The sequence below is a fragment of the Lynx canadensis genome, chromosome C1 (genome assembly GCF_007474595.2).
Source record: "Lynx canadensis isolate LIC74 chromosome C1, mLynCan4.pri.v2, whole genome shotgun sequence".
NCBI classification, from domain to species: Eukaryota; Metazoa; Chordata; class Mammalia; order Carnivora; family Felidae; genus Lynx; species Lynx canadensis.
Genome location: NC_044310.1, coordinates 149,061,919 through 149,350,276, shown reverse-complemented (window position 1 = coordinate 149,350,276; position 288,358 = coordinate 149,061,919). Strand labels below are relative to the sequence as shown.

The 288,358-nt window shown below is 39.5% G+C and overlaps 3 protein-coding genes and 1 pseudogene across 4 annotated transcripts; 2 read left to right on the top strand and 2 right to left on the bottom strand.

Annotated features, from left to right (window-relative positions):
- The first annotated feature begins 65,527 nt into the window (after window positions 1-65,527).
- On the top strand, window positions 65,528-143,694 carry ITGB6 (integrin subunit beta 6). 2 transcript variants are annotated; one of them, XM_030324396.2, is made up of 16 exons: window positions 65,528-65,666; window positions 65,775-65,850; window positions 66,588-66,667; window positions 69,223-69,427; window positions 70,282-70,528; window positions 82,820-82,985; window positions 84,211-84,372; window positions 87,458-87,553; window positions 105,365-105,454; window positions 112,054-112,188; window positions 112,410-112,827; window positions 119,065-119,287; window positions 121,827-121,924; window positions 126,889-127,008; window positions 132,605-132,771; window positions 142,322-143,694. In XM_030324396.2, exons 1-16 carry the CDS (start codon window positions 65,622-65,624, stop codon window positions 142,418-142,420), a joined length of 2,427 nt encoding a protein of 808 aa, XP_030180256.1. In that variant the 5' UTR covers window positions 65,528-65,621; the 3' UTR covers window positions 142,421-143,694. The 2 variants fall into 2 exon arrangements, with proteins under 2 accessions (XP_030180256.1, XP_030180258.1); XM_030324398.1 differs by lacking the exons at window positions 65,528-65,666; window positions 65,775-65,850 and having other exon boundaries at window positions 69,223-69,254; window positions 142,322-143,068.
- LOC115520226 (oxysterol-binding protein-related protein 9-like) lies at window positions 136,031-138,059 on the bottom strand. The gene is given in 3 exon segments (XM_032594422.1): window positions 136,031-136,898; window positions 136,900-137,182; window positions 137,185-138,059. Coding segments are annotated over 3 exon segments (1,674 nt in total). The 5' UTR covers window positions 137,834-138,059; the 3' UTR covers window positions 136,031-136,156.
- Window positions 143,695-165,499: 21,805 nt separating the features above from the next.
- On the top strand, window positions 165,500-285,444 carry PLA2R1 (phospholipase A2 receptor 1). Its single transcript, XM_030324393.1, has 30 exons — window positions 165,500-165,775; window positions 183,072-183,455; window positions 186,079-186,252; window positions 201,410-201,583; window positions 206,379-206,492; window positions 207,024-207,167; window positions 209,401-209,595; window positions 210,756-210,913; window positions 214,911-215,009; window positions 219,653-219,765; window positions 228,839-229,011; window positions 241,603-241,805; window positions 243,516-243,661; window positions 246,962-247,046; window positions 249,383-249,515; window positions 250,104-250,139; window positions 250,618-250,775; window positions 256,657-256,721; window positions 256,993-257,096; window positions 258,680-258,819; window positions 267,070-267,187; window positions 268,320-268,447; window positions 268,805-268,952; window positions 273,122-273,360; window positions 275,126-275,294; window positions 277,613-277,753; window positions 278,253-278,369; window positions 279,929-280,105; window positions 283,162-283,194; window positions 283,312-285,444. Exons 1-30 carry the CDS (start codon window positions 165,667-165,669, stop codon window positions 283,524-283,526), a joined length of 4,392 nt encoding a protein of 1,463 aa, XP_030180253.1. The 5' UTR covers window positions 165,500-165,666; the 3' UTR covers window positions 283,527-285,444.
- LOC115520227 lies at window positions 262,716-263,807 on the bottom strand (annotated as a pseudogene).
- Window positions 285,445-288,358: the final 2,914 nt, after the last annotated feature.

Sequence of the window (288,358 nt, the reverse complement as noted above, 5' to 3'; positions counted from 1 at the left end):
TAGTCTTCCTTGGGTCCTTCCCTTTCCCCAGACCCACTCCCATGCCTAGCAGAGTCCCTCACACACAGGGCACCCAACCGGTCACTTACCCAGACAGCAAGTTTATAGCAACTGGGGACAGAGGAAGTACCCTCTCTTAGAACTCCGTGTGTACCATTTTTAGAACTCTATGCTGCCACCTGCCAGAAAATTGTCAGAACGACCATACAAATCTGCAGTGACTATGTGAATGTGCTCCCCCCCAGAGTTGTTCTCACCGTGAGCTGCAGCCTGTCTGATGGATAGATAAAACTCCAGTGCTTATACTCAGACCTCATGTTTGTCAGTCATCCCAAACTCTTAAAATGGGGTTACCAAGAGGTGCTCACAAGGAACAATTGTCTAAAAGAACACTAATTACTCCCTTTAGGTGGGAGAACCACCAAAAGATCAGTTCAGATCAGCCAGAAACTGCCAGCAAAAAGGGCTTGATGGATTTCATAAAACAGCCAGTGATCGATGTGAATTTTGCCATAGTTTAATGATTTTTTTCCATGTGGAACTAGAGCGGCTGCCAGTTTGAAGCAGCCACAAATCAACAGGTCTCCTTCCAGGTGTCCGTGGTAAGGGTCTGGAAGAAGGGGACTGAGGACATGTTGACCATGACACTGAGCCTGTGATAACGGTCACTGCACAGAGTCATGCAGGGTGTGTTTGGCTGAGGAGGACAAATGAGGATCCCAAAAGCTGGGCATTGAAAGGACTGCTCAGCCCACGGAAACCACTTTTCTCTAATTTGCCCACAGCGGATGTCTTTTTCTGATTCTCACCAGGGCAAGTGCTATGCAAGACATTCAAACTGTTTCTGCAAAGCCAAGCTACCTAGTAACTGCAGTTCTCTGAAGCTAGCATCTCCGTGCAATCTCCAAAGCTGAGTACCCTGGCTTCTCTGACCATTACTTCTTTCCTTCTATGTTAAATTATTGATAACCCTAGGGGCCAATGGCATTTCTGTTTTCTAAGCTCAGCACTGTGATTTTGTGAGCTGGGTATTCTCTGTTTTTTTCCCTTTTTAACTCTGCATGTCCTGGGACACTGACCTTTGGGTATAGCATCAAGCAGGCTCCCTGTCCTCTGGCTTCCACCTGAATTTGGCCAGTGCAAAGTACATGCAGAGAACGGGTGGGCTGGAGGGAAGATCCAATGAGCCTTATTGCCCAGGCTTCCTCCCTGTGGGCCACGGATCGGCATGTCCCTATCATGGATTGAATTGTGTCCCCACCCCATAATTCATATGTTGAATTAGATGTCCCCAGTACATCAGCACGTGACTGACTGTATTTGGAGGCAGGGCTTTTAAAGAGGTGATTAAGTTAAAATGAGGTCATTGGGTAGGCCCTAATCCAACATGACTGGTGTCATCATAAGAAGAGGAAATTTGAACACGGACACATGCATAAAAGGAAGGCTATGCAAAGACCCCAGGGGAAGAGAGTCATTTACAAGCCAAGAAGAGTGGCTTCAGAAGAAACCAACCTTACCAGCCCCTTGACCTTGGACTTTTAGCCTCTAGAATTGCAAGAAAATTAATTTATGTTGTTTAAGCCACCTAGTCACAGTACTTTGTTAGGGTATTCTGAACAAACTCATACAGTCCCTCTACCAAAATCACAGATACAGACCATGCTCCATTCCTAGAAACAATTTTCTCCCTGGGCATGGGTTATTGTTTTGTCCCCAGACCCCAGGCTTTGGGGAAGGAAGTAAAGGTTCCTTGGTCTTGCTGTTTCATCATGGCTGCTTCACTTTGCTACCCACCTTCGCTAAACTCACTTCGAATACCCGATTCGCACACCAGGAGTTCCTAGCAAGAACTTCAACCCATCCACTTGTTGCCCTCACCATTCGCCCAAATTGTTCCTAAAATCTAATCCTACCTGGTGGAAACAAACCACAACCGTTCACAGGGTCACTGGGTGAGATGAACCCTCTGCCGCTGTACTTCTTAAAGAAAAACAAACAGGGGAGCCTGGGTGGCTCATTTGGTTAAGCGTCTGACTTCGACTCAGGTCATGATCTCACAGTCCGTGAGTTAGAGTCCCGCGTTGGGCTCTGTGCTGACAGCTCAGAGCCTGGAGCCTGTTTCCGATTCTGTGTCTCCCTCTCTCTGACCCTCCCCCGTTCATGCTCTGTCTCTCTCTGTCTCAAAAATAAATAAACGTTAAAAAAAAAAAAAAGGAAAACAACATTTTCTGAAATGTCCTATGGTGACAAGAAGCTGTTGGAATATGCAACCCAGCAGTGAGCCTTGCAAAAAATAAAGACACCAAATCTGTGCAAAGGTAATGTTGACATTGTACTGGTGAGTGAGAGGGTGACTGCCTTGAAAAATTCATGCCTTGGAGAGAACACTTTGCAAATGGACATTTAGAATAGCTTCCATCATTGTATATGTTTGCTTCTGAAAACAATGCTTTCTCTGTTAAAAAAAAAAAAAATTCTGATATGTACATATTTTTAAAACTGGAAAGTGGGATTTTTCTAAATTATTTAAAAATATTTCAAATGAATAATTTCAGAGAGCTTTGAGTATATCTATCTATCTATCTATCATGTATCCATCTATAAAAATGTGCATTAACTAGTCTCCCTTGCCTTCTGACTTGCTCTGGGTTTGGCCAATGGGAAGCACTTTTGATTGGATTACAAGAGCAAATGACTGATGCCGAGGAAGATGGAAACTTATTAGTGAACTTTCAACAGAACCTTTGCATTAGCTGGTAGATGTGGCTGAAACATGAGTCAGGATAGAGTAATTACAGACAACAGTGCACTTCTCCCATTATCTTTGTAGAATTGTTTTTAGCCACAATAATCACTAAGACCAAATATTAACATAAACTGCCCTCAGAATTAAATTTCTGAATCCTATCACCAAGTGGTCAAGCAAGATTTTCAAGCGAGGCATACTCAGTTCAGGCACATGTAAATATAAAATGAGCACATGACATTAATAGCATAGTGAAAGTAAAAAGTTTTTTTTGTGTGTGTGCCAGGGAGAAAATAAAAGAACTTAATATTGTTTTACCTTTCAAAATGTTGTCTTTGTGTGTTTTTATTTTTTTTTATTTTTTTTAAATGTTTTTATTTATTTTTGAGACACAGAGAGAGCATGAGTAGGGGAGGGGCAGAGAGAAAGGGAGACACAGAATCCGAAGCAGGCTCCAGGCTCTGAGCTGTCAGCAAAGAGCCCCATGCGGGGCTCAAACTCCCGAAGTGTGAGATCATGACCTGAGCTTAAGCCAGATGCCCAACTGACTGAGCCACCCAGGTGCCGCCCCCACCGCCTTTTTTTTTTAAATGTTTGTCTTTGTATGATTTTAATGAACAGAATATATTAGTTCAATAGTACAGGTATATATGAACAAATAACAAGTATTGGGAGTATCTCCTTAAAATCTTTTACTTATTCTGGCGAGCCATCCAAAAAGCGTGGAGATCACTGAGCATCGAAACATAAGGGGCTGGAAAAGCAACAACACAACAACAACAGCAACAACAACAGCATATGTACCACTGTACCCAGAATCTTAGAACTTCAGAGTCACAATTCTATTTTGTTCAAACTGACTTTAAAGAAAATAAAGAGGGAAAACATGAAAGAATGTGTGACAGAAGGAAGCCTGCGCCTACAGCTTTCCACGTGAGTGAGGACAGTATGCTCATTCGGTTGAACCACCACCTCTCAGAAAGTTTTGGAAATATTCGGAATGTAGTGGGAGGCCCAGGGGACCACCCAGTAGTAAAAACCTAAATGAAAGCTTCCAAAAACAACAGGCAAACTGAGGGCCAGCCCCTCCCCAGCTCCACCTCCTGGCCAGGGCTGGGCAGGAGGCGTTCAGCGTCTGGTCCAACTCTGCCTGCATCTTACACAGAGTGTCACGGACGGTACGGGCCTTGGAGATCAGTGTTGTCACAGTGTGTAGTGTTTGGAGGTGACAGAAAACACTCTAGTAGCATCAGAGAGAATAGCCATTTCACTAGAAAGGGGAAAATGCCCCTGGTAATCTGCTCAGCGTGTCTTCTCTCTATGCCTTCCAGCAAAACAAGAACCCAGCTCCAGGCAGAGCTCTGAATGTTATGCATATTTATTGCCTGGCCTTTCAGGCAAAAGGCTATGAAAATACGTTGGTGGAGTGGAGACATCACTGAGAAATTTTGAAATCAAAGCTGCTTCCAAGCTGTTTTCTGTTATTGTTTTTCAGGATTCCTCACTGGTTAAAACTATAATCTGGTTACAAAACGAGTGACCTGGAGAGACGTTCACTTGTCCACATCTCTACAAATCCATCCTGCTGCCTCCCACTTCTCCCCTTACAGCACAGTGAATCCAAATCACCTTCTCAGACAGAAGGATGCACCAAAGCACTTTCAGCTCCCTATAGAAGCTTCTAGAGGAAATTGTCCGAACGCTTGGAAAATCCAGACCTCTTTGCAATTATCTAAACGGAGTTGTTGGGTGATGTTAACAAGGCATCCTTTCTGCTATCCATGGTCAGGGTCATATCTTTGTGAAATAAATATTGGTGATTTGTTGTTTTGTTCTTAATGTCCATTAAATAGTAGTCCAATTAGAGATGAACAGGATTTGTAATCTAGGTAAGATGAGGCTGTCTCTGAGTTTTGTTAAACCCCGTTATTTAACCTCCTGCTCAGCTTACAGGGGACCTTCTAAATCTCAAGAACCTCCAGCTGGAAAGACGCACAAACTGCTCTGCCCAAGCCACACTCAGCGGGGCCAGGACTGACAGACATTGCTATCGTACAGGACTGTGACCTGCAAACTGGGTTTGCCTTCTCTTCACCCCTGCAAAGAACAAGAAGGCCACATGGTTCCAAATCATTTCTCCATTATGACCTTCCAAATGGGTACCTGAGGCATCCAAACACCTTCTGACTGGGGGCATCTGTCATTTCCTCCACACTTGCACTCTGCCCCTTTACTCCACATTTACATGCCAGCAAAACCCAACTTATCACTGTAAGGAATGAAGCACACACTTTCATTCATTTGGCTTTTTGAGAAATGAAGGTGACGCCTTGATTTACTGGGGTTTGCCTACCCTATTCTGTAATGCCAACAAATTTTTGGGCCTCGTGGCAGACCTGTCTGTCATGTTTTGTGGCCGGGGCAATTCTCATCTTGGCTGGAGAGCCAAGAGTGGAATTTTAACGATGCATTTCCTTGTGTTTAATAGGCTAAAGTCAAAAGTCCACATTCTGCTTCAGATATGCATGAACAACTTCCACTGAAGTTACTCATGTATATCTGAGTTTAGTTAAAACACTCCAACACTCAGGCACTATTAAATAACATTCCTTTAAAAAAAAAAAATCTTTTTAATGTGCATGTGGGAAGGTGAAACAGCATGTGTAAATTAACCAAAAATTCACTCAGTTTGAGGAAGTATTTGGTTTTTAAAGGAACAAAGCCATTTGGACAGTCCTGCTCATTTCCATCTTGATACATACCAGTCATGGAGCCTCTCCAGGCTTATCTTGGAGGCTCATTTGCCTAAAGCTTCCTGGTTTTAGGGGCAGCTGTGGAAGAGGGCAGCACGCGGGCCTGGGCTCAAGGAACAAGATCAAGTCCCAGCTCAGATAATAGTTGTACAGTCTTGAGAGAGTCACTTAATCTTTCCCCGTAGCTATTCATCTGTAAACCTTTGCAAGGTTGTTGCGTGAATTGCATAGATAATGAGCATTAAATTTGTTTTTTTGATTCAAAAGTATTTTGCCTGTTTTAGGCAAACGTAAACAATCAAAAGCCCAATAATGATAGAGATAGTAGGGAGAAATTTATAGTCAGACAATGGTTGTGCAAGTATATGTTGGAAGCAACTGCAATGCATATTGCATTGAGTATTTATTTATTTTTAAAGTTTATTCATTTATTTTAAGTGGAAGGGAGAAAAGGAGAGAGTGAGAGAGAATGTGGGGGGCCGGGCGGCAGAGAGAGAGGGAGAGAGAGAAAATCCCAACCAAGCTCCACACCATCGGTGCAGAGCCTGATGCAGGGCTCAAACCCACAAACTGCGAGATCATGACCTGAGCTGAAATCAAGCGTCCAAGGCTTAGCCAACTGAGCCACCCAGGTGCCTCTGCATTGAGTATTTAAATGAAATATTTAAATGAGTACTTAAAACTGTCTTCTTTGATCCAATAATTCCACATGAGAGTTTGTCATAAGAAACACAAAATTAACAATAATAAGGGGCATTCTCTTTGTGTAAAGATTTTTTTATAGCATTTCCTATCATGGAAAACAAGTGGAAACAACTTAAATTTTAACCAAATAAAGGAATGTTTAAGCACACCATTACAGTTTAGATGATGCTTAGATTAAATTCTTACAATGTTAAGTGAATAAAAATGGATTCAAAGTGTATATTCTGTATGATCACATCATTGTAACAAAAAACATAAGCCTTAAAAAGGACCAGAAGGAAAAAGAACAAAATTTACAACAGTAATGGCTAGAAGAAAGCCAGAAGGTGCTTTAGACAGAGGGATTATATGACCTTTTGACCCTCTTTGCATTCCTTATACATAGATGACACTCAGGATATATTAAATGAATTTTTTTAATGTTACACCTTAGCTCTTCATTAATTAACGCTCTGCTCAACTCACTTTCCAATTAATCAAAGCTTTGCTTTAATTAGCCCTGTAAAATAGTCTTGAAATATTTTTTTCCAGTGGTTTCTTCTTATTTTTCCATCCAGCTATCTGTAAGATCATAGATATTCATTCAGGAACTAGTCCAGTTGGCATTTGGTCAAATAGCAAAAGCTTGGATTTAGCCATTGAGTATCACAAGGCACAACATCAAAGGAATTTTCCAATGTTGCTCCCCACACACAGCCCAGCCCATGTCACTTGATCCTCAAGAATGCTGAGCAGAGCGGGGGAGTAGCAGGAGATGAATGCCCATGGCAGGAAAGCCAAAGTATACATTTTCACCAACAGAATGGGTACAAGCCAAACAAGCAATAGAGGACACAGTTTAATGGCAGACAGCAGTTTTCAGAGAAAACTTGTCAGCGTATTACAGTGAATTACACATAAGGAGGGGAATACTTGGACATTTGGTTCTCTAACCTACTCGAAGCACATTTATTGCCTTCAGATGAACGCCAACTTTAGTGGTATTCTTTGCGATAATATTACGAAATACCATTTTGTACTTCTAGAGGCCTTTCTGTCTATGGTTTACTGTGAACAGAGCACTACGCTCTGCACACAGTGGAGTAGGTCCACCCAGGAAATAGAAGGTAGTCAGCACTGGGACTACCCACAGAGGAAATGAATTTTGCAGAGAAAGAGTAATATCTCTATGGCAGAAATTAAGTCAGTTCTTGAATTCCAAATCGAAGTGTTTCCCCACATATGAGTTTACTAAGTAAGCGAAAGACTGAATGTGCACCTCAAATATGGGGAATTAAAAGCCCCTTGAATGCTCCATGGTATCATAGAAGGTTAGAAACGAAAAGCGGCTTAAAAGTCTTGTAATAATCCAGCACACACGCAAGACACACATTCTTTATAGACAAGGAGACAGTTCAGAGACGTAGGGAATTTTTCTGAGCTCAAACACCAAGTAAGTGGTAGAGTCAGGATTCAGACCCGGGTCTTCTGGCTGTCTGCAGCTCTTGCTTCCATCGTACTCAAATACCACATGGCTTGAAAGCCACCAGACCTCCTCCAGGACTGTTGGTCAGATGCTCAAGAGGCAACGCTTTGGAAATTGCCCGATGGAAATTGCTTTGGAGTCAGACTGGAGTTTCAATCCTGTCACTCGTGTGTGACCTTGGACAAGTCAACAAATCTCTAAAGCAGGACCATACACCCACTCCACAGTGTGCTGGTAAGAATTAAGTGAGGTAATGCATCTCAAGTGCTTGAGCTGCACGCCACAGCAGCTCAATGGACAGCATCTCTCGTTACTATCACAGGACTTCCTTGAAGGCAGACCCAAAGCCCTACACTGTTGGCCTCAGCCTCAGAAGAAGAGTGTGGTCCAAACACTTCACCCTTCTTCTCAAAAGCTGTATGGATGTCTCGTCTCAGCTGTGCACGACTGGAACAAATCCAATCCAATCTGGATCATTTACTGTTTGGCACCATTTTTAATACTAATCTCATCAGTTTTTATTTTCTTTTTCTAGTTTATCCAAACAAGCCATTTTTAGAGGCTAGTGACTTTAAGCCAGAGCTGCCAATAAAATAGACTTAACTGGAAAACACCAGGATCTTTCTGAAGAAATGTAAATATAAACAACACACATGACACAGAAAAGTTTGATAAGAGTTTGATCATTGGCTTGGATGCCAGTTCAACTCTAAACTTGCCCACTACTATTTTGGGGCATTAAAATCTGCAAGCGCTTCCTGCCCCAGCCCTCCTGCCATCCATTAGGTTTGAATGTCCTTTATGGAACGAACTTGATCCCCCTGCCTTACTTTTGGTCTCTCTCCAGAGCAGCTAATGCGCTGGCATAGTTCTGCCATTTGTCAGCCAGAAGTCTGGTTACACATTTGCTCGTCAATCTAAACCTAACCTCTTCTCATACGAGCACTTGGGGTTTCATGTAAATCAACCAGACATTCTGTCATTCACCAGCAATATCTCTCCATAGTAGTCTACACCAATGTGCCTTCATGAAATATTTCACTATGTTTGTGGAAGAAATATTCAAATGAACGTGCTTTTTCAGGAATGGTGACACCAGAATGTTATAAATCTGTTCATTACCACAACAAGGATAAATGGTATTTCTGCCAAAGACTTGATAACGGGTGCAGTAATGCATCTCAGCACTTTCTGAAATTAAAGGTCTGCCCTGAGAGGTAAGTAGTATAATGCATGACTAACAAACGCAAACCCAAACTTGGGAGCTGAGTTTTCCTTGTCAGTGTAATTGATCCTTTCCGATAGCCTCTGCCTTAGGAAGTTCATAATGTTACTTCTCTTTGGATATTAACATCCAGGTGAGCTGACCCCCATGGTTTGTAGGAGGGAAGATCCTCATTAATTTAGCATGCTTTATTGTGATTTTTCTTACATCTGAATTCACACATGCTTTTAACAACTCTTCTTCAAAAATCTGCTATGGTTGTAAGGACAGTATTTCATGGAATTATTAGTTCATCATTCAGGAAAATATTTAAAATTCAGTTGAATAGTCTCTTAAACAGCTTTTTAAGATACTGTTTCTGATTATAGTGATTGTCAGTTGTTGTTTTTTTTTAAGTAGGCGATTTGACTCTAGCCTTCACTAGGTCTTTTGGCATTTTCAAAGCGTCACAAAGGAACTGAGGAACTGGGAATTTAAACAAGAAGAATCATTATCAGTTCTCATTGACACGTGCATGACATTGGGCCAGTTAACCTCAGTGTTACTAGATCGTAAAATGATGTTTTAAGGTACACCTAATTCATGAAAACTATGGAAAAAATGAAGAGGGGAAGGCTTCCCATCGAGGATATTTACAAAAAGCTCATTTTATTCCTACAAGTGTCTGAAAATGCCTGGTATCATTACTATTCACTTCGAGCACTGGAAGTATTACTACCAGTGCTATAAAAAAAAATTCAATATCTGTGAAAGGTTATTCATCCAAAGAATGTGTCCTCTAAAATTAAAGACTCACAGAGTTCTATCATATTCACTCTCAAAATGCCTAAAATGGACAGGATACAGATTCTAGTCAGAGAGTAATGGTTTTCCTTGACTGTTCTGGATTCTGAACAGGCTCAGCAGATCATAATTAAAGTTTTTTAGCACCGGCTTTCAAATATAAAGTCACTTGGTCACAATGTAAAGATTGGTGTCTACCTAAGTAAAATTCTATGCCTTAGGGAAATGCAGAAATGCTTTCCTCCTCAGCCTCCTCTACACTGCTGTTCCTTCCGAGGTAGCCTTTTTCCTCTATCTGACTTACTCCCTCTAGTGTTTTCTGGATGAAGTACATGAATTAAGGCTCAATTCACACACAAACAAAAAACGTTACTGCAATCTCTCAATATTTTCCCCAGTTACCATACACTAAAGCAAAGTTGCCACCAGATGTTTCGACATGAACACTAAGTGATTGCAAGAATTTTTTATCGAAGAGTCTCAAACTTAGATTCTTGTATTCCAACTTCAGCTCCCCAAAGTAAGCATTGACTTTAATCTGTTAGGCTTTAGATTCCTTCTCTGCCTTTGAAACCTTACATTCTGATTCACTTTTACTGTGATAGGCAAAAGGGGAAAAGATTCTCTAATGAACTAAGGCATTCAAGAAGGCGTTTGACATGTTTTCCAAGGATAGAACTTACGTTTTGATTCTTCTAAGTTACCCAAGAGGTTCAAGGTATTTTTGTCTCAAGAGAAAAGTGATTAATTTTTTTTTTTAAATAGCCTTCTGGAAACACTGGCATATTTTCTACCACAGAAGCCCTCAGTCAAACCAGGAAGAGTAGCTTCTTGGGAAATGTATTGCTAATGGGCACTTTTTCTTTAACAGAGAAGAAAATACACTTCCAAAGCTGTCAGCTGCCGTTGCTGCTACTTTGGAAACCAGCCACAGCTGACTGTGAGAGCTAACTATAGGCCAAGGTCATCTGGGGATCTCCCAAGCCTGCTACAGCGATGGCACCCATACGTTGCTGGAGTGCACGGGCTTTGCCAGTCCAGCCAGTCTAGCCCAGAGAGCTATTCTGAGTCGGAATTTCCACAAGAAGGCCCTTGATTGCCCTTCATGCTGCTGGCAGTTACTTTCATACTTAACCGTTCTGAACCACAATCTGCTTTATACACTGGCCTCTTTGCACCTTTACAATATCCTACCTGTTTTCAGACCCCCACGGGGGGTTCACAGGTATGTCAAAGTATAATATTAAAACTGACCTTTACTGATCTTTGTTTAACAACACAAAGCTCACCAGGGCTACATCAAATTACTTCAACCAAGTGCCTGAGCAGGAAACCCTCAGGCTTATTTAGCTTCCTTCTTCTCTACCGTCATCTACCAGCCTCTAATCTCTGCCAGGCCTTGTCCATTCAGATCCCTATAGATCTCTCCTCTTCCATGTCCACTGCCATTACATTTCATCCACTTTTGCCTAGATTGAAGTAATAACCTCCCAGCCAATCTCCTGCCTCCAATTCACCAACATTCCACCATCAGTTATATTTCAAAATTACATCAGAATGCATAACTCTTCTGTTTAAAACCCTTCCTTGGTTCCTCATCGGCTACAAGATAAACCCCAAACTCTCTAGACTGACATTTTCCAGACTACTTTTCCAGGCTCATCTCTTATCATTCCCTTCAGGCCATCTTTCTATCTCTCCCTTCATCATATCAATATACCCGCTCCCTCAAACCCTCCATGCTCGCCCATGTCTCCAGACCTGTCTAGCAATCTTATCTACCTAGTGATCTTCTATATTTCTTCCATCAAGATTCAGTTTGAGCATCATCCTTTTGATGGGGATTTCCCTGACACTCTTCCAAAACTTGCCCCATGGCTCAAATACATACACATGTGTAGTTAGTCCTTCCATCTATGATGCTCCATAGGCGATTGTTGACTCTTAGTTCTTGTATCACTAGGAAGTACGCGTGCGCACGCACACACAGATTTTAGACTCTCCCACTAGGCTGTGAGGTTCTTAATGTAAGAATCTTATATTATTGATTTTTGTGTTCTCAATATCTATAGCGATACTTAAAGCAATAAATAAATTTTGTTGTATTAATAAATCTCACAAAGAAATCAGCCAGTCACATCCAAGAAAGTGCATTTTAATTCAAGTCCTTTTTTTTTTTTTTTTTTAACCTATGTCCTTTGCTAAACAGAACTCGATTTACCAGGTCTTATGCTGGGTTGTACTCTAATGACCCATATCTGAACTTCAGGAAAGCTCATGCTTTTGCCAAGAGATGAACTAGAAAAATACTGGGGACCAGAGAATTAGGTCAAAGGAAAAGAGTCAGGAGCAAGGATGTGCTGAGGCAGGGGCATGCCACCCAATAAGCGCAGTCCAATTCTGGAAGACTTTGGAACCAAAGGAGCTGTTAAAATTGAAATGGGGGCACCCAGATGGCTCAGTTGGTTAAGCGTCCGACTTCGGCTCAGGTCATGATTTTGTGGTCCGTGGGTTCAAACCTCGCGTCGAGTTCTGTGCTGACAGCTCAGAACCTGGAGCCTGCTTTGGATTCTGTATCTCCCTCTCTCTCTGTCTCTTGCCTGCTCACACTCTGCTCTCTCACTCTCAAAAATAAACAAAAAAAATTAAAAATAAAATAAAATTGAGACAGACACCATGGATGGTTCATACATATTGTATGCCTCGAGGTTGTCTCTTCTCTTACTTACATCCCTATATGCTCTGCTCATCCATTCAAATTCTCAGCTTACATCTAGGCTTAACTTGGTAACCTTCACTTCAAGGTCAATTACCAGCATGGTTCTTACCTTTGCCTTTCTAGGTGAATCATTTCCCCTCATGAAGTTTTCTCCAAGACAAATATTTCTTCAAGAGACTGCCAAGGTTGAACTAATCTCTACCTACCCAAGGTCACGTTTGGGAGTCACAGTTCATGACCCACAATCTTTTCTGTACCTCCTTGTCACACCAAGTGTCAATACTGCTTAAGTTCTGCTCAAAGCTCAAGCAGACGTCGATCCTGCTGAAAAGTTGACTCCTAGAAAAGTGTTTTGACCATGAAGTTCTTCTCATATCAGACGAGTCTCCATATCTAACCTTCTTTTACTCTTCATCTATAAAGCTCTCCATTGTATTATTATCTCATTTTTAAAAAACTTACTGAGCCTTTCTTCATGTCCCAGACCTGAGATACGGTCAGTAAACAAGACAAACACTGTCCTTCTCCTCAAGAGCTTGCAGTCTAGCTATTTCTCTATTGACCCTTGAATATGACTTATATATAGGAAATCTGTCTGTGTGCACTGAGTAAGTTCACACCTGCCGTCCCTCTGACCGGTCTGAATTCTTATAATTCATCAAGGTTCTATTCAAGTCTTCCCACCAAAGCCTGGTGTTGTCTCTGTCTTACATCAGGGTGTATTAAGAACTGGCTAAAGTACCACATCTAAGGATGTTGTGTAGAGTGCTGATCTTAAAGAGGCTTCTAGTGGTATCTCCAAGGGCTCTGTCATACCTACAACTTGTATCAATTGGAGGTTTTGATACACATAGAAAAGGCATGCTTACTCCTTGTGTGAACAGCATGGATGGGTAAGAAAGCTATCCAACCACAGAATCAAGATCTATTCATTATCTCTTGCTACATAGCAAATCACACCAAAATTAAGTGGCTTAAAACAACAAGTATTTATCATCTTATAGTTTCTTTAGTTCACAAGTCCAGATGTGTCTTAGCTGGGTGTTTCTGGCTCAGGGTTTCTCCTATAATTTCAGTCAGAATGTGGGTCAGGGCTGCAAGTGATCTGAAGGCTTGACTGGGGTGGAGGATCTTCTTTGAATCTGGCTCACTTGCATGGCTGTGGGCAGGGGACTTCAGTTCCTCACCAAGTAAAACCTGTCTATAGGCTGCATGCACATCCTCAGGACATGGTGCAAACTTCCTCCAGAAAGAACAAGCTGAGAGAAGAAGAAAGTCACAATGCCTTTTGGACCTAGTTTTTAAACTCACACACCATCACTTCCACTTTATTCTATTTATTAGAAACAAGTCATTGGGTCCACCTGTACACAAGGAGGGGAATTAGGCTTCACACCTTGAAGGGAGGAGTATTCACAAACTTTGGGAATATATTTTAAAACCACAGAAGCTGTTAAATATTGAATATTGGGGCTGTGGCCTAAATCTAATTCTAGGATGTGAAAGACATAATTTTGCAGCAGTCTGAATGAAAATTCTTAGGATTTTTAGTCAACGGAGTTCATTATGGGCCTGCTCCAATCAACGGGATCTTAGGCCACCTGAAAATCCAGGTGCCATCTGTGGTGAGGAAGTGAGTCACATCTGTTTTACTGTGTTGGGGTCAGACCACAGCAGAGAGCCATGTTTGGTTTGGGGCACCACATGGGGAACACACACTGGGGCCCATGTGGAGCACAGCAAATAGGGTGGTCAAGAAACTTGGAATCATGTCCTATAAAAGGTTGTCAAGGGAACAAGAGAAGTTTAGGTCATGTGGTCTTAGGTATGCTGCAGTCATTATCTTCAAGAATGTGAAGAACTTTCATATATAGAGATAGACTTGTGCTGCTTGCCTCGTGCTGCAGCCAGAACCAATGGGTTGAAGTCCCAGGAGAGACACTTTGGATCAATGTAAAGAAGACATTTCTAAGAGTCAAAACGGACTTAAAACGAAAGCGGCTGCCTTCAAGGGTCACTCTTGTTATCAGAGGCATTGGAATAGTCAGAGGGCTGACTTGGCATGTAGGAGGAGGGAACTGGTATGGTATTGTTGCATGGAGACTCTGTGATCTCACAAATACTTTCCTCATGTAGCTGTGTAGTTATCATTACCTCAGCGTGGAGTAAATTGATGGCAGTGGGCAGAATCTGTTCTTCAGTTGGATTAGAAAGCAAGGCACATTTTCTTTTTTTAAATAAGGATCATTTGTTAGTTCACATTTCTGGATGTTGGAAATTTGGGCTGGGCTGGGCTCAGCTGTTTGGTTCTTCTTCAAGTCTCATCTGGGCCAGATGGTTGGTCTAGGATGAGCCTCACCCACATGACCAGTGATTAACAGATAGTCTGCTGGGGTTTTGAGCTTGTTTTTATGGTGCTCTCATGGATCCAGTGCAGTAGGAGCTGGTAAGCAAGTCTTTACCTGTATTTCAAGTCTTTACCTATATTATGTTTGCTAATATTTCAACGGTCAAAGCAAGTTACATAGTCAAACCCAGCATCAACTAGACTTCTTGATGGGAGGAGTGGCAAAGTGGTCAGCACACAAGAAAGGTATTTATGGCCATTTTGCAATCTACTACAGAGGCTTTTTCCAAATTACCTGAATGAAGTCTAGATGTCACTTTGGAGATCCCTTTGCTTTCCTTGAGAATCAAAACTCATGCATTGGTGCATGACTGTGCATAATCCACAGCACAAGGAGTGTGTTCTCTGTCATGAGGAGCCCAGTGATGACATGGAGTTAGCCATTGCCCAGCAGCCATGTACAAAGAGCTCAGACCACCCTTATGAGGGGCCGAAAGGGGGAAACCTCAGCCTCCAGGAGGAGCCTCCCATCCATTTGGGGGAAACAGAAGGACAAGACAATCTTAAAGAAATCTATGGCGACATACTCCATGACCTGTTGAGGGAAGAATGGTGTCTTAGAAGAATTTGAAGATATATTCTGGGCCCCCATCTCAACTCAGCAGTAAGGCAACGTTGTACTTAGTAAGAAGCTGCTCTCTGCTGATAACTCCCCAGGCTCTGTGACTAGACACAGCCCCACCACTGCATGTAGCATTTCCAACTGTCTCTTAACACTGGACTCCGCTGTTGGTTGCCATTTGAATTGGCACATACCCTATTGTCTTATAGAAGAGTTGTAAGAAGATACCTTCATCTCTTTAAGAAAAAGGTAAAAACTAAATATGGATGAATAGGGCTGTGACTTCATCGAGAAAAGAATATCCCTGTTAATTAAACATACAAGGAAAATGTATCTGTGTCAAAAAAATACCTTAAGATGCTATTATGAAACAGCTTCATTCACTCATTCCTTCATGTTGTCCACCTGGCTCCTGTAGTCATTTGAGTTTTCCACTCTTGATGAATAAATATTCACCATAATTTCCAAGCTAGGTCTTTAATAATTTGTAAGGTTTTACTTCTTGCTGCACCCTTTGCTTTGTGTAAAATGAGATGAGGGGAGTGGTCAAGTATTTGATTGACTAATTGATAGCATGGGGTCAAGTTTCAGGGAGAAAACAAGGATTAGGGAAAAAGACCCCCTCCCTCATTTAGATAAATATTTTGTCAAACCCAAATGGCCGATTCACATCTAATCATTGTATGTTAAGCAGGGACAGCTGGAGCTTACTGCTTGAATCCTGCCTAGTCTTTATTCCTTCTATAAAGACAGGAAACAGAAGGGCTCTGCACACAGCAGTCACAGACACTCATCAAAGACAAACCACTGACATGGAACGTCACAAGAAAAGGCTTGCTGGCCCAGTGTTGACGTTTGAGCACCACATGCAGGCACACTCTAAGGAACATGGTCAGCAGCCTTCTCCCTTCATCTTTTGCGGGTGGAGGCTGAGGAACAAGGCTCCCTTAGTTTCCTAACAAATGACCTGTTTCGGTGAAGTAAGAAAGGGAGGGCCGTCACTCAGTCAGCCAGTCTGTTGTAAGCCAAGTTGTAGCGATGTTAGTATTTCATGCCATTCTGTCTAACAGAAACTCGCCCTGGCTTTTTTCCATTCCTTTTAGCAAGATTGCAGTTGTAAATCAGCGAGAGTGTCCTGGAGGCTGCTTCAGGTTGGTTGTCAGGAGCAGTCTAGGAGGAAGAATCTTCAGAATAATTTAGAATATGAGTCTAAGAGGGAAGGTCAATTTTGCTATTTAGAACCAGAGCACTGTGCCAAACTTGGCTTTGAAGAGATGCTCTAAATGTCAGCCTTGGAATTAGAATTTAAATATCTAAAAAAAAAACAGTAGTTCCGGGTTCTCAGCTCTGACCTCTGAACATCCTCTAAATTGGGAGGCCACATTAATAATAATCCATTTTGGATTGGTAAAATCCCTTTTTACTCGTAAGAAGTTTCATTTGTAGCTCCAAGAGGAAAACAGGGTGCATGTTGTTCTGACCTGAAGGGCATTATGGATTTTCAGCGAGAGCTTAGGTCCTGGTCCTATGTCTTTTCTTTGCTTTTCTTATTCCTCATTCCTTCCTTTCTTCCTTCCTCCCTTTCTTTCTTTCTTTCTCTCTCTTTCTTTCTACCTCTCCCTATTTCCAAAAGCTTCCAACTCCTGGTAACTACTTTTCTACGCTCTGTTTCTATGACTTTGACTTTTGTTGTTTCTAAAGATTCCACATTTGAATGATAACCATTCTGCACTTGCTTTTCTCTGTCTGATGTATCTCACTTAGCATAATGTCCTCAAGGTTCATCTATGTTGTTGTCAATGGCAGGATTTTCCTTTTCCTCATGGTTGAATAATATTCTATTGTGTGTGTATATGTATCTCACATCTTCTTTATCCATTCATCTTTTGATAGACAGGTTGTTTCCACATCTCAGCTATCGTGAATAGTGCTGCAATGAACATGGGAATGCCGGTGTCTTTTTGATATTCTATTTTCATTTCCTTTGGATAAATACCCAGAAGTGGGATTGCTGGATCATATGGTAGTACTATTTTAAGATTTTTTTACTCCTACCTCTTAATAACAGTGTGACCTGGGGGCGCCTGGGTGGCGCAGTCGGTTAAGCGTCCGACTTCAGCCAGGTCACGATCTCGCGGTCCGTGAGTTCGAGCCCCGCGTCGGGCTCTGGGCTGATGGCTCGGAGCCTGGAGCCTGTTTCCGATTCTGTGTCTCCCTCTCTCTCTGCCCCTCCCCCGTTCATGCTCTGTCTCTCTCTGTCCCAAAAATAAATAAACGTTGAAAAAAAAATTAAAAAAAAAAAATAAATAATAACAGTGTGACCTTGGCAAATGCAATGACCCTTCTGGGCCTTTCCTTCTTTATCCCTAAAATTAAAAAAAGAGTTATTCAGAGGGATACATGAGAAAGAACTTTGTAAAGTATTAAGAAGGCCCAATTAGAAACCATGGTACAGGATGATGAATGGCCAAAGTCACTCAACCAGCAGCTGCAGAATCAGGGTTACAACCTATGTTTCACGACTCAACACCTAGCCTAGTACCAGGTGGCTTGTTAACTGAATGCACACATGTTTTCCTCTGACATCAGCCTCTCTGAACTAAGGACTGGATTGATAGGCATAAATTAAGTAGAGCATGGAAGCTTGGATCTATCCACTTCCCACTTCCCCGATCAGTCTACCCTGCAACTCCTCCAGATTTACCTAATCCTCAGTAAGTTCCAGATACAAGCAGGACTCAGCAGATATTCTTTAATGGAAAGAATCTAAGAGCAGGAATCTATTATAGCCCCATTGTTGGGAAGTATGAGTGGGAAGGGTGCAAGGGGATTTGGAAATAATCCATAGATAGGGCAACAATCCACAGATGTAAAATTCACTGCTGCTCCCTGCCTACAGTTCTCTGCTCTGGCCCTGACCCCATATCCTCAGCAGATATGCCTCTTCTTTGGGTGCCTATGAATGCCTCCTCCCATAGGGTCACTGTGAAATTACACCACGGACACATTTCACCCTGCCATGACTTCTGCTGCACCATGTCTCTAAAGTCTTAGGACTCTCTATGGACTTAAAGAGGAAGAACACAGACCCCGGGGACAAAAGCCAACCCCCTTTTTTAAAAGCATCATTCTTGGCCAGTCCCACACTAGTGTTCTCTATCAGAAGTCACTGGGAAAAAAAGAAACAGCTCAAGTAATATTTAACTCTGATCACACTGCTATGCTTGAATTATTAACATTTGGCAACCAGAAGAAACAACAGCACTTCATCTAGACACTTAAGAAGGAAAAAGGAACAGCTCATAACCCAGCCTTTATAAGATGTTTGAGCAATCGTTTTGGATGGGCACATGCAGGCTTCACACATACTAGCAAGCATTGTGAAGTGTGATGACTGATTCACTCACTGTGCAAATAGTTATTGAGCTGGCACAGTTCTAGGTGCTGGTAATACATCAATGAGCAAAACAGACAACAATCCCTGATCTTGTGGAGCTTATATTTTAGGGGAGGTGGAGGAGGCAAATATTCAACAACAAACACAATAAATAAGGAAATTACATGGTATCTTAGGAGGTAGGAGAGAAACATATAGCAGGGCAAGAAGAATAGGAAGTGCTGGGGGTGAGAGGGTTCATTTTACACGAGGTGGTCAATGTTGGCCTCATTAACTGGTGAGAGTTCAGTAAAGTCTTAAAGGAAGAGATGGGAGCCAAATGAGTATGGAAAGCGGTGCTATAGACAGAGAGAATGTCCAGTGCAAAGGTCCTGAGGTAGGAGCATGAGCAGAGTGTGAGTAGAACAGCAAGGAAGACAGTATGCCTACGACAGAGTGGGTAAGAAAGAAAGAAGAGGAAATGAGGTCATAGAGGGAACAGTGATCAGGTATGTAGGACTCTGTAGGCTGATGTATAAGCTTTGTTTTTCTTTAGGGAAATGGGATCCTTGGAGTCTTTGGAGGAGAGTGATCTGACATACTTAAATAGGATCCCGTTCTGTATGGTTTCATTATATGCTTAGTCTAGGTCACAGAGATAGACCCTTTGCACTGAAAATAACCACCTCCACCGCTTTTCCTCAAAGATGTTCAGAGTTGGCAGGCTTCCAGGCTAACACATCTGTATCCCCCACTGAACTGAACTCATCTGAGTCTCCCTCATGACTCCCTGTCCCTCTGGAAACAAAATCCCACCATCTTCCAGCCCAGACTCACATAGAGATGAACAGAGAAAGGGAAGAATCTCCTCTTTTCCTGTTTGCAGTTTCCCAGTAATTCAGACTCCACCCAGCGAGATCCATTAGAGCTAATTAACGACCCTCCTTTCAGGAGGTGTCTCCTCACTATGATTAATTCTCGGTCAGAGACAGAAAGCTTGTTCCATTATGATTCTTTTTAAAAAATTATTATTATTCAGGCTTCTAATACTGGCATGAACTGCGGGTGAATTTCTGAAGTCATGTTACTTAGCTGTCACAACTAGTAATAGAAAAATTCAATTTATAAAGAATTAGGAGAGGCAGCAGAGGCATGCTCTTCGGTTTAGAACAAAGGAGATCAATCCTGACACAATGGCAGCATGACATCCGTGGACTTTGAAGATTCCAGCCTTCCTCTTCATTAATTAGAGAGAATCAAGAGTTCTGGTGGTTAATTATTTGCAGAAATTGTGCTCTGCAAAAGCAGATGCCAGCTCCCTCCAGCCGCCTCCAGCAGCAGCTCCGCATGATAATTAAACTGCGTGTCAGTCCCAAGCTCCGTCTGGGTTGGCAAATACACACTTGGATGACCACTCCATTCGCCACCCCTCAGGCTCAGGCAGGGCCCTGGGGCTTCCTTACCCAGGACCCCCCCGGGGGCTGGCACTATTCTGAATGGATGGCCCTGGATAGGTAGTGCCTTTAAAATCCACATTGAGCAATATAAGATCAAAGTCATGGAGAATCTGCTCTTACAAAGCGTGTGTTTAGTGAGGTCAAGGGTATTCCCTGTCAGGGTCAGTTGGTAGACTCTAGCATTGCATTGCCATCCCTGCTGCTGCTGTTGTGTCAGGGTGAAACAATCAATTCTATTTAAACAACAACAACAACAACAACAACTTTAGCTTTTAATGTTTTAATGCAAAAGTCATATATTATCCTTTGTATCCAATTCAAGCAACATGAAAGTGTACAAAGTAAAAAACGAGGGCTCCTCCGTGCCCCTTCCCATCCCACCCTCCAGAGAGAACCAAGTGAGGGCTGAGGCTTTCCTCTCAGACTCTTCCTATACTTTAGGTTGCAGTCTTTGAATACTTTTCTGACCTGCCAGATACTGACACCTTAACATGACATTGTAGGATCGCTGCTACTTTTTCTGTACCCGTGAGATCCACTCCTGTCCTGCCTCTGTGCTTCTGCAAGACTCAGTGGCAGATTTAACACAGGGCCACCTCCATTTGGGAGTCTTGCCATTGGATTTGACCACATGGACTGGCCTGAGAATGTACTGGCACTTAACTGTATGATCTTACTGTTTCCATGCAGGGGACAGGAGGTAAATCAGACAACCCCATCTTGGTGTTAGCAATGCATTTGCAGCTAAACATATTGAGCCCAGTCTTTACTTTGACAACAGATATTGTTGGGAAAAAAGAACATGCACATTATAGAAGTCATCAGCACTGTTGAAGTAAAGAGATGCCTTTCATCTGCTCCAACACCGAGGAGAGGGAAACGGGATGCAGAGCTGCTCTTCCAGAAATGCAACTGTTGCTAAAGTCGCTCGGGGCCTCATTTGCCATAGGTGAGGCAGCAGACAGAGTCACCTCTCACACCCGCCCTCCCAGACATCAATTAATTTCTTGGGGAATTTATTCCAAAACTGAGCAGGGCCAGGGGTATGTGATTGGCATTCAGGAAAAGCTGTGGGCAGCAAAATGAGGGTGGCTGCCTGGCAGGCCGCTCCCCAAATACCCAGATTGCCTTGGGTGTTTTGACATTTGCTGGCATTAAGACCCCGTGGCCATTTCACAGCCCATTTATTTAAGGTATTTGAAACTCTCCCTGTGGGGCAGCTAAGGTTGTAATATTAGCTTGGCAGACATGAGACCCTCTCTCAGGTTACCAGTCATTCTGACCACTTAGAGGTTACCAATTCTAAATAGCAGTAAGCAAGTTTTAGCTACATCTCGGTTGTAGCATTTATTACTTGTTTGTAACTATCTGCCTACCGGACTCTCTCTCCTACTGGCAAGTTATCGCCTTGAGGGCACTGAATGTGTTTTAAGCAACTTGGGGCTGCCAGCACCTCTCTGGAACTGGGGTACAGGTTTTTAACTCTATTTCCCTGGGTTTTTATTAATTAGTATTTGTTCGGTGACAGGTTTCTGTGGTGGTGATAGTAATTGTTTCTATGGACATAACTTGACACGAGATACGATGGTTAGTTTTTTGTGTTGCTTGGTTACGCTATGCCACCCAGTTTTTAATCAAACATTAATCTAGGCGTTGCTGTGGAGGTATTTGGTAGATGTGATTATCATCTACAATCAGTTGACTTTAAATAAAAGAGATTATTCTTAATAATATGGGTAGGCGGGGTGCCCGGGCGGCTCAGTCAGGTTAAGCATCTGACTTAGGCTCAGGTCATGATATCACAGCTTGTGAGTTTGAGCCCTGCATGGGGCTCTGTGCTGACAGCTCAGTGCCCGGAGCCTGCTTTGGATTCTGTGTCTCCCTCTCTCTTTGCCCCTACCCCACTCATACTCTGTCTTTCTCTCTCTCTCTCTCTCTCTCTCAAAGATAAATCAATTGTTAAAAATAATAATAATAATAATAATAATAATAGTATGAGTGGGCCTCATCCAGTCAGTTGAAGTCCCTAAGAGCAAAATCTGAGGTTTCCTGAAGAAGAAATTCTGACTGTAGACTGCAGTATTGGGGCACCTGGCTGGCTCAGTTGTTTAAGCGTCTGACTCTTGATTTCAGCTCAAGTCATGATCTCAGTCATGAGACTGTGGTGTCGGGCTCCATGCTGGGCATGGAACCTGCTTAAGATTCTTTCTCTTTCTCTCTTTGTCCCTCCCCGACTCATGTGCGTGCACACACGTGTGCTCGCTCTTTCTTTCTCTCTTTCCCTCAAAAAGAGGAAGAAGACGACTGCAGCATCAGCTCTTGCCTCTTGAGTTTCCAGGCTGCTGGCCTGTCCTATGGATTTTGGATTTGTCAGCCCCCACAATTGTATAAGTCAATTCCTTAAAATATATATCTATATAAAATATCTCTTATTGGTTCCATTTCTCTGGAGAACCCTGACTGATACACATCATATACATGAATCCATGTAAAATACACCATTCATTCATTCATTCATTCATTTTTTCATTCGTTCATTTATTTATTCAGTTCACTCAACAAATTTTTCTGAGTGCCAGGCATTGTGCTAAGTGCTAGGAATAATGGTAGAAAGAGGCAGTCCCGGATCTCAAAGAAAGCTTTGATTTAAGGCAAGTCGAGGGCAGTGCTGGAGTTTTCCTAAAGAAACAAACTCAGCCTAGAATCTGCAGGAACTAGACTCAGACACTGAGTCACCTGCAGCTGCCTTGGCCTGGGGCAGGGACAGCCAGGAACGGCACACAGCCAAGAAGGAATAAAACATTTTGCCCAGGCATCTGGGGCATCCAGGCTTCACAGTGCAGAGGAAAAAAAAAAAAAAAAACCAAAAAACAAAAAACAAAAAGGAGAAGAAGAAGAAGAAAAGAAGGAAAAGAAAAGACAAAAGCTTGGGGTAAAGAGAGAGATGTTCAGGGTGGTTTTTCTGGATATTGGCAACCTTAAGGTTGAAAACTCTTTCTTCCCCTGAAGGTACCGATTCTCAAGAATTCCCCTTCGTGATGTGGTGGGATGACCTCACCATGACCTCACTTCCTTTCCAGGAGCCCTGGGGATTTTTCCTCAGCCCAGCTTCAGGGAAAGGCTGGCTTCGGGTTCTGTTACTGCACCTTAAACACGTTGGCCCAGGAGCACAGCTGCTGGGAAAGAGCAGGAAAAACCTTTATTCTTTGCAGATTTAAAAGTGGTACCTTTTAAATTAGCTTTTAAAGGAATATGCTATCCTGATGTTTGTAAGTCTCTGTTGAAAAGATATAAGAGAAAGCAGTGTGAAAATGAAACAAACCAGAAGATTCAAAGAGAAGGCAGTCGGAGGTCTGTTAGCCTTCATACAAGCCAGATCCCTTCCTAACCAGGAATAGGCCCTTCCTGTCACAGGGCTCTCTCCCTGACCAAGAACATGACCACACCTTTCCTCCTCACTGGAGGAGGAAGTAGCAGGAAGAGAAGGCAAGACTCAGAACCTGTGAGCAGCTCAGGGATCAGGCTGTACCGAGTGAGTCCACAAAAGACTCTTTTATGAATAAGAAAAAATGTCACCTTCCTTTGGACTTTTGACTGCCATCTGCCCTAAGATGGTCTTAATCAGTATAGGAATCCACAGGGAATAGGATTTAAAGATTGCCCCCCAGGGTTTTGCAAGGCACAGCCGTTTGTGGTGGACCTAGAACATCTCCAGCACCATGCCACGTGGGTTTCCTTTACTTCAGGAAGCTGTGGGTGGGGGCTTGCCCAGTTTAGCTGAGAGGCATCCACAGCTTCAGATCTCTCCCTAAATGAGACTGAATCCCCCCATGGTTTGCCCTGAGGGGCTCACTCAGGAGTCGTGGAGCTCCAGAGCTAAAGACTTCGGAGCTACCCACCTGGCAACCTGCGGTAGAACTTTCCAGGTTCCCACAATCATCTTACTCTTGCCTGCAAATGTCTCCTCTATCTTCCCGGCCAGTTATTTACCCAAGAATCTCAATAAACTTAACATTTATTTGGCTGAAAAATATCTAACTAATTTGGATGAGGTTTCATCAGCCAAGAGTGAAGCCCAGGTGTCCCTGTTCCACTTGCTCTTGAGGGGCTCACCTGAGGGATGCAAATGCCCAGATGAGTCATGCTCCTGTCCAATTATTTTTTGCACTGGCCACTTGGGTTCCACTTGGGTTCCTCCAGCGGCCTCGGTGCTGAGGACACAGACCCAGAGATACTTTCCTCTCAGACTTGGCTTGATTAATCTGGACTCTGCCATCGTTATACTGTGGAGAGAGAAAAATGGTGCTCACTTTATCCTTGTACCACACTCCATTCGATGCTGATATGTGTGGTTTGGGGTGCGGGATGCTTACTGCAGCTCTGAGAAAGACGTGAACCAGTGTTCAGTGGGCCCCTTTCTCAGAGTGCAGCTGTAGCAGCCAGCAAGCCCTCCTCTCTTCCTCACTGAGCCTTTGGTCATCCACAGATCTCACCTGTATTGGCCAACAGACCCTTTTATGCTTTTATTTCTGGCCCGACAGGCTTGTTAGTGAAAGGGAAGAAAAGCTACCTGGATGTATGGGTGCCCTTGGTAGATGCTGCTGCCTTTTCTCCAAATATACAAGGCTGTTTCCTCAGCTTACAACCCATTCCCAGGAGAGACCTTCTCCTTCAGCCGGTCCCCAGGCTTCTGGAAGGAATTTATGTAAAGGAGTTGCCATAAGAAAGACCTAACAAGTGGTTAGGAGAGCACATTAGGTCCTGGTGCCATTTTTGAGCACCATCGGGACCGGAAAGGCAGTGGGGAGATGAACAGCTCAGTTAACCGGGTGATTGGAGATGTCAATCATAATTCCTCCTTCATAAGGTTACTGGGAACATTAAACGAGATGAAGATAAAGTGCTTGATGCACAGTAGGTACAAAACGAGTCCTCCTCTCCTCCTCTTAGAAAAGTTTCATATAAACCCGCATTATAGAGAGGCCCATGTGCCATGCCTGACTAGAGTGGGGTGACTTAAAGCAGGGCCCATGGAGACAGACCCCTAGTCTTGTAGCCCTCATCTGCCACTTAATAGCTGTGTGACTTAGTAGGTCCCTTAACCTCTCTGCGTCTTATCTCCCCATCTGTAAAATGGCTCTGATGGTGATAGCACTTTCCTCGGAGGAGTTTTTGTGAGGGTTATTCTAGAGTGGTGCCAGGTATGCAAGGACCATCGACATAGGCTGACTGTTATACTGTGTTGTTATGCTACTGATTATTATTCCTTTTCTGCACGTGCATGAGTTGCAACACCATCTGCTGTTTGTTTATTCCTTAATTTATCTCACAAATACTCTTGCACACTTACATCATCCAGGATAACATCATACAATTATGCACTGCAGAATTATAATTTTTCAAGGCATTAATAGGTGCTTTGTGGGAAAAAAATAGTTCACTAATTAAAGAAATATGTGATTCTTTGGCTTAATGATGCTACCTAGGTATTTTTACTGCAAGACTTCACAGAACATTTAACATGTTGAACATACTCCAGGTGGAAGTCTTTCCCCCTCCACTCCTCCCAGAACTGGTGTCACCAGGACACCCTTTGGGACGTGCTGGCTTAGGATCAGGTGAAAACTAATTTGGATACAAGTTGACGAGCCTCTCTAGCTATAAGCATTGAAGGCAGGGATGTACGAAATGTGCTGGTGGGCACAGTGGAGAATAGAAGCACCAGAAAAAGTCAGGCTGGGAAGACAAAACCTACCCAGGAGAGACAAAAGTTACATTGCTGTGAGTTAGCACCCAAAGATAAGGCAGACTGCAGCTCAGTCCAAGTAAAAATAAAAGCAAGGAGGACAAGAAGGCTGTGTTAGCCACCACTCAGTGCTTTCTCCTAGCTCTGAAATCAATTTTTTTTTATTGAGCACATATACACCCCTACACACTGTCCTAGATGCAGAATGCCCTGCATAGCCAGGAGTGCCAGCACGCTCACAAATGGAGGCAGGCAGGCAGGGAGAGCAATTCTATGGGAAGACCAGAGAATAAAGAGTTCTAGGGACCAGGGAGGGAAACATGTTCCAGGCAGGGTTCTGGGGAAAGGCTAGTCTTGAAAATTGCATATTATGTCAGGTGAAGATGACAGGAAAGACATTTCAGGTGTAGGGGCCCCTTGAACAAAAATGAAACAATACTGGCTGGGGTCAGGTCAACACTAAGTTTGGTTGGGGGTAGGGTGGGGACAGGGCAGGGAGAGCCATAAGTTCGGGCTGGAGAGTATTGGCCAAATGACTGTGAAAAGCCTTGAAGGCCATGCTTACATGCTTCATGCATTCATTCTGCAACAAATATTTAGTGAGTACCTACTATGGGCCAGGCACTATACTAAATGCTTAAGGATAGGACAGTGACAAAATGAAGCTCTGATTCTTTTTTTTTTTTTTTTTTTTTTTTTTTAGTGTTTCTTATTTTTGAGAGAGAGAGAAAGAGAGGGGGGAGACAGAGGATCAGAAGTGGGCTTAATGTTGACAGCACAGAGCCCGATGTGGGGCTCGAACTCATGAACTATGAGATCATGACCTATGAGATCATGACCTGAGCCGAAGTTGGATGCTTAACCAACATAGCCACCCAGGCACCCCCAAAGTTCCTAGTCTCATATAGCTTGCAGTTCTGGGCATAGACAGAAACAGTAAACAAGCAAACATGTAATACATCAGGTAGTAATAGATGACATAAAGCAAAATAAAGCAGGGTTGGGAAAATAGAGAGTAAATGGGGTGGTATTTTAGATGAGGTGGCCGAGGGTGACTAAAAGGGAATGACACCTGACTGAGTTCCTGAATGAAATGAGGAGTTGGCCAAGCAAACATGCAGAAGAATTATGTCCCCAGCAGAAGGAAAGTTCAGCCCGAAGTCTGAGGTGGCAGTGTATACATGGAGGGTTCTGGAGCCAGCCTCAGGAGCAGCTGGAGTGGGCTGCATGACGAGGAGACAGGAGGGAAGGAAGTCAGAGAGGCCATGAGAGGCCAGGCTGCACTATGCCCCATGGGCCACTGTAAGAACTTTGTATTTTATTCGAGGCATAGTGGGAGCTTGGGCTTTATTGTATTGGCAAAGTAGTGTTGAAGGTTTTGGAGCAAGAGAGTGACAGAACAACATGATATGAGCTCTTGTTTTAGGTGAGTGGTTTTCCAATTTGAGAAGAAGAAGGAAATCTCACATAGAGGCATCATACTTAATTCTGATAAACCAGGGAAGCTCTGGCTGAAGTGGGAGTGAGAGTCCAGAGACTCGACCATCACCTCCTTCTTTCTCTTGCCTGTCCCAGAGACCCCATAGGACCCTCAGAACTCTTAGTATTAGGGAAGTGGCTGGGCCAGGTGTGCAGGATGGTAACAAGCTATAGACCCTGGAGGCAGAACAAAAGCCCAGGGCTTAACCACTAACCCAGAGAAAAGACCCTGGGGTCTTAGGCTGTGATAAGGGGGATGGAAATGGAGCAGAGTTGATGAAGTCCATGGATGCCTTATATTGTGTGCAACCAGTAAGAAAAAGCGTAATCTAAGTCAAAGAGATGGCCATCTTTGGGATTTGTGTTGGGGGATGATTTTCTCCAGATGGGTGGTCTGCATGGAGATGAGAAAAGCTGAAAAGGAGTTTCTACTTGATGGGAGAATAGTATCAGATTTGGAATAGATGCCTTTTCCTTCTCTCCACGTAAGACCTGTATTAGATGTTACCTCCTGGGCTTTATCAAGAACAATTTCCCCCTCACCCTGCCAGCCTCACTGGCCTCCGCCATGTTCCTTGAGCACATCAGAAATGCTCCTGCCTCACTCAGGCTCTGTGCACTTGTTGCTTTTTCTGCCTTAAATGCTCCACTTCAGATATCCATGTGGTGGATCCTTCACTGCCTTTGGGTCTTCACTCAAATGCCGCCTCCCAGTGAGGGTTTCTGTAGTTACTCCACCTTCTTGACAATTGCTAGTTCCCTTCCCTGTTTTGTTCTCTTTCTTCCTTAGCATTGTTAACTACCTAATGAACTGTACGTTTTACTTTTTAAATAGTGTTTATTGTCTCTGTCCTCATCTTCAGGACATAAGCTCTATGAGAGCAGGGGTTTCTGTCTATTTCCTCTCCCCAAGGCCTACAATACAGCTTGGCACACTGGATCTTTCACAGAGAATTTTGGAATGAATGATGGACTGTTTCCTTGAGTGGGAACTATCACAGGACTTAGGACCAGTTAAATAACAGTGCAGAAGACTCGTTACATACATTTTTTAAAGCAGCAAAGCACATTTATTGTGGGCCATGTGGTTATCTGAAAATAATTATTCTATCCCTTGATTTGGTAAAAATACAAAAACATATGCTAAAGGAGGCATATGTTAGTTCACATGAAGATGTGAGACTTCTTTTGACAAATATTTACCCTGAAACTCCCACTGGCCAGTACTGAGCTAAGCACTGGGGTGCAGTGATGAGTGTATTTGGTAAAACATTGTGTGCTAGTTGTCTTTTCCAGTTTCTTGAAGCAACTCTAAGATGCCTAACCTATATCTACAACTCATTCCTGTGGTGTCATTGTACTTATAGACAGCCCCCAACTGACAGATTGCACCGTTACAACTCATTTTTAATTCAACTGATGGAACTTAGAACATGTTGTCTTATAGAATCTGCATGATAAAGGGGAGAGCTTCGCAGACTGGGCTAAAAAGCTCATTTAAGAATAATGCAACTGAGGGGCGCCTGAGTGGCTCAGTTGGTTAGGTGGCCAGCTTCAGCTCAGGTCATGATCTCGCAGTTCGTGAGTTTGAGCCCCACGTCGGGCTCTTTGCTGACAGCTTGGAGCCTGGAGCCTGCTTCGGATTCTGTGTCTCCCTCTCTCTCTCTGCCCCACCCCCGTTTATGCTCTCTCTCTCTCTCTCAAAAAAAAAATTAAAATAAAAAAAAGAATAATGCAATTGACATACTATAAGTTCAAGATGAAAAACTGTAGAATACTGTTGGATTACTAACATCAAATAACAAAATATAAATTGAATTACAAAGGGTGTTGTTATGTATCTTGGGAGACCATGCTTGAGAAAAGCACTTGAAGATGTTGAAAAGGATCTTTGAACTCCTCAAGGGAAGCTGAAAGTCTGGATTTCAATCTGGATTTCAATTTACATCCTCCATTCTTCCCCTCTCCCAACTTTTCTTTGGTCTTTGCCATTTCACCTTCCCTTTTGCTGGCTATGTACCCCTTTATCAAACACTGTCCTCTCTCTATACCCTTGTCTTCCTTAAAATAGAAAAGAAGTCAATGAGAAAGAGCCTGTCAAGACCACCTATTTGGAAGAAGGTGGTCTCTTGTCTAGATACCCATAAAGAAAGAGAAAATGTCCCCATGTCATTCAGGGATATCAGGAATTGTGGCAAATTCAATACTCTTGGAATTATTTGTTTGCTCGTTCTTGCTTGTTTGATTTGATTTTTAAATTAATGTCATAAATAATCTTTATGCCTTAGGTTAGAACATAGGATCAATGTAAATATGAAGGTTTACACTTCCTTTTTGTCCACAGAATATCTAAGGCAAGGTAATAAATTACTGTGTTGTGATGGGGTTTCACTCTTCTTAGAAATGGGAGCTAAGGAATTCTTACATCCTCACTGCTTCAGTTTATAATAGAAAGAAACGTCTATGAGGACCAGGTGCTGTCATTATGTAGGTGAGTCATGGAGTCAGTCCCCTAGGACTCTGTTTCCTCATCTCTAAAAGGTGGACAATAAATCTGTTCTTCCAATTTCATTAGACTGTTGACTGGAACAAACAGCAGAGTAGAAATGAAATTGCTCTTAAGACTTGAAAACCCTAGAAACCATGGTATTATAAATTTCCAAAAAGTTAACTCTGCAATGTTATCATAACCTGGATCATTTGGAAAAGCTTGATCCTTCTACCTCACTCGGGAAAGTACCAGGTTTTAAGCAAGAAGAGTTGAAATTATTCAGACTCTGATATTTGTTTTGGAACCATTATCAATAACACAAGCAGGCGGTTTAAGTCTTAAGTGCTGTAAAATGTACTTGCAAAAGGAGAGGCCAGAAAGAACAAATGCTGGTTTGAGGGAATGCTAAGTTTATATCTACATTTTTCCTACTGGTCAATTTAGGTCGTTCACACTTTAAAATTGGGAAGAGGGCAAAGACATTTCAAGTATGACCTTGATGGAGATCTTTCTGTGTCAATTGCAGAATCAAGAACTTTTCTCCCTGCGGGGCCTGACTCAGGTGTCTAGAACGTATCCTTGCCCATAAATAGCAGGATTATTCAGCATTGTGATTATTTTTCTCCACCGGGATTGTCTGGGGATTCAACTCACTCTGGGTAAACAATTAGTGTGTATCCTGGAGAGTAAAAGCTATGATGTGTGAGTGAGGCTCACAAAGGGTATTACCCATTGGTGCTATTCCCCTAGCCAACAGAGACCAGTATGGGTACAGCATCTTCTGCTTTAAGACTTGCTTACACACCTGCAGAGTGTTTCAGCTCATCAAGATTCTTTCTCAGAGGCAAACCTTGGGGCAGACAGAAGACATTGTCTGTTGTTTTAAAGGATCAGTGGACAAAGAATCAGTAACCTGATATTCTTATTCTGAACGGGTGACAGTGAGACTGTGGATAAGCCACTTGTCCTCTCTCAGCCTCAGTATCTCATCTATAAAGGGAGAAGACTCTTCCAGCTCTACAAATATCAAGAGGCAAAGCCAATGTCATAAGCATTACCTATCCAATTTGCCGCACATCTCATCAGGTGGGCCTTACTTATAGCTAAATAAAAAGATACAAACTGAGGCCAAGTGGGCCAAATAAAGCCCTAAGGCAGACCTTATAGGCCCTTTATAATAATTAAAAGCTTTTATGTCATTGAAAATTCTTAAAACTCAGAAGACATCACATAAGAATGTAGAGTTCTAGTTGTTCTTGAAAAATCAAAAGATCTGGCTACATTGGGCTCAAATTCTAATATGGCAATAATTAGCTAGAGCTGGGTGGTGTCTGCCCCTTTGGATCAAGCAGGTGAGCTTCAGTTTGCCATAGTCCCCACGACTCCCTATTGCTATCCATACCTAGTCTCCTTTATGGTATTCACCTGATCCCTCTAGGCACTTGAAATTTTGATCCTCACTCTAATATCTCTCTCAATCCAAGCTGCATTAACTTCCATTTTCAGTACCTTTTCTGAAAATAGATTTTCTGCAGAGAGAGAGATCCTGAGCACCCTGGCATGAAGTAGGTCAGCAGATCACTGCTCTCCAGAGAGGAGGATCTCAGAGTCCACTGAGAGGCTGAGAGGCCAGGGAACACCAGTGGAAGGGCGGGGGGTAGGTAGAGTAGCTCTGTACAATGGAAATATCATGCAAGCCATAAATAAGAGTCACTTATGCAACTGAAAATTTTCTAGGAGCCACATTCGAAAGAAGTAAAAAGAAATAGGTGGTGGGAATGCAAGCTGGTGCAGCCAGTCTGGAAAACAGTATGGAGGTTCCTCAAAAAATTAAAAATAGAACTATCCTATGACCCAGCCATTGCACTACTAGGTATTTATCCAAGGGATACAAGTGTGCCGTTTCGAAGGGACACATGCACCCCAATGTTTATAGCAGCACTATCAACAATAGCCAACGTATGGAAAGAGCCCAAATGTCCATCGATGGATGAATGGATAAAGAAGATATGTGGTATATATATATATACACACACACACACACACACACACACAATGGAGTATTACTCAACAATTAAAAAGAATGAAATCTTGCCATTTGCAACTACATGGATGGAACTAGAGGGTATCATGCTAAGCGAAATTAGAGAAAGACAAAAATCATATGACTTCACTCATAGGAGGACTTTAAGAGACAAAACACATGAACATAAGGGAAGGGAACAAAAATAATATAAAAACAGGGAGGGGGACAAAACAGAAGAGACTCATAAATGTGGAAAACAAACAGGGTTACCGGAAGGGGTGTGGGAGGGGGGATGGGCTCAGTGGGTAAGGGGCATTAAGGAATCTACTACTGAAATCATTGTTGCACTATATGCTAACTAACTTGGATGTAAATTTTAAAAAATAAAATTAAAAAAAAATAAATAGGTAAAATTCTTAACCGAACATATCCCAAATATTTCCATTGCATCATGTAATCAACTCGAAGGTTATTAATGAGATATTTTACATATTTTCCACAATAAGTCTCTGAAATCCAGCAGGTGTTTTATAGGTGTACTGGTTCGCCATTCATTCCAGCCACATCCCAAGTACTCAACAGTCCCGTGAGGTCATGGTCCCCATAGGGAACACTTGCCAGTGTCACCTAGAGCTCTTGCTAGCTACCTAGTGGAATTCAAAAGGGAACCACATGGATCAAGGCCTCACGATGCATTGTATGAAATACAAGCACGATTTGTTTTCTTTTAGTTTGTGTGTCTCACTAAAAAAGATAACTAGAGCAGAGGGTAAAGACCATTGAAATGGTATTGCAACTGGTCTCCTAACACTGGGTGTCTCTGGACTTAGTATTTTTTAGCCCCAGTTTTCTCATCTCTAAAGCTGGTAATAATTGTAACCACCTTAAAAGCTTTTTGTAAAATTTATGAAAATGTTTTGCGAACTATAAATAACTATGCAGGTTGAACAAAAAGAACAATAGGTGTATTTTATTGAAGGCTGGCCTCTGTGCTAGAAACTTTGCACGTTGCCTTAATCTTTACAATATCTATATCAGGTGGTATTATTGTGCAGATTTTAAAAGGAGGAAATCGACGCTTATAGAAATTAAATATCTTGTGCAAAGTCACACAGGTAGCAAGTGGCAGAGCCAACTATGATTCTGAAGAGAAGCTGGATTATATTTACAGCATTATTCTACGTAGAGAGCCAAAGCAAGAAAGGGAGAATAAGACCCTCTTTTTCATTACAATTTTTTTAAAATTCATTTATTTTTGAGAGAGAGAGCACAAGTGGGTGGGGGAGGGGCAGAGAGAGAGAGAGGGAGACACAGAATCCGAAACAAATTCCAGGCTCAGAGCCCGACGTGGGGCTTGAACCCAGGAGCTGTGAGACATTGAACTGAGCCGAAGTCAGAAGCTTAACTGACTGAGCCACCCAGGTGCCCCAAGACTCATTCTCTTACCTTTCACTTTCTGAGACACTTTGGTGTCTTTTTCAAAGATGAAGAAACTGGGGCTTTATAATTATATCCAGGATCACACATGCAGCAAATTAATGGTCCCAGAAAATTTAGAATTGGACAATCTCTAAAGTTGCCATTCTGGTTTTAAGTCCATTGAACCCTCTGAGCCAGAGGAATCTCTTGATCATTGAGGTTATTTTTTAATTCCAAAAATGAAGAACTAATTCCTTTGAGGTTCAATTTCTTCAATGGAGGAAATGAATGCATAGGGCTGGCAGGTAAATTTGTTACCAGTGATTCTTCCCTTTCTTTTCTCAAATAACTCCAGTATTAGTCCATCTCAATTCATCCTCCTTTCTAGGAATTGACTTACCACTTCTTTAATGAGATGCTTCATCATCAATTTTCTAGCTCCAGCCTGACTCATGCAAATATAGATAAGGGAGATTATTTGTCACTAATTTCCTCATCAACTGCACATAGACTCAATGTGAATTGAGGCATTATTGCCTCCAGACGGATGTTATTTCTTATCACAGCAAGTGACATGATCTGTTAGTAGATGTTATTTTCAATGTGTCTCCACCAAATCACCTCACCAGGTCGGTCCCCCATCCTACATACACACACTAATCCTTCCCAGTGAGGTGCCTTTGTACACACTGTTCCCTCTGCCTGGAGTGTTTTGTCCTCTAGTCTCTCCCACCTAAGTCGTGTTTGTCTTTCAAGGATCATTTAGCTGAGGTTGGGATTCTGATGATTCTATGCTGCATCGTTTCTATGTCTTTAACTTCCAAGCATGTATTATCTGCACCTCTCATTTTAGCCCATCTTACACTCCACCATGTTTTGTCATTGAGCTTGAACATGAACTTAGTTCATGTGTGTATTTTTATCCAATTAGATAAAGGTTCCTGGAAGACAGGCACGTTAGCAGTACTTAAAACATCTTATTTATTAACTGCTTGAATGTACTTATTCTGTAAAATGGGGCTGGGTCTATAATAGGTGTGTAATTCCTGTTGAATTAAATAAGTTTTAAATTTGAAAACCATATTACTGTAGTTCTTCCAGAGGTAACAAAGCTCTGCCATGATTTCAAGGTTCTTTATTGTCTCATTATCCTTTCCTCTCTGCCACATCTCTATAGACCTTGAATAAGAGTTACTAAATCTTGCTGTATTTCCATTTTTACATCTGTTTAAGAGTACTTTGATAATGCCACTCCCCACTTACAATACATATTAGTAATATCCTCAAGCAAAAGACTGAATTATCTCACAAAGTATGTGATCAGAGTAACGTGGAAAGCAATAAAATTGGTATGGATATAGAGAAACTTTGCTCTAGGTGAAATTGAAAAACTAATTGAAAGCAATGACTCAGTCGTCTGCATTTTTCCTGGTTTAACAAAGCAGCACAAAATGTACAGTGGCCGTGGATAAACTCTTAATGCCCTTCTAGGTAATGAGTAACTATGTGTGACTAAGAGAATTAGGAGAAAGTGTCAGATGTTGGGGGAAAAAAAAATGCCATGACTATCTAGTCCCGGATACTCCCAGTTCTGGGAAAGATTATCATATCATAGGCTTAAGTGACATTGCATTTTTATTTGTCTGTAAGAACCTATAAGAAGCAGTTATTGTCTTTAATTAAAAAGTAAGTACAGTGATAAAGTTGAAGGATCTGAAATTTCCTTGAGCTCCCAGAGGGTCCTCATTTCATACATTTACCCTTCTTGGGTTTTTTTGTTGTTGTTGTTTTTTGGTTTTTTGGGTTTTTTTTCGTATTTTCATAGAGATGTGTTTGTGAAGTCAGCAAACACTGGGACACAGTGAATGCTGGCAAAGAAGAATGTTCCTTCAGGGTCTGGGTTTTCAGGTCCTTGGAGAATAGACTGGGCTGGCAGTCTTCATGTGAATAGGCACTCAGGTTTACCTCTAAGTAAAACAAATTAAATTCCAACGTGAAGACTGTTATCACAAGTTCCCATGCCCAGCCCAGCTCCTGAACTCTCCCTCTTGCTTGCCATGGATATTTTATCAGGTAAACAGAATGACTGGCTACTTCAATCCACTCTACCTGCCTTGAGCTATTTTTAAGGTATTTGACTTTCTAGCCTGTGAAATTAGTTATGGTTTGCTTTTAAAAGCTGCTTTTTTAAAACAAATCTGGAACCAATTGGTTCCTCTAGCAGATTTTCCCCATGTTTCTCCTGTACCTGTACATATCTGTGGGGGGTGGCAGGGGAGAAGGAGGGAGGGAGAGAGAGAGAGAGAGAGATGGACGGGCTCATGCCCCTTTTCCCTCTCATACATAGAATAAGTGACCCTCCAGATACTTTGACAACCACCTGCATTCCAAACTGGTGAGGGGCTCCTTCTGGAGTCCCATCGTTTCCTCACTCTCCATGGCCAATCAGCAAGTCCTGTTAGCTCTGCTCCCAAAGACCCCGAATCTGTCTCTGCTCCCGGGGTGTGACACAGTCACCTGATTACCAATCTCTCCCATCTGTCTTACATCATACTCCTGCCTGATCGCATGCTATCTCTTGCTCCTCTAAAGTTCTTTCCTCCCACGGCAACCTCTATTCTCTTTTTAGAACATAAATCAGATTATGTGGCTACCCTGGTTCAAACTCTAATTGCTACCCATTCTGCTCAAAGCAAAAGCCAAATGTCTCTCCTGCCCTGCACAGCCCTCTACCACCTAGGTCTCTCATGGTGACCGACTGACCTCTTCTGGCAGCACCCTCTCCTTCCCTGGATGTCCTGTATTCTTCCTATCATCAAGGCTCATGGAGCATGACCCACCTCCTTGCCTGTGCTGTTTCTCTGCCTGCAACCCTCTTTCCTCGGATCTTCACATGGATGTGTCTTCTTTGTTCTAATCTCAACTTGTATTCACCTCATCAGGGAGGCCTTCCTTGGTATCCCTCTCCAAAGGAGCCACCTTGTCACCCTACCATATCATCCCCAATCAATGCTCTGCAATGTATCCCAGTCTAACATTTTATTATTATTTTTAATTAATTTATTTAGCATTCATCTTTCCCTACTAGGCTACCTCTCTTTTACTCACTCTGTATCTTCAGTGTCTAGGACAGAGCCTGCCCAACAGTGGGTGCTGTTAAATATATTTTGAGCTAAATGTCACGGCCAACAGCCATTCAGTAATGGCATCCATTGAGCATCCACAGTGTGCAAGGTTTTCAACTTACCTTACAATAACATGGTCAGTTTCTGTTTAAATATAACCATCAACACATTATTGCATATGATCCTTGTGGGAAGCTACGAGGAAATTAAGGAAAAGGAATCAAAGGACCTTGCTGCCCAGAAGCCATAAGTTACTTTCTGTCTAATACCAGAAAAAGGAATATGTGTGTTGGAGGCTCAACACTCTCCTTGTAGCAGAGCCAGCTAAGCCCAAGCACAGATCTGACTCATGAGGCCAGGACCCACCAACAGTTTCCAAGCATTTTTTTGCCCGGTTGATCTGCATATCTTTTTCAGCTGAAAGATCAAGGAAGATTTTTTTAAGTTTATTTATTTTGAGAGAGACAGAGATAGCATGAGTGGGGGAGGGGCAGAGAGAGAGGGAGAAAGAGAATCCCAAGCAGGCTCCGCACTGCCAGCACGGAGCCCAATGAGGGGCTCGAACTCACGAAACCACGAGATCAGGACCTGAGCCAAAACCAAGAGTCAGAGGCGTAGCTGACTGAGCCACCCAGGTGCCCCAGGATCAAGGTAGATTTTAATGAATGGGAATGGACCCTAAGGGAGACCTGGAGGGGGCACTGTGCAAGATGGTGGAGAGAGGCCCTGCAGGGTTTGAGCCCTTAGGGCAGAAAGGCCAGAGTCAGAAGCCGAAGTGCTATGTGCAGGAAAGAATTACGGGTCTTTGAGGAAAAGCAGAGCAGCCTTGGGACTCAGAATATAAACAATGGTACTGGGTGGGTGAGGGTGTTTTCCCTTCCTCTGCAGGGAGTGCAGCGTGTGCCCGCAGCATGGGGAGGAGAGGCAAAGAGCTCTGGGGAGCTGTGCACACAGGGGAGGGGCCTGGCAAGGGGGCAGCTTCAGGGCACTGAAGACAGACCTTGAGCAGGGCAGTGTCATAAGGAGCATATTCACCAGGGACTTTGAGCAGCACCCAAGTCCCAGTGCGTTGAATAAATCCCCAGGCCACTGGGGAGCTCCGCATGGCCTCAGCACCCAAAAGCTCACAGAGGCCCCAGCCAGCAGCTCGGCACCCTGTGCCAGGTGGGGCTGAGTCAGAGACTGGGGCCCTGTGCAGACATGTTCACATTCAGGGCACCCAGCAGAGTTGGTGGTTTCAAATGACCGACAAACCATGTACTCCCAAGAGCTGCAAAATTTTTCTGAGCATACCTGATACGTCCTATGGACTTACCCCAAATAAGTAAAGAGACTTTGAGAAAGGGGAGGCATGGAGGGCTAGCAGGTGGAGCAGTCAGCTAGCAAAATTTGAGTGAAAATATGATCTAATTGGCCCCCACAGGCTGGTGAGGCCTGGGGACATTTGGTTACATCCTTGCCAAGGAGGCTCGGTAAACAGGTTCAGACCTACTCAGTCGGGAGGCAATTAAGTACCAATGCCAAGAGGGAGCCAAAGGCAATAATGGGCAGAACAAGGGCCCTGTTGTGGCACCCAGGCCTCTGTGGGCTGCTGGAATGGCTCTCCAAGCCCACCGGCTGGTCGGCTTCTGTGCTTAAATAGGTATAATTAATTAACAGGAGCTAATTGTAATTGCTTCTGCCTTAGGGTTGCGTTCTGCATAAGTTTACAAAATATGGAAAATAGTTTTCTTCCCTGCAATGACACTGTAAGTTCAACAGAAATGGGCCCCAAGATTGTTAAAAGACCTATAGCAAAATGGTTCAATTCAGGTTGGGTTCATAAAATTGTCTACTTGGGAGTTGAATATAAACATATGTAATTGTCTTCCATATCACCAGCAAGAAATTTAACTTTTTTATAGTTAAAATTTAACTATTTTATTTTATTAACTTTATTTATTGTATTTAAATAGATATGTACTTAGTATCTATTGCAAAAACCCCAGAGTGTACGGTAAAGGAGGCACATTCCAAAGGACATGCAGAGAATCAGTTCCCTTCCCACTAACACTTCCAGTAAAATGTAAAACAATTCTGTTTACGTAGAGCTGAATTCAAAGTGAAACAAGAAGCTGACAAAACAATTCTACTATTTGTGGTTGATCTAGCTGCCCCACTCTAGAAAAGATTCACGTGTTTGGTTTCATTCTGTTTGCTGGAAAGCTCTGTGTGTGCATGTGTGTGTAGGGTCTCAGGGTATGTGTGCCCGCATGTGTTTGTGTGCTATGTTAACAGAGTGACAAAACATTACAGTCTACAGCCACAGTGGTGAACACTGCGAAGGCCCCACTAAGCAACTAGAACACAGTTCATGAGTGCGCAGGATGGAGACTTAAAGGCTGACTTAAAAGTAATGGGCTTTAGGGGTGCCTGGGTAGCTCAGTTAGTAAAGCATCCAACTCTTGATCCGACTCAGGTCATGATCTCATGGTTCGTGAGTTCAAGCCACACATTGGGCTCTGCACTGACAGCATAGAGTCTGCTTGGGATTTTCTCTCTCTCTCTCTCTGCCCCTCCCCCCCCTCAAAATAAATAAATATATGTATAAATAAATAAATAAGTAAATAAGTGATTAACAAACAAACAAACAATGGGCTTTGTCGTCATGGGGGAGACCAGGAACCTCTGAATGGTAATAAAACAAAGCCCTAGGTCATTGTGGGATTGGGGGGAAGCTGGTCGTTGTGCCTAAAGAAGATGGTAGTGCTCACAGAGTAGGCAGGCGTCTGCTGCAGTGGAGTAAGGAGCTCACAGCTACACCTTATTTACCCCTCCTTAGCCTCACCGGGGCCACAAAGTAGACCAACTGGTCACATTGTCCCACGTGAAATCCAGGCAGTATCACCAACAGCTCTGAGAGTCTGCTTCTCTCAGAGTTGACTTCACAAATGAATCTCCCAGGGATTTTCGGGAGAGCTCAGAAGGCCTTGGGATCACAGCATCTGGGGGTTGTTTGGTGTACCATATTCCCTACTGTTGCATCACTACAGCTATTATTACCAGGAGTGGAATGTATCCTTTAGAGCACATATCCATCCTTAAATGATAGCCCACCCTTTTAGAGAATTCAGGTAGCCCCAAGACCCTGATTTCAATTTCATATGACATATTACAGCTACACATCCAGGTTCCCAAGAAGACCCTAAGTCTCAGATATCCTGTTCCCTTGGCCCATGAGGACCTCCTGGGTAGCCCTTGTCTGGGCTTGGTGCTTACTTTGGGCTGGGAATATACAACTGCCCCAGTTATATATTTAGATAGCAAAACTGAGGCTCTTTCCATCAACCATTGCTTCTGGAATGATGGTGATTCATCTGTGCCCATCACCTTGAGAGCTGAAGGTGAGTCATCACAGAGGCAGGATATGGTAATCCAGACCCTGAGGGCCCGAGGTTAGGAATTAAAGGACCAAGTCAGACATGACAGGAACAAGCCAGAAGTCCTTAACCATTTTCCCTGAGCTGAGCCATGCTAAGCTTTAAATAAATTTAATCCAGTTTTTCTCCCACCACTTTTCATTTTTATTTATTGCTACCCGTTGAGCCAGAAGCAGAATGGTCAAAACATTTCCAGTGAAGTTGAATTTTCAGGGTATGTACAGTCAGCCTGGAAGCAGCAGGAAGTGGGATTTATAGATTTGTATTACCAGGCAGGCAATCTCCCAAGCCTCAGCATTTGGACTTGTTTTTAATTAATAAATGTGCAGGCTTAATGGGACTAGATCTCTGGATCCCTGGGGGTCTCCCCATAAATTGAGATAAGATCCTTAACCCCAAAGTATTAGCATCCTCCGGAGAGCCCCGACAGGTGGGTGTTCCAGAGAGTGGGAAGAATGATTGCAGAGTGAAGTAAATCCCCGGGAGGTCAGGAAGTTCTTGGCAGGCACAGAGAGTACCTTCACATCTACTACGAGCCTACACGGGAAAGGTTTTCACAAATGAGGAGGTTTTCAGCAATGAAGAGGCGGTAATGATCAAAAGCATGGCTCATTCTGCGTGGGGCTAAATTCCAGCTCCTGTTCCTCACTGGCTAAACTTAGGTAGGTGCCTTGAATTCTCTAAGTGAAGCTTCCCTGCTTTTAGGACAAGGATAACAATCGTACCCCCATCAAAGTTGCTATGTGCAAATTTCAAATGGCTGCTGATTTAGGAGACATATCTACATCCCCCAAACCACATAATTCCTCTGCTCAGGACCCTCTCATGGCTCCCATCTCATTGACAGGAAAACCCAAAGGCTCTCTGAGACCTCCAGGGTTCTGGCTCCCTTGCTAGCTCTCTCGGCTCTACCACTGTCCCCGCAGCGGTGGTTCCAGCCCCACTGGATGGCTCGCGGTTTCTGGCACACAGAGAGCATCTCCAAAGCTCCCCCTTCCAAGCCTTGGAACTGGTTCCCTCCTCCTAAAACGTCCCCTTTCCCTGTGTCAGGCTCCTTAGAGAGGATCACCCTGGCCACACTGGGTAAAGTAACCAACAACATTTTCTTTAATACTCCCTACATATTTGGTGAGTGGGGAACAGCAGGATCTCAGCCTCCCCCACGGGTCTGCCAGCTGTTTCTTGGTGGTTGTCTCTGAAGTCTGGATCCTTTGTAGCTGTGCTTGTGAAGAACAGAGGGGGAGTCTCAATCTACAGCTAACACCTGGCATCCCCGGTGCCCGCTCATCTATGCTCCTCACTCACGAAGCTGCAGAGAGCCTCTCTGCTACCACCTATTCTTGGGGTGGTTGGGGTCTTCTGCTGGGGGTGCAGCCACTGCCTGGTCCTGAGGCCTGCGGTTCTCAGGGGCCAGAAGAGAGCCGGGTGCCACGCAGAGAGAAGAAGGGCCCCCCTTCCCAGCATCTTGTCACTGGGCCCCAAGGCAGTTCGCTGCCCACACCTCCCGCACGGACATTTCTTGAGCAGTTCTATGTGCTGCGGCATTCTGCCCTGTGGCCCGAGTCCTCCAAACTGGACGAAGAGTAAAGAGCACGCCAGTCCTCCCACCCTCCTCACTTCGTTCGCTCCTCCGGCGTTTCCCTCTCCAAAAGGAAAGAAGAAAGCTCTTGTGCATTTGTGATACATTACAGACACCAGAGATGCAGACAGCAATCCATAGCGGGGTATGTGCATGAGGAAAGGGGTGACCAAGTAGACTAAAAGTGCCCGCGTGGGGTCTTTACCCAAGATAGGTGAGGCCCCTCCCTCGAGACACTATTGCCATCTCCCAGAAAATTGTCATAATAAATAGACAAATGTACGATGTCTGCCATGCGGACCGTGCTTACCCAGGTTACCCGAATTAAGTTAACACCTTCATTCCAGGGCCGGGCACACTGTAGGCAATCAGTAAACTTTAGTTTGTTCAATCCATAATGCTCATCACCATCAGGATCACAATGAGCCATCAGGCCCTTCTCAGAGTTCTTGGTAGTTTGCAGATGATTCTCCCAGCCTCTCTCAATCCATGAAATCAGAGCGAGGACACTGTGAGTGGCATAAGCATCCTGCTTGGCTCTCAGATCATCCCAACTGCCTTCCAGATGTTGGCCTGATCATCTTGGCCAGAGCCAGGTGGCATAGAAGGGAGGCGTGTGGGGCCGGCCTGAGGAGGCCTGGAGCGAACACTGGCACTTTCCCTCTCTTGCAGGCTGTGCTGAAGGGCCAGAGAGGAGGGTTTATGCCGGGCTTCCTGGAAGCAGGAAGGGGGCAGCTGGGCTGAGCCCACCCTCCGTCCTCCCATTCCTCCAGGTCCAGTCTCAGCCACAGCTCAGGCCACCACTTCTCCCTGCAGGAGGCTTCCAGGGCTGGAAGCCGGTACTCAACAGGATGGACTGTTTGTGTTGTTTTGTTAGCTCTGTGAAGAGAAGGACATTCCAGCTATGGCACTAAGCAAAACCATATTACCCCAGAATGGCTTTTATTCATAGAGGACCAAGATTTAAAGCTTTTCTTCCTTCCCAAGAAAACAGGCCAAACACTGGGGAGTTCCCAGCAGATCCCATCTTCTTGCCCCCACCAGGCTTGCTTTTTCTCCAAGCCACCAGGCTATTCACACCCTGATGCTCCATTCTCCCTGCCTGAAGCTGCCAGGAGAAGCTGAGGAGAGAAAGCTGTCAGCTGAGGGTAGCAAAGTGGTTCACAGGATGCCAAGCTCTGAACTCATGATGTGGCAGAAATGGGCACCAGCAGCTAGTTGGGCCATCTCTCTGGCCCCAGGCCAGGCTGCACCACCCACATCCTGGGCCTTCTACTCTGCACCCAGCGCACAGGGTGGGGGTGGAGAACTGCAGTCTGCTAAGTGATGGCATACCCCAAGACACAAAGGAAAGAAGGCCATGAAAGGGAGCAAGATAATGAGACCCAGATGAAGCAGACATGAGAACATCCATGACCAGGGAGTTGGAAGGAGCTATGACCCCTGACTTGACTCCAATTATTATCAGCGTGACTTTGGGCAAGTTACCTAGTCTCTCTTAATACTATGCATTAGTTACCTTATTCATGAAAAGGAAATAACAATATTTACTTCACTGTACCAGTCAGGGTCCCAGCAGGAGACAGAAATGACACACCTTCTCTGAACAGAAAGAATTAAATACAGGGGGGTCTGGGTGGCTCAGTCGGTTCAGCATCCGACTCTTGATTTCGGCTCAGGACATAATCTCATGGTTCGTGGGATTGAGCTCCGCGTCTGTCAGTGCAGAGCCTGCTTAGGATTCTCTCTCTCCCTCTCTCTTTGCCCCCACCCCCTGCTCGCATGCTCCCTCTCTCTCCCTCTCTCTCTCTTTCTCTCTCTCCCTCCCAAAACAAACAAACAAACAAACAAACATGAAAAAAGCAACCTTAGACACCTAAGGAGGGTTTCTGCAAGGCTGAGACTCAGACCTATGGGCAGGGACACCGCTGGGCTGGCACTACTGGTCTCCGGGTTGGCATGATGAGGCTGGTTCTGCAAAAAGAGCAAACAAAAAATCAATTCAACTATGCTACTGGAATGAGCTCCACTGCCAGGGTGCGGAGGCGTCACTGGGAAGACACTGGAACAGGAAGCAGACAAGAAGCCGCGGCTCCTTCTGCCCCCAGCCTTACAGCTTCCCTCTGTTGGCCTCATTGGCAGGGCCTGATGTGAAGCAGCTGCCGAAGCACAAGTGGGGCTTGTAGGCTCCCAGCATTGGCAACACAAAGCTGGGTAGAGAGGGCTGAGTCTGGAGCTGAGACAGTAACTTAACCAATGGCCCAGTCATAGTTAGGATTAAACGAAAAAAAAAATCATATAAAATGCTTAGCACAGTGCCAGGCACACAGTAGGTACTAAATAACATCAACATTCTCATCATCATCATTATTATGACAGGTAAATGGGCTTGGCAATTAGATGGAAGATAAGGTAGGCTCTGTGGTGGGTTGATTGTGAGGCCAGAGATTAATTTCTGGATTCCTTTTTGGAAAGATCACTGATTTCAGGTGTAATATAAAGGACAAAAGTGGCACAAATAGTAGGAAGTCTATAAATAAGTCATGCAAATCTGACCTCTAAAATGTCAATCCCTCTTCATTCCCAGTGCCCTGCACTACATCAGATCCCCTTCACCTCTTGCTCTGATTCAATAATTCTTTTCTCCCACCTCCAAACCACCTAAATCACCGTTCTGAGTCCAGTGGTCATTCCTACTGACTGCCTTGACCTCATTAGAGTCTATTGCCTGTAAAGACTCAATTCCTATGACTAACATTAGCACACTCAACGATCTGATCTGGGAGTCCCAGAAAGGCTACCTTCCATTGGATCTAGCACACCAGGGTCACACCTGGGTCACATTAGAAAAGTGAGGAGTGGGAAGGAAGTCCAGCTAGGTCTGACACCTAAGGATCCCTTTGGATGCCCTAATGTCAGCTCTAATTCAGAAGGTCAGGAACAGGATTACTATCCCTTTACTTCTCACCTACCTCTAAACCTTTAATAAGCTCCTTATCACAGCTGAGGTAACAGCCTAATGCTCTGAGCTCACAAAGTGCTGCCCTGAGCTCATGAAGTGCTGTTCTCTTCTTCATTAAATTAGCAACTTCCTTCTCCCTCTTCATTCTCTTTAATAGAGTCTTCTCTGACAGTTATCAGCTGTATCAGTCAGCAAAGGCTAAAATAAGCTGCATTAACAAATAACTCCAAAATCTCAAGGGGTTACATTGGCAATGTTTATTTCTTACACATTACATGTTGGCTCTGGGTCAAGGGCAGCTATACATCACTCTCTTTTCACTCCAGGATGTAGGCTTATGAAGCAGCTCCTCTGAGGAATACTACTAGTTTGATGGCAGATGGAAAAGAGAAGCTAGTGGGACCTTGCGTGGCTCTTAAAGTTTCTGCTTAGAAGTAGCATGTATCATTTCCACTCATATTCTTTGCCAAAGAAGACCACATGGCTTCTGAGTCCAGTAGGAAGGGATATATATGATATTCATTAAATTGGGGCCACTGCAAGTCATATGGCTAAGCTTGACATCAGTGGCCATGAATGTACAAAATGAATATTTTGATCAATAAAACAACCTACTATACTATCTTAGCCAAGGATCCAATCACCTCAGAACCTGGATTATTACATCTCAGGGGATTATTAATCCTAATCTAATCTGGTCCCAATAGAAGTATTCCACAGACCCTTTTTGGGTCTCCCTGCTTCTTCTTCTTCTTCTTCTTCTTCTTCTTCTTCTTCTTCTGCTGCTGCTTTTTTAGTGCTTATTTATTTTTGAAAGAGAGAGAGTGACAGAGCATGAGTGAGAGAGGGACAGAGAGAGAGATGGACACAAAGAATCCCAAGCAGGTTGCAGGCTCTGAACTGTCAGCACAGAGCCCAAGGCAGGACTCCGACTCACAAACCGCGAGATCATTACCTGATCGTAACCTGAGCTGAAGTCGGACACTTAACCGACTGAGCCATCCAGGTGCCCCTGAGTCTTCCTGCTTCTAGTGTCTCCATATTACATCAACAGTGAAGTGGTTGCCATTATGCTATTTCTTAAATGCTATTATCTTCTTGTCACTCCCTTGCTCAGAACCTGCAGCAGCTCCCTATTGCCAAGCAGTTCAAATATAAATTCTGCAGCTTAGTGCTCAAGGTTTCCATCAAATGATCTTCTCTTTAATGTCCAACTGCATCACAGCCCCAAGAACAGATCCAGCCAGGGAGCCGATGCTTTTCTACATAACTGCTCCAAGATTTTGCTTGTGATATTAATCTTGTTCGTGTTTCTTATGCCTGCCTTACTCTCTCTTTTCCAACAAGTTTATGTACTCCAATTTCTTTAAGAGTTGTCTCAAATCTCATCTTCAAAAATGATGTCCTGAATAACTGCTCTCCATTTTTTACACTGCTCAAAATTCAGAATTATAGCTCTATGCTGTTTTTTATTTCCTGCTTCTGGAATCATTGTAAATTGCTGTCAGTAAAGGCATTGGAGATTTTCTACTTTACACACACCACCTCCCCTGAATTTAGGTGTGAGGAAATTGCGACTTAGGAAAAGAATGAACAGAAAAGTCACTAATTTGCTGAGAGGCTAAATGGAGAGGGGAATTAAGTCTCCTAGCTCCTTGTTACTTTTTTTCCTCTACATCAGTTTGTCTGTTTCAATTTATTTTTTTTTTAAATCTTTTTTTAACATTTATTTATTTTTGAGACAGAGAGAGACAGAGCATGAACGGGGGAGGGTCAGAGAGAGGGAGACACAGAATCTGAAACAGGCTCCAGGCTCTGAGCGGTCAGCACAGAGCCCGATGCGGGGCTCGAACTCACGGACCGTGAGATCATGACCGGAGCCGAAGTCGGACACTTAACCGACTGAGCCACCCAGGCGCCCCTGTCTGTTTCAATTTATATCTATTTCTTCAACTAGATGATTATCTATTTTAGGGTTGGGATGCCTCATTATATTATGCGTTACGCAAGGCCCTTGATATATATTATCTCTAATTCTTTTTTTTTTTTTAATTTTTTTTTTCAACGTTTATTTATTTATTTATTTATTTTTAATTTTTTTTTTTCAACGTTTATTTATTTTTGGGACAGAGAGAGACAGAGCATGAACGGGGGAGGGGCAGAGAGAGAGGGAGACACAGAATCGGAAACAGGCTCCAGGCTCTGAGCCGTCAGCACAGAGCCCGACGCGGGGCTCGAACTCCCGGACCGCGAGATCGTGACCTGGCTGAAGTCGGACGCTTAACCGACTGCGCCACCCAGGCGCCCCATCAACGTTTATTTATTTTTGGGACAGAGAGAGACAGAGCATGAACAGGGGAGGGGCAGAGAGAGAGGGAGACACAGAATCGGAAACAGACTCCAGGCTCCGAGCCGAGCCATCAGCCCAGAGCCTGACGCGGGGCTCGAACTCACGGACCGCGAGATCGTGACCTGGCTGAAGTCGGATGCTTAACCGACTGCGCCACCCAGGCGCCCCATATTATCTCTAATTCTAACAACAACCTTGAAGGGTAGCAATTATTCTTATTTTACCAATGAGAAGACCAAGTGTTAAGTGTAACACAAGTTAAGGGATCAAACAATTAGTAATGACAAAGCCAGGGTTTATTGAATGCCTACTGTGTGTTTGAAATTGTGCCAGTTCTCATTTAAAAAAAGATTAAAGTACAATTTACTTAGAAAATAAATGTCTCCAGTTGAACATAGTTCCTAATAAATCCTAAGTGGATGATATATTTAGGACTACCGAAATTTGTGCAGGACAGATATTTTGGCCAAAGTATCAGGAAAGAGATTGGACTTGAGCTTGGCAATTAAGGATGCACACAAGGTGAGACATGGTGAGTGGGTGCAGACATTTCCAACAAGGATAAGGGTGTCAGCAGAAACTGGTAAAAATGGATTTTGGGGAAATCAGGAAAACCTTTTTTTTCTCCCCCAGAGGCATTAGTTATCATAGGAGAGTCATGTAGTATAAGTTATAACAATAGATTGGTGCAAAGTTATGGAAGGCTCTGAATGCTGGTTTTTGGGTTTTATTCTATAGGTTATGGAGAATCACCAAAGATGGCTGAAGTTTTAAAAGTTATGTTTTAGCCAATGCATAATATGTGAGTGGTGGAAGAAAGATTGGGAGAGGAAAGACCACTTAAAGACCACTTAAAGTGGATTAAAGACCTCTTCAGTCACCTACTTTTCAACTGAGAATTCTGGCATGGAGGGGCCTGGCAGGTTTCAGAGGGTGGTGGAAATCTTGTTATTGACGTAAGAACTATTGCTGTTGTTTGTGGGTGGGCAGGGTGGAGAGTTGGATAAGAAAAATATAGATTTTTTTTTTTTAAGTTCCTTGTCCAGAAGCAGATAGTCATGTTTCCTCAAAACACACGTGGAAGTTGAGGATACAAAAGCTAATCAAATACTTCTTTGTGATGGAAGGAGTGGAGAGTCTGTTCCCAGGGAGTTAAAAAGCTTTATACCCCCCATCTTTTTCTCACTTTACATAGTCTTCAGTGGTATGCTTCTAATGTGTGTATGTTTTTTTTTTTTCCCTTCAGTTTGCTCTTTTCTTTCATAAGTAAACTCACAGTCAGTGAGCATCCATGTGAGGCTAAATGTGTGTTGCTTTCAACCGAATGGCTTCCAGGCTTATGATATTTCTTCTTCTTATAAATATTATCAACAACTTTTTTTACATACAATTATTTGGAAAAAAAAAATAAAATGAAATCAATTTATTTAACAAAATACTCACTTTGCCTGAGCTTCAATGAACAAAGATGGCAATACTCCCCAAATGGAAATATGGGCCACCGAGACAGAGCTATGTACAGTAGCTTAAATTTAAAAGGTTAATTCACCAACTGGTATATGGAAATACAAATGAGAATCACTGTAGGTAATTCAGTGATAGCATACCTAAATGAGGGTTAAAAGAAGTATAGGTTGAATAAAAGTTGAATTTATGACCTACGCCTAACTCAATGTATTAATTATTTGCCTAAACTTTCTTTAAGAACTTTTTAACTCTGGATTCATCACTGGGAATCCTCTCTGGTCCTTCTCAACACTCAGAGTCTTTCTTAACTTTGGGATTCAGAGAAATTTGGAAGCATTGGCCTAAAGAACATCAGTGTAGTCAAAACCTGACCACATTACTCCCCAGTACTAGATCTTATTTTGGAAACCCCAAATCATGCTCATTTTACCTTGCACAGGGCCAACTTGTACATTTGAGTGATCCAGGAACAGTTAGGTGGCCTACATCTGTATATCTGATGACTCAATCTCATTACAGGGATAAAAAGATGAAGAAAATTTCAGTGGGTTTTAGAAGGTCTAGAGTCTTTTTAGCTTGCATGCCTATTATTGCCTTTCCTCACTTACGGGTTCTGAACCTTTTTTGTATGCCATGGACCCCTTTGGCAATCTAATGAAGCCTACGGATCCCTTTGCAGGGAAAATGTTTTAAAATTCCTAAAATATAGCCAATTAGATTGAAACATGGCTATCAAAATACTGAAAAACAAATTTATGTTACAGTAACACACGTACTTCTTTATTAACACTTTAACAACGCCCAGAGGCAGGTCTAATGACTACTATGATTTTGACACAATGATAAGTGTTGACAACATTTTGAAATATCTGCCACGAATATAAAGTGATATGAAAAATATGTGCAATTTCTCCTGGTGAGAGTTAACGGGTACTGCTAATATGACAGTGGTTTGTTTTCTGCATTTATAATGGAAGGAAATGTTTCATTTTAATCTGAGATTGGTATAATTCTTTTCCCATTCCAAGGCCACAGACCCTCCTCCCCAAGTTCTGTTAGTAGGTAGACCTCAGGTTAAGAACATGTATATTAAAGATTGCTTCTAAGTAAAACATAAGGTATCAGAGATCATATGGACACCTACTCAGGCAGCATGGAGGTGACCCGCTGTCATTCTGGGAAGCTTTCCATTGAGCTGGCTCACCATAACTAGCACCTAGCATCACGTGTCACCCAGAGTAGATGTTCAGTGCATTGGCTGACTATATAAAGACAGCGTTGGGGGAACAATAGAGGGAGATTGGATTTGGCTGTCTAAAGGTCCTTTCTGCCCTAACATTCTGAGACTCTGTGGCTCTGACCAATGCAGAAGGAATTTCACAGAAGCCAACTCAGAGGGAAGTGACTGCAAGAGACAGCACGGGGAGGGGGTGGAACAGCAATGCAGAGGAGTGGGGGTGAAGTGGGATGGGTGTTGAAAACTCAGCAGTGAGCCCTAACTCCATCCCTGAAATAAAGATCCAGATCAGGAAATGGGGCTGCCACATCTAGTGACCACAGAGGGTAGCCAAAGGGCAGAGAAGCAGCTGAGGCTGCCCAGCTGTTTTTTTCTGCTGCATATCCATCAGCATGGGCAACAGACAGGAAATTCATTCATCAAGACTCTGGGTCATAATACTCTTGATGAGGAAATTATTTGTAAGCCTGAAGTCCTTTTGTGTTTCTGACAAAAGTCATTAGCTGAAAGTGTTGATTGAGGGTGTCCCCCACCCCTACCACCTAGTAAAGAAAGAAGGCTCAATTCACACAACCTTGTGAAGTTCCTGGCAGGACCGAGTGTTAGGAACTAAGACAACCATAATATAAAGCAATCGTTAAGGTTAATAATAGTTGTAAACTAGATACAGATGAATGCATTTACTTCAGTTGAGACATTTACCCAACTTAACACTTTTGTGTCCGGGGCCTCATGCTGTATAAAAGAATGATAAAATGGCTATTATTTTTAAAGTATGCCTACCATGTATCAAGTACCTCACAACAGCCCTGTGCGCATTATTAGCCCCTGTAGTGGGTAGAATGTGGCCGTAGCAGAAGATATGTCTACCCAGAACCTGTGAATGTGATCTTGTTTAGAAAAGAGATTTGCAGAGAAATTAAGGATCTTGAGACGATCATCCTGGACTATTTGGGTGGGCCCTAAATCCAATTATAATTGTCCTTATAAGAAGAGGAGATGATTCAGACCGAAGAGAACACTAAGTAGGACCTGGGTCAGGTACATTCACCACTCTGCTGCCTGACCAGACACGTCATGTAAGTAATTCAAGTTGAAATAATACTATTAGAGCAACAATAATTCAGTACAAAGGTGAATCCCATGCCGGAATCAGACTGCTTGGATTTGAGGCCAACTTTTCCACTTAATAACTATGAGACCACGGGCAAGTTATTTAACCTCTCTCTGTGCAGCGTTTGTTTTTGGTTTGGTTTTTTCTTTTGCATAATGGGGAGAATTCAAGAGGAGCCTAAGGAAATATGACAACAGGTGTAATGTGGTTTCCTGTATTGGATTCTTGAATTAAAAAAAGGACACTGGGGCGCCTGGGTGGCGCAGTCGGTTAAGCGTCCGACTTCAGCCAGGTCACGATCTCGCGGTCCGTGAGTTCGAGCCCCGCGTCAGGCTCTGGGCTGATGGCTCGGAGCCTGGAGCCTGTTTCCGATTCTGTGTCTCCCTCTCTCTCTGCCCCTCCCCTGTTCATGCTCTGTCTCTCTCTGTCCCAAAAATAAATAAAAAAAACGTTGAAAAAAAAAAATTAAAATAAAAAAAAAAAAATAAAAATAAAAAATAAAAAAAGGACATTAAGTAAAACCTGAGGAAATCTGAATAAAGTATGGACTTTAGATGATAATAATGTATCAATATGGGTTTATTACTGTAACAAATATACCATACTAATCTAAGATGTACTGATAAGGAATAATAGAGATGCCTGGGTGTGAGATCTATGGGAACCCTCTGTACTAATTAATCTAAAACTGTTCTAAAATATCAAATTAAATTATTGTTTATTTTTATTTTTAATTTTTTAATGTTTATTTTTGAGAGAGAGAGAAAGAGAGAGATAGAGCACAGTGGGGGAGGGGCAGAGAGAGAGGGAGACCTAGAATCCGAATCAGGCTCCAGGCTCTGACCTGTCAGCACAGAGCCCAATGCAGGGCTCGAACTCATGGCAAGATCTCACTCATGTGAGATCATGACCTAAGCTGAAGTTGGACATTTAACTGACTGAGCCACCCAGGTGCCCCTAAATATTGTGTTTTAAAAGGGTAGAATATTAGTACCTTACCTAACAGTGTGAAAAAAGATTTAGAACTGTGCCTGGTACATTGTAAGGGCGATTGTTTGGTATTGTTGTTTTAAGATTACTATCAAGACCAAGGTAATTTGTTTTTCATGTTCCATGGAACAGGTTAAATGATTTCTTTCTAAAGTAAGATGATGCTATATTGTTAGAGTGGGGTTGTCTGAAAATGTTATTGTAACTTTAGTTTTGTCTCACTCCAAAGCTAGATTCAGCCACATAAAATCGGTGAACGTTCTCTTTCTTATATCTCAGTATTTCTTGGTTTTTGGATGTTCAAACTGATTTCTGACAACCTTCCTACTATCTGCATGTAGTTCAAATGAATAATCCAGCTTGCTTATCTGAGACCAAGAAAAAAAAAATACTTGCAAATATAAGCTTTGAAACATGGTCCTTATGTGTTAAAAAAAAAAATAAGTTATTGGCTTCCATGTTTTAAAAGCACCTATATCCCATTTTACCCTTTTCTTGGAAAATTAAGCAGAGTGAATTACAGTGACTCCTCTTTTGCTATTTTGACACCTCACAACATAGACAAATAACTCATTTCTTATATATTCACTTAGGCTCTTATCTCAATGAAGGAACAACATTTTTATTGTTAAAGAATGACACACAAGTGACCACTGTTAGAAATGAGTCTTGTTAGCAGAATGATGATATCAAGGAGGGACATCCAGATCTAAGCAGATCTTTCCGACCTTGCCTGAAGCCTTACATCCTAAGGGCCTGAGACAGAAAAAAACAACAGGAACAACAACAACAACAAAATGTTGCACAATCTCTTGCCTGAAAGCGATGCTTCCTACCCAAAGAACTCTTCTAGACCTGCAGTCAAGACAAGGCTGATGGGTACACCAATGAGAGTTTGAGGACGGGCTGCTGTACTAACAAGAAATAAGCAAAGGGCGGACACAAGCAGCAGTGGGGTCCTCTGTGTCATAGGGAAGTAACGTGCAGTGTCTCACAAGGGAGACAAGACTAAGTCGTTCAGTACAAAAAGCCCAATGATATCTGGGCTTTTTATTTTTTTATTTTTTATTTATTTATTTTTTAATTTTTTTTTTCAACGTTTATTTATTTTTGGGACAGAGAGAGACAGAGCATGAACGGGGGAGGGGCAGAGAGAGAGGGAGACACAGAATCGGAAACAGGCTCCAGGCTCCGAGCCATCAGCCCAGAGCCTGATGCGGGGCTCGAACTCACGGACTGTGAGATCGTGACCTGGCCGAAGTTGGACGCTTAACCGACTGCGCCACCCAGGCGCCCCTATCTGGGCTTTTTAAATAACCAAGGTCAAGGCCTGGGTTTGAGTTTAGAGATTTGAGTCAGCACTATCCCAAGTCCCTTATCTGAACTATCATCTAAATGGACTTGCCCTTTGGACTTCTCTGAGAAAGAGAATTTTTTTTTCAGGAAAACCCATCTTGAAAGATCTTTGAATTAGATAATGCCTTCAAAATACAACAGGAAACAAATTCAGACCTGGATTTTCTTGGGAAATCTGGCTACAATTTTTAAATTTGATTCTGGATCTCCTTGACAGTAGCCTAGGTAAATATTCATAAAACTTTCAATATCTCTATTCTTCTTCTGAAACTATTAGATGGAAATGTATCTAGGGATGCTAATAAATACATGAAGAAAAAAGACTTTCCTTAAGCAAATATTTGTTGTTTAATTGTTTGTTTAATTGTTAAACAAAGGTAAGCTATTTTCTTCACTGTGGGGCTTCTTAAAGTGTTTAATAGGTTAATGAGCATTGTGATTTCTGATATGGGCGATTTGATCATCTGTATTAACTAAACTATAGGAGCATTTCATCATAACGGCAAGGATTAACAGCTCTCTTGAGAACAGACTTCAGGAGACAATATTGATACATTATTATCTAAAGTCATACTTTATTCAGTGTTCTTCCTCCAGTGACACACAACAAAATAAATCATTCTATTGGTTGACCTAACATTTAAATCCTGTCTTCCTAATCCTTGATTGCCTAAAGTTTAGACCCCAAACCATTTCGAAATTAATTTACACTGTGCAACAAATATCCAATAATCCACCAAGGTCTGGATGAGACCAGAGCCAACAACTGCATTTTCCATGCATTTGAGCTATTAATGCTCCAGATATCCTAATTCTATCAATGTATAGGAATATTTGCCAAAAAAAACCAAGAAACAAAAAACAAAAAAGCAAACTCTCTCCAAACATACGCAACGAACACAAATTTTCTTCTATCAAAAACTTTCACTATATGTGTTTTGGTTGGAATTTTAACACTTTGAACTCCTTGATATGAAGAAAATTATTCACCACCTAAAAAAATGTTGAAACTACTGTTGAGCCCTCCACTGCACTAGGCGTCAGCTGAAACCCTGGTGCACGCTCTTGGGCTACCTGGCCTAGAGAAGGGACTCTCTGCCAGTACAGCTGCACCCAGAGGAGCTCTGAGACAACAGGTTGTAGGACAGGCAGGCAGTTTTCACACTTCCTCAAAGTCCCTCACATCTGACAGCTCCTTGGAGGCACATTTTGTCTGAAAGCAATCAAGCCCAACAACATTTAGATACATTGTTTCTGCTGTATAAAAATCCGCCTTACCATCTTTAATACATGCCAGCTGAATTTTGCTTTTCTTCTTTCTCCCCTTCCAATTACTGAGACATCATCAGGCTAACGAGATTTTGGAATAATTGTTAGAATAATTTATTGGGTATTAAACTTACTGGTAGAATTCAGTGAGTGGGTATCAGCAACAATCAGAAAAGTCCGTAAAATGGCAGTTGAAAGTAATAAACCTTCTATAGAACTCCTCAAGGATATTCCTTAAACGTAATTGCTGGTGATCATTTCTCCCAGTTTTTTAGAAAATAAAAACCTTGGGGCGCCTGGGTGGTTCAGTTGGTTGGGTGTCCGACTTAGGCTCGGGTCATGATCTCACAGCTCGGGAGTTCGAGCCCTGAGTCGGGCTCTGTGCTGACAGCTCAGAGCCTGGAGCCTGCTTCGGATTCTGTCTCCCTCTCTCTCTGCCCCTAACCCACTAGAATTCTGTCTCTGTCTCTCTCAAAAAAAAAAAAAAAAAAAAAAAAAAAAAAAAAACAACAACAACAACATTAAAACAAAAACAAAAACAAAACCTTGGGGTGCCTGAGTGGCTCAGTTGGTTAAGTACCAGACTCTTTTTTTTTTTTAAGTTATGTTTTATTTGAGAGAGAAAGAGACAGTGTGAGTGGGGGAGGGGCAGAGAGAGGGAGAGAGAGAATCCCAAGCAGGCTCCATGCTGCCAGCACAAAGCTGGGCTTGACCTCATGAAACTGTGACATCATGAACTGAGCCAAAACCAAGAGTTGGACACTTACCTGACTGAGCCATGCAGGTGCCCCAAGTGTCTGACTCTTGATGTCAACTCAGGGTCTTGAGTTCAAGCCTTGCATTGGGCTCTGCACTGGACGTGAAGCCTACTTTAATAATAATAATAATAATAATAATAATAATAAGTAAAAACCATCTCTACTGTTGCAGCTAATAGATTGCATCTTTTTTTTAAGTTAATTTATTTATTTTGAGATAGAGAGCATGAGCAGGGGTGGGGCAGAGAGAGAGAGAGAGAGAGAGAGAATCCCAAACAGGTTCCACACTCACTGTCAGCACAAAGCCTGATGCAGGACTCAAACTCACCAACTGTGAGATCATGACCTGAGCCGAAACCAAGAGTTGGATGCTTAACTAACTGAGCCACCTAGGTGCCCCTAAATTGCATCTTTAAGGAAAAAAGTCTGAAATCCTTCCACTTTGCAAGATCTTGTTTTAATTAAAAATGCCCAGCTCACCTGCCCTCTCACAGTGGCCTAATGAGAAATGCATTTTTAAAAATCTGTTAGGGAAGACTCTTGGTATTGAAACTCACCCCAATCATCTACCTGTGCAGCTAGAGAGGACTGTGGGGCCATGGGGATTTTCCAGGTTTTCTTTTGCTCCCCAAATGCCAAGTCATGAAGAATTCAAGAACAGAGACATCAGCTAATCAGACTTTCAGTGGACTAAAAGAATATTAACAACACAAGTATGTTGACAGTCTCACCATGGAGCACCTGCCTGCATAGTTCTGACCCTGCCTGTTCTGCCAAGAACACGTTTTGCACAGTTATGATTCCACGTGACTCCACAGGTTATCAGAGCCAACTAGAACTGACCATGACTCTTACTGTGGGCTGACATTATCCAATGTCTCTATGACATGTCTGGAAAAACCTGTTGGTGATGGTGGGGTTATCAAGTGGAGACCTCCATTATTCTTGGAGTCTTCCTTGAGCCCTTGATTTCTCTCCTTCCCTACAAAAGGTCCATTTGTAAATCCTGTCTATTTTGGAAGTATGTCCAGAATCTAACCACTTCTTTCTACCTTCCTTGTCTGAGCTTTCAACATCTCTGGTCACAACTACTAAAATAGCCTCTGAGGGGCGCCTGGGTGGCGCAGTCGGTTAAGCGTCCGACTTCAGCCAGGTCACGATCTCGCGGTCCGTGAGTTCGAGCCCCGCGTCAGGCTCCGGGCTGACTGCTCGGAGCCTGGAGCCTGTTTCCGATTCTGTGTCTCCCTCTCTCTCTGCCCCTCCCCCGTTCATGCTCTGTCTCTCTCTGTCCCAAAAATAAATAAACGTTGAAAAAATAAATAAATAAATAAATAAAATAGCCTCTGATAGGTCTCCCTGCTTCCATCTTTGTTTGATCAGAGTGATCCCTTCAAAACATTGAAACATTAGCTACACCATGTCCCACCAAAACCCCATAAAAATTTTCTTTCTCTCTCAGAATACAAATCCAGAGTCCTGCCCATGGCCAACAAGACTCTCCTAATGAGCTCCCTACTTCCCCTTGCCTCTCTGGCCTGTCCCCTATTACCTCCTCATGGTCATTCACTCTGTCCAACCCAATTTCACCAGCCACCTTGTCTATTCCCAAATAGTGCTGCCTAAAACCTTATACTTGATCTTCCTCCAGAGAGCCATGTGTCTCCCTCCTTGACTTCCAGGGTATTGTTTAATGCCACCTTATCAGAAGCTTTTCTGGCTACCCCACCTTGGCCATTTTCTGACCTCTTACTATCCTTTACTTTTCTTAGCATGTGTCACTGCCTGACATCTTTATTTGTTTGTGGGTTTATTGTCCATCTCTTCGAGGAATGTAAGCTCCATAAGGGAGAGACTTTGTCAGTTTTAATCAATGTTGTATTCCCAGAACAGTGCTTGGGACATAGTAGGATCTCAACAGGTATCTGCTAATTGAGTGAGTGAATGAATGAATGAATGAATGAATCAAAACCAGTTTTTACCAGTAATGCTGCTGCCCATTGCAGCCCCATATATAAGTGATGGTGCTCATCAGAAAAAAAAAAATATTTGCTTAAAACCAAAGAATCCTAACCTCTGGATAGACCACTTGAATTATCTTTTAAAAAGAAAAGAAAAAAAATATTTAATGGTTTTGCAAGCTGTGAATGAGTAAATCACTTTGCAATGGACGTCTTACCATGGCATACCGTTCACTTCATAGATAGGAAAATAGGGGCACAAAGAGAGAGTCTAGTTCTGAGTCAAGTCAGAATAAACTCAGATTCACTGATATTTCATGAAAAATCTTGTCTTTGGAATTTTTTCCACAAACTAAAGTACAGAAGGAGCTAGTTCTTTTAGAATTCAAAATAATTTCGCAAACCTGAAGTGAATACGCTTCTCAAGCAGGCCTAACATGTAAGATTTACATCAGATTTGCCAAGTAAGAACTATCTTCTTTTAACTAAGTGTGACTGAGTACTGAACTCCAAAATTGGGTGGAGGGGACTGCATGTGGACGACCAGGAGGAGTTAATTCTGAGTCATTTCCTGGCCACAGGACATGCCTGTGACCTCCCTCTTCTGGACTCGATGCCAGGCCTGGCTCCCAAGTGGTGTCTCCTTCCCCTGAAGGGCCGGGCAGCATGCTTTGTTTCATTTGTTTTTAAGTGATTTTGTAGCAGACTTCAATCAGAGGAGGAATAAAAACATGATTGTGTGATCCAGGACCACATTTCTGTTTCATTTTTGGTGGTGAATGACCCACAAGATGAACAACAAAACAAACCAAAAGGAAGACAGCTGGATACAGAGCTAGAGCTGGAGACAGAGTCTGGAGATTGAGAGGCAGACATGCTTAAAGATTCCTTGGAGGATTTAATTTCTTGCTGACAGCTGCTTGACAATTCTATGAACATCTTTTATCTATCAGGAGGCAGTTTCCCTACTGACGCTAAGCTCAGGTTGGAGGGAGCGTTCTGTCTCCAGGGCTCTGCTGCCTGAGCAGGTCAGTGACACTGGGCAGGTTACAGAGCTTCTCATGCCTCAGTTTCCTCACTTGGTAAATGGAAATAAAATAGTCCCTACTTCATAGGGGAACTGTGAGAATGAAATAAGGCAATATTAACAAAATGTTTAACAGTGCCTGGCAAATGGGAAGAACTCAATAAAGCTAACTACAGTAAACATGAATCCTGAGTGAAATCAGAGGAAGTTTTGGCATGAAAGGAATGAAGGTTCAGTCTAGGTGCCACATTGTACAGGTGTCTGGGAGTAGCTGGGGGCTGCAGGTGGCTCCAAGTGCAGACAGGGAAGCCGGATTACCATGAGGAAGCATTTCTGGTGAACTGCCTAAGGAGATATCATGAAGGAAGGGAGTGGATTCTCCAAGTCTTGCATAGTTTATCATGGGTTTGTTTGGCTTCTTTCTTTTCTTTTCTTTCTTTCTTTCTTTCTTTCTTTCTTTCTTTCTTTCTTTCTTTCTTTCCTTTTCTTCCTTCCTTCCTTTCTTGCTTTCTTGCTCATTTTAACTAGATAGACACTTCCATACCTAATTTATTTCCAATTTTGCATTCCTTTTCTTGAAGACGGCACCCCAAATCATATAATGTTTGGGCCCTTCACAATACAGATTTATCCCAGAATGGTATAATTGAATCTTCACCATAATCTTGAAAAGTGGATATTATCACTATTTCACAGACTGGAAACTAAAGTGCTCAGAGATCAATCCCCAAGGATATACAGTAGGACTTGGCAGGGCTGCTGTTTGAACCCAGGTCTCTACACAAAAAATGTAAATTCTTCCCACTGCACCCGACTTCCTCCCATCATGGGTGTCATGTAGACTTTACAAAGGAAGCTCCAGACTCAAACAGAGCCTATGTTCGTAGCAGGATTATTCACAATAGCCAAAAGGTGGAAGCAACTCAAATGGCCACCGACAGACGAGGAGATAAACAAAATGTGCTTTATCCATGCAGTGGAATACTATTTCTGAAAAAGGAGTGATATTCTAAAACATCTACAATGTGGGTGAGCCAACATTATGCTAAGTGAAATAAGTCACATATAAGAGACTTTAAAAAAAATTTTTTTAACGTTTATTTATTTTTGAGACAGAGAGAGACAGAGCATGAATGGGGAAGGGTCAGAGAGAGGAAGACATAGAATCTGAAGCAGGCTCCAGGCTCTGAGCTGTCAGCACAGAGCCTGACGCGGGTCTCGAACTCACGGACCACGAGATCATGACCTGAGCCGAAGTCAGCCGCTTAACCAACTGAGCCACCCAGGCGCCCCAAGAGACTTTATTGTATGATTCTACTTATGTGAATTCCCTAGAATAGTCTAATTCATAGAGATAGAAAGAATGAGTTGTGGTTGACGGGGGCCAAGGACACAGCAAGTTATTGTTTAGTGGGTACGAAGTTTTGGTTTGGGATGATAAAAATTCTGGAGATGGATACTGGTGAAAGTCACAACAATGTGAACGTAGTTAATGCCAATGAATTATACAGTTAAGAATGGTTACGGTGATAAATTTTATGTTATGTATATTTTACCACAAGAGAAAAAGTAAACTCCAGACTAGAATGTAAGACCTAGGCCACAAAAAATTTCACTAGCACTTAATATACTGTGGGCATTATTCACTAAGATGACAGGAAACTATTCCATATCCTTCTTTAAAAGAATTTTTCTGAAAGTCTTGAATATGAGACAAACGTATCCACTTCCAGATTCTGCACTCCCTGAATTACACACATCCACAAGTCAGCCATAGCGTGCCGCAGAAGGCCTACCCTGCAGTGTGTCACATACATAAATGCATCAGGGTCAGACCCTAAGACAAAGCATCCATTTCCACTGTCTTCTTTCTTCTGTCTTCTACTCACTGTGAAACATTTTCTTAGAAAGACAACTACAGGTGGACTTGTCACTGGTACTTGAAATAAAGCAGGTAGTACATCCCAAGAGCTAGCAGTCCTCACTAAGGTCCCCGGAGTTTGAATTGGATGCCACCCAGGCTTACTCAGGAGTGTTTTGAGGTGCCTGGAGGCTGGCCCACCTGAGCCCTAGATTGTCATTCTCTAATATGGATGACTGGCTGTGTCTGGAGAGACCCAAGCCAATTATAGTGAGTCAGATGGGTTCACATGGCTTCCTGAAGTTAGGGCTCTGCTGAACTCAGCCCATTTCTGAATCTCAGAAGGAAAGGCTAGTTGAAGGGCAGAGTGTAAGAGCTGAGCTGTGTTACTTCCCCTGCCCCCCTGGCTCAGATCCTTTGAAGAAGGTCAGACCCTCAGAGTGAGAGCCCCAGGCAGGACTCTGAGCAATCAGGACAGTATAATTCTGTCCAAATTTTACATGATGTGACAGGATCTCTTGATTTTAAAGAATATACAGACTCCTTGGACACCCTACAAGTGATGGGAATTGGTTGTAAGAATACACAGTGCCCTAAAAGAGACAGGATCTTGTGAAACCCAGGAAGACCAAGCCTCAGAGACATTTGATCTGGACGGGCATGTGGGATCCATAGCAATTCTCAGCCTGTGCCATGCTTCCTCCTTGACAGAGTGAGTTTGCGGACCTGACTCTAGTGTCCTCTTCATGTGGTACAGGGACCCTTCTCTGCTGCTTTCACTCTGATACTCTCAACCCCCCACTTCATCTTCTGCTCATTATGGCTTTCCTCTACCTCGGGCTTCTTCCTCTTTTACCTTCTTGTAGCTGCCAGTTCCTTTAGACATTGATTCACTCCTGAAGCATCATTTTCCCTCTAACCGGATATCTTCTCCCTGCTAGCTTCAGCTTCAGCCTCAGTGCCAAATCCTTGATTTTTTAGTCTCTGCTTTCTAGTTCAAATTCCATATATAAAGGAACAGAAGTAATTAATCTGAGTGGCTTGGCTAAGGGGACACTGTTTTCATTTAGGATACCTCATGGGGTGCTGGTTAGCTCATGGAACAATGAGGGCCACTTCCATCTATAGGGGGGTACAGAGGGCAGGTACTTTCCAGGAGAAGGCACCAGGCACCACATCTTCAGGAAGCAAGAATGTTTTCTCTATGCCTTATAGCCTGTTACAAATTATCTAGAGTGGTGCCCAGGTGAAAACAGAGTGGATGGATGTTTTCTTGTAGTATTGTTCTGCTTTATATTTTCTCTAAAGTATTTTTTCCACCCTGCCTTTTAAGCTTTCTGTCAACTTTCATCACCACCCAAGCAGGGGACACCTTTTCCCTCTCCTAATTATATTATGCAGTTTCCAAAACGCATTCATTCATTTACTTATCAATTTACTCAATATCCATAGAGTACCTGCTTTATAACAGGTAAAATTCTTGACAATGAAGATATAAAATTCATTCATTTACTTGATAAATATTAACTGACTACCTACAAAGTACTAGGCATTATGCTGTTTGCTGGGAATATAAAGATTAAGACACAGTCCCTGTCTGATATGGAGGAAGAATTCAATAAATACTTGTTGAATAAGCAAGTGCCTTAAAGGAGCTCCCAGCCTAGTGGGCACGAGAGGCAAGTATTAGGCAATTACAAGCAGAGTGAACAGGGCTGTCCTAGAGAAAGTCTGCACACAGAGGTCTGGAGAGACCATGAAGGTCCTCCTGTGGGTACTAATGTCTGCGCTGAGACCTGGCAGCGAGCTGAGGTAGCCAGTGAGAGGAATGAGATGAAGGCAGGGGCCTCCACGCAGCACAAAGGAATGTGCAAAGGCTTGGAAGTAGGGGAGGGAATTAACATTGAGGGGTTGCAATCGGAGACAGGATAGATAAAGCAGTGCAATTATGACTTTAAGAACTGGGATGGAAGTCTATACATGGGATGGTACAGGGTCCTCAATTTAAGCACAGGGTGGAACTCAGTGTCTGGAATTTCCCCAGGACCTTGCTGCGGCTGCCCGCATCCAGTTAGCAGAGGGGCATGAAGATGGCCTGGACCTGGTGTAAGCCACTCTCACTCATATTCCATTGGCATGAATTAGTCACTGGAATTCTCTTAACTGCAAGACAGGCTGGCAGAGGTAGATTTTTGGTGGTGGCTAGATCCTTAGAGAAAACTTTCTAGGGAGTGGTCACATCCAGGGTTGTGCAGGTATCCTTGATCCCAGCTCGTCCAAAGTACCTGATGGTGGTTGCCAGGGAGGTCAGTGGGTACACAGACAGCTCAATGACTGGGGCGGCACTGGTCAGTCCAAGGTATTTTAGGCAGTCTTTTGGGGTGTAAGATTATCTTTCAAAATGAGATTTGACAGGGGCACCTGGGTGGCTCAGTCGGTTACGGGTTCGACTGGTTCAGGTCATGATCTCGAGGTCCATGAGTTTGAGCCCTGCATCGGGCTCTGCGCTGACAGCTCAAAGCCTGAAGCCTGCTTCAGATTCTGTCTCCCTCTCTCTGCCCCTCCTCCTCTCATACTCTGTCTCTCTCTCTCTCTCTCTCTCTCTCTCTCAAAAAACGTTAAAAAAATTTTTTTAAAAATGAGATTTGACAATTGCATGTTTAGTCTATAGGAAAAGGTGGATTTCAAGTAGAAAATTGTCAAGAACTGTGAAGGACTTGAGATTTTCCTTGCAAGCTAACAAGTTAGCTTATCACAGATCCATGGGTGCTGACAGACACATGAGGTGCCTAGGTCAGAGATAATGGACTATGTTATTCACAGCAATAGCAATGGCCAGAGGAACAGCACTTTCTTTTTACCAGTTCCCCAAGGCCAATTCCCAGGAGGTGACACAAAGGGGAAGAAGTGGCACCTGCTCATGTGAATGCCTGTGTTACAAGAGAGGAGCCCCAAGCTTAGGGAAACCGAATCCTTTATAATGGGCAATAAGCATGCTTGCTCCTATTCTGAGGGTGACTCATCTCTGTCTTCCAAAGCTGGAAGCAATTTGCTCTTTGTCCTACAGACAGACAGTATCTCTACCTTCAAAGGCTATTCACTTTGCAAACACCCTTGAAAAGAATCCAGAACAAAAGCAGTCAGTGCCTCTGCTTGCAAGATATACACAAATGTGGGAGATACTTGGAGAATGGTCTTCCAGGAAAGAAGTTCCTGTTTAGCTAGAGGAGTATTTTTTAGATAGCAGCTTCCTTTACTGGATCCTTCTGCTCCAGACCCCTAGCTATTTGCAGGCCCCAGGGTTTAGTTCTCAGAGCTCTTCCTTATCTACCTTCCCTTGCTTGGGATCTAATTCAGCTTGGATTTAATCCATGTTGATGGTCTCAAATTTACAGTTCACACTTCAAAACCACCCCCACTCCCAGACTCAGATACCAAGGTACCTTTGTGGCGTCTTCACTTGGTTATCTTCTAGAGGTCTCAAGCATAACGTATTTTTTAGTTCCATCCTCCATCATGTGAAACCTGATCTTTACCCAGGGTAACCCTTCTTAGGAAAGAGTATTATATATTCAGTTGCTCAGGCCAAAAATCTCTCTTCCATATGCACACCAATATTCCATAAGCCTTATTCTGTTTTCAAATTATAACCTGTATCTGCCTACCACTGTCCTCCTATATCATCAACACCCTAGTTTCAATCATTTTGTCTCTGTCCTCAACAATTGCCATAAATTTCTAATCAGCCTCTTGTCTTCTAATCTTCCCCCATACATTATGACCTCCATGGCAGCCAGAGTAATTCTTTTTAAATGCAAATCAAATAATATTATTCTGCTTTCGACCTTCCAATGACCTTGCAAACACATTTAGAATAAAGTTCAAGGTCGAGACTACATGCACTCTGGCCTCTGCCTCTAAATCTGACCTCATTTCCTATGCTTCTTGTCCGTTTTTGTTCTCACTGTCTTTGACAATGCTGAGCACGAGGCTGTCTCAAGGCGTTTGCATTTGGTTGCCGAAGTCAGTTAGGGCTCTGTCAGATGTCAGCTGAGCAGAAAACTCTTCCCTGATTATCCTAAATAAAATAACATACCCTCTCTACCCCTCTTTCCTTTTACCCAGCTTTGTCATTTTTATTCAACTTCATTATTGCCTGATTTTAAGAAGCAGCTTAGACTATATGCTTCATGAGTCAAGAACTTGCTTTTGTTCACTGACATATCCTCTGCTCCTAGAACAATATCTGGCACAGAGTAGATGTTCAATAAATATTTGCTGAAGGAATGAATGAATGAATGAATGACTGCTAATACTAAGTACAAATATGGAGACAATATCAAGGACACAGATATTTTGTGCCTCAAATATTTCTTCTTCAAGCTTTTATAAATCGACTGATTTTGTACAACTGTATTTTTCTCCCAAAAGGTATATCTTTCAGCTTTTTAATAATTCTAGTTTCTCTCTACAGGATTCTTGCCATGTTCTTTCATGTTCTTGTGTATGATGGAGTTCAAAATTGAACACAGCCTTCCGAGAAGAACCTGAGCAGTCTATAATTAGCTTTTCCTCTCTCCACAGAATTCGCATGCTTGTCTAGAAATACACCTTTAAAGGATAATCTCCCAGGACATAGGCCCAGCCACAAAGAAGCCTGTCCAAGGTCAGAGAGTTTAGAGAGTAACAAAGCGAATATTTGATTCTTACCGGTTTTCAATTTTTACAAATCCCCAAACACTCTCCTGAATACATTGGGAAAATAGGCAATCAACCACATGAATTTAGCCATAGATTGTATATATTTTAAATTGGTCACTCTTTCTTTTAACAAGTAAATACCTGCTATGGGCCAAGTGGCGAGTTAGAGGCTAGGACAGAAAGAAGAGCCGTTGGTCCCTATCCAAAGGGATGCTGAATCCTAGGCACCACCATTTCTGTGTCCATTGCTGTTGTTGTGAAATTATCTACTCTGGATCTAATTTCATTTTCATATATTATATTTATTTCCAATAACACTTTTTAATTGAGAATTCTATGCTGAGGGGGCTCCTGGGTGGTTCAGTTGTTTAAGTGTCTGGCTGTTGATACCAGCTCAGGTCATGACCTCACAGTTTGTGTTTGAGCCCCGTGTCAGGCCCTGTGCTGACAGCATGGAGCCTGCTTGGGATTCCCTCTCTCTCTTCTCTCTCTGCCAATCCCCTACTTGTGCCCTCTCTCTTTCAAAATAAATAAACTTAAAAAAAAGAATTCTATACTCATGAAAAAATATCTTTCATCCAATATGAAAAACAAAGGAGCAGTGTTTTGCTTTCCCTAGTCTGCCTTCTAGTTTGACTGTGAAATGAATTTTATTTTTCAGAGTTCATTTCAATTTTCTGCAAAGGATTTAACAATGGAATACAAAAATCTCAGGTATCTGCCTTTAGCTTATTTTTAAAACCCTTCTTACATAGAAGTTATAGCCTTGTATTTTATGTATCACCTTTACTGTTGCCATTAAATTAAAACTATTTTAGGAAAAACTTTAGATTCTAGTTCCATTGCTCTTTTGACATTTCATTGATTACTATTTCACTAAAGATATTAACTTTCTCTAGGGTGCAGAGAGACTAAGAGAATTTATACAAAAATTTCTACTGAATGAATTTCCCCACCTTCTTGGTGATTGTACGTACACCTGCCTTCCTTATAAGGAGAACAAGGAAGTAAATCATGTTGAAGTTGCTTTTAAACACAGCTTTCCTTCTTTACCTGTCCAGGTAGCCTGTTTTCATTTCAGTCTTAATGAAAACTTTTAAATTTACATCTCAAGTTTCTTTTCAAAGCAGCGTAAGTAGTATTTAAAATTTTACACCTCAAGAAAAGAAAGACTTTAACGATGTTCAGCTTTGGTCTTGTAATGTTGAAGGTAATTCATTTTTTAATCTGTCTGCACAGCGAGAACTGAAACGAATGGGGATTGAACTGCTTTGCCTGTTCTTTCTATTTCTAGGAAGGAACGATCACGTACAAGGTAAGACCTAAGCTCTCCGATATATTTCTTTCACGGTATGCTTGACAAACCTGTCATTTGGTTCAGAAACTAGATCTGAAGTCATTTTTTATTTGATCTGTTCGTTTGCTCGTTGCCATTGAAGGAACACTAACAAATTACAGGCGGAGGCAGGGCTGTTCCCACAGCAAATGCTCTAGGCTTCAGGTAAATAAATACAAAGGTTGCGTGGGCATCTTAATGAGGAGAATTAAACAGCTTTTCTACACAATAGGGCTCCTTAATACCTTCGTGACAACCATCTTGGTAACTTTTCTAGCTATTCTATTGTACAAGGTCTTCCGCTTAAGAGTAATAATCTTGAAAAGGAAGACCTTATTTTAAGAATAAAAAAATAACACATTTAAGAGAGAAGCATTTTTTAATGGTTGCAAATAATTTCTAAAAATTAAAGTGTATGATAGTGAATGAGGCTAATAAATTGAATGATTCTAAGTTTGTGAAAGCTGAGATAGTTTTATATTTCAAGAAAAAAAAGAATGATCATTTTGGCTAAAAAGACATAAGTGTTCTCAATGTGACGGATGTAAAATATGAACTTTTAACGAGCTGCCAAAATTTCAAGGACTGATCTTTGAAGACTAAAATTGACTTTGATGTTGTTTCATTCATGTATTTTAAGAGCCATACTTCTTTCTCGTAAGTGGAGTGACCGAAAGTGTGCTGAATCCCTTGTGTCTTGCTGGGTTTAAACACAGGTGGCTGTGCTATGGGAGGTGCAGAAACCTGTGAAGACTGCTTACTCATTGGACCTCAGTGTGCCTGGTGTTCTCAGGAGGTAAAACAAATGACCTCATCGTGTTTATAAAAACTGCAGTTATACTTCCTGCGGATTCCATCGATGATTATTCTGATAGTTTTCTGCTTTCTGTGGGGTATAGGAGCGAAACAAATCAGGAAAGAAAAATGTAAGCATTAGTAGATCACAGTGTGATTCACGTGATTACTCTCAGAAACAATTTGTGGAAGTAGTGAATGTCAAATCATTGTGAAAAATACCTAACTCGGGATCTTTTATTAACCTGATCCTTCCTTTTATTTTAAAGTCGCTTCTAACCGGTTACATGTCAAATGCCAAGGCTCTGAGTAATCAGAGATCACGGAGAGGATATTTTCTAAAGTTAAACATACATTTAACTTCAATAGCATAGTTGCACTCTGTCTAAGGATCCATTTGGAGCCACCGCCGGGTTCTAAGAGATGTCTTCCAGGTTTGGGGCAAATTTTAGTATTCAGACAACATCCAGTTCTTTTAAAAATTAAGCTTTCATGAGCTTGGTGACTCTGTACCACACTGATGACAAAGCCCGAAACAGACATTCCTTATCTGATCAAATGGAAAACTATGTAAAAGTAGTATAAGGGGGTGGGGGCACATGTAACAAGGAATCCTAAGTCGCTGCCTCCTGTGACACCTTAGAGCCATCTGTAAATGATTCCTGAGCTGTCTTAACTCTTCCTGGATTTAAAACAATTCTCTACTGAATCTCACAAAAAGAATCTGAACACAAATCAAAGCATACAAACGCCAAGTTCAGCAAGAACTGAGTAGTATGCTCAAAGGGGAACAAACCTGAGTGCCTGGCTCAGGAGTAGGCTATAATTACTAAATCTCAAATTCCAAGTTGAGTGTATACCATGGAGGAAAGCCTCACAGACACAGAGCACAAACACAGCTCACTCCCCCACTACTGTTCTGACTGATGGGACATACATACACATGTGAGGGAGTTATGCTTTTTGTAAACTCATATATCAAAAGCAATTTTGAGAATATACAAAGAGGAAAACCCACATTTTTTTATGTTGACTCTCTGAGGAAGATGGTGTTAATTTCATGCCAGAGACCCACAACGACAAATCAGTCTAACAATACGCCTACCTGTAGATTTTTATTTAAATGTATTATTTTAGCACTCATTAGAGGGGGTTTCTTAAGTCACTCCTGAATAGCTTTACTTGTGCATGACACTTGTTAGTCACATTATTGTCAATTTTCAAAGGCAGAGTATTCTGAACACACTCTAACAGGAGAAGTAGTTACATCAGTTGAGACAACTGAAGCAAACAGTACACGAGGCTTCTGTTTAGAGTAGATTGGAAAAAAAAGTAGGTTCTATGGTTAACACCACCTCTGACACTTTGGCCAACACTGTGGTTACAGGTGGTGGCAGCGATATTGTGTTGAGAAGCGTTCTGAGGCCTTGTCAAGCCACTGTTTGCCTTGGATATAGCATGGGAAGTTATAGCGTTTGCTATGCTTAGTCTAGGGCCTCAAATATGTACCAGGCCTCACTGACAAATAATGAATTCTAAAAAATCAATTTCAGAAGAAATGTAACCTTTCTAGTTGGTGAAATAGCTAGAGTGGCTTAGAATTCTAAGAGATGAGGAAAACCCTATGAGCCTTGGTTTGCTTCTTTCCAAGCATGACAGTCCATGAGCCTCAAATTTGACGTTGCCTAGAACTTTAGTAGCTCTAGAGCAGCTGTGCTGTGGGGTAAGACAGGTAATTATCTCTCAACTCCATCTGGGTCAATGTTGCAAGGTTGTTTCTAGCCTGGAAACATCATCTCACTGCCTCCTGTTACCAAGTGGATCAGAAGGGGCCTGGGAAACTCCTGAGTCCTACACAAAAAAGTAGTCTTTTACACCATATTCTCTTTGCTTCCCTTCTCCACTTCCAAATCTTGGGGAAAAGTTCCAAAAGACCTTGAACTGGAATACTTTCAGACACTGAGTTTACAGTCCCCAACAGGTCAACTTTAGTGAAGTAAGGCCTCAATAGAGAGGTAATGAATGTATCCACAAGTTAAGCCAGAACAGAGAGCTAGATGGGGAGATGTCACAATCTTTGCCCTTTCAGAACCCACAGGAAAGGCTTTCTTTGTCGTCAGATTTGATAACAGACACACGGAGAGCTAAGACATTCCAGGAGCCTACAGGTCAATCCAAGCAGATATTTTCATGGAATGATATGAACTTTATCGACCAACTGTTTCAAGGATCTGGTGGTCATGGCACAGAGCTTTAAAGAAGTGAGCATTAAGAACAAAATAGCAACACAAACAAATAAACAACTGGTAGGGGAATTCAACTGGGTATAATTAAAAGGAGAATCCAATTTTACTCAGAATTTCACTGGCAGAATTCTCTGGTTATTCTGCTATAACTTAATTTTAGGCCTACAATTAACATCAGGCACATGGGGATATGATATACTGAGTATGGCAAGCTGCCTAACTAGCAAAACAAGCAAAAAAAAATTTTGTCTTATAAAGAAATGGAGATTTGTCTTATTTTTCTCTTTATTGTTTTTTTTTCTTGTTTTAGAATTTTACCCATCCATCTGGAATTGGAGAAAGGTGTGATACCCCAGCAACTCTTTTAGCTAAAGGATGTCAACTAACCTTCATCGAAAACCCTGTCTCCCAAATAGAAATACTTACAAATAAGCCTCTCAGTGTAGGCAGACAGAAAAATAGTTCTGACATTGTTCAGATTGCACCTCAAAGCTTGACTCTTAAATTGAGACCAGGTATGTTGTGATTTACACGAGCACTGGCTCATGTAAATAAATCTACCGTCACATATGGTAATACCATTATTAAGCTAATAGATCTGGTACCATGTTACATATCATGATTATTATGAGTCAGAGTTCCCATTCTTAAGGAAATAGAGAATCTCTGGCCTAACACTCTTCTTCATTCACATTGGTCACTCACACTCCAAATGCATCACTAAAATAAGCTTATCTAATAGTAAGCATTTGAATTGCTCAAATGTTGTTAGGGCCTACCTCACATTTCTTCAAGAACTGTAATGTAGCTTTAAACACCTCTTTATTTTCTTCTCCCTGGCTAAAACCACATACAAAAAATTCAGCTTATCTTCCATCTAAATGGATGCTAGTTCTCCCAAGGAGATATAAAATATCCTAACTTTTACCTCCTTTAGTAGCTCTAAACTCACTGCTGAAAGATTTTTCATGGGCTCATTCACTTGTAAACTTGACCAGGTAGTTTATGAAATCCTCAGTATCTTCAGCAAGTTCTTATTGGTATGAAGTAGCCAGTTGGCCCAGTAAATGGCTATTCACAAGTAAGTCTCAATGTATTTTTCATCTAAACATTTATTTATTTTTGAGAGACAGAGTGAGACAGAGCACGACTGTGGGAGGGAGAGTACACAGAGAGAGGGTGGGTACACAGAATCCAAAGCAGGCTCCAGGCTCTGAGCTATCAGCACAGACCCTGATGTGGGGCTTGAACTCACGGACTGTGAGATCATGACCCCAGCTGAGGTCGGACGCCCAACCGACTGAGCCACCCAAGTGCCCCAGTCTCAATGTATTTTTAAGGATTTTCTTTTCTTACATGGGCTTTGCAGGTAGTGAACAGACCCTGCAAGTGCAAGTCCGCCAGACAGAGGACTACCCAGTGGACTTGTATTACCTCATGGACCTCTCAGCCTCCATGGATGATGACCTCAACACAATCAAAGAGTTGGGCTCCCTGCTTTCCAAGGAGATGTCTAAATTAACCAGCAACTTTAGACTGGGCTTTGGCTCTTTTGTGGAAAAACCCGTCTCCCCTTTTATGAAAACAACACCAGAAGAAATCGCCAACCCTTGCAGGTAAGTAAATGATTCTCTGGCATCTTTGAACACTGATTTTCTGTAGAGATGGCCCTGCTCTGAGTGGCACTTGCCAGGAGCTTGCTAACTCCCTGGCATTTCCCTCCTGCCAGGTTGGATCTTGGCAGCTCTCTCAGTTGTCCAGGCATTTTGGAACCAAGGTGACCTCATCTTAATACCTGGTTCTGGCCTTGGGTTCTTTCAGCATCCTCACATCTGTCTTCCTGTGTAGAATCTTTTTTCAGGAGTGGCAAATTTGGCTTTGTGTTCTGCAGACAGGGGAAGTGACTCTTTCGCTATAGGTTTCAATGGCCTGTGTCCATCTACAACCTCTCAGAGACCTTCTATTCCCAAAGGCCGCCTCTTTCTGAGGCTGTTTGACAGTAACCCATACTTTCTCAGAGTATTTTTCTCCATGACCATGATTTCTGCCAAAATAACAATTTATACAGTTCCCTCTGACATACTTTGGGAAATGTGGATTTCTCTTATCGCTTGGCTTTCTCCTATTATTTCCAGCCTTCTCTGCTACCCAATTCAGTAGGAAAATAAGCATTATGGACTCTATTGTAACCTGCTACTGTCAGCTATTAAAACCATGTGTTATCCAGGTGATGGTCAAGGGAAAGTGGCTTTGTGATGGCATACGTGTACAGTCAATGACATGTTCAAAATCAAATGATTCAACATCCTTCTATTAAAAAGAGCTACCATTTGCTGTGTGCCAGACACTGTGCTACAGGTTGTACACACATGACCTCATTCAATCTTCATAATAACAGCAGTTCAAAGCAGGTTTTATCATCCTTCTACTCAGAGGAAGTAACAGAGGCTCTGAGAGGTTAGTAATTTTCCCAAGGCCACATGACTAACCAGTGATCTGTACCAAAATCTGGGTTGGTCTAAAACCAAGCCCCTTACTATTATGAATCCAGTATATATGCAACGGCTTTCCAAAAGTATATTGACTTTTAATACTTTTATACACCCAAGGCATCAATCTCTAAAAGACAAGCACCTTTATAATATCATTTAAAAACTTTTCAGTGTGGTTCCCAACTAGAATCTGACATAGACAAAGATAATTTGACCATGAAAGGAACTCATCACTGATTGTAGCTGTTAGGAATTGTGTTTGGTTGCAAGCACCAGAGATAGTAGCTTAAAAAGGGAAGGTTTTTGGTTTTTGTTTTCTTTTTCACATGAAGGGAGTCTAGAAAAAGGCAATTCAAGGCTGGTATGGCAGCTCCACACATCAGGGATCTGGGCCTTATCTGCTTTTCGCTCTCCCATCATTGACTCTTGGATTTTATCTTCAAGGCCCAAGGAGTTTTCAGGGATGCAACTCATTACTTCTTCATTCCAGGCAGTAAAGAAAGAGGAAAAGAGGGGCAGATCAATAAAAGGCACTGCCTTTCTCCCCACCTTTTATTTCGAGGTATCATTGACACGCACCAAGATGCCATACATCAGAAATGTTCAGTTTGATGAGTTTTGACAATTGAATATACCAATGTAATTACCACATAAAACATGATGTAGAACATTTCCATCACCTCAGAAAGTTTCTTTGTGCCACATTATAGTCGGTTCTATTCTCCTAGAGGTAACTGCTTTCTGATTTCCATAATTTAGATTGGTTTTGCCTATTCCTGGATTTCATATAAATGAAATAATATAGTATACACCTTTTGTTTCTGGCTTCTTTTATTCAATATAATGTTTCTGAGACTCATCCATGATTTTATGTTGATCAGTAGCTTGTTCCTTTCGGTTTTAAGTAATAGTCCGTTGTATGGATTTACTACACTTTGTTCATTCATTCTTTCATTGATGGATATTTGGATTGTTTCCCATTTTTTGCCTATCATGAAAAATGCTGCCATGATTGCTTGCCACTAAATCTTTGTGTGTATGTATGTTTTTATTCCTCTTGGATAGATACCTAGAATTGGAGTTACTAAATTGTATGATAAGTGTAGTTTTAATTTTTAAATAAACTATCAGATTGTTTTCCAAAGTAGATTTGCCATTTTGCATTTCCATCAGCAGTGTGTTCCAATCATTCCAAATCCTTGATAACACTTAGTATTGTCAGTCTTTCCAGTTTTAGCCATTCTGATAGCAATGTATATTATTGTAGTTTTGATTTGCATTCCCCTAATAACAAATGATGTTGAGCATCTTTTCATGGTTTTCCTTCCATTCTCATATCTTATTTTGTGAAGTATTTTTTCAAGTTTTTTGCCCATTTTTAAAAATTGGATTCTTTTCAATATTATGTTATATAATTTCCTTGTATATCCTGGATAAAAGTTCTTTGTCAAATATATGGATATAAGTTCTTTGTCAAATATGTTTCACAAATATTTCTTCCCTGTTTGTGGGTTGTATTTTTATTTTTCTAGCAATGCCTTTGGTCAAGCAAAAGTTTCTAATTTTGTGGGAGTTCCATTTTTCAATTTTTAAATTTGTGGCTAGTGTGTTTTTTTGTCCTAAAAAAAATCTTTACCTTAGCAAATATCCCAAATATTCTTCCTATTTTTCTTCTAGAAACTTTATGGTTGAAGCTTTTGCATTTAGGTCTATGACCTCAAATTGGTTTTTGTATTTAGAATGAGGAAAAGGCTTAGGTTCATCTTTTGTTTTCATGCAAATACCCAATTGCTCCAGCACTATTTGTTAAGCAAGACTTTCCTTTCCCCATTGAATTACCTTTATATCTTTGTTAATAAGTAATTGACTATATATGTATGAATGTAATTCTGGACACTCCATTCTGTTCCCCTGATCCATTGAATACACCCATGTAACCACCAATGCCTTACAGTCTTTATTACTACAACTTTATAAACAGTCTTAAAATCAGGAGCGTAAATTCTCCAACTTTGTTCCTCTTTTGTTTTGCTATTCTAGATCCTTTGCATTTCCACAGAAATTTTAGAATCACATTGTAGATTTCTTCAGAAAATATGCTGAGATTTTGATTGGAATTGCATTGAAATGATAAGTCAATTCAAGGAGAATGGACATCTTAAAAATACTGAATGTTCCAATCATTGCATATGACATATATTTTCATTCATTTAGGTCTTGTTTACTTTCTTTCAGCAATGGTTTGTCATTTTCAGGGTAGATATCCTATACATCCTTTTTTTGATTTATTCCTAGGGTTGTTTGTTTTTTTTTTTTTTTAATTCTGTTGCTAAAGGTATTTTCTACTTGTTTGTTGATAACATATAGAAATGGAATTATTTTGCATATTCACATTGCATTCTGCAGCCTTGATAAATTTTTCTCATTGGTTCCAGTCTAGTTTTTTATAGATTTCTTAGAATTTTTTATGTACATGATTGTGTCATTTATAACAACCTCTTCCTCTTCCAATACTTATGCCTCTTCTTTCTTTTTCTTGCCTTGTTGTACTGCTTAGGGTCATTAATACGATTTTAAATAGAAGTGGAGAATGATGTTACTTAACTTGCTTGTGATCTTAGGAGGGAATCTTCAATGTTTCACTATTGGTTATATTATCAGCTACTGTTTTTTGTTTTGTTTTGTTTTGTTTTTATTCCTTTATCAGATCAAGAAAGTTCTTTTCTATTCCTTATTTGGTAAATTTTTAAAAAATCATAAATGGATGATGAATTTTATTTCCTTGATTTAAGGAGTTTTGCCACAAATTTTCCCCAATTCCTTATACTTTCATCTCATTGGCCAGGACTTGTTACATAGCCATGGCTAGTTGCAAAGGAAGTGTATTGCTACCCCAAATGAAGCCAGATTTCTGGTAGTAGAGAAGAATAGCAGTTCTGGCAAGACTCAACAAAGAGCTTTCTAGAGAATAGATTTATGCTGCATATTAAATAGTAAGGTATGATTACTATTATCAATTGTTTGATTCACTTGTGAAGGGAAGTGAACTTGGTTCTAACAGCCTCCCAAAGCATTTCTGATGCTCTGGCCCTCATATATATATATATTTAATAGAGAATGTTGTATTTGTTTAAAATGTGTATTTATTTATTTATTTTTAATTTGTATTTATTTAGATCTCTGGTATGTTAAGCTTTGGTAGAAAGTCTAGTAGTGCAGTTTCATCTAGGATTACAAAGTCCAACCTCTGCCCCAGGGGCTTAGTCAAAATCATTCTTTCTGTCACAGGCCAGATAAGAGGTAGTAACATCAAGTACAATAATGACCATGGGAACCAATGAGTAAGGACTGTTACCAGAGAAAACAATTAAAATTAACAAACCAATGGCTCAGCTAAGTTGGCAGCCCATCATCTAACAATAAGACCCTGTCCTTAATCAGGTTCCTAGAAAAAAGGAAGCAGTTTGGCTTTTTATAGCTCTGACTGCATTTCATTCATGCATTCATTTATTCATTAATTCATTCAACAAAAATTTACTCTGCTCCAACTACATAACAAGCCTTGTGCCAGGCATGGAGATATCTGGAAGAAAAAGACTTACACTCAGTCCTCAAAAAGCTGAAATTCTTTGAGGAGCAGGCACACAGTATTAGCATGGTCATTAAAAGGATGGGCTTTGCCATCAGCCCTGCATTAGGTTCAGATTTGTCTACTCACTTGTAACATCAACTTAAGTGAACATTTTCACCCTTAAAGCTTCAGTTTGGATTAACCATACCGATCACACAGAGTGGTTGTAAAGACTGGGTGAGGTAATGAAGCATTTGGTACCGGCCTTGACCTTGAAGTTCTCTGTAAGTGGTAGTTACTACCAACATCAACAGAGTGAAGTTAGGGGGAGAGCAGAGCATTGCACAAGCTGTGGTGAATGGAGTCCCAAAGGAGAATCATCCATTTGATCTCTCGAAAAGTCAATATTTTCCAAAGGTGTTTCTTTTATTCTTGTTTGCAAAATTTGCCATTAGTTAAAATTATAAATAATGAGTTATTTCCTGCAGTATTATATTTTTTCCTTGCCTTTCACATCCCTAATTCTCCCAGTTTCTCTGTCCAGATACCACCCCCAGACATATACTCACCAAGAACTCAAATACCAAACATAATAGTCAATCCTTTGATCAATCCAAACCTCATAATTAAGGAATAAAATGTTCTTTGGTAGGAAGGCAATAAGAGGAAAGAGTGAGGAGTTCTTCAGACCTGGGTTTAAATCCTAACCTTGGACAAACAACTTACTCTCTTTTAGTAGGTCTCTTCCCATATAAATGAGGATAATAATATTCATGTCCTAGGGTAATCATGACAATTGAATGAGGTCAGAATATAACAAACATTCAAAACAAGTATTAATTTTCTTTCTCTCATCCATACTTAGTATTTCTAGTTATTTTTAAGTAGAGTCCTCACAATTTTAGACCTCAGGACTTTCTTATATTTTCAAAAATTAAGACCCCATAAAGCTTTAGTTATGTGGGTTGTATCTATCAAAATTCAGCATCTTAGAAAATAAAACTGAGAAATTTTTTAAATGATTATTTATTGATTCATTTCATAATTCCAATAAGAAACATGCCGTACATTATTATAAAATCACATCTTTATAAAAAAAATTTATATTTTTCATAACAAGACAAAAATCAGCAAGAAGAGTGGCACCGTTTTACATTTTTACAAACCTCTTAAAATATCTGGTTTGATAGAAAACAACTGGATTCTCATGTCTTCTTCAGCATTTAATCTGTTGCAATATTTTGTTTTGGTTGAATTCCATGAAGAAAGTCAAATCTCGCATAGATTTATAGTCGGAAAAGAGAGAAGCATTTAATAGCTTTTTACGATGTCTGTGGACATTCTTCTTTGATACTACATTCAAACTGGACAAGAGGTAAAAGTTAGTTTCAAGTGGAGTCTGAAACAATATCAACGAACTTTGCGTAAAGCCGTTGTTCTGTCTTGCACTTTGAATGGCTGTTTTACCCATGTATGTGATTTTGTAATATACTTCGGTAATTTGGAAAATATTTTTTTCAGTGAATTATGTAGATCTTCCAAGTTTCCTAACACAGTATTGAAAAAAGTCACATTTGTTAATATCACCACAAATCTCATCAGAGAAGTCTTCAAGTCCTGAGAAGCTATTAATCTCATGGGTAGCAGATTAAAATTTTCCAGAATTCTAATTTTCTAGTTACCTCAAATTTTATCATTGGCAACAAATACTGACAGCTGTTTTCCCTGAAGGACAGGTTTTCCTCATGTTTAAGAACATATCTGCCACATACCCAAGTTGGAATAATAGTTTGTCTGGCACACATTCTTTCAGGTAAAAATCTTCTATAAAAAAAGGGCCAGTTAAGTTCAAACAACTGCAGACATTTTTTGTCACTGTGAACATTGTGCTTCCGTGTGCTGCAGAAATGTTGTATGCATATGTCCCATGTGGTTACACAGAAACACTTTATTTATTATTTATTATTTTTTTTATTTTTTAAGTAGGCTCCATACCTAACGTGGGACTCAAACTGATGACCCCTAGATCAAGAGTTGCATGCTCTACAAACTGAGCCAGGCAGGCGCCCCAGAAATATATTTTTTTAAAAAACACGTGTTCAGGGGCGCCTGGGTGGCTCAGTCGGTTGAGCATCCGACTTCGACTCAGGTCATGATCTCGCGGTCCGTGGGTTTGAGCCCCGCGTCCGGCTCTGTGCTGACAGCTTAGAGCCTGGAGCCTGTTTCAGATTCTGTGTCTCCCTCTTTCTCTGACCCTCCCCTGTTCATGCTCTCTCTCTGTCTCAAAAATAAATAAATGTTAAAATTAAAAAATAAATAAATAAAAAAAATAAAAATAAATAAAAACACGTGTTCAAGGGTGTAGACTCAATAAAACGAATAACTTTTACTGCTTTATCAAAGATAGCCAAGTAAAACTAGCAACTTTATTATGATGATAAATGCTTGCCAGTAAAAATCATAAGAACCACTACTAGCCAGGTTTGAGCCATTGCCTTGATCTCCAGCACCAGCTGTTTTACTCACCACTGCTTTTGCAGCATCAGTGCAAATGTCAACACAGTGAAAAAGACAAATAACATCTTTTATTATTATCAGAAAATGGTTCGACCCGATGGCCTCTCTGAAAATGTCTCAGGGACCTATGTGGGTCTGTGCACCACACTTTTAAAACCTGTTTAATCTAATCTCTAATGCTTTTAGGAGTAGTTTCTTTCTTTATCTTCCTTGGATATAGGGTCACTAAAAATTTTTATTACACCACGTAAAGAATGCTGAAGTGGCTTACAGTTTTTAAAGAAGTTTTCCTTATGCTATTGTTTAAGATACACTAACAAAAATGTATTTTCCCCATTTTCACATTTGTAGATAGGTTGTAATATGCATTTTAAAATATTTAATAGCACAAAGGTCAAATTTTCTCCCTCTATCAAACATTTTGAGAGATTTCTTTTTTAACATCATTCCACATGTGCTATGTTTTGTTTTGTGGGTTTTTTAAATATGATACCAACAAGGAGGTATTCACTATAGTTTTGCAAAAGAGGAAGTAGAACCATGAAATGCTTAGATTTCTTACATGTACACACACACACACACACAAACACATATGAGTGTACAGAACAGTTTCTTATTGCAAAGGCAATAACTAGCCCATGTGAGAATACAGACAATAAGAGGAAAATGGAAATTATTTCTAATTCCACTCAAAATGATGGTGTTAGCTATTTGGTATGTATCATTGTAATCTTAGTTTGTGTACATTTATTTAAAAGTCTAACAAAAAATGTAGATAGTATTTTTGTATATTGTGTTTCACAATAATTCTGCAGTTTATTTTTTTAATTTATTTATTTTGAAAGAGAGAGAGCACAAGTGGGGGGCAGGGGGGAGAGCAGAGAGAGAGAGGGAGAGAGAGAATCTCAAGCAGGCTTGCTGCTGTCAGCACAGAGACGGATGCAGGACTTGATCTCACCAACTGTGAGATAACAACCTGAGCCGAAATTAAGTCAGATGCTTAACCAACTTAGCCGGCCAGGTGCCCTTATTCTTCGTTTTAAATGAAAATCTATTGTTATCTAGGGACTCAAAATAAAATTATTTGGTAATAAGTACCTACTTCCTTCAATTGCTATGCCAAGAAAATAACAGCCCAATATGAGCATTCGTTAGAGGAAAGACTCTGACCAAAACAGGGGGAGTCTCTAATCAAAATTTCCTGGCATGACCCAAGCCTGACATTCTGCTTTGCTTTAGCTACCTCAGTCTCCCAGCACACATGTGTGTTTACTGAATTAAACTAGAATTTCATTCCATTTTCCAAAAGCATGCATTCTAGTAAGATCTGCCTAGCAATTCTTACCAACAAAGATGTACATTTCTTACAAAAAGATAGGAATGCTAGTTTCTTTGGTTTCAGAAGATGTTCAAATGTCACTTTTGTACAGTGTGAGCAAGCAGCCCCAAATAAAAGGTTAAACTAACAATTTTCAAGAATACTTAGTTCATAGGGACAGTGGTGCACCTCACATAGTTGCATACTTTTTATCTCGTGTAACCTCCACAAGAACTTCGTCAAGTAGGTACACCAGTCTCATTTTACAGATGAAGATACTGAGGCCCAGCAGTGTGAAGTAACTTGCCCAACGATAGATCATCTCTCAGTCTTTTTATTCTAAATCAAATGCATTTTCTTCCAGCACACAACTACGTTAAATGCTATTGGAGCAATTAGAACAAATGATAAATTATTGTCATTTCATAGGTAACGATTTGAAAAAAAAAATTAAACACCTTCCTCATATAACTCTTTAAAATACATCTCATATTTGAAGGTTGAAAACAAACCTGACTACATAAAGTTTTAAGGTATATATCCAAAAACAGCATACACAAAATTAAAATACAAACCACAAAGGCAAAAGGTTAATATTTTTAAGGGAAATGGTTCTTAAAATTTAGTTAGAAAATAAAAAAAATACCCCAATAAGAAAATGAGCAAAGGATGTAAGCTGGCAATTGGCAAAAGAAGAAATACAAACTGTCCATAAATATGAACAAGTGCTCAGTCTTAGTAGCAATAAAATAGAAATTAAACCTTAAATTAAGATGCCATTTTTAACTAATCAACTGGTATATTTTTGTTTTGTTTTGCTTTGTTTTGTTTTGTTTATAACGATGTAACTGATACAAACTTTTTGGAAAGACATTTGCTAGTATGGATTGAAAAGTAACCCAGCGGGGCGCCTGGGTGGCGCAGTCGGTTAAGCATCCGACTTCAGCCAGGTCACAGTCTCGCGGTCTGTGAGTTCGAGCCCCGCGTCAGGCTCTGGGCTGATGGCTCAGAGCCTGGAGCCTGTTTCCGATTCTGTGTCTCCCTCTCTCTCTGCCCCTCCCCCGTTCATGCTCTGTCTCTCTCTGTCCCAAAAATAAATAAACGTTGAAAAAAAAAATTTAAAAAAAAAAAAAAGAAAAGTAACCCAGCAATTTCTCTGGAGTCAATTCTCAGCAGTGATACAGCATAGCCTGCAAAGGTGTATGTGAAAGGATCACAACATTATCTAATTATGGAAAGATTTATGAAACAAAATTTTATTAATAGATTATCAAATAAACTGTGATATATCTCATAACTTAACATTTATGTTTTTATTTTCTTCTTTATACCTTTATATTAACTCAAATTTTCTTCAGTGAACCTGTATTAATATTTGATCAGTAAAAAACATACAATTCTTGAGATGCCATTGGCCAAATCTGTGATCTGTTGTCAAGTCTGTGCTAGACTTTGTGTAAAAGTGATTTAGGTAAAAAAAATGACATTAAGGTTTAGCAAGCACTTAACCGAAAAGCTCATTGTGCTGTGTTCTTTGCATAGTTTAGCTCATTCAAGCCTTACAACAATCTTACTAAGTAGATACTATCTGTGGTCAGCACTTCAGAGCTTCAATGAAAGCTGATGCAAGATATTGAAAATAAGAGAAAACGATTGCCTTCTGAGAATTAAAGTGAAATATAATGAGTCAGAAAGAAAATCAGAAAGTTCCCTGTAAACTGTAGGCTGGCTTCCTGGGCCCACCAGACCAGGTATCTCGACAGAGCTGAAAGAATGAACAGGCCTGTAGGTTTGCTCATGGGAGGTTAGGGAATGTGAAGAAAGAGCGGTTCCAGAGGCAAGTATGGGCCACATGCACCCAAGAGCCTTAACCAAGGCCCTTCCAGAGTTTCCAGTCCCGTTGACTATCAGAACGTCCTAAACTTTGTTAGCTGAGGAAGCCAACCACAGGTGAGGGAGGAGCCAGATATGACCAAGAGCATCCATTCTGGAGATGGCTGTCTTAGGACATCTCAGACTGCTGGGGTCATCCAACTCCCCTTGTTCTAAAGCATGAGGACATATTGGATTATGATCTGCTTTCCATTAAAATCTACTGACAGGGAAAAAAAAAAATTGCTACCTTTGCAGATACTAGCATTTTGGTCCCAGCAGAGCCCATCTCTCAGTGTGAGTGCATCCACAATCATTCTGATTTGTATAGTTGATTCTCATTACTCATGGGAGTCTTGCTCTATAAAGTATCCTCAAATACTTACTTAGCTAATGTTAAATCATTGCTCCTAGAAAAAATACAGGATTAGGCTCATGCAAGCCTCTGGACTTTTTTTTTTTTTTTCCCAACTGATGAATACATAACTTTATTTTCTGTGTCTTTCTGTTTAAAGACACCTTATTTAATATATATTGTTGATTCATTAGCTTTGCACTCACAACCAACAACACTATAACTCATGCCAGAACAAACTTATCTAACACACATATTTTCTCTATAAGGCACATCACAGCCTTCTTGCACTTAGGAACACTACACAACACTTCAGCACTACTCTGCAGGACCATTCTAAACAGCAAAATCATCAACAAAAAGCACACAAATGAAAAAAAAAGGAAAAGGAAACCAAATAGATGACAAAAAGGACACTTGTTTACAGTATGAGAGGTGAAGTAAGAACACAGAGCCTTGTTTGACCTCAGCTGGGAACATGTGAATCAGGTGACTCAAATTTTTTTTCCCTTCTGTGTGTGTATATAAATGACTCAGAATGTACTAAAAGTATTGATTTGGGGGTTACAAATAAATTTTAGTAAGTAGGTGAATTCGCAGATACGGATTCTGTGAATAACGAAGACTGACTCAGGCAGATGAACTTGGTGAACAGGACCCTGACCCTGAAGGATGCTCCAGTTCTTTGTGTGCCAGTGACACACAAAGTTTTGGCTACTGAACCAAAAAACTATTCTCACAAGAATCAACCAGCTCTCCCCAGGTAGCATAGCACAACCTCACTGTTGACTACTCTCTTCTGTTTCCATACTTCTATACAAGTGTTTCTCAAACATCAGAATGCGTCAGGAAGATATGAATGCATCACTGAGCCCACTCCTCACATATCTCACTCAGTAGGTCTGGAATAGGATCCCAGATTTTGCATTTATAACAAGTTCCCATGTGATGCTCATGCTGCTGGTTCAAGGACCATCCTTTGAAAGCCTCTGCTGTATACTATTATCTCCATTTTACAAATGAAAACCCAAATCTCATAAGGGTTGAGTAACTTGTCCAAGGTCTTACTAACTGGTTTTTAGGATAAGATGTGGCTGAGTTCATGATCAACTTTCTCTGTTCAACTGCAATATCTTTGGGGCAGATCTCCTCTTAACATGGCATTTCTCCCATGTGTCAACTATTTTAAGTGGTAGTCTTATTCCTAGCCAGGTATGCAGCAGTCTGTTCAGTCATAACAGAATCAAGCTAGAGAACCAAGAGTCCTGCGCTGACTTTTGGGCCCTTGGCAGGTAGGGTTTGGAGTACAGGAAGGAGCAGAGAAGAAAGAAGACAGGTATCTCTCAGTCTTGCTATAGGGTGACTCATACTTGATAATAGCTTAAGCTAGCAGAATACAAAGGAATTGTTGTCATCACGCAAGCTTAATGGTAGATTTTGGTTGAGAAGCACTGGAAGGTAGTGATTACACACACACACACACACACACACACACACACACACAGAGAGGAGTGGGGAGTCTGACCTGATTATCTGTTATCTGAGCTTGAATCAGAGTAAAATACACAGTAAGCTCTAAGTGCGAGCTAATAGGGTCAGTTTGGAAGGGGTAGGTGGGAGATCATGAACAACCTTAACGGGGAAATTCATAATCAAGTTACAGAGTCAGGTACTTGAGGAAAATTCATCTTGATATAAGATGAAGTTGCTAGGCTGCTAGATCCATTAATTGTGTGCTGTATCATATTTCATCAAGAACATTTTCACATCTTACTTTTGCAGTAGTATTCCATACTTCTGCTTACCTACATTTGGATTCAAGCACATTCTGCCATTAACAAATGATGCTGAAAGATTCAATGAAATTGTGAAGAATCAGAAAATTTCTGCTAATATTGATACACCAGAAGGTGGATTTGATGCAATTATGCAAGCTGCTGTGTGTAAGGTATGCTGAGGGGTAACCTAAATTGCATCTCTTATTAGCAAATCTATTCTGAAAAGCTTAGCCATCTTTCCCTTAACTGCCATATTTCTATGTTTCTTAAAACAAAAAATTTCCAAAAATTTGTAATTTATTAATGTTGAAATGGACACTTTTTTTTATGCCTGATATTCAAGTAATCTAATAAAATTATAGTAGTGTTGGGAAAAATTGGTTAAAACAATAGTTAGGTATGATCAATTTTCTAAGATCAAGATCAGATTTGTTCTTGAATAAACCATGGTAAAAATAAAAATCACAGGCAGAAATTAATGAAAAATAAAAATGCCCTAATCAGTATAAAGTTCCACATAAGATTAGATATCTATTGTTTTGAGCCAACAAAATAAGTACCAGAAGCTACACTGTCCCTACAACAATGCAGGGGCATTGCCCCTCCTTGACAATCAGACAGGTATCCAAGGGAATGATTCCCCTGTCCAGATGACAGGTCTTCCTGGAAAATACCAAGAAACAGACAGGGCTGAAGGTTCTGGAAGGTGGAGGAGCCAAGGTATTAAGGGAAAAAGCGAAAAGGGGCCAGGTGGGATGGCGCTGCCAGTATGAGCTTTTGTCCCGCTAGTTCCTGGAATAATATCAATTAAAGGGGGGAGCTCTGCTAAGAAACAGACAACAGATCATCTTAAAAAGCCGTATGCTGGGGATTGATTTTGAAAAAAAAATTCTTTTATTTGTGTTACATTTATAATTTTTGGATGGTATCAGTAGAAAAAGAAAAATGTGCCTAAACGTTGGGTGACATTTAATAAAACAGGCATACTTTAAGTCCACTGTGTATTGCATTCTTACTAGTTTTGCTTAGACTTGGGTTTGGAATGATCTATGACCTCCCTCATTCCCTCTCCTCATTTTTCTGGTAAATTGAAAGCTGGACAGTAAAAATAATTAACTATGTAAAAGTCAAGATCAACTGGATAGTGATTATAGTGGAACTGTTTTTTCTGAAGCATAAATCATCTAAAAGTGTTATCCAAGAAAAATCAAATGCCATAGAGTTTCATATTTTTAATTCATTAATAGTATCAACTCACAAGAGATGAAAAGGGCCAAAATAGATGGATTAGGATTATAGTTTTTATGATCTTAATGTGTCCAATCATAATTGATTCACTCTCAATAAATGCCTGCCTCTATCCCGTACAACCCAAATATTTCTTTCTCACTGTAGGAAAAAATTGGCTGGCGGAATGACTCCCTCCATCTCCTGGTCTTTGTGAGTGATGCTGATTCTCATTTTGGAATGGACAGCAAACTGGCAGGCATCGTCATTCCTAACGATGGGCTCTGTCACTTGGACAACAAAAATGAATACTCCATGTCAACTGTTTTGGTGTGTAACCTACATTCTTCACTGTTTTCAGGGCTTCAAGTAGGCAAATGAAGCAACAATTGCTGCAGTACCCAGCAGAATAACCCACATTTGGTGAAAACCATACATTTTCTGATTTGAGATTAACAAATTGCCCTTAGAGCTTCCGACAGGAGCACAGGTGGATGGTGGGGATATGTGAGAAGTCTGGGTCTGCTCTCAACGACAGCCCCAGAAAGGGGGTCTTAGGCCAAAATAACAATCACCTAGGAATTTCAGTGAATGATGGTCCCAGAGTCATGCCCCCTAAATAATGCCATGCTTTTGTGCACCATAGTGCTCCATGGGGAACAACTAGTCAAGTATTGCTTGGCTGGTGCTTATTCACATTTGGCTTATTTTTGTGATTTAAAAAATGCTGGTAACATTCAAAGAAAAAAAAGCTCTTGACTTCTGTAAAACAAGGTAAAATTTTCAGAGCTCTTTGACATATATGATCGTATTTGATCCTCACCAGAACCCTATGTATCTAACTGATTTCCTTGTTTGGACCATGAGGCTCTCAAGGACATGTTCTTCCCTCTGTCTGGAATGCTCTTCCCTTGTAGGCTGCTGAGAGACTCTTAATTATCTTTTAAAACCCAACTTAATTATGACTGCTCCCAGAGAGTGCTCTTTGCCCTCTGCTGGCCCCGAAATGATCATCCTTCCCCCCACTCTTAGTACTTAGATGTCTCCTTACCCATCTCCACGCACAAATGTGTTTGCTCATATTTGTCAGTCTTTAATATGTGTTCCTCGGGGCCAGGACTGGTGTATTATCTCTATTTCCTGACAGCACAGTGCCTGGAACAAAATGGGTGTTGACTATGGATGAAATAAAATTGAATTATGAAGCAGCAACCTGGGAAGATCACATTATCCCTACTTAACACTTGGGAAAATATGGTACAGAGAATTCAAGTGACTTCTTAAAATGACAGTGCTATAGAAATATATATAAGGGAGAGGGAGAGAGAGAGAGAGAGAGAGAGAGAGAGGGAAAGAACCTAGAATTCTATTATCAGATTGGAAAAACTATTCCTGAAAAAAAGAATTCAATGAGATAATATATATTATATATATTATAAATATATATATTTATATATAAATATATAATATAAATATTTATATATATATTTATAAATATATATTATAAATATATATATTAAATATAAATATATATAAAATATAAATATATTATATTATTTATAATATATATAATATATATTAGTTAAAAAAACCCAAATGATTCATAAATTACCTGCTACCATTCCTTGACTTAAATTTCTAAATTTCAACATGAGTGTTTTCCCCTATTGACCCATAGTAGTCCTCAAACTTATATATTCTTTTATCATGTAAGTTGTCTTTCCACATTATAATATCCATAAGAGTAGCCACATTTTTGTGTTTTAGCCTTTGAGGGCCAAGAAACTGTGAGGCATGGATCTCTTTTTTATTACTTTTTCTTGCAATTATTCAAATGCCCCATTAATAGACATCTCTGAAAAAGCAGGATCTTAGAAGCAAGCACTACTTGTTGCTTGGTATGACCTTCCCATCTAATAAAAGTTCAATTTACTTTTGCTCAGTGAGTTAGTGCAAATGCACAGAAGTTGTGGATTATTTCCATGTCTGCCTACAGCATAGTTCCCTGGGTCCTTTGAACACTTCCTATGTACTCAGTGCTGAGCCAGGCTCCAAGGGCCACAAAATAATAGGACACGGTCCCTGGCCTTGAGGAACTTACAATATAACTGTGGAAATTAAACCAACTGATTTAGGACAAATAGAAAACCACATTTGCCCATCTATGAAGGGCTTCACAGTGTGATCCTTGCAAAACATGCACATCAGTAGAAAGTGTGAGAATGTGGAGATAGGAAGGCCCAGCAATGGAGGAATTTAGGCTTGAAGGTCAGGGATTTTTGGTGTTTGGGCTATTGAAAAGCAGGGGACACTGAAAATGTCAGACCCCGGAAGATTTATGTCATCTGGATATCTACTAATAAAAATCCAAATCGGATGGCAAGCCCATTTTACCCAGCCAGATACGCAGCTGCATCATTTACCGGAGTATTTTAGACAAAACTATAGTTTTCCTGGAATTTGAATCTTGTGCCTAAAGAAGATATCAGGCAGAATTAGTCCCAGAGTGCTGAGAATATGTGAACACAACACATCAGTGTACGAGAGGGCTTACTTGTCAGTGTTGCTCTGCTTTGGCTGCCTTCATGATCAACATCATCTTAGCCTCACTGTTTGCAGGCTACTCTTTCATTTGAGTTTCCTGTTTGTACATTATCCACGTTTGAATTCGTACAACAGCCAAGTGTGCTGCACGTTTTTTAACCTTGGAAAGTAGAGGCCATGTTCAAATTTGATCATTTACGCCTTTCTGGTTTTTTAAAGAGCTCATATCACTTGGGCATGAATGTGTCAATGAAAAAGAAATACAATGTGTTTTCAGTTGTCCTGTAAAAATGTCGCAGGATCCCCTAAAATTGATTAGTGACATCAAAAAGTCAGTAAAACCAAATCCAAAACTGGTGCAGGAACGTCTCAAATCAGATGGACGTAGGAACCCTAGTGTGTCATTTCTCAGCAGGCTGTCCCTTCCTCCCACCTTATCCAATTCCAGTAGGAGTGTCCGAGCTACCTGAGTCACCGCAGTCACATCCGTCATGTCTACTGCTCCTCCCCCAGCTCTAACATTCTCTACAGCTTGAGCCTGTTGGCAAGCGGCGCTTAGAAGAACCGTGTCTCTACCCTTGAAAATACGACACACTATAATTCTTTAAGTAAATTCCAAGTGCTCTCCTTAGAAGTGACTGAGCATAATATACCACATTGCCAGGCACTGACTCTCTGGAATTAATTCGATTTGCAAGATTTAGGAAACAATTATTAAACCAATTGAGTGACTGATGCTAATTGTGTATTTGTTTACTTAGAACCAAACTGAAATGCCAAACTCAGTATGATATCTTTGAAAGAAATACTCCTTTCTTTATTTTACACTCTTGTGTTAAGATGACATTTAAAATCTATATGTCAATTTTAGGAATATCCAACAATTGGACAACTCATTGATAAACTGGTGCAAAATAACGTGTTATTAATCTTTGCTGTAACCCAAGAACAAGTTCATTTATATGAGGTAAGCAAACATAATTTGGGGAATTCCTTCAGGGAAAGTATTGGACGTGGAACTTTAGCATGAACTCAGAGTTCAGTGCATGGGTTGCTATCAGAAAATCATTAACATGTGACAGATATGCTGGACACTTGGTAAAGTTACTGTTTGCAATTTAAATTACAAATCCAGGGGTGCCGTGGAGAGTGGGGGACAGATCTGGTGGGGCAGGGAAGAAAGAATTAAGGAATGACAAGGTGAGTTGTAAGAGAGCACCAGGGAACATGGGAGCACCTACTTAACAGAAAGTCTGTCTTCCTTTGGACTGTTTCATGTGACAAGGAGGGGAGTTAACAGAGCAAGGGAGCAGAAATGACTTGAAACTTTCAGACATCTACAAATCAAGGCATAGAAAATATACAAGTGGCGATACAATTCAAACCATTGAGAAGTAAGAAAGGTAAAAGAGAAAAGCTTGTTAAATTGGGCCACAAATATATTTTCTCCCTCATAGTAGCTGGGTTGGCAGTTTAAGTTTTTGGATGGAAACACCAGATGCAGAAAGGAAACTGTTTCATTAGATGCGCTAGTGTTTGTAAACCACTGCATACACTGTAAAATGCATATGTAAACACAAAAGATTTCTGTGGGTTTATTCCAGCCTAAAAAACAATATGTCAGAATACCATGTATCAAGATGCTAGCAAATGACTTATTCCTATTGGGCAGTTTCACAGAGAAGTAAGGAATCTCTAGCCTGGACCTGAGAAAATGTAGAGAAACTAGGTGTACATTAAATTGTCTGTGCCTTCTTCTATGCAGAAGCTTTAAATACTCCTAAGTTCAGAGTCCGATCTCCCATTCCTTTTTAAAGGACCTCTTAACTCTCTTGGTGACTTTACAGGGCTCGGGAAACTCTGACATTATTTCACAGAAGGCTTTGATTAAATGCCACTCACTGCTAAGGACAGTGCAGCCCATGAACTTGCATCAGGTTCTATAGAAAGGATCCAGGAGGAGATCCTATCTTGCATTTTTAATGAGAGGAGGGTATTGTACTCCAGGTGAGATTGCCTTCTGCTGAAAACCAAAAAAGTGCTTTGCAATCAAGCTGCATACTCAAGGCCTTTGTTCTACTCAGAGACCATGTGGGTTCACCTGATCTGGGCATTTTTTTTAAGGCTCTTTAGTATGTGATACTTGTTTCCAGTGGTTTTAAGTAGTAGAGTTGCGGTTAAGATTAAGAAAAAAATACCCCAAATACAATAGTGAGTCTATTCTGCCTTTGATCCTTAAGGGTAGAGTGAGAGGACCCTGGGGGTCACAACACCTCCTCCACAGCCTGGTCCTGTTTAGAAGGGGGAAGGGGAGTTGCACAGAACTTTTCTTAAAAGGGGAGTCAGAGAAATACAACTGATGATCATGAACATAGTCGTCCATAACTCACTTCGGTAATAGTCTTTAAGACTCACAACTCATTTACATGCCTCCTCAAAACTGCTACCAAAAGACAGAAGAAGATGAAAAATAACCACGTGGCAAAACAGAATCTGTCAGATTTAAGTTAGTTGGGCCGACGGTTCCCCTGTTGCAAAGGAAATGATCATTTCCAGGGAAAACACCAGATTAGAGCCTGGCTCTCATTTAACAGCAGGACATTTATTTTGCCTGCCTCCTAATCTCATTATGAGGCGAATTTATGTTCTGTCATGATCTGTGGTCTTTACCATCCAGGCTCCACTAAATTCAAAGGGACATTGTCAGGGAGCCATGCAGCAGACCAGGGCAGAAGCCCACTCTCCGACTCTGATGCTTTCTTTCATCATTTTATCTCTATTTTGATGGATTCATCATCCCATCTGCATTAGTCAGGGCAGGCGGCAGTCTGGCCTAAAAATAATGACAGCGACATTGCACTTCCCTGAAGGCTTCACATAGCATGAAAATGCTGATCTCTTGTTTTATTGATAATGAAAACTGAAAATAAACCAATATTGGCTTGTGTTGCCTTTCCATTTAAATCTCTTAGAAGGAGCCCAATGTGAGGTGGAGCCCTGCCCAACCTGATGTTTGGATAGCTGTGATAGAAGGGATATAACTACTAAAGAATCACTGAAAAATAAAACCAGTGATAGGATAAATACGTGGTTAGACCTAATGGAAATTCCAAAAGGCAATTTGCTTGCCCCAGTTCTGTGTTAAGCATAGCTATGTGCATACACTCTGGGCACAGGATGGCTCCGATTCAATGGTGACCCATCTTGTAGCAAATATGATTTATGTTGCCTATTCATGGAATGCAGGAAAAAAATTATAGGTTTTTGTTTTGTAATTTTGGGAAGATGCTCCGGACGGTCCAGATGTGCAGCGTTGCTGTGCTTTGTGGTAACAAAGAAGAACAAACAATGGAAAGGATAAAGTAAGCAGTTTTGCCTTCAGTTCAATATGACTGCAGAGTGCACCCCAGACTCCAGCAAAAGGATGATTTTGAACAAACTTATTATTATGAATAGTTGCCTGTTTGTCCAATTATAGGGTTCAAAAGATAATGATAGATAATAGACTGAGCAGTAGGTAGCATATTACATTCTAGTGGTAAATACCATTTTGAATCAGGATTCAATTACCCAAGCTTAAAAAAAATTTTTTTAGCTCCTCTATTGTTTTCAAATGTTTACTCTTAATTTACATTAAGATAGTATCAGGCTACTAAAGCCCAATTGTCTAATTTGACTAGTCTCTCCTTCCTAGTGAGATATTGATATAAAAAGCAATTAAATTAGCATTCTTAACTACATTGTCAAATCATGTTATTAATCACCTGGAATTATTTACAAGACTTTAAGATATTCTAATCTTTCAAAATGTTCACATCTGGCTGGAAAAGATGAGTTTTGTTAAGTTGATAATGATAATTATTATATAACCTAGTATTTACAATGAAATGTTGAAACATTAGAAAGCAAACAAGACATATTAGTAATAGACACGTCCAGTTTAGTTGCTAACATTTATGACTGCTGATTGATGTCCCTATTGTTAATAGGACAGAGTGATATATCTAAAGTATAGGGACAGGACACCCATGCAGGGTTTTGTTTGTTTGCTTGTTTGTTTGTTTTTTGAGAGAGACAGAGTCCAAGCAGGAGAGAGGCAGAGAGAGAGGGAGACAACGAATCTGAAGCAGGCTCCAGCACAGAGCATGAAACAGGGCTGGAACCCAGGAACTGTGAGATAGGACCTGAGCCGAAGTCTGCTGCTTAAGGGACTGAGCCACCCAGGAGCCCCACCCATGCAGGTTTTAATACCACCAAAGGGCCCTTCCCTCTGGAAGTGAAAAGCCCTCAATTATCACCTCTTTAAGGAGAATGGTGGGTTTTGCTCATCTTTCTGTTTAGGCTATTTCTCGATACACAATAGATTTTCATCTTTAGTCAATTTGGGTCAAAGTTTCTAAATAGTAATTTGGAATTTTGTGTGACAAATACCTGTGGAAGTTGAGGGAGCCCATGTATAAGACCAGGTGGGGGTGTGCCTGACCCAGAGCTACAGTCATTTGCAGCCATCTCTTCGCCCTTGGACCCAGATGGCACCAGGGGAAAGGAACACTGCCATCACTCCTGGGACCAACCCGTTGGATAAGTTCAAGAGCCTTCTCGCTAAGCCACAAAAGGAAAACCCCTGAGCAGTTACCCCTATTTGCTGGTCATTGTTATCTAAGAACCAGCATAAAGTATAGCCACAACATGTTAAGAGCTTGTGTGGCTTGTGAATATAACCTATCATATGCAAGTTTCAATTTTTTAAGATCAATAACCCAGTTTTTATATCACCCCTTCTTTCCTTTTTTTGCTTATCTTTTGAGCTTTTCACTGCAGCAAGAGATTTGAAAGGAGGCAGAGAATTAAAGAGGGAGATAAAGCAAAAATTGAGGCCTTTTGCTCTGTGATATCCTGTTCTATTATTGTTTTGTTTTATAATGTTCACTATTGGAAAAGATCAAAACGATTTTACTCTGATGAAAATCCCTTTTTCTCTGGCCTCAGTTTTGACAAAATAAAAGGACTGAACTGGATGACCTCCAGCCTTAGTAGTCAATGACTCTGAACCTGAAGAAGGGAAATCACCATGAATTCCAATGATCTATGCACAAAGTTCAGCTAGCCATAATATAGCTAATTTTTAAGCATGTATGAAAAAAATTGTTCTTTATCCTATCAACCCCATCTTGTAATGACGTATTCCAAATTTATGCTTTTAGTGAATATAAAATCATCTAGGAATAAAAAGAGAACTTCTGAATTATGAGAAATCCCCATACAGTTAACAAATTGCTCTTAATTCAAGTGTAATGGAAAAGGATTTTTATTTCTCTTCAATTGATGATATCTGGGAATAAGACTGAGGAGAGCCAGCCTATACTTTCCTCATTAATAAAAATAGCTCTTAGAGAGGGAAGATTTGGAAATAAAACTCATGTCCTCAGATTATCAGCACAAAGTTGTTAGAAGCGTTTTCCAGACTAATTAATAAATTATAACCATGAAAAGTCATCAGTAGTTACCCTTAGTTTACATATAGTACTTTTCTTCTAAAGAACTCAAAGACTCATAATCCAGTAAATAAACACAAAGGTAAAAAAAAAAAAATAGAAAAGAGAAGATTCAGACTTAAAGTAGGGTTTTAATGAGACGCGCTATTAGGCCAGCCCATGAACTAATACAAAATGGAATTTCAATACAAGGCCTAAATATTTCAAGATTTACACAACACCCAGGATATCTAGCATATCAATAAGAACCAAGATGCTATTGAATGCATGCATGCATTCATTCATTCATTCATTCATTCATCAAGCATTTCATTAGAACCTCCCTTCATTTGTGAGTACAGAGAAGGATAAGACACAGTGCCTACCTTAAGAAGTCTCACAGAGCATTAGTAGACTTGTAGACCAATAATTTGCCTAAAGAACAGGATGAGGGCATTTTAGAGGTTATGTTCTGGAAAGGCACCCCAAGGCAAAGGTTTTGTTTTGTTTTGTTTTTAATATATGAAATTTATTGTCAAATTGGTTTCCATACAACACCCAGTGCTCATCCCAAAAGATGCCCTCTTCAATACCCATCACCCACCCTCCCCTCCCTCCCACCCCCCAATTCAACCCTCAGTTTGTTCTCAGTTTTTAACAGTCTCTTATGCTTTGGCTCTCTCCCACTCTAACCTCTTTTTTTTTTTTTCTTCCCCTCCCCCATGGGTTTCTGTTAAGTTTCTCGGGATCCACATAAGAATGAAAACATATGGTATCTGTCTTTCTCTGTATGGTTTATTTCACTTAGCATAACACTCTCCAGCTCCACCCACATTGCTACAAAAGGCCACATTTCATTCTTTCTCATTGCCATGTAGTATTCCATTGTGTACATAAACCACAATTTATTTAGCCATTCATCAGTTGATGGACATTTAGGCTCTTTCCACAATTTGGCTATTGTTGAAAGTGCTGCTATAAACATTGGGGTACAAGTGCCCCTATCCAAGGCACAGTTTTGATGAGGGGTCAGAGTTTGCATGTCTGTCAATGTTTTCACTTTTTCCTACTCACCATCTTTGTTAGAATGGGCAGTAAACTAATTGGCCATCATAAAACTAGCTTTGATACTAACAGTATGATAGTGTTGAGCTAAGACCTTCACTTTATAGTGGTGGAAAACTGAGAGCCAAGATGTTCTGTAACTATGACTATGAGAATCATAGGGAAGGTTTGCTGAGGGTGTATTAGGTGGCAGCTTGGGGTTAAATATTTTAACTCATTTTATCATTTGATCTCCATTTTATGGACCCCAAATAAACCCAAATAGAATAAAAAAATAAAAATTGGACCAAATAAATTAAAGTAAATAATAAAAGAACTCAAAATAAAGCAAGTTGCCTGTGTAGGCTGGGATTCGAACCAAGGCACTTTGAGTCTATAGCCTCAATCACTGAGTTAAGTAACACTGTAACCTGGGCGGCTACAGTGAAAGGGCATGCCAGTCCCTAATTACTAGACCACCAAAGAAGCCGCCTTTTAAACAAAGTCACCAACTTTGAAAGTCACTGAGCTGTAAAAGCAGAGAGCCTAAGGGTGGAGCCGAGCCGCCTGACAGATGAACAGATGAATAGGTGGAATTCTTAAAAATGGCAGAGTCCTTTAAAATCAGTGCACACTTCATCTAGGGCCCTTTACTGTTGCTGTTAATTTAGACAAATAGAGCAATTTAAAAATGGGTGGACTTGGGGGGCGCCTGGGTGGCGCAGTCGGTTAAGCGTCCGACATCAGCCAGGTCACGATCTCGCGGTCCGTGAGTTCGAGCCCCGCGTCGGGCTCTGGGCTGATGGCTCGGAGCCTGGAGCCTGTTTCCGATTCTGTGTCTCCCTCTCTCTCTGCCCCTCCCCCGTTCATGCTCTGTCTCTCTCTGTCCCAAAAATAAATAAAAAACGTTGAAAAAAAAAATTAAAAAAAAAAAAAGTTGAAAAAAAAATTAAAAAAAAAATGGGTGGACTTGAAAAAAAGAGAGACCGTTGGATTCTGAGTGGTAAAAACAGGCCACACAGTCAGGGAGCATCATGCCATTGGTCAACACATCCTTTAAACAGCAGCTACTGTCTATGGGAATCACCATCTGCAGTTCCAACCTAAGAGACAAAGGGGACACCTGGTCTAACAAAGACTGTAGGTTTTTATGATGATACAGTTCAAGTACACAGAAAAATAGAGTCATAAATGACACCCACGCATCTATTGCCCAGCCTTCTCAAATCTTAACATTTTGCCGCCATATTTGCTTCAGATTTTTTAAAGATGTAAGACATTCTAGATACAGTTGCCTGCTGTATACCTGTGCAATTCTGATGCCACTCCCCTCTTTTCCTCCGTAGAAGTAACCAATGTCCTGAACTTAGTGTTTATCATTCTCATGTTTATTTTTTGTACCATTAAAATATATATGGATCCATAAACAATTACATAATCTTGGCTTACAAGTTTAACTTCATGCTGTATGTATTACTTTGACAATTTTCTTTTTGACTCCATGTAATGTTTGGGGATGGGTTGTGAGGGTAAAACACACCTAAGCTAAATTTGCCATTATAACCATGTTTAAATACGCAGTTCTGTGACATTAAGTACATTCATATTGTGGTGCTCAATGTTACGTTTTTGAGGCTTGTCTGCAGAGATGCATATAACTCTCCTGTACTCTGTTCCACTGCCATGGACAATCCATCGAGGGTACAACCTGTAGTGTGTTCATTCTGTAGCTGGGAGCATGGATCACGCCCAGCTGGTAAAGCATGGCAAATGTCACACCCATGCTCATGCTTGTACATGTGTCCTCTATGGAGGATGCGTGTCTAGAATTGAAGTCTCGGGGTCACAAGAAAAGGCATCTTCAACTCTCCCGGGTGTGTCCAAGCTTTCCAAAGTGGCCATATCAGCTACTCTCCTACCAACAGTGTGGGAGTATGGCCAGAACCAACCAAACAAACAAACAAACAAAACCCACCACGTACTTTAAATTACTCTTTTTCTGACGACAAAATTAATACATGTTATTTGCCCCCAAAGAGGTGGGGGAGGTGCATCCAGAAAAGCACAAAGCAGAAAATAAAGATCACTCATAAACTCACCATTCAGACACAGCTAACCATTCTTGACATTTTAAAATAAGTCTTCTCTTTTTTTGCATTCCTTTACATATTTTAACATAATTGGCATCATACGGTACATATTAAGTAGGTTCAGATTTGTTGAATGAGTTTGTACATTTATAGCCTTATAAAGGCATGAAAATTAAATTGCTTTTAGTTATATGTCAAACAATCACTTTTATTGACGAGAATCACATTAGATGAAATCAAGGTCTTCTAAAACATTCCAAATCTGTGGTTGCCATACATAGAGGGTGACTGCTTTAAAATAAAAACAAACCTGCTCCCCTCCCACCAGCAGCCCCAGAACATCCACAATTACTATATTTTTACATTAACCACTAGGTTACATTGTTTACATATTCAAATGATACTTAGTTACTTTTTTATGCATTCGTGTGATGGCCTTAACAAGGACCAACAAATTATTTCCAGTATCCCTTTTCTTATCCCTTGAAAGTGCCCTTTGGGTGAGGACTCCAATATCTGTGAACAAATTCAGTTTCTTCAAAGGTGACTCTCCATACCACAAAGTGCTTAAAGCTGTGCAACTGCTCTACTCTATGCTTTCTCAGAGCCTCACAGAATTCAGGGACTCTCACTAAACTCAGCTACACATTTATCCCCTGAAACCTTTCCTATGCTTACAGTTGGCCACTCCGTCTATGTCTGTGCAGCTGGCCCAAATTCTAGCAATGCTTAAAGCAAGCTCCCTTTGACACGGATCACCACACAGGTGTTTAGCCACAACCAAGCATTCTCCACCATAGCCTTTTACAGATTACATAGGGCATCAAGGCACAATGGACAAGTTAAACTGACAGTCCCTGGACACAGAGAAGTTTGGGAGGGTTATGCATTTTAATATTATGCTTAATTACCTGAAAGAGCCAAAAACATGCTACAAAGGGGTTACTATTAATTATAACATAGTTTAATATTTTGTTGCCTTTATGGTATTGAATCTTCAATAAATAAACAGAAAATTCTTGAAGTAGAACATTTTATTGAGCCTGAACAGTTTGGGCACACTTTATTCAGAAATTCACATACTTTTTCTGTAAGATTGCCAGATTTAGCACATAAAAATACAGGGCATCCAATTTGAATTACAAATAAGTAATATATAATTTTGTTAGTATTAGTATGTTCCAGTGCAATATTTGGGACTAAAATTTTGAAAATATTACTAAAAAATGGAAAAGAGTAGTGTGTAGCAATGGAGAAAAATGAAGGAGGAGAGGGTGAGACTTTACTTCTATAGGATCTTCAGGGAAGACCCCTTTCAAAAGGTGATTATAAAGCAGCAACCAAAAGGTTGAGGAGTTTTCAAGAGGAGAAGGCATGTGCAAAGGCCCTGAGACAGCAAAGGACCCAGCACTCAATTTGTTCGAGAAACGGAAGAAAGGCTAGTCAGACTGATATGAGCTAGGATAGAAGAGGATGGAGTAGATAACATAGGCTAACACTAGATACTTCAGTCTTGAAGGCCTAGGGAAGTAAGCATGTTATTATTCCATGGGCATCAGGCATTCAAAAACACCACTTTTGTTCTTGAGTAGAAAATGGATGTCACAGGTGTATGACCAACTGAGGATCCCTTACAAATTATGGGTGTACAGGTTTAAAAACATAACAACTAACCAACTAACTAACTAACTAAATAAATAAATAAATAAAAACTTTATTTTCCAAATTACCATAGCCCTTCCCGGAAGCATCTGCTTGACAACAGGAATGGTATAGACAGACTATTCTATATCTGCCATTCTTAAACATTGATGTTCATTAAAATCACACAGGGAGCTTCTAAAAAACCCAGTACCCAGGCCACACCCTGATCTGATTAATTCAGTATCTCTAAGGCTGAGGCCCAGGCATCAGTATTTTGTTTTGTTTTTAAGTTCCTCTGGTGTCTCCAATCACTCAGGGAGCTTATTAAAACACCAACTCTGGGGCGCCTGGGTGGCTCAGTTGGTTAAGCATCCAATTTCTTGCTTTCAGCTCAGGACATGATCTCACAGTTCTTGAGGTCTAGCCCTACATCAGGCTCCACGCTGACAGCATGGAGCCTGCTTGGGATTCTTACTCTCCCTGTCTCTCTGCCCCTCCCCTGCATGCGTGCTCTCTTTCTCTCTCTCTCTCTCTGTCTCAAAGAACAAACAAACAAATACCAACTCTGATTCAGGTCTAGGATGGGGTCTGAGGTTTTGCATTTCTTCTTTTTTAAAAAAAAATTTGAGATATAATTGGGGCGCCTGGGTGGCTCAGTTGGTTGAGCATCTGACTTCGGCTCAGGTCATGATCTCACAGTCCCTGAGTTCAAGCCTCGCATCTGGCTCTGTGCTGACAGCTCAGAGCCTGGAGTCTGCCTCGGATTCTGTGTCTCCCTCTCTCTCTGCCCCTCACCTGCTCATGGTCTGTCTCTCTCTGTCTCAAAAATAAATAAAAACTTTAAAAATTTTTTTTTTAAATTGAGATATAATTGATTTGGAACATTACATTAGTTTCAGTTGTATATTTCAATATTTGTATACATTGCAAAATGATCACTAAGATAAATTTAGTTAACATCCATCACCATACATAATTTCAAAATTTTTTTCTTGTGATGAGAACTTTCAAGATTTACTGTGTTAGCAGCTTCCAAAACATGCAATATAGTATTATTAACCATAGTTGTCATGCTGTGCATTACTTCCCCATGAAATATTTATTTTATAACTGGAAGTTTGTACTTTTTGACTCCCCTTACCCATTTCATTCCCCCACCATCCCTTCTCTTCTCTTGCAACTACCAATGTGTTCTCTGAATCTATGAGCTTGGCATTTTTGTTTGTTTTGTTTTATTTTGATTTGATCAAATCATATGGTATTTGTCTTTCTTTGCTTAACTTATTTCACTTAGCATAATGCTCTCAAGGTCCATCCATAATGCTGCAAATGGCAAGATTTCTTTTTTATGGCCAAGTAATATTCCATCATATATATATGTATGTATGTATATATCTATATCTATATCTATATCTATCTATATCTATATCTATATCTCCTCACCAACACTTGTTAGTTCTTGTCTTTTTGATGATAGCCATTCTACAAAGTGTGAGGTGATACATCCAAATAATTAATATCCAATAGTTACATTGGATATACGTAATAGATATATCCAATAGATATATCCGATAGCTAATATCCAAAATATATGAAGAATTCATACAAGAGTATACAATATGTAAAGAATTTAATAACAAAACAAACAAAAAATAAACATAAACACTTTTTCAAAAATGGGCAGAGGACTTGAATAGACATTTTTCCAGAGAAGATAGGCAGATGACCAATAGGCACAGGAAAGGATACACAACACCACTAATCATCAGAAAAATGCAAATCAAAACCACAATGAGATATCACCTCACACCTTTCAGAATGGCTATCATCAAACAGATAAGAACCGACAAGTGTTGGCAAGGATGTGGAGCAAAGAGAATCCTCCCGCACTTTTGGTGGAAGCGTAAATTGCTTCAGCCACTATGGAAAACCAAATGGAGGGTCCTCAAAAAATTAAAGTGAGATTTTGCATTTCTCCAGATGCTTCCAGATGCTGCTGCTGCTACTGGTCCACCCAACACCCTTCTAGCAGCAAGGGCTGCTGATACCTCTTTAGCAGCCCTTGTATCTACACCTGCTTTCTATTTTTTGGTCCCCTTCCTCGTGTTCCTACTAGTCATCTTTCAATGTTTTATTACCTGCCGGTTGGTCTGCAAAGCACATAAGCTGCTACTGAAGCCAACACAGCTGCCCATTTTAAAAGAGCTTTCTAAAGCTTTGGGACTTGCATTTGCCAACAAAGGTCTACAATCCCTCTCAAAATGCAGGGTAATCTTATTAAGGGACCATGTGAAGTATCCTCAGCAACAAATACTCGGTGTAGCCTCTTTGTTCTCCAAGTCTCCATTCTCCAATGCCTCTCTGTGCATTTGTTTGTCTCAGAACAGTCATGCACGGTGGGTCCATTCGTCTTCCCTTATCACTCTGTCACTGCTGCCGAGCACTCGTTCAGCTGTGTGCTGCTGCTTCTTGGCTGACAAGATAATTACATTCCAGGGCAGACTGGAAGAAAGACAGGTAGTGCTCAAAAGTTCCGAAGCGACTACCTAGTCATTGCTGGTGCAGACTTCAAGATCAAGCACCTGATCTAATTAGCACACTCCCTTTGCTGCCTGCCTGCCTGTGGAATGCTGACAATTGAAAGCCTGAAGGCAAAGCAGATATCATGCAACCCAGAGACAGACATTCAGGCTACCTTGTGCCAGAAACAATTACATATTCTTTTTGGAATCTTGGGTGTCCTAGTAACACAGTCAAGCCTGGGGGTAAACTTTTGCATAATACTGGGAGCCCTGCATTTACCGATAATGAACATGAGAACCAGCAGTATAAAACCCCACAAGAATGAAAGACCTCACGGGAAGAAAGCCTTCTGATTGCCTTCAGAAGAAGGACTTATTTCAGCAAACCCTTACCGGCCCCCACTCCCCCCAACTTGGAAGAAGCACAGTGCTCAACAAAAGCAAGGCATCATCAGCAAAGAGCTGTTTTCTTTTGACCAGATAAACAGCACAATACAGTCCCCCAGGACAAAAAAAAAATTTTTTTTTTTTTTTTTGCTTCTATGCTTTTGCTACTTGCTACATTTTTTCAAGATGTAGCCTTTCCATTTGAAAGTGATTACAACCACAACTTTTTCTTCATTTCTTTTTGCTTCCGCTAGAGAGCAAGGTGGTCCCTTCCTCGTCCATTCCTGTCACTCTCCCAAGGCTGTCCCAGAGTCCCCACAGCAGATGTTCTAGGAGCCTTGGGTTTCTGAGGATGCAGGTGTCAAAAGGCAGGAGGTGCACGGGGAAGTCGGGGGCATGTGAGGACCTCTCCGTCCCATTGTGTGGCTCCCAGAATTGGTGAATGCGGCTCATGAAGACCTGGTCCTGAGACCAGTGCCTGGGGATGGAGGGAGATTCAGAAGAGACAGACCATGCTGTGAGTGCTGGGGAGTTTGCCAGTCTACACCTCCCCTGGGTCCGTCCCCAGGTCGAAAGAATCTGGGTAAGAACTGATTCCCCCTTGTGGCCAAATCCCTGAATGATCTGAGACCCTTCAAGAATTATCTGTACTTTCTCCAATTTAAGTGACATCTTGATGACCAGAAGCACCCTCTTGACAGTAAGAATGAATGCCTCTCTGTGCATTTGTTTGTCTCAGAGCAGTCATACGTTGCGCGTTCATCTCTGTTGGTGGTTACATCCAGGAGTGGAATGGCTGGGTCATTGGATGAGCTCATGTTCAGCATTGGCAGCTACTGCCAGTTCTGCCAAGTAGTTGTACCAGTGTAGACTCCCCCGGCAAGTAGTTGAGAGCATCATCAGTTTTTTAAATCGTAGCCCTCCTAGTAGACGCACGCTGGCATCTCTTTTTGGTTTCAATTTCTGTTTCTCTAATGATTAATGATGGTGAACAATTTGCCGTACTCTTCGGCCACTTGCATGTCCATTTTTTTTTTCCAAACGTCTTTTCCTTGTGGATGTGTAGGAGTTGTTTGGATATTCTGGTGCCAGATCAGATGCATGTATTACATGTATTTTCTCCCACTCAGTGACTCCCTTTTACTCTCGTAAAGGCATCTTTTCACAGTGGAAATTCCTAAGTTTAAGTCCTATTTATCAATCTTTTCCTTTTTATAGATAGTGCTTTTGTGTCCTACTTAAGATATTTTTGTTACCCTTAAGGCAATGAAGATATCTCTCCTGACTTCTATAGTAATAAAAGTCAGAATAGGGGCGCCTGGGTGGCGCAGTCGGTTAAGCGTCCGACTTCAGCCAGGTCACGATCTCGCGGTCCGGGAGTTCGAGCCCCGCGTCGGGCTCTGGGCTGATGGCTCGGAGCCTGGAACCTGTTTCCGATTCTGTGTCTCCCTCTCTCTCTGCCCCTCCCCCGTTCATGCTCTGTCTCTCTCTGTCCCAAAAATAAATAAACGTTGAAAAAAAAATTAAAAAAAAAAGTCAGAATAGTAGTTAGGCTTCTAAGGGAGGGGAATGACTGAGAAGCAGTGCAAGGGAGGATTCAGGGGGCTGATTACTCTCTACCTCTTGATCTTGGGGTGGTTACACCTGCTTGTTTACATTTAAAATACCCATTGAATTGTATACTTATTACTCGTATGCTGTGCATGTGTGTTATACTGCCGTTAAATTTTCTGAGAGAGAAAATGGATGAATAGAAGCTACTAATTGAAGATATACTAGGTAATGACTATGTATATACAGTGAGATATTAGAGAAAATATTTGTGGACACATTCTATAACATCATAGGTTCTCAATCTATATAAGTCAAACTTTACTAAATGTATTTTAGCAAACAAAAAACATTCAGTAAGTATCATTTAAGGCCATAAATTCTGATGTTGATTAATAATATAATATTGAAAACGATCAGTGCTGAGCATAAAGTCCCTCCATATCAATGAGGCTTCACAGAAAGAGTTAAGCAAGCATAGAGCCTAAGGAGAGAAGAATTTGGTCTTACAGATTTTTTATTAAAATGCTGCTAGCAGATATATGGCAAGTCTAGCTTCCTACCTCTGATGAGGGGCATGAGTAGTGTGGTCTATATAAAATGGTGGCTTATGAGTTTCAGGTGGTGAAGAATCTTTGAGACCACAGCAGGAATGTCACAGTAGTAGGACAGAAGGGTCCAGGAGAGTAATCATCCAAGGCAGAAACCCAATCAAGATGTCCACTAGGATACAGTTAATACTAAACCATGTCTCAGAACCTAAATCTGGAGATGAGTGAACCCAGCAGGAAGGTCAGTCAACGCAAGAATGAAGATCACATTAGTAATGTCCCTTCTAGCACCAAAGGCAGACAAGTATCTGCCAAGGTCCTTAGTCTGAGTGTCTTTGAAGAAAGAGCCAACCAGTAGTCTGACCATAGATAGCTGGGGTGGCAGGTGTGTAGGGGTATGCATGTGACAGCTGGTTCTAGCAGCCAGACACTGAGAAGCACTCACCTTGGAGACACTCCCCGAGAGGAGCCCAGGTGCACATGTGTGAATTTAAGAATTTTCCTCTGTATCTTTTGTTGCCTGCCCACTAAATCACCCCCTGTCCACTTCTTAGCCTCCATCCTTGACAAGCTAGAGATTTCTAAGGAGCAAAAACAGACCGTGGGACAAATAAGAAATCACTGTGGGGGCACAGTGAGCAAATAAATAGGGTTTGATGAAGGAAGTTAGGAAAACTAAGGCAATCAGAAAAAGCCAACTTTGCAAACATGAATGAGAAAAGCAACCTCAGGAACTCCTGGGTGGCATGGTGGTGGGAGAGGGAGAAAGTCCATAATTAGGATAACCCATGGGCAGATAACAGGGAATTGAAGCCCAAGAAATTCAAGCCCAAGAAGCTGGCATTTCTAATTAGCTCATGAAACATCGTGTTTTTAGAGTTCACCATTTCTTATATCCAAGAGTTATCCTTTACAGTCACAGCGCTATAATTTATCACATCCAGGCATGCAAAATCATCCTTTTTCTAACATTAAACATGTTTAATAAGAACAATTTATAATAGCACTTTAGGGCTTTAATGAAAGAAAGACGTTTGACACACGATATTTACAGTAATCATAATACTACAAGATTTAAAGTATAATTTTTTACAGTGTTAGATCAGGAAGCCAAATTGTCCATGTTTTTAGTTAATTATTTGCAATGCTTTTGGGAGGAATCAGCATCCAGAAATTAATTACTAGTTTTCCTCTACACAATTGTCAGTGTTATCACAGGGTGCTGCCTCTAGCTGCCAACTCCTTTATACCCTCGCTCTGGTAGCAATCAGCAAATGCAATTAATGTTAAACCACTTGTCCTAATAGCCAAACGCCAAACGTCATACCACATGCAGGATCATAATTATGCTTTGGGAAGTAGATGGATTTGGCTGTGTTAACCAAGAATTAACCCCAAATCTAGAGGCCACTTGAGCTAGTGCTTGTGGACAGTACCCTTTATACCTTGGCCTTGGAGAAACCAGGACATTTTTCAAGGCTAGCAGTTGTATGCAAAGCTAAGAGCCTTGAAATTCTTTTTTGAAAAGATCTAAACCTTTCTTTGTCAAGCTTTAAAGTTTTCCTTTGCCTTCTCTTTTGGGACCAGTCAAATTTACACACATTCCAGCTCCATTTGAGTGAAATTCAAGTTCCTATTTAGGTATTCGCTGTTAACCACAGGTCTCATGCTTCACAGCCCTTTTGACATGTGTTTATTTGAAAAGGTAAGTCAATGAACCGGTGCCTTTCTCATATTTGACAAGTTCTACCTGACTCAGGGAAACAGAGTGGGGCCCACCTTCAATAGGCAGTGATGTGGCGCACTGGGTAATAGGAGGAATGTTCCTCCCTCGTTTACTGTCCATGACCCCTTCGATAATAAAACTCAGGGTCAAGGCAGAATCACAACTGCCACTTTTAAGAATTCAGATTTCCATCAACTTCAAACTTAAACACAATCAAGAACATGGAAAGAAGTGGAATATTACAGAACCCACCAATTAAAAGCAGCATCCATTTTTCCATCCTGGAGGTGTAGAAACCCTGAACTTAACCCAGGTACCCACCTCTAGCAAGTACCTCCTAGAACATGTTGGTGTTCTAAAGTCACCCCTGCTTCATTTGTTCCTCCCCTTGGCTCGCCTCGATCTGATCCACTGATATAGTATCACGATTATAATCAATAATTATTACTAATTTTCACTTATTTTTGTACATGTTTTAAGCTACTTAAATCTTCTTTGGAATAAGACAGAATAGCATTATGTTTGAATGAAGAGGAGGTGCCCTAAATACTTCAGTCAAAACTTACTTTCTATTTCTACATACACTTTTAATAAATTCAGTCATCTGATTTCACAACACACAGCAACTCAGAAGACCACAGCTGACAAAAAGAGTGATTGTCTCTTCCTGACATAGCACAGCATATTAAGCCTGCTTAATAGACGTTGTTGAATGCAACAGTAAATGAATAAATGAGAAAATTGGTAGGTGAGTGATACCTTACAGCTTAACAAGGAGAAGATAGAAACTATTTAAAAACAAATAAAAGAAGCAAAAAGCATAGCAGTTGGGGTCCACTTGGTATGAGTGTGATCTATCCGTGGATTTTAGAAGTCTTTGATTATAGACCTATAACTCATATTGATAAGTACGGCTGTTTCTTCAAGAAAAAAGTCCAGGTGTGCTTGGGAATCTTTCTTAGGAAGACAGATATGTGCACCATACACTTCAGGAAACTTTTCATTTGAAAATAAGTATTAAAACATAAAACTTAAGGGAGGGGTAATTTTCAGCAGTCTGGAAAATTCCCTTCCTTGCAATGCCTCATTTCCCTGGTCATGATTGATATTTAGAGTCTGAATAAACTAATGTGAGTTCTCCTCAGGTGGGAATGACATCTCAGAGAAGGATGTAAGTGCAGAATGCAGATGGTTTAGAGATAGGTTCTGACTGAGTCAGTCATGATGAATGGGGACTCAGTTCCAGTCAACCCCAGCACCATGGTGACATCCCTAAAAGAGTGCTCGTTACTGCTAGGAAAGGGGGTTAACAGCAAGCATCCACATAACTCACTCCTTTTCTCCACCAAACAATTGACAATTAAGACCCTTGGGCTGAATGACTTGGAGAGCACCTGATGGCAGAGAAAGTTTCCATAACATTACAAAAAGAGAAGAAAACTCCTGGTAGTATGCTCGTAATATTTTGGACAAAGGATGTTCTGCAAATGGAAGATGGTATATAAGTGCTATTATTATTTGAGACTTGACTCCAGTTGTGACATAAATCACAGCTCTAGACGAAGGCAACCACAGACACTTGATATCCCCAATGGCAGTCTAGTTCCCACTTGCATGCAGGAAGCAGCATCAGGCAGGACTACAGTTTCAGGAGAAACACTCATTTATCACCAGGATCCTGTTTCCCCTGGCCAGTTAAATAGAAGTGATCTCAACCAGCAGGTTGAAACCCACAGGTAGTGTTTCTTGATCACAGTGAACAGATTGATTTATTCTTTTTTGTTTACAGAATTATGCAAAACTCATTCCTGGAGCTACGGTAGGGCTACTTCAGAAGGACTCTGGAAACATTCTCCAGCTGATCATCTCAGCTTACGAAGTATGATATTTTACAGTTGGCTCTTTTTACTTTCCTTTTTTTTTTATTTTTTTCATTCAGTTTTGGTATTCAAAAACTCAGATGTGTTTTAGGCAGTTAAGTGCATTCTGATTTGTTAGTAGAAAGAGTACTTATCCAAAGAAAATCTCTCTGCCTTAACATGCAGCCAAAATATAAATTTTGTTCACATTATTTGCAGATATCCTTCCTGAAAAGTGAGGCAAAAGGTAGAGAAATCATAACCTGATCATAAAGTTAAGGTTATTTTTATAATAATAACCAATAGCAGCACTGTCACTCGCAAAACTTTAATTCTATTGAAAAGACTCCACAAGTCCTATAATTAAGCTCCCCTTTTCTCTACCTGAAAAAAAAATTAGTTTAAAATGAGTAACTGAACTATGTGAAGAACTAACTCCACAGGCTTAATGAGACCACCTCATTACTCAAGAAAAAGAAAAAAGACAAAAGCGTATCAGGAACACCACTTTGTGGATTCTCTACTTTTGAGAACCAAGGAATTTTTCATTTTTGTGGATATATATGTAGAAAGATATAGACAGATCTCTCTCTCTCTCTACATATATACATATATATATATGTATATATGTACACATATGTACACATATGTATGCATATATACAAAAATATACATTTTTTTTTTTGCCTGGACTTTGGAAAATAGTACATCAGGTAAGCATTCCTCCCTTAAAATAAAATACATAGCTATGGAGTTTCTCTGTTCTCTTGCTTTGTCCCCATTTCATAATTCAATTAATCATTGGTAGATGGCCAGTTACCAACTCTTTTTTATTTTGGTTCCTAAGTATCATTCCCCTTTTTTGCCTCCACTTACATAGAAAAAACATACATACACACGTGCACACACACACACACACACACACACACAGATTGAAATGAAGATTTAAATTAGGACAGAAATGATGGGGCACCTGGGTGGCTCAATCAGTTGAGCATCTGACTCTTGATTTTGGCTCAGGTCATGATCCCAGGGTCGTGGGATTGAACCCTTTGTCAGCTCAACAGATGTGTCCATCAAAATTACAGGATGAGATATTTTTTGTTTTTTGCTTTTTTAATTTATATCCTCAGAAACTTCAGTTTTCTTGGCTCACATCAAAATTTAACTACCACATTAGCTCAGGCTTGAAATTCTTCCAGATAGGAAAGCTTGTCAACAAAATACTATGAAAACCTTCCTCTCTCTTATGCAGTAATTAAAGTTTTAATGTGTAGAATCTGATAAAATCACATAGCACTCCTCCATGCATTAGAACACACTCCATTTTCTCAAAAGTTTTGGCCACTAACATCTTCAAAGGAATTATGCAAATGAGAAAATTATAAACGTCAAAAACATTTCTCCCTCTTGTTTGACCAGCCCCTTCCGTGCTGACAGGGTTCTGTCTCACTTTGTGGTCCCAAATTGCTCACATAACTTACAGGGTAGTTGAATCAAGGCATCAAACATTTTAAGTGAATCTCATTTTACTGTTTCAAAAATATAAACAAGTGTTTATAATTCTTACACTATATAATCTTGCTCCAGAGTTGTTACTGTAACTTCATGATTCGCTGAATCAAGTATGTAATAGATTTTGGCACTAGTTCAAATTATTTTTCTATTCTGTTATTTTAAAATGTATTCGACAAAGACATTAAAATATGAGAATCCATTGACTGGATTTCTTTCTAGTCTATAAAAAGAGAGAAAGGAAAGAGAATAGATTGAGACAAAAGATAAAGCACTTCTGACTAACTTCCAGTGGGGTAGAGCTACACAATTTGTGTTTATAACTAGTGACTACAAACTGCAGCTCAGTATTTTACAGTGCCATATTGACATGAAAACCCTTAAACACCAGATGTGTATTCATCTGACCATCATTCACTAATTTTCTGCCTTCTTTAACCACCTAATAGAAGCTACTGAAATATCAGTGCTCTCAAGGGTAAGTTCATCTATTAGCATTTAATTTTTTTTAATGTCTATTTATTTTTGAGAGAGAGAGAGAGTGTGTAAATGGGGAGGGGCAGAGAGAGAAGGAGACACAGAATCCAAAGCAGGTTCCAGGCTCTGAGCTGTCAGCACAGAGCCTGACATGGGACTCGAACTCATGAGCTGTGAGATCATGACCTGAGCAGAAGTTGGATGCTCAATCGACTGAGCCACCCAGGCGCCCCTAGCATTTAGGCTCCAGAAGGAAAATGACTTGGTTTGGTTTGTTTTGCCTGGTTCATAATAGATGCTCAGTAAATGAATGATAGGATGAAAATATACAAATAAATATTTATATCCTTTCTTTGGGAAATTCACATTAAAATATTCCTGGTGAATTCTGCAATGTGATATTCCAATTATATCAATGCTAAGATCTCCCTTATTTTGGTCAGATCATGTCACCCACTGCTCCTAATTTCAAATCTACAGAACAGACTTGCAGGTCATATCCCCTCACCTCTTTTGCTCCTGACTCACTGTGCCACTGTCTCTAACATTACTCTTGCCTTAACTCTTGAGATTTCAGTCTAAGTATACATATATTCTTTCCCATACCCTGCCCTCTGTTTCTTGAACTCTGCTTCTAAAATGATCTAGTCCCCCTCTCTTGTCATACCTTAAAGCTTGTCATTGCCAATAGACTCTCTATAATCTCAGCTTCATGTAACCCATTCCCTGCTCACCACTTCCAACCTTTTCAGCTCACCCCGGCGAGTTCCCTTTGTATTTCTTCCAACCCATCAGGATCTCCAACTAATTAACCTTACCTTCTCTCTCTCTCTCTCTCTCTCTCTTTACTTCAAGTGACTCTACCCTCTCTTTGTAGTTCCTCATCTCCTTGATGTCCTCTTTTGCCTGGGCCCCAAGCTTAAATTCCACCATCACCATCACTCTGTAGACATACCCTCAGCTCCCCTACCCCTTACGGCTCCACTGAGGTCGCTTAGCCAATCATGGTCCTGGTTAAACCCAACTGTCCATTCACCCTGCACAACTGAACAGGAAAGGGAAAAACATACAATCATGCTAACTGGTCTCACTTTAAATTCATGATCAGGTACTTGAAGTGGTTCCTCAATGCCACCCAGCAACCACGCTGTACTTCTCTAAGAGACATCCAAGTGGAGATGTCCACGAGTCAGTTGATACATTAGTTGGCAATTCAGGAGGGTAACCTGGACTCTCCTAAACCTACTTCACCAACAGTTTTCTCCTTCTCAATTGATGGTAATTCCATCCTTCATGTTGCGAGGGCTAAAAAGCTTGAAATGATCCTTGACTCCCCTCTTTCTCTTACCCTGCACTTTTAATCCATCAGAAAACCTTGCTGGCTCTATCTTCAAAATTATTTAGAATTTGATCCAGACACTACCTTCACTGCCCTCATCCTTGTCGGACCAACCATCTTCACTCACATGAATGACTGCAAAAGCCTCCTAAATGCTATTTCTCATTTCTACCTTTGGTTTCCTACATTCTGTTTTCAAGAAAACAAAATAAAACAAAACAAAACACAACCTGAATTTTCCTTTAAAAATATTAAGTCAGGTCATATCACTCTTCTATAGATAACCCTAATTATGTTCTCATTTTACATAGAGTAAATGCCAAATTCTTTAAAACTGCCTCCTAGGACCCTCCCAGATCTGTTCTCCTCCACTCCTTTACCTCTGTGACTTCACCTCCTATTACACCAACTGTCTCTGCTCCAGTATAGCAACTCTGGCCTCCTTGCTGTTCTATTTCCAGAGCAAGCAAGTCCTAGGACATGCTCCTGCTCAGGGCCTTTGCACCGACCATACCCTGTTCCTGGAACACTCTTTTGACATATGCCTGCATGCTATTTAACTCTGCACTTCCTTGAAATGTCACCTTACTTCCTACTGTAACTACTTTTTTAAAGAATTGCAGACACTCTCTTAATCTTCATTATCCCACCCTAACTTTTTTTCATAGCATTTATCACCTTCTAGCATGCTGCATAGTTTTATGTATTATGCTGTTTCCTTTCTGAATGTAAACCACAAAAGGTCAGCTATTTTAGTGGTTTTTGTCTCCCAAGCACTTAGAACAGTATCTAGCACATATTGGACACTCAATAAATATTTTCTGGGTGAATAAAGTTATAATATAACTATTTGAAATGAAACAGATGAAAAGAGTACATTTTAATGCTAAATTGGCAGAATTTGAAATCTTAAGACATGATAGAAATAATCTTTAAGGGGTGCCTGGGTGGCTCAGTCGGTTGGTTGTCCAACTTTGACTCAGATCATGATCTCACGGTCTGTGAGTTCAAGCCCCGCATCAGGCTGTGTGCTGACAGCTCAGAGCCTGGAGCCTGCTTCGGATTCTGTGTCTCCCTCTCTCTCTGCCCCTCCCCCACTCATGCTCTGTGTCTCTCTTCCTCTCTCAAAAATAAATAAACATTTTAAAAAACTTTAAAAAAAAAGAAAAGACATAATCTTTAAGACTGAGAAATGACACTTCAATCTCTGATGAAGACCATATTCTGAAAAGTCAGCCTTATGTCCATCTACTGAAGGTGTGTTGGTATGGGGCAAATATAAAAAAAGGGAAGAAGAAGAAGAATGACTGAGAATTTATAGTCAGTGACTTAGAATTTGGAGGAAGGCGGGTCATATTACTATGCAGTTGGCAAAATTATACTTAAGGAAAATTTGAGGCTGAATATGCTTTTAAAATTCCAGGAGTATAGGGACTCAAGTCTTCTTAGATGAACTGAAGTATTACTTAATTCATAATGTTTTACAACTTATTTTTATTTTTTTTTTATTTTTAAAAGTTCTGTTTTGTTCTCTAGAGACTTTTTATTTTGCAAAAGAAAGAAGAATAAAGTCTACATAATAACACTAGCTTTCCTCATAACAAATAGCTCTTTCTTCTCCTTCCCTGACATTCTTCCTCCTGTAAAACCTTGCCTTTATCTCCCTTCTGCCATAACCCATATGCTTCCTATCTAGTCTTTCTTTCTTCCATCTACGTCATCTTATAAACCAACCACTCCCGGTTCCTGATCCTCATGCCTCAGGCCGGGGTGAACGCAACAACGTCCCAGCTTTCTTGACTCCTGTCTTCCTACCACGTCTGTAAGTCTGTAAGTCTGATAGACCATGAGTCTGTCCTGCACACACCTTCCAGAGAACTTCCCTGCAGCTGTATTTTCAGTAGAACGGGTCCCTGCTTCAAAGCTATAGGGAATGTTTCCCATGGGTCTTAACTCATCTCTCCAAACCTCAAGGCTATTTGTTGTCTGGTGTCTCCCAGAACAGTAGGAGTTGGGGCTTCGTCTGAGCCCCACTTGTCTGCGTTCCACACCACTCTTGGCCCTGAACTTTCTCTTTTCTGGTCCCCTCACCTGAAATACCACTGTCATCCTCTCCACACATCTACATCCAACATAGCCATTAAGGACTTCTATACTTCCAGCCTTCAGTGACCACTCTCTTTTCTGAACTGTCCCAAACCCACATCTGTGTTATGCAATTTTTTTTAACTTAGTGATACATCAGTTGACTTGGACATTAACTGCTTTACTTGTTCCATCTGGTTTTTTTCAGCAAAATGGTAATCATCTTGAGGGCACAAATCCCATTTTACACTCATCCCCCAGAGCTGACTCCACACTGATAATGTACAATAGGTACTTGATAAATTCCAATATTGATTTTAAGGAACAGTTTCTCCCACATTTTAACATCTCTAAAATTGGGATGTGTTTTATGATTAATGGTGTCTTACAAATGCTGTCAACTGCAAATGTATGAAATCGGCTGTAACTGTACATGTAGTTGTCACCTGAATTCATTAAGTTCACCATTGGTAGGTAGTACAGGTGTTGAATGTAATTGCCATTTTAAAATACCTTCAAAAAGTTTGCACTATGATTTGATACTGAAATGAAAAGTTATTGTGTATGCAGAAATGTACCAAAACAGAGCAGCAGGGTATCAATTTGATATCAGTGAAGCAAACATTCATTGTTGAAGGAATGACTATAATTCTGTATTCCGTGCAAAGCAACAACCAGCTGCTTTCTGTGACCTAAGAAATGATGATACTTACAAGTAAAGGAAGCTACTATATTTTGTTACTGGGATGCAAGCAAAAAAATAAAAAAGGCTTTTATATGCCAGGCAGTGCAACTGAGGGCTGGAGAATTTGCCAAATCCTTCAGAATGTGTACAATAATTTTCAAAGAAATGATAGACTGATACGATTGATTTAGATGTTGCACAGAGCGATCTTGAGATATTTTGTCATAATATCATTGTCATAAAATAATGGTGTGTTTTATAATTGATGCCATCTTAGATTCAATAAAATATGACATGTATTTGTGTGTGTGCGTGTGTGCGTGCCTGTGTGTGTGTGTGTGTGTGTGTGTGTGTGTGTGCATGTGTATCTTGCTGGCTTTGTTGTTTGATTGATGGTATAGTGAATTTCTTCTAGACTCAATTTAATTTTATTCATTGGAGCTTAATGAACATGATTCATGGATTCTTCTGGTTGTATTTTGTGGTTGTGACTTTAACTCTTTGCGTCCTCACCAAAGGAACTCCGGTCTGAGGTGGAACTGGAAGTGTTAGGAGACACGGAGGGACTCAACCTGTCTTTCACAGCAATCTGTAACAACGGTGCCCTCTTCCCACACCAAAAGAAATGCTCTCACATGAAGGTGGGAGACACAGTAAGTAGAGGGTCAATAGGTTGTCTGAAAAAAAATATTCAGGTAAGTCAGAAGTTACCTTATTGCACCGAAGATGAATTTTTTTCCTTTCAAGAATTTCAAAAGGAATTTTCAAAAATTTCGTAAGAAATGCTTTTGGAAGAGCCGATCCCCATGCAGCTCTGTTTCCTCCCATGCATTTTGGGAGGCTACAAGAAGATAATTAGAGTTTTCTTTTCCAGGCTTCATTCAACGTGACCGTGAGTATACCAAACTGCGAGAGAAGAAACAGGCACATTATCGTAAAGCCCGTGGGGCTGGGGGACACCCTAGAAATACTTGTCAGTCCGGAATGCAACTGCAATTGTCAGAAAGAAGTGGAAGTGAACAGCTCCAAATGCCACAACGGGAATGGGTCCTTCCAGTGTGGGGTGTGTGCCTGCAACCCTGGCCACATGGGTCCTCGCTGTGAGTGCGGGGAGGACACGCTGAGCACAGACTCCTGCAAGGAGGCCCCGGATCACCCCTCCTGCAGTGGAAGAGGCGACTGCTACTGTGGGCAGTGCATCTGCCACTTGTCTCCCTACGGAAACATTTATGGGCCCTACTGCCAGTGTGACGACTTCTCCTGCGTGAGACACAAAGGGCTGCTCTGCGGAGGTAGGCGGCGTCTAAGTCCAACTCACACTGTGGCTGTGCAAGTATCGAGGAGGGGCCTTGCATCCTTTGAACCTTCCACAGTTGCCTGGGCATAGTAGGTGCTCAATAAGTATTTGCTGATCAAGTGAATGTGTTAATCTCTAGACGTAAAGTAACTGATCTTCTCTTGTAGTTTTTCTGGCTCTTACATTCTCTTGGGGTGAGATGCCTGCCAATTCAATTTACATCTCTATTGTTGTTTCCCTAAGAATAAGTAGGCAAAAGAAGGTTCTTTGGTTATTATCCAGACTTCACAAAATTGCATGTAATCTGAACTCTATTATCTTCCAGACTTTCCTGGATCAGGTTTCCAGATATCTTACCCATCTCTTCTTAAAAAAAAAAAAAAAAAAAAGGGGGTGCCTGGGTGGCTCGGTCGGTTCACCGTCCGACTTCGGCTCAGGTCATGATCTCACGGTCCGTGAGTTAGAGCCCCACGTCGGGCTCTGTGCTGACAGCTCAGAGCCTGGAGCCTTTTGCAGATTCTGTGTCTCCCTCTCTCTCTGCCCCTCCCCTGTTCATGCTCTGTCTCTCTCTGTCTCAAAAATAAATAAATGTTAAAAAAAAATTTTTTTTTAATGTTTATTTATTTTTGAGAGAGAGAAAGAGAACATGGGGAGGAGGGGCAGAGAGAGGGAATCCCAAGCGGGCTCTGAGCCATCAGCTCAGAGCTTGACGCCGGGGCTCAAACTCACAAATGAACCATGAGATCATGACCTGAGCCAAAATCAAGAGTCAGACACTTAACGACCGAGCCACCTAGGCACCTCTTAACCAACTCTTTGGAAAAATAAAAAGCAAGGATGCTTAAGGAGCATATTGCCAAGGACAAGGGACACAGAAATACTAAATGAACTTTCAGGGCCTTCATTCATTCCACACATATTTATTAAACACCTTTTATGTGACAGATACTAGATTAGGCACCGGGTATAATAAAGATGAATAAGGACATGTGTGAAGAACGCTATGGAAAGGGTAAAAATGAGAAATTGCTTGGAAAATTTTTAAGATCAAGAAAATTTTGGGGGCACCTGGGTGGCTCGGTCGGTTAAGCATCCGACTTCAGCTCAGGTCATGATCTCACGGTCCGTCAGTTCGAGCCCCATGTTGGGCTCTGTGCTGACAGCTCGGAGCCTGGAGTCTGCTTCAGATTCTGTGTCTCCCTCTCTCTCTGCCCCTCCCCTGCTCATGCTCTGTCTCTCTCTCTGTCAAAATTAAATAAACATTAAAAAATTTAAAAAAAAAAAGAAAGAAAAATTTTAAATAGCAGAAAAGTGTATGTTTTAAAAATCCTTTGCACATGGAAAATTGCTACAGTTTAAGACCTAGTCTAAGAATAGTTTAAGAATAACTATTATAAAGTCATTCTGATATATATCCATATATTTAAGTATAATCTATCTGCATAAGAATTACAAATGTGTTCATATTCTTTAAAATGATATAAATTTGTGTTACGACTGGAATATTAACTAACTGCTGAATTGAAGCTCCCAATGTCTCCCTTTTTCACAGTGTGTGAACAGGCAGCTTTTCAAAACAGAAAGCCATTATCTTTTTTTTTTTTTTTCTAAATTTTTTTTTTCAACGTTTATTTATTTTTGGGACAGAGAGAGACAGAGCATGAACGGGGGAGGGGCAGAGAGCGAGGGAGACACAGAATCGGAAACAGGCTCCAGGCTCTGAGCCATCAGCCCAGAGCCTGACGCGGGGCTCGAACTCACGGACCGCGAGATCGTGACCTGGCTGAAGTCGGACGCTTAACCGACTGCGCCACCCAGGCGCCCCAGAAAGCCATTATCTTTAAAGAAAACTAAGCAAGTTATGTTTTCAAACCACAGTGTCGGGAACATATAAAAGAGACTGATTCTCGGGAAAAAAAGGCCTGAGAAGAGCAGCCTCAAAGAATTCCAGGCTCTTTGAAAAAACCGTGTGATGCCTTTAGAAGCGTACCTCCATTTCATTTCTTTGCGGTGGCTCTTGCTACCAACAAGTTCCTCCGAGGCCGCCTTCTTTCTTCTCCCCAGAGAGCGAAAAATTTAGGGTCTGTCCAGACTGAGACACTTTTCTCTCCCCTTTCATTCAGAGGTCTATTTCCTTATTTAATGGGTGTGTTTCCAAACCCATATCAGTTCTCTTCTCACAAGATTGCAGGCAGGAGACAGCCTGAAGCCTGCGGCTGTCACCATGTCTTGAACAGAATATGCTCCGCAGATTCCCAGATTGCATCTCTCATAAAACTCTTTGAATAAAATATGTTCTCAAAACATTTGAAATTACCTTTCAACAAAATTCTATGTGCAGCCTAATATGATATGATAGCAATAGTACCCCTACCTATATTTCACCCTTTAAATCTTAAATCAAAGAATTCCAGAGCAGTGCTGAACTGTGCTTAGCAACACAGTTCTTACTGTTTCTTAATGGTCTTCTACTGCATTTGGTACCACGTATGCACACGGAATTGAACTCTTTAAAAAGAGTGGACTTGATCTGTGCCTCGTAGTTTGAGAGGTCTGGCAGTAGGGCCTCTCTTTGTATCAGATACAGTGATTGCTAGAGAAGTTCTGTCTAGAAAATGCAATTATTTCTGCAGTTGGACTAAGAAAACTTCACTAATGCCAGGTTCCTTCATATTTGGGGATACTTTACAATTCTCAATCATTAGTTTCTCAGAAGCTATTTTGTTTGTAGCAACATCGCAAAGGATGTTACTAGATCATTAGTAACTTTCTCTTTAAAAAGGTATAATAAAAGCAAGTACTATTATTCAAATTCAACAAATAGTTGTGGAGCACCTACTAGGTGCCTGGCATCGCATTTCGCGCAGGGATGAAAACTGTGACTGGCTCTGTGGTTACTGTCGTTTGTAACAGAGGCCAGAGTGTGCTAATGATTCACTTCTCGGGCAGATCTCTCTGATTTTACAACTAATTCGCCCTGCAATGTGCCACTTCTCTGAAGGGCTATTACCACAAGGTTCTTCGTGTACTTTCTTTCATCCACCTATAAGTACTCCATTGATTTATTCCCTTGCCCAAATTCCATTAGTCCTTTGTATTTTGATTCTAAGAGATGGGAAACTAACAGGCAAAAGGCATTACAGAAAATACTTCCTGCCATTATGCACTTACAATTATCAGTCAATGGCATTCCAGAAAGATCTATCCCTCTGAAAAGAGCCTGACCATTTTTTTTTATCTTTGTTTATCATCTTGCCTCTGCATGAAGCAATTGTGTGGGTCTTCTTGTTGTTTTTGTAGTTGTGGATATATGAGCAGGTAGTTTAGATAATTGGTTGCTTGTGAATATCAACTAGCAACAATATGGTGGATGGTTCTGGAAAGCCCACAGAAAGGTTTCTAAATTCTGACAGAAGCTCTTGGAAGAGTTTTCTAAATTTCTGCTAAATAATTCTCTTTTTGTAAAGTTTATTTATTTATTTTGAGAGAGAGAGAGAGAGAAAGGGGGAGAGAGAGAGAGAATCCTAAGCAGGCTCCACACAGTCAGTGAGAAGCCCAACGTGGGACTTGAACTCATGAACCATGAGATCATGACCTGAGCCAAAATCAAGGGTCAGACGCTTAACCAACCAAGCCATCCAGGCGCCCCTCTGCCAAGTAATTCTTACATGCAGTGATACACTTGGGCATTCACAAAGGAAATGCACATTTCATTTGACAATATTTATAAATCATATTAATTTTCTGGAATAAACTTCAATATAGAAATCTATCCTTATTTTGAGAATAAGTTTCCCCTTTTGCTGAGGAAGGAACCAAAAGCAATTGTAGTTTAGAGGATAATTTAGATGAGACATGTCTGCTGCAAGTTCCCATGTGTCTCCTCCTTCAAGCAGCTTTGCTCTGCCCTGGGTTTCTGCAGCTTTGCTCTCATTGATCTCCTACCTCTCAGTCGTCCTGGTAAGATCCTTTTTTCTGATCACATTTTAAATGCTGATGCTCTCTAGGGCTTTTTTCGCTCTATCTGCTTTCTCTACCTGATCCACAACAGCTTTAATTGCCATCTGTCTCTGATGGATCCAAACCTCAACACTCTCTCTATAGATATAGATACATAGATACATATATCTGTCTATTAGAATGTCCCACAGGCCCCTCAAACTCAACAGAGCCAAAAATGAACTCATCATCTTCCCCACCCAAAGATGCTCTTCTTCCTCTGCTTCAGAACAATGTATTCATTCAACAATTAAGCACTACTCTGTGCCAGGCACCACGGATAAGGCAGCGAGCATGAGCTGGCAGCCTCCATTCCAGGTCAGTAAAAAGGTGCACCGTTCACTGAGCAGCCCAGTCTGGTTACCTGGGGAAGATTCCATCCCTCTCTCTCTTCCCCTCTCCCTCCACCCTGGCAGCAAGTACACTATGACCTTGCACTATTCCAACCCCTGAACTGTATCCCCTTTCCTCTCCATCCCCACTGGCACTCTTAGGGCCTCATGTCTCCTCGCCTCTACTGCTGCAACACCTTCCCGAGTGGTTTTCCTATCTCTCGTCTGACCCTCTCTACTGATGCCAGGATATTACCAGACACATATCTATTTGTTCAGTCTCCCCTCTACTTAAAATTCCATAATTGTCAGGATAACAGGTCTTACTTTAGCCCATAAAGCTTTTCATGTGATTTCTGTGATGTGATGTGATTTCTGACTTTCCATGGATCTTTCCAACCCCCGCCTCCTCCAACCTCCCCTCCTGCCACAGCTCCTGTGCACCACTGGCTCTGTCTATATGAAACTACTCTGGGTATCATGCAGGTCACACAAGGGTCACCTAGGTGGCTCAGTTGGTTAAGCGTCCCACTCTTGGTTTCAGCCCAGGTAATGATCTCACAGTTTCATGAGTTCAAGCCCTGAATCGGGCTCTGGGCTAGCAGCTCAGAGCCTGCTTAGGATTCTCTTTCTCCCTTTCTCTCTGCCCCTGCCCCACTTGCACTGTCTCTGTCTCTGTCAAATAAATAAATAAAACTTAAAAAAAAAAAAAGCCGGTCCCATGATTACACACTTCTGTCTTTTACCTATGCTTTTTTGTCTGCTTAAAATGCATATAAACGTCTTCTACCTTTTATCTGTATCTTCCAAATTCAGCTCAAGCATCACCTCTTCTGGAGAGGTCTCCAAATCTCTGGTCCAATTTGGAAACTCTCCTTCTGTGTACATAACACTTATCACACTGCATTGTATTTATTACTGGTGGTATTTATTTGCCTGTCTCCAACACTAGCCTATAAGCTTAGTGACCTTATTTAATTTTGTATCTTCATGCCTAATGCAATCTTTGGCACATGATATATGCTCAATTAAAGTTTCTTAAACAAATGAATTTGTTGAGCACTCACTGTATGCCTGCAGGACATCTAATTGGTGAATGTGAAGTAGAAGATTTACACATTATCTCATCTGACCACACCGCTGTAAGATTTTATTCCCTCTATTTGATAGATGAGGCTTTTATGATCTCTCAGCTTGAATGATGTAGAGGTGGGTATTACCCAGGTCTGTGCTGCATCTCTATCTTATGGTACCATAATTAAAAGGAAAAAATTGTAAAAACAATTTAAATACACACACACACACACACACACACACACACACACACACACACATAATCACACCCTCCCCCCCCCCCCCACAAGTTGCTGTTATAGGCTTCTGGATTATCTCATTTCATCTGGCTCTAAGTTCTGTTTGATATAACATCAGGTAATCAAATCAGTCTTCAGTTAAGAGACCAGATCAATAAATATACATACTTAGCAAAATTTGTTCCATAAAATATATCTATGCTCACTGCTTCCCCTCCCACCCCCACTCAACTTTTTTCTCATTCTTCTTCTTCAGTCTTTCTAATGGTGTTTAAAGGCAAAGAGAAGGGGCGCCTGAGTGGCTTAGCCTGTTAAGTGACCGACTTACGTTCAAGTCATGATCTCACAGTTCATGGGTTCGGGCCCTGGATTGGGCTCTGTGCTGACAGCTCAGAGCCTGGAGCCTGCTTCGGATTCTGTGTCTCCCTCTCTCTCTGCCCCTCCCCTGCTCACGCTCTGTCTCTCTGTCTCTCAAAAATAGACATTAAAAAATGAAAAACAAATAAATAAATAAAGGCAAAGAGAAAAGATGGTCCCAGAATCAGAAGTGGCGTGGGCCCTAAGCATCACCGGGTGTTTGTTTTACAGATAACGGCGACTGTGACTGCGGCGAGTGCGTGTGCAGGACGGGCTGGGCGGGCGAATACTGTAACTGCACCACCAGCACCGACTCCTGCGTCTCGGAGGACGGGGTGCTCTGCAGCGGGCGAGGGGACTGCATCTGTGGCAAGTGTGTTTGCACGAACCCGGGGGCCTCTGGACCCACCTGTGAACGTTGTCCTACCTGTGGCGATCCCTGTAACTCCAAACGGTAATGTCTCAACTTCCCTTGGTCTCTTTACTCGGACCTCATATTGCTTTTGGTGGGTTTGTTCTCCGAGCATCCGCCCAAATACACAGACCCACAGGGCCCCTGTGATTGTCAACCTGGAACGTCAGTGTCCGACTTGACTCTTTCTTTGTCCTGCTTATCCAGGACCACAGTGTCACTCACATTCCTGCTAGAAACAAGCCTGGGGAAGCTGAGCTGATGTCCCACACTGATAACATCAGGTGGCCTTTCACTTACAATACCAGCCACACAGAAGGAATACCCTGGAGGTAGACTGAGGACATCCACATTCAGTACCTTTTCAGGGGAAACAGACAAGCTTCTTTCTTATCTAGAAGTTTAAAGCTTGACCTTCCTGATTCATTCCTATCTATAGACTCGTGGAGGCAAAAAAGGCAGAAAGAGGATCTTGGCTTTCCATTTCTTCCCTCTTCTTTACCTCTCGTGCCTTTTGGCACCTCCCTCTGGTTGTCATTCTACACAGCTATTGTGTTTTGTATTTTCTTTTATACCAGATGAACAACAACAACAACAACAACATGTTTTTGTTTTGCAGTAAAAAAAAAATCTATTCCTTTGGTTGCTAGCTAACTTCTTCATGGGTAGCGGGGGCAACATTTATAGGTCAAACAAAGCAAGTCTCCAAATGGGCTGTGTGATGACACTGCAGAATATAATTTATTATACAGTGAACACTGCTTAAGCAGTTCATAGTTTCGTTAACTCCGTACCTAACATGGTAACATTTGCATTTCCAGTGTAAACTAAGTAAGCAAATCAATATTCACTCAGTGACTCCTCACCGTTCAGGTGTCAAAACTTCTCTGTCACTGTGCCTGGACATATGCCAAGAGATGTGTGGGGACATAGTTAGACTTAGTTGAACGGAATTAAATGTAAAACGTCCTTTCAGGATGTTTCTCCCATTATTTATCTGCTTCACCTTCTCTGTAAACATGATTTAATTTACATCTGGTTTATATAATGTGAAATTAACAAACCAGGTAGTTTGAATTTGAGGGATCAGGTAATCTCCTTGGTGTTTCTGTTAGCTTTGAGTGTTTATATTAGCTTTGAGATGTGTCCATTCTTCCATTTATTCATTCATACATTCGTTTATCAAACAGATATTAAGTACCTACTGTTCACCAAGGGCACATAATGATGACTGAAACAGTTATAGTTCCTGCCATACCAGGTGCTAAGAATCTAGTGGGAAAGACAGACATTTTTTAAAGTAATTATAATGATATCTGAGCTGACAGTTACAATAAGGGATATAGAGGGGACTGTGGCACTATATGGCAGGCCTACCACCCTAGCTTCGGCAGACATCAATGAGACATACAAACGGTAGAGGTTTTAAGGGTTTCCACAATGTCCAGCAGACCCCTGCAAAGCCACTCTAAGTAAATATATAACCTAGATAAATGCAATATACTTGCATTGCAAAGGCAATTTCCAGACAAGACTTCTCTCCCCACCCCCACATAAACTGCTGCTTCTTAGCCCTTCCTACAAAGGCATTCAGAGGTTTGCACTGTAAGAGAACTAACTGGCAGGAGTCAGGGAAGGCTTGCCTAGGGCACTGCAGTTTCAGCTGATACTGAGGGAAACACTGATGGCACGGCTGTGGGGAATGTTTCCAGCACTTACAAGAGCATACATTTGCATGGCCTGGGGAAGAGAGAGAGGCAGGATGATGAGTGCCCATAGTAAGAGAACTTTGGCTGTTTTGGATTACGCCATACAGAATCTGGTTATAAAGTGATTTTTAGCACAACATTAATTCAGAGTCTGAGTTTTACTCTGCTGTGGAGACATCATTAGAGAAGCTTAATTCCTGGGCTATGTTCTTGAAAATACACTTTTCTGTAAGTAGAGTTCGTTTATTAAAAAGCCCACATTAATGGGGACCCAAGCTGTAACCCCAGCTTTTGAAAATATGCCTATAAGGCTTAGACTCATTCAAAATAGCTACAGATAAGTGAATCTTTGAAATAGCCTTTCATGACATGTATGAATTCTTCGAATTCTTCTCAAAACAGATGATTTCTGTTAAGAAATTAAAACTTTGTTTAGTCATGAATCATATTTTAACAGCATAAACCTTTCCCAGGAAAATGTAAAATGAACAACAACCACCAAAAAAAAAAAAAAAAAACCCTAAATCAAACACCAATATAAGTGTGTCTTATTATTGGGGTTTTTTTGTTTGTTTGTTTGTTTGTTTGCTACTTAACCAATCAGAAACAATTATCAGAGATAAATGAGGATAACAGCTATTGTCAAGCCTGGTTCAGGAAACACTGATTACTAAATGGAATCGGAATAAAGCAGTTTCCTCTTGAACATCACTCAAATATCTTTCTGAAAGTAACAAAAAGCAACATCCTTTATGAGACACTCCTACATCATGAGCCATAGTAACAGCATTAAACCATTAAAGCAAAAACCCAGCTACATATCTGTTTTCCAACAACATGAACTGATAAACTCTACTGAATAATGTTCACAGGAGCTGCATTGAATGTCACCTGTCTGCCGATGGCCAGGCCCGAGAAGAATGTGCTGACAAATGCAAACTAGTTGGTGTGACCATCAATGAAGCAGAAGGTTGTACTTGTCTCCAGTTGCTTTCTTTTTCTTAACATAGGTTTTGAGAACAGAAATGCCGTGAAGTGCTTTTCAGTAACTAATCTCATTTGAACCAGGGCATTAGTTCAACACTAGTTTTGTTGTTGTTGTTGTTGTTTTAAGTTTATTTATTTTTTGAGAGACAGCGGGAGAGGCAGAGAGAGGGAGAGAGAGCATCCCAAGGAGGCTCTGCACTGTCAGCGCAGAGCCTGACACGGGGCTGGAACTAACGAACTGTGAGATCATGACCTGAGCCAAAACCGAGAGTCAGATGCTCAACCGACTGAGCCACCGAGGCGCCCCAGCAGCATTAGGATTTAAGAGTAAATGCATTCCGTAAGGCCAAAAACATGATGGCCTGGGATACAAGCAATTTAAAGTCATAGCTATTCTATTTGGCTTCAGCTCTGTTGGCAAGTTCACCTCTGCCTCACAAAAAACAACTGCAGAGAATTCCAGAATGCTATGTTTTTAATTAGAAAAGAAGAAAATTTGAAAAACAGCTAAATGTTAATCTCTTAACCTGAAATCATCCTCTATCATCTGATTGCCCTATATGAAGACTGGACAAGGCAAAGTATGATATGGGTTTCCTGAGAGCAAGCCTCAGGCACAAGGCAGTTTCTGGTTAGTAGCCGTTTATTCCTCCACCCCTTCTCTGTGCTTTCTGAACATGAGTGTTACATGGCCACCCTTAATTCCCTGTTGCCTCACTCCCCCAAAACAAGAAGGGCCTGTTATCTTTAACTGCTACGCAAATTCTGCTCTTGCTTTCACCTGTCATTTTAAAATTTAATTATTTAAAATAAGATTCTTTTTAAAGGCAAAATGTCATCTCAAATACTTAAATAGGTTGTATTTTAGCTGGCAAGGCCATTTAAACAAATAATTTGTAAAGAAGATGCCTGACTCCTCCTGAAGGGCCAATCTAGGGGGATTAGTTTTTCCATCATCCCAAGCTCTCTGCATTCCCATCTTGCTCAGGCAGAACCGCTCGCTGCCCTACACACGAGAGCAGTGACCAAGATGTATCTCAGGCGAAGTGCAATAATCAAGACAATTTATGACACTCTAGGATACATATCTTGAAGAGACAGAAATAAAGAAATTAATTCATTTCCAAAGAGGAATAAGTTAGTGGCATTTATTGTTTTGAAAATTACCTACATTGTTTCAAAATTGAGATTTCTGACTGTGCACAGTTGAATATGCCTGCACGGAGGAGCATGATTAGTGCTCATAAAACTCCTCTTCTGTTCTTTTCTGGTGACTAAAGATAAATATGCCGAATAGCCATAAATTGGACAAGATGGTGTGTACCTTACACTAATACTGAAAGCAGGATGCAGTAAAAGCACTGAGGAAAGTAACATTTGTGGACCGTCCACATTAGTAACTAGTTCAAAGTCAAAGCATATCCCCGGGCTTCATTTCACAGCAAACAGTTGAGATATTTAGCAAGTGTTTCTAAGAAATGGCTAAAAATTGCCGAAAAATGTCCTGCAAATTACTAGAACACCATTCACCAGTAGCATGGGAAATCTAATGTGCTAAGGGGAAAAAAGGAATAAACCTTGGAAACATGTAAGTCATGAACAGAGTTGCTATATTTAAATACACGGTTTTCAAGTAATTATCATAAATTCGTGGATTTCAGAGGAACATTGGGCCTCAAGTGGCATTTAAAATATTTGCATTATTCTTTTTGTGTAATTAGATAAATTATCTTCAAAATAGGGGAAGACAATTATTTGTAACTCAGAAACTGAAAATATTAACTGGATTTCTAATACCATTTAAGGCACTAACCTTGTTGAATTTAAGAGAAAAAACATATTTGTCAGCCTGTGAATTAAAAAGTTACTTTTCTGGGGTGCCTGGGTGGCTCAGTCTGTTGAGTGTCCAATTCTAGATTTTGGCTCAGGTCATGATCCCAGGGTCGTGGGATCAAGCCCCATGTCAGGCTTTGCACTGAGTGTGGAGCCTGCTTATGATTCTCTCTCTCTCTCTCTCTCTCTCTCTCTCTCTCTCTCTCCCCCCTTTACCCCTCCCCTGCTTGTGTGCTCTCTCTCTAAAATAAAAAACAAAAATAAAAATGTAAAAGTCATTTTTCTAATGAGACTTTTATGAGTTCTATTTCAACTTATGCAGTTATGTCATTGATCACATCACCTTGAAATTATCATCATGTGTTTGCTCTCACATAGGGTCTTCTCTCAGCCCCACCTTTTCCCGACAAGGATATGGAGAGTAAAGTAGAAGAGCAAAACTTTATAATCCAAATACATCGTTCCTCAGCTCTGCTGTGGGGACTTGTGTGAGCATTTCTAAAGACATGTGGCTTAACTTTACTCATTCCATTTTAGTGAAAGACCCTTTTTAATCTACCCCAACATTCAGGTACTCAGAGCATTATTACTCAAAGTGTGTTCCATGAGAACACTAATTCTAAAAGTGTTGAATGGAAAATAGCATCCACGGTCATATAAATTTTGGAAATGGGGAGCTAAGCTTTTTGTTTATTTTGCGACTCCTGAAAAATTATGCACATTATATTAAATATGCATTGTGAATTTTCAGGAGAGGCATAGAAGGAATTGGAGTAAGGAAGGATTCCCAAACTTGTTTGACCACAGAACCCTTTTCTTTTTCCTTGGGAAACTGTTTCTCTGAGAACTACTGACCCAGCCCCAAAGCACAGGTCCTAAACACATAGGTGTCTTAATTCAGTGGTACAGATGGTTTATATTTCTATATCCTTCCTGGACCTTCCCGGATGCTGGCCTCCTCACCCCCATTCTCACATTTCTTCCTTTTCTAAGTATAATTTCATGGACTGCCCGAGACCTTATTTTCATTGTATTATTCTGGAGCAGCACTGCTGGCACTTAATAAAGAAGAGTAAAAAAGAAAGGTCCATTTCTTAATGAACAACAAAAGAAAACCTTAGCAGCTAATTATGCAAATCTTCAGCCCAAGCTGGACTCTTTCATTGCACATTCAATAATACCATTTTAATACCCAAACACTACAAAACTGGCTAAATCTAGTCATAACAGTCATGAAAAGGAGTGGTGAAGTAATTAAAGCAAGAAGGGAGTCATGACGCAAAGGTCATATTAACAGTTCCATTAAAAACTTAAATAATCCTAGTGAAGTAAATTAAGCCTCCCTGTGCTTCAGTGTAGCTATTTAAAAGAAAATAAAAGAGCAAGATTAATATTACTGAAAGGAGTATTATAAGCTATCCACATATTTTCTACCTTAGAATAAAATGTTCCGTTAAGTAAACTTGGGAGGAAGAGTGGTTGTGCACAGTCATGGTGGAGAGGAGGAAGGGGAGAAAAAACACTCTAACAAGAAAAAGCATATTCTCCAAGACTTCATGAATTCTAGTTAATTGGAGTGGTTTGGTAGGAGGACATGTGGTAAAGGTTATCTAAAAATGACCAAAGTATGAATTATATATGCAGTGCTATTGCATGAAATAAATGCAATAAATAAATCCCAGGTGATTTACATGATCATAAACATTTGGGAATGACCAGATGAGAATGATTTATAATTCGACTTCTTAATATTCTTATGTAAATAGATGCTTCTAATGGATTCAAAAGCAATTTTTTCACTTAAATTTATCATCTGAAATCTTATTAATAATGGTAAATGTTTTACTCATTCCTTTTTTTCATAGATAATATGAGCATTCTTCTTATAGACCCTGACGTGAGGTTTTTATCTTATAAATTAAATGCAAAACCAACTTAATATCTTCCTTTCTGTGGCTACAGCATTGTTGAACAAAAAATAGCATATCATTTACTTTGTTAGAATCAGAGGAACACATGTAGATTCTGTTTTGTTAAAGCTCATGTTTAAGCTAATGGGAAAAGTTATAGATCTAGCAAGAGTATGTCTAAGGTTATCTGAGACTGTCCCAGTTTCAATATTCTGACTCACTGTGTCATCATACACTAATATTGGATCATATGTCAAAATTTTAGGTTAAAAGAAAACATTTGTTCCATTTACAGGTTTCTGAAAAAAGTTTTTGCATCATTTGTATCAAAAACAATATCATTACAAAGTCTCCAACTTAGAAGATAGGAGAATTTTAAGCAAGATTCTTTTTTTTTAATTTGGAAAATGCTACATAATTTTGGCATAGATACCAAAACTCTAAAACTTCTGATAAATGGTACTAACATCTTGGATTGACCATTTTACTATATTTTCAGTTTCTGTATGACATTCATTTTCTGCCTCTTGAATAAGCTCAATAAGAGTTTATTTGAAAAAGATTTGAAGAAAACTGGATTACGTTTGTTTTTTAAACTAAAAAAGGGGGTTATACTGAATAGTAGGCAAACTGTCAACTGGGTTCCTTTTAATCTGGGGTTTACTTTCATCCTACTAGTCCCTGAGCACATAAGACTTCAATGGCCATTTCCTGATATTAATGTATATTTACTGTTGTGACAATACATGACCATCAACTTGACTGTGGGAAAGGCCCCCTTAGAAGTATCAGTATCAGTTTGGGCTGTGCAGTCTTTTTCTGAAATGTAATCTAGGCTTCCTCCCAGATGCTCCCAGCCAAGAGGAACATACAGCCCTCTCAATGCCACAATCAAGGCCATTCTATTCCCAAAACATCTAGGCATACCTGCCTTCAAGTACTTTCACTCTATTGAAATCCTGCTCCCATTAGTTTGATAAGTGCATTTGATGGTCAGTACTGATTGACCACACCTGGAACTGTTCTTCTGGAACATGAGTAGAAACTAAAACCTCAGTGGTGGGAAAAATCCTATGTCCTTTTGATTCCTATTCTGCAATGTCAAAAATTCCTATTTGCATATTAAAACTCAATGCCACTTTGCTTTAAAAATAATCTCTTTTGGAATCTCATTTAATCTAATGAATGACTCCTTTATCTGCAGATTTTTCAAAGGATAGTTCTGTTCCCTGTTCTCTGCAAGGAGAAAATGAATGTCTTATTACATTCCTAATAACTACAGACAATGAAGGGAAAACCATCATTCACAGCATCAATGAGAAAGGTGGGTGGCATGCCTTCTATTGTCAATGGTAAGTGATACCACGTGGGGGAGGAGGAAACAACCAGAAAGACACTTGGGGTAGCTTTCCACGAAAGGCATTTCCAGAATTTTGATGGAGTGCTTCTACTTTCCCAGGGATTGAAATATACCTGTTGAGAGGTTTGATATGGTCCAATGTCTGTTACTTAGACCACAAAACATGATGAGCACATTTGTACCAACCATCATCTCCCCAAAAGCTGGCTGAGGGTTTGTAGAAAGATGGACTGACTGAATGCAATGTAAGCAAAAGGTATATCTTTAAGAAAGGCTAACAGGGAGGACCATAATACTCTAAAAGGATGAGATTTGCATCAGGCAAACCTTGGTTCAAATCCTGCTCTAACCACTTAATAGTTGCTTGACATTCTGGAAGATACTTGCCTCTGAGTCTCCTCATCTGTAAAATGGGAAAAATAATAGTACCATCTTCTAAGGGTTGACTCAAAGATTAAATGGAATAATGCATATAAAACATGTGCCAATTCATAACCTACAACAATGGGTCATTGAGTCAGAAAAGACATGAAACATCAAATGAAGAAGAAAGTGATCCACAAAGGAAGTCAGGGTCCTTAGCTTCTTAGGTTTTCAACACACCAGCTCATGGAGTTTGCTTAGGACCTGGGAAGCTCTCAAGTAAAAATCTCGAAAATCTCAGAGAGAAGTTTATATTGGGTAGAAAATAGTGGAAAAGATACTTTTGTCTAGAAGTTTTAAATTTTAGTGAGTATCAGACTCACCTGGGGAGCTTGCTAAACTGCCTGCATCCTGAGTCAGCAGGTGTGATGTGTGTCCCAGGACTCTGCGTTTTAACACTACTCTGCTACAGATGGCTTCCAGACCTCCCTGCCTGCATTCTTAGATATTCACAAGTGCCTCACCTTTTCTGTCTTCAATTAATGACATGTTCCCAAGTCTTTCTGGCAGAAATGACACCTGCATTAAATCAGATCGCTCCAGCTCTCGTCAGCAACCTCTTCCTCCTCCTACCCCCAAAAGCGTGGAGCCTAAGTTCTGCCCCAGACAACAGCAGCAAGGGAAGGCTAGCAGGCAGATGTATTTTGTTGTGTGTGCTTGCTTATCAATGTGTCAACAAAATAGTAACTCCTAAGTTTGAAACCAAGGATATCAAACTGCCATCACTAAAGTGTGTAAAAACGAAAGCAATACCAATGTAACCAAAAAGTAAGTTCAAGATACTATAAACCAACCAAGAAAACATGATTAGAAAAATATCACAGTATAGTATTAGGGTCAAGGGGAGGCAGAAGTCAGCACAATACAAGATACAAGAGTATGATTGTGACCTTGGCCTTGAAGCTCAGGTGGGCAGAGTGCACCTGGAGACTTGCTCTTGAAAATCTCCTATGAATCAACTTCTTTGAAATGCATATATAAAATGCTTTGTAGAGGCCATTAGTTAATGAAATTTAAGGTGAATCCTGCTGCACAAAGAAGAATTACTTAGTACAAAAAACCTGGCTCCTCATTATGTGTTTTATAAAGCCAGATTCATGAACTACATCCCCCCAACCCTCTACTTGTAACCATGGCAGTGGCTTTAGCAAGTTCTCATGAAATATAATATTGATTCCATTGGAAAAATGAGTTTTAAGCAACAAAAATGAACTTCCAGAATTGTCTTTAATTCAGGGGCTTTTGTATCTGGTAGGTTTGATTTTTGAGTGTGTGTGTGTGTGTGTGTGTGTGTGTGTGAGTGGGGGAGAGAGAGAGAGAGAGAGAGAGAGAGAGAGAGAGAGAGAGAGAGAAAGAAAGAGAAACATGCCTTTGGCTGACAAATGCCCCCTCATTACTGAACCATTGGGTTTGTGTGTGTGTGTGTGTGTGCTTCCACACAATCTGAGTGGCACATAAACATGACGTCCTTCTGAAAGCACTCAGACTCCCTGATGACTTTTTATTAAGGCTTTTTATTCTCCCTATGCTTTTGTAGTAGCAAAAAGTGAGGGGAAAATTACCTCCCTGAGGCTTAACAGAAGTCACCTGACAGCTGCAAAGATGCTTCTCCCTGGCAAGATTCATGTTCCTAGGTAGGCCCCGAGCTTCCAGGGGCCCTGAGGGCAGAGTCTGCCCTGGAATCTGCAGGCCCTTCTCACAGCTATAAGACCAGAGAATCCCATGGCTGGGGATCAGAGGCAAGGATAGAAAGGAGGAAGTGGATGCTAAGGATTCCCACAGTCCTACAAACAGATTTAAATAGAAACCAAGTGAACAGTCAGTATCAGGGTGTGTGTGGATGTAGGGACAGCTTTGCTCATCTTTTTTCTTCCACCTGGAAAAACTTTCAGAGGATAAGAGCCAGTCAAGAAATGACATTTGAGGGACACCCGGGTGGCTCAGTCGGTTAAGCGTCCGACTTCGGCACGTCATGTTCTTGAGGTCTGTGAGTTCGAGCCCACATCGGGTTCTGTGCTGACAGCTCAGAGCCTGGAACCTGCTTCGGATTCTGTGTCTCCCCTCTCTCTCTGCCCCTGCCCTGCTCATGCTCTGTCTCTCTCTCCTTCAAAAATAAATAAATATGCAAAAAAAAAAAAAAAAGAAATGATATTCAGGAGCCTTCCTGGCAGGGATGTGGATGTGGATTTTACACCCACAGGTTCCAACATGGAGGATCCAGGTCCTTGAAGTCTTGAGAATAGAAAAGGAGGAAGAATGTATTTGCATTTTTAAGAATAGGAATAGCAATAACAGTAATAGCTCTCATTTATTGAGCCCATACTAATGCCTTATGCCAGGTATTGTTCTATATGTTTTACATGCATTAATTCTTTTAGCCCCCTCATATAACAACCATATAAAGCAAGTATTGCTATTATTTCCATTTTACAGATAAGGAAATTGAAGCAGAAAAGTTTAAAAATGTGTTAGGTCTTGCAGCAATTAAGTACCAGTGCTGGTTGGGGAATTCTGGCTGGCTGGCTTAGAGCCCAGGCTCCTAACTCCTGTGCGATACTGCCTCCCACTGGCTGTACGATCATAATAAATACCTGACTCCCAAAAATATGTTACATCAGCATCAATAGAAAGGTCATGCAAACCACACATGTAATTTAAAATTTTCTAGTAACTGCACCAAAGAGTCAAAATCTGGTGCAATGAATTTCAATCACATGTTTTATTTAATCCAGTCTATCCGAAATATTGTCATTTAGCAATACCCAAACTATTGACATGCTTCATTTTTTTCCAAACTAAGTCTTCACAATCAGTGTGTATTGTGTACTTACCACACCACCTAATTCAGAAAAGTCATGTTTCCATGCTTGGTTAGCATGTGACAGAGCTAAAAGTTTGGACCTTAGAATTAGGTGGCAGTGGCCAGGACTCGACAGGCAATACTGCACACCGTGGTGGAGATGGCCCTCTTTTCCCACCTAGAAATATGTCTTCAGTCTGAGCATTTCAGGAAAAAACTAAAGAGAAAATATACAGTGGAGATTTCTATTGTGTGATACCTGCCCTGGTACTTGGGCCGAAATCTTTTCTTGAGAAATGTATAATTTCTCAAGGTATAATGTATTCTCAATGTATAAATGTATAATGAGTCTAAGTTCTTAAAAAATTGTCTCTGCCAGGCTGTGCCTGTTCCTCCTTTATTTATTCTCTACTGGAGAGCCCTCCTAATTCACATTCTGGTGGCAGGGTCCTAGTAACCTTCATCTTGCTTTCGGCAAGAACATGCTATGATGCCCCATCCCAAACATTTCATTGTCAAAGATGCAGCTAGTGTATATTCTCACTGACACACGCCTCCCACTTTCTTTGCAGGAGTGTTGCTAACCTCTTAGAAGCAGCCATGGTTCATCTGGTGTGCTAGAAACAGTCTCTAGATCTTCATACTGGAGTCTCTATTTCATTAGCTCCTTTACTTATTTCTGCATAATCTCCTTACATGGTTTTTTTGTCCAAAGAACAAAAGTGTCTGAGGCCAAGCATCATGCTGTTGTGGGGTCATTAGTCCTGCTCAAATTCAGATCAGTTATAGATCCTTACCTTGAAAGCAGCATCACTCATCCCATGTGTATAACTCTCCTGATTAAATATCTAAAAGCAATAAGAGTTAGGCTAAACTAAGCATGATTCATTTCCTCCCCAGATACCACAGATTTGCCTCACTTCTTGCAGAGGGAGGCAGATATTTAATGATAATTTTTATGTGGGATTTTTTTCCTCGTGAAAGCAAGGGGAGAGCTTAATTATAATGTTTCATTAAGAAATGTATCATCTCTCAGGCATATTGCAAGAATTATTAGTCATTCTGCTGTCAATGAGGGAAGGCACTGTGTAATTGTGAAATTATATTAATATCATCAATAGAGTCAAAATAACATTTCATAGAATGTTCAAGTTGAAAGGACTATACAGAAGCTTTAGTTTCCCAAATTTCCCTGAAGATAAGAATCACTTGGGATACTGCTAATAATAAAAAGTCTGTGGCTCCATCTAAGACCCACTGAATCAGAATCTCTGGGCTCTAGGAAGCAGTGGATTTATTTATTTATTTATTTATTTATTTATTTATTTTTTATAAAACTTTTAAACATTTTTATTTATTTTTGAGAGACAGAGAGACACAGAGGGTGAGCCAGGGAGGGGCAGAGAGAGAGGGAGACACAGAACCCGAAGCAGGCTCCAGGCTCTGAGCTGTCAGCACAGAGCCCGAAGCGGGGCTCCAGCCCACCAACTCTGAGATCATAACCTGAGCTGAAGTCAGACGTTTAACCAACTGAGCCACCCGGGCGCCCCACTGGAAGCTGTGGGTTTAATAAGCATAAGCACCTGAGCTCAACCTTATCCTCAGGGAAGTTAAGGGAACACTGAAGTCCTACACCTCTGTTTGATGGATGAAGGTCCTGGAACTCAGAGAGATCGAAGCACTTCATGGATTTCAGAGAGCTACATCAGATGGGAATTGAAACCACCTCCCCTGACCCCAGTCCAGGAACTTTCTAGGACACCAGAGCACTACATTAGTATTAAAATAAAACAAATAGCCATCATTGTCTTCGATTAAAAAAAGAAGCAGCGGCAAGTAGTAAACTTCTCAGGGGGTGGGTTTTATATAATTCTGAATATAATCTCCTAGACAGTTTATGTTTCAAGGAAATCCATAAAAAAGTAATATCATGTGTTTGTGTGTGAATGTGTGCACACATACACATTTCATTTCTATTCTATCATGTATCCAGAAGAGACCATTTTTAGGAATTAAACTATAGTCTTTTTCATGGTCCTTTACATGTTCTGTGTGTATGAACCTCATTCTTGGATTCTAACTCTTTTTGAGTCAGCCATTCAAGTATATATCCATTTGCTTTAAATAACAAAACTTTATCTTTTGTTCTACTTCATAGGAATACGGCTATCTTTCAACAAGTAACTCATTTTTTTTTTTAATTCATCAAAACAAAACTTGTTACAATTTTCCCTCTACTGGAGAAAAAATATAGTTGTACATTTTAATAAGAAATCTTTTCTCTGCCTCACAAGATTATACCAAATATTCTTAATATAATTTTCTTTGTTTCCACAGACTGTCCAAAGCCCCCAAACATTCCCATGATCATGTTGGGGGTTTCACTGGCTATTCTTCTCATTGGGGTTGTCCTCCTGTGCATTTGGAAGCTGTTGGTGTCATTTCATGATCGTAAAGAAGTTGCCAAATTTGAAGCAGAACGGTCAAAGGCCAAGTGGCAAACGGTATGTAAACACTTGGGGGCTATCCCTTGTCTCCGGGAGAAAGTGACTCATGGAAGAGATGGGTGTCAACTTTCTTCTGCTCTAAAAGAGAGTGATTCCATTGGTTCTTTCCCTACCCTTCTCACCATGTCCCTAACAGCTTTGATTTGTTGAGGACAAAGGAACCCAGATAGCTATTTGGGACCCAAATAACACTCATAGCATACATTTGTCTCTCAGTGCAGTAGGGATTTCCCCCACTCTGAAGAGTCTCTTGAAACTCCTTATATACTGTTTAGGGACATAAAGGAGATACATTTAATCATTACCACCAGGAGGAGCATTCAGGCCCCTCTTGATAAAGCATAGGTGCTGTATCTAAACACTTCCATAGATCAGTTGTGTTATAGCCAACAGAATAATGTTCGTGAGTAGTATTACAGTTCATGCCAATTTCCATAGAAATACTCATTACTTATAATAGGTTACAATGTCAAGTTGAGAAGACCTTTTATTTATTTATTTTTTTTCAACGTTTATTTATTTTTGGGACAGAGAGAGACAGAGCATGAACAGGGGAGGGGCAGAGAGAGAGGGAGACACAGAATCGGAAACAGGCTCCAGGCTCTGAGCCATCAGCCCAGAGCCTGACGCGGGGCTCGAACTCCCGGACCGCGAGATCGTGACCTGGCTGAAGTCGGACGCTTAACCGACTGCGCCACCCAGGCGCCCCAGAGAAGACCTTTTAAATATCATTCAGGTAGTTCTTCTCAATAACAAATTTTAAGCAGCTACCTGAAAAATACCTAAAAAGTGTCAACCTTTAAGTACGTATACTCAATAGATATAATTTATGTGTCTCCCCTTCACGGTAGACAAACACAAAACAGGACTCCAATTTTCTGTGTTTCTTTTCCACAGGAGAGATAATTACATTTCTAGAGGGCCATAGAAACAATTTCATGGTTTTAATTTCATCTTTCTATTTCTAATGGTGTGCCAGCTATCTAATAGCAATTATCTTACATTGCTGACTCTAAAAACAGTGATTTCACTGGAGAAAATACAGGCAAACACAATGCTCTTTTGTGTTCATCTGCCCCAATAAGTTGATATTAACATTTTTTTCCCTCTAATTATATAGTGATATCCTCAATTCTTAAAGCAAATGGAATTTCTGTTTTGGATAAATTTATCTTGATAAAGCATGTTTATATATCATGCAATTATTTTGAAGTAATGCTAAGATACAGTGTAGGACAATGGACAACAAAAATATTCAGCTACTTCATCTTCCTATTAAAAATGCCTTTAGGGGCGCCTGGGTGGCGCAGTCGGTTAAGCGTCCGACTTCAGCCAGGTCACGATCTCGCAGTCCGTGAGTTCGAGCCCCGCGTCAGGCTCTGGGCTGATGGCTCAGAGCCTGGAGCCTGTTTCCGATTCTGTGTCTCCCTCTCTCTCTGCCCCTCCCCCGTTCATGCTCTGTCTCTCTCTGTCCCAAAAATAAATAAACGTTGAAAAAAAAAATTTAAAAAAAATAAATAAATAAAATAAAAAAAAATAAAAAAAAATAAAAATGCCTTTAGACACAACAACCATATTCAATGCATGGATCTTGTTTCGATCCCGATTTGAACAGTCTGACTGTAAAAATACATTTCTTGGACACCTGGAAGGAGGATAATATAGACTGGATATTAGAATGATAGCAAGGAATTATGATTAATTTGACTAGGTAAGATAATGGCATGATAACTTTGCTAGAAAATATCCACATTTTGAAGTGAAAGGAAATGAAGATTAGGTTTACTCTGAAATAATTCAGCCAAAAGAGAGAAGGGGATAGTGGGGCACCTGGGTGGCTCTGCTGGTTGAGTGTCTGGCTCTTGATTTCAGCTCAGGTCATGATCTCACAGTTTGTGGAGCGAACTCCCTGTCAGGCTCTGTGCTGACAGCATGGAGCCTGCTTGGGATTCAGTCTCTCTGTCACTCACTCTCTCTCTCAAAATAAATAAATAAACTTAAAAATTTTTTTCACGTTAAGAGAGAAGGGAATAGTGAAGCAAGTGTGGCAAAATCTTGATCATTGTTGAATCTGGGTGATGAGTCTATAGAGGTTTGTTATACAGCTTTCCTCTTTTGTGTATGTATGAATTATTCATAATTAAATAAAATGCTTTAGGAGAGTAAATTTGGATTTGCAATGAGGATATAATTTATCCGTCCCTAACAAGGTAAAATGTAACCTGCTAGATTGGTGACTTAGAAGATAGTATTATGAGGCTAAAGTTGAGGACAGTTAACTTCATCTAATCCCCCGGCCGTGGGTGTTTACAACTCTCATCAACTGTCAAGCAAATGCCTGACAATGGTCAAAAGGACAATCAGACAGGGGCGCCTGGGTGACTTAATCCGTTAAGTGTCCAACTTCGGCTCAGGTCATGATCTCACAGTTTGTGAGTTCGAGCCCTGCGTGCAGGCTCTGTGCTGACAGCCTGGAGACTACTTTGGATTCTGTGTCTCCCTCTCGCTTTGTCCCTCCCCCACTTGTGTGCGCGCACTCTCTCTCTCTCAAAAATAAATAAACATTAAAAAAAATTTTTTAAAAAGGGCAATCAGGCAAAAGAATATGATTAAGTTGACACAAAAAAAAACAAATAGCAGTAGTTGGTTGAACACCACCACCCTGTGAAGTAGTCTAGATAATCCCATTTTGAACGTAAGGAAATGGATGCTCAGAGAAGTTAAGGGACTTCCCAAACTTTTTTTTTTTTTAACTGGGAAAATTACTTTATGAAGCCTTAAGAAGCACTGAGTATAATTAAATATAGTCCAGTATTAGATACAATTTAATAATAGTCTAATTCCTATTAATAGTCCAAGTCCAAAAAAAAAAGTTGTTATAGGTGAGGCCATGACATTTCCTAACCCTTGATTTTAATACATTGCACTAATTTTCTAAAACAACTCAGAAGAATCAATATTTATAGTAGATGGAGTATTTATGAAAAATCTGGCATCAGGTATATATTTATATATGTGTTACATATATATATGTAGAACCCAGAATTATATGAACTATGAAACAGCCAAACTGGTATGTAAGGTTTAAGACTGGGATTCATAAATGGTTTTTAAAGCATGGGGTTTGGGGAAAAAGCAGACATCTTATTTTCAAAACCTGAAGTTTTTCTCAGGACTGAAGTCACAATTGTAACTGCCACAGAAAAGGAAAAAAAGGGAAGTTTTTCTTGCTTTAATTGTTCATCTGCATCAGAAAGTCCAGTATCCCTGAGATGGGAACCACTGCAATAAGAAGGGAGTGAATAGGTTCTCCCAAAGGAAGATTGGTACTTAATTATGCCTATTGCCCTGGTCATCAGGTGTAAACATTGCATTTCCCAACCTAATGCTTTGCAGCACCAAGACTTTTCAGTAATGGTTCATCGTAAACCCAACATTCTCCATCTTCATGAAATAACCTTGTCTCCCACTGAATTTCCTTCTCTTTCCTTTCCTGGGCTTCTGCTCTTCGTCTTTCTCCAAATCTATGCTTGTCTTCAGTTGCCACATCAATGTCTCTGATTTTTAAGTTGAAAGTGACATCCTTCCAAAGGCAGTGGGATTCATACTCATTCTGATCTTCTAACTTCCTCACTTTCTTCTTAATTATAGGCAACTTGTTGGTATCTATAAAAACTGCATTTTCCCCTGTTGCATATTTTGCATACATTACACCATTCCGTTCCCCTTCAATTGAGCAAAAAGATTTCCTGTCATTTGGAGAACTACAAAATCTCAGCAGTAATTCTGTGCTTCTTGCCCCACAGAAAGGTTTAATGTGGAAGACGATATTTGCACTATAGCCAGTTTTGGAACAATTGATATTGCATTCTCTACCTAGTTCCACCCAGGGCACTGTGAGGACAGACCTTCCATAACCATTGGGGAATGTAAGAATGTAATGTTCGTCATAATCTAGACATGAGACACAGCCCTGCCCTATGTTGTGCACCCCAATCGACATCCCAAGGAATTTTGATTTGGTCCAGATATGAGCATTGAATTGTATCTTCTTGTTAAAACGCTCAGCATAAAAAGCTGAAATGGGTGGATGATGGGAAACCTGCTCAGCCATGAATGTCACAGTTTTTGGAAACCCAGGGAACTGGTCCTTCTGAAACTAGCTCTGGGTTCTCTTCAGTATCATTTGGTAATGTCCAGTGACACTGAAAGATTTCACCCAAAATAGGGTTGTATGGCTTTTTGGCAACCAATCCTTTCCTTCCTGCGTGAAAGGCTGAGAGGTACCATTTCACAACCTGAACCATTCGATCTCTGGCATCCTTCTGGTCACTAATGCTCACAAACAGGTCCGGATGTGCAAAAAAGTCTGCATACATTTCTAACAGAGATCTTCTTTCAAGAATAATGTTGGAAGAACTACCTTAGTAAGATCCATTCCAAGCCTAACCTGTGACAAGAGATGCATGACAACGCTCTTGTGCTCTTCCATGGACCCTGCCTCCCCTTCATCATCTCTATCCTCATGTGAATCAAAGAGGTCAGCATCGCTTGTTCCATTGGACATGGAAGAATTAAGTGACTCTGTGGTATTGGGGCGCTTGCGACTATTTCCTGAGCTGCTGTTTGTCAAGACAGAGGCAGATCCACAGGAATCTATTAAGTGCTTTGGGGATGAGCCACTTTGATGAAATTCATCAGCATCATAGAATTCATCTTTGCTGCTAGAATAAGAGAACTCAGGGACAGTATTTGGAGACAAGTTGACATGGCTTGGAGAAGTCAAACTGCTACTAGGTGGTGAGTGCCCCCTGCCTGTACTATTTGGTGTTGGAGTCTGATGATGTCCCAAGGTAGCTAATACAGGTCAAACTGGTAGGGAAGATGGATGCTGCCCTGACTTACACAACTGAGCAGGTTCTGGAGGTAAGACAGTCTGAGTAGACATTGTTTTGATTGCAGGTTCCAAGGGACTAGGTTGATATATTGCATCTACAGGATTAATAGTACTTTTAGCAATCTGCAGCAACACAATGCAGTGTTTAATTGATTTTACCATGCTATTTGTTGTTTCTTCAAGAGTTTCAATTTTCCTTCTCTGTTCATCATCTTTGCAGTTTTGAAGTTTATCATCAAAAAGCTTTAACTGTTCTATCAAGATTTGTAGGTAAGCATAGGCCTCTGTAAGTTTCTTATCAAAGTCTTGGACACTAGGAACAAATCCTGAATCCAAACCCCCAGAGGGCAGCGGAAAGGAGGCAGGGAGAGAGCGACATTCACACCCACGGCCCGGCCCAGACAGGCAGCAGGGACCCTGGGGACTCAGGGGTGTGGGCCGGCCCCTTTCCCAGACCCTCTGGGTCTACTCACTCCACAAGTGGCCAGCATGAAAGCCATTCACCATAGCCCCCGCCCTCTGTGCCTCCAGAGGGGGGAACCAGGGGCTGCTTCCAAGCACCCCTTTTATTCTCCCCCAGTCTGTATCCCCCAGAATGCAGTGAAGTCTGTCCACTCCAGACTTCCCAAACTTTTGATCCATACTGGAGCTGAGATCCTAACTGCAGCCTTCTTCTAAGCACAGCCTTGACCCTCCTAGAAATAATAAGCAGGTGTTCTACAAACAAGCACTTGGGCAATTATGTGATGTGTATCTACTAACCAGCACATTTTAATGTTCTCATACAAAGGCATGAACACTGACAAATGATTAATATCTTTAAAATAACATTTTAATTAACAGTTAATTTCCCCAAAACATGCATTGTGTTCCCTCAGGGTGTAGAACATGACTGAAATTTAAATGCTGATTTTTACTGTTTCTTCATCTAAAATGGAACAAAAATATGCATTAAACAGATAAAATCATAAATGAAAAATATTATTCCCTTGTTAAACTGAGTTTCTTTGAATAACAAATGTTTGATGTTCTTGACTAGATAATAACTGGGTAATAATTATTCACTTGGATGCAAAAGAGGTTTAATTCAAATAATTCAATTCAAATTTCACTAATATATCCTATTGGAAAAAAAAATGTGGCTCAGTGCATCCATTTTGGGGTCCTCAGTTTGATTCCACTTTTAATCTAAAAACTGTTTCTTCTTGAGAACTGATTTTGACTGGTCTTCAAACCCCAGGGGACCTCCAGAGTCAGTAGGGGTGGGTTGGATCTCCTGACCCATAGGCCTCCATTGGACTCTAAAGGTGACAGAGCTCAAGACAAAAAGAGCTCCGTTTCTTGCCTCTTGAAACATTTCATCATAGCCATAAAGAAAGGTTACCTTTTATTATACTTTTAAAAATAACCTCCCCATCCATATTCTTTATGAAAACACAAAGGGAGGATATTTAAATTCATCTTTGATTAGACATTTTTTTCTAGGATGACAAGTCATTAACTAGAGGCAAAAAATGTTCAGTCTGACATTTCTTGCAGTCATGGATTGATTTTGTACTGTGCTAAGCAAATCAGGTCTGCATTTGGCAGTTAGGCAATCATTAAGAGAGCTGTGGGTCATGACAAAGAGCTTTCTTATTACCACTTTTTCAAGCTCCAGAAATATGCCACTGCATTTACAGAATCCACAGCCTAAATTAGCACCCCCAGATTTCAGGGGAAATCAGCCTGGTCACCCCAGATCGTTGTGGGGGAAACCCAACCTTGTCTAAACAGTGAAAGAATTCAGACCCATCTGAAATGGAGACCCAAGGCTGTGGCTTGGCTGGAAACCTGTAGGAGAGTTACCATCTGCATGGCCTAGAGGAGGCAGTACTACACATTGCCATCCTTTTTTCTACCAACAAAACCTCGTTTGAGCTTATTCTCCTGAGTTCTGATCGTCAGCTGAGGGCAGGAAATACAACTGCCTCCCAGCAATATGTACTTGCTCTTTCTACACCTTTCAACTCCCACCTTACCCTCTTACTATGGTGGGGTCTGCTTCAGCCATCATGCCCAGGACCTACAACTAGCTTTGCAAGAGACCCCCTGAATAAAGTTGCTTCAAAATACAGAATGAACACTGTAATCAAAATGAACATTCATCTAAATGTCTACAAAATAACATCATGCATTCAGTTCATTGTAACTTAAGTCACTTCCCTTATGGTGCAATAAATTATACTTAGTGTGGAATGTGGGTGCATTTTAATATGTTTGACATAGCATGGGATGAGGTTCACGAAAGAGTTCCTGGTCCTATGAAGATCTAAGCTGGCCCTGCTCACAGCCCATTTACTCTTTCAGAGTATTTTTTCTCTTCCCTAAGCCTTCCTCTTCCTCCAGGACTTGTCATCCCAACCTGTACTTATTTTTGCCATTTTTCCTCTTCGACTGCGTTCTTTATTTTTCTGTAACCGGCTTAAACTTAATAGCTTGTAGTCTTGAAAACTGAATAGAATTCATACATGATTTTTGTTTCCAAATGAGACTCCAACCGCACTTAAGACCATATTAGTGTGTCCTTCACTCTCCAAATTCCAAGTTCTTATGGCAGCAGGACTAAATAACGACAGGAGCATCCTCAGAATCATCCGGGCTGACTTCAGGAATAGAGAAGTATGGTGACCTGGACTTCATTCATCATCCACCATCAGAGAGCCTGTTTCCTATTTGCGCTTATGGCCGAGATAGCATCTCTTTCTGAAGGCACATGAACAAAGGTTACATGTTACTCAGTCAGAGGTCAGGTTACTGGCTCTGGGAGAAGTGGGTGCAGGTGTGATTCCTCCTCACAATAAAGACACTGTGGCAAATGCAAGGACAACAAGTGGAAGGCCCAGGAATGTTTTTCAATTTTATTCAGTTCTTCTGAGAACCGAGAGAAATGTCCTGGGAAAGCAAATACAGCTGTTTTTGAAATCTATGTCTAGAACTTGCCACAATCTCTACAATATATAGGATAAGGAGACCAAAATATAAGATTTAGTAATTTGGAAGGTCACAGGTGATACCTAGACTTCATACACAAGCAGAAATGGGCTTGGAAGTGTTGAATGTGAAAGCTCCAGGGGAAAGTATCTTTCTAACCCTCTCCAAAACTTAAAATTGAAGGAAATTCCAAATATGAAGAAGAGGTAGAGATAAGAACTAATAAGAGGCGGCATTTATTGAGCACTGAATGTGTGTCAGGGACTGTGCTAAAGTATACTTCATGAATGAGGTAAGCACTTTGGTAATCCCTCCAGTGGACGAGGACACCAAGACTCAGAATTGCTTAACTGAGGTCATGTGGTAGAGCTGGGTTTGAAACCAGGCTGTCTGACATCAAAGCCTGTGTGGTCAACCTTGGAAAGTGGGAGAGAAGAAACTGCAACTTACACAGACATCTTGTGCCTGCCTGGAACGATTCAACCAAAGGAGGGAAATTGGAGGATCAAGCTTGGTATTTCTTTAAACACTTACAGAGCCTGGCTTCTTCTGGTCCTGGTGATGGCACCTAGAAACACATCTACACCCTAAAGAGCACAACTGAATTATCCAGACATTGGCACAAATCCTCTGCACTTCCCCAAAGGCAAAGACCTCTTGCCCAACCTGCCTTGGGACCTGTACTCTGTCATGTGCCCTGTGTCCTACATGCCAGTCCCTGGTGACTCTCTGCTTCACACTGCTATTCTCTAGGAAGCACATGCTACCTAATTCTTTCACTCTCTAGAGCAGGTTTTCACTGTCCTAGGGATCTTTCCTTGCTTCTCCCAAGCAGCTAGTTGTTTCTCCTGAATTTTTATATCACGTTAGCAAGATTATCTGTGCCCTTGTGTGATGCCTCTCACCAGCAACACCTCTCTTAAAGGCAGATACTATGTCATTGTCTTTGCATGCTTCTACAAGTGCACTTTTCCCATTTTTTACTTTTTATTTCCTCTTGGGGCCACCTTATGGTTCATTCTATTCGTTCAGTAAATACTGAATGCCTGCTGTTGGCTAGGCACTGTTTTCAACTCTGGTAAAATAGCAGTGAACAAAACAGTCAAAGTCTTGTTTTCTATCCATAAATTAGTGTGTTTCCAAACAGGGTCAGATTTTTATGATACACATATGGCACTGGTTCTGCATATTAAAAAATTAAATGAACAGGAGGCGCGTGGGTGGCTCAGTCGGTTGGGCGGCTGACTTCAGCTCAGGTCATGATCTCACAGTCCGTGAGTTTGAGCCCCATATCGGGCTCTGTGCTGACAGCTCGGAGCCTGGAGCCTGCTTTGGATTCTGTGTCTCCCTCTCGCCTCTCTGCCCCTCCCTCTCTTGTGTGCGCGTGTGCGTGTCTCTCTCTCTCTCAAAAATAAACATTAAAAAATTGTTTAAAAATAAATAAAAATAAAAAATTAAATGAAGAGGTATAAATTTTAAAATGCTAAAATGATATATGAAATTATATAAGAATATATTGAATCTATGGAATTAATCAAAATTATTCAAATGGCTTCCAAGCTTGAGCCTGACTCTCTTCTTCTCATTTATAATGCACAATGAAATTATTCAGATATATTAAAACCATGTAATAATATGTACATACTTTCATTTGAACTTTTTTGTCGTTTTTTTTAGGGAACCAATCCACTGTATAGAGGTTCGACCAGTACCTTCAAAAACGTAACCTATAAACACAGGGAGAAACAAAAGATGGATCTTTCCGCAGATGGATAGAACTACTTCACGCACAAAAAAAGTCTGCTTCACTGATATGAAATGTTAATGCACTATTTAATTTTTCTTTTTTGTTGCTTTAAAATGAGGTTGGTTTAAGATAATAATAGGTCATCTGGAGATCAGTCATTGTCTGTATGAAGGTTAGAGACTGTGTTGGCAGGTTCAAAATAATCAAGAAGAGAAATATCCTTAGCAAAGGGGTGACTTTGGGGATCATTGAGGAATACTAACTCTGTTGCATTAATGCCTCAAAAAATCATCAAAATGACACATGGGGGCCTGATTTGCATTTGAAAAATGTTTGAAATTAGAATCTCATTTGTTGCAGGAATATAGCTACCTGAAGTCTTTGTCTCAGCAAAGTCACAAAGTCCATATGCTCACATTAAATAATCACACTTGCGAATTAATTCTAAACTTTGAGTAAATCTGCCCTTTCCTAAAGGAGGATTCTTTTAAAAATCTATGAAAAATGAGATGCTGACTTTTACTTCAACTGAGAGGATGCAATTCTTCTAAAGATGCCCCAAATGTAATTAGTGTTAATAATTTCTGTGGATTTGCATGTATCTAAAAGTCAGGTACACAAACAAGAATTTTATTTGTTTTACAAATGAAGAAGAAATCTATAAATTAGAAAGTTACCAGTAAAAACAAAAATAGCTAGTCCATTATTTGGATTATTTTTAATTACCGGAAAATTTTCTACACTCAGGTTCCCTCCTGACCCCAAGTTTTCAAACTCTTACTTCTCCCATATTTTTTCAATCCTTTTTACTTAATTTCATAGTCACCTAACCCCTGGAAATGCCATATGAAAGTTTTAATTTCTTGTTAAAAAACTACTGTAAATGATTAGGTAGTTTATTCAAAAAGAGCTCCAATAATGCAAAAGGGACATGGGTTAAAAATAGAACAAAATTTTAAATGGCTTTAAAGCAAACACATCAAGAGTACACAGTCTCTCATGAGTAATAGGCTTCCTATCTATATTTGTTCCCATTTACATAACCTAACTTGCACATTTCAGTTGCATATGGTAAATATGCATCTTATATTTACTTTAAATAGTAAGATTTATGGAGCATCTGGGTGGCTCAGTCGGTTAAGTGTCTGACTTTGGCTCAGGTCATGATCTCGCAGTCTATGGGTTCAAGCCCTGCGTCAGGCTCTGTGCTGACAGCTCAGAGCCTGGAGCCTGCTTCCGATTCTGTGTCTCCCCCTCGCTGCCCCTCCCCAGGTTGTGCTCTCTCTCTCTCTCTCTCTCTCTCAAAAATAAATAAACATGAAAAAAACAATAAAATAAAAATAAAAAGTAAGATTTTACTTGCAAAATAGATGTGGATAATTTGAGTTCCATAGGTTGATTGAAGAGATGGACGTTGTAGAATAGTATTTCCTATTAGTACTGCTTCACAAAGCATTGTCCTCTTTTTTGATGTTCATAAGGAAACTAAGCCTCAGAGAGTGAGTAGAAGAACTGGTCCAGAATCTAGATCTTCCACTCCAAGATATTTTTTCTCTCCACAGTATGAGACAGACCCTTTTGCCCGTGAAATGATGGAAAGATTTTGTTAGTTAAGTGATCACTATCATTTGTTTGAAAATGTACTGAGACTAAAATAACATTTAAATGACTGGAGTACTGGAGTAGAGGTGAGGTCTTGTACTTTTGTGCAGTGTTTATTACCTTTGAGTAAATTGTAATGTGAAAACTTTTACTAGGTGAATAGTTCATTCTGTAATAGAAACTTCAAATGTATCCATGGAATTGGCACAGGTAATGTATGATAAGTTTCTTCAATTCACATTTGATCACTTGGATTTCTGGTTTCTAAGTAACTCAGGTTAATCAGACACTTGGGGAATACACAGCTATACTCAAAGAATTACTAAACAATCACCTTGGACACCTGAAGGACAGATGTACCCGCTCTGTTCCTGACTGAAGCCCAGGGTCTGGGGAAAACCCACAGCAACAAGGAAGTTGCAATAGTGATGACCCAACAGTAGTATTCACCTCTACCCGTGATATTTGTGTATAATTATAGGAATGGGACTGTAGAAAATATGAGTTTTCTTTGTGTGTATATTGGGGAAGGTAGAGAAGAATCTGCTATTTCTCTAAATACTGTTTTGACCCAAGGCTGGACCTTAAAAGGTCAAAACATTAACAGTAGTACTTCTGTTCACTGAAGAGTTATATTACATGAAGATAAATGGTTTTTTGTAAGTTGTTGTACTGTATTTTGTGTTGACATAAATAAACGTGGTAATTTAAACAACGAACCTTAGATGGATGATAATTCCTTTTATTTACTTGACACAAAACACTCTTCTTGGATTTCTGGATCCCTGTGTGACCTGCTCTGACCACCTTGCTGATCTCATTCTGGGGCCAAGGAGAAGAGCTGAGAGAGGCAGTCACCAATGGCAAGAGACAGCAGGGAATGGGCTGCAGTTTGCTACATGGTTACGATATCCACATCATAAGGTTTTTTAAAAAAAGAGTCTTGGATATTACCTTACATTTTGTAAAATCAGGATTAGTGTTATGGGCTGAGTTGTGGTCCCTCTCCTAAAACTTGTGTACTGAAGTCCTAACCCCCCAGTACTTCAGAATATGACTGTATTAGGAGATAAGGTCTTTAAAAAGATAATTAAGGTAAAGTGAGGTCATTAGGTTGGGTCCTAGTCCAATATGATTGGTGTCCTTATAAGAAGAGGAGATTAGGACACAGATGCACACAAAGGCACAACCATGTGATGACACAGGGAGAAGAAGTCCATCCACAAACCAAAGAGAAAGGCCTTGAAAGCAACCAACCCTGCCAACACTTTGCTCCGGGCCTTCTGGCCTCCAGAATTGTGAGAAAATGCATTTCTGTTGTTTGAGCCCTCCACTCGTGGTACTTTGTTATGGCAACCCTAGCAAACCAGTAGTCAGATGGTGCTGCTTTTCTGGGCATCCATTTGCTCGATTCCATGGGGCCATGCTCATTTTCCAAAGTTAAGCAGAGAGAAACCAATGCTTACAAACAGACCCAGCTTAGAAAAAGTCCTATTCTTGGGCTCTTTCCTCATAGAAGGGCAGAGAAATTCAAGTCAAAAGTACTTATACTCTGAAACACTTTATTACAGACAAAAGCTGGATATCTGAAAATCCGGAACCTGTTCACATTTTAGATAGCACTGAGGAAGTCCTTTTTCTCCTCAGTTTTTCCAGCTGTAACATAGTGGCAATGCCTGTCTTCTTCCAACACCTATAGGATAGTGGATGCTCAATAAATTCATCCAGTCAGTATTATTTTTTTAATGTATATTTGTTTATTTTGACATAGAGAGTGGGGGAAGGGCAAAAAGAGGAGAGAGAGAGAGAGAGAGAGAGAGAGAGAGAGAGAGAGAGAGAGAGAATCCCAATCAGGTTCTGCACTGTCAGTGCAGAGCCCGATGCAGGGCTTAAACTCATGAACCATGAGATCATGACCTGAACTGAAATCAAGAGTTGGAAGCTTAACCGACTAAGCCACCCAGATGTCCCCATTTAGTCATTATTATTGAGTGCTTAATATATGCTAGACGTTTTTTTCTTTTTTAATTTTTTTTGACATTTTTCTTATGATTACAGATACAGAAATGAACAAAATAAGCAGTTCCTGTGCTCTCTAGTAAGGGAGAAGATAGTAAACAAATGAATGTACAATATCAGGGTATCACATCCCAGCTGCACATGTCCCCACCTGTCTCCAAGGTCTAAGCTAAGTGTCACTTCAGCATCAGCTCACACATTTCCCTTAAAAGTAAAACCCATCTTGCACCTAACTTCCCAGTCCAGAGAGGTTGCTGGATCTAGGTAGTAAAGAAAACAGAAGTTTTAAAAGAAAAATGTAAGGCTAAGTTGCTCTGTAAGGCACAGTAAGGCACTGAGCCAGGGAGGGGAGAGAAAAGAAACTAAAAGTTTACCTGTCTGGGCTGGAGGGAGAGCCAGGAAAGATTGGGAAGTTTGGGAAGAGGGAAGAGAAAGTTTCTGGAGCAGCAACTGGGTCTGGGCAGTGTTGAGAATAAGATATATGGGGTTGCAGGTGGTTGGCTGTTCGTTTTAAATGTACTCATTCTTGTGAGCCTGCTGTTACCCTGACTAAGGCACCCTGTGGGGCTTCCCAGTGGGAAGACCCAGCTCTGTGGGGGTGTCAGCTCTGTGGGGGTGTCCAAATGTGGATTTAATCTGGTTCAGGTTTCTCCTTTAAGATTCTTTAACATCAGAAACAACCATGCCCTGAAAGCTTCTGTGAACCCTCCCAAATGGAAAAGGGCAGCCCCCAAAGCAAACCAGCGTCTTCTGATTTGCTCTCTCCTTCACCTCTCCACACCCAGTCCTTCAAGTACTCCCAGTATTAGAGAAGCAAACCTGCCAATAACATTCTTTGACTCTAGGAGAAGGCTGACCTCTCAAAAGAGTAAATGTATTTAAATGTTAGGGATTCAAAACAATTTTGTGTCATCTTCATTTTATAAATATCTAAATGGAGAAAACATTCCCTATTCAGAGGAATTGAATGACATGTGATAAATAGAAATTCTCCCTTCTGTTAAATGTCATCATACTGCAACGGACTCAAGTAAACGCAACTAAAAAGCATGGCAATTTAAGTTCAGGACTTCACAGTGGCTCTTTTAATAGGTCAGTTGGGTCTGAATACTCTGGTACTAAGTGAGAGAAGTTCTGGATGATGCTTCTGCAGCCAGGAGGGTGAGCAGCAGCCAAATAGTCCCACAGCTTGGGCCAAGGCCTTAATTCTCTGGTTTGTGGACCACAGTGGGGTTATATGCTATCTCCCTGTGCCTTGGAGACATCCAAATGTGAATCAGAACTTCACCTTCTGTTCTCTTGTATTTGGTTGCACAACCAGCAAAGAGAGAGCAGCTCAGGCATCCCAGGAGTTTCTCATCTTGTAACCCTGTCTCAGAGGTAGACCCTGGGCACTACCAGTCACTTCCAGAGACTGGGCTCCGGAAAGCACAGATTTGACCCAAACACACTCTTTGGTGTCATTATCAACTTCAAGACTTCAGAAATCCCATGGAAATTCAAATTCAGTTTGAAATTTCAATCTGATCTTTGTAATATCTAGGTATGTGTTTTATGAGGAAACTTACTGCTCAAATAGTTTTGCTTTTTCAGCCTGAAATGTATTTACATTCATGGTCCTTGCATAACAGCCAATCTTGTTTCAGGTCAACATCTAAAGATGGTACATCATGAAACTCCCTTATTTGTCAATAACTGATTGGGGGAAAAGCCACTAGGTTAATTTTTCATCCAGTTGGCTTTGCTATACCTAATACAGGGGTGTGTGTGCGTATTAAAAAACAACTTCCTATTAAATAATTTTTATTTGTGTGTGTGTGTATATATACACACACACATATAGTACATATATAAATACAAACACATATTTCTTTCTTATTTTAATAGATATATCTACTAGATTTATTTGTATATATTACTTATTGTTTATATCTATTACTATTTAAGATGTATCTATTGTTTCCAATTTTAATAGAGGTGTCTTATTATCATGAAATAGTTTGCACTGTTAATAAAAATAAGTAACCCCTACTGTTCAAGGACTTTATATACGCTAACTTATTCAGAGCTCACAACCACCCAATGGGATGGTATTATTAGCTTCTCCTATTTTATAAATGAGGAAACTGAGGCACAGGATCAGAAGTAGCATAAACACTGCAGTGACATCATGAAAATTTAAATTAAGCTGTTACATGTATTTTATAGAGTGTTAGTGTATTGAATGTCTATTGCATTGATTTCAAGAAATGTTTCATATTTTTGAAACTTTTTTATTAAGAAGATGGAATTGGAGAAGAGAAAGATAAATAAGATTTAAAACGCTGAGCATAATAAAATATATGAATCTGTCATAGAGGCAGAAAAGAAAATGTAAAATGTTTTTCTCTGGGGCTTTTTTGATCATGTTCACTCATTGTTTGATTTAATCAAATCTATTCATTTTAAGAGATAACTAATTCATGCTTTAATAGAATTCTATGATTCATTCAAAAATCTGAAAATGACTTCAGTTCCAGATGGACACAAGAAAGCACACATTATCATTTTTATCCTTTCTTAGCACACAAAGCCACCATTTAATATCCCAGGCTTAGATTTAGGCACCAACAGGATGTGAATATTTGTGTCTTAACTTTACCTGCTGAGAAGTTCATAGGGAAGAGATAACAATCTGATAGATACTCCTGTCTTCAACCTGGTTCTGTGTTGTAAATTTAGTACATATATTCCCTGTATTTTCTAGGGTTCTTGTGAGAATTAAATAAAATAACATATTAAAAAGTTTGACATATTTGCTTAATAAATGTTCAGTAAATGGCAGTTGTTTTTCATTAACTGAGTTCTGCCATCCAATAACTGCCCACTTAGTAAAAGAGCAGAGTATCCAAGGTTGGGGTCTAGATATGACTGGAAAACTAAAGACAAATTTCAAGGAAGAATCATGAAGTTATGAAGTTATGAAGAAGAATAACAAAGAAAGTCCTCTGATATCATGAGTTAGAATAAGAATAACCCAGAATAAGGGTCAAATCATAAGAGGAGAATGCTATTTCTGGGTATATGTGGTAACAGCTTCTTAGCCCTTAAAAGAATTCTATAGAAACTGAAGTCTAAACCTGTTAAACTCTTGGGGCCCAGGCCATTCTATTGTGGTGTTGTGAAAGAGTGGAACACAGAAGAGAGGAGCTGCTTGCAAATGGCAAAGAAATATGGGCTCTGAAGGCAGATCTTAAGGCTCTCGAGTAGAGGTGAGTGACAGCAACTGAGCAGGTACCTGCCAGGGCTGTAGGTCAAGCAGAAGCCTAGAGATAGGCAGCAGCAGGGAACTTAGTGGGTGGCAGGAGCCTGGAGGCAGATGCTCCGCTCAGGCAGTGGAATGTGAAGTGTTCTGGGCCAAGGCATGGTTCCACGGAAACACCAAGTTGCCATAGGGTATGTAAGGCGCCCCCTAAAGATTCCCAGATACCAGACATGAGTTTAAACCTCCGAAAGGGTTCTTTAAGTCTTCCAGGTACCATAGTGAGGAATATAGCCAACAAAATTTAGGTCTAAATGTTAAAAAGACTTACTCATACCTTCTGGGTGCTAACATTTCACAAGTGTTAAGTGTTAACACTCAAAGGATAGACATATTTGATAAGGATGTAGATGAAAGAAAAGCCACTTGAAGCAACATTTCTCAAATTAACATTTGTGGCCCTTAGAGGACATTACTCAGTTCTAAGAATAATTTCACAATAATGTATCTTAGTCCTTTCCCTAACCCATCCTCCCAGAGGGATAGCCCACAAAAACAAATCACAGGCTTTTCTTAGAAATAGGAAAGTGGTGGGAAAACTGGGGGAAGGAGTGGAAGAATAATGTAGGTCATGAGGACCTCCAGGCAAAATTAACAATATTAATGGAAATAAGGCCACAACTATTTATGGCAAACAACAAACACACAAGTGACAGATTTCAGATTTTGTTTTTAAGAAACTTGAGCTAACAAGCTAAGACCAGCTCAGATTTGGGCCCAGCCTTTTTTGAAAATAATTGCTCTTACTAACAAGCAGGAATTTGCCTGAATAGAAATTGCAAGTCAAAACATAGGAAGATCTAGTAAAAAGAGATGCACAGGTTTTCTGCATCTCACATAGGTTAGTCACACAATCCCTCAGGGAATACAATTAAAGTCAAAGGACTAGGGAAAATCCAGGAGGATTTTCATCAAATGGGAAGGAGTAGTATGGTATACAAAGTATGGCCATGCCACCTGGGTGATCCAGTTTAAGCACAGCATACCTTTAGTCAGCCCATAGACAGGAAGCGTGCCATCCCCAGAGTTGAAAATTAAATAGCTCTGAAAATGAAACTAGTAAAAATCAGCACAAATGGAGATGATTAACCCCTTGTAAAAAATAATCCAAGAGACTATCATGAAATAAATGATTCAGGAAGATGTGAATATCTACAAATAGAAGTAAGACAACTAGAATGGGGCTGGCATGTGATTTCTGTAAAAAAGCCATAAGATGACATTTGATGGTATTTTCTACTGTATGGTGTGAGGAAAGACAGTGTTAATGGAAACAATGATCATCATGGAGTCTAGGAACAGAAAGGTGAAGGAAAGACCCAGTCACTGTTTTTCTTATATTGCCTAAAATGAATAGGAAGCTTCGAACACAGGTGTGCCCTGCCCTGGAAATGGATAGCTGCTGGAGTGCAGAGATTGCTAACCAAGATTCTCAGTGAGAATGCCTAGTCAAATATCTTTTCTGTGCATTTGGATTAACACCTTATATCCCATTGTTAGAATCATTTATAATGTAAGAGTGTGGGTCTGAAGCATTCTTCTCAACTAAAACACAGACATTTTAGCCCAGAGACTTCAGTAACATGCTTCTAAGATTTTGTAACTAATTTGGCTTCTCAGATTTGATTTGTTTTTTAAGTTTACTTTTTGGTTCTGAAATGTGGTCTAGCTAAATATGAAATGTATTTATGTACTAACAATACACACACACACACACAAACACACACACCACAAACACTCCTTGGGAAAAACCAAGCAGAGTCATGGGCTATTGAAAAAAGTGTTACAGTACAAATTTCCAGAGTTCCTTATGCTTCTTTCCTTTCCTCATCAAAAGCAAGTTTGGAGATAAAATGCAGATGTGATTTAAAAAAATACCTAAAAAATGAATAGGAGATTTCTGCTTCCAAAAAAGATGAAATAATAGGAACCAAATTTGTTCCCCCACCTGTAACAACAACACAAACAAACAAAATACATAGAACAATAGTTTTCAAGACACTGGACATCAGGCATTAAAGGACAGTCATCCCTGAGACACAGAAAACAAAAAGGTGAGTCCTACATAGTCCCAGCTTATCTAATTGACAGTTGTAGAACATTCTACCCAACAATGGCAAAAGCAATTATCTTTTCAAGGACATATGAAATATTTAGCAAAATAGGCCATGCTCCAGGCCAATAAAACAAATCCCAATGCATTTAGAAAAACCTCAAGTCATACAGAGTATATTCTTTGACCATAATGGAATTTTATTAGAAATCAATAGCAAAAAGATATCTGGTCAGTTCCCAAATATTTGGAAACTAAATAACACACTTCTAAGTAACCCATAGGTCAAAGAAGAACTCAAAATGAAAATCAGAAAACATTTAAAACTGAATAAAAGCACAACACATCAGAATATGAGAGATGCCACTAAAGCAGTACATAGGGGTAAATTTGTAGCAATAAATGCCTATGTTAGAAAACAAGAAAAGTCACAAATCAATGACCTCAGCTTCTACTTTAAGACACCAGAAAAAGAAGAGAAAAAAAAAACCTCCAAGTAAGTAGAAGAAATAAATAATAAAGATCAAAGTAGAAATCAATGATAAAGAATACAGAAAAACAAAAGAGAAGATCAATGACACCCAAATTTTCTTTAAGGTAAATACAATAGGTAAACCTTTAGCCAGACTGACCAGCAAAAGAAAAATAGAAAACACAAGTTATCAATATCAGGAATGAGACAGGTGACATTACTATAGAGTCTACAGATATTAAATAGATAAATAAGGGAATATTATGAACAACTTTATGCCTATAAGTTTGAAAACCTATATGAAATAGACAAATTCCTGGAAAGACAAAAGAAATTGTTCAAAAAAATAGGTAATCTGAATTTTCCTATATCTGCAAAAGAAACTGAAGCATAGTGAAAAACCTTCCCACAAAGAAAACCCCAGGCCCAGATCGCTTCAGAGATAAATTCTATCAAATGCTTAATGAAGAAATAATACCTACAAATTCTACATAAACTCTTGCAGAAAAGTGAAAAAGGCATACTTCCCAATGCAATGTTTGAGGCCAGCATTAAGCTAACAAAACAAAAGACATTACAAGAAAACTAAAGACCAAAATCCCTCATGAAAACATAGATGGAAAAATTTTTAAACAAAACATTAGCAAATCAAATCCAATGCATAAAAGGAAAATACATCATAGCTAAATGGGGTTTATCCCAGCAATGCAGAGTTCATCTAATATACAAAAATCAATGAAGTTATCCACCACATAAACAAACTACAAAGAAAATCATGATCACCTCATAAATGCAGAAAAAATGTTTGACTAAATGCAACACCCCTTTCTGATAAAACCTTTCATCAAATTGAAAATAGAAGAGATCCTCCTTAAGCTGATAAAAGACACCTACAAAACCCCTATATTTAACATGAAACTTAATGGTAAAAGACTGAATGCTTTCCACTCATAACATTTCTATTAAACATATACTTTTAGTGTATGTTTTTATTCACAAATGACATCATTATCTATGCAGAAAAATCTATGAAATGTATGAAAAGTTAGTAGAGCCAATAAATGAGCTTAGCAAGGTTGCAGGATACAAGATCAATATACAAAACCAATTGTAATTTTATATACTGGCAAAAAGCAATTACAGATTGAAAAATAATTTTAAATGCTATTTACAACAGCATCAAAAATATGAAACATTTAGGGATGAATCTGATGAAAGATGTAAAAGAACTTTACATTAAAAGCTATAAAACATTGCTGAGAAAAATTAAAGATCTAAATAAATGAATAGATATTGATTGTTCATGAGTCATAAGACTCTGTATTATTATGATGTCTATTCTCCCCAAATTGACTTATAAATTCAATGCAATCTCAGTTAAAATCCCAGCAGGATTTTTGGAGAAGTTAAAAATCTATTTTCAAAATTCAAACAAGAATGCAAAGTGTCGAGAGTACTCAAAATAACTTTGAAAAAAAAGGACAAAATTGGAAGGTTAAAATACCTGATTTCAATACTTATAACACTACCATAATTAAAACAGCATGGAGGTACTGGTGTAAATATAAACAAATAATTAAATGGAACAAAAGAGAAAGTCTACAAATAGACATAATGTAGAAAACTCATTTTTGACCAAGGTGCAAAGGCAATTTAGTGGAGAAAGGATAATCTGTTCAATAAATGTGCTGGAAAAATTGATTATTCACACATTAAAAAAATGAACCTCCCAGTTTAAACAAATAATAACTCAAAATGAACCACAGACCTAAAAGTAAAATCTTAAAATATGATGCATTTAGAAGAAAACATAGACTATCATTGTAACCCTGAGTTAGGGAAAGATTTCTAGATTTCAAAAGCATAATCCATAAAAGAACAAATTGATAAAGTAGACTTCACCAAAATCTAAAACTTCTGCTCTTAAAAGACAGTATTAACACAATGAAAAAATAAGCTACAGACTGGGAGAGTAAATTTGCAAATTATATATCTGATAAGAAATTTGTATACAGAATATATAAAGAACTCTCAAGACTCAGTAATAATAGAACAATAAGTTTTTAATTTTTAAAAATTTTTAAAAAGTTTATTTTTTTAAGAGACAGAGAGAGAGAGAGAGAGAGAGAGAGAGAGTGCGCACAAGCGGGAGATGGGCAGAGAGCAGACAGAATCCAAAGCAGGCTCCACACCATCAGCACAGAGCCTGATGTGAGGCTTGAACTTACGAACTATGAGATCATGACCTGAACTGAGATCAACAGTCAGATGCTCAACCAACTGAGCCACCCAGGTGCCCCAAAACAGTCAATTGTTTTAAATGAACAAAAGATTTAAACAGATACTTCACCAAAGAAGATATATGGATATCAGACAAGTATATGACAATTTTCAATACCATTAGTCATTAGAGAAAAGTAAATTTATTTATTTTTCTTTTTTTGGTGAAGTATAATTGATGAAATTATATCTATTTTAAGTACACAACATGATGTTTTTATATACATATATAGTGTGAAATGACTTGCATAATCAAATTAATTCACACAGCCAACACCTTATAGTTGCATTTTTTTTCTTTTCTTTTTTTTTCCTTTGATAAAAATACTTAAGATCTACTCTTAGGAAATTTCAAGTATATAATATATATACTTATTAATTATAGCCACCATGCTGTATGAAAAATGCACATTTAAACCACAATAGAATACCACTATACACTATTAGAATGACTAAAGTTTAAAAGACTGACCCCACCAAGTGTTGGCCAATATATTAGTTTCCTAGGGCTCCCAGAACAAAGTACCATAAAGTAAGTGGCTTGAACAACAGTAATTTAATGTCTCACAGTTCTGAAAACTAGGAGGCCAAAATCAGTGTCAGAAGGGTTGATTGGCTCCTTCTGAGGGCCGAAAGGGAGAATCTCTTCCATGCTTCTCTCCTGAGTTGTGGTGATTTGCTGGCAATCTTTGGCATTCTTTGGCTTATAGATGCATCACTTCAGTCTCTGTCCTCTTTTTCATATGGTGTTTTCCCTGTCTATGTGTCTGTCTCTGTGTCCCAATGTCCACTTTTCATAAAGGTACCAGTCATGATAACCTCATCTTAATTTGATTGTCTGCAAATACCTTATTTCCAAATAAGGTCACATTCACAAGTACTGACGGTTAGTACTTCGAGATCTTTGGGGGATCTTTGAGGGACAGAATACAATTCCAACCATAATGACATCTGGAGGAACTGAAATTCTCACATATGACTGGTGGGAATGTCAAGTGGTACAACCACTTTAGAAAACAATTTGGTAGTTTCTTTAAAAGTGAAACATATAACTACAATATCATCCAGTTATTCTACTTAGAGATATTTACCCAAGAAAAATGAAAAGATTTGCCCACACAGGGATTTGTACACAAATGTTCATAGCAATTTTATTTACAATAGCATAAAATTGGAAACAACCCAAATATCCATCAACAGGTAAATGGATAAACAGATTATCGTATAGCTGTGCAATGGAAAATTACTCAGCATTTTTTAAAATGAACTATTAATGCATGCAACCACACGGCAGTATTTCAAAATAATTATTCTGAGTGAAAGAAGCCAGACAAGAAAAGAGCATATACTATAGAATTTCATTTATATAAATGCTGGGAATTTCAAACTAATCTATCATGACAGAAAGCAGAGCAGTAACTGATTGGGGTCTGGGATGAGGAACGATGGCAAAGAAGGTTTACCAAGGAACACAGTGAAATTTGTAGGGATTATAGATATGTTCACTACCTTGATTATAACAACGGTTTCATGGATATACAGATATGTCAAAAATTCTCAAGTTGCACATTTTAAATTTATGCAGTTTATTGTTTTTCAATTTTATTTCAATGAAAGTACAGCAAAGGCCTTTTATAATTTTATAACTGGGGTATTCACTAGGAATGTATTTAAAATGTTATTTAACCCATCAGTCTTAGGTTTCTGGCCTTGTATTAATAAAATGCTCTTTTCAAGTAACAGAATGCCAATAAACCCATTATGCAAGAATAAAACTATATGTTGATTTATAAATAAATGCAGGAAAAAAATTAAGGTATATCATGGATTCCTGATCATTTAACCATCCATATCTTTCCTGGTTACAAAAATCCATACATTTAACAACACTATGATTCCTGTTTCAAGCTAGAAAAGTAGTTAAGCTATGGAAAAGTCAAGTAGCATGCTTTGGATGACTCCTAGAAGAACTAGCAAGATCAGATTTTCCAGTTTCCTAGTGTTCTATTCACTGAGCTTTTCAGGCTTTCTTCTTTGAAAGTTGCACGAAAGTAATATTTAAGCAATTAAACCTAAAAAGGGTAGGTGAAGACCTTTGTCAACAAGTTTATTTTCATAGCCCCATGACTATATCCTGTCTAATCCCAATGATCTTGTCTTTTCTACCCTGAGGTTTAGCATTTTAAATTGGCTTAGAAATAAAACTTGATGATCTCCAACCCTATGCGTGTACATGATAGGGCAAGTATGAACATACCAGAGACTTCTTTGTCCCTGCTCCATTAGGATCATTTTCCCCACCTCAGAATGCCTGCTGTGGCTATACTTCCGGAGGCCCTGTTGTGCCTGGCACTTGGCTCACATTCTCATAACAATCCTGTAAGGTAGGTTTTTATTGTTCCACATTTAGAGACGAAACTCAGCAAGATTATGTAATTTGACCAAAGTAACGCAACCAAGAAATAATGGAAGAAGGATTTTTAGCCCATCAGTTCCACCCTGCTCTCTAGCTGCCTCCTTCTCCCCTTACCTACTCCTTCAGGATGAGAACACACTCACAGACTCTGCCTGGATTTATCTGGGGAGTCTTTGGATAAAATTAAAAGGTGCAGCAACCTTCTTTTTGTTATTATCTTTGTTTAAAAGGAGCATTGGTGATGACAAAAACTATCTTATATACATTTCAGAATATCTAAATTACCAGAAAATGATTAATAGATGTTAAATAAACATTGATCACTCGCCAGCCTTTCTGCCAAAGTTCTAGGAAAGTTATAGCCCACAGGGTGACAACCAGAGCTTCAAGGCTTTGAGAAAGTCCTTCGGTAGTTCTGGTTCCCAAATGGGAGCTCCTAGGGTCAGGAAGTAAAATTCCCCATTCTCACATGACAGCCAGGCCATGTCTGCTAAAGCTTCCTCATGCCTTGCTTCTCCCTTCCTTTGATTACAATTGGAAATTTTACCTTAAAAACCAGCCTCTTCTCCCCCAGCTGAGAAGTTTATTATAGATTTCGCTTCCTTTTTGTATCCCAAACATTACCTCCTGCCCTCCTCCATTCAGAACCCAACAGCAGTTTAGAACATAAACCCAGAAGTTCTCTACCCTAGCTGCACAATACAAAAACTTGGGAACTTAAAAACAAACAAACAAACAAACAAACAAACAAATAGATGTTGTGGTCCCACCGCAGACCACTTGTATCAGAATCTCTGGGGACGGGGCCTGCATATTGGTTTTTAAAAACTCTAGGGGCGCCTAGGTGGCTCAGTTGGTTAAGTATCGTGCTTTGGCTCAGGTCATGATCTCCCAGTTTGTGAGTTCAAGCCCCGCTTCAGGCTCTGTGCTGACAGCTCAGAGCCTGGAGCCTACTTAGGATTCTGTCTCCCTTTCTCTCTGCCCCTCCCCTGCTCGTGCTCTGTCTCTCTCTCTCTCTCTCTCTCTCTCTCTCAAAGATAAATTTAAAATGTTAACAATTTTATTTTATTTTATTTTTTCAATATATGAAATTTATTGTCAAATTGGTTTCCATACAACACCCAGTGCTCATCCCAACAGGTGCCCTCCTCAATACCCATCACTCACCCTCCCCTCCTTCCCATCCCCCATCAACCCTCAGTTTGTTCTCAGTTTTTAAGAGTCTCTTATGCTTTGGCTCTCTCCCACTCTAACCTCTTTTTTTTTTTTCCTTCCTCTGCCCCATGGGTTTCTGTTAAGTTTCTCAGGATCCACATAAGAGTGAAACCATATGGTATCTGTCTTTCTCTGTATGGCTTATTTCACTTAGCATCACACTCTCCAGTTCCATACATGTTGCTACAAAGGGCCATATTTCGTTCTTTCTCATTGCCATATAGTACTCCATTGTGTATATAAACCACAATTTCTTTATCCATTCATCATAAAATGTTAACAATTTTAAAACAACAACAACTCTCTAGGTGGCCCTGACCACCTTGAGAGCTGAGCACTCCTGGACAAGCTAGGTTGCAGAAAACATGTGCTGCTCGTGAACATTCTTTCTAGAGGGTTCTCCTCCTGTTTCTACGAATGTACATCCCTTTGCCTGCTTTCTCTGCACATCCTCTCCAAGGTTACATGCAGGAGGCAGAAGGAAAGCATGAGCATGCAGAAACCAGGCTATGCACTGATAGGGCAGATTTCAGACACCCTGTGCAGACCCCATGAAGACAGACACTCAGCGGAAACTTCCACACGAGTGGAACTTTCTTTCTGGCTAAATACCACACACTGGGAAAGCCGTTAATTGAATTAAATTGATACAAATTGTTGCCTGGACTAAGGTGAAAAACTAGTTCATTAACTCACTCCTGAAATTGGCCCTTAGCCCAGTGAATTTTCACTTATTTCCCCCCCTTAGTACTCCAGCCACTGCGCATGTTATTAGTTAAAATACCATGCTGCTGCTAAATCACAACATAAAGTGATATTTTGGACACATCCAGAAGACTTTAATAAATAACTCGGGGAAAGCTGCTAAAAATATATATTAAATAAGGTTAGAAAACTTCTGCCTTATATAAACCGATATTCCCTTTCATCCACAGTATGGTTTCCTCTTAATGAGATAGGGTCTCACATGAAGTTAATGAGTAGCTCAGGGTAGGGCTTTAACAATAAGTCACTTAAACTCTCTCAGTGTCCTCATCTGTATATAATGACCATAATAATGGCTACCTTGTGATGTAACTGTTGTGGGTATTATCTAATAATTGTAGTTACATTTTATGAGGATTCATTATTTGCTAGATTATGGGTGCTTTCCACATATTAGGTTATGGAGTGGACACTCTTATGACCTTATTTTACAGAAAAGACACAAAGGCTGGGTGAGGCACAATGACTTGGCGTAGTCACAGAGCAGATTTCCACACAGGCAATGTGACCTCTCAACTATGACACCCCAAGCAAAACCTGGCACGTAGAAAACACGCCAGAAAGGACAGCTACTAAGAAGAAAGAAGGACAAGAATATGGCTCTTCTCTCCACCCAGCAAGAAACTGAATTAATACTCATTCTTGGCCCAAAAATATCTTTTATTTGTTTCGAGTAACAGTAATTAATAATAAAAATGACTTTGCTGGGTACTCTGTGACAGTCATTGTTCTAAGCACTTTTCAGGTATTAACTCATTTAATCTATTGATAAGCCAATGATATGGTACTCTTTTTATGCCAATTGTGCAGATGAGGTAACTAAGGCACAGAGTTCATCAAAGCCAAAATCTGAAACTAACAGTCTAGCCCCAGAATCGCTCCTGCATACCTCTGCTTGCCCATCATGAAGCCGAGTCCTGTGTGACCCCACCAGCATCATCAACCTTTCTCTTGCCAATATCTTCAACTCCCTTGTATGCAACATCCTAATTGAGTAGCATCACTCTAGATGAAGCCCAGGGCCCGCCTTCTCTCTGCATGTACCTAGGATGCTGAGCATTGTTACGAAAATACATGGTCCACTATAAAATCATGGTCCTTGGCCACATCTAGGTCCCTGGCGATGCCCAGATTTCCAGGTATCTTTCCACAGCAGCTCTCTCTATGGACACCAGAACTAGCCCCACCTCCTTTCTCTGACTTGAGCTCTCTCCTCATTCTCACAGATGAATTCCCCTACTACACCACAGAGAAACTAGAACCTAGCAGATGAGAGAACTCTCTACCCTCAGCTTTCAGACTTCAGATTTAACCTGTGTCTACAACTTAACCTGTGTCTACAACCAGTTTCCGCTATGATGGGAGGCATTGCCTTACTTTCTAAAGTGAATCCTTTTACTTTTTGTTCTGGAAACTTCTGCCTTCTCAGGGACCTCACTCTGACTTTTTCCAACAGTAGGTATCTTTGACTTCTCCCTCTCTACTGGATCCCTCCCACTAGCATTAAGACATGCTCAAGTCTCTCACCTAAAAACCAACATAATAATAACAACAATAACAACCGCATTTGCCCTCATCCTCAAGCATGTATCCATAGTCCATGCAGTTATCTCTCCTTCACCCAACAACCACAAACTGCTTGAAAGAATTGTCTATACTTGGTGTCTCTGTTCCTAGGGATCCCCAAACCACTAATGTGTCTTCTAGCTTCAACCACTAGAAGCACTCTCCCCAGGGTCATAACTTACCTCCTTATACGTAAATCAGGTGGACTTTTCTGTCCTTGCATCCTCTGACCTATCCAGAGCACATGAAGCTGTTGGTGGTTCTCTCAGTGAAATACTCCTCCCCAGCTTCTAGACACCTAAGTCCTTCTCAGTCTGCTTCTGTAGCTGACCCTTAAATTAAATGTTCTTGTTCCCTGTGATTCTTTTCTGGCATCTCCACTTCTATCCCAATCTCCAACAATCATATCTATGCCCATGGCTTTAATTATCAACCACAGATAACCTCTAAATCTATGTTCCCATCCTATTCCTGACTTTAATACACATATTTGCAACTGCCCCCTGGACATTTCCACCTGGGTTTCCCATAAGCCTCTCAACATATTGCAAACTGAAATCCTACTCCTTCCCCAAACTGGTTTCTCACTGGATTGAGCCAGCAGATTGGTCATGCCAGAATTGGGACATCATTCTTGATAATTCCTCTTTCTCCCCAGTACACCTGGTCTTGATGATTCTTCCTCTTAAACATTTTGCAACATGTGTTCGCTTCTCTCAATCTTCCACTATCTCCTTTCTAGTCCAGACAAGAGCCATCTCTTTATCCAGACTCCTGCAGCAGCCTCCTCATCCTTATAAAGCACACTCATGTCCAATCCATTCTCCATTCTATAGCAGGGATGTTCTCTCTAAAATATAACACATGAATCTGGTCACAGTGAAACCCCTTAATAGCTTCCTGTTGGCTTTGGCATAAAGGTTTTTAACATGACTTTGGACCTAGCCCCAGCTTTCCTATTTAGCCCCAATGCTTCCAGAACCTCCCATCTCCATACCCAATCCCTCTGATCCACAATTTTCTCAAGTACTCCACTCTTACCTCTATTCCTTCTGTCTAGAATACTTGTCCATTCCCTTTTAGCTCAGCTAAATATCTCTCACTAACCCCCTATTTCCATTCCCATCTCCAGACAATCACTAATCTGTTTTTTGCCACCACAGATCAGTTTGAATTTTCCAGAATTTTATAAATCCAATGATGGATGTCCTTATAAGAAGTCCATACAAAGACACAGAGAGATACACAGGAAAGAAGGCAATGGGACAATGGACGTAGACTTTACACTGATGCAACTATAAGCCAAGAATGCCAAGGGTTGTCAGCAACCACCAGAGGCTAGGAAAGAGGCCTGGAAGTAATGCTCCCTCATACCCAAGAAACAACCAACCTTGCCAATACTTTGATTTTGGACTTCGAGCCTAAAAAACTGGGAGAGAATAATGCCTGCTGTTTTAAGCCATCTAATTGTGGCAATTTGTTATGGTAGCTCTAGGAAACTAAGTAGTTATGCATTTTTTAAGACTGCCAAACTATTTTCCAAAGTGATTGCACCATTTTACAGTCCTATCAGCAGTGTGTAAGAGTTCCAGTTTCTCATTATCCTTGCTGACACTTAGTATGGTCAGCCTTTTTAACTTTCACCACTCTAATAGGTATAGTAGTACAGCATTGTGGTATATATTTTCATTTCCCTAATGCCTAATGGTCTTGAAAATCATTTCATATATTTATTTACTGTCTGTATATCTTCTTGGGTGCAGTGTCTGTTTAAAGCTTTTGCCTATTTGTTATTTAAGTTGTTTGTTCCCTTGTTATTGAGGGTGACGGGTCTCTATATGTTCTAGATACAAGTTCTTTATAAGATATATGATTTGCCGTGTTCAAAAAATATTTTTTAATTTTGACTTTCACTGTAACCCAAACATTGAGTTTTAAATCCCTGAATCTTCTCCCATGTTTTCATTCAACACAATTCAAGTTATAATATTTTTCTTGAGTTTCAAATGACTCCAAAAGCTATATTCCTTTCAATCTCATTCCTACTTCCCTTCATTCATTCACTCATTCAGTGAAAACTTTTTGAGAACTTACTAAATGCCAGGACATGTGCTGCCCTGCAGATTCACAGAGAAGGAAAATATAGTCAACCCCCCAAGGAACTCACATTCAAGTGAGAGATATAATCAAATAACTAATTCTTTCTTTTTAAAAAAAATTTTTTAAGTTTGTTTATTTTTGAGAGAGAGGAGACAGAGTGTGGGTGGGGGAGGGCCAGAGAGAGAGGGAGACACAGAATCCGAAGCAGGCTCCAGGCTCCGAGCTGTCAGCACAGAGTCCAACATGGGGCTCGGACCCATGAACCGGGAGATCATGACTTGAGCTAAAGTCAGATGCTTAACTGACTGAGCCACCCAGCACCCCTCAAGTAATTAATTCTAATTCTAAATGATAAATTGAGCAATGGGAAGATGTACAAAGGCCTGCAGGCACAGAGCTCCAGCCACCCCATTCCCAGCTGGGGTCAGGACACAGGATTTTATATCATTACAACAGGATTGACTCTCCCAAAAACGAACATTCTCAGGATGCCAGACTCTGTGCTAAGCACTGTACATACTTAGCTCATTAAATACAGCAACACTATGAGGCAAACGTGACCATCTGCATTGTACACAGAAGAAAACTGAAGCTAAAGAAGGCTAAGTAACCTTCTGGTAAGTGGCAGAGCACCTTTTAACCATTACATTACCCTGCCTCATAGATCTAAACCACACGCAAGACTTGACTATGGGAAAGAATACTTTTCTCGAGGCTAAAAAGCTCTTTGCCACAGATTTCCACCTCAAAGCCACAATACTTCAGGAAGAGATGAAAAACTAGCTCTTTTCTGAGTCTTCTAATTGTTGAATAGGAAATGTGGTGTTGGTAGGCCAGGAAGCTGTCATCACCATTCTTCATTACACTAATTGCCCTTAGATGAAATATGGATTATTTCCTCTCTGTATCCTGCTCCCATTCATAGCTCTGCTACTTTGGAATATTGTCTGCGTTGGGTCAGGGAAGGCTTTCTCCTTTTTTCATCACACAGAGAGTATAAATGAAGCCCATGGCGGGTCACTCTCTTACCTGGATCCCACAGCCAGTGGGGGGTAGCCCAATGTCCCAGTGACTGACCTTATTTGCCACGGTGCCCCGGGAGCTGCCCTTTGCCCCACACAGGCCCACCTACTCACTGTTGCTAATGCAAGCATTTCTCACTTAAACCTTTGTATGTTCTCTCATTACTTCTTTCAGTCCTGGCACAGCCTCTTGCTCCACCCTATGTGAATACATCAAACCCTGTACAATCGCTCTAGCTCCTCCTGGTCTCTCTTCCGTTTAATCTCCCTGCACTGCCCTTCACCAAAGATTGACATCGGTGTTGCACTTTGATACCTGATTATGCATATGGATTGCACTTGACTGCTGCAGGAGATGCCAGCCCACTCAGGCCTGAATCATCTACTTTGGAGATATTCCCATAGCACACAATGTAGTCCTGAGGCCACAGAAGAAATACTTCATGATAAAAGTCTCTATAGTCAGTATGCTGAAAGCATCCCTTTTCTGCATGTTTTCAGGCAGAGATGCTAACTTTTACATATAATGATATGCTATTGATTCAGTACACACATTGGAACCTCTCACATTCTCTCAGCCTCACCTCACCCCAACTGCCTCTGCAGCAGCCAGCCCTGCCCAGGCTTCCTCCAGGTTCCTTGTGGGGCAATCTGACAGCGCCTCACCTCTAGCCATGCCATGCACCTGCTGCTGCCCGCCCCTGGGCCTCTTAGATGCCTCAGCATAGGACTGTGCTTAAAGCTCACCACTGCCAAGGAACTGTGCAGGGGAATTAATAACCCCAGAATCACCACAACCAGAGGGAATGGTGAGCCTACAGATAAATGCTTTCTTCTTTTCCCCAGGACAAACAGATTGGAGACCTTCTGAGGTTCCTGCAGGACTGAACACATGTTGCTACTGCAGTTCCCTATTTCACTCTGGTCTTTAATCCCATTTCCTGCCAGGGATCTCATCCCAGGTTCTGCTTTCTGGGGAACCAGGCTAAAACAGTTTATTAGTCTAGTTGCGCCACAAGAACAAAAGTTGCGTCATAGACTGGGTGGTTTAAACAAGAGATACTTATTTCTCACAGTTCTGGGGGCTAGAAAGTCCAAGATCAAGGTCCAAAATTTCATTTTTTGGTGAGGATTCTCTTCCTAGCTTGCACATGGTTACATTCTTGCTGTGTCCTCAAGTGGCCTTTCCTACGTCACTACAGGTGGAGAGATGGCTCCCTCTTCTAAGACCACTGATCCTATCTAGGACCCCACCCTTAAGACCTCATTAAACTTAATTAACTCTTAAAAGCCCTATGTCCAAATACAATCGCATTGAGATGTGGGGCTTCAACATATGAACTGGGGGAGGGGGATACAATTCAGTCTATAGCAGACACCGTTACTCAGAAATATTGGTTTGGTCTTTGTCAATAGACAGCTGAGAAAGGACCTCCAAGATCCCACCACCTTCCTTTTTTTTTTTTTTTTTTTTTTTTAAGCTCCCTCCCACCCCCCCCTCCCCTTCTTATTTTTTAATGAGGAAGGTCAAGGTCCTATTTAGGAACCATCTTATGTTAGCTTGTTCTCACGGATATTAAATGTTTCTAGTGTTCTGCTGGTTATTTGAAAGACTACAGTTAGAAGAACTACATTCTAGGCTTTTCCTACTTACTAATTTAGCTAGATTAAGGGGTGACCTAGAGCAAATAATTTTGCCTTTCCCGACGGTTTTTCTCAGCTATAAAGTGGGATAACCCAGCTATTTTGCTGGGCTAGGGGATCCAAGGAGAAGGAAAGTGGGGGGTGGCATTTTAAAAAGGAAAGGAGCTCAACAATGGAAGAACCTTGGGGTACTTGGAGGGAAGAGCCGGGCGCACCCCAGAGACCTCCAATGGTTAACATTCCAGAGGAGAGGAGGTCCAGCGTGCTCCCAAAGCGCCTGGGTTCACAGCACAGCTCGATTTATTCTAAGCTGCTAGCTGCCAAACCCGTGGTGTTTACCAGAATCCGGGTGGTTTGCAAACCCAGATGTCAGACTTCCTGTCCCAGGGATTCTCAACTGCTCACCCCCAACTCCTATTCGGCCTCCCCCAGGAAAGAGAGAGGCTGCTGGAAGCAGGAGGAGCGTGCACGGGGTAGCCTCACCCCTCCTCTCTCCCCACCCCAAAGGCAGGAATTTCTGGGATGGGCAGATGGTCCACCTCCTCTTCCTCCTCCTTGCCCTAGCCCGAGTGGGTAGGGCGGGGAAAACCTCCTCAACTTCCCGGTCTCCGGCCCAGAGCCCAGAGCTCCCGCATACGGTCGCGGCAGGGGCGACGGAGTGGGTCGCCGGGACGCAGGGACAGCGAGGCCCCCTGAGGGGTGGAGCACTTGCGGGGTGGGGGTTGCGGTCCCGCCCCCAGCGCCGCATCCCCGCGCTCCCGCTGTGGAGCTGGCCGCCGCGACCGTCACCCCGGGAGCCCGGCGAGTCCAGTGGTTAGGGATGCTGTTGCTGCGGTCGCTGCCGCTGCTGCTTCTGCTGGGGGCGCCACGGAGCTTCACCGAGGGCGCGGCGACTGCACTTACCCCCGACCCGGTCCTCGAGTGGCAGGGTGAGTGTCCCCAGGGCCGGTGGGACCAGATCGGCACATCGGGGGGTGGGGTGGTTAAGGCAGGGGAGGGAGGGGTGAAGCTGGGGGCAGGGAGGCGTGAGCTGCTAAGGAGCTAAGGCGGCCGGATTTACACGGTAGCCGCATCTCGGTAGTCCCGAGAAAGCCGTGTGGATGGGCCAGTCCTGCAGCCGGACGGGCTTTGCACCCCACTCTCGCCGCCCCACACCCCCCTCCTCTAGCCCCCGCATCCTCCTGGCGTTAGCGGGCGGCAAGGCGAGGGGCCTGGCCTGGGCTCTCAGGCAAAACTTGACTCCGCTCTGGCCCGGGACAGGCCGGGCACAGAGGGGTAGCAGATGTTTCAAAATGTAGTCTCCGAGAGTTGTTTATTTGGAAGGATCACCTCTCAGATAAATGATGGCAGAAAGATGTCTCATTTCATCCCCTCCCAAAGCAAGCTTTCTGGATGTGTGCCACCACTTGCCCAGTGGCCCTAAGCCAAGGCCTCTACCCCTCTGCGTCTGGGGAAAAGAATACTAAAGTCTTTTCTATTAATACCTTGCAGACCAAATGGGGAAGTGGAGCCTCTGTAGCCCCCATGGACCGTGTAAGCTGAGCAAATAACCCTCTTGGCTTCTCAGTTCCTCTCATCAGAGAAATGGGGTCTGTGATATTCAGAGGACCACCAAGGATTAAATGAGATAGTTTGTAAGGCATTTGGTGTGCCAGTGAGCCAGAGTTCCTTCAAAGTCACCACCCCCCCACCGCCCCGCCAGCACAAGTGCACACTGGATCAATTCACCAAACATTTATTCAGCACCTAATACACATACGACTCATAAAAGATGTGTAAAGAGTCATGAGGAGAGGTTGTCCTGCAGGAGGCCTACTCTGGAGAATAACTGCATGGGTGCTTCTGAGGCAGAGGGAAACTAGCGTCCAAAAGTGGAAGCCCCTGTGTGAAAGGAGGCAGGCAGGGCGATAAATAAACCAGGAGAAGCCTCCAGACAGCCTCCATCCTCTCTGCCTTTGGCAATAAGTTTGGAAAGGAGATAAAACAAGGTGTGGTCAATGCCTGTGTTTTTTTTTTTTTTTTCTTTCTCAACATACTTTGCATACGTTTTTGAGATAATCTCACCTGGACTGTATTCTCTCGTACTCCCACAAGGCTTTATCTGGGACAGATTGAGTAATTCTTATTCTAAAATGGCCAAAGATCAGAGACCTCTTAACCCTCTTGGGAAGTTCAAAAGAAATGGTCCTGTGGATGTACATCTGACCCCAGGTATGACCCACCTCCACGAAGAGTTTACCATACAGTGCTTATTACTTTACGTTTAAAATGTGCCTAGTGATACGTATCTAGAACAGGGCAGTAGCCCATAGGACAGAAGCTGGACTCAAGCCACACAGAGAAAATGCACTGGTGATCCTCTGAGCCAGCGTTAGCACTAATGAGCTAATCCCTACTATATGTAGCAGAGCCAAATCCTGGCCTGAGATAGTTTCTAATCAGCGCCTTCTTTTTAGTGGTCAAGGACACTCTGAAGTTAAAACTATCTGCTACCTCCTGGACACTCCAAGTGACAGTTTGCATATCTGAAGGCCTTTGACATAGTTGGCAGAGAGATTCTTCAGATATGAAAACGCTGCTACTGGTGTTCATGGAATGTGGGTCTTGGAGACTGTGTGGCAATGAATGTACCAAACCTTGCACAGGTTCCCCTCCCTGACTTCAATCCCCCACATCAGTGACATTTCAAGTATAATCGGGATCGGTTTGAAATCAAGTGTTTCCTGTTTATACAAAGATGGAAAAACAAAATTTTAGCATTGGAAGGGACCTGAGACATTGTCTACTCCAGCTTTCCATTTTTCAGATGTGGAAGCTTTTACACCATGTTTTAAATCATGTTTTGGAGGTGCCTCGGTTTACTGTTGTGTTCCACACGTGCACCAACCACACTGACTACTTCTAGCTATGATTGGTATCCACAAAGCAGCCAGGAGAAATATGCATGCATTTCAGTTTTATATTCACTAATAAGGGGTATGTAATAATGCAAGGCAGATTGTACATGTAGTACTTTTTCATCTGAGTTGTTTAATATGTATTACTGGTTGATCTGATATGTATTATAAGCATCTCAGCCTTGGGAGGCTATTGTATTGACTTTTCAATCATTTATCAAGAATTTTGTGTTCAAAAATCAGTAGATATAGTGTCATATAATAGTTAAGTTCATGGTCTCTATGCCAAACGGTATGGGTCCAAATCCTGTCTGTACCATTGTCACCTTGGGCAAATTACTTAACCTCTCTGTGCCTCAGTTTCCTCATATACAAAAATGGAGGTAATAATTGTACTCACTCAAGTGTTTTCCTTTGCTTTCAATATCACCACAACACCATCATCCTCTGGCCAATCCAGACTACTTTGACAGGTTGATAGTCCTTTAACAATTATATACTGCCCTGCACATGGCACTGTACTTGGCATGTCTGTGTTGGCTGTAACAGGGGCTTCACTGTGGTTCTGGAATCTGAGCTCTTCTAGTAAGTGCTGTGACTTGGTAACTTCATTCACTCAAGTACCCCCAATACTGGGAGGGCAGGTGGGAGAATGAAGAAGGGAGTAGGCACTCTGGGGAAAGGTGGACATAGTCTCTGTAGAGGTTGCTAAAGGAAATGAATGGGGGCAATAAAAGAATTTTAAAGCTATGTCGAGAGCTGAAAATTATGTGAAATGGCCCCAACCAACCTAATAATAGGAGAGTTTCGTTGGCAGCACTTATCTTCCCAAGGACTGGAGGGGGCCCACAGCTGTGTTAGTCCTTGAGGACGGTCAGGGTAGGCTATTCTGAATGACCGGTGACCAGGGGAAGTGGGGGTGCTGTTGAGCCTGAGGTCAAAGTTCATGACCATGGGGCCTATTTGGAAGAAGGATGGGAACTGGGATAGAGGGGTAGGGTCAACTCTTGAAATCCTGTGCCAACAGGAAGAGGGGTAAGGTGCTGAAGGCTTCACCTGCTCATTCACTATTTGTCAAGCACTGTATGCTTTATCTCCCTTCCTGGTTTGGGTTCACCTGGAAGCAATCCCTGAAGCATGTATTTATCTCAATGTTTATTTGGGAGGTGATTGTAGAAGACATGATGAAGGAGTGAGGAAGTGAGACAGGGAAGGGAAGAAAACCATTATAGGCAACTGGGGCTTGATTTCACAGGAGTCCTTCTGAGTGACTGTGGAGAATGCAGCGGACCCAGTGAGGGGAAGGAAACCGAGGTATTTCTCCTCAACCCTCCACTCCTTACTAATGGAAGGTCCTTCCTGGGGGACTAATCTCCTGGTCTTTGGCCTGCATGGAGCAATGTCAGGGTAGGCGGTGTGGGTAGGGAACCAATGGAATCTGCTACTCACCTCCAGACTGGGGAGATAAAAATATGAGTAGGATATGTCCCCAAGAGGCTGAGAGTCCAGAGACAGATACAGAAACACAAACAATTATAAAACAGTGCAGTAGATGTTAAAATAATAAGGAAGGAGCAAAATTCTAAAGGGATACAGCGAAAGGACTGGCTTGAGGAGCTGCAGACTCACAACAGGGCATTTATTTTCCTAAAGGATAAGTAGGTAGTTGCCACATGGGAAAAAGGAGATAGAGCATTCTGGAGAAAAGTACAGAATGTGTGCAAAGGCAGTAAGCTAAAAGTTCTTTCTTGGGCTTTTTTGGATGGAGGAAAAAGGGCCCACTGAAGGTCACTCAGGCAAGTGTGAGGCTCAGGCCTCTGGCAACTGAGAACTGACCACTGAAATGAAGCAACTACTTTCTCGGTTTCTCTCTCAGGAGCTGCTTGTCCTGTTTGGTTCTCTTTCTGTGGACTATTTTCTTCTGCTTCAACCTGCAGGACCTTTCACGTATAGCTCCCACAGCTTTTTTGGAAGAGTTGCCTAATTTTCTAGGAGAGGAATCTGGCCACATTCATCATAGCATGCTGGCCAGTCCCTGTGTTCTGCTCTTGAATTAGAGGCCTTCCCATGGCTAGTAGGATGTGATAGTGGTGTGAGATGCACACAGGGATCTGCCCTTCAAGGGCTGTGGATGGAGCAGATCCCCAGAATAGGTGTGTAGCAGGACAAGAAGCTGTGACATATCTGTATTTGGATGCATGCAAGAGGGCACCTGGGTGGCTCAGTCGGTTAAGCGGCCGACTTCGGCTCAGGTCACGATCTCACGGTCCGTGAGTTCGAGCCCCGCGTTGGGCTCTGTGCTGACAGCTCAGAGCCTAGAGCCTGTTTCAGATTCTGTGTCTCCCTCTCTCTCTGCCCCTCCCCTGTTCATGCTCTGTCTCTCTGTCTCAAAAATAAATAAACGTTAAAAAAAAAATTTTAAATGGATGCATGCAAGAGATGAGGAAATGAAGAGTTTGGTTAGAGGCACTCTGCTGAAAGAAAATAAATTCTGGTTGGGTGAGTTGGTTGAGTAAATTCTCTGCTGAGAAGAGCCTCATGAGTCTGGACAAAGGGAATCAGGTCGCACTTTTATGTTTAGGAATGACATGGTCAGTTTGGGACTTGAAGAGGGTAATTCTGGAGGGTAGCAGAGACACCATCTGAGAGGTTAAAGTGATTGCCCATGAAGGAAGACATTGATGACCTGAGCTAAGCCAGTGGCAGCAAGAATGCTGAGGATGAAAAAGTTTGGGTTCAAGAAATACAGGCTAAAAAGGAAGAAAAATAAAATTCATAAGCTTAGCAAAAGACACGAGAGAAATGGAAGAATAGGAGGGGCAGTGGTTATACAATGGGAATAACAAGTTTTGGAGATGGATCCATTCTTGGTATGACCAGGTCCATGGTGTGGTTGTAGGAGCAGTCGCTAAAGTGGAGAACAGGTGAGAGAAGGTTCTTGGAGCAGAGGAAGTTGAGGAACCCAGCATCCATGGCAGTACAGACATATGTGTCTGAAACAAAAGTTTAATTAAAAAAAAATACCATTACCTAATACAACGTGCTGCTACTCATCTACTCAGTTCCATTCCATTTCATTTTGTAATGTGGGTTATGACACACTACGTTGATATCATGACCCATTAATGAGCCATGATCTGTGGAGAAAACACTGGGTCAGAGTGTTGGAGCATCTGTATGTAAATTAAATGCATTGAGGTGGAGAGGACAACGGGGAGCCCACTGGCATCAAAGTCATAGCAAATGCAAGGAAGAGATTGAGGGGGTGCACCCTGGTGTTGAGGAAGGGAAGATGGAGTGCCATGTGAGAGAGGCTTCTGAAAGAGGATGATGAGAAGAGCCACCACCTAGAGACAGCAGTGGGGAGACACTGTGACCCTGAGATTTCCCCCATAGCTTTAATTTCTGATACAAAGGTAACAATGGCCCCCTTGACAACTCCTAATAGTATCTTACATTTGGAGAGTGACTACTGTGTGCTATTTTACATACATTAACACACTGAACCTTCACCATAGTGAGGTAGGTACTAATACCCTTACTATTACCCTTACTATTACCCAACTATTCTAGGCAAATGTTCTAGGCAATTCCTACACCCCTGGGCAATGAGCCATTCTCCTAATCTGGAGATTTGGAATTTACATAAAAGCCTGATCAGATACTGGTTTAGCTGTCCTTCCCAGCCATCAGTCACTCCAACCCTCTGACTCTGTTTACCCATCTTCACTGTCTTCTCTCAGAATCTTTTCCACTTCATACTTTTCTCATTCTAGCTTCTCTGACTGTTTTCCTTACTAGTCTTTGAGAGTCAGCATAGACTTCCAGTTTTCCTGGTGCTTTACTTTTTCTCAGTAAGCTTCTAACAACCTCTTCCCATTCTTGGTTTCACAGTAACTGATATCACACAATGCAAGTTCCAAGCCAATGACCAGAACAGTTGAGTTGTGGAGAGCTCAGATATCTCCTCATTTCCCCTTCTTTTATCTAACAATTTGCTTATTTATATCCAGTTTTCTGAAGAAATGATTCCTTTGTTTTGCCTCTTCTAAACTCATCCCTATGCAATGAATCTTCATATGATCTATCAAAGTAATATAGTTGAGACATTTATAGATGCTTGCCTCCATTTTCTTTTAGAAGTTATCCTTGAGGCACCTGGGTGGCTCAGTCAGTTTAAGTGTCCGACTTGACTCTTGATTTTTGCTCAGGTCATGATCTCACAGTTTGTGAGTTTGAACCCTGAGTCAGGCTATATGCTGACAGAGTGCAGCCTGCTTGGGAGTCGGTCTCTCCCTCTCTTTCTGCCCCTCCCTTGTGTATACTCTCTCTCTCTCTCTCTTTCAGAAATAAATAAATAAACATTAAAAAAAGAAGAAGAAGAAATTATCTTTGAAAGCCTTTTAGGAGATGTTCCAATACAAAGCTAGGAACATAAATTATATTTCTTTAATTATTCAGAGTGAAAGGACATACAGTTCATAAAAGAAACAAAAGAATGAATGCCTTATAAATACTGTATTAAGTAATTTAGGGAAAATATTTTATAAAGCTATTCAAGAAAAATGGAGAAATATTATTAAAATTTCTGTAAATTCAGTCTGTGATACAGAGCTAAACAAAACAAACAAGAAGTTTCTGCTTTCATGTGTGGCTACGTGATTTTTAAATTTATGATACTTTTCAGGCTACCACAGTTCCAAAGAAATATGTTAGCATGCAAAGCGAAATAAGTGAGTCAGAGAAAGACAAATACTGTATGATTTCATTCATATGTAGAATTTAAGGAACAAAACAAATAAGCACAGGGAGAAAGAGAGAGAGAGGCAAGAAACAGATTCTTAATTATAGAGTACAAACTGATGGTTACTAGAGAGGAGGCGGGTGGGGGTATGGGTGAAGTAGGTGATGAGGATTCAGCAGGGCCCATGTCGTGATGAGCACTGGGTGTTGAAAAAAGTATCGAATCACTAAATTGTACACCAGAAACTAATATTACACAGTATGTTAACTAACTGGAATTTAAATGAAAACTTAATTAGAAAAAAAAAAAAGTAAATGATTCACCTAAAAACATATTCAGCCTCCCAGGTAATAAACTAAACACACACACACACACACACACACACACACACACACACACACACAACAAGAAATATGCTAGTAAAAGTGTTTTACTATTTCTGGCTTTTGGCATTCTGTTCTTGAGAACTTCCTTTTAATTATGAAAACATAAAGAGGAAATTCAAAGTGGTTATCTAACTGACAACATTGTCTTATTTGGCACTATCCATGCTCAACGTCAAGATTTGCTTTGCTTTTCTTAGCATTTAGAAAGTGATCATAGTGACTGCGGTAATCCTTATCAGAATCCTATGAAGCCAGTGCTATTATTACACCCATTGTACAGATGGCACTTTAGCTTCAAGCAGTTCTACCCTAAAAGAAATGCTCTGTAGTTTGCCAAAGTCTTCCCCCCATGGTGTCAGCGTTGTTCTAGTAAGAACAGGGTGGGCTTCATAGCCCAGTGAAGACACAGAGCCCCATGTTCAGCAGGGCAACATACTTGGAGTTCAATGTTCTGTGGCTTTGGGTCTTGGAATTCTTAATAATTTTAACCTTTGAATTTGTGCTTTGGGCCTGAAGTCTCATGGGACAGTAGACCATGAGCCAGAAGCTAGAAGCCTCAGCTTAGGCTCAGTTCCACCTGTGTCACCTCCCTAGATCCCCTGGATGGGTTCTAAGCTGCCTGCACACTCCTACCCTCCACCCACTGTGCCAACCAGATTGTGTTTGGGTGACAGGAGGCCCAGGGATTGGTAGTGAACAGCCAGTATCATCTCAGGGAAGGGCAAGGCAGCAGCTGTCCCCACTGGGCTGACAGCACCCGGCGAGGACTGAGTGGGGAGCCTGTCATCTATTCCCAGTCCAAGGACTGAGTGTGATTCCAGCACTTTCTGGCACAGATGTTGCAATCCCTCCTGAACTCATGGGAAGTGGAGATTGACTTGACTTCCTTGCCCCAGGCAAGGCCCCACATTATTATTTTATTCTTGGCCCTGCAAAGTAGGTAGTCAGCCTGAATCAGAAGCATGGAGACTACTATGGTTTTAATTGTATATTTTGAAAATTTGTATGTTGAAGTCCTAACCCCCATTACCTCAGAATGAGACATTATTTGCAGACAGGGCCTTTACGGAGGTAATTAAGTTAAAATGAGGTGATTAGAGTAGACCCTAATTTAATATGACTGGTAACCTCATAAGAAAGGGAAATTGGGACACAGAAATATGCCCAGAGAGTAGATGATATGAAGAGGCACAGGGAGAAGACACCCATCTATAAGACGGAGGGAGCTTGGACCAGATCCTTCTCTCACAGACTCAGAGGGAGCCATTCCTGCTGACACTTTGATTTTTTACTTCTAGCCTCCAAATCTATGAGCCAATAAATTTCTATTAAGTCACTCAGTTTGTGGTACTTTGTTATCACAGCCCTAGCAAACGAGTACAGGGACTAACAGTATATCTACCATTAAAAGTTGCTTTTGTTTTTGTGTTAATTTCTGTCTCCCAGTTAAGTAAATGTATTTTTTTCCCCTAAATGGGTGTATTCTTAAAGCACCTAAGATGGAAATGCTTCTGATTCAGTAATGCCACATCATTTCCAGGGTTGTTTTGATTGTTGGTGGAGTTGTTTTCTGTTTCTGTTTGTTCTGATGACCTAGTCTTTGAATCATATCCCCAGGGCTTCAACATGCAGGCCTTTTTTTTTTTTTTTTAACATGTATTTATTATTGAGAGACCAAGAGAAACAGAGCATGAGCATGGGGAGGGTCAGAGAGAGGGGGAGACACAGAATCTGAAGCAGGTTCCAGGCTCTGAGCTGTCAGCACAGAGCCCGACATGGGGCTCAAACTCACAAACCGGGAGATCATGACCTGAGCCAAAGTTGGATGCTTAACCGACTGAGCCACCCAGGTGCCCAAAATGCAGGATTTTTTGAGGAAAGTTTAACTATGTTCTTACTGTGTCTTGCCTTAACTTGCTCTTTGTAGTGAGGCTCCCCAGTTACTGAGGTGGTATATTTTCAACACCGTATATAAGATGATAACAGAGCTGCTGTGAATAAGGATTTTTATACCAGCAACGTCTGTTAGGTACTTTTGAGTTAAAGACAAAATGATGGAGGAATAGACTAAAAGCTAAAAAGAAAAAAAAATGTTTTCAATTCAGTTGAAAAACTCATTGGTAACATACAGAGAGATACAGCGAAAAACTTCAGAAGAGATGAGATTTTTCTGTAAGGGTCAGCTACAGTTAGAGGAAGGGGCAGGCGGGAACCAGGGGAAGCAGGGAGTGGCAAAGACAATCTAAAAGGGTTAATCCACTTCACACGGGTTGGTAACAGGCAATTTGAATCCCCACAAAACTGGAGCCAAGCCAGAGGAGCTGATTAGCAGAGTTTCATGTTTCCCGCATGTGAGAAAGAGTATTATGTGCCCCATGGAACGGGAAGTGGTGATTTGGGAAGATTAGAGAGAAAGGGGGAGAGGACAAGTGAAAAGATTTAGGAAGTGGGATCCCATGGGCCTGTGGAGGTGGTGATTATCCAGGTTCAGAAGCTGCAGGAGAAATAAAGAACGCTGAAAATCAAGGACAGTGCTAGGGCAGAGAAAGAGACAGAAGTTCCGAGACAGGATAAGGCGATATTTAAATACATTTTACCTTTTGGTTGATTAATAGAAGGCAATTGAGAGGTAGCTACAGGCTTTGTTAGGTGCTGTCAGATTAAGAGACAAACACCAATCTCAGATGATTTGGGATAAAATGCAATGTGCATGCAGAGAGAGCCAGGAAGGGCAGACACACCTTTAACTTTGTTCTCTGGGACTCTTTTTTCAAGTACAATGCACATGCTGCAAGCATCAGAAATTCCTTGCTTATTGGTTTGCAAAGTCATATTAAGAATCCAGATTTTCTGCACCATTCAGCCATGAACAGGACTGGATTCAGCTGCTTACCACATCCTTTCGTGCTACAGAGTAATCTAAGTAAGGAACATAATCAAATCTGAATCCATTGTTCACTGGACAGGACAAACCCATATTTGTGTAGCTGGAAAAGGTCAATACATCTCAAGAGAGAAGATGCTTACCTTCAGATTGGTTACAGGGGAGAAATGCCCTCCCCACTACCTTCTGGACCCCTTTCATGTCCAAACTGAAATAGAATAGGCCCCCTCTTATTCACGGGGGATACATTCCGAGACCCCCAATGGATGCCTGAAACTGCAGATAGTACCAAACCCTATATATATTATGGTTTTCCCTATACATATTTATGATAAAATTTAATTTATAAATTAGGCACAGTAAGAGATTAACCACAATAATAATAAAACAATTATAATAAACTATAATAAAAGTTATGTGAATGTGGTTTCTCTCTCAAAATACCTCATTGTACTGTACTTACCCTTCTTCTTGTGATGATGTGAGATGATAAAATAACCCGTGTGATGAGATGAAATGAGGTGAATGTCGTGGGTATTACAACACAGTGTTAGGCTACCTGTGACCTTCTGTTGATACCTCAGAAGGAGGATCGTCTGTTGCCTGGGCACGGTTGAGCTTGGGTAAATTGAAACTGCGGAAAGCAAAATGGAAGATAAGGGAGGAGGGGGGCTGCTGTACTGTCAGAACAGAAAGGGACTAAACAGATTCAAAGATGATACAGGGCAGGGAGTGCATGAGCCCGGCACCAGCTGTGTGGGTGGATACAGCAGAAGAGCTTTAAACCCAGGGAAATGGGGTGGGAGATTGAAACTGGATTGCATTTGGCAAGCTGTGGCTTCCCAATAGCTAGTTGTCAGCATTGCACTTGATGTGAACCATGTATGTGAACTTTTCCTTCCAGTTCCCTTGACATGGAGGAGCATTGAAACCAACTTTCTATGTGTAGTTGGATTAGGTGACCGCTATCATGGTGGGCTTTATTGAATACCAGAAAGCCCTTTGCTTGCCTAAAATCCACCAGAAAAAGAGCTTCATTTTAGGAATTGTTGTTTTATTGTTTGTTTCAAGTGTTTTTGTGTGAAAAGTACAAAAACCTCATGAAGTCTTAACACTTCAAACCTTACCTTATTCACGTACTACTTCAAACCTTCAGCCATTTCTAAGAGCTGCCTAAAGCCAAAGGGGCACCACAAGGCAGGTGGAGGTCACGGGAAGGGGTGCTGAAAATGAAGTGGGGGGGCCTCAAGAGAAATGTCCTACAGGCACCCTCAATCAGCACCGTTCAAACAGACAGATCAGATTATAATAGTAGCCCCAGGCTGTAGACTCCAACCTCATAGTGTCATAGAAATTGGCAGGCCTCTGCCAGCCACCTGAACACCTGAGCTAGAAAACAAGTCATTGCAACTACCTTTTCCAGAATCCTCCCATTCCATCGATTGCCAAATCTTGTCATTTCTTCCTTCCTTGAATTAGTTTTATAGTGACTGGAGTCTCACTACTCCCTCCTTTCCTTTCTCACCACAACCAGCTGAATTGACACCTTGGTCCCCTTGCTGGATCATAGCAAAAGTCCCCACATTGTGCACTGGTTCCATTCATGGACTGTCTCATCCCACCTATAGGCCAGGAATTTGGACATTTGCCTCACACCTATATTCTTAGCACCTGAAACAAGGCTGGGTACACAGTAAATGCTCAATAAGTGTTTTTGCTGAATGATTCACCATGCTAATTCATCTACACCACAGCCTCAGTCATGCTTTCTATTATTCCCAATGCTCCCTCTCATCTGAAGAATAAAAGACAAATTTTTGAATAAAATTCAAGTTCTTCATAAAATGACCCCAAACCACCTCTTTCCAACTTTATATTCTATAACCACCAAAGTCTTTTACATAGGTAGGCTCTCATCACCCTAGAGCTGATTATTTTTGTCACTTCTGAACTTTGGTGACATTCGCCCTGTGCCCCTTTGTCCCACTTAACCAGCTGTGCATCTATAGACCTCCTCCACTATTTGGAACTTTCTGTCTCTGCAGTGAGAACAGGTTACCATGTCTGGCCAGTTCACCAAGGTACCTCCGTGTGTGACAAATGTTCCGTCCCTAATAAATGACTGCTGAATGAAAATGCGTGTGTGTGTGTGTGTGTGTGTGTGTGTGTGTGTGAGAGAGAGAGAGAGAGACAGAGACAGAGACAGAGAGAGAGAGAAATTGAGAGAGATAGAGAGAGGGAGAGGGGGAGAGAGAGAGAGACAGAGAGAGAGAGAGAGAGAGAGAGAGAGAGAGAGAGATTGAAAGAGATTTCTCTGATAGGCCAAACCTATCCCTTCTAGCTCTGGCTTCCATGTCATTGTGCTCCTCTATACCTCTGATGTCAAAATATATCTTGACATTGTTATAGTTCTTTCCATATATTTCATGATGTACTCCCAGGGATTACAGCAACTCCTTGAGGGCAAACACTATGACATTTATACCCTTTTTTCTGCAGGCTTCCTAACACATACCATACTAGGGACTGAAAAAAAATGTTTGTTTGAAACTTTAAGTCTTCTACCTCAAACTGTTTGGCAACAATCTGCAGCAGTTTATTTTCTACTTTATAGGTTATAAATTAATGTATGTAAATAAAGCTAGACCTAGACCTATATGGTCCTCACTATGCATATGGATATTAAACTTCTAAGACAAAATACATTTGGAAAAAAATGTAAAAGAATGATTTGATTAAATAACCCTTACAGTCCCAGCCAGCCTTAAAGTTCATGATTCTGGGTTTATGGATAAAGTCAGTCTCCTCCAGGGGGAGCTGAGTGGCTCAGTCTGTTGAGTGTCCGAATTCAGCTCAGGTCATGATCTCACATTCGTGGGTTTGAGCCCAATATGGGGCTCTGTGCTGACAGCTCAGAACCTGGAGCCTGCTTCAGATTCTGTGTGTGTGTGTCTCTCTCTGCCCCTCCCTTGCTCATGTTATGTCTCTCTCAAAAATTAAAATAAAATAAAATAAAATAAAATAAAATAAAATAAAATAAAATAAGAACATTTAGTCTCCTCCAAATGGCCTCATTCCTTCTGGTGTTGTTCTCAGTCTCCTCCCTGGAAAAGGGGCAAGTGTGTGCAAACACACACACTCTTCCCACTCCGAATGATCTGATCACACTGAGGAGTCATGCCCACCTTACACATGACAATAGTTGAGGATCCAGTCAAGTATTCTGAATTCTGGGCTATTTTTTTGTTCTTATTTTTCACCACTTGCTTTAAAGGGCTATTTTTTTTTTTTTTTTTTTTTTTTTTTGATTTGAGAGAGAGAGAGAGCACGAATGGGAGAGAGGGGCAGAGGGAGAGACAGAGGGAATCTTTAGCAGGCTCCACACTCAGCGGGGAGCCCAACACAGAGCTCTATCCCACGACCCTGGGATCATGACCTGAACTGAAATCAAGAGTCAGATACTCAATTGACTGAGCCATCTAGGTGCCCCAGGGCTATCTTAAATGTGGTTACAATGTTTTCTTTGGCACTGATGGAACCTCCTTCTTTTCATTAACTAGGAGTATTCTCATGATTTCAGAAGAAATAGGTATACTTTTAAGGGACAGATACTTAGGCAAATAATTTCTCCCTCTATCTCTAGTGCCCTACACAGTGCCTACCACATGGCTAGCACCCAATGAATGCTTGTGGAATGAAGTAATTTTCTATATGCAGTCAAAAAAGGATTACCTTAAACTTAAATTCCACACTTGATCAAGGAAGCATTCTCCTCCCATTCCTTCGAAAAGTACATGTTATCCTGTGGGGCAAAGGGTGGGTCTAAAATGATCTCCTCCTCAGAGGAACCCAGAAGTAGAAAGTAGAACTGTCTTCCATGGATTTTATTCCATGGAATAAAAAAAAAGGAATATTAGCTTGTAAGTTACTTCTAGTAAATCAATCCTTTTTCCCCTCTTAAACTTATAATTATGAAGGGAAGTATAATAACATTTTACTGCAAAGAGATTTAGTAATTCTGGCAGTACTTCATTAATCACTTAATCAGTGTTCAAGCAGAACTGATGTCCTTGACATATATAATCAATCTTGATTCCTCCCACATTTGATTTTCATACTTTTTAAAACCTGACTATAGACACTAAGGATTGGTGGCTTTTTTTCACATTATGTGTTTGTTACAGACAGCCTATATATGCATATAATAATGATCAGAATATTGATACCCGTATTGGGTCTCCTCAGAGTTTATTTGAAGGCAATTGTTTTCTCTTCAGTGAATTTATGGAGATTAATGGTGCCAGGACCAGATTCTATTATAGTTTAATGGGAAAATGGGATTGGGTCATTTTTTAGCTTAGTGTGGCATAGTATTCTTTTGGAGATGGCATATTTATTGTTATTGGTAAGCCAGAGCTACTTGTTTATGATACATTCTGAGGAACTTTTCCAAAGCTACATTCTAAAGGCAGCTGGGCATGAAAACATGATAACACTCCAAAAGTGAACAGCATGGGATGAGGTGTGTCTAATATCTTCTGCTTCAGGAAGGTATTTTTATGATCACTAGTGTAACTACAGAAGTTCTGATTACACCACTCCTTTTCTCTTAACACATAATAATTTGAACATTTAAAAATATTTATTCATCCAAAATGTTAGTAATATATAATGTCCATGTTGACTTAAAGACCATCCATTTGCCTATCCATACACTGCTTGTCAACATTATGTGTTTTTCTCTTTCTTATAAGAGAACTGCAGTATAGACTTTACAGGTAGATACTAGTTTGGAAGATGAACAGATGGAGACTCTTAATTCATGATTGCATGTATATTTGAACAAACAAGAAAAATATTTTGTTATCTTGATTTTGAAGAGTATTTTTCCTCCATAAAAGGTGATCTCAGGATCATTTAACACTAAAAAGTCTACACACACTGTGTACACTACTCTACAGAAGCTAGAGTAAAATGCATTTTTCTGCTAATGATAGAAGTCTTTGGGGGATGCTCATATTAGCACTCTTCAGTGTTCAACCAGATCTGCAGTTGCATTTGCAGACCAAGAATCAGGAAGCCAGAGGGATAATAGTACCAATAATAATACTAACAACTTGCTGAAGTCTTCCCATGCCAAAATGGTGTGTGATGTGCTTTGCATGGGTTACTTAATGGAATGCCCTTAACATCCCTATGAGATCAGTATCACACATGCTCCCAGTTCAAAAAGGAAAGGTGAGGCTTACTGAGATTAAAAAACTTGCCCAAAGTTCCAGACTGATCTGCCTGATTTGAGAGCCCTCAACCACTCGCCAGGTAGGCTGTCTACCCATCTTAGGTGTATAAACTGAGGCCCAGAGAGCTGAGGTCTAGCCAGTAAGTAGGTGGATATATTTGAACAAGTAAATGAGATAGAAGCTAAACTACAGAACAGTTATAGTAAAATGATTTTCCTTTAGTAAAAAATTAATGAAACTCCGAGCTAGCTAGAAAGTAATTAGGAGATTACAACAGAAATTAAGGTTAACGTTCTACCCAGGCGTGAAAAGGTGAAAAGAAGAGTTGGAGAGAAGGTTAATTATCAGAGTCTACATCACATTGGCAAGGGGCAGATTTGATCTTGAATGACTATTACTAATAACCATACAGACATGGTCTTCATTAGGAAAACAAATTTCCTGATCTAAATGAAATCTCCCTAAAACCATTCATTCTCTTCCCCCACCCAAACACACACTCCCTTCTCTTTTGCTCTGATATATGATGATCAAAGCAATTTTCTGACAACTGATTCAACTCCTCAAATATATGCTTATAAGTAAGGTTATCAATTATTAAATGAGGTATAGCTTTCATTAATACATTGACAATCTTTTTTTTAACAATGTCTTAAGTGATTTTGGTTGCTGTAAATCAATTCTCAGCCTAAGTAACTTAGGAAAAAACAAAAGAACTTTCCCCTTGTCCCCATGCACAAGGAAGCCCGTTCCATGCTGTTCCAAATCCCTAGAAGGCCTCTGCCTGTCACTTCTATACCCCTGCCATAGGACATGACTTGCCCTGAATCAGTCATTTTAAAGGGAAATTGATAATGTCCCTTCAGATTTTTAAAGAATGGACAGGAGGTAAACTACAAGAAAAGAGAATAAAAGAACTCTTGGGCCTGACCAGACATTCTGAGCTGGGTAACTCAGGAAGCCTAGGCCTGCCTGCCTACACAGGCAGACGTGTACAGCTGCTAGCACATCTAATCAACGTCAAGCATTTACTCAACTTCTAAAACATGTTCAGTACACTCTGTGCTTAGACTGAAGAAAGTAGACGTGATTTCTACCTTCAGAAAACCTATGAGAGAACAAGTTCATAATTGTATAACAGGTATCTTCCAGGCCAGTGATGAGGTGTAGTCAGATGGCAGGCAGGTAGCTAATACCCATTCCCTGGCTGGGCCCTTCCATTTTTTCCACAGGAAATTCACCCAAATATCTTCAGGGCGTTGGAAGTTCAGAGGTGCATCACAAAAGCCTATTCTCTCCATATCTCCCTGTGGCCTGTGTGGTTTTGCCACTGCCATGGTGCTCCAGTACCTCCCATGTGAAAATACACATGAGGGGGGGGGGGGGGCCCGAGCGGGGGTCCTGGGCATCCACTTGCTGCTGGTACCACTTAACAAGGCTTCTCTAGTGAATAGGCCATCCCCACAGCAAATGTCCCCACTTTTTTACTCCACCTGGACTCAGCACAGAGAGCAAATTGGAGAAGCTTTTCTTCCCCACCAGCTTTACACCTTGTATCAAGACATAAAGCAACACTTTGCTTCTATCCTTTCGGTTTTCTGTAGGAATTTGATGGTAGAAGTTTTCATTTCAGTGGCCCTTGATTTGGCTGCCATGTTTCTAATATTCAGGTGCTTGTCTAAAGAAAACCAAAAGATCACCATACCTCTGGGCATGCAATGTCCCTCCCATTTAGCCCTGAGTATTATTACCAATCCTTGCTCTCTTGCCAGTTGTGGTGAGCTTCTTCACCATAGTACCTCTCCCCTGTGGATTGATAGGCAGCCTTTGCTACTGGCCATGGAGGTCTTAGATCACTTTCTCATTAGTTCCAACAAGTCCATTTATATTTCCTAAGAAACGCTTCTGTGTTGTGCAAATAAAGCCCTTCTGGTGGATCCATCCATCACCTCAGATCTGTTCAAAATGGCTGTAAATTGTCACATACAACATCTTAGACATGCACACCAGGATCCTCATGACACTAGTTAATGATAAATGAAAGTTCCATGCCACGTTTCCTATTTTGTTTCAGATAAAGGAATATTCGTTATCCAGAGTGAGAGCCTCAAGAAATGCATTCAAGCAGGCAAATCTGCACTGACCCTGGAGAACTGCAAACCAGCAAACAAGCACATGCTGTGGAAGTGGGTTTCAAACCACCGCCTTTTTAACATAGGAGGCAGTGGTTGCCTGGGTCTGAATTTATCGAATCCAGAGCAGCTACTAAGCATATATGAGTGTGATTCCACTCACGTTTCCTTGAGATGGCGCTGTAACAGGAACATGATCACCGGCCCTCTCCAGTACACAGTCCAGGTGAATCACAACAACGTGCTTGTGGCCTCATGGAAATATCTTCATAAGTGGATTTCCTACATGTCAGGTGGTGGAAGCATTTGTGAATATCTGCACAAAGGTAAAAAATAATTTAAATGAAAGTACTTATGAAATCACATACTTAGAAAGATTATCCCTAAGTAAAGATTTGTAAATTATATGACAGCACCCAGAGCCTCAAGGGACTTCTGCTAAATACATTTTAGTTGCTACTTGCTTATCATAAAAGGATTATTGGAATCTTAGAATGAACTTGCTAAATTCAGCTAATGAAGCAAACTCAGAATTTAAAGGTTTTAGAGGAGAAAACACTTAAATAACTCAATGGAAAGGGGACGAAAGAACAAGTATAGGAGACAAAGAGAAAATAAAGGTGGAAGATAAAGTCTGTGAAGTAAAGACTTGTCAGGATGAATAGAAGAACCTCCCCTGCCACGGTTTCTATTATTGTACAAACTCAGCCCCAGGTATGAGCATGTCTACGGAGCACCTCAATGCCTCCTCATGCCTGCCTGGCATCCATGTGATGGTCACATACAAGGCATTGAAAGATAAACCACACACGACTGTCAGGAACAATTGGCAAGTGTCAAGCGGTGGGAAGAATGGTTTCAGGAGTGGGGGCTTTCATCCTCCATAGCTCTATAATACTTGACATGTTAAGCGGGGAAAAAAAAAACATAAAATGGCATAAATTCTGAAACTGCAAACTTGTCTCTTAGATTCTGTTCTGTAGCTTTCCTCATTCATTCATCCATCCATCACATATTTATTGAGCAGTGACTGTTTCTCGGGTGTCGGGCTGGGCATTTAATTTATAAAAGCTAACAAGACAGATGTGGCTCCTGACCTCATGGTGCTCTGTAGAATTATGCCTTAACAAGAGCATAGTCCTGTTGAGTCATGCTTAAGGCCAAGGATGCCCCAACTCTAGGAAGGAGAGCAAGGAACTCCTACGATCCAAAGCAGGACTTTCTCCTGTACCTACAAGAAAAGAATAAAGAGAGACAGAGCCAAGAGCAGGCCATTAGCAGGACTCACTACGATAAGCAAGTGCTGCAGGCCAGCACTCTGAATAGTCTACAGTCCTAAGGAAGAACTTAATATTTTGCTTTGTGTTAATTTTTTAGGCAGATACTCACATTCCTATGCACTCAAGTGAAGACTGAGCAGAATTCAGAGGACTGAAACAAGGCGATATGTCCTGAAACACCTGTAATTCCTCAACAGCCCAAACTTCTAGGGCCAACGATGTGGGGTGCTCTTGGTCTAGCCCCTGCCAATTGTGGGGAAGGAGTGGGAATCTCCACAGCTGGCCCTTCCACTCCAGGACCTGTTAACTTAATCGAAGGCAGTCCTTGTCCCCCTCACCATTGAAAGCCCCTGCTGAGTCATGCTTAAGGCCAAGGATGCCCGATTATTGTAATACTCTGAGAAGGCAGCCAACAGGCCACCTCTTCACACTCCTCTCTCCTTGACTACGATAGAGGTCTCCTAGCTAGTCATCCCATTTTCCCCTCTCGCCATGTAGGTTCTGTTTGCTACCCTGCACCCTGAGTTAGTCTTTAAAAATGGAAATCTGATCATGTCATTTTCCCATTCAAAACTCACTTGGTGACTTCCCACTACCCTCAGGGTAAAGGCCAAAATCCATAATGTGGCAGACCTGGCCATTTGTGAGCTGACGCTCCAGTACTTCCCCAGTTGCACTTCCTCTTGCACCTCCTTGCTCTTTCCATTCGCCCCACACATGTTCTCGTTACAGGCCCTTTGTATCTGCTGTTCCTCCCACCAGAACAACTCTTCTGCAAAGACCTGCACCCTCACCTCCCTCAGTTCTTACTCAGAGAGGTCTTCACTCACAACCCTATCCAAAATAGGGCCCCTCCACCCTTCAAACACACACACAGTCATTCTGTCTTCCTACCCTGCTTTGTTTTTCTTCATGACACTTACTGCTACCTGGAATTATGTGTTTACTTGTGTATTTGCTTTCTCTTTGTCTCTCCCCAGTAGAACAGAAGTTTCATATGAAAGGGAACATCTGCAGGTTTGCTCATTAGTACATCCCCAGTGCTGGGCACATTAAATGCTCAATAAATATCTATTGAATGAAAAAAAGTAATAGATGCCTATAAAACTCCTGAGGTTCAGATGCTGATCTCTGATGTATTTGGGGAGTGGAAGGTATTGTAAAGTAAAACTCAGGGCGGCTCAGTCGATTGAGCATCTGACTATCGATTTTGGGTCAGGTCATGATCTCATTATTGTGGGATTGAGCCCCAGGTCGGGCTCTGCGCTGAGTGTTGAGCCTGCTTGGGATTCTCTCCCTGCCCCTCTCTAGCTCATGTGCTCTCTCGCTGGCTCTCTCTCAAAATAAACATTTTTCTTAAGTTAAGAAGTAAATCTCCATTTAATTTTCCTTCTCATCCATTAACAAATACGTGTGCTACTGTCGCAGGGGCACCACAGTAAATAAACAAGTAGATAATTATGTAAACAAGCCACTTATCAGCATGCTCTCTGAACCCTTGTACTTTTACATACACTAGACAGTAGGTCCTGAGTGTTCTCAGTGATATAGCAAGGGCCTCACCCATTGTAGGTTTTCAGTCGATAAAAAAGTGTATTCACCATATGACAGTTTCCAAAGATAAAGCTGACGTAATACTTATTTGACTTTGTCTTTATCTTTCTCCTAGATTTGTATACAATCAAAGGGAATGCCCATGGAACACCGTGCATGTTTCCCTTCCAGTATAACCATCAGTGGCATCATGAATGCACCCGGGAAGGGCGGGAAGACAACTTACTGTGGTGTGCCACGACAAGCCGATATGAAAGAGATGAGAAGTGGGGATTTTGCCCAGATCCCAGTAAGAACAAAATCTAGGCTTTCTCCATATGTCATGAATGAATCAAGCATGATTAGAAAGTTATCTGTATCTAAAGACAAGCACCAGGATTGAAATATTGAAGTTTGAATAAGCACTCTGATTCCATTTATCCAGATTTTGATTTTGTGTTTGTTTTGCCTTGAAAAGACAATTCTGATGTGTACTCTTTTTTTTCCCTCCTGTGTTCAAAAGATGTTAATTAGCCTTTCTTCACTAAGCTCAGTGCATAAGGATGCTTTAACCAGAATGAAATTATAACACTCCGTATGCTCATTAATCCCAGCTTCCGGGCAGAATACATCAAAACAAACCTAAATGTGCATAAAACTCATTCTTTATATCTACTTTCAGTCCACCCCCCTCTTATAAGCTGCCTTAATTTCTCCATGTCCAGACTGCTTGTCTTGCCCATTGTCAAGTCCAGGCATCAGCTAGCTCCTTGATGACCTTTCTAAAATCGCTGTTGCCCTCATTATTTCTCAACAATGAGTTCTCATCTTGATTCCCTTTCCTTATTACTCAATTTCTAGCTAGAACTTCAAAATCTGACAGCTGCAATGTTCCAACTTTTTTCTCATTTAGTACTTATTTTATTTTTATTTAGCTAAAAGTTTTCCGATAGCTCCTAAATACTGAAGAATATTTATATATACCTTTTACTTTCTATATTCAATGTCCTTCACCTTGGTTCCTGCAAGTCAGAGTATTGCTCCTACTATCTCATCTTCGTGCCCCTCTCCTTCATATATTTAACAAAATGCAACAAATAAATTTGAAGCAAAAGCACACTGAAGAGATGAATTCCAAAGAATGTGATTTATAAGTTATCTGTAGAATTGTTTTGTAATCTAAGAACCAGTATGGTTTAGTGAATAAAAGAGAATATAGGCTTTGAAGTCAGACAGACCAAGACTGGGGTCCTTTTCCTTTTCAATGATGAGATCTTGAGTCTCAGTTTCTTCACCATAAAGTGGAGATCATAACAGTACCTTTTAGAGTTATTGAGATCCAATTAGATGATGCATCTAAGGCAATTATACTATCTGGCACATGGTAAGCACTCACCATGATTAGCCATCACCATCAACATGTATCATCATCAAAGATAACTTATCTTTTCAGTATGCACTTCTGAATCAATGACCCCTTCTCTTTATTGTCTGTCAACAGCACTAAGCCAGGCATAGCAGTGAATACCAAGAGTGTTAGGACTTAGGACCCTGCCTTCAAAGAACTTGGCCTCTAGATGTAATACAGTACAGATTTGCTCTATGCTGGAAAATGCAAGACTATATTTGATATGATATTGTAGAGTCACCTATGGCATAGGTACAAATACATATCCTGGCCCCTCTCTCAGAGATGCAGTGAGTCCAGTGTCTGGGATCCAAGGATCTGCATTTTTTAAATTTAAACTCAAGCTAGTTAACATACCATGTAGTCTTGGCTTCAGGAGTAGAACCCAGTGATTCATCTCCTACATGTGGCACTCAGTGCTCATCCCAACAACTGCCCTCCTTAATGCCCATCACACATTTAGCCCATCCCCCTGTCCACCTCCCCTCCAGCAACCCTCAGTTTGTTCTCTGTATTTAAGAGTCTCTTATGGTTTGCTTCCTTCTCTGTTTTTATCATATTTTTCATTCCCTTCCCCTATGTTCATCTGTTGTGTGTTTTAAATTCCACATATGAGTGAAACCATATGACATCTGTCTTTCTCTGACTTATTTCACTTAGCATAATACTCTCTAGTTCCATCCACACTGTTGCAAATGGCAAGATTTCATTCTTTTTCATCACCGAGTGGTATTCTATTGTATATAAATACCACATCTTCTTTATCCATTCATTAGTCAATGGACATTTGGGCTCTTTCCATAATTTGGCTATTGTTGATACTGCTGCTATAAACATCGGGGTGCATGTGCCCCTTCGAATCAGCATTTTTGTATCCTTTAGATAAATTCCTAGTAGTGCAATTGCTGGATCCTAGGGTAGTTCTATTTTTAATCTTTTGAGGAATCTCCATACTGTTTTCCAGAGTGGCTGCACCAGTTTGCATTCCCACCAACAGTGCAAAAGGGTTCCCCTTTCTCCACATCTTCGCCAAGATTTGTTGTTTCCTGAATAGTCCATTTTAGCCATTCTGACAGGTGTGAGGTGGTATCTCATTGTGGTTTTGATTTGTATTTCCCTGATGATGAGTGATGTTGAGCATCTTTTCATGTGTCTGTTAGTCATCTGGATATTTTCTTTGGAAAAGTCTCTATTCATGTCTTCTGCTAGTTTCTTCACTGGGTTATTTGTTTTTTGGGTGTTGAGTTTGGTAAGTTCTTTATAAATTTTAAATACTAACCCTTTATCGAGTATGTCATTTGCAATATATCATCTTCCATTCCATTGGTTGCCTTTTAGCTTTGTTGATTATTTCCTTTGCTGTGCAGAAACTTTTTATCTTGATGAGGTCCCAATAGTTCACTTTCGCTTTTATTTTCCTTGCCTCCAGAGACATATCAAGAAGTAAGCATCTGCATTTTTGACAAGTACCCAAAATGATCCTGTTGCAGATAATTCTTCATCAGACAATTCATAGCATGCAGATAATCCTGTGCCACATAGATCCATATACATAGGTGATATTAAGACATTTAACCACTAATATGTTATGTGCTATTGACCAATCCAAGTAGAGACTTTAGCATGGAGGTTAGGAATCCCAAAGGCCCAGTGCTGGTATTAACCCCTCAGCTGCTGGAATGTGAGGAGGTGGGATGAAGGAAAAGATGCAGGAGAGACTGGCACAGCAAGGGGCCCTCAGGGAGCTCAGGATGGCAGCTATTCACCAACCAGCATGAAAGTGTTTCATTGTTTAACAACTGCTTAGTCGTTAACCTTCTCTATCTGAATCTGAATATCTGTATGTAGGTGGATGTATTTATAATCCCTATGCTCCTTAGATTCTTGAGTCAGATGTCCTATCATTTGCATTGTCTTCTCTTTCCATTTCTATCTCTCATAGATGTCCTTATTAAAAGTACCTGAGCCAACACCAACAGCATTAACATGTATTTCACTGTATTCTTGAGGTTCTGTGAAAAGCCCTTTACCATCCTCTGTCTCTTATGCAATTATTATTTCCAGATGGAAGCCTGGGTGTAGTGGTGCTTGGGGCTTTTCACCCCCTGTGCCACCCCAGTCTTCCGATAGTGCAGAAGCTGCTTCTCTTCTGCTTCACAGCCTGCTAGATTCCAGCTCTCCTGACCTTTACCACAACCAGTAGTGCACGTATATTTGTAAAGTGCTAAATTACAGTTCCAGTTTTCTTCCTTTCTTGTTACTTTTAGTTCCTGGTGACCAACATAACTCAAAATGATGTGTCAGAGGGTGAAATCTGAGCAAGCTGATGGCTCTTTCCACAGGAGCAACAAGTGGATAGAATTGGGAGGAGTGAGTGGAATAAGATTTGTGCTTCTGTATATCATCTTTCTTAATGGAAGTTTTTAGTATCTCAATGTAAAATGATGCTTCCTTTTTTAAAAAAAAAAAGTTGATTGTAAGTGAGCAAAATTTAAATTTAATATTACTACATATACAAACACACTGGCAGTGAAAGATGCAATAAAATACCTATCACTATAAATTTTCAGGAACAAGGAGATATATAGAAATCTCTCTGGGTTTGTTTAGAGGCAATTCTTTGCCATCCTAAGTACCTCTTAATTGTGTGTTTTATACAGCTGGACAGTCATGTTTAGTTAGTTTGAGATATTTTTAAGATACTAACCTCTGAAATAGCCTGAGGATTGCCCTTGAACCTTATTAAGCTGATACAGTTTTGTTTTTTTTTTACCACTAACTTCAATGGTATAACAGAGCAGATTGGTACTAACACGGATGTATGACTGCAAACCTCACCTAAGCCTTCAACACTGGTTGCAATGCTATAGTCTTTTGTCATGCTGCTCACTTGCTCACCACAGTGACACTACCAACCTCTCTATCCTCCTCTAACTTCTTATCCTACCCCCGATTCTCCTTCCTGATTCTCCTGAAATGACCTCAATTCCTACTCATAATGAAAACAGGATCTATCAGAGGGGAAGTTTTGACAATTTCCTGGTCCCTAACCTTTAAACCTACTTGGGTCTGCACCCATCTTTTTTCCTCCATCCTGTACAATGGTGTTCCTCCTTCTACCCTAAGGCAAATTCTCCCCCACCCTTGGACTCCAGAGCCCCACATTCATCCTTCTCCAACCTGTATCTAAGTGTTTCTCAATGTGTGATCCCCATTCTGGCAGGATCAGCATTCCCTGCAGGCTTGCTAGAAATGCAAATTATCAGCCATAGCCCCAAACAACTATATCAGAAATTCTAGAAGTGCAGCTCTGCAATCTGTTTTAACAAGTCTTCTAAGTAATTTCAATGCACACCACTCTACTGGATCCTTCTTCATTAGCAGTCAAACATGCTCATGTCTTAAAATAACATCTTAAAAATAGTAGGACACCTTCATCCCCACTTATGCCTCCTGAAAACACCCATGTCTTTCACCACTCCCCAACAGACAGTTCAAAAGAATTGTCTATACCTCTTCACCTTGCTTTCATTTTCTCTGTCTCTCCTTTACTTCTATGACAATGCATGCCTGATCTCCACTTCCACAAATCATTCGTTCATTCAGTCCCACAAATTTGTATTGAACACCTACTATGTGCCAAGCTCACTGCTGAGATTACAGCCATGAACATGAAAGATGAAAGCCATAGTGCCTAATGAAGTTCGCATTCGAGAATGATACCCAAATTAATATATAATTACAATTTTTGATAAGTACTACTTTAACAAAATGTTGTTATCAGTAAGAAATCTAATTTAAATTTGTGAGTCAAGGAAGGCATTCCTGAGTATGTTGTATTTAAACTCCAGTCCAAGAGATGAGTAAGCGTTATCAAGATAGAAAGTGAGGGGATGAGATATCCATTCACAGGTGCATGGTGCAGCAGTGTACCAAGGAGGCAAGCTGAAAAGAAGCCTATAGGCCTGGTCAGTACTGGGTGTACCGGCAATAAGGGAATATATTGTTTGAATAGAACTGAAAAGAAATAATAAAACCAACTACAGGTTAATCTGCTTTTGACTCACCGTGCACATGCACTGACAATTCTAAACAATGTCCGTGATAAAATACTGTTACCTGTCGAGGGTGACTGCTTCCCCACCATCACTCCCAGCATGCCACTAGCCATGTGTCTGAAGGCTTTGAGGAGGGAAAGAGGTGACTGCTACTATCTAGGAAAGGCAATGTGGCAAGAGCACAGTGAGTAAGGGAGAAAGGAACAAGACATTCTGGAGAGGTTGGCAGAGGTCAACTCATGCAGAGGCAAGATAATTCAAGGTGTCCTAGGGGTAAAGAGTTACCTAATTCTAACTATAAATGGAAGCTATAAAAGGATCTTAAGCAGTGATGTGATAATGATTTACAAAATTTTAAGGGTCATTCTGACTTCTTTATGGCAAATAGCTTAGAAGGGAGTAAGAGAGAAATCCTGGAGATCAGTTATAAGGCCACATCAGTAGTTGACCCAGAGATAGTGGTGACTTGGGTTAGGTAGCAGAAAGGGGATTGGAGAATAGATGTATTGAAGATCTAACTTGGAGATAGACTGAATAGGATGTGATTGTCAGGAACACAGCTGAGCTGGAGAGAAGGAGCTGAGCTGTCGGGTGCCTGAGTAGTTGATTCAAGCAACAAGCCAAAAATGAAAGAGTTAAGCCTTTCATCACTTACTGTCAGATGTAAGCAAGAGCCTAAAGTGGGAGGAAGCACCAACTCCTCTTGTTCCATTTTTCCTAATGAAATGGCACACTGGTTGAGGGTCAAAAGGATCAGAGGGCCCTGAACAAAAGCTTCCTCAGTTTTGTGGACACTGGGATCAAGGGTAAGGGGGGGGAGAAAAGCTAGTAGTGGAAAAGGACTGAGTGAGAGTCAGAGTGAGTAAAAGTGTCTTCAGAAAGTTCCCCCTCCTCCACCCCCAACCTCAGCAGAGGTACATGAAGAGGATATCATCCCAAGGCCGCAGATAAAGAGGCCTAGAAATGAAGGTTCCAGGGCTAGGAATGCAAACAAGTGAAGAGCATGATGGGCCAGGAGACCTGAGTCTTTGACTAAAATTCCCTTCAGAGACTTCAGTGCACTGGCTATGAACCAAGTCTGATGTGGGAGTGCATCCTTCCCCCATGAAGTCTGCCAGGTAAAACCTTTGTAATTGCCTATGGTCAGGCCTGAAAAATCATATATAGATTTTTAACCAGGAGGTGGGACTCCTCACTGGTAAGGAGAGACTTAAAGGAGATAAGGGAGAAAATGAGATGTTAATTAAGACCCCAGCTTTCTGATATGCATAGCTAAGTTAATGGAGATACAGATTTGGAAGAGACAATCAAGCATTCAGACTGGAACTTGTTACGTATCAGTCAATCATGTGAGATGTGGACTAGGCAGTTAGACGTAAAGGCCTCTAAATATCTGAGAGTTGTAGCAATGGATTAGATAGTCTAGAGTATGTGTAGAATAGAAAGAAAGGGGTTCAGGCCCAAGTCTTAAGACCTAAACATTCAGTTTGACCAGAGAAGAATGAACCAGCAAAGGAGACTGAGACTAGGCGGCCAAAGAGGTAGAAGTGTAACCAAGCATGTAAAGTCAAGAAAAGAGAGTATATCTGCCAAGAGAGAAAGCTCAACTTGCCAAATGTGGCTGACGGGCTTGATTTGACAAGATCTGAAACTTAAGTGTTTGCTGGACTTGGCAACATGGAGGTCATTGATGGGCTTAACAAGATGTGCTCTAGTTGCCAGACTGTGTGGGTTAGAGAGTAAATGGAAAAACAGAAGAGGAGAGAACACTTCCTAATTCATTCTGTGAGGCCAGTATTACCTTGATATTGAAACCAAACAAAGGCATTATAATGAAAGAAAACTACAGACCAATATTTCTCATAATGTAGATGCATAAATCCTCAACAAAATACTGGCAAACAGAACTCAACAACATACAAAAAGAATTGTATACCATGATTTATCCCAAGAATGCAAAAGTGGTTTAAAATATGAAAACCATTAATATAATACCCATATCAATAGGAAAAAGGGCAAAAGCCACATGATTATTTCAATGAATGCAGAAAAAAATATTTGACAAAATTTAACATCCCTTCATGGAATTAAAACAAACAAACAAAAAACACTAAAAAACCAAGAACAGAAGGGAATTTCCTCACCCTAATAGGAGCATCTATGAAAAACCCACAAACAACATAATTAATGGTGAAATACTGGATGCTTTCCTCATATGATCAGGAGTCAGATGAGAATGTCCACTGTCACCACCTCTATTCAACATTGTACTGGAGGTTCTAATCAGGGCAAGTAGGCAAGAAAATGAAATAAAAGGCATCCAGATTGGAAAGAGGAATTAAAACTATCTCTATTTGCAGATGACATGATCTTGTACATATAAAATTCTAACGAATCCATTAAAAAAAACAATTACAAGTAATAAACACATTCATAGGATACAAGATCAATATACAAAAATCAATTGTATTTCAGTACAGTATCATTGAACAACCCAGAAATTAAATTAAGAAATCAATTCCATTTATAATAGCATCCAAAAGAATACATAAAATACTTTGGGAAACATTTAACAAAAGAAGTGAAAAACTTATACTCTTAAAACTACAAAATATAGTTGAAAGAAGTTCAAGATGACCTAAAATGAAAACATATTCCATGCTCATGGGACCAAAAGACTTAATATTGCTAAGGCACTATTACCTCAATCTCTTTAAAATTCTGGCTGACTTCTTCGTAAAAAGTGAAAAATTTATCCTAAAATTCATATGGAAATTCAAAGAATCCAAGAGAGCCAAAATGAAATGAAAAAGAGAACAAAGTTGGAGGACTTATACTTCCCAATTTCAAAACTTATGCAGAGGTATAGTAATCAAGACAATGTAGTACTGTCAAAATTGACTAGGAGTGCCTGACTGGATCACTTGGAAGAGCATGCAACTCTTGATCTTGGGGTTGTAAGTCTGGGTCCCACGCTGGATGTAAAGATTACTAAAACATAAATAAATAAACTTTAAAAAACTGGAATAAAATTGCAAGTCCACATTTATGGTTCATTGACTTTGGATAAAGATGCCAAGATAATTTAATGGGGAAAGAATAGTCTTTCAGCAAATAGTAAGGAAAACTGGATATTCACATTCAAAAGAATGAAATGGAACTCCTATCTCTCTCTCACCTTATAAAAAAATTAACCCCAAATAGATCAAAGACTTAAATGGAAAATATAAAACTGAAACTCTTAGAAAAATATATAGGGACATAGCTTCATGCTCTTGAATATGGCAATGCGTTCTTAGATATGACATCAGAATTCAAGGAACAAAAAAATAGATAAATTGGAGTTCATCAATATTAAAAAAAAATTGTGCTTCAAAGGACAGTATCAAGAACATGAGAAGACAACCCATGGAATGGAAGAAAATATTTGCAAATCATATATCTGATAAGGGATTTTATATCTAGAATATATAAAGAATTCTAATTAATTCAATAATCAAAAGACAAGCCAATTCAAAAATGGGTAAAGTATCTGAATATACTTTTCTCCAGAAAAGATTTAGAAATGGCCAATAAGCACATGAAAAGATGCTCATCTTTAGCCATCAGGGAAATTCAAACAGTAGCCACGATGAGATGCCACTTTACAACCAGCAGGATGGCTACAATCAGAAAGACAGATAACAAGTGCTGATGAAGATACAGAGAACTGAAGCTCTCATCCGCCACTGGTAGAATTGTAAAAGGGTACAGCTGCTTTGGAAAACAGTCTGTCAGTTCTTCAAAAGGTTAAACATCAAGTTACATGATCCTGCAATTCCACTCCTAGGTATGTATCTAGGAGAAATGAAAACATGTACCCATACAATAATCTATAAACAGATGCTCATAGCAGCATTATTCATAAAAGTCCAAAAATGGAAACAACCCAAATGTCTATCAACTGATCAAGGCATAAATAACATGTAATATAGCCATACAGTGGGATATTTTTGGGCAATAAAAAGAAGTAAAGTGCTGGTACATGCTACAACATAGACAACTCCTAGGAACAGTATGCTAACTGAAAGAAGCCAGTCACAAAAGACCACATATTATACAATTCTATTTATATGAACTGTCCAGAATAAGCGACAGTCTGTAAAGACAGAGACAAGATTAGTCTGATCAGCCTTGGACTGAAGGTGGGGATAGGGATTGAGGGGGAAATGGAGAGTGACTACTAATGGGTCCTGAGTGATGAAAATGTTCTAATCTAATTGTGGTGATGGTTGCACAATTCTTTGAATATACTAGAAATCATTGAATTATATACTTTAAATGAGTTATATGTCATGTCAAGTATATCTCAATAAAACTTATTTTTTTGAATGAGTAAATGGGAGATGAGTAATTGAAGATAGTGTGTGTATAAAAGGATTTGACTAATGGGGGTAGAGAAAAGGCAATGACTGGGATGGGGAGGTCAAGGGAGGAAGTATTTTTGTTTCTTATTGTTTGAGGATGAGAGACACTAGACCATCTTTGAATACATGTGGAAATGATCTAACAGAGAGAGGTTGAAGATACAGCAAAGTGAAAGCAATTGACTGTGTATATATGATCTCTCAGAAGACAGAGGAAGTAGGATCTAGAACATAGATGGACAGACTGGCCTTGCATAGATGTAAGGACAATTTCTCAAGAGGGAGAGGGTGGTACAGGTCCAAGAAGTTTGATTGATTAGGTCATAGGAGAAGATGAGGAAAAACTGGTCCAGTGGCTGTAGACTTTCTCTCTGAAGAAGGGGAAGAAGGAACAAAAAGTTTGGACAACAGAAAAAGTGTGAAATGAGGCTGCTGGAGAGCAAGCTTACTAGAGAAAACTAGCAGTGCTTCCAGGAAGTATTGAGGGTGGTTGATAATCAAATGATCAGAATGACTTTTCTGTGCTCCCCTGTTGGGTGCAGGCATAGAGAAGGCAAATGATTGGGCTCCTCTGTTGAAACAGTGCTCCATGCTCACTTATGGACTCAGTCCTTAACTTAAAGATTTAGCAACATGTATGGGGTGCCTGGGTGGCTCAGTTGGTTAAGCGTCCAACTTCAGCTCAGTCACGATCTCACGGTTCGTGAGTTCGAGCCCCACATTGGGCTCTGGGCTGATGGCTCAGAGCCTGGAGCCTGCTTCCGATTCTGTGTCTCCCTCTCTCTCTGCCCCTCCCCTGTTCGTGCTCTGTCTCTCTCTGTCCCCAAAATAAATAAACGTTAAAAAAAAAAATTAAAAAAAAAAAAAAGATTTAGCAACATGTAACAAAATTCACACCATCTCTTTTCTTGGGCTTCCAGGACCCACATCTACTAGCTCTCTTCTTTCTTTTGTGGCCACCATTTCTCAGCTTCCTTTGATAGTATATTCTCCTCTACCCAATTCCCTTTAAATGCAGATGGGTATGCTTGGGAAATAGCATGAAAAAGATGGAACATGGTACCTACTTTCCTGATACTTACATTTTATCAGGAAAAACAGAGAACTAATGAGAAAAATTAAATACATCATTTAATTTCAGTTGTGATCAGGGCTACCAAGAAGCCCTGTAAGGCATTGGGAATGTACAGCAGGAGGTCCTGACTTGGTCTGATATTCTTTTTACATGAGATTTACCAACACTTTGCAGAGAGCAGATACCCACCAACTATATGATGAGTAAATGAAAGACTAGGGGCGCCTGGGTGGCTCAGTTGGTTGAGTGTCCGACTTCAGCTCAGGTCATGATCTCACAGTTTGTGAGCTTGAGCCCTGTGTTGAGCTCTGTGCTGACAGCTCAGAGCCTGGAGCCTGCTTTGGATTCTGTGTCTCCCTCTCTCTCTCTCTCTGTGCTCCTCCCCTGCTTGCACTCTCTCTCTCAAAAGTAAATAAATATTTTAAAATAATAATAATAATAATAATAAAGACAAAAGAGAGAGAAAATAATAACTTTATAGCTTGGAGCTGCTCTAATAATATGAGAATTAATTTTTTTGAAGAACTCAAAAATTTTTTAAAGTGGCAAGACACAGTTGACTTGGGACAATGGCAAGGCTGTATCCTTAGGGAAGAAAAAACAGCCATGTTAACAGAGGAAAGGAATGGCTGCATCCCAGTCAAAATCCATAATAAAATCAACGTTGACATGAATAGACTTCAGTTCATTAGAAGAGAGGTATACTTGGGGGAAGGGGAGAATCACCTATTTATAACATGGTGCAAAAATATTTTGTACTCTTTCATCAAATAGTAGGAGATACAAAGATATATAGGACACAGTTGCTTTCCTTAAGGAGCTCATAATTTAGTGACAGAAGAAACAGTATAAAGACAACCATAGATGCAAAGAAAAATAACAATATGATTCCAGCCCTTAGAATTTTTCAAGAATAATTAAATGCACCTGAGACACCAGCCTTCAATCTTGCGATTTTCAGTGGCTTGGGAAGAGAGACTATGTACGAAGAAGCAAGAAAAATAAGAATAAGTAAATGTTAATGCTCCAGGCCAAGATGGGAGCCTATGCCAAGTGGGTTCCTGGGAAGCAGTCTCTGAGGCAGAGATGAACAGCAGGTCTCTTGGGGAATGTTCTCAGGATCAATACATGTGGAAAGCAAGGGAAGAAAGTAGCATTGTGCAGGACTGTGATGCAGGCCTGGTGACCCCTAGACTGACTCTATGAGAAGTTCTCAGGCTGGAATTACTCCCAGTTGAGGTGAAAGGAGGGACCTATAGCCTTGCACGGACCAGTCATAGTTTGCAGGCCGCCTTTGGGAAAGGAGATATTGGGGAAAGTGACTTCTGCAAAGGCAGTCCTTGAAAAACGTCTAATTAATACTGGAATGTGTCTGCTGACAGCTGCAGAAATAAGGCCTTCGATCCTGAAGGGAAATCAGGACAGCACATCCCAGTGCCCAGGCCCAGGGTAGCACTTTCATCCCATTTGTTACCATACAACCTTCAAATAAGATCCGTGGAGTGACACACAGTCTACCTAGAGAAGAAGAGAGAAGACTTGTGTCTGACTGCACAGAAGTACAAATTCTTAATATTTTAGTTAAAACCAAATGTCAGGGACACCTGGGTGGCTTAGTCAATTAAGCATCCGACTTTGGTTTCCTTTCAGGTCATGACCTCCTGGTTCATGAGTTCAAGGTTCATGAGTCTGAGCCCTACATTGGGCTTTCTGCTGTCAGCACAGAGCCTGTTTCAGATGCTCTGTCCCCCTCTCTCTCTGCCCCTCCTCCCTCTCAAAAAAAAAATCAACATAAAAAAATTCAATGACAAATGAACTTACTTGTTAGAAGAATATAGGCACCTGTTGCAAACATTTGACTGGAAGTTTCCTTTTGATTAACCATAAGAATTGGCACAGATAATCCAAACCAAGGACAATCTAACAAAACTGGGCTGTGTAATTTGCAGCAGAGACAGGATCACCTGTAAGCCTCCCATCTCAACTGTGCAATGTATGGAACTGATGCAGGTTACTGCAAAAAGCTGTGTCTACACAGCTCAGTCTATGTCCATTGAAAGGGCAGGACCAACTCTTGGCAAAAATGGGAATGAGATCAATTGTAGTGTCCTTCAGACCTTTACATGTCATGATATGGCTGTGGCCTGGAGACTTATAATTAGGATTTATTATCGAATCTTTCCTTATGGCAGGAGATGAGAGGCAGGTACCCTATGTCCAGATCTCTCTTCCTGACATCCTCCCCCAATTTCCCCTTCTGGTATCTTCTACCTACATCTCTCCCCTCTGACATCCTACTATCTTCTAGTAGTAAAGGGCTACTCAGACCTGCATGCACTCCTTGGGAAGTGCTTTAATTTTTTTCTTCCAAGTCAATATTTGCTGGTGTTTGCTTTGTGAACCACCTGGATTAGAATCAGGAATATGTTTAAAATGCAAGTTCCTGAATCCCACCTCAGACCTAATTCAGAATCCCTGGGACTGAGAACAAGGAATCTACATTTTCTGTACAAGCTACTAGATGATTTTTATGCAAATTGAAACTGTAGACACCACCCCCTACCCTTCTCTCATGGCCTCATGAGAGATGAACACCAGATGGACAGGGCTGAGCTTATGTCTATTATTATGTCTATTAACACTTACTGTGTTGTTCATCTCAGGGATGATCTAACATTCTAACTGAAGACAATCTCTAAAAACCCATTCTCAATGGGGAAATTTCAGACACCAGAGAAGAATGATTACTGAAATATTCCTCCTTCCTTTCTTCTCCTTTCCTTAATTTTTACTTGATGATAGCTTTGTCTTCTGCCCCTACTTGATGACAGCTTTCTCTTCTGCCTTCTTCAATCATGGGTCCTTCTATAAATTCATGTATCAGTCAGAAAACTCTATAGACAGCTTTAGAGTTATATGTGGTTTAATAACTTCTACTTAACTAACTCAGTTCTGGGGAAAGCACATTGTAATCAGACATGAAAACAAATTTTCACATTCCCAAGGGAACCATCTAAGTATTATGGAGAAAAGAAACAAACAAAAAAGATTTCATTGTTAAGTAAGTTTGAAGTATAACCAAATTAACATTGAGCTGTTTCTTTACTACAGACCTTCTCAGAGCCTTTTCTATGCTATTGTACATTTTGAACTTGGAGGTTATATATGCATTATGTCCCAGCTCTTCTTTTTTTTTTTTTTTTTATGAAATTTATTGACAAATTGGTTTCCATACAACACCCAGTGCTCATCCCAAAAGGTGCCCTCCTCAATACCCATCACCCACCCTCCCCTCCCTCCCACCCCCCATCAACCCTCAGTTTGTTCTCAGTTTTTAACAGTCTCTTATGCTTTGGCTCTCTCCCACTCTAACCTCTTTTTTTTTTTTTCCTTCCCCTCCCCCATGGGTTCCTGTTAAGTTTCTCAGGATCCACATAAGAGTGAAACCATATGGTATCTGTCTTTCTCTGTATGGCTTATTTCACTTAGCATCACACTCTCCAGTTCCATCCACGTTGCTACAAAGGGCCATATTTCATTTTTTCTCATTGCCACATAGTATTCCATTGTGTATATAAACCACAATTTCTTTATCCATTCATCAGTTGATTGTCCCAGCTCTTCTTAAAGAGCTTGTGAAGTTGTATTACTCTGTGGATCATACTTTGGGAAATAATGTTCTAGATTTTAGCAGATTGCCTGTCCATCCGTTACACTCATGCTGTAACATGTTTTGCATTTTCTACATTTTCACATTTTCTTCAAATTCTTTGGCTGAATTTGATTTCAGGTCATCACTATGGCTGCTTAGTTCATCTTGGGGATTGATTTAAAATTTTAGCAAAATCACCCAAAGTAGGTCTTTATTTTCTGTTATTTCAATAAACTTTAGATTTCAGATCCGCATTTCACACTTCATTAAATTTACTTTTAAGCATACTATGCAATGTTTCACAAGTGGATTTTACTTCTCTTCCTTTTGGCTGAAAGAGTTTTATCTTAAATTGAGTATCAGTATTCCTGTTCTCAGGGTTCATTTAAAAACTATGTTCATTTCAGACTCATATTTCTGTATCTCTTTTATCCCACCTAGCATTTTGGTATTTGGGGGAAAAGGCTTTTTGATACAACATTTGCATGTGTCTCAAATAAACATTTAAATGCTTTCAGTATAAAGCTCTAAATGACTGCTTTTTAAGGAACTCAGATGTTATTTTCACAAATACTTCACATCTATTTCCTCCTTTTAAAAATGCCTTCTCTTATTTTCCCAGAAGGGATTGGACCTTCTTTATTGATAATTTCTTGAATTTCCTTAAATCTTGAAAGAGTTGAACCATAAAGTGCCAGTGGGATAACAATGCATATTTCATCATAAAGACCTAATGAAGAATCAATAAGGCACTGAAGTTTTAGAGGTTGAAGTTGGAATCATTCCATTCAAATTCATTTTGGAAAAATACCTTGTTGTTTATATAAAATAGGATTATAGTTAATGTTGTAATGGACTTTGTTTTCAGCATCTGCAGAAGTGGGTTGTGATGCTGTCTGGGAGAAGGATCTCAATTCACACATTTGCTACCAATTCAACCTGCTTTCCTCTCTTTCCTGGAGTGAGGCACATTCTTCATGCCAGATGCAAGGAGGAGCTTTACTAAGTATTGCAGATGAGAATGAAGAAAACTTCATAAGGAGTAAGTAGGGGGATGATGCACACTGATATTAATGCAATTAAAATGATTTGTTAACAGTTATGTCCAGGTATGCAAAAATATATTCTGAATAAATAAAAACTCCCTTAAAAATATTTTTTCTTTTATTAATATGGTGCCGACTCACACCCAGAATTGTGACCTGTTTGCTGGGACATTCCATTTGCACCTGGGCATATATTCTTTATTTTCTCTCCCTTGGAGAAGAGGAATTGAGGCCCCAGCAAGGGACCCCGGAGAATTTGCAGCTCTAAAAGTGGATCTGGGAGACTTCTAAACTTACGTACAGATTCCTGCTCTGCTGGAGATCTTAGCTATTCAGCTTCTATTAATGAATAAGTCCTTTATTAATTTTTTCAATTTTTTTAATGTTTTATTTATTTTTGAGACAGAGAGAGGCATAGCATGAGCAGGGGAGGGGCAGAGAGAGAGGGAAACACAGAATCCAAAGCAGGCTCCAGGCTCTGAGCTGTCAGCACAGAGCCCGACGCAGGGCTCGAACCCACGGACTGTGAGATCATGACCTGAGCTGAAGTCAGACACTCAACCGACTGAGCCACCCAAGCGCCCCTAAGTCCTTTATTAATTAAACAAAATCTCACCTGTCAGTCAGTATGCACAGGTACATAGGCCTTCTCTTACATGACAAAGAACTTAAATTTAGTTGGAAAAGCAAAAGCACACACATATTAACTAACAGTATAAGACAATAATATGTCAAAGAGTTATGCTAAAAGGCTGGATCTTGGGTTTTACCTATCACCTAAACTCTCCTCTTACTTCTCCTTTATAGGTTAAATATGTTTGTAGATGTATACACACAGCTTTTAAAAAAATTTTAGAAACATTTGAAAATATCACAAAATTAGTCACTCATAAGTTTCTGATGCTTTTTTTCAAATTTTATTGCACATGTAGTACATGTTTATTCTAGAATAACTTTTTTTTTTTTTTTTTTGAGAGAGAGAGAGCATGAGTGGGGCAGAGGGAAAGAGAATCCCAAGCAGGCTTCATATTTAGCGTGGAGTCATGACCCTGGGATCATGACCTGAGCTGAAATCAAGACTGAATGCTTAACTGACTGAGCTACCCAGGAACCCCTAGAATATTCTTCAAATTTCAAGTATAAAGATAGAAAAGTATCCCATAATTCCATAATCCAGGAGCAATCATGTTTTTCTAAAAAAACAAAAAACAAAACCCAAAACATGTAAAGGCATGCATGCATATACAGTGTCTATGGAAAATAGTACTGAATAAATACAGGAGGCAGTTATTTCATGGTGGTTAGGAGCCGGAACCAGAGAACCATATGCTTGAGTTTGACTCCTGCCTCTACCACTTACTAGCAGAGCTCCTCCTACAAGTGACCTAACCTCTCTGTACCTCAAATCTCCCCCTATCAAATGGAAATAATAGCCATGCTACTTGTTAGCAGTACAGATTACACGTTATGATGCAGATGAAGTCTTAGAAAATAACAAACACTCAATGTGTGTTAACCATTTAACACCTATGCACACGGTTTGATAATATGCTTGTTTCATGCACCAGCATATAATGAACATCTGCCCATGTCTATAAATATAGGTCTGTATCATGGTTTTTAATGGTTACCTAGTATTATAGGTTACCAAGAATATATTTATCTAACCCCCTACTATTAGATAGTGATAGATAGGTAAAATTATTTATTTTGTTTTTATTTATTTGTTGCTCTTATAAACCATCCCTGCACTTACCTTTGGGCATAGATCCCCAATTATTTCTCTACAAGTTTGTGGAAGTGGATTCACTGGGTGGAAGATGAAGCTTTTGAAAGTCATCAATACCTTCCAGAAGGAACATAACAAATGCGTGAACAGGGCAGATTTGCCCCTTTTGCCCACAGACAGGCAAAAGTGGGAAATTATGATCAAAACTGATTTCAGTGAGTCATATTGCAGGGAAAACACCAGTTTCTAATATCATTATTAGCCTGTAATGGTTTTTACAGAAAAATTTTGCATACCATTTATGAATTATACTTGTTACCTATCTTGACTGTCAGAATTTCTAATAAGAAGGTTTGGACTTACTCATCAAACTTGAATAATGGTTAAAGAAGTAAGATATGTCAGAGACTTTGATTTAAATACCACAATTCTATAATTAGACTTCAGGGATTGTTTAGGAAAACAGAAGTCTATTCTATTCATAAAGACAGAACCCTGTTCTGACCATGGTATTTTTTTAATGATGAGAATAGTCTAGTTTTTTGCTAATTGCTGGTGAACATTAATAGTTATAAGGAATTATCTAAGCTGTCACAAATGCCAAGAAATATCCAAAAGAATTTAGGTTTGAGTTCATTATTATAGAACTGTGAGCCGATGTAGTCGTAAAGCTAAATAAACAGCTTTTGTAACCTTAAACACACATTATAAATTACCCAATGATTTTTTTGTGTATTGTTAAAACAACTGCACAGAGGGTATTTGAAATACCTCTAAGATAAGAATAATTAATATTTTAATATTTTAATTAGGTTATTTGAAAATACTGCTTGGCATTTGCCCTGATATGAAATGGGAAAATTTCTCTACCTTGTCAATCCATCTTCCATGCCGCCTCTTGTCATCACAATACCCACTATTTAATCCGATAGTGTTACTGAAAGGACTAATCAAAATGACGTTAGAAAGAGACTCTGTGTAAATGCCGCAGGAGTTTGGAAAGGTGGGACCAGTGAATGGTATGCTGTTTCTGTTTAGGGGTTTCTGGGGTCTCAGAATTACAACCCCATTTTTTCTCTTTCCTAAGTGGGTTAAGTTCTTCCAGTTTTCCACCATGTAACTGAAATGTTCAATCACAGAGGATGCTGCTGACTCATTTATTATGTGAATACACTGGTGTTTATACTTGGGGTGGTCATACAATTGATCATTCAAACTGAGACTCTTTTTAGAATAAAAGGGGATGCGATTAGTAATTATTCTGAAACTACCAGCATAAACCATGAGTTTTCCTGACACAAGTCTTACCTGCCAGGGCCTCAGTCTCAGTCCCCTGCATCTGGTTCAAATATATTGGGTTCCGATACAGATGAACCATAAGACAAAGAGAAAAGTGCTCCCTTTTATATATTAAAAGATTAAGTGGCAACATTTGAGAGTGTCACAAAATTAGTCACTTTCACTGAGTCTCTGTCTCTTCTATTTTTTTTTTACCTCCATGATCTGATGAGAAATCAACTTTTACTAAGTTTCTGAGACTTGTTTAAAATGTATCCTATAATAAATTTTGTTGGATTTTAAAGGAAGTTCTTTTATTTTTTTAAAGAAAAATAACTGAAATATAATCATAAACTATAATATACACTGTGTAGATCATTTTGAAATTATTGTGGCTTTCCTTTTGGCATTGTACATGATCAGTTTGGTGAATCCATTCTCTTTTTGGGGAGCCATAATCCCCAAATTCAGAAATATTATTAATATTTTAATTTAGTAGGTTGCATTTTACTCTCAATGTCAATAAAATCTCTAATTATTTTAAATACTTTAAAAGCATCATTTAAACAACTATATAATATTTTTATGCAATCAAAAATATCCATCCCTTAGTTTCCATTACATACTTCTCCCTGGTTCGCCTTCTACATTTTGGGCTGGCTTTTATTTATTTTTATTTCTTTTATTTTCTTTTATTCTAGAATAATTTTTTTTAATTCAGGTAACAAAAGAAAAACCAAAGAAAACTTTCCCCTAATTCTCTAATTTTGAACCATGTTTTTCAGCACAGGCATACCAATATACATGTTTATACATAGCATCTGTAACAAAAATGGGGTTAAATTAAAATGTGAGGAGCTATGGCACAGCGGTTGGGAGCAGGGGCCACAGAGGCAGCCTGACAGAAAGCCTTCTCCCAATCCCAGCTGAAGATGCAACATTGTATGGCTCCAGCCTGCCTGGATACTTTGGTCCCTTGGATTATGCTTCTCCTCTTGGTCACACAACTCCTACTGGCTCTCACACTGGACAGCCGTCCCGCCCCCACCCCCATTGCTGCTTGCTTTGGCATACCTTCTTAAATTTGAGGACTTGTCTCCATTCACTAACAATAATTATGTTTTCTCTTCCTTGCTAGATCCTGATAAAAAAAAAGTTCTTTACATTGTTTAATTTTTTAACTGTGAAATACTTCAAAAATATTGAAAAATGCAGAAAATTTTATGTGCACACACATATACCCATTATACTGATTTAACATCACTTCTTCCTATTCCCCTTACTTGGAGCCTATGGTAACCTCAGCAAACTGCAGTCCTGAGCCTCCAAGCCAAAGCTGCTACCAGGAACACATAGCAAGAGAGGACAGACAGAGGGGCGCTTTCTGGAGTGGACTTCCTGGACACTTCCTCCTCCCCCATCCAAAACCCTTAATTGCTTAATCAGATGGTCTCAGATGTGCAACCATGCACTCTTGGGTGGATTGATGATCCTTTAAAGGCAGCACTTCTGGATGCTTAGATTAAGCCCTTCACAGCTCAAGAACTGCTGTTAGTGAGCCTTTATAAGAATGCGGTGTTTCTCAAGATGCCAGAGCCTGACTTTGTTACTCTGAAGCATCAGAGTGGGGTTTAGTAGCACTTAAAACCCTTCTCTGTCATTGACTGCAATTCATTTATGACTACATCCTTCAGGAATGAGAAAACAAGAAAGAATTGTATCATTGTGGGGAGGGGGGTGTTTGTTTCCTCGTGTTCAAACTCTTATTTTTCTCTTCATTTTAGAGCACTTGGGCAGTGAAGCGGTGGAAATGTGGATAGGTCTGAATCAACTGGATGAAAATGCTGGCTGGCAGTGGTCTGATAGAACGCCGCTCAACTATCTGAACTGGAACCCGGGTACCTGCAGTGTTTTATGTGCCTTTGATGGGTAGAATTATCCCACAGCCTTACACAGAAGCTATATCCCACACATACAGAAGTCATGTTATTTTAAAAGTGGTTTATAAACATTTTTAAGCTTGCCTAAATTCCTATAAGGCAAGCTTTTCCAGACAAGAAAATGGAGGTCAAGAAGGTAAGCTGTTTCTCCAAGGTTGCAGGAGGGTTGGTTTAGAGCCAAGACTCTAGTCAGCTGTTTTAAAAAATAGCAACAAACTGCAAATATTTCTTTAAAACAAAATCAGCTATTGCTATCTTTGAAAAATCATTTCATTGTCATGTCTGGACTTCAACTGCAAAATCATAGATATAATATAGCATCTTCTAGGATTTGTCACACACGCCAGAGAAGAGCTATCTCCTTGATGCTAAAACACCACACTTACATATGTCAAATATATCATACTTGAATAAATAAAATGACATCAATATATTTTAAACTAACCACTTTTGCCTCTAACATTAAACACACATACACTGTATTTTCAGAAATAAGTTTTGAGCCATTTGTTGAGTATCATTGTGGAACATTGAATTCATTGATGCCAAATGCCTGGCAGAGTCGGGATTGTGGGTCCACCTTGCCTTATATATGTAAAAAGTATCTAAACCACAGTGATCAAGAAGTGACTGGTAAGTGATTTTACTTTAAGTTGGCTTTATGAGTTGCTTACTTGTCATCTCAATGTATTCAAATTCATTTACATTTTTGCTAGTAATTCACAATTTAAGCAGCTAGGGCTGGGTTTTATAGTTACATGAATAAAAATACGTAAGCAGATAATATCTGTTATTCCAAAGGCATCACGAATTTAACAAATGCATTTAGGTTTTTACTAAAAACCAAAGCAAAGGACCTAAGCATAGAAGACAATTTCTGCTGCTTTTTCTTTAATTTCTTTAATTGAGTTGTTCTGCATTAGAAAAACAAGATATGCTTCCTTTTCTAGTCTAGTTTTGTGTTTTAATGATGGTTACCTTAGAAATTAAATATAAATTAGAACACAGTTTTATAAAATTCTTTACTTCATTGATCTCCTACCATACTCTGAGTCTCTTATAACCATCCTCCTCAAAATAACATACAAATTTTATGTGCAACTAAGACTTAAACACTACCTAATTACAATCTAATACCTAAAGCCCAATTATTTGTTTTTAAGGTCTCCTGGCTCTTTTTAGTTTCTGTGGGAGTTAATGTCTTAACTCAGAAAGTAGACATAAAAACATAACCATATTTAGAAGAATCATGACCAGCATAATTAGGAACTCCAGATTTAAAATAAAGAGAATTATCATTTTTATTTATTTATAAATTTTTTAATGTTTATTTATTTTTGCAGAGAGAGGGAGAGAGAGACAGAGCATGAGTGGGGGAGGGGCAGAGAGAGAGGGAGACACAGAATCTGAAACAGGCTTCAGGCTCTGAGTTGGAAGCACAGAGCCCGACGCGGGGCTCAAACTCGCTGAGAGCGAGATCGTGACCTGAGCCCATGTCGGACGCTCAACCAACTGAGCCACCCAGGCGCCCCTAGAATTATCATTTTTAAATATTATTCCTTACAATCAGACGTTAACTTTCACTTTCCTTTAAGTGGCTAACCCTAAGTGAATGGTGGAATCAGGGGGGGGGGGGAGAAGCATTGTGCCATTTTTTTATGTAGAGTTTTCATTATGTCAAGAACATGCTGAAATTGCTATCGCTATTTATGTCCTTCCCTTCCATCTCTTCCTCTCTTACTCGTTTCTTTCTTAGGCCCTCCTGCCATCCTTCTTTTCTTCTCTTTTATTTACTCTAAGGTTCTACTAATTGAAGCCCAAAGACCACAAACGAGGGTAATTAAGCTAAATTAGTCGTTGCTTCAGGTTTAACAAATTCTTTCAATGACCTAGTCCAGTGTCTTCAAACTGTTTCTGGGATCTGAAGGTTCTTTGCTTGGCTCCACCCTGCTTCAATCAGAGAAATTTCTCTTTTATCTTTTTATCTTACCCATAGAGCAAAGTTTATGGTTTTAATTTCAAAAGGGGTTCTATGACCCCTTGGTTGAAAATCACTGGGGTAGATGATATCTAAATATTTAGATATCATTTGTGCTTAGCATCCCAGAGCAATTTTAAAACAATGTCTCATTTCCCAAATAGCAGTGGAGCTATATCTAACTAAATTAGTGCTTAAGGGAGGCACTCAGCTGTAGTTAATAAAATAAAGTAAAAATGCTAATTACCAGGTTGGGGACAAGCTTCTGGAAAGGGAGAGCCAAAAGTTCATATGCATACCACTGCCTTCCCTATTAGTGCCAAAGCATCCTGGAACTGTTCTGTAAGTCTAACCCAGGGTCCATATGAACCCAGAAGGACAACACAGACACTCAGACATACCCTAAAGGTGAAAGCTATTTGTCAACTCTGCTTTGGAGGAAGTAACCAGAATTTCAGGCTTTTTTTCAGCTGAGGATAAATATCTACATATTGTACATAAAATCTTTGGAATACCATTTATATTGTGTGTCATAATACTCATTTTTGGTGTAAAATAATTTTCTAAATGCAGAACTCTGACTGCTAAATTTTACATCTAGCCCTGACGGTTCACTTTGGCTTATGACCTTCACCAAGTCTCCTTACCTCTTTGTACCTTAGCTCATCTGTAAAATAAAGCACTGAGATCCATTCAATCTAGATCTAGATCCTATAGTGAATCCTTCTCAACTCTGAAGATGTAGATGATTTACATGTTATTGTTTCATATGTCTCTATTTTTCAAATTTTTAAAATAATCATATATTGATGGCAATTTCTATTAAGGCTAACAAGTAACATGTTAAAAATTGTGGAAAATGACATTGTTTTTCATTGTTTTAAAAAGAAAAAGATGCTTGGAAATATTACACTACCTACTGTGAGCCTGGCTGGAATCCCCATAATCGTAACTGCTATAAACTTCAGAAAGAAAAAAAGACCTGGAAGGAAGCTTTGCATTCTTGCCAGTCTGACAACAGCACATTAATAAACATTGCCTCATTAGCACAGGTGGAGTTTCTTATAACCCTCCTTGGAGATGGTAAGTGCCACATGTCTTTGAACTAAGAGGTATGAAATATAATGTAGTCACTATCTTTATTAGTGGAGTTGAAAAGAAGTTAAGCTATGTAAAAGTGATGATTTATGGTATATATATCTGAAGTTTCAAAAACATTAAAAAAAAAACATGAAACTTAAACCTGTAATTTAGCTTTATGGCCACTAGATAGCAGTCATGTGCTATGGTCATGTGATCTAAGTAGTAATGGAATTCCTTAGATAAATAATTGGATTTTAATAACTGTAGCCAGTGAAAGGTTTGGTGGTTTTCAAGCTGTGTGCCATGGTTCAGGAATTCTGAGCTCCTGGGCCTGCACCCACCATCCGTGCATCAGAGCAGGCCTCCCCCTGTGTCTTGTATTTGACATGGAATTCTTCTGAAAAACATTGAAATCACTGAGTTAGAGTAAATTTTTTTTTTAATGAAAAAAAAAATCTCCAGAGTCTACACTGGTGACCTTTTGGAAGTTAGGTTTTAGTTTCGAGTAAAAACAAAAATCCTCTCTGTCACTTTTTCTCACCTGCTGCATTTGAGATTAAAAGAATCCTGTGGCTGCCTCTGTCTCAATAGGGGCACTTGAACGTTTCTCTCAGCCTCCTAGGGTCTTTTCACCTTACCTGGGCTGTCAAACTTTATTTACTTTTCTGGCAACCCCATTGCTCCCATTTTCATGCTTCTAAGAGTTTCTGCTCCTCTTTTTCCCATGGCAAAAAAAAAAAAGAGAGAGAGAGAGAGAGAGAAAAGTCAAGAAAAAATATATTGTAAAGATTTTTCTTTTAAAGGTCCTTTTCCTAATCCAATTGACCTTCCTATTTTCCCTTTATCTAGGCAAAAGCAAAACCATACTGATCAAATATACTTTTCATACAGTAGCAGGAACTAATTAGAGTCCCAGCAATCTGACTTGCTTTTAAGCTTTGTCCTTGCATTGGCTTTAGCTCATACTCTGCCCCACTTACAAGGTCTGAGTCAAGCAGATGGGATAGTATAGGGGGAACAGGTTTAAGTAGATATTTTATACTGAGACTTAAAAGGTTTTATCACATGAAAAAATAAAGAAGAAATCATTTATAACAGGCCTGGTGCATTATCTCCTTTGCATTAATAGGATTCCTGTAGTTTACATTTCTCTCTTACAGAAAATGCATCAGAAACATGGATTGGTTTGAGCAGCAATAAAATTCCAGTTTCCTTTGAATGGTCCAATGGCTCTTCAGTCACCTTTACTAATTGGCACGCACTTGAGCCCCAAATTCTTCCAAATAGAAGCCAACTATGTGTTTCAGCAGAGCAATCTGTAAGTTGATTTGTTTGTTTAGTGCTCACTTTGCTGGATTTGTATTGAGGGCCACCTGCATCAGGGACTTGGGCTGTGGCAGAGACCAAGGCACAGTCCCTACTCCTCCTGGGGCTTCTATGCTAGGCAGTAAACATGCACACACAGGAGAAACATGGTAATTATAGTTGCGATCATAGCTTTGAGGAGATAGGTGATGTGATGGTGAACAACCTGGGTTGGGGCTGCTACTTCATACAGAATGGTCAGGGCTCTCCAAAGAGGTGATGTTTAAGCTAGAACTTAAAAAAAAAAAAAAAAGCCTCTGGAGGAGCAGGGGAAGAACATTCCAGCCAGGGGACAGCTGCTAGTGTAAAAGCTCAAAGGCCGGCCAAGGCTTGCCATGTTTAATAATCAAAAAGGAGACCAGTGTGGCTTGAGGGGATCCTAGGAGAGGGGGCAGGTAGAATGCAAAAATGTGAAGCTTATAGTCCTGGTATAGAATGACAAAAGGACTTCAAGGAGATGAAGGGCATTGTTTGATTTACATTTTATTTTATTTTATTGTGGCTCAAACACACAAACCATGACCTGAGCCAAAGTCAGAAGCTCAACCAACTGAGCCACCCAGGTGCCCCTTGATTTACATTTTAAAAAATAACTGTGGCTGCTACATAGAGAGTAGCTTAGAGAAAGACAGAAAATGGAAGCAGAGAAACCAGTTTGGGGGCTACTTCAGTGTTGAATTGGGGTAGTGAATATAGAGACAAGGAGAGAAATTCAAAGATCCCTTGGAGGATAGGAATTGTTGCTAGTAGATGTGGGGTGAGAGAGGAATAGGTTTTTGGCTAGAGCAACCACCATGTTTGTGGATGATGGTGCCATTGACCACCGTGGTGAAGATGTAAGGGGAAGATCTGAGGTGTCAGGAAATTACTCTAGAGACTGATGATTTTTAAGCTCCATTATCCTATTAACATAAAAGGATTTCTACAATGTGCGTAACCTCATTGAAAACTGTGAATCAATGGAAAATCTTGCTCTTTTCCTCACAAGAATGTAATGGTCCCGGTGGCCTTAACATCACACTTATTTCTATGCCCTAATCTCTCATTTATCTAAAACATCTGATTTAATCTGAAGTCATTTGAAGGGTTTATTATATGTTTAAAATAGACTTAATCTCTTTGATCAGATAGTTACTAAACTCACTGGCTGAGTTTTAAGTCATTAGGATTTGGTAGGCATTCTCACTCTTTCTTACCACCAGGAGGTCACCATGTCAAGTGCAGTTAATTAAATGTTACTTAAGTAGCTGGACAAAGTAATGGCACCAACCAAACATAGAAAATTTCTAAGCACTTACTTTGATGGCACATTTCATTGTTTCCTCTTTTAGGTTGTTATAGATATGCTCAGTTACAATTAAAATGCCAAGGTAGTTCTCAAGTCACATTTGAAAAGGGACAAACAATGACCTCTCTAAATGTTTATCTTGCGTCTAACTCTGCTGAAAGCCATCACTGTTTATTCTACAGTATTTGACGCTTTATTGGTTCATTGGTTTTGAGATAATTAAGATGACCTTCATTTCCCACTGACATTCTCCTTTTACATTTGACAGACATTGGTTATTTACTTAGCAAGTTCACAGAACAGGAGCCAACATTTGAACATAAAAATTATTTTTAAGAGAGTAAGAACAGGTATTAATACTATAGGATGTGTCAGGACAATGCTGCTGTAAGTGTGATACTTTGGGTCCTCCTTTCTGGCAGCTTAGTGGCTCCTTAAATAGTAAATGCATAAAAAGTAACATTCATTCCCATGAAGTAGAACTCAACATGAATATGATTATTGTAATTAACAAGTTACCTAAGCATGGTTGATGCCTAATTTGAATGTGAGAGCCTAGGAAACTTTCTCCATTCATCCATCCATCCAATTGTTATTAAGCAAATACAGTAGGCCTAACAGTATCCTTTAACTGGATGGCTTGCTAGAAGACTCCATGATGGTGGGCTATAGGGCTGCTCTGTAAGATGAAGGTGTCAGCCTCCTACCCAGTATGTATATTCCCCTAAAAACCTGAATGCCTGAGATACCACCTAAAATTTGAATTGTGTGGTTTTAGCCTAAAGGTCTGATTTGTGTTAACAAATCCTTTGGGAGGATAAAATTTTAATCTGTTAGCAGTTATTATATTTCATTATTAATGTAGGTTGTTAGAGCAGCTATCTGCAGAACTAGAAGACGTGAAAGTATCCACCTGTCATATAAAGAAGAAATGGGGTGGGGCTTTGGAAACTTAGTGATAAACTTATGGCTTGAGCACAAAGTTCACCTATGATAATGTTATCTAGGGTGATTCATGGTAGCTTCCAGGCATTTCCCCAGCATTAGGTTTATATATGTAAGTAGCAAATATTCCACTTAATATTTAGAAGTGGTTGAAGAAAGGAAGCAGCAGTCTCACTTGGTCACGAGGATAGTTTCCAAAGTGTGGTCCCCAAACCAGCAGCATCAATCAATTGAAACCTTGTCAGAAATGCAAATTCTTGTGTCCTACCTGACCTGTGAAATGAGACACACTGATCATGAGGTCCCATCATCTGCACTTTAGTAATCCTTTCAAATAATTCTGGTGCACAGTAAAGATTGAGAATCCCTGCTCTAACCCATCTTTTTAAAAGAAAAATTGAGAGCAGCTTAATGTAAATCTAGGCTGAGCCTGGTATTAAATCCTAGTTTCCAGTTTTACTGACTATAAAACTTTGCTCAAAGTATTAAACCTAACCTTTAAAATAGGAATGATAATGCCTACCTCACAGAAATGTTGAAATTATACATGAAAATCACACAATATTAAGCCTGGCACACTATCAAGAAACATTAATGGCCCCTCCCCTCCTGTCCACCCCTCTGGGATTGCGCATCTTGTAATTGTTCACATGCTGGAGAGAGCATGGCCTCCCACTCTCATGTAGAGAAAGTATCAACTCTTCTAATGACAACATAAGGTCCTGACTCATTACCCCATACTGAAACACTTATTATTAATCGTATTTTTTATTTAAATAACTGAAACAATCCAGTGAAGAAATGGGTAGAAGACATGAATAGACACTTCTCTAAAGAAGACATCCAGATGTCCAACAGACACATGAAAAGATGCTCAACATTACTCCTTGTCAGGGAAATACAAATCAAAACCACACTGAGATACCACCTCATGCCAGTCAGAGTGACTAAAATGAATAAATCAGGAGAGTATAGATGCTGGCAAGGATGTGGAGAAACGGGAACCCTCTTGCACCGTTGGTGGGAGTGCAAACTGGTGCAGCCGCTCTGGAAAACAGTGTGGAGGTTCCTCAAAAAATTAAAAATAGATCTACCCTATGACCAGCAATTGTGCTACTAGGCATTTACCCAAGGGATACAGGAGTGCTGATGCATAGGGGCACATGTACCCCAATGTTTATAGCAGCACTTTCAACAATAGCCAAATTATGGAAAGAGCCTAAATGTCCATCAACTGATGAATGGATAAAGAAGATGTGGTTTATATATACAATGGAATACTACTTGGCAATGAGAAAGAATGAAATCTGGCCATTTACAGCAACATGGATGGAACTGGAGGATATTATGCTAAATGAAATAAGTCAGGCAGAGAAAGACAGATACCATATGTTTTCACTCATATGTGGATACTGAGAAACTTAACAGAAGACCATGGGAGAGTGGAAGGGGGAAGAAAAAAGTTACAGAGAGGGAGGGAGGCAAACCATAAGAGACTCCTAAATATTGAGAACAAACTGAGGGTTGATGGGGGGTGGGGGAGAGGGGAAAGTGGGTGATGGGCATTGAGGAGGGCACCTGTTGGGATGAGCACTGGGTGTTGTATGGAAACAAATTTGACAATAAATTATATTTAAAAAAAAGAAAATAACTGATGTTGCCTATCAGCATCAATAATGAAGTTAATTCATCCATCTTGTAACATGTTTCCCCTTAGGAGGGGCACTGGAAAGTTAAAAATTGTGAAGAAACACTTTTTTACGTTTGTAAGAAAGCAGGCCATGTCCTTTCTGACACTGAATCAGGCTGTCAAAAGGTAAGTGCTGTTAACATTGCATTTAGGTGTATTGAATGCATAGCTAGAATAATTTATGCAACAGCAATTTAAACAATGTCTCCCTCTCATACCTACTTTTGCTCCCTCCTCCCTCTCTTTCCCCTCCCTCCCTATCACTTTTCTTTCTTTCCTTCCCTCCCTTTTTTTTTTTTTTTTTTTTTTTTTTTGACTGTGGGCTACTTTTAACAAACCAAGCAGTTATCAGCTGGGAACATGAAGGGTTTACAGCCCTGCAAAGGATTGTTGTCTTGCCATCCTCTTCAACCTAAACTACTTTTCTTTTGAAATAAAAAATATAAAGGTCCTGTTATCCCATCTGTACAAACAATGACTGTCATGTGATGCCCCATCTCACAGGTGGTTTTCATAGTCTCCCAGTGAGGACTGTCAGAGTGAAAAAAAAATGCATTCCTTTGATGGAGAGTGAACTTCTTCACTCAGACTCCTGACTTCCTTTTCACTCATCTTAAACTTAAATATTTGAATAGAATACAATAATGGTGAGAAGTGCATGTTTGCAGTATATTTATTAGTTGGGAAAGAGATAATAAAAATACTTTAATATTTTAAGTAATAAATTATTTTTGGTACTTAACATAATTATTCTCAGTACTTAAAGTAATAAAAAATACATAACACTTCAGGTTTAAAATTAAAAGGTAGAAGGTTATGTTTTAAATTTCTTCAAATACATTCAGTATCCTTGAGTAAAGTTCTCAACACATTCATTCCCTGTCTCTCTCTCTCTCTCTCTCTCTCTCTCTCACACACACACACACACACACACACACACACACACTAAACAATTAAATTTAAATATTGGATATTTGTATGCATCTCAAAAATTTCCCAAACCTGGATTTTTATGCAATTCTTAAATATTTTCTCTTCTAATCCAGGTATTTATGTTTCAATGAGGCAATGACCCATCTTTCCAAGAAACTGCATTTTATTCAGTAATCAGTGTAAACATATGAATTACTCTTCCTACTTTAGGTCAACAATACCTATGCCATAGCTGACATACTACCAAACATTTTATCTAATGATTACAGTTCCTGAAGTTAGAGCTGATCACTGATTTATAGCTAATCAGAAATATTGAAAAAAAATATTTGTCTTATTGTGGTTTTCAGAGCAACTCAACATGTTGTATTTGTGTTGAAAAGGAAATTAACTCCTTACACAGCAAAAACAGAACTGATGTTCTATTCAAACTTTTGTACACAGCTTCCCTTTTCTGGCCAGCATTACTAGTATTTAAGGTTCAGAGTAAAACTGGAGTTCAGATCCCGTTCTCTAACTTTATGGTGAAACTCTCATTAAGTTCTTTATGAATCAATCTGTGAATGTGGTTTCAAAAGTTTCCTTTCCTTTAGCCCACTGCTTCACCGCACTTCTCTAAACAGTCTGTATGTGTAAAATCAACTTATAAAATATTTCTCACACCATGCACAAAAATAAATTTAAAATGGATTAATGAGCTACATATGAGACCTGAAATCATAAAAATAGTAGAAGAGAACAAAAGCAGTAATTTCTCTGACATCAGCAGTTGAAACATTTTTCTAGATATGCCTTTTAAGGCAAGGGAAACAAAATCAGAAATAAACTATTAAGACTACATCAAAATAAAAACCTTTTCCACAGTGAAAAAAAAAACATCAAAAAAAAAACAAAAAAGCAACCTACTGAGTGGGAAAAGATATTTGGAAATGGTACATCCAATAAGGAGTTAATATCCAAGACATATAAAGAATGTATACAAGTAAACACCAAAAAAACACCAAAAAAAAACCAAAAAAAAGGCCTCCAAATAATCTGATTAAAAATGGGCAGAGGACCTGAATAGACATTTTTTCCAAAAAAGACATACAGATGGCCAACAGATACATGAAAAGATGTGTAGCATCACTCATCATCAGGGAAGTGCATATCAAAACCACAATGAGGTATCACCTTCACCTGTCAGAATGGCTAATATCAATAACACAAGAAATAACCAGTGTTCGTGGGGATGTGGGAAAAAAAAGGAGCCCTCATGAACCCATGCACTCTTAGTGGGAATGTAAATTGGTACAGCCACTGTGGAAGACAGTATGGGGGTTCCTCAAAAATTAAAAATAGGAACACCACATGATCCAGTAATTCCAATACTGGTATATTTACCCAAAGAAAGCAAAAATGCTAATTTGAAAGGATATGTTTCTATGTTTACTGCAACATTATTTACAATAGCCAAGATATGGAAGCAACCTAAGTGTCTATCAATAGATGAATGGATAAGGAAGATGTGTTGTACACACACACACACACATTACACAACCATAAAAAAGGATGAGATCGTGCCATTTACAATAACATGAATGGACCTAGAGGGTAGGATGCTAAGTGAAATAAGCCTGAGAAAGACAAATACCATATGATTTCACTTATATGTAGAATCTAAAAGAGTAAATTAATAAACAAAAAGCAGAATCAGACCTATAAACACAGAGAACAAACTGATGGTTGTCTAGCAGAGGGGGTGGGGAATGGGCAAAATGAGTGATGGCTGTAGCCTTCAGTTATGGAATGAATAAGTCACAGGAGTAAAAAGCACTACATAAGGAAGAAAATTTGCTTGATAATTTCAAAGCAAAAAAAAAAAAAAAACCCACCCCCCGCTCTGAGTCATTTTTTGGGGATTGTATAATATGAGCAATTGTTTCAGTACTGTCATCATCATCATTTCATTTAAAATGAAATGGCACCTCATGTACAAAAGATATTCACAGATACAATCAATTATTCTTCCCACTTTCATTGTGTGGACAAAGGCTTGTAGTAAGGAGCCTTTGTTTTTCTGGTTATTACTATGCCACATCCCCCACCCGCTTTCCTAGAGTCTGTTCAGTTCTCAGATTTTTGGTTTTACTAAGCAGCCTGTGATCTGAAAACTACTAACAAAGAAGGAATACTTTGTTAGAAAGGTCAAATTGTCAGCCTTCCTCCGCCTGTCCTTCCAAATACAAAAGCAGTCTAACCTCCCACCCCATCTGGAGTGATCCGGGGGTTCTGGCTGGAGCTGTCAATTACTCACACAGATGAGGTTATGGGGAGAAGATCAGGGAGTGAGTTCAGAGCACATTGTGGCTGGCTGGATGTGGAACTCCTGTGATCCACACCTCATTTAATAATATGTTTTGAAAAAAAATAACTGAGTTCTAAAATAAGGTTTTCTTTAATTTACTGCAAGACAGAGACCTTTTCTAAGAAATATAGCAGAAGTCATTTTATATCTGATCAAAATCTGGCAAGTATTGGCATGACACAGACACAGAATAAAGTGTATTTTAAAACTGGCAAATACATAAAAATAGATAGATGTAAGTGATGTGATTTTATAATATTGAAAGAAAAGGGACTAAAATAACTCAGTGAAAATATAGAAGACTAATGAATACATGTCTCCTGTACTGTATGATTTTAAAGAACAGAGATACCCTTCAATGCTCTCGGGGTGGAGGTATGGAACTACACATTTATCATTTTTGTCTAAGTGCCAAAGCTTGCTTTCTTTCTGTCTCAAAGGCTAGCCAGTTGGTTTAGGAATACTTTTTACAAATATATATATTTGTTTGTATATATATGCATATATTTATATATGTTTGTATTATTTACATTTAAAATATACATACAACATATTGTATATATACATATAAATATATACATACATAAGCATACATATATGTATATATTTATGTATATGTGTATATATATACATATATAAATACATACGTATATATTTATGTGTGTATATATAATATATAAATGTATATGTAATATATATATTTATATAATATACATTTATATATTGTATACATTTATTTAGCCAGTCTCTATTTGGAAACCTTATGATCTACCCAAGACCATCCCGGATTACACCAGAATTGGGTTCCAGACCAGCTTGTCCACTAGCTTGTGACTTCATCTAGGTCTCTAACCTCAGTGAATCTCAGTGAGATAACATGAAATAAGCAATATGAAACAAAGTTGAAAAGATGTATACACTATTATCTAGATACATATGTCCTCTTTGCTCATATTGAGTTCCTGGATCTATTTAAGGCCTCTGCCTGCATTGTCTCCCTTTGATTCTCAGAACAACTCCATGGACACTATTATTATCTTCATTTTACAGAGGAGAAAATTAAGACATGTAGAGATTATATAAAGTTGCACACTAGTAGAGCCAGTATTCAAACCCATGCCTTCTGCCTTCAAACCCAACAGTCTTGGTTTCTACCATCCTGTAGGAAGCATTTGTATGAAACTCTAAGTCTGAACAGAGAGAGAGAAAGAGATCTTGAGTGAGTGCTCCTTTATTTCATTTTAGATTTTAAGATTTCAAGTTAATTAAAACTTTCAGGTTTTAATAATTAATTAAATAAATATAAAAGTGGCTGTAGCTAATGGCATTACCAGGTAGAATACAAAGATTTCAAGACAGAAACTCAAGTTTTGAGTTTTGAGTGGGTCAGAGAAGGAAGTTACGTACAAGTAGTAAATAAGAATACACAAAAACACTATTTTGCTGTTTAAATCATTTATGTCTTTAATTTTCTATTTCCTTTTTGAAGGGATGGGAGAGACATGGTAGATTCTGTTACAAAATTGACACTGTCCTTCGAAGCTTTGACCATGCCTCCAGTGGTTATTACTGTCCTCCTGCACTTGTAACCATTACAAACAGGTAAGATAGAAATTTTCTATCAGAGACATGACTGTACTTTTTTGACAGGAGGGCTCCTGGGATGATAAAATCTAGCCATAATCAGTAACTTGTCAAAATCTAAACTGTACAGTAGAATATTAAATTATTTAAACTATTGATTGAGATGAATTTAAATCACACAATGTTATTCCTAAATCAATTTTTGAGTAACCGAGTAAAATTTAAGATGACTTTTACTTTCCATAAAGATTTATTAATTATTTAGTTTTGAATATATATTCGGTCAGATTTTATCTAAATGCATGTAATGGAAAAGAAATATGTTATTTAAAAACTATGTTTTTAATGTAATGTGTGTGAGTTATGTGAGGTTATTTTGAAGAACAAAAGTAAGTATAGCTAAACTGTGGAGTATTTTCAAATGCTTCCCCATTGCTTCTTAGCTCTATATTTGTTTAGATATAGACTTCTCTGTTCACAGGTGTCTTCTCCATAGTAACAGAGAAACTGCCCTTTTGACACTCCACAGAATTTGCAATATGCTATAGATTTGTAATAGGGAATAAAAGTACCAACAACGGAAGTGACCTCAGTGTCACTATCAATGCCAGGAGAACAATGAGGGCTGGGAAAATGACTCCTCCAAACTGAAGACAGAAACAAGGTAGAACCCTTCTGTGGTTGCTTGGGAAACTATACCTGCAAAGCTAGTCATTTGCTTTTTTACTGAGGCTATTGCCTTTAAAAATATACACCGAAGACCAGAAACAAGACAATTGATACTATAGTCTTACCTAGAGACTCTTACCACATAGGTCTAACCTGTAGGAGGAATTATGTGCTTTCTCTGCTCTCCCCACAGAGGAAGTCAACATGCAAAGCCACCAGTATTTTCCGTTTCCTCTTATTTTCTTTCCCAGTCTTTCCTCCAAACCATGCACAGAATGCGTGTGCATGCATATGCCGACACACACACCCACACCCACACACACGCGCGCACACACACACACACACACACACACACACGACTGGATTGACAGCAGTTTCAAAATAAATTGCCTGGAGAAACATTTTGTGCTCAGGAGTCCCTTCCTTCAGCAGTAGTACCACCCTTGATGTATCCCAGTGTTGTTTTTAGTTCTACCTTCCTCCTTCCCAGAATAGCTGGCAGGCAGAAAGAAGCCTTTATCCTCAACTTGCTCACCCACCCAAAAGATTTCAAAAGCACCTTGGGGTAAAGGTCCTCCAGTAAGTGAGCCAACACTGGACTTTATACAGGAGCCTGATCAGTGAAGCTATCTATGCTCTTTTGTTAATTATAACATAATTATGTTTTTCACTAAAGAAAATTGTCTAATTGTTTCACCTGTTTCTTATGTCTTATTCTTTCTTTTCTTTTTTTTTGTGTGTAATATTCATTGAATACCTGTCACATACCTGGCACTGTGCTAATTACTTTTCAAATGCTATCTAGACAATGCAAAAAAAGCAATAGTCAAGCATTTATTAGAAAATTATTTATTAAATATCTATATTGTGAGAGGCACCATATTAAACACTGGCATGCTGTACAAAAGAAATAAAAGGCATGTTATTATTGTCCTGGTGCCACTTGCAGGCCAGCAGCTAAAGAGGTAGAATATAGAAACATAGTGAAGAAGATGGAAGAACACACTAAATGGATAAATTCAAAGTGACATTACAGATAACCTATAATGCCATAGTGACCCAAGTAGGGCAGAAATCTGTTAACGTTCAAATGCTTCCTTTCCTTTCCTTTCCTTTCCTTTCCTTTCCTTTCCTTTCCTTTCCTTTCCTTTCCTTTCCTTCCTTTCCTTCCCTTCCCTTCCCTTCCCTTCCCTTCCCTTCCCTTCCCTTCCCTTCCCTTCCCTTTTTTTTTTTTTTTTGAGAGAGAGACAGAGCGTGCGAAAGCAGGGGAGAGGGGCAGAGGGAGAGAGAGAGAATCTTAAATCTTAAGCAGGCTCCATACTCTGTGCACGGAGCCCAAGGCAGGGCTCCATCCCATAACTCTAAGATCATGACCTGAGCCAAAATCAAGACTGGGATGCTCAACCAACTGAGCCAGCCAGGGGCCCCCAGATACTTCATTTTCTAAGAATCCTGGAGATCTCATACAAATAAAGTGTCTGGAAAAAAATCTACTTGGTTTCATTTCCCCCAAAACTAGATACAAGAAGATGCTATAAATAATTTGTTTCTTTGATAAACTATATTCAGTAGTCAATATTAATTGACTACTGTATGGTCTAACTCCACAACAGAGCTATAGGATGAATAAGTTTGTTTTCATTCTATCCACAACCTTGTAGGCCCACTCAGGTGACTTTGTGCCAGAATGCTACTCAATGAACAGTCAAGATCCTGTATTGCTACCATTAGCCCCAGTGAGGCATCTCTCCTAGACAGTTACCACACATGTACACGGCCCTGCAAACATGTCTGTATCCAAAGCAGTGACTCCAACACAGGACATGCAAGTTGAGGAAAGGAAGAGGCCCATGCTCTTAACTGTTATTCATTCAGATTCCATCAGGTAAGAAACAAAGCCTCACACTATACCCTATTCTTTGAGTGACAATGCACCACAAAACTTTTCAACAGCATCTTTTGTCTGAGAAGGTTGGGCAGCAGATGGAAAGTCTCCTCAAATCCAAAAGTGTCCACTAGCAGCCTGGATAATCATTTTCTTCCATTACTGATTTCCTGTTTGAGTTAAGACACTCCTGTCACTCACCAGTGCCCAACCTTGTAGTTGCTAATTGATTTTCCACTCTTCTGCACAATTGAGCCACAGATTCGATGGGCACAATTAGAACCACCTGCTACAAATTACTTATTTCTTTTGTTATCGGGCAACTGCTCCTGGTATTGGACTTTTTAACACTTTGTGGAATAGAGAGGGAAAGAAAAATAGACCCTTATTTCTGAATAACAGAATGTTATTTTCTTCCTGTTACAAAATATTTTCAGGCCTGGACACTTTACTTCCAGATAGGGCATGACTATAAATCTTGAGTTCCAGAGTTAACATGGATAATTGTCTAAATGCATGTGTATCTAAATTTTAAATCAATCAGCCATGGAATATTTAGTACAAAATAATCCAGGGGCGCCTGGGTGGCTCAGTTGGTTAAGCGTCCAACTTCGGCTCAGGTCATGATCTCGCAGTTTGTGGGTTCAAGCCCTGCATCAGGCCCTGTGCTGACAGCTCAGAGCCTGGAGCCTGCTTCAGATTCTGTGTTTCCCTCTCTTTCTGCCCCTCCCCTGCTCTCACTCTGTCTCTCTCTCTCTCTCTCTCTCTCTCTCCAAAAATAAATAAACATTAAAAAATAAATAATAATAATCCAAATTACATTCAATTTTGTGAATTTTACCAATAGTAAGAAATCCTACAATATCTCATTTTCTGCTAGATTTAAATCTGCATTATTTCCAAGCAATTTTACAGCTCTCCTATTTTCCTGCAACCCCCACACCCTCTAAATGCATTTGCAGTTAATTTTTTATTGTGATAAAACATAAAATTTATCATTATAACCATTTTTAAGTGTATAGTTCAACAGCATTAAGTACAGTTTTAATAGTGCACAATCATCACCACCATCCATCTCCCTAAATTTTTGCATCTTTCCAAACTGAAATTCTGTGTCCGTTAAATAACCACTCCCCATTTCCCCTTGCCCCCAGCTTTGGGGAACCATCATTCTACTTTCTGTCTATGAGGTTGACTAAAGTTAACTCGTAAGTGGAATCACGTAGCAGTCATCTTATTGTGCCTCGCTTATTTCACTTAGTCCAATGTCCTCCAGGTTAATCGATGTGTCAGAATTTTAATATGTGTCAGAATTTCCTTCCTTTATGAGGCTGAATAATATTCCATAATATGTATGTGTCACATTTTGTACACCCATTCATACAATAGGCATGAGATACTTCCACCTTTTAGCTATTGTGAATAATGCTGCTATAAACATGAATGTACAAATATCTTTAGAGTCCTTGCTTTCAATTCTTTTGGGTCATATACCCAGAAGTGGAATTTCTGGATGATACGATAATTCTATTTTTAATTTTTTGAGGAACATACTGGTTTCCATATCAGCAGCACCATTTTACATTCCCACAAGCAGTGCACAAGGGTTCCAATTCCTCCAGGTCTTAGCCATCATCTGTTATTTTGTTTTTGTATAATAGCCATCCTGATGGATATGAAATGGTATCTCATTGTGGTTTCAACTTGCACTTCCCTAATGATTAGTAATGTTGAGTGTCTTTTCATGTGCTTATTGGCATCTGTATATCTTCTTTGGAGAAATGTCTATTCAAGTCCTTTACCTGTTTTTTAATTGGAGTGTTTATTCTTTGTTGTTGAGTTGTAGGAGTTCTTTATATATTCTGGATATTACTCCCTTATCAGATACATACTTTGCAAATACTTTCTCCTACTCCATGCGGTGCCTTTTCACTCTGTTGATGTCCTTGGATGCACAAAGTTTTTAATTCTGATTAAATCCAATATATCCATTCTTTTAATTTATTTTTTTAATTTACATCCAAGTTAGTTAGCATATAGTGCAACAATGATTTCAGGACTAGATTCCTTAATGCCCTTTACCCATTTAGCCCATCGCCCCTCCCACAACCCCTCCAGTAACCCTCTGTTGTTCTCCATATTTAAGAGTCTATCCATTCTTATTTTGTTGCCTGTGTTTTTGGTGTCATATCCAAGAAATCATTGCCACATTCAATGTCATGAAACATTTCCCCTATGTTTTCTTCTAAGAGTTTTATAATTTTAGCTCTTGTGTTTGGTCTTTGATTCACTTTCAGTTAATTTTTGTAAATGGTATAAAGTAAGAAGAGTCCAGTTGCATTCTTCTGCATGTGGATATGCAGTTTTCCCAACGTTAATGTTGAAAAGATTGTCCTTTTCCCATTGAATGGTCTTGGCACCCTTGTGGAAAATCATTGGACTATATCTACAAGGGTTTACTTCTGGGTTCTTTTCTCTATTCTATTAATACATGTCTGTCTTCATGCCAGTACCACACTGTTTTGATTTCTGTACTTTCAACAACTTTTGAAATCAAAGTTGTGAGACCAACTTTCTTACTAGTATAAATTCAAGCAAGCCAGAAGAATATAAACTAAAGAATGAGAGTGCCCCCTCACCTGCACTCTTTCTCCCTCCAACCAATCCCACTCTTCTCCCATTAACAGTTAACAAAGGTAACTGCCATTAACAGTTTGGAATTTGCTCTTCCAGGTGCATTTCTTGTGTGTACGTTAAGTATCTTTTCTATCTCTTCTGTCTTTTGCAATAAATAATATCCAAAAACTTAAGACTTCTAGTTCTTGAGGCATGCCACCAAAAACTTCTTGTAATAATAATCATGATACATGTCTTCCATTTTAAAACAATGATATTCTATTTCTATTCTTGATTTAAAAGAAAGAGAAGGAATTTATGATTTTTATGTTCATTCAGCAATAGAGTCAGTTATTTGAATATGGTATTAAAAATGTTAACAATCATGTTATTAGAAGAAATCCCATTGCAATCACTCAGTTAAAAACTGAATACCTCCTAACTGTATCACTATATGTAAAGACTACCACTGTTTTTTTTTTTTAATTGTAGTAAGTTCACTAGTGAAGTTACATCCAGTTCATTACTTTTTTCAATCTCTTGTTTTAGGTAATACAAACATAATCATTAAGTACTGCTGTCTGCTAAGTATAGTATTACTTATAGACAAGAAACATCTTTCTTTTCAAGTACATTGGCTAAATGGATGAAAAAATATTTTCAGAGACTCAAATATAAAATATCTCTTTTGGGGGCATTAAGGAATCTACTCCTGAAATCATTGTTGCACTATATGCTAACTTGGATGTACATTAAAAAAATAAAATTAAAAAAACAAATTAATTAAAATCTTTTTTAAAAAATCTCATTTTGAAGTATGCATTTTTTGAAATGCAAAATTTATTTTGAAATGAAAAAAATCATCTGTATGTATCCCAAAAATATGTATTACTGTCTTCAAATTGCATTTTTTATTTTTTTTTAATTTTTTTTAACGTTTATTTATTTTTTAGACAGAGAGAGACAGAGCATGAATGGGGGAGGGTCAGAGAGAGGGAGACACAGAATCTGAAACAGGCTCCAGGCTCTGAGCTGTCAGCACAGAGCCCGACACGGGGCTTGAACTCACGGACCGTGAAATCATGACCTGAGCCGAAGTCAGCCGCCCAACGGACTGAGCCACCCAGGCGCCCCAAATTGCATTTTTTAATTAAAATATAATGTTTAGCACCATCAGTAACAATTTGTTAACAAACTGATGAAAATTCAAGATATATTTTTCTTATTTACATTGAAAAATGCATATTTGGTTTCTTAACTTTTTTTTTTTTTTTCAACGTTTATTTATTTTTGGGACAGAGAGAGACAGAGCATGAACGGGGGAGGGGCAGAGTGAGAGGGAGACACAGAATGGGAAACAGGCTCCAGGCTCTGAGCCATCAGCCCAGAGCCCGACGCGGGGCTCGAACTCACGGACCGCGAGATCGTGACCTGGCTGAAGTCGGACGCTTAACCGACTGCGCCACCCAGGCGCCCCAGGTTTCTTAACTTTTTTAAGGAACTGACTGGAAAAAAAATTTTTCCTGATTTTAAGAATTATTTCCCTAAAAATTTGATTTTATAAGTAGTTACACAAACGCAAAGTGTTTTATCATTTGCTTTTCTAAAAAACAACAATATTTACTTTACTAAACTCTTTGGATATAATATGTTATCCTGGTTCAAATAATAAACTAAAAATCTGTACTTTTTGTTCTTAAGTCATAACATTTGAATTAAATAATCTAGTGAAACCAGGCAAAAAGGCCAGATATAAAAAACTCTGGAATATTCGCAAATGCAGAATTCTAAACACAAGGCCAAAAAAGACTTTAAAAGATCATCTGCTCTATTACTGTAAGCCAGAGTTTTCACAACCCTTTTAAGTGTTTGGAACCAAATAGTGAGTGGTAACAAGTATAAAATATCCTCTTGTTTCTTTATCGGTTAGAAACAGACACTCAAATGGCTGCATGCTGTGATCCAGAGTTAAGTTCTTAAAGCACATAATTTAAAAGAAAGACATATTTGCTGAATTTCTATATTAACAATGCTATCTTCTAAACAGTACCAAGAGAACTAGAGTTCTGATTTGAAGGTTTTAGGACCTAATGTATGAGTATTATATGCAACTACTTAAAAGATACTTGCCAATTTAAAAAACACAGGGTTTCTATTGTTTTAAGCAATCATAGTGATAAAATAGCAAATCAGAGTGGACTAAATAAATCCAAAACCAACAGGGAACAAAAGGAAAATATTGTCATGAATAATGATAACATGAATAATGATGTGGCCAAGTTTACAGACAATGTTATATCTCTCCATTATCCAATAAATGCCATAGTACAAGGTCATGGAGGAACCAGCAATGTCCCCTGGGTTTAGAACCAGCACAGTGAATAGTAGTTGGGCCATAGCCTGAACGATGCAGTGCCATGCTAGCCTCCTAGGACAGCAGTTTAAGGCACCAGCTGGGCATGATAACAATGCTCCTCTGTCTCCGAGGGGAGAAGGAAAAGCAGATTCTAAATTATGAGAGTATGAACCATTGGAAGCATAAGGAAAATTACAATAGCATCTAGACAATGTTTAGTTTTATGTACGGTCCTTTTGAAGGAGGTTTTTTTACATTTAAAACATTTTACATTTACATTTTTTTACATTTACATAAAATTCTGCCACTGCAATCTGGTTAAAAAAGAACTTTTCTAGTTTTAGATGTGTGCTATATAGATTATTAATAGAGCACCTACAGAAAATAGTTAGTAAAGCATAATAAAAATCTATATGTCCTGCAAAGATGAGTATCATAGATGCCTAAGATTACTAAATATTGCTAGTGATGTTTATAAGGCAGTTAAAAATTGTACGTCTCCCCCCATTTCCCTTGAAGCTTTTCTACTCTTGAATGACCCCATTGCTTTTGTTTCCTTTAGCAACTTAAAGATGCGTGGTAATGAAAAACTTCCAGAACTGGATGAAAAAGTTTAATTTGCTTTCTTTTTAGGTTTTCTGGATGATTTCATCAGGCCTTCCCTTTCTCATTGACTCAGCAGTTCTGGCCAAAAGTCATCACTGTTTGAAATGTGTTTCTTCAAAACTTCATGTGTATTGAAAATAAATTTTTCAAGCTTAGCTTAAAGTTTTAACGCTAGTTAAATTTTAATACTCACGTTTTTCTATTAGGTATTCATGTGGAAGCATATACACAAATTTTCCAGATTCCGCTTTTCATGCATTCATGTTGGGGAAGGAGCACTGCCACCAATCACTGAACACTAATTCATTCAGCTGTGTGGGGAAAATATTGGTGGGTGTACATCCTTGGATTAGTTCCTAGGGTTTTAAATCTATCTTCAGTGAACATGCCCATCTGAACACATTTGAATAAGCCACGGACTCCATGTGCTTATGAACAAACTGATTTGGGATACATAAAATTGCTACTCCAATCTCTGTTCCATTCTCACTAGGCAAGTGTGGCGGGGGAGGGGGGTGCGGTACATGTGAACTCCATGTTGGCAGACACTCATTTCTTCCCCCCACTGCCAGTTCCTCCCTGCATGCACATTAAAGCAAGGTATGTGCTGTGTGGCCTAATTACAAAACAGGGCACTTGCTGTGCCAAGAAATATATTGCTAACTTTATGGGCTTTACCACATATACTCTGAAACTGGAGCTGGACTCTATTCCTTGAAAGAATCAAGCCTTGTCTTTGAGACTCAAATTCTCCTCACTCATCTAATTCTGAGCATTGCAGTGACCTTTGGCATGTATTAGTAATGCTCAGGGTCTATGAGTATTTTTCTGCTCCATGTTCTGAAGAATTCATCAGAAGTGCTTATTCTGGTGCCATTCTGTGCACCTCATTATGCTTTAATGACAATTTTTTATTGCCCAGGAACTTACTATAACCATTTCCTTTTTCTGTTTTTAAGGTTTGAACAGGCTTTTATTACCAGTTTGATCAGTAGTGTGGTAAAAACGAAGGGCAGTTATTTTTGGATAGCTCTTCAAGATCAAAATGGCACAGGAGAATACACTTGGAAGACAGCAGAGGGTCAGAAGTCTGAGCCGGTGCAGTACACACACTGGAATGCATATCAGCCTCGTAAGTAGAGAGAACTATAACATCACCCCTCCCTCCTGTTTCCTTTGCTCAAAATTCCTTCCACCCCATGATCCAGCTCCTCTGGTGCTTCCTTAATGTTTTCTTAATGCCTAAATCAATTAAAACAATTACCACAGGTTCTCAGGGGGTGAAATATGGCTGGTCTTTTTTAAAAGTATGACGCATGTGACATTTGACAGGTCCAAGGTGTAAATTCATTGCTCAAGACCACACATGCCTTTATTAGCAGGAAGTCCAGTTTCTTCCTCCTTAAAGGCTTTTCCCCCTCCCCCTTCCCCTCCCCCTGCCCTTGATTTTCCAAGAATATCAGGGGCTTACTCAGCCCAGACTAGTCTGATATACTTCAAAGCACAGTGAATGGGCACATATAGGTACTAATCAGTCCACAGTCACAGCCACTTTGCCATGGAATGCTGACCCATTACTTAGGTAACACTCTTGTTAGTCCATCTCCTCCATGGGCTTCTGTTATCCTTAGCCAGAATTTCAGAGTTGCTCTATTAGTTCATCCTCATATGCTCAGCTCTGAATCCCAAAACGTGAAACTGTGCCAGGTTAGTCAGTTCCAGAGAAACGAATGGCTTCAGCCACAAACTACCCTAGAACTAGCCCCTTTGGAACAAGCTTTAGGCCCTTCTTAGGTGACCAGCCTAGACCCAACACACCTTTACATCAGCATGAATTCCTATTTGGATGCCTTGGTCCCTTTCTTACTTACGGGCCTCAATCAGGGCTACCCTAAGAGATGATAGGCAATAAGATACCTCTAAATGTGTTCCTGGAGGAAATGGGTTGGGGGGCCTCAGGCTCTTCCCTGAGGAGAGATAGGTATTATTATAATACTATCAAAATAATTTTCTTATAGCAAATATATAATGATAATAATTAGTCAAAGGACCAAATATACCAATTAAAAGACAGAGATTGTCAGAGAAAATCAAAAAACAAGACCCAACTGTATGTTGACTACAAGAAACCCACTTTTTATTTTTATTTTTTATTTTTTTATTTTTTTATTTTTTTTAACATTTATTTATTTTTGAGACAGAGAGAGAGCATGAACAGGGGAGGGTCAGAGAAAGAGGGAGACACAGAATCTGAAACAGGCTCCAGGCTCTGAGCTGTCAGCACAGAGCCCAATGTGGGGCTCGAACCCACAGACCGCGAGATCATGACCTGAGCCAAAGTCAGACGCTCAACTGACTGAGCCACCCAGGCGCCCCAAGAAACCCACTTTTTAAAAGAAAGAAAGAAAAAGAAACCCACTTTAAATATAAAGGCACAGGTAAATTGAAAGTAAAAGGATGGACAAAGATATACTGTCCAAATACTAATCAAAAGAGAACAGGAATAGCCATATTAATGTCACAGAGCAGACTTCAGAACCAGGAAAGTTTTCAAGGATTAAAAAAAGTGACATTACATTATGGTAACAGAGTAGTACTCTAAAAAGACATAACAGTCCTTAATGTGTATGCACCTAACAACAGAGCGTCAAAATACATGAGCAAAAAAACCTGATAGAATTGCAAAGAGAAATAGATGGCGCTATTATACAGTTGGAGACTGTAACATCCCTCTATCAGAAATGCACAGGGGTGCCTGGGTGGATCAGTTAGTTAAGCGTCAACCTTGGCTCAGGTCATGATTTCACAGCTCATGGGTTTGAGTCCGTGTCAGGCTCTATGCTGATAGCTCAGAGCCTGGAGCCTGTTTTGGATTCTGTGTCTCCATCTCTCTCTGCCCTTCCCTGCCCACATTCCCTCTCCCTCTCTCTCTCTCTCTCTCTCTCTCTCAAAAATAAATAAACATTAAAAAAAATTAAAAAAAAAAGAAAAGAAATGGACAGATCCAAGAGACAGAAAATCAGTAAGGACAAAGTTGAATTCGATAGTACCGTCAATCAACAGGATATAATTGATATCTATAAGCTAGTTAATCCATCAATAGCAAATTACACATTCTTCTCAAGCTCACATGAAATGTTCACTAAGATAGACCACATACGGCCAAAAAACATACCTTAACAAATTTAAAAGAATAGAAATCATATAATGTCTTCTGTTGGTCCACAGTGAAATTAAACTAGAAACCAATAACAGAAGGATAGCTGGAAAATCCCAAAATATTTAGAGATTAAACAACACATGTCTAAATAACATGTGGGTCAAAGAAGAAATCTCAAGAGGAATCTTAAAACATTTTAAACTAAATAAAAATGGTAATCTAAAATCAGCAATCTCTGGGATGCCTGGGTGGCTCAGTAGGTTGAGCGTCCGACTTCAGCTCATGTCATGATCTCATGGTTCATGAGTTAGAGCCCCATATCAGGCTCTGTGCTGACAGCTGGGAGGCTGGAGCCTGCTTCGGATTCTGTGTCACCCTCTTTCTGTTCATCCCCTGCTCACACTTTGTCTCTCTCTAAAAAATAAATAAATATTAAAAAAAAAAAATAAAACCAGCAATCTAAGTATTAGAAGAGAAAATTAAATCCGAAGTAAGCAGAAGAAAATAAATAATAATAATTAGAGCAGAAATCAATAAAATTGAAAACAGGAATTCCATAAAGAAAATCAACAAAACCAAAACCTGGTTCTTTGAAAAGATCAATGAAATTGATAAGTTTGTAGCCAGTCTCACTAAAAAAAGAGAGAAGACATGGGGCACCTGGGTGGCTCAGTCATTTAAGTGTCTGACTTTGGCTCAGGTCATGATCTCACAGTTTGTGAGTTCAAGCCCCACACCAGGCTCTGTGCTGACAGTTTAGGGCCTGGAACCTGTTTTGGATTCTGTGTCTCCTCTCTCACTGCTCTTCCTCCACTCATGCTCTGTCTCTCTCTCCTTCAAAAATAAATAATCATTAAAATTTTTTTAAATTAAGGGGCGCCTGGGTGGCTCAGTCGGTTAAGCGGCCGACTTCGGCTCAGGTCATGATCTCGCGGTCCGTGAGTTCGAGCCCCGCGTCGGGCTCTGTGCTGACAGCTCAGAGCCTGGAGCCTGTTTCAGATTCTGTGTCTCCCTCTCTCTCTGCCCCTCCCCTGTTCATGCTCTGTCTCTCTCTGTCTCAAAAATAAATAAACATTAAAAAAAATTTAAAAAAAAATTTTTTTTAATTAAAAATAAAAAAAGAGAGAAGACACAAATTACTAACATCACAAATAAAAGAGGTATCACTACAGATGCCAGGGACATTAAAAGGATAATAAAAGAATATTATGAACAACTCTATATCCACACATTTGATGACCTAGATGAAATAGACCAATTCCTTTAAAGACATAATCAGCCAAAACACACACAAGAAGAAATAGACTATCTGAATAGGCCTACAGCTATTAATAAAGAAATTGAAACAAAATTCATAACTTTTCCAAACAGAAAGCACCAGGTCCACATTGGTTCACTGGTGAATTCTACCACACATATAAAGAAGAAATTATGCCAGTTCTCTACAATTTCTTCCAGAAGACAGAAGCAGAGGGAATACTTCCTGTCTCATTCTGAGGCCAGCATTACCCTCATACCAAAATCAAAGATGTTGCAAGAAAAGAAAACTAACGACCAATGTCTCTCACAAACAAAATAGCAAAATCTTCAATAAAATAATAAATTGAATCCAACAATGTAAAAAAGAATTATACACCACAACCAAATGGGACTTATCCCAGTTATACAAGGCTGCTTCAACATTCGAAAATCAATTAGTGTAATCCATCACATCACCAGGCTGTAAAACAAAAGTCACATTATCATATCAATGGATGCAGAAAAATATTTGACAAAATCCTATACCTATTTATTTTAAAAACTGTTAGCAAACTAGGAATAGAGGGGAACTTCTTCAACTTTATATATTTAATTTTTTTAAATATTTATTTATTTTTGAGACAGAGACAGAGCATGAGTAGAGGGGGGAAGCAGATTGAGAGGGGAGACACAGAATCCGAAGCAGACTCCAGGCTCTGAGCTGTCAGCATAGAGCCCGATGCAGAGCTTGAACTCACAAACTGTGAGATCATGACCTGAGCCGAAGTCAGATGCTCCCTGACTGAGCCACTCAGGTGCCCATCTTTATAAAGAACATCTACAAAACCTACAGATATCATAATTAATGGTGAGAAACTAAAAGCTTTCCCACTAAAATCAGAAACAAGGCAAGGATGTTCCCTGTCAACAGTTCTTTTAAACATTGTACTAGAAGGCCTAGCCAATGTAGTAGGATAAAATAAAATAAAATAAAATAAAATAAAATAAAATAAAATAAATACAGATTGGGAAGAAAGAACTAAAACTTTGTTCACAGATGATAAGATTGTCTATGTAGAAAATCAGAAAAAATCAATAAAAAAATCACTTGAACTAATAAGCGATTATGGCAAGATTGCAATATGAAAGATTAATGAACAAAAGTCAATTGCTTTCTTGTATAACAGCAATGAACAAATGGAGTTTAAACTTAAAAACATATTATCATCTACATTATCACCCCCAAAATGAAAAACTCATATATAAATCTAATGGAATATATATAAAATCTATATGAGGAAAACTATACACTTTAATGAAAGAAATCAAAGAACAAGTAAATAAATGGAGAGATATTCCAAGTTCATGGATAGAAAAACTCGGTATCATCAAGATATCAGTTTTTCACAAACTTCCCTATAGATTCAACATCATCCCAATCAAAATCCCAGGAAGTTATTTTGTGGATATTGAAAAAACTGATTCTGAAGTTTATATGGAAAGGCAACAGACCAAGAATAGCCAATTCAGTATCGATGTAGAAGAACAAAGTCAGAGAACTGACACTACATGACGTTAAGACTTACTATAAAGCTAGAGTAATCAAGACAGTGTGGTATTGGGGGGGGGGGGAAGACAAGTCAGTTGAACATAAGAGAGCCCAGAAATTGACTGACATAAAACATAGAGCTAAATGTGAGTCCCAAAGCTGTAAAACCCTAGAGGATAACATAATAGAAAACCAGATGACCTTGGGCAAAACAATGACTTTTTAGATATAACACCAAAGGCACAGTCCATGAAAGAAACAGTTGATTTGCTGGACTTCATTAAAACTAAAGACTTCTGCTCTCAGAAAGCCAATGCCAAGAGAATGAGAAGACAAGCCACACACTAAGACCAAATATTTGCAAAAACCACATCTGACAAAGGACTGTAATCCAAAATATACAAAGAATCCTTGAAACCCAACAATAAGAAAATGAAGGACAAGAATTAAAAATGGACAAAAGATCTTAAAAAAGATATATAGATGGCAAGCAAGCATATGAAAATATGTTCAACATCATATGTCATTAGGAAATCATAGATTGCAACAAGATACCACAGCACACCTATGAGAATGACCAAAATCCAAAACATGGGTGAGGATATAAAACAATGGGGACACTCATACATTGCTGGTGGGAAAACAAAATAGCATCCCACTTTCAAAGACAGTTTGATAGTTTCGTACAAAACTAAACATACTCTTACCATATAACCCAACAATCACACTCCTTGGTGTTTACCCAAATAAACTGAAAACTGATATTCACACAAAAATCTACACATGGATTTTTATCGAAGTTTTATTCATACTTGCCAAAACTTAAAATTAATCAAGATGTCCTTTAGCAGGTGAATGGATAAACAAAATATGGGACATCTAGACAATGGAATATTATTCACTGCTAAAAAGAAATGAGCTATCAAGCCATTCAAAGACATGGAAGAAATTTAAATACATATTACTAAGTGGAAAAGGCCAGTTGAAAAGTCTACAAACTACGTGATTAAAACCATAGGACACTCTGGAAAAGGGAAAACTATGACACAGTAAAAAGATTACTAGTAAAAAGTGGTTTCCAGGGGTCAGGGGGAAGGGAGGGGTTGATAGGCTGAGTACAGAGGATTTGGGAGACAGTGAAACTATTCTATATATACACAATGGTGTATATATGTAATTATACATTTGTCCAAACCATAGCATGTACAACACCAAGAATGAAACCTAATGTAAATCATGGATTTGGGGTGGTAATGATGTGTCACTGTAGGCTTTAACAAATGTACCATTGTGGTATGAGATGTTAATAGTGGGGAAAGTTTTACCTATTTGAGGCAGGAGGTATAAAGGAAGTCAGTACTTTCCACTGTTTTGCTATGAATTCAAAATGCTCTAATATACATAGTTTATTATTCTTAAAAAAACCTATACTTTAAAAAGATGACTGCAAGGTGAAGTTAAGACAAATCAGATTTTTTGTGTGTAAGCATCGGTTTAGGAAATGTGTATAGAAACTGGTGACTTGCATGGCTCTAAACGAGAAACATCATAATTCACTCAGTAAACAACCTTCTTATTCTACAAATCTGTGAATATTATTAAAATGCAGACAATAGTAAAGTTCCATGTCACACTATTACTGAAAAATAAAAAAAAACCTCAGGCTTCATTTCTAATATACCTCGGAATTTTGTTAGGAATGTCTATACCTGTCAAAATAAATTAATACATTTTGAATAGACAAAATCTTGGTTCTTAATGTTACCTTCCTTGGGGCATATTTGGATGTCTAAAATCTGGAACTGAAGCAGAGCTCCTTGTCATTCATAAGTTTCTACTATAATTTATTTGAGTGGCACTACTCTTTTCCTCTTCTCCCTGAAGCAAAAATAATATCATGATGCTCAGTTTGGCTGCTCATGCTGACTGACATTGAGTAAATTGTCTCTGAATAAGATGAAAATGTAAATCTTTTTTTGAAGAAAATAGCAATATAAAAGCCTCTGTGTTTCCTTTTTTCTTTTAAATTGCAGTTTGCAGAAATGCCATCCTAAATCACATTTTTTCCCTGCCTGTCACAAAAGTATCCATTAACTTCGTCCTCATGTCAGAATCTTAATCCAGCCCAGACTGACTATATAAATTGACCACTGAATAGGAAGCCTGCAGTTTTTTTATAAACTTAGCCAAGACTCTGTCTTTATGTCATATCATCAAAATATTCAATCTGTGGGGGAATCACAGTTCTGCCACTTTTTTCAACATTGTATTATGTTCACCAGATAGTGTAATGACCCACCATATACCCATCACCCAGTGTCATCAATTACCAACTCACAATCTATCTTGTTTCATCTATATACTCACCCACTCTCCCCAACACTTCTAATATTTTGTCATAGCAAATCCCAAACATCATGTTGTTTCATCCACAAATATTTCAACATCATCTCTAAAAGATAAAGACTTCTTTTTAAAAAATGTGAATATAAGACAATTATTACAGCTAAAAGTAATTAACTATAATTTCATAATATCATAAGTCTTCAGTTAATGCTCACATTTCTAAATGATTCATAATATTATACAACAGATTTTACAGTTTGTCTGAATCAGGATCCAAAAAGGTTTATACATTTGCAGTTGGTTGATAGATCCCCTAAAGTCTATTTTAATCTCTACATTTCCTTCTTCTTTGCCCCCTCCTATTTTTAAAAAAATTTATTTGTTGATGCAAGTGGGTTGTCTGTCCTGCAGAGTTTCCTACAGTCTGGACTTTTTGATTGAATCCCCGTATGTTGTTTAATGCGTTACTCTATCCTCTTTATTTTCCATAAAATTGACATTTTTCTTTTTAAGAAGGTAGAATCAAAGGCATTATATAATTCAAATTTTCTTTTCTTTTTGAAAACCATTTCATAAGTAGTCGTGTGTTCTATCTTAAGGCACATAATGTTCACTTTTTTCACTTTTTGCAATGTTAGAAGCCGCTAATTATCAATGACTAGATCCATTGATTCCTTAGGGGTTACTTCATAGCTTCCTATCTGGGATATCTTTATAAAGAGATAGGTTCCTGCTATTTTACTAAAACAACAACAGCAAAGAGACTGTGGCACTTGGTATTTTAAGAGAAGTAACTATTCAGGTAAAACAGGAAAACCAGTTTTGATACATACTAACTAGTACCAGTAATTAAAGGGAAAAAATGGGGACTTTCTTATTTAGGGACACTAAATGGGATAACTCCAGAACATTAATCCCAGTTGTCCCAAGTCAATAGAAATCTTCTGCCAGTGACAAAGAAAATGGGATGCCAGTAGAGTAAATCAGATCTCTTTTTCTTGAAAGTGCCCTCCACATAGCAAAGAAAAGTCTGTCCAGCAGGTAGATAGGCTGATCCATTTTAACGCTTCCCAGAGTTCTGAAATGAGGACAAACATATTCTCATTTCTGGGCACTCTTTGGGTATTTTCATATTTTTTTTGTAATGATGTAAGTAACTGTCATACAAGGTAAAAGTGGGATCAGAGATCTTTACGGAAATGCTGTGATCACACACAGAAAAGAAACATGACTATAGAAAAGGAGGAACATAATTGAGGGGAAGATTCAATCATTGATTCAACAGCTATGTATTGAATGCCTGCCTATTCTGTACCTTGGCATTGTCTCATAGTAGACTTAGTTAAATCTGTTTTCAAATTCTGCATCAAACCCCTCACTGTGTGGCCTTGGGCAAGTTACCAAACCTCTGTGCCCCAATTTTTCCATTAGCAAACTGTAAATACTGATAGATATCCATCTCAGAGTTTTTGAAGTTAAATAAAGACCATATAAAATACCTAACAGCATTACACGGAAGCTACCCCCATTGCATCACTTTTCTGCATGAAGATGGAGAAAAGGACAGAGAAGAAAGGTGGGTAGATCATATGATCATATGATTTTTTTTTCTTTTAGTCTATTGATATGGTGGATTACATTAATTGGTTTTCAAATGTGGAATTATGTTTGCACACCTGGAATAAATCTCACTTGGTCATAGTAAAAAAAAAAATGATGGGAAAGGGTTATTGCAAGAAATGGGAAAATAACTAAACAGACTAAAGAAAAATAATTGTCCAGAGGCTCTGAAGGCCCAGCTATAGTTACCTCTTACCCTGAGGCCACAAATAGATTTTGTTTGTCTGCTTTCAGATATTTGACCAGAGAGGTGAAAAATGGAGGCTTTCTCACCTCAGTTCAATTTATATGGTTAGATAGCTTTGTCAAATGGAAGGGGCTAGAACAATGAGTTGGAATTTCTTAATTGACCTCAAGTTATCCTATTCGTGTTTTTTTTAATGTTTATTTATTTTTGAGAGAGAGAGAGAGAGAGAGTAAGTGCGTGAGCAGGGGAGGGGCAGAGAGATGAGGGACAGAGGATTTGAAGCAGGCTCTGTGCTGACAGCAGAGAGCCCAATACAGGGCTCTAACTCACAAAACCGTTAGATGTGACCTGAGCCAGAGTCAGATGCTTAACCGCCTAAGCCGCTCATTCATGTTCCATGGACAGAGTGAAGGGGGATAGACGGAGGGTAAGGCAGATAAGGAGAATCAGTTTAAATGTGAGATTCACCACTGAGAAACAGAATGATAATTTTTCTCCAATGGGAGATGAGTTATTGAATTTGAGAACAATATCTCTGGGAGAAAAACCCCCTCCACTCCCACCAATACCCTACCTTTATTATTTGGCTTTTGCAAGCATGCCTACAATATAGGATTATAAATTCGGTTTATATCTCCCTTATCCCAGTCTCCCTTTATTACACTGCTTTACTGCTTCTTTGGGGCTGAGACTCCAAAATTCGGGTCAAATGTTCCATTAAGTTAAACACTTTAGAATCCCAGTAACATTCCCACAGCACTTTCACCTTCATAGTAGTTCACAAACATCTCCTTCTCTACTAATGAAGATGAGTTGAGTATCTATAGTATCTAAAACCAAAGCTATTTAATCATTGTCTGATGTGAAAAAGTAAGACAAAATGCAAGACCAACAACAAAAAAAGTATATTACATTTTAAATTTGCTGAATCGAGCTTTTTAAAAATTCCTTGAACGTGCAGGCAGAACTCATGCCACAAAATCCCAGCTTTTGTAATAAACAGTCAAAAAAGAATAGAAGCAACATCTTAGGGCTGGTTTTAGCCCTTCCTATCTTTCAGGGTGCTTTTAAATACATTATTCCATTTGATCTTCATGAAAACCACTGAGGAAAAAAAGGAATTCTTATCCCCACATTTCAGACAAGGGTTTTTTTGTGTGTGTGATTAATTAACCTGTTTGAATTTTGAGTTACTAAATATTTGTGCTGAGACTAGAAGCCCATACTTCAGGTTCCAAGTCAAGGATGCTGGGGAAGGATGATGGAATTGAGAGGGAATGCATGTACCCAGCTCTCTCAACTAGAGCAACTCCATTAGCATATTATGTTTGAGGCTTTCATGTGGATTTCCATAGCTCAATTTCATTACAATCTCATCACAGGGGAGTATGCAACATCCCCTCTATTGTTCAGGACCCAGCTAGATTGTGAGATGCATTCCAAAATTACATTGAACAGGACTGCAAAGCTCCATTCATGACAGATTGCAGTTGCATGCTATAATCTTTTCCCCTTGTGTGGCCCCCAATCTTTCATTCATCTTTAACACTACCTAGGTGTTCTGGCCAATGGAGTCGACTAACGGCTTTTGTATAGACCAACTCTCTTTTGACTTTCTTTGCTTCTATACAGGTCATACTAGTCATGTTTTCTTGTTTACTACTGGACATTTTCACCTTTGTGGGTCTCTCTGACATTATCAGCACACACACACACACACACACACACACACACACACACACACACGACTGTAGGCTTCTTGTGGATGGCCATGATGCCTGGTGTCTAACACAGTGTGTACACTCAGGATTGCTGAAGACACAAACACTGGTTCTGTAGCCCCCTTATTCTTTCTCCTTTTCCACAAACTCTTCCATTCCTTTAGGAGAGGCTCCTTGTATGTCCTCCTCTGTCTTCTTTCTTCTCTCTTCCCCTCTTCTTCAACCCTCTCTTTAGTCTTTCTGTGAGTGTAAAATAACCACCCATGGCTGACAAGGATAAGTCCAGTTACCATGTGTTTAAAAAAAAATTGAAGCCATTCTTTGTGATGGAAATTAAGTAAAACACATATATAGTCCCAAGTAACTACATTTTAAAAAGTGCCTTTAGGTCCAGAGTCATCAGAGTCCTCAAATGCTCCATCTCTAATTGCTTGCTTTTTTTTCACAAGCATCCCTTGAAAACTCTTTTTCTCCTTTTCAGCCCTCAAAACACAGCTAAAATGTCAGTTGCTGCAAATCCTTTACTGATATCCCGAGGCACACTCCATCACCCCTTCTGAAATCTTCCACAGAAATCTTACTATAGTACTTCACACATTATGTTCAATGCAATTAATGTGTCTATGCCTCACTCTAAAATAAGGGCTGGGGGTTGTTTGTTTTATTTTGTTTTGTCCTCCTTTCTCTAGTAGCTAATATACAGACTAGCCTGGTATGTAGATATAGATGCACAATTTTGTTGTGGTTGAATTTGATTTAGATAGATGAATGATCACTTTGGCTTCAAGAAAAAAGGTTCATTCTTACTCAATTTTTATTCTATTTTTCAAATGGGATTGTTTTCCATTATTCACTGAAAATTGAGGGGTATTTTTTTTTTTAGCTATCCTACGAGTTGCATAGAGTTAACAACAAACTTGGCACCTTAACTCAACAAAGAAATTGTTTCTATGGAAAAACATGGTTAATTTTCCAAAATGTTCAAACATACACAAAAGAATAGAGCTTCATCCAGAACTAGATGGTCTTTCCCTTTTCCTTAATGTCTGCCTTTATTCCTGCCCCCAGTTTTACTCCATACGTGATTTAGCTCATTCTCTCCACTCTCCCATGGTTGGTAGTTTGGTTTTCTGTGGTGTATCTTGCAGTCTGCCTTGAATCCATTTTCCTGGTCAAATCTATTTCTCAGAGGGTAAGCACTATGCATTTTTCATTGTTGATTTTTCACAATGGGGTATGAGAGCATGATGTACAGAGTAAGTGCTCAGTAAATGGTGGGCTAAACTTTTCTCTGCTCAGTTAAAAAAAACGCAATAATTGGAAGTAGAGGAATGTTGGCATTTGATTGAAATATTGGGGATTTGATTGGCTATGGGGGATATTTCAGTCCCAGGTTAAACAGTGCCTAGTTTTCTATCATTTATCATCTGAGCTCAAAACGTCCAAATTTCAGTCTTCACAGGCTCTCTTCCCTCACTTTTTAATCTATTCTTTTCTCCAGAGATGAAGAGAAGATAGTCCTGTTAATAAAGCATTCTTTCTCATCTTTATTGTTCTTATGTGGTCTCTTCATTATGAGATGTCAGTTATGCAACACTCCAAAGACCAGTATTCCAAGACCAAAATGTTCTAGTCATTCTGGTATTAAAAAGTGCTGTTTTCAGGGTGCCTGGGTGACTCAGTCTGTTAAATGTCTGACTCTTGATTTTGGCTCAGGTCATGATCTCACAGCTGATGAGATTGAGCCCCACACTGGGCTCTGCGCTGACAGCGTGGAACCTGCTTGGGATCTCTCTCTCTATCCCTCCCCAACTCACGTTCATTCTCTGTCTCTCTCTCTCTCTCTCTCTCTGTCTCTCAAAATAAATAAACATTTTTTAACTGTTGTTTTCTGCTTTTAGGCTACAGTGGTGGCTGTGTTGTCATGCGAGGAAGGAATCCACCTGGTCGCTGGGAAGTGAAGGACTGCAGACAATTTAAGGCAATGTCCCTGTGTAAGCAACCAGTGGGAAATCAGGAGAAAACGGAGCAGGAAGAGAGATGGCCCTTTCACCCCTGCTACTTGGACTGGGAATCAGAGCCTGGCTTGGCGAGCTGCTTCAAGGTGATGCCAAGGGTATCTAGACATTCTGAATGGAACAAACATTATTTCACTTTTGTCCATGTATCTCAAATTCCTTTATTCCAGAGCAGTGCCTGGCACACAGCAGGTACTTAATATTTGTTGGCTGCCTCTATCTTTTCAATTATATTCCAAAATTTTAAGTTGAAAGACTGACATATACTGAAGGTGATACTGAAGGCCTCTTCACGAAGATTGTTATCCAGGCCCCAGTCAATGTTATTTTTGTTGCAATGTACTCCTCACTGGGTATTGAAATGATACAATTCCATATTGTTTGTAAGAATAAAGTATTTATTATGGAATACTATCATTTTGCTGCTAAGAATAGCTTTTGCAGCTTGCCAGACATCTGAGGATCAAACAAATTAATACATATACTTGATATGTGTGTGTACCTGTGTGTATGAAAAAAGTGTGTGAAGAAATGTCTTTTTGCAAATCAGCTTTAGATCCTAGATATAAATCACTACCTACAATCCTCTTATCATGAAATATCTGTGAATGCACTCAATTTAATGTACGCATGCACAATCCTACACTGAATTCATTGGGTAACAGTGACCTCACAAAGCAGTAAGTTAAACTTTACAAATGAGTAAACTGAGGCAGCAGGATGAAGTGATTTGCCCAAGATCACAATTATCTGTTGACAGAATTGGAATAAATTCCTGGTCTTGGGAATCCCAGTTCAGTGCTTTTTCTACCATATATTACCCTGACGTGACAACAAATGTAAAGGTGTGTTTGATGGGCATGGTGGTAGGATTGATGAATTTTAAGTGATTCAAGAAAAGGTTCCCAGAGGAGCTGAGTTTTGACATATAATTTAAAAGATGGAAAGGCTGTGCTGTGGCCCAGATGACTGGGAAAACCATTCATTCTGGTCTCAGCAAATCAGAGCTTGGCAAAGCCTGGCCGCAGGGTGCCTGCCTGGCATCAGAAACTTGGGAGCAGTGTCAGGCAATTAAAAACAAGGAGGGCACAGAGGCCCAGGATTTGGAGTTCCGTGTTTTTGGGCCCTTACCCTTGATCTTAAATAAAGTCAGGACCAGACTCTCCATTTGACTGACTTCTTCCTGCTACTGCAAGGACAGCTGAGAAACAGCAGAGAATTTAGGCACAGCTAAAACCCAAAGAACTTAGTAATATACCTGCCCTAGGTCCCAGGTCTCATTTCTCATTTCTTGCTGTGGGTCAGCCAGATTCATGATCCTTCAGCCAATTCTAATTTGTCAGAAGGCAATCTGGTGGGATGGAAATTCATGGGCTCCTGCAGGAAGGAGTGCTGGATGTAATCCTAGTCCTGCCTATTTGTAGCTCTGTGACTGGAAATTTGTAATCTCTCTTAGCCTGACTCTCATTGTCTCTTGACAAACATTTATTAAGGGACAAGTATATGCCAGTTACAGGAAATTTAGAAGAAAAAAAAAAGGAACTCAAGGAGTTCCTTTATAAAACTGAGCTGATTCCTTCTATCATCCTCATGAATTTGTTGTGAGAATAAAATGAGATAACAGTTTTACGAGGAGTAGACACATTCTAGTTCAATAAATGTTATTTTCCCCTACTGGGTCAAGCTTTTAATATAGATTAATGACAATTATACTACTGTTATTTTCTTGTCGAGAATTAAACAACCTCACCTTATCCATGATAGTGTCAACTTTTCTTTGCTTCTTACTAAACCAGGTATTTCATAGTGAAAAAGTCCTGATGAAAAGAACATGGAGAGAAGCAGAAGCATTTTGTGAAGAATTTGGAGCTCATCTTGCAAGCTTTGCCCATATTGAGGAAGAGAATTTTGTGAATGAGCTTTTGCATTCAAAATTCAATAGGTAAATACTTGTTCATTTTGAAAAATGCAATCAAATATTCTGTCTCCCAGTTATGAGTTCTCAGGGAAGAGTATTCCAAATATTTGTTTAAAATCTCAAGTATTTAAGCCTAAAAGCAACTAGCCATTAGTTGTGAAAGAAAAATACGTACATATACAGTTTTATATTTATATTGCACCCAGTTCTCATTACATAAAACAAAGAACAAAGTGATGATTGTTTTGATATTTGAAATTTTTTCTGTGTACTTCAAATCAGAATTTTAGAGCTTCTCTGCCAAACTCAGTAATTATCTAGCCCCATGATTTTCAAACTGTTGCCTGGGAATCCCAAGAGTCCTGGAACTCAGGACTAGGAAGGGAACAAGGGACAGAAGTCCCGCTTCTGTGCTCACTGACCTACGAGAGCAGCTCCCACCAGCTCCTCTTCTATTTATTTTGTTATAATAGAGTCCATGTAAGATTTTGCTTGGAAAAAAAAGAAAGCCCTATTGATTGATTCCCAATTTTACATTTGAGGAACCAGGCATTCACTTGTTGGCATCTACCTCGCAAGTTTACAGAATCTTGAACTGCATGGAGTTAGAAAATCAATTTAGTTTAAACTTGAAGAAACGTAAAAGGCTTGTACTATTTTCTACCCAATACAAAAATTCATTCTGCGGTATTCCTGTGGTCATCTTCTGTCTGCACAATCCCTTTCAGAGTGCTTCTTATTTGGGAGAATGCCCGTTCCATTACTGGAGGGTGATTTCAAAGATCAACTTTCTAGTAAGCCAGAGCAATACAGATCAAGTCTACTCTATTGTTGGTTATTTGAGGACAGCCATTATGTTCTCTTTTAGTGAGCCTTCTTATCCATTGGCCTCTTTCTGTAAAATGTTCTTGTCAACTAGCATACATGTTTGGAATATCTTCTATGGAAGGGGTACTTTTATATGCATAGTTGGCTGGAGCATGCAATAGATAGGATGGACAAAATCTCACCCCTGAAAATGTTGTAGTCTAAGGGGGCCTGACTCCATGGCTCCACACATTTATTTAGTAAAAACAAATGTAACACCAAGTACTATGCTGTAAGCTCTGGAAATCTGGAGTCTCAATGAAACACTTGCTTGAATCACAGAGAAAAATCCAGAACAACTTTTTGAGGAAAATCCTGGTCTTCCCATAAGTTTCCTTTAGGATATTCCACAAAAAGATTAATATGTAATATCTATCAAATTATTCATCTCCAACATCAACAGTAATGACCTTAATGGTAGGAGTCGTTGACAACATCTCCCAATGTGAGTTTCACAGAGCACTGCTGGGGGGGAAAAAGTCAAATATGTTTGCAAAACAAGGCACAAACTTGGAAATTTGCCATATGCCTTAGCATTGTAAAGGCTTCTAGAAGGAAGCACTTTCTTTGACCACAAATCTCCTTTTTTTTTTTTTTTTTTTTTTGAGAATACTTATCAACATTCCATGGAACTGCTAGTGTCTATGGGAAATGCTGACCTAAAAATCATGCTTCCCAAATTTGGCTGATTATCACACTCACTTGGGACACCTTATAATACAAAGCCCTCTGGTCTCACACCAGAGCTGCTGAGTCAGATTCTCTGAGACTGAAGAAAAGTTCAAGAAGCTTCCTGATTAATTGGATTTAATTGGATTGTTAGTCTGGTATGAGGCCACAGATCCAAGGGATATGGGATTATCTCCATCCTTCTAAGTTGTAACTTTGCTTCATGACTTTAGCCCCTTGCAAAACATCCTTTCATACTTGAGTATAGTGAGATTTGCTATGTGAAACAAACATGTGCAAACTGCTTCCAAATTTGCTGTGAGATCAAATATCATTATGTCATTTCTATTTCTATAAGTTCTCACACTTGAAATTACTTTCATATTAAGCATCTATCAAATTATTAATCTTTAGCACTTAATCATAAAAGCTATATAATATTACTTTGTGCCCAGACTGCCAGGGAGTTCAACAAAATCTCATGTTTGCTTAGAGCAAATAAACCAAATCTCATAGTTAGCATATATTCTCCTCCTTATGGCACTGATTTTCTATTTCTATTTTATTATTTATTATATTATTAAAAATCATACAATTTTAGGAAATGGATGAAGAGAAAATTAATGCCAGTTCATCACCTAAGAGCCAGGACATATCAGGAAAAATGTTGAACTCTGTGAGTAAAGGAACAAAAAGTTCTCAAGGCAGGAGAGTGATATGAATTCCCAGCCTAGACCATTGATGTTAAGGTACCTGGCTTAACCTTAAGGCAGCATTCTCTGCCTCCATAACCTTATAAATTGTAAATTGTAAACTGTAATCATGGCAGTTGCCAGCCAGGCCCCAGTGACCTCTCGGATTTCTAAGTCACATTTTACTTTCATTTGTATTGTTCAGGCACAGTAGCTCTCATATTTGAGAAGTGGATGCTTCAGAATAGTCTTTCTTCTCTATACTAATGAAAATAAAGCATCTGTCATGATTTCTGAATCTTTTAAATCTTTAATTCTCCAAATTATTCTCAGAAAATTGTCTTAGTGAGATGGGTTATTGTACAGTTAGAATTTATTGGTTGATTTATTGAGTACTCTGTGGTTTGATGTATTTTTCCTCCACCTAATAGGAGGGAAGATGGTTCTCTGTGGGGTTTTTCACCACATCTAACCCAGTGGTGACTGCCGAAGTTAATCTACTGTGCCTCAGACTGATTTGCTATGAAATTATTTATGTTGGAATCTGAAAAAAACAAAAAAACAAAATCTACTGTGTACCTTCTATTAAAGGGGGTGGTGGTAATTAACCTTCAGAGAATACATGAACATTTGACCAAAAAAAAAAAAAAAAAAAAGCAACAAATCAAAGCATAGTAAAGTAATAAATACATAGTGAAATAGTAAAAAGTCCTCTAGGGAAAAGATGCTCCAAAATTTCTTACCAACTTGCTTTCATGTGTTGTTATCTTGATTGAAAGGTGTTGCCACTCCTAATGAACATGAGAAAGCAATGTTCTCAATATAGGTTGACTTTTCCCCCAACCGCACGTCACCAGTGAGCGCACCCTATAAGCCAAGAGAAACGGGAAGCCAGGCTAATCTTCTCTACATTCATTTCATAGCTCAGGTTTTGCATAAAGGAAATGTTCAATAAATGTTTGTTTGACTTGATCCATCCTGCCAGTAGTATCAGCTGTTTCCTACACACATAATTACTTTAAAATATTTCTTGAACCTTTTACATAATGTTATGAATTCAATAGGAAGAGCCAAGTTTTTGTTTTTCTATTCACAGGACAGAAGAAAGGCAGTTCTGGATTGGATTTAATAAAAGAAACCCACTGAATGCGGGCTCCTGGGAGTGGTCTGATGGGACTCCTGTAAGTTTTTCCAAACTGAAGAAAAGGAAATGAATTCAAAACAGGTGGCCCTGGAACACCTTGGTAAACCAGCCAACAGAAACTGGAAATAATGACTATATTTCCTGTGACTCAGACCCAGATCGAAAACTGCACCAGATCTCAGTACCATTAGAGTAATTTCTGCAAAGTCCTGGGAAACCTTTACTAGCCACATAGTTCTGAGGCCAACTGTAGGATCTTATCCTGGAAAGGGATCAAAGATCTCTGAAATGTCCCCAGACTATCTCCCATGTGAAGTCTCAAGAAAGAAGCAACTATTGTTTAACATAATATGAGGCTTTCTTTACCCCACCCTCCCTCTCTGGCTTAGTACCTAATTATATGAATGTGGGACCCAAGTCCAGATTACAATGGAAAAAAACCATTTCAGTTTATCTCTAAAAGGACAGAAATGCCACACTCAGAAATACCATCTCCTCAACCAGAGCAAGTTATTCAGAAAGAAAAAATAATACTTTGCTTTTCATTCAGCCTCATGCTTGTAAAAACCTCTGTGAAGGAAAGAAAGAAGAAACTCCTCCCTATTACATTGTTTTTCAGGCGCAATGAGGAAGTCTCACATTTCCCTCAAGATGATAGGGAAAAAATGGAAGCAGTATCCCAGATCGAAATGGGATTCATCTGAGGCCCATGCAAAATCAAGTTATTCAGTTTCACCTGTGAAATGGGGCCACTAGCAAGAGCCAGCAGTGAGCATTTAATGCAGCTGCTATTTACTGAACCTGAATTATGTTCCAAACACTGGGTTGAATGTGCCGCAGCATGATCTCATTTCCCCTTATGATGATTCAGTGCAGTGGTTATTAGAATGCTTAAATAGTTTGCCTAAAATAATGCTTCAGAGAGCCAGGATTTGTACACACGTTGTCTGCCTCCAAAGCTATGATGTTATAGTGTCTCCCAGTTGGCCAAACTTTGACATAGTAAAGATCAATAGAGAAATAAGATCTCTAGCCCCACTAGAGAAAATCTGTGGCAAGGAAAGGATCTGTGGAAAACTCTATGTGGGAAACAAAAATAATAAGGCCTTATTATATACATAGATATAGAGATCACGCAGATCATATATATAGAGATCATATATACATAGAGATCACGCAGCCCCACCCATCTATTTTGCTGTCAAAGAAACTGAGGCCCAGAGAGTGGAAGGAACTTAGCAGAGTCCGCCTGCTACATAAATGGCAGCCACCATATGGCACACTTGGGTGATTAATGTCAATGTGGCACTTGAAAAATTAAATGTGCCATGTAGAGGTTGAGAATGCTTCCTTTTGTTTTAGTAAAACAGTCTTATTAGTAATAGAGAGGAACAATTTGGTTCAGAATAAATGAGATAAAGCCATGAAGCAGTGCACTGAGTTCCTCACCACCACTCCCTACTAGACAAAACAAATATTCAAATGCACACCATTGCCTGAATCTGAGCTTACATACATGTAAGCTAGATGAGTTATTGTATGATTGTGTACATGTTTGAAGAGGAGTATTACGTTTCAAACATCCTCTTTTTCCCAAATTTTTGCTCCAGTTTTACTTGTGGTCCATCCATTCTTCTGTCAGGTAGCCATTTAAATCATTGAGAAGAATGAATCTTTACTTCATATCCCTATACACGATCATTCATGAAAAGTATGGATCGTTTCCCAATTAAAGCCAGTGATGAATTAAAATTTAGTGACTGAAGACGAAAAGCTTAGCATACATGCAAAAGAATCTACATCACAGAAGGGACTCAAATCTGACCAGAGCCTTTCAGAAGTTTACCCAGGGTCCCAGGACAAGCCTATTGCAGCCAGTGAGACAACAGTACAACCTCAGAAGGGAGCATGCACCTGATTTGTTCTCTCTGGAGAAAGGAATAGCATGCTTCTTTTTAGGAAAAAAGCATCCTTAAGGAAAAATGCTAATTTGGTTAGCTTGTTCTTTGCAAATGTGGGACAACCTTTAAATGCAATCTTTTTAATTTTTTTTAACGTTTATTTATTTTTGAGACAGGGAGAGACAGAGCATGAACGGGGAAGGGTCAGAGAGAGGGAGACACAGAATCTGAAACAGGCTCCAGGCTCTGAGCTGTCAGCACAGAGCCGACGCGGGTCTCGAACTCACAGACCACAAGATCATGACCTGAGCCGAAGTTGGCCGCTTAACCGACTGAGCCACCCAGGCGCCCCTAAATGCAATCTTATCCAGACATTTCTTAAGCTTCCTCCAGAAGCCTATTGTGATTTATTTACAGAGAAACTTTTTGTGGGGGATCATCATTAAGAAATAATGAACTTGATCTGCTGCAGGTTGTCTCTTCATTTTTAGACAATACTTATTTTGGAGAAGATGCAAGAAATTGTGCTATTTATAAAGCAAATAAAACATTGCTGCCCTTGCACTGTGGTTCCAAACGTGAATGGATATGCAAGATTCCAAGAGGTAAAAATAGTAATAAGATCTTTACTATGTGTTTGCTTTCTAATAATCCATGGCACTTTTCCAAGTGAAGAGTTACAGAAATCTAAAATGTAAGCATCCTGGTCTACAGTACTAACAACCCTCGTGATGAACCAAATTGCACGAGTTGAGCAAAGGATGCATCGTAGGGGAATGAGAAAAGGTGACACCACGGCAGTACGCTAATTTAGTTAATGGGAAACAAAGATAACCAACTGTATTGTGGAATATGATATTTTTCAAGTACAGTCTCGAAGAAATGTCACTGTGACATGACAAGCAAACCAAATCACTTGTCAAATGAGTAAGAGAAAACACCCGCCACAGTGTGTGCCACACAGTAGGCCCTTGACAAGTGCTCACATCCTTTCTTCTTTAATCGGAGGCCTCTCTTGAGCCTCCTTTTCAGGTTTGAGAACTAACCATATTTCAGACAGCACAAAAGTACCTGGTTTTTAAATGCTCTTTTAAAGAGCAAAGTCCAAGATGTTGTGTTTAGAGCTGAAGTACTTCAGAGTTGGTGCACTTGTGAAGAAATGTCCCTCAAGGTGGCTTGTTTTCACTTTGCAGATGTGAGACCCAAGATTCCACCCTGGTACCAGTACGGTAAGAGCTATCCTGGCGGTTCTTCAATTTCTAACTACCTGCTATCATATACAATTACTGTATTATTACAGTCCTCCAATTGAGCCTCTCTTTTCTTATTTCAATCCAGAACTAATTTGCTCAAAGTAACTAATAATCAAATTAATAAAAGTCATTAAATATGATTAAAGATTAGTATTATAGCTTAACACTCTTTTCATGACATGTGACTTTAAAATATGCATTTATCCCAGACCTTGGAATACAAATGTAGTTTTCTTAGATATACCAAGGAAATTAAGCAAATTATATGCTGAGTTATGTGTATGTAAAAATATTTATGTATATGTAAATGCACACATTGTTTTTAATGCTAAGCAACTGAATTACAAATTTGGGGTCGATCATAACATATCCTATTAAGTCTGCATTATATCAGTCAATAGTTTTTGCATGATTTGCATTGGTTTTTGTTTTTTTTGGTCTTGTTGTTTTTCAGATGCACCCTGGCTCTTTTATCAGGATGCAGAGTATCTTTTTCATACCTATGCTGCAGAATGGTCCTCCTTTGAGTTTGTCTGTGGCTGGCTACGTGGTGATCTTCTCACAATTCATTCTGCACATGAGCAAGAATTTATCCTCAGCAAAATAAGAGCGGTATTTCAGTATAATTAACCATGAGAGATTCAGAGCTTAGCCCCTTCTTCGGTCTTTGGGAGGATTTTTTTTTTTTTTTTAATTTCAGACATTTATTTAAGTTTCATTAAAAGCCACAGGTTTTTTAAGAATTGTTTTTCTTTTTCGTATAGGGATTAAGAGAAAATAATGGAAACACAGGCTTACTATGTTGGTCATCATATCACTTTTCTTGATTCTTAGTAGCATCAGTATGAGTAAGTAGGGCTTTATTGTTTCAGTGAGGGTCATTCAGTCATTCTGGACATATTTATTCGGAGTCTACTCTTTGAAGGACTTGGGCTCTATCAGTGATTAAAACAGACAAAAATTCCTGCCCTTGTGAAGCTTATAATCTAGTCTGAGAAGAAAGACCATAATCAATATAAGCACATAGCATTAGAAAATAGTTTAGAAAAAGACAAATAGATAAATTGAATGGGAGAAAATAAAGCACAAATGAGAGACATGGTATACTGGGGAGAGGGTGGAGAGAGCACATGGCTGATTTAAAGTTCTGAATTTTATTCCAATTCTGTGTCTCCCTCTCTCTCTGCCCCTCCCCCATTCATGCTCTGTCTCTCTCTGTCCCAAAAATAAATAAAAAACGTTGAAAAAAAAATTAAAAAAAAAAAAAGGGGGCGCCTGGGTGGCGCAGTCGGTTAAGCGTCCGACTTCAGCCAGGTCACGATCTCGCGGTCCGTGAGTTCGAGCCCCGCGTCGGGCTCTGGGCTGATGGCTCGGAGCCTGGAGCCTGTTTCCGATTCTGTGTCTCCCTCTCTCTCTGCCCCTCTCCCGTTCATGCTCTGTCTCTCTCTGTCCCAAAAATAAATAAAAAACGTTGAAAAAAAATTAAAAATAAAAAGGGGGCGCCTGGGTGGCGCAGTCGGTTAAGCGTCCGACTTCAGCCAGGTCACGATCTCGCGGTCCGTGAGTTCGAGCCCCGCGTCGGGCTCTGGGCTGATGGCTCAGAGCCTGGAGCCTGTTTCCGATTCTGTGTCTCCCTGTCTCTCTGCCCCTCCCCCGTTCACGCTCTGTCTCTCTCTGTCCCAAAAATAAATAAAAAACGTTGAAAAAAAAATTAAAAAAAAAAGTTCTGAATTTTACTTACAAGAGTACAATATTTATAAGACTCTAAAGACTCAATATTCAGAAAACGATAGGGAGTGGTTTTCCATTTCAATGTAAAACAAAGACTTAGACAATCTTTGAGGAGCTAGGCTAATTGGAAAGGCATCCAAAACCTGTTAAATAATGAAACAGACTGCCAGGAATAGTATATGTTTTCCTTGTGTTTCTTCACCAAGCATTTATTAAGGTAAGTGTTTATTAAGTATTTTTTAAGTATTACTTACTAAGTATTTATTAAGGTAAGTGTCGGGGATTGTGATATTTGTCAAAGACATAATGTCAAGAACACAAAAATGAGATACAGACTCTGTTTTTAAAAAAAACTTGGGGCGCCTGGGTGGCTCAGTCGGTTAAGCGGCCGACTTCGGCTCAGGTCATGATCTCGCGGTCCATGAGTTCGAGCCCCGCGTCGGGCTCTGTGCTGACAGCTCAGAGCCTGGACCATGTTTCAGATTCTGTGTCTCCCTCTCTCTGACCCTCCCCTGTTCATGCTCTGTCTCTCCCTGTCTCAAAAATAAATAAAACGTTAAAAAAAAATAATAAATAAATAAATAAAACTGGAAGTAATAATAAGTGAAAAGGGAGCAATATGTAGAAATTACCAAGGGGACATTAAGGGGAGAAACCTCACTCCCAGTTTTCCTTAGGAAATCTTTGAAAGTAAGGAAAAGACTTTTTTTCTTTTCCATAATTTAACATTATTTCATGATCACCAGGAATCCTTTCTTGAGCTATCATCTTTTCATATGTTTGTAAGTTGATTGTTAAAATGAAGCTCTATATTTAAAGCATCCTTGGGTTGTAAGAGAAATGCCTTCCTTTACACCTGTGAGGTGTACGTAGGTCAAGACCACTACTGATTTGTGATGGAAAAAGCTGAACAACAGGGATATTCGATGACAACCTCACAGTCCCACAGACTCAGTGATAGACCAATCGCTAGAACATGATGTTCCCCACTATTTTGTGCACTATTTTTACCACCTTTCCTCTCCCACAAATGGAACACTCAAGCCAAAACCATAATGTTAAGTATTAACATGATGTCATAAAATATGTTTGTTTCTTTAACAAGACAGCAGATTCCTGGTGGCAATAACAAGACATCAGGTCAATGTCTGAAAACCAATCCATCCTCTGACATGACAAAGTGTATGTCTCAAAGGGAACTGATATTTGGCCAGTACTTACTGTAACAGTGTCAGGCACTGTGCTAAGTATTTTTTTTTTAATTTTTTTTTCAACGTTTATTTATTTTTGGGACAGAGAGAGACAGAGCATGAACGGGGGAGGGGCAGAGAGAGAGGGAGACACAGAATTGGAAACAGGCTCCAGGCTCTGAGCCATCAGCCCAGAGCCTGACGCGGGGCTCGAACTCACGGACCGCGAGATCGTGACCTGGCTGAAGTCGGACGCTTAACCGACTGCGCCACCCAGGCGCCCCTGTGCTAAGTATTAATGTTTAATGGCATTTAATCTTTCCAAGGACTATCTATGGGAAGTCTATTATTAGTACATTTTACAGATGAGGAAGCTGAAACTCCAAAGAGGTGAAGTAACTTGGTTACTTGCACAGCAGCTGAGTGGTGGAATCTGAAAGTGAACCCAGGCCATCTGACTTACGGTGTCATTTTAAAACCCTCTGCTTGCAGCAGAGCAGAGCCATGGGAGGGATATAAGCGCACAATGTCTTCATTATATTAAAATGCTAGTTCTAAAATCCCTCTCCAAAAGATGGTGCCAGCTCTGTCCCAGACATGAGCAATGAAAGACTTCTTTGATCTTTCCAATGAGCTTAGCTCTCCTGGAAATATCTGCAGGTCTTCTACCTTCACCTTTCCCTTAATTCAACCTCCCAATTATTAGTGTTTGGGAAGCCAGTTGGGGATGGCAGAGTTAATACCTCCCATAGAAGGGAATAATAAAACCCATCGGTTTAGTTGTTTGAGAAGTCATACCTAGCGCTATGATACTAGTTGAGGGCTAAATCTAGTGTGATCTCAAACCACACAAACCTTATGGTATCTTATATGGCAAAACTGTTACCCAGCCTGAGACCATGTTGTTATAAATTGCCCTGTCAGTATCACGGGTGAGCGGCTGACTGATCTAACACCACAAAAGAAAATTACTGGATGGTATAAAATGTGCAGATTGAAAAAGGCGCAAGAGAGCTAAGGGGAAAGGTATCAATTTAAAAAGAAGAAAACTATAGGTTTCCAAAACAGTTCTTATTATTGCATAATATTGTGGCTGTGTTAGGCACTTTTTGGTGGTGGTGAGAGTAGTGGTATTTATGGTGACCATTTACAGTTCATGAGCGAGAAACTCCATATCTACAAAGGTCCTACTAGAAGGAGTCAGTTCAGAAGCTACTTTATGCCAGGATGGTGAACTAAACTTGTCGAGGTCATACCACTCACTTTTGTGGCACACTCATCCTATTAGTGCAGGAAGAATCACAATACTAATTAAATATTTTTAATATTCCATATGTGTTGTATAGTTTCCCTAAAAGAGTAGTAACTTAGAAATGTGAAGAACAAAAATAACAATTGGAAAGTAAAAGAACTATTGAAAAAGAAAGCTGGATACAGTTTTTAAAATCTGAAGAATTTTTTTTTACAGTGTTTCTATCTTGGAAATGTGGTTAGTCAGTGTTTTCTCTTTGAATAACGGAATACCACAGGCATGATGAGAGTGAATTTTTGAGTACTTCTTTTTTGAACCATCTTGTTGGGTTAAATTAATGCCAAAAAAGTAAAAAGCCATAGCACTGTGGGAATTGTTTAACATGAACTACTAGCCAAATAGTCCACTCAGCTAACATTTTATGCTGTGTTGTGCAATATTTGCATGTCAAAATTGAAATTTACTCTTATTTTTATAAGTTCATGTCTAAATACTTCTAACAAAAATATATCAAGTCTATTAGTCATCCACCAAAATATGATGTTTTAAAAACCTTAAAATAACTTGGTTTTGGTATTTTTGATGGAAACATTTGAAGAGATGACAGGCTATTCATCCTTGTATTATATTGTAGATTAATTACTTTGTAGATTATATTAGCTGGTGCTGTATTTTTTTATAAGTATTCTTCCCATATGATGCTATCTATAATGGCTGTCACAAAACATAGTTGATGTTATGAAATCTGTGGTCATATCACATTTCTTTATAGGAAAGAATATTAATAAGTCTTCTATTGTTGTGAATTTATACCTAAGCTAAAATTTAAAACATCTATTTTTCACCATGCATTTTTCACCCTAGCTTCTAGCTTGTCCTTCTTGCTTGCAGCTCTATTCTGTATCCCAACAGGTTGTGGTGTGCCATATAGAGGATTACCATGCTGTAATTGAAGTGGTAATAAATATGTCACTTAAGATGCAGTAGGTATAATTTCTCTTTAGAGGTCCCTAATTGGGGCAGTGAACAATCAGCCTGTGATTTCCACTATTGTTGCACGTGAGACCTCTTTAGATTGAATGAAATTGTTGTGGTTCTCCCACTGAGTTCACAGCCAGTCTCAATGGACCCATTCCAAAGCTTGACAAAAGGAATCTAAATTCAGCATGTAAGAACATGTCCATGAAACAACACCTCAGGGACCCCAAATTATAGTTGCTCCATCTTACATTATTCTCAAATTGCTGATATAGCAGACAGCCACACTATTCAAGGAGTAAAAATACCTGTTTATAAATTAGAATGTTAGAGAGTTGTTAGGTTCTGTTGTATGATGACCCAAAATTCTGTGGGAAAAAAATATATCTTAAGATGTATTCTCCAATTTTTACAGAAGAAATGAAGTGCAAATTTAAATATGCAATGCTTTCAAATTAACAGGCTTTTAGCTTAAAAATTAAGTTACATTTCACACACACACACACACACACACACACACACACACACACACTGAGCACACACACAATACAGTATATTGATTTAGAAGTCTTAGAGAAATTCTTACGGCCTCTTCCTCTTTTATAGTTAAAGAGGGAATTTCAATTTCCAGGGTCATCAGTCCGGTATTATATTTGCCATAATGTATGTACATGTCCATGCACACATGTGTGAACATGGGGTTTCATTTTAGACTTTAGTGTACTGGGATCTGTCTGATAAATAATGGTACAATATCATTAAAATATAGAAATAATTTTCTGATTGTGAAACACTGGAAGTTCTGTCAGATTCCTTTGTCCTATATTGTGTCTATTTAAATGGGGAGCATGCTATGACTCAGTTTAAAAGCTTAACAATCAGACTAATGCCAAAAATTCAAAATCTTTTTTACTATTGATGTCTTTGTGCCTTGATTGTTTTCAAACAGCATGGCACAGGCAGTAAACTTCTATAAACTGCTGAGATGATAAAACACTAAATTTTTAGGGAAAAAAAGGAGTCCTATTTTACTTTACAATATTACTTTTTAAAGCCCTATTATTAAAGTTAGAAAATGTACTTTTAAATACATAGGGAAAGTTGTAAGAAAGATTTTCAATATTTGATTCCAATTTCCCTTCATAATGAGGAGAGAATATTTTAAGATAATGAAGTTTCAGGTTCTCTGAAGATGCTAGGCCTAGTGTACTCTTCTTTAGATAATTGGGTAAAATACTAAAGAATAGAAAGCTATTAACAGCAACCCCATTAATCTTAATAGTGAAAAGGGAAAACAAGTAGAATAAACGCTGACATTTTCTTTCTTTTTTTTTTTTAATAGCTATCAAAGTATGGTATAAATTGGTGGATTGGACTTCAAGAAGAAAGAGCCAATGATGAATTTCGGTATGGACCTAGATCAATTTGCATTTTATTTTGTTTGACAGGTTTTATTTGCAGAATGATTGGACTAGATCTTAGTGATCAATTTGTTGAATAGCCTTCAAACATTATCTTTAACTCATAAATTTTCATTTCTCTAACCAAAGACATGAGTATTTTTTTAATTTAGTAAAACATTATGCCTTTAGTCCATACCCCAGAACTTCAAGAATGGTGTTTGGAGACTGGACATACAGAAAAAGAGAAGACCCTAAATTTTTCCATTTTCCTACAGCTGGAGAGATGGAACGCCAGTAACATACCAAAACTGGGACAAGGGAAGAGATGGATCTATGAATAATCAGAGCCAGAGATGTGGCTTCATTTCATCCCTAACAGGTTATTTTACTCATCCATTTTGGGGTTTATAATACAAACTGATAGTTTTCAGGAGGCTTGAAGTCTCCTTTTCATTGCATTAGTTCAGTGAAAAGGTTTTATTTGGCTAATTTCCTTTTTAGTTGAATGTGTTTCGTTTCATCAGTCTTAAGGTTTAAGGATGGTCATCCCTACAGTTAATTCCATGTGTTCATGTTCTTGAAAATGAATTACAACCAGATAAGTCATTCCTCATGAACCAAAGTGGCACCAGAAATAGGCCCACTGACACTGATCAAAAATATACCTGACAAATACTATTCTCTATAAAATGTCAATATGGGCTCATTTTTAAAATCTCTTCTTAATATTCAGTTTATATTTGGCCAGAACTTTACCCTCTATGAAATTTACTTCCACTTTCCCATTTAAGAAAGATTTTCATTGAATTATTTTTTTAATGCCTGTCATTAACTGTTTCTTGCCATAGAATACCAACTGTCTCCAAGTTGGATTTAGAAATACATGTACGTTTAAGATGGGTGGGTTTTTTTTTTAATTTATCAGTACAATGTTATTTGAGTTCATTGTCCACTCATATTCACCCCACTCTTTCTATCCTATAAAAGGTAATTATGTTCCTGACTCTTAACAGATTCATAGTGAACCTGTGCATCAAGGCAGGAGAGGGATAAGCACGGAAAGCAATCCTTGGTGGAAGGGTGTCTGCAGAGAAAGGAAAGGAAAAACCACGTTGTTAATCAGCTCTCTTTTGCCAGCAGGTGTCACAACAGCCTACAGAAAGGCTGTTTTGTGATTCTGGAAGACTAGCAGCTACTCTGCATTGAAAATAGCATGCCAGCCCCTCCTTCAAAATGCCTTTTTTTTTTTTTTTTTTTTTTGGTTCATATCCCTCACTAGAAAACTGAAACCTGCCTTTGCAATTTACATGCCTCCCTGCCCTATTCTGGGATTTATAACTCGAATGCTAATGAAATGCATTCTATAACCTTTACTCTGAAAATATAGCTCTTCTAAATTAAAATACATTTTACAGGAGGCTAAGGACTTTGGGATGTATCTTCCTGAGGGCACGTCTATGTGTGCCTGTTTTGTTTAAGGGTGCGTGTTGAAAAGTGCTTCTTTCTTAGAAGTTAGAGAGTTAATTTTTCTACATTGTGTATTTTCTAAAGAATTAGAAATTAGAAATGATCATCTATTGTTTTAGAATCTTGTTTCTCTTTATATTGAAATTGAATATTTTAAAACAAAAATATTACTCTGCATTCTTCTGTTAACCAAGTTAAATATTCTCAGCACTTTAATCAGTTCTGTGATTTCAACGGTAATATTTCAGTTAGTTGGGGCATTTTTTCTTTTTTTTAGCATTTGCGAAATTCCTACATTCTCAAATTAGAATTACCGATTTAGCACCCTGACCAGTTTGCTCTTGCCACGAGAGAACTCTGTTAGCAGTTTAGTCCAATTTCTAGATTAAAAAAATTATGATAAACCATTAGCAGTCATAAAAATGTGATACACAGAGAATGCTTACAAAGAGTCACCATTATTTCAGGTCATCTCTAACTCATTTACTCCTCCAGGACTCTGGGCTAGTGAAGAGTGTTCAGTTTCTATGCCTAGCATCTGTAAGCGAAAGAAGGTTTGGCTCATAGAGAAAGAGAAAGATATCCCAAAACAACATGGAACATGTCCCAAAGGATGGCTATATATTAACTATAAGGTAAACTCATTTTCAAAAAGTTGCCTGTGTGTCTCTCTTGTAGACATTTTAGAACGTAATTTAAAAAGTAGGTATGGCTTTGAAAAACCAGGAGTTGTCCATTGGACCTGGAATTTTTTTGTCACAGCTTTCAAGAGATTTGAGGTTTTCAAGGTAGGGGCAATCTCTTGGAATAAAGAAACAGCCTTGACACCACCCTTCATTTGTATACTGTTTTTGCTCACAATCCTTCATTGTGCTGTATAACTGTTTCATTAGGCGTGATGCATATGAGTGTGTGTAACTGGGCCCTGCCCCCAAATGAGCTGTCAACTCCAGAGGGCACAGACTCCATCTTCCCTTTCTTTTGTGTCTTCCCTGCCTGGAGCTGGCATAGAGCTCTGCCCACTGTGTGAATTGACCCACTAATAATGTCATCTTGAGCCTCATAAAGCTGGTGCTTCCGTGCAGAATTGAAATTTAAAAAAAAAAAAATTGCCAGTGGGGATATTGTAAACCAGATTTATTATTTCTGATAATGCCTCCAATTAAGGCCAAGAATTTTTCTCCACTCTATTATGTTTTATAATAAAATAACTTTATAGGCCTTAGGTGTGGAAGTAATTAAAATGCATCCCAAATTATAAAAGTTTAATTCTTTGATAATGGAAAAACCCAAACTGTGTCATAATTTTATATGTTAATATGAAATTGCTCTTTGTTGACAGCCAGTTTTCAATCTGTATATTCAGTTATATTGGCAGAGCCTTCTCTCCTTTATGATCTTCCGTTCACTGTTAATTTGTGATATGGAGCCACTGGGATTTTACACGTATTTGTTGAACACTTACTACATATTTGGCACTGATTTTTTTAATTGTGGTAAAATTCACATAATATAGAATTTACCATCTTAACCATTTTTAAGTGTTTAGTGAGGTAGTGTTAAGTATATTCACATTGTTGTGCAATGAATCTGCTGACCTTTTTCATCTTGTAAAACTGAAACCCTAAATCCAATAAACAACAACCCCTCATTTCCCCTCTCCCAGCCCCTGGCAACCATAATTCTGCTTTCTGTTTCTATTAATTTGACTACTTCAGACACTGAGGATAAGTAGAGTTGTACGTTATTTGATCTTTTGTGAGTGGGTTATTTCACTAAGCAGAACGTCCTCCAAGTTCATCCATGTTAGAGCATGTGTCAGAATTTCCTTCCTTTTTGAGACAATAATATTCCATTTTATGTATGTACCACATTTTGTTTTTCCACTCACCCACTGATGACATTTGGGTTTCTTCAACCTTGTGGCTAAGAGTTTTTGCTGGCTGATTTAAAAGATATATTTCTTATTTTGTTCAATTCTTTAAATACACAGAATTATTATCCCATCCTATACACAAGAAGACCAAGACTGGTAACATTGTGTGCTTTTTCTGGAAGTTCACAGCAAATAAGTGTCAGGTTGAGAATCAACCTCAGGTTTTCTGACCTCGAGTCAAGTAGTCTTGTCTCTTTCCTACAGTTACCACTTCATATAAGAATTCTTAAATTACTAGATCAGTTTAGCCCCATGAGACAGTCAATCTGGTGGCACTGAGATATCTTCTAAAATATAGTGGTTTTCTAAAACTTTATATGGTATTGAGGTACATTTTTAATAGTTAATACTTTCTGCCTGATTCCTATTTTCCCAAACTATAAAATCTACCAGTTACAAGTAATTTATACATTTCAATATAAGAAACGTAGCAAGTATTCAATAGAACACTGAGTATAACTAAGTCTTCAATTAAAACCTTTAACAATTAGTTCTTTTTATAGCTATTCTACCGTGGTAAAATATATTTAAAATAAAATATGCTATTTTTACCATTTTAAATGTACAATTCAGTGGCAATAATTACATTCACAATGTTATTCAACCATCCCCTTTATTTCTAAAATTTATCATCATCCCAAACAGAAACCCTGTAACTATTAAGCAATAACTCCCAATTCCCCATTCCTCTAGCCATGGTAAGTTCTAATCTGTTTCCTATCTCTATGAATTTGCCTGTCTAGATATTTCATGTAAGTGAATTTATACAATATTTGTCCTTTTTTTTCTGGCTTATTTCTCTTTGAATAATGTTTTCACTGTTTATCCATATTATAATGTGTATCAGAACTTCATCCCTCTTTATGACTAACTAATATTCCACACCACATTTTGTTTTGCCATTCATCTGTTGATGGACTTGGGTTGTTTCCACGTTTTGGTTATTGTTAATAAATTTTCAATGACCATTGGCATACAGGTATCTGCTGGAGTCCCTGTTTTCACTTCTTTTGGATATACACCTAGGAATGGAATTGCTACATCATGTACTAATTCTGTGTTTAACTTTTTGAAGAACCAGCAAAATGTTTTTCACATACATGGCTGAACCATTTTACAAGCCTGCTAGCAACGTATGCTAGCAATTTCTCCACATCCTTAACAATACTTGTTATTAGCTATCTTTTTGCATGCATCCTAGTGCATGTCTAGAATTAATCTCATTATGGTTTGATTTACATTTGCCTAATGGCTAAGGATGTTGAGTGTCTTTTCATGTGCTTATTGACCATTTGTATATTGCCTTTGGAAAACATGTCCATTCAAGTCCTTTGTTTTCATTTGGGTTGTCTTTTTATTGTTGAGTTGTAGGAGTTCTTTATATATTCTAGAAATTAAGCCCCTATCAGATGCATGTTTTGCAAGTATTTTCTCCCATTCTGTAGGTTGCCTTTTCTAATGTCTTTTGATACACAACAGTTTTAATTTTAATGAAGTCCAATTTATCTAATTTCTCTTTTTACTCATGTTTTTGGTGTCATATCTAAGAATAGTTTGCCAAACCCAAGGTCATTAAAATTTACCTCTTATGTTTCTTCCTAGAACTTTATGGTTTTAGCTCTTAAGGTTTTGGTCCATTTTTAGTTAATTTTTCTACCTTGCAACTATTAAAACAGATGCATCCTGGAGTGCTCTATATGGGACAGACACAAAGGAATGCATATCTTGTCTCAAAGTCACATTTTCGATGCAGACAGTGAGCAACCCCAAAGCATGCGGACAACTGTTCCAGTTACTAATCATAACTTCTCCCATGTACAAAGGAGGGTATTTTAAGGAAATTAACAGCAAATCAAATCCTTGGCACTAGAGAAATAATTCTTAGAAACTCTCAATATTTGTTTTTGGTTCAGCCCTTGGCTATTATCCTCCCCCCAAACTTCTTTATCTGCACAGCTTAACTCTAGTTGATGTTTTCTCCTGTGTAAACATATTGAGTATATATGTACAGAGGCATGGTAGCAGTAACCGGGGAACAGACCCAGGGCAACAGAGTAAGTGAATACTTCCTTTGAAAGGAATAGAAGGGGAGTGAGTAAAGCACAAACATATACATGAGAGGAGAAAGGCTTTCTGAAGCAGGATTGGAGCAGGATTAAAACATCCCTGTGTAGCTCAAAGTAAAAAAAAAAAAAAAAAACTTTATTGATAACTAACAGTTAGATTAGTGGTTCACAGCCCTGATCAAATATTTAGAATTGCCATGTTAGCTTTTTAAAAATGTCAAGGTGCAGGTGACATCCTAAAGATTCTGATTTAATTGATCTGCATTGGATCTAAGCATCAGTGTTTTTTAAAAGTTCCCTTGGTTATTCTAATGCACAGCCAATATTTGCCCAGCAATAGGAGAGCTGCACGACTTAGTCTTTGAATCATTCAGAGGAATTGACTAATAAAGATACTGTCACAGCAGGCTTCCTAAGAAAGGATCTTTTACAGAGTAATGTTACAGGGTGCTCAAGTGTCCCCACCCACCACACCTTCCTTTGCATAGTAATGTCTAAAATCACTGGAGTCTCACTCCTTTGCCTTGACTCTTTATTTTTTAATTTTCTTTATTTCTGAGATTGCCTCATTTGTCATGTACGCCTTGGAATAAGTGGGTTTATCAGATCATTAGAAAGAGGATTGATAATGGAGAGGAGGAGAGCCCTGTGGGGATGGCTTCCCTGATTAACAAAGTTACAGAAGGAAAACTGGGAGATAGCAATGACAGACATTACTCACTTCACAGTTCTGAATGAGCATCGATATGTTATATCTCATTAAATTTTGCTTCTTGTTTGTCAATTTTCTATGGCTCATTTTTATTGGTTATCTCTAAGAAAAAAAATCTAGTTGGTTGACTATCCACCTATAAGAGGCTTGTTTGTTTGTTTGTTTTACTTTTATTTGCATTTATTTTATGCAGAATTAACTCCCAGCCCATTAGTTTTTGTGTCTTCACTTTCTTCTGGGATATCTTTTTCTTTTGTGCAACCTGCTCTTCTGGTTTAGAAACAAACAATCTGCTCTTTTTCAATAAGGATCATCTCAGTGTGGCAGGGAGAGCTCATGTACGGGTTCATCCATGAGCCCCGTAAGTTCTATGCCACATCTCGGGGGCTTTGTTCGCCTGGATGTGCTCAATGACAAGAGAATCTCCATCTAAACCCTTAAGTTCAGCATTCCTCTCTGCATTTTTAAGCATGTGCAGCAAAAATTCTTTTTTGGGCCACTGGCCCTGTGTCCAGCCCCACTGTTTGGCCTGGGCACACCTACCAACTCCACAACTGTAGCATCGGAATTGAACACATTGCTTCTGCAAATACTTTTCAGATACTTGGTGGCTTTTCAGATATGCATACCCTTGATGGGCTGGGCAGTTTCATGTGTGTTCTTAAAGTGAACATGAATATTTGAGCCTCTTGATTTGCATGATTTTGTCAGATTGTCTGGGTCAAGTGAATAGTCAACCATTTTCAAAGATCACCTCAGGCAGCTCACAGGAAGAGGAAGTCACCTTTAAGAGTTTTAAAACTGAGATACCAGAAGTTAAGCATCTTTTCTAATGTTTTATAAATTATTTTCTCTGTGTTTGATGATATATGAGTCCTGACCTGGGATTACTTCCAGAAGAGTGAGTCATCGAAGATACTTGTCACAGCAGAGCTATAGGCAGGAAAAATGCTAAGTGTGCATGTGCTTGTGTTTATATTAGATTAATTCTTATGCTTCCACTCACACATCTTTATCCAGGGATCTGGGTCGAGTACTAATGCCTGCTTTGCACCATCTACTTTGGAATTAGCCAAAATTTGATTTCATGCACAACATAGCTTTTCCTTTAAAAAAACACTCTCTTAATTATTAATATTATTAGCACTTTATTCATTCATTCACTTAGCTATGTTGGATGTTGGTAATTTTATGGTGAGGAAAAACAAACAAAATCCCTTCTCTTTTGGAGCTTACAGACTAGAGAGGAAACAAACATTAGTAAATCACTCAGGAAAAGACCTCTAATTTATAACTGTGACACATATGATGAAGAAGACTTACATAGTTCTATTAAAGTATATAACAGGAGAACATGACTGACGTAGTCAGAAGGACAGGAAGCATTAAAAGCAGGGGAGTATAGCATGTGCTAAGGTCCTGTGGTGAGAGGGGATGTAATCTATTGAAGAAACTAAAGGAAGCATAAAGAACTAGAATGTGAAAAGTGAAATAAAAAAGAGTTTCTGGTTTTTATCCTAAGAACAATGAGAAATGCCTCAAGGGTTTTACCTAAAGAAGGACATGATCAGGAATGAGTTTTGAAAAAGAATCATTCATGCTGCAATGGCAAAGACAGACTGGAGAGAGGCAAGGATGATGAAGGTTCTAAGAGTGGTTGGAAGCTATTGTAATAATCCAAGGTAAGATAGTGAAGGCAGAGACTGTGAGGCAGTAGGAATGGGGGAAGGACATTGAGAAATGGGATGTCCAAATGGTAGATTGAAGAGGGGCTAGGGTGGGAAGGTGAGGAGACTCCCAGGTTTCAGGCTTATATAAATGTATGACTGACTTTGCCATTCAATGTCAGTAAGAATACTGGAAAAGGACCAAGTTTGGGGGAAAGATCATAAATTCCATTTTCAAGTTTTGAACTGGAAATGATTTTAAGGTAAGAATTTTGTATTCAAAACTCATTTGGATTATAGTAGGGTATCCTTAATTCACAGTAATAAGAGATGCCTTAACCTTGATCACATTTTGCAAATTAGTAAGTAAATAAACAATTTAAAAGTGCTGTACGTCTTCTTGCTGCTTTGCTTTAATTACTAATGACAACCATTTCAAAGTGTGGTAGTAATTTTTTTTGAAACAATGAAGTGTGGTAATAGGCTACACTCTCATACTCAAGCTAGTAAATCTTGGCTGAGTCAAATGTGGGGGATTGGATGAGTTGGGGGATGGGATGGGGGCATGTGTGTGTGTGTTTTCTAGAAAGATTTATTGAGCTAACTAAACCAATGAGGTTCATTGGTATTTATGAATGGTTCATTAGTGTGACTATCTGAACGCAAGGTGAATTCACATTAAATGATAAGACTGCCTAATAATTAGTGTGTGCCACTGTTTGGAATTTGTAATTAGAGAGAAGAGACAAAATGAAAGGAAATAGATAAAAGAATAGTTGCTATAAAATTAAAATCCTTTAAAGCCAATTCCATTTCTTTGTGAAGCAAACAAGGTGACGAGGACCAGAAGAATTGAAAATGTATTTCCTCTCTTATTTGGTAATTCAACTTCAGGCTACATCAGGATTTCTGGTTTTTATCCTAAGAACAGTGGAAAATCCCTTATAGTTTTTAGATTTTTATTTTGATTTTTTTGGAAAATCCCTAATAGTTTTAAACTAAAGAGTGACATGATTAGGATCAAGTTCTGAAAGGAATTACCTGGGCACTATTGACATTTGGGGCTGAATAATTCTTTGTTATGAGGGGCTGACCTGTGCGTTATAGAATGCTTAATAGCATCCTTATACCCTACCCACCAGATTCCAATAGCAAAGCTCCCACATCAAGCTGTGACAATCAAAAATGTCTCCAGAGATTATTGAATGCTGCCCTTTGAGAACCATTGGACTAAATCTAGAATGCCTAAGAATGTTGTTTGACAACTATTTTGGGGTCTATTGGCTTTTATAATGTTCCATAAATATTTATTGGGGACCTTCTTTGTTGTGATGTTCAAAAAAAAAGCAACATTTAGTCTCTGCTTTTTAATGAGTTTATGATGATGGGGAAAGGATGGGGGACTGACAAATATAGAAATTAAAGAATGAGGAAGGATGTCATTCCAAAAGGGGATGAGGAAGGATGCTCTCTCAAGTGCAGGCTTCCACACTAGCCTAGAATTATCTTGTAACTGGGATTTTCTGGGTGGTGAAATCTTGAGATCTAACCTATCAATGACCAGGGTTGCCTATGTTCATTGACAAGAGAATATTCAACACAGAATATTCTTTGCATACAGTTTCTCCTGACGTCTCTGGAACATTGCCTGATCCACTATAGCCTTTCTTTTCTATCTCTCTCTCCCCCCTGACTCCACCTGGCCCTATTAACATGTTTAAATTTCACTGAGCTTTGGTTGCGGATGGGTGGTGTCTTCAACACTACCTGACCTGTGCAGTGGTTATTGTTCCATTTCTCGCTCCATAATGAGTAGCCCTGCCATGCCACAGACATGATTCTCTCATGAGTAAAAATCAGCCCTCACTGCAAAATCCCATAGCCTTCTTTTTGTGTCCCATTGACAGTGCTGGCCACCGTCCCATCTATTTCTCCTCCCTAGGTTTCTTTGGTCCTGCCCTTGCTTCTTTCCCAACTGGGCTCACTTTTTTCTTTTCTGGCTCTTCCTCATGGACTTACAAACCACATAGCTAACTCAAGCAATTAGTGAATTTAAGTCCCTGTTGTGGTTTGATTTCCCAGTATTCCCCTCTCACTTAAAGTGAGGAAATGTATTTGTAAATAAAATTGAACTAGGCTATTAATTGCTACCTACAGGATTTTTAAAAATTAAATCTACCACACTACAGGCTGGCTCCTTTTTAAAAGGAATACTGTTTTTCATTGAGCAAAAGACATCATTCTGATACCTTACAGAACAAAACACATCCTTGTTTCTGTTCCTGCCTGATACAAATGCATGCAAGATATTGACTTACCCTAAAAGCTGGTCTTCTGTTTTACTCTCCTATTTTTGGAGCAGCTCAAAGAAAAAAAAAATGAGTCATTTCTGCTCAAGAAAATTATAAAGAATTCTAAAGACTGATCCTCAGTGTCTTTGGAAGGTTTTTAACTCATTAAGAAAAATATGGAAATGAATGCTTTTTTGGACATTTTTTTTAAAGTGCCTTTTGGTGAAAATCCCCAAAGACCCAAGGGATTGGAAGAACTGGACATCAGCTCAAGATTTCTGTGTTGAAGAAGGGGGCACACTGGTCGCCATTGAAAATGAGGTGGAGCAAGGTAGAGTATTCAATATTCAGTCGGGCAAAAATAACCATTTTTATTTCAATATCTACTAAAATGGGGGCACCTGGGTGGCTCAGTTGGTTAAGCGTCCAACTCTTGATTTCAGCTCAGGTCATGATCTCACAGTTTGTAAGATAGAGCCCTGCATCTGGCTCTGTGCTAACAGTGCTTGGGATTCTCTCTCCCCCTGTCTCTCTACTCCTCCCTCACTCGCCTTTTCTCTCTCTCTCAAAATAAATAAATAAACTTTAAAAATGTCCCCCCAGGGGCGCCTGGGTGGCTCAGTCGGTTAAGCGGCTGACTTCGGCTCAGGTCATGATCTTGCGGTCCGTGAGTTCGAGCCCCACGTCGGGCTCTGTGCTGACAGCTCAAAGCCTGGAGCCTGTTTCGGATTCTGTGTCTCCCCCTCTCTCTGACCCTCCCCCATTCATGCTCTGTCTCTCTCTGTCTCAAAAATAAATAAACGTTAAAAAAAAATTAAAATAAATAAATAAATAATAAAATAAAAATGTCCCCCCAAAATGCTAACATTTCCAAATCAACATCATATGTATTATATAGCTGATGACACATACATTTTCAGTTTGACCTATAAGGTTTATATCATGACATCTGTAAAAGTTAGTACATTGCATTGCTTATAAACTGCTGATTTTTGAAGACTTTTGTCTCCCCAGTAATAGTGGAAAAAAATAGGGCAGATTTATGATCTTTATTGCAAAATGGCTGAAATAATCTGAGGTACACTCTATAATAACTGCATGGTATAATTTTTAGATCCCTTTAGATTTACCTGTACACCTTTATTTGATATTTAGGCAATTGTATACTTCAGTTTAAGTAGAGTTGATAAATCTTCTTTTGTTTAGAAAGGCATTGAATGAACACTGGAAATAGTTTTGTTAATGATACGATGAAATACCAGGCTTAGCTAGCTAATGTCTATCAATTAAACTGAAACAAAAGTGAAAGAGACTGCATTACCTTAGTAAGAACAAATTCCTACAATTGATTCATAATTAAGTTTTGCTGTCATTTAAATAAAATCATAGCTACAAACAGAATTCGATGATTACCCAAATGGTTTATATGGTATTAAATTTGATAATGTATTTCTATTTTTTAGCTTTCATTACTATGAATCTTTTTGGCCAGACCACTAATGTGTGGATAGGGTTACAAAATGGTAATTATGAAAAATGGCTAAATGGAAAGTCTGTGGCATATTCTAACTGGTCTCCATTTGATATAAATGTAAGTTTTCAGATTTAATTTTTAGAAAAAACTTTAGCAAGAGATCCTATTTAATACTTACTTACTAAAGTGTTCTTTTACTTCCTATACTTTATAGGCATAAATTTTATTAGTCTGTTATTATATTAATTTTTAATAATGTAATTATGTCATTTTCATGTGTTCTATAAATGATATTACTTATCACAATAATTATTTACTTGTCAGGTTATGAAGTGATCTGTGAACAGGTTTATTAAATGCAAATAAAGGGATAATAGTGCTTGAATTTTTAAATTGTCCTTAATAAAAATTTCAGTGTTATAATAATGTTATATGTTTCCATTTCTTTTGGAAAACATATGTATCTTTATAAAGATTCCAAGTCATAACATCACTGAAGTTCAAAAACACATTCCTCTCTGTGCCTTGCTGTCGAGTAATCCTAATTTTCATTTCACTGGAAAATGGTATTTTGAAGACTGTGGAAAAGAAGGTCATGGGTTTGTTTGTGAAAAAATGCAGGGTAAGAAATATTTGCTTTTTTATTCCTTTCATCTCTATGACCCACTCTTCTCTTCCATATTTGTTTTACACACTGTATAACTGTCATTTTCTTTTTTTTTTTTTTTTTTCAACGTTTATTTTTATTTTTGGGACAGAGAGAAACAGAGCGTGAACGGGGGAGGGGCAGAGAGAGAGGGAGACACAGAATCGGAAACAGGCTCCAGGCTCTGAGCCATCAGCCCAGAGCCCGACGCGGGGCTTGAACTCACGGACCGCGAGATCGTGACCTGGCTGAAGTCGGACGCTTAACCGACTGCGCCACCCAGGCGCCCCTGTCATTTTCATAGCTAACAGTGTCAGGCACTTACTTTTTGAGCTTTACATATATTTGCTCATTTAATCTCTACTACCCCAGGATTATGGCCTTTAGTGGGGTTCTAAAGACTACAGAGACCATCTGAGAGATGACCAAGTTTATGCATCCATTTTAGCCCTATTAAGTGGCTTTACTGCTTTCTTCTGAGTTTATGTGTGTGTTCAGGGAATAAAAAAGGCTTTAAGAAAATGTTGTTAAATAAAGAAATAAACAAACTAATATTTCCTACTTCCTTGGAAACCTAAAAATGCCCTCTGTGACTAAATATGACATGTAGCATGTCTCTAGAGCTAATGATCAGAACCCCCAGTAACTTTTGGTGTGAAATACAAAAGCCATACTATTACACGTATTCAGTGGGGTTGATGATCAGGTCAAATGCACTGTAAGTGACCTTGACTAATAAAAATAAAAATAGCAACAACAAAAACAATAGCTCCAACTTGTGCTTTCACCAAGTGCAAGGTTTCCCTGTATGATGCTACTCTAGAAGACCACAGTTTGTGTTTGGAGCTGGGTGCAACTCTGGGCAGCCTATTGTTTATATACTTACTTGGAATATGATTTATACCTCTTAGTGTTGCATGTATGTGAACACTTAAATGCACTGAGTATCTATCCATCCTCAGAATAGCCCAGGGAAGCTATTTCCCAATTCACAGTTATCACTTAAAAATACTAATATTCAGGAATTGAAAGAAGATAATCAATTATAGCAAGAGTATTATGAGAAGAGTCTTGTAGGGAAAGAAATAATATCAATACACCATGTATTTGCATACTTATGATATACCTGGCCCTGTGCCTTGGCTTCATAAGCAATAAGGCATAAAAACCTCCCAACAATGCTAGGAAGTAGGTAAAAAGTGTTATTTTACAGATGAGAAACTTGGGGCTTAGAAAAAATAAATTACATATTCAAGGTCCCTCAGTTAAATACAATGATTCTATTCTGTGACACTGATGTTGATCTCTTCTTAAAATGGACTGCTCTCTTACCACTTTCTCTCTTTGAAATTTTTTGGGCTAACATTGTATATGGTCTTTTGGACATAGTCTAAAGTAGGGGTGGTTGGGAGCATAGGCACTGGAATTCATACCCCACCTGGGTTCTTTCCCCATCTCTGTAATTAAGTGTCAATGAAGTTTCTTATCTTTTTACAGATGTGATTTCACATCTGTAAAATGGGATAATAACTATCTCACTCTATGCACATACAGAGTCTATGCATATATAATGCTTAGCAAGTTGTCAGCATATTAACAAATGACAGCTGTTTATATTATTATTTCCAAAAAATATTATTCAACTACACAAATTCTCTTAGCCTACAATAAATGACCAAATTCTGCTCCACTTCTTTATTTGCCTTATAAACAGCTGCTTACATTGGGCTTAGAGCGCAAACTCTTAACTGCCTGAAAGAATAAAGATACCTAAATAAAAGGGAGACAGGAACAAAATCAAGACCTCCAATATGGGGCTTGGTTTCCAACAGATCCTTCTTTTTCAGGTCAATGAGTGGCAAAATCATATTGCTCAAAATCACGTATGTTTTGAAGTTTGATGGAATCAATTACATATGAAGAATTTTATGTGTGTAAAAATACAGATATGTAATATAATGGGGGTAAATAGTAAAATTGGTATTTAGGTCACATATATGAAAATATTTAGTTGGCTTAATTTTAGTAGTTATCATTTTTAAATATCTACTATGGTATTATATTGTTTTTTTTTTTTAAATAACATTAGACTTGGTATATAGACTGGCAAGTGGCCAACAGACCTCTAGTAAAGAATAAACAAATGTAAAAGTGTAGTCCATCATAATTTACTTGGTAAATAGGTTAATTTCACTTTTGTTTTACAATATGTGCTATTATTATATTGAGGTAACATTTTCAGGTAAGAGTCAAATTCCCACTTTGCCATTTTTACTTGGCATAAAGAACCAACATTTATTGAGCACCTGCTTTGTTCTGGGTACTACATTCCAAGTACTGTGTTCCAGTAAGTGCTCTGTGTGGTTATCTCTGAATTCTACCCACACCCCTCCAAGGAAAGCTTTACTTATCTCTTAAAGACCAGAAATTTGAGGCTTGGAGAGATTACTTGTTTTTCCAAGGTCACTTAGCCATGCATAGTCAGGACTGGGGTTGATTCACAAGTCTTCTGACCTATTCACACCTCACCATGTTCCTTTTCAACCCCAATTGTAATAAAACCAGTAAATAGAAAAATATCCCAGCCACTTTGGATAAGACAGTTCAGAAATTCTTACCTTGTTTTTCTATTTTAGGTTTGCTAAATTTAGCCTATCATAGTACACGATATAGTACAGAACAAAAAGGCAAGTGCACATTTTAAAGAGGAAATATCCTGGATGTAAAACAAGGGGTTGGCTGTCACATGACCTGTTGCTCATGAACAAGAAGGCACCAGTCATCATGTCTGGGAAAACCTTGCCTTTTAATTTGTAAATCTTGACTCTGACAGATGACATATTAATAGAAACTATTTATAGAATGTGTGTATTCTGTTTATTAATGTAGTTTTTAAGTTTCTATTTAGAATTTATACATGTAAACATTAAACATGATAGCAACTATCATACAATCTCAAGTTTAATAAAGGGTGGTATTTGATTTAAAAAAGGGGGGTGTCTGGGTGGCTCAGTTGGTTAAGTGACTGACTTTGGCTAAGGTCATGATCTCACAGTTGGTGGGTTCAAGCCCCTTACTGGGTTCTGTGCTCACAGCTCAAAGTCTGGAGCCTGCTTCATATTCTGTGTCTCCCTCTCTCTCTGCCCCTCACCTGCTCATGCTCTGTCTGTTTCTCAAAAATAAATAAACATTAAAAAAAATATTTTAAAAAGGGTGGTATTTGAGAATATGCACTTGTAAAATTATGTCTGCAACACAATATATGACTCCATAATATATGTCAATATTCTCTTAGTAAGTATTAAGTTCTGCCAGAGCAATGTGTGTTGGGCCGGGTGTAACTAGTGGAATAAAACCTGTCTGGGGCATCCTAAAAGAGGGCATCTTTTGGGATGAGCACTGGGTGTTGTATGGAAACCAATTTGACAATAAATTTCATATATTAAAAAAAAAAGGAAAAAAAAAGAATGAAATCTTGCCATTTGCAATGACATGGATGGAGCTAGAATGTATTATGCTAAGCGAAATAAGTCAATCAAAGAAAGACAAATACTGGATGATTTCACTCATATGTGGAATTTAAGAAACAGAACAGATGAACATATGGAAGGTGGGGGTAGGGGAACAAGAGGAGAGAGGGGAATAAACCACAAGAGACTCTTAATGATAGAGAACAAACTGAGGGTTGATGGAGTGATGTGGGTGGGAGATGGGCTAGATGGATTAAGGTATTAAGCTATATAAGGTATTAAGGAGGGACCTTGTTATGATGAGCACTGGGTGTTGTATGTAAATGATGAATTACTGAATTCTACTCCAGAAACCAATATTGTGCTCTATGTTAACTAAATTTAAATTTTTAAAAAAGGAGAAAAAGGGAGTAAAAAATGGGAAATCTTCTAGAAACCTTCTCTATGTATGTATTTTTTTTTTTTTTAAGAAACTCATGCATTACACTTCCTAAGTTCTCATTCTTTAGCATCACCTATGCTTTCAGGTATTACCCTCATTTTGAAATAGTTCTGGGAAGGAAAACTGATGTTCATCACAGCATGGATCATTATGACATGGATCCATGCTAAGCTTTGCCTCTCCCTTTCTCAACCGGATGCTAAAAATGATTGTTGTTGTTGTTCTTGTTCTAGAGACCTCTGGACACAGTGTAAATACATCTGATATGTATCCAGTCCCCAATACCTTACAATATGGAAACAGAACTTATAAGATAATTAATGCAAATATGACTTGGTATACAGCAATAAAAACCTGCCTAATGCATGGAGCAGAATTGGCCAGCATTACAGATCAGTATCACCAGTCCTTCCTCACTGTTATCCTCAACCGGTTAGGACATCCCCACTGGATTGGATTGTTCACTGCAGATGTAAGTATCTTAAATCTCTTGGAACATCCCTGCATAACTAAGTTTCACATCTACTTCCTTAGTGGTATGGACACTGAAATTAACACAGAGAAAAAAAATTCCAAGAAATAATAGCAAATGTAACATTTAAGTAATTGGTTTATACAACAACTATGACCAAACTTATATTATGACTACAAATTAAAGGTATACACCTTTTTTAGAACAAACATCCACTTGCCTAATCTATGGAAAATAATGCCCTTCAAAGGTTCTCTGAAAATTTCTGAGTATCTCTAGGTACTGCCTTATGTGGGCAGTGGAACACATCTTAAACTCAAGCACCTGCATTTGGGCAATCTGCATTTAAGAAATTATCAAGAAAAGTGGATCATGCTTCCTGTCTAGAAATGTGGTTATTAATTAATTCAGTACCACCTTGGAATTTAACACGTGGGTTTTCTCTCCCTCTAGGGATGTATTTTGGAGAGTAAGATTTTTTTCTTAGTTTTCTTTTTTTTTAAAATAAAACTATTATACACTTGCAGTAGTAAAAAGTAAACTCTATTCTGTCTCAACCTCTGGTTCTGTACCCCAGAGATAATCACTGTAAATATTTCTTATGCATCATTTAAAAATTTCCTACACATATTTACATAATGGGTAAATATGTATATTATTATTTTTTCAACGTTTATTTATTTTTGAGACAGAGAGAGAGCATGAACAGGCGAGGGGCAGAGAGAGAGGGAGACACAGAATCGGAAACAGGCTCCAGGCTCTGAGCCATGAGCCCAGAGCCCGACGTGGGGCTCGAACTCACGGACCGCGAGATCGTGACCTGGCTGAAGTCGGACGCTTAACCGACTGCGCCACCCAGGCGCCCCTGTATATTGTTTTTTAAATACAAATGAGGTTATACTACTTGTACTGTCCTTTAACTTGTTTTTTGTTTAATATGCCTTGTACAGCTTTCCATGTCAGCACATAAAAATCTAACACATTCTTTGCAGCACCACATAAAGATATACCATACCACTCTCCTGTGAATAGAAATTTGGGTTCTTCCCAGTTTTTCACAGTTACAAGTAATACACAGCAAACAACCCTGTGTAAGTTGGATAAATTCCTAGAAGTTAAATTGCTGAGCACACTTTACATTTTAAGAAATAGTGCCATACTGCCTGCCAAAAGTTTACACTAATTTACATGCAAACAACTATGATAACAGGTAGTTTTTCATATCCTTGTCAATACTGGACACTGTCAAAATTTTAATCCTTGTCATTGGGATAGGTGAGAGAATGGTGTCTTATGGTTGTTTATTATATTTGTGCATTACAGAATGATTTAACTTCACGTAGTCAATTTTGCATTATGGCCTCTGGATTTTGTATCAGACTTGAAAAGATATTCCCCACACCAAGAGTATAAAATATTTAGCCAAGTTTTCTCTAGCACTTTTATGTTTCCAATTCATATGTATGAATCTTTGACCAATCTGAAATTGGTTTTGGTGTAAAGAACAAGATATTAATCCAACTTCATTCTGATTGCTTACTTGGAAATTATGGTGGTAGGGAACAAAGGATTACCCAAAACTAAAAAAGATACTGTTGTGACAGCTATTTCTTCTTGTCAGGCCACATTCACAAGCTATCCTAGACCCCCTGAAATAGAAGTCTAGATGTGGAAATACAAATCAGTGCGTGAAGTAAGAGCTGCTCAAATAGCACTGGGTGATGCAGTGCTAGCAAAGAAATTATGGCTGCATTTCTCTCCACAGAATGGTCTTAATTTTGACTGGTCAGATGGCACCAAATCCTCCTTCACTTTTTGGAAAGACGATGAGTCATCCATCTTGGGTGACTGTGTTTTTGCCGACACCAGTGGACGCTGGAGTAGCACAGCCTGCGAGTCATTTCTGCAAGGAGCAATTTGTCATGTACCTACTGGTAGGTTCAATTCTATTCAACTCAACAAATATGTACTGGCACCTACTGTGTGTAAGGCACTGTGCTAAGCAGGAGCTTTGAGTAAGGGTAAGAAGTATCTGCCCTCAAGAATCCTCTGGTCTGGTAGGTGATGTTCAGACAAATAACTGTTATACCAAGCAGAACTACCAAAAGATGGAAAAGAGGTAGTTGTGGGGTTAGCAAGAAAAAAGAACATAACACATCCACTTGAGGACAAGTAGAAAGACTTCTTGAAGGACATAACTGTGTGACTGGCCTTGAAGAATAGGTAGGATGTAGTGAGAAAATGATTGGACATGGAGAGGCAGTCTGAACAGAAAAGCTTGGACAGGGGCATCTGGGTGGCTTAGTCAGTTAAGCATCTGACTTCGGCTCAGGTCACCACCTGACCACCTGGTTCGTGAGTTAGAGCCCCGCGATGGGCTCTGTGCTAACAGCTCAGAGCATGGAGCCTTCTTCAGATTCTGTGTCTCCTTCTCTCTCTGCCCCTCCCACACTCACTCTGTGTGTGTGTGTGTGTGTGTGTGTGTGTGTGTGTCAAAAATAAGTAAATGTTAAAAAAGAAAAGAAAAGAAAAGCTTGGACAAAGACATGGAAGGAAGAAAGGTGTAAAGCAAAGCTAGTGTTGAAATTTGCCTTCATGGCAGTGTACCAGTAAGGAGAGGTGGGAAATCAGGCTAGAAACCTGCATTAAGAGCATGTGTGACCTTGAAGGCCAGACTGCAAATTCACGTTTAAGTCAAAGACTAATAAAATTCTAGAGATGATGACGATGATAATAGTAATAATATTTATATTATATGATAACAATGATAATAATACCTCATTACTCTTAAAGCTCACCTGGCTCTCCCAGTTGAGCCAGGTGAACTTTATTTTAAACAGAAAACAAACTCAGAGAATGAAATAGTTTACTGAAGATCTCACAGATGTCCACCAATAGGACCAGGCGGAGAAGCCAAGCTTCCTTGCTCTTTGATGTGATGTTCATCCCATTACATCAAGTCCCCCTTCCCTTGATTGCTACGTAGAGTTCTTTAACACCAGCTGGTGTCTTTTAAAATCTCTCATTTAGTAAAAGTGCACATATTTGCTTACATTCTGGATACTATAAGTTAAACAGCATACACACTATGTAACTTCGGATCAAAATAATTCAGGATAATAATGTAAATAATAGCCACATACACTGGAAAAGCTAATTCTGCTACTAAAACACCATAAAAATTATTCTTCCCTTTTCAATAGCACTGCATTTATTGAGTGCTTAAGAAGTGTCAGGCACTAGCTCATTTAAACTCCTCACGCAGCAGCACCTGACTAGGTCATTTGGTAGAGCATGTGACTTTAGACCTCAGGGTCATGAGTTTGAGTCCCTTGTTGGGTGTAGAGATTACTTAGAAGGGAAAAATAAAAACAAATAAATAAACTTCTCATGTAAAAAAGATGTTGTTTAACTCTCTTTTATAACTTTTTAAAAAATGTTTATTTTGAGAGAGAGAAAGAAAGCACAAGTAGGGGAGGGGAAGAGGGGGGTGCGCAGAGAGAAAATCTGAAGCAGGCTCTACCTCAAGAGTGGAGCCCAGTGCAGAACTTGATCTCACAACTGTAAGATCATGACCTGAGCTGAAATCAAGAGTCGGACACTTAACCAACTGAGCCACCCAGGTGTCCTATTGGCTCTCTTTTTATTGATAAAGAAACCAAAGTATGAATATGATAGGTAACATGCCCATAGCCATACACCTAGGATCTCATCATGGATGTGACCTCTAAAGCAAAGTCTACCTGATATTTCCCTTAGTTATGTGTTATGTTTTGCTATGCTATGTTACTTTACCAAATGCATCATTTTCTCTCACAGGTTGATTGGCAGGTAAGGATTTGCTAAATCTGTAATATTCAGCACTGCATAGAACACATTTTGTACATTTGGAAGTGCTTTTTGCCAACTTCATTCATTTCTATGAATCACATGCCCCAGTTTTTCCAACCTTTAGGATACCAATTATAAACATGAAAGACAGCCACCCTCACCCATGCAGCACCCAAACTAAGCCTAAGAAGCTATGCATGAATATACCCTGTTATGTGTAGGTAAAGATTATTTCTGCCAGAAATGCTACAAACCGGATTTGGTTTTCTGATCATTTATATTAAACCCACTCTTTCAGAGTATTATCATGAAAATCTCATTACACTATTTATCTTAGTCTGTCATAGAATTTAATGCAATGTTTATCCCAATAAATGAACCCAGTCACCACCCTAAAATCATAACTGATTTTTGTTCACAGAAACAAAACCATTTGGACACCCAGAGTTGTGCTCAGAAACATCTATTCCCTGGATAAAATTCAAAAGTAATTGCTACAGTTTTTCTACAGTCCTAGACAGTACGAGTTTTGAGGCTGCTCATGAATTTTGCAAAAAGGAAGGTAATTCTTTTGTGATGGTAAAATGCTTTCAATGCATTCCTTCTTGACGTTTCAGTAAACAATGTGGTTTTCTTAATTTGTCTGATTATTTAGTGACTTTAGGAGCAACAACAAAAAAAAGTAAATACTTTTGAATTGCTTGTTTGGGGATGGACTATCTATGAAATTCAGTGTCTGGTATAGAATGTGAAAACCTAATATGATATCTCAGAATACTACACTTTCACAGAAAATTTTCCTTTTGAATGCACCTGAATTATAAACTTTTAATGTTCTCTAAAATTAATATTCTATCCTTTAGCTTCTTAAGTACATGCTTGTCTCTTTTAATAAATGTAGTATAATTTTTAAATTTTTAATCAAAAATCACTTATTCACAATAGAAATGTTTGCTCTGCAAAGACTGAGTTTTACAAATTATTGTAAAGGAGACATTTTTAAAATTGAATTTACCCATAAACACAAATACTTGTTTATTTATTGTTTGTGTCTTTTATAGGATCTAATCTTTTAACAATCAAGGATGAGACTGAAAATTCATTTCTCCTAGAAGAGCTTTTTGCTTTTGGTTCTTCTGTCCAGATGGTTTGGTTGAATGCTCACTTTGATGGTGACAGTAAGTGATTTGGGTAAAGAGGAGACAGGATAAATAAATACATGGTGGCCAAGGCTAATGAAAATGACATCTACAAACCAGAAGGCTCTCCTTAGACATATTTGCAGTGAAAAAATAACAGTAATCCGAAAGCCACTTCCTCCAAAGACAATATTGCTAACCCTTTTCTATACCCTTGTGTCCTTTGAAATAATCCCAGAATACCAAACATAAAAACAAGCAAACAAGTTTATCTTATACTTACCCTCACATCTTGAAGGTTCTTGGAGAGAAATTTGTGTTCACAGACTTAGTTATAGACAACAAAACCCTATTTGTTTGAAAATAGCCCAGATTCCTCGATGTTATAAAAGCACAACAGAGTTATAGAAACGTTTCAGTGATGAATTGTGCTTTTAGAATTATTTGCTTCTCATAAAAACCAGGGTCAGTGATCAAATGAGAACGTGGTATTCTTTTCTCTATGTAATTGGTGGTTATTGAAAGTACTTATAAAGAAAAATATTTTAATTGGTACGGAGAACTTCTTACAGTGGTGCCCCAAGGTGGAGGGTGGGTTCACTCTGACAAGGAGGAGTGTTTCAATCACAGACACTGTTTAGAATTTCTAGCCCATTGTGGTAATAAAAAGCTGACCGACTTTTAGGTACTTTTATTGTTGGTTTTAAATCCTTTTCAGACAATGCGTCTCCTCTTATTGCTTACACCTGGAGGACTCTACCACTGTCCCCACCCCCTCAGTCCCCACTGGCTTGCTTCTTAAAGAAATTCATTGTAAAATTATTTTAGAAAGAGAGTCATGATGCAATGATATAGATGGTAGGACTTCAAATGATGTCTTTAAATTGATTACAATTATAGGGAATATTTCAAAATTCAAACTATTACGTTAAAAAAAAGATGATGTTTGGGGCACCTGGGTGGCTCAGTTGGTTGGGCATCTGACTTTGGCTCAGGTCATGATCTCACAGTTCATGGGTTCGGGCCCCGCATCAGCACAGAGCCTGGAGCCTGCTTCACATTCTGGTCTCCCTTTCTCTCTCTGCCCCTTCCCTGCTTGTTCTCTCTCTCTCTCTCTCAAAAATAAATAAACATTAAAAATTTTTTTTAAGATGATATTCTAAATGAACTAAATTAGAACAATGTATCTAAAATAAATAGAGAGCTGTTCACAAAGCAACTTTACTAATACCTACCTTTTGATAATGACTTCATGACTGTACCTACTGAGTCGAATGTATCAGATAAAGAGACAGTCTCATTAAATTTAGGAGCTGCTTTTTTCAGAAAGAGAGAGAGAGAGAGAGAGCGTGCGCACGAGCAAATGGGGGAGGGGAGAGAGAGAGGATATTAAGCAGGCTCCACACCCAGCGCAGAGCCCAATGCAGGGCTCGATCTCACAACTGTGAGATCATGACCTCCGCTGAAATCAAGAGTTGGATGCTTAACCACCTGAGCCACCCAGATGCCCCAAGAACTGCTTTTTATGGTTCATTCCAGTCTTAGTATATTTGATAATCATACATATAAGTCATAGTAAGTCAACAATTTTTCTACAGATGAAACCATAAAGTGGTTTGATGGAACTCCCACAGACCAGTCGAACTGGGGCATTCGGAAGCCAGAGACGGACCATGTCAAACCCCATCTGTGTATTGCCCTGAGGATCCCTGAAGGAGTGTGGCAGTTATCTCCATGTCAAGAAAAAAAAGGATTTATATGCAAAATGGAAGCAGGTGGGTAAAGTCAGAGGATAATTCTTCATTTTGATTCTACCCTGACTAATGTTGACCCACCTCTTTAGCATTTCAAGCGTTGAAAATGCAAGTATTCAGGGAATATTCAGATTCTGACATTATCATCTTGTTCTACATCAAACAAGTCAGAGGACATTTCAGCTCCTTCTTTCTCTGATATCAACAAAAAATCATTATAAAGACTATGACTTTCCTGTGTCATCCTCCTTGTTCAACTAATGTGCAAAAAGCAGTTTAACCTCAAACAAATGGAACTAGAAATGTTAAAAGCAACTGCTACTGGTACTGCTAGTACCATTCTGGCAACTGCTACTCAGAAATGTTAAGATTCATCTTTGGTCCCAGGAAATATAATCAAGGCCTAGGTATTCTTGTTGTGGATTAATGGATGTGATTCTCTGTTGCTAGCCATAATATGTTATAAAAGTCATATTTTAACTTCATTGCGAGCTACATAGTTTGTGGTGATAAAAAGAAATAATAATTTTAGAAATCTAAGCCAGAAAATTCTAGTCAGTTGCCAATAATACAGAGATTTCTAAGACAGGATGTTAACAATGAACATTAACAGTGGAAAGGTGTTTTTAATAATAATCACAACATTTCTAGATGTCAGTGTTGCAGAGAAGGAGGAGCCTGCTGATGAAGATTTCAGAGAGGAGATAAGGTTTTGGAATCCCAAAAGATGAAGAGAATAGAGGAGGGAAGGCATATTAGACAGAAGTCCCAGCATGACTAAAGCCAGTGATTGAGAATGAGCTCAGATTGGAGCAAAAGGCTCATATTAGGTGGTGATGAGAATAAAACTGGACAGTAATGTAGGATCCATTCACAGAGAGTATCTCTCTGTGATACTGTGAGAGTATCAGTTTAGAGAGCTGAACTTCATGGTGAACCTGACAGGGAAGCCCTATGTGCTCTGTAGACACTTGCACTGGAATCACACTCATCTGGATATAAAGGGAGGCAGTTGTGATTTGAGTGACAGAACAAGGAACATGAGGAAGAATAGAAATAGGAAAAGAGAATCATCAGGATTTGGTGATCTGATTAGAGACTCGGTGGGAATGAAGGAGAAAAAACTGGAAGATGTCGGCACCAACATTCAAGCCCTAATAGTGTGGAAAACAGGACTGAGCCTAATAAGTAGTGTGCCCAAGTGATCAATAGCATTTAAGTATCAAAAACAAATCAGAAACACCTTGCGTCTATACAAGACTTTAAAGCTTCCTGTAATATATAGGATACCTCTTTCGTCCCTCATAGCAATTTTTTTTTTAATTTTTATTAATGTTTATTTTTGAGACAGAGGGAGACAAAGCGTGAGTAGGGGAGGGGCAGAGAGAGGGAGACACAGAATCTGAAGCAGGCTCCAGGCTCTGAGCTGTCAGCACAGAGCCTGATGCGGGGCTCGAACCCACGAACCGTGAGATCATGACCTGAGCCAAAGTTGGACGCTCAACCAACTGAGCCACCCAGGCGCCCCCCTCATAGCAATTTTTAAAGCAGTGAAGCAGATACAATATTCCCATTTTACAGATGAGAAATGTACTTGATCAAACTGAAGCCCACAGTCCCAAGTTTTTTGACTCTACATGGTCCTTCCATATCTGCCTACAGCATGCATCTTGAGAATAAATATTCTTTTAACAGCTTCTCTTTAAAAAGTATCTTCACATGGGACACCTGGGTGGCTCAGTTGGTTAAGCATCTGATTTTGGTTCAGCTCATGATCTCACCGTTAGTGAATTAGAGTCGCATGTTGGGCTCTGTGCTGACAGCTCAGAGCCTGGAGCCTGCTTTGGATTCTGTGTCTTCCTCTCTCTGCCCCTCCCCTGCTCGTGCACGTGCCCACTCTCTCTCAAAAATAAACCAACATTAAAAGCTAAAAATAAAAAAATAACAATAACTCTAAAGTTTCTTCACACACATATAACATATGTTTTTAATAGTATGATGAAAAATTATACAGTATTATTTTTAAATTGCAAAACAGGTTTTGTTAATGTGGTTTTGCTGTTGGTGACAATGTTAATGTTTTAAGTGTGTAAGAATGAATGGGCCTAAGGACTACACCAAGGCACTTTCTCCACTCACAAATCATTTACTGATCTTTCTCTGGGTCATTCTCTACCTATTTCTCTGGATCTTTACCTAGAGGAAAAATAGCAGCGTTCAAACTTGGAGACAGAGTCTACTTGAAAGAGATACATTTTTACTGTAGAAAGTCGTCAAATGGGAACCCTCCAACTTTTTGAGTGGAAGAGCTATTTTTTTTTTTTTTTTTGGGGGGGGACAGAGAGAGACAGAGCATGAACGGGGAAGGGGCAGAGAGAGAGGGAGACACAGAATCGGAAACAGGCCCCAGGCTCCGAGCCATCAGCCCAGAGCCCGACGCGGGGCTCGAACTCACGGACCGCGAGACCGTGACCTGGCTGAAGTCGGACGCTTAACCCACTGCGCCACCCAGGCGCCCCGGAAGAGCTATTTTTTATTCATTTTTCAAGATTCTTAAGATTGCAAAGGTGAGAAAGTGCTGAGTTTAGAATCCTTCCCTGGAGGTAAAGAGATTATCATTGCTGGACAAACTCCATCTCATAGCTTAACAAAACTGAGTTCCTTGCAGGCAGGGACTATATTTTATTCATATTTTTATTGTAGCATAGTGCTGAGACTAGATGGAAAATTTTCAGCTTAAAAAAAAGAGCAGTGTATGTGTTTGTGAGCAATAATAATGATTATAATAAATCAGGGGTCAGCAAAATTTTCTTGTAAAGGGCCAGACAATAAATAGTTTAGACTTTGGGGGCCATATAGTCTCTGTCACGCTGCCACTGTAGCATGAAAGCCGCCAAAGACAATACATAAATGGATGAGTGTGACTGAGTTCCAATAAAACATTATTTATAAAAACAGGCACCAGATCTGATCCATGAGCCATAGTTTGTTGAACTCTGCTACAAATAATAACATAATTTTGCTGAATTAAAAGAAAATTTTAATCTCAGGTGGGTTTTTTTTGTATTTGTTTTTAGATATTCACACAATAAAGGAGCACTCAAGAAAAGGTAGGTTTGAACATTTTTTGATGTCTCTTAGAAATAATAAAATAGAAAGTAACTGTGTGGCAGTATCTATCTTAATTCATTGTCATTGAACCCTTCCTTTTTTTCATCTTCTTTCAGGACCAAGTCACAGCATTGTACCTCTTGCGGTAGCACTGACACTGATAGTAATTCTGGCAATTTCTGCACTTTCCTTCTGTATATACAAGCACAACAGAGGTATCTTCAGGAGACTTGCAGGGTTTGGGAATCCTTACTATCCTACAACCAACTTTAGTACAGTACATTTGGAAGAAAACATTCTCATTTCTGATCTTGAGAAGAATGACCAATAACAATGAGTCCAGAAAATGCCACAGCCATGAGGGTAATAAGAAAAGACTATAAGGGGAGTCTCCCCTCATTTTCCTTACAGACCAGATGCCGCTATAATGTAAATTGTGTCACTATTTAATCACTCTTAAAGTGATTACTGGTTTTGAACTGTAACCAAATCAGATGCGTGTTGAATTACTCATTTCCCCAAACTGTGATCTATTCTTAAAAAGGGGAAGTTATACAATGGCTACTATTCAGAAAACAAGAACTATTAAAAATAACTCCCTCTTCAAGACTCTCAAACCAATGTGAATGGCTTACTGAAACTTTAAAAGAATTTTTAGCCTAATCTGGCATCTATTCAGACATTTACCCATACTCATTCCATTAAAAGAGAGAGAGGGGAAGTAAAACAAATTTCAAAATTCTAGACCTTATACAAGACAAAAAGTTAAAGGCTTCTGAGAAGTTTTCTTGTTGGTTTTTTAATCCAATCATTTTAACACAGGATTTAGAAAACTAATTTCTAAGCTTAAAACTCACACATTCTGGGCTCTAAACTAATATTTACAGTGATATTTGTTTTTATTAATTCTGAGTTCTCAAACTAAAAAAGAAAAATTACCTGTCTTTAAATAGGAAAGACCTTGGTTAGCAGCACACTTTCATAAGCAACCACATAATGTGGCTTAAAATCTTCAATTAGTGAATGATGACTACATTTGATGTTTAAATATATAGATAAACTTAAAGGAATTTATCAAAATCTTACTATTGTTAAAACTCATGGTTTTTACTGAAAACTAAATGTTAAAATAATATATAACTCTCTTAACAATTGAAAGATATAAAACATAATTTGATTTTAAAGGGGAAAAAATGAAGATCTGAATTACAGTCCCATTAGAACCACAATATAGGATATATTGAGAAGTACTAAATAAATTACTCTCCAATCATAATCTAGATACCTTTGTTATATAAATGAGTTTATTTGGGGTATTCTATTTAGTAAATTATGGTTCTTAAGAACCATCTCTGTGTTGGATTAGTTAGTGTAGTTGATAAATTATGGTTAATAGCATAACACTGTAAATTAAATATCACAGATTTGACTTTCCTACATGAATTTATGATATGGAAAAGTGCCTTCATAATCAACATTTAAAAGTTTACTGATTACATCAATGTTTATTGCATTCCTACTAAGAACCAAGTACCATTCTAGAAACTAGACATATTGTGGTGAGCAAATTAACACGAACTCTTGTTTTTATGTCACTTATTTTCTGAGAAAAAAGTGAGAGCAAGCCAGTAAAGAAATGCATAAGTACAAAATTCCAGGTGGTTATGAAAATTAAGTAAGGTCTTGTGATAGAGAGGAACTGGGGGAATCTCAGGGCCTCCCCTGAAGGTGCATTTTAATTATAACATCCAGTTGCCTTGAAACTAACTAGTAGCCACTAGTCATGAGGTGGAGCTCCAGGAGAAAGTGTGAGTGAATTGCTAAGTGAAAAACCATCATCATTAGAAATGTAATTTAACGAGCATACCCTAAGAATGGAGTCCTTGTGGCCTGAAACAATTAATACAGCTTCCAAAAGCAGCTCTTTGTTACCGCTGTGTAACTTACACATTAGGACAATCTACTTCCATAATTTTTTTAAGTTTTAAGACTTCATTTTTTAAAGGATATTATATTGTGTGGTGGTTGAATATTTATCACTCATAAGAATAATTGGCTTGAACTAACCAGGTGGTATAAAAGCCCGATTTAACAATCTGTCAAATGAAATTAAAGTTCTGTTCTTTTCAGTGGGATTGGTAAAAACTGCTAATCAATTATCCTTCTAGTTGAGTTATATTGAAGTGTAATAGTCACATGTAACAATTTGACAAAGTATGTCATTAATAAAGTGGTTTTGCAGAAAGAGACCATACTTCTTGTCAATGCTCTGTACTTTGCTATTTAGTATTGAACTGCATCTCTGGGGAATCTGTCCCCATGGACAAGATCATGCAGTCCTTCCCATTACTGAAATAGAAAGTATTGAAATATTATGTTTTATTTATATATGTGCACTTAAAAAAAAGGTTTTCCACATCTATTTTTAATCTGCACTAGATTTCATAGCTATGGCATGAAAAGCAAAGAAGCATTAGGGTCACAAACTCATTCACACATAATTAATGTGCCCCCCTCCAAAAAAATCAGTTGTTATCCATGACTCTGGGTAATGGAAATCTTAGATTTTACAATTAAACATATCTTACGCTTTTCCAATTCCAATTCCAAGCATTTGAGTTTAAATGCTTCTTCAATTGAAAGTTCCACTTCCTACCAGGGGTGGGTTAGATGGGGTCTTAGATAAACAGTATTTTGGAGTTTCCTTTTCCTCCTCAAAATGGTGATGGATATATGAGAATTTGTGTCATTGTAGTACTCGGGGAAGAAAGTGATAACTTATTGTAAATGTGTGTTATCTCTGTCCACTGAGGGTAGTTGTCTGGCCCCATTCCTGGGAACAATGCAGGCATCAGCTATGAAGTCTGTAGTTGGTGCAACCTGCCATCTATTCTCTTAGATTTGGCTACATCCTGGCTCACTCCAGCACCGCCTTGTCCCTGGAGTACCGGCTGTGACTCCCATTCAATTCTCTACCTGAGCACTGCTGTTATACAAGGCCACTTCACATCTACAGTAGTAAGACGTATATAGCACCATCAGTTACTCTATTAGGGGAGGCTAAATGCTCTAGCAAACAATCCCAAAACCTCAGTGGCTTAACACACCAAAGGTTTACTTCTCATCCATATCAACAATGGGTTTGCAGGAGACAGAGTGACAGAGCATGAGCGGGGACATTGAATATTTTTAAGGAGTTCAGTTTCCAGAATCTTTAGCCTTCATATATATTCTTTCTTAGAACTAACCTGCATGCGAACACCTGTGAGATCATAGTGTCATGCTGGTTCTTCCTTTCTACTTCTCTTGCACAATGCACAAATGTTTATCACTACCTAAATAATAATAATAATAAATAAAAACAAACAAACAAAAAAAACATGGCTTTCACTCCAAATCTTGCTATGATGCTTTATCTTGGAGAAAATCCTCCATGGCACCAAACAAAGGGAAAAAAAAACTTAAAGTCAATGAAGCTTCTTTTAATAAAGGAATTATAAAACCAGTGTAGAGCCTCATGTCTTTCCCTGTGTTCATACATTTTTCTGTGAAGGATGAAGTGATGAGTGAGAAATTCCATGTTGCAATATTCTAAATTAATATGCATTATATAGTGGAACAACAGGAATGATAACTACTTTTGCTTAAGACTTTATCTCACCCAGCCCCTAACTATTGTCAAAGAAGATATTTCTGGAAGGAAATTCTGGTGAAAGCAAAGAGAATGTTGATATATATAAGAACCTGACATCTTACTTTACCCTGATGAAAAGCTTATGACAAAGATGTGTGCTTTCTCTGTATTAGATTTCTAAGTGAAGGTAAGGTAGAGATATATTTTTTTTTTACTTTTAAATTTAAATCCAAGTTAGTTAGGGGCGACTGGGTGGCTCAGTCAGTTGAGTCTGACTTCAGCTCAGGTCATGATCTCATGGTTCATGAGTTCAAGCCCTGCGTCAGGCTCTGTGCTGACAGTGCAGAGCCTGGAGCCTGCTTCAGATTCTGTGTCTCCCTTCCTTTGCCCCTCCCCTGCTCATATTCTGTCTCTCAAAGATGAATAAATGTTAAAAAACAAAAACACAAACAAAACAAAACAAAAAACATGCTCATTGAATTGAAAAATGGAATCAGATTTTTTCTGAATATTTATTTGTCTTATTTGGCTCAGGGATTTGACCATGAAGATTGGCCTCACCAATTAAGTTTTATGATGAATACTTTTCATTAACTAAATAATCTAATTTGCAACTCTAGTGTCATGATTAAATCACATATTAAGATAAAAACATTTTAATAGAAAAATAGTACTGACAAACCTATAATGATATTAACAGTATATCATTTTTCCTAACTTTACTTGGTATATCAGATGAAACAACAGTGCCTATGAATGAACAAACCCCCTTTAATTCCTATCTACTTATATGAAGTTTATACGAAGAAAGTTTTTATATTAGTCAAGATAAGTTATGGGATGCTATGGAAACAAGTAAACCCTCTAATGTTAATGGTTCAAAACAAAACTCAAAAATTAATTTTCTGGTCATAGAAAGCCTGCTATGGTTCCATGGATTCTCCAGGGAAGTTCACATCCAAGCAATAACTCAGAGATCCAGACTGCATATTCCTGCCTCTGGAACATGGGGCTTTTTCATGGTAGGAAAAAGCAGTAGAACTGTTAAGTTTCTGGGTCCTTGAGCAATACATGGCACTTCCACTAATATATCACTGGCCATACTAGTCACATGGTCCCACCTAACTGCAAGAAAGTCTGACAGGTCTCCCAGTGTGCTCAAGAAGGAGAGGATAACCAACAACTATGAGCACCAATAATCTCTACCAGAGTTTCTCAGCATGTATAGCTAAAAAATAACAACAACAACAACAACAATAATAGAATTCATGCTAAACCCTGAGGTATTCTAGCAATTTTAAATTAATAATAATTAATTTCATTGTGATATATCCATTTCATTAAGAGATATATTACCTATAATATTTAGTTTGATATAGGCTCATTATTAACTGTTGTAAATATTTATGTTGTTCTAACCAATTGTGTACTAATAAAAATTGACATGACAGCTCAATATAGAAGAAAATGTATAACACGTAGAGCCTATGTTCACATGGAAATTTTAAAAATAACTTTAATTTATATAC

What these genes read in the sequence shown, in the direction of transcription:
- ITGB6 (XM_030324396.2), top strand. Translation starts at nt 65,622, where the DNA reads ATGAAAACTTTTAAATTTACATCTCAAGTTTCTTTTCAAAGCAGC. An exon ending in AAGTTTCTTTTCAAAGCAGC is followed by an intron (nt 65,667 to 65,774) that starts GTAAGTAGTATT and finishes CTGTCTGCACAG; the next exon opens with CGAGAACTGAAACGAATGGG. An exon ending in GATCCCTGTAACTCCAAACG is followed by an intron (nt 119,288 to 121,826) that starts GTAATGTCTCAA and finishes TAATGTTCACAG; the next exon opens with GAGCTGCATTGAATGTCACC.
- PLA2R1 (XM_030324393.1), top strand. Translation starts at nt 165,667, where the DNA reads ATGCTGTTGCTGCGGTCGCTGCCGCTGCTGCTTCTGCTGGGGGCGCCA. An exon ending in TGAAGAAAACTTCATAAGGA is followed by an intron (nt 201,584 to 206,378) that starts GTAAGTAGGGGG and finishes TCTTCATTTTAG; the next exon opens with AGCACTTGGGCAGTGAAGCG. An exon ending in TGAAAATGAGGTGGAGCAAG is followed by an intron (nt 267,188 to 268,319) that starts GTAGAGTATTCA and finishes TCTATTTTTTAG; the next exon opens with CTTTCATTACTATGAATCTT.